The sequence below is a fragment of the Crinia signifera genome, chromosome 1 (genome assembly GCF_055691185.1).
Source record: "Crinia signifera chromosome 1, ASM5569118v1, whole genome shotgun sequence".
Taxonomy (NCBI): domain Eukaryota; kingdom Metazoa; phylum Chordata; class Amphibia; order Anura; family Myobatrachidae; genus Crinia; species Crinia signifera.
Window position 1 is genome coordinate 336866389 of NC_139217.1, and position 288358 is coordinate 337154746.

General features: G+C 43.6%; 2 protein-coding genes across 6 annotated transcripts; one reads left to right on the forward strand and one right to left on the reverse strand.

Moving 5' to 3' along the window:
- Nucleotides 1-29026: 29026 nt before the first annotated feature.
- On the forward strand, nt 29027-167307 carry MED13L (mediator complex subunit 13L). Of its 2 annotated transcripts, none has more exons than XM_083145597.1 (31): nt 29027-29845; nt 64297-64534; nt 108496-108580; nt 110545-110628; nt 112014-112159; nt 112378-112572; nt 115202-115390; nt 120254-120419; nt 120549-120647; nt 121949-122662; nt 125661-125883; nt 130249-130351; nt 130711-130820; nt 130970-131069; nt 132876-133096; nt 135290-135495; nt 135630-136570; nt 140523-140702; nt 141883-142106; nt 147082-147247; nt 148194-148527; nt 150912-151128; nt 152480-152668; nt 152983-153206; nt 154958-155100; nt 155182-155340; nt 158504-158674; nt 159771-159919; nt 162935-163096; nt 163341-163453; nt 164328-167307. In XM_083145597.1, the coding sequence occupies exons 1-31, from the start codon at nt 29774-29776 to the stop codon at nt 164458-164460; spliced, it is 6456 nt and encodes a 2151-aa protein (XP_083001723.1). In that variant the 5' UTR covers nt 29027-29773; the 3' UTR covers nt 164461-167307. The 2 variants fall into 2 exon arrangements, with proteins under 2 accessions (XP_083001723.1, XP_083001728.1); XM_083145602.1 differs by having other exon boundaries at nt 29028-29845; nt 135642-136570.
- LOC146029871 (actin, alpha cardiac muscle 1) lies at nt 73133-74266 on the reverse strand. 4 transcript variants are annotated; one of them, XM_083158381.1, is made up of 2 exons: nt 74135-74266; nt 73133-74011 (listed from the first exon to the last, which is right to left on the reverse strand). In XM_083158381.1, exons 1-2 carry the CDS (start codon nt 74264-74266, stop codon nt 73133-73135), a joined length of 1011 nt encoding a protein of 336 aa, XP_083014507.1. The 4 variants fall into 4 exon arrangements, with proteins under 4 accessions (XP_083014507.1, XP_083014506.1, XP_083014508.1 ...); XM_083158380.1 differs by having other exon boundaries at nt 73133-73899; nt 74011-74266; XM_083158382.1 differs by having other exon boundaries at nt 73133-73460; nt 73653-74266.
- Nucleotides 167308-288358: the final 121051 nt, after the last annotated feature.

Sequence of the window (288358 nt, forward strand, 5' to 3'; positions counted from 1 at the left end):
AATTAATACCCCTCTTACTGTACTGCGCAATATGTATTGGTAGTCCATGTGGATATCTACGCCTGGTGAGCTTTGTCCGTTGAGCTGACTAGCTATTATTTAGAGCAGTGTTTTTCAACCACTGTGCCGTGGCACACTAGTGTGCCTTGAGCTGTTCTCAAGTGTGCCCCCAGATCTAGAGATGCTCAAACCAGTTTACAGCCACCACCAGTTAAACTAGTCTCTTCTTTTCATGTGAAGGGCCAACGTATATTATTTTTGTTACCTGTAGGGACCAATGTGATAGTTTTTTTTATGAGGACCAATAGTTTTGTTTGTTTTTCCTGTGGGGGCCAATGTGTTTTGCCCTGTGGGGATCATAGTGTGCCTTGGGAATTTTTAAAACTTATTTAGTGTGCCACAAGGTAAAAAGATTGAAAATCACTGATTTAGAGCCTACAAAATTGGACATTGCTTACATTTTAACTGATATGTCATTATATTTGATACTGTGTTATTGATTGATATTTTATTTTGTGTAATAAATGGTTTAAATATAAGCTGATGTATATGTATTATTAAGCGCCACTTAATTGTGTATTTCTTTTAATTATATTTCCCATGACCGACAGTAATTCCCAACCTGATATCTTTATCACTGTTGATAACTCGACAATCAACCCTATCCTAGCCTAGGTGTCATCCTTGCCTTTGAACTGTCTTTTGTTCCTTATATTAAATATGTCTCAAAACCATGCCACATGCATTTAAAAATATACGACAATATCTTACACAAGACACTTCAAAAACTTTAATCCATGCTCTCATTATCTACCAAATTGATTATTGCAATTGTTTCCTTACTGTTCTTACCGCCTACAATCCACAATACAAGACTTTCATCTACTTTGAATGCAGCTGCAAGACTGATCTTCCTCGCTAAAAGATCATCGTTTGCTGATCTGCTCTATCAGTCCCTCCACTGGTTACTTGTATTCTACTGTATTAAATATAAAATACTTTTACTTACATACAAGGCTATTCCCCAAACTGCACCAACATACATCTTTTAATTCCCTCATAATATCTCCCAGCCTGACCTCTCTGCTCAACACAGGGCCCTTATTCTGGTTAACTCGCAAAGGCAAATTGCTTCTCAAATAGACAAAACCATGTGCACTGCAGGGGGGGCGGATGTAACATGCAGAGAGAGTTAGATTTGGGTGGGACATTTTGTTTCTGTACAGGGGAAATACTGGCTGATTTATTTTCACACTGCAATATAGATCTCACTTTGAAGTAAAACCCACCCAAATCTCACTCTTTTTGCACAAGTTACATCTGCCCCACCTACATTGCCCAGGGTTTTGTCCATTTGAGAAGGAATTTGCCTTTGCGAGTGAACCAGAATAAGGGCCAACATCTGTGTGCATGGCCCTTATTCAGATCTGATCGTAGTACAAATTTGGGTACTTGTTTCCTAGCACGGCGCCAGCGATAAAATACGCGTCCTCCGACCATTTCATACCCCCACTATTCACGTCAGCGAGGAGTTGATTTTATATAGTGTGGCGAGCGCAGCGAGCCATCGAGCCTGAAGCGTGACAAGCCCTGCGAGGGGACGCACATTACTTCACAGATATTACGCGTCCCCTCGCGGGGCTCGCCACGCTTTGGGCTCGGTGGCTCGCTGCGCTCGCCACACTAAATAGACTCAACTCCACGCCGACGTGGATAGTGGGGGTATGAAAAGGTCGGAGGATGCGTACCGTCGCCCCTCGCGGGCTCGCTGCGCTTGCCACTCTTCGAGTTGGCGTTCATTGTGAGGTGGCGTTAACAATGGGGGGGCATTTGTCATATAAAATACCCATAAGGGTGGGTATACAATGAAAAATTGGGTCCATTGGCCCATTTAACATTGTTCCCTATGTAAAATCGCGTCCATCGCATCGGTCGCATCACATGCCTTAACATAAGGCATGCGATGAACGCGATTTTTTCGATGTTGGGGAAAAGGCTAAAAATATCCCTAAAATCGCGTCGGTACCTTAAGTTAAGGTATGCGATCACCTACGACAGGCGCCGTGCTAGGAAACAAGTACCCAAATTTGTTCTCAAAATGGGTGAAATCATGTGCACTGCAGGTGGGGCAGATGTAACATGTATAGAGACAGTTGAATTTTTGTTATTTTGTTTATGTGCAGGGTAAATACTGGCTGCATTATTTTTACACTGCAATTTAGATTTAGGTTTCAACACACCCCACCCACATTTAACTCTCTCTAACATGTTACATCTGCCCCACCTGCAGTGCACATGGTTTTGCTCATTTGAGAACAAATTTGTACTGCAATCAGATCTGAATAAGGGCCAATATTAACAGCTTTCAATTAACTGATTCAAACTTGCAGGGGAAGAGAGGTGCCCCCTTTGGAGCAAGAGCCCAGTGGAAGATGACTCCATTGCCTTCCAGATTTATGCCTCTTCTCACATGGGCAATAAGACTCTCCTATAGTGTCCAAACCTTCAAGTGTCTCCTGACTCTTCAGGCAAGTTATCAAGTACTGGAACCACCCATACAACTTTTGTACAGTAAGCCTTTTCAAGATCTGAGTCCCAATAGCAAATGGGGGAGACACCAAATGACAACCTGCCCCCTGGGTGACAGAAAATCCTCATTTCCACCCTGGGTAATCAATCTCAACACGTGTGCAATGCAACTCAGATGAATGAAAAGTACAAAAAATAACTAAACTCTGCCAGCATCGGCATTGTGCCCACCTCTGCGTCAGGCCGGCAGAGGTGGCCTGTGTGTGTTTGTTATATGCCCACTTTAACTAGATAAAATATTAATACAAACAAATAAAAATACAGACTTATAGGGTGACATTCTATGGGATGAGATGTGTGTTTTTTGGCGAATATTAGTAAAAAAAATGGCGACATCGCATTTTTCCTTGAAATCGCATATTTAATAGGATGCGCTAAGGGACGGATATCGCATATTATGGGACCTCATGCGGACCGAAAGTGTGAGAAAAAATCGCATTTTTTATCGCATCCAGATGTTTTCGTACAGAAAAGTATACAAGTCGCTTATTTAATGGGATGCGTTTCCGCAAATCGCACGTTTAAGGTGTCTAATAATCGCACTTTTTTCAGACCAGATTCTGTTGGGCGATTTGGCCCAGAACTCACTTTGGTCAAGTGCACAAATGGTTAATTTCAACACAGGTGCACTCAATTTCACTCAGAAGCACCCCCTACATATACCCCAACATCATTAATGACACCTGTGAGGGTTTGAGACATGGAGATTTTGCAGAGTGGTTTGGAGTTGCTCATTTGTGATGTGGCCCATTTGGAGGAGCTGCGCAGGAGGGAGGAAGCTGCTCACCAGATCCAGGAAGCCCCCGGACTACTGCGTACCCCACGTATGTATCGTGCTCGGCTGTACCTGGACTCCCTCTCGGATCAACAGGTTGTGGGGATGTTTAGGCTAAACCGCAATAACCTGTTGGACTTATATGAGCAGGGGAGAGATGATTTGGACCCTTTCGGGGGAGGCAACTATGCAGTGTCTGGGCTGCAGAAATTAATGTGTACCCTCTACTATTTGGCCACAGGCTCCACTCAGTCTGTGACCTCATGGTCCTTGGAGGTATCACAGCCCACTTTCTCTAAGCATTTTACTCAAGTGTTACTTGCTTTAAAGAAGTTGTGGCGGACATACATCAGATTCCCACGTTCTGAGTTGGAGTGGCAGGACCACAAGGTGGCTTTCTATAGACTCTCAGCATTCCCTCACGTGCTGGGAGCTATAGACTGCACACACATTGGGATTAGGGCACCGCACGTGCAGGGATACGTCTATGTCAATCGGCGTGGGCGACACTCTTTGAACGTTCAGGTGGTATGTGATGCTCATCTCAAAATCCTAAGTGTTGTAGCAGGCTTCCCTGGGAACTGCCATGATGCCTATATTCTGAGGCACTCAGCCCTCTGCAACCGATTCAACCAACAACAAATGCCAGAGGGCTGGCTACTTGGTAAGTACATTTGGTACTCTTTACTTAGTAGGGCGCCCGTCGCGGTCATCGCGGGTACATTTATGTCTGGCCGCGACGCGACCGACGCGATGCCCGCGATTTCCCATTGAAACCCATGTTAAACATGGAAATCGTGTCGGTCGCGGCCGGCCATAAATGTACCCGCGATGCCCGCGACGCGATGCTCCCGATTTACCATAGGAATCAATGTTAAAAGGCGCGATGGACCCGATTTTACTGTTAAATGGCTCAATGGACCCGATTTGGCCATAGAAATCAATGTTAAATGGGCCACAGAGCCCATTAACCCTTAAATGTCCCCCCAAATTTTTAACGCCACCCCACGATCCACGCCAACCCGAAGCGTGGCGAGCGCAGCGAGCCCGCGAGGGGCGGCGGTACGCGTCCTCCGACCTTTTCATGCCCTACTATCCACTAGGGCGTGGAGTGAGAATATAATAGTGTGGCGAGCGTAGCGAGCCCCGCGAGGGGACGCGGATACCTTCACAGTTATACGCGTCCCCTCGCGGGCTTCACAGGTGTCCGTGGCAACGCCGACACCTGTGAAGCCCGCGAGGGGACGCGTCTACCTGTGAAGGTATCCGCGTCCCCTCGCCACGCTTCGGGCTCGGTGGCTCGCTGCGCTCGCCACACTATTCTGTTCTCACTCCACGCCCTAGTGGATAGTAGGGCATGAAAAGGTCGGAGGACGCGTACCGCCGCCCCTCGTGGGCTCGCTGCGCTCGCCACGCTTCGGGTTGGCGTGGATCGTGGGGTGGCGTTAAAAATTGGGGGGGACATTTAAGGGTTAATTGTGCCTATTTGGGCTCTGTGGCCCATTTAACATTGATTCCTATGGCCAAATCGGGTCCATTGAGGCATTTAACAGTAAAATCGCGGTCAATCAGCCTTTTTAACATTGTTCCCTATGGAAAAATCGCGGGCATCGCGGGCATCCCGATTTACCCGCGATGCCCGCGATGACCGCGATGACCGCGATTTTTACCCCCGACGCCCGCGATTTCAATCGCTGGCGCCCTTCTAGGTAAAGAGTACCGTACATTTTTACATATTACCCTCTCTGTCCTTATTTGTACCTGCTCAAATGTGTGTGTTTCCAGTTTCACAAGCATATTGCTCTTGTCCCAGTGTCTCCTGTTTGCACAATGCACATACCTTACCATATAAGGCAATAACTTCCTATCTGTGTTTTAGGTGACTCAGGATATGGGTGTGTTTCCTGGCTCATGACACCTTTGCGCTCCCCAGAGGGCCCTGCACAGCACCGGTATAATGAATCCCATATTGCAACCCGCAATGTGGTGGAGCGTACATTTGGCGTATTGAAAAGTAGATTCCGGTGTTTGGACCGGTCATCGGGTACGCCGGACAAGCGCAGCATTTTCCTCGTATGAGAATCTGACCTTTCGGCCACTTTTTGTGCGGCCAGCTTCTACCTCCTCCTCCTCCTCATTTTCGACTCCAGCCATGTACCCCTCCTCCTCCATGCCAGTGTCTTCCTCCTCCTCACCTCCATCTTCCTCCACCTCTGACATGTGGCCCTCCTGCAGCTGCTCTGGGGTACGGAATAGATCCTGGGTATAGGATGGGGATGCCAGCGGATCCTCCACCTCCTCCTGCTGGGGCTGGGCCGCCAGGGCCTGGTCTGGGGCTGGCCTTGCTGTGGCCATGCTGCCTGCCACACTGCTGCCACTCCCTGTAATGGAGGATGACCTCAGCAGTCCTCTGCTGCCTCTCCCACTTGGCTGGCTGCTGCCACTGCTCCCTCTGCCACTCCTCACTCTGAAACTCCTCACTCTGCCACCAACACCTCTTCCTCTGCTCACACTGCCACTGCTCCTCTCCATGCTCCTTACTTCCTATCAAAGAGTGAAATGGAGCCAGTGCCACTTTATATAGGGGTGTGATGCATAATGGAAGGGACAGAGGTGGGCCAATAGGTTAGGGGGTTCTTAGTCATGCAGTCTTGTAAATCGCACTCCGGTTGGTCCAAAACTCGAACATGACCGGCGGAAGAAATCGCACTTTTTTGTGTCATAAATTCGCACCACTTCGCCGCAATTCGCACTACATCGCACTTTTCAGCCTCCAAATTGCATCCCATTACATATGCGAATTATTACCAAAAAATGCGATTTCAAAAAGTGCGAAGAGCGGCGAGATAAAAAAATGTGCATTTATCTCATCCCATAGAATGTCACCCATAGGGTGAAATGTAATAGGATGAGAGATTCAGAAAGTGAGAGATTTGGTAAGAAATCGCCAGTTATTTTAAAGCAGCAATCATTTACACTTCAGAATCAAACTGGTTTTGCAGTGTAAATGATTGCCGCTTTAAAAAAACCTGGAGATTTCTTACCAAATCTCTCACTTTCTGATTCTCCCATCCTATTAAATATCCCCCTTAACCTCTATGGCAGGGGTGTCCAAACTTTTTGCGACGAGGGCCAGATTTGGTGAAGTGTAAATGTGTGGGGGCTGACCATTCAGCCTGACATTCTTTGAATCATTAATCACATCAGAATGGTCCCCCACTCTGCCCCCATTCACTCTATGTCCCCCAGCCTGCCCCTTCACTGTACTTACCCCAGCCTGCCCCATTCACTGTATGTCCCCCAGCCTGCCCCTCCTTCACTGTATGTCCCCCATTCACTGTATGTCCCCCACTCTTCACCCATTCACTCTGTCCCCCAGCCTGCCCCCCTTCTCTTAATGTCCATCAGTGCCTCCATTCATTGTATGTCCCCAAGCCTGATCCTTCTTCACTGTATGACTCCCATTCATTGTATGACCCCCATTCACTATGTACCCCACTCTGCCCCCATTCACTGTTTGTCCCCCAGCCTGCCCCTGCTCCCCCTTCTCTGAATGGCCATAACTGCCTCCATTCACTGTATGTCCCCCAGCCTGACCCTCCTTCACTGTATGTCCTCCACTCTGCCCCCTCCCTTCTCTGTATGTTTCCCAGCCCCTTGTGTGAGCCAGAGGAAAGAGAGGCAAAGCAGGAACTGCAAGGACAGTAGATGCTTGGGCTCCTGCTGCTGCCCTCCTCTGCTCTGCATGTTACGGTAGCAAGCTTCCCCCTTGCTGCCCCCCTCCCCAAAAACTGCTGTCACTGTGATTGTGGAGTAGGGTGATATACAAGTGCAGCAGTATATCACTTGTATATCACTTGTGCTGTGCTTCCCACATCTGATGCTCTGCCCGCTTCCAGCTGGAGGCTGCGGGCCACTTGAAATGACAGGACGGGCCGCAATTGGCCCCCGGGCCTGACTTTGGGCATGCCTGCTCTATGGGAACCCACGGAGTCAGGCATAAGTACTGATGTAATGAATGAGGTCAATGCTACCATTCAAACAAGAATTGAAGAATATGGTTTTTAGATCCAAAGTTGCTGCACATGGTGCATAGACTGAATCGCTCCAAAATAAATAAGACATGTAATTGCCAAGAATTAATGCAGACATAACAATGTCAGAATTAATAATTACCAAAAACAATATTCTCTCATCATATCCTGACAGTCTATTCAAGCAGTCCAAGAAATTATTCAGTGGAAGTAAAAATCCTAATATTTATTGAACTGAAACCCAGTATTTTTAGAATTCTGTAACATTGCACTTTATCTCACTAGATGCTGCTCTCCAGAATAAAAAAAGAAAAATATATATAACACAAGAGTTAATAATTATATAACAAAGCACTTATTATCATCAAATGATGGGTCTGATTAGACTCAGATGCAAGTAAAACATCAGTTACAACCCCGCTCCTGTTGCGTTATGTCTGATCATGCTTTCTACACACCTGGCCTGATTCAGAGATGTACTGTTAGCTAATACTGTCACAGCTGGGATTCCAGTCCTCGGGGATGTACAAAAATATGCTAATGCTGGAAATGGATTTAGACACCTACAGTACCATAGTCTAGCAAATCTCAGTATCTGCCTACAAACATGCTGTCAGGACTGGACTGGTTTGTGATCCCAGCAACAATGCTGGTAGGCCAGTGGGGGGTGCTGGGAAATGGAACTGGGGAGATTTAGGGGGTCATTATGATTAACTCGGTAAGCTGCAACGCTTACGGCTTAACGAGTCCCTGTGATGAGGCCCAACCGAATACCCGGTTCCCCCTCTTAACCATACGAGGTGATGTGTTAGGAAGACACATCCCCTGGCATGGGTTCGCAGCAGGAGAAATCATTCAATGGTCAGCGACCATCAAATGATTGTCCCTGCTTTCACAAATAGAAGCCAGCTGAGACTGACTTATATTTGCAGGCTGCCAGGGCAAAGATGGGGCGGGCGGCTAATGTCCTGTGACATCAGCCGCCTGCCCTCGGCATGGAGGGCATCGGCCCTCCCGCATACTCATGGGGACGCACAGTGTTTTTAATGGGCACTCCCATAAAATGCTGGACATTTCCATGGCCCAGCAACACCCCAACCATCAGGGAAGGGGCGGAATTTGCTTCACGAGTGTGAACCAGAATCATCCCCTCAATTAATTTATAATTAATGGAGTGGAGATGGGTAATGATAACTCAAGGTGCAGCTGTAGCAGAGAGTTGGCAGGAATACAGGACAGAGGTGCACATTCTAACTCGCCAGTGTTTTTCGCCGGGGAATCCCGCAATGGGAGTTGGATTTCCTGCATCTGACGAGCAAGATGTGGCCCTCTGCCTAGGTAAGGCTGCGTGGGTATCAGATGCTGCAAGACAGAGTAGCTGGAAGAACTTGAGTAGGAGTGGTTATCAATGTGGGAATCGATGTACTACTGGAGAGCGCAATTACTGGGCGAGTCAGAGGTCGGACTGGAAACTGATGGTAACTTGGATTCGGCCTGAGCAGATGGTAGTTTGGAGTCTGTCTGGGAACTGGGGGTAGCTTGGAATTGGCCTGGAAACTGGTGGTACAGTAGCTTGGAATCAGGGAACTGATGGAAGCTTGGGATCGGCCTGGGAACTGATGGTAGCTTGGGATCGGCCTGGAAACCTATATTAGTTTGGGATCGGCCTGGGAACTGATGTTAGCTGGATGCTGTGCAGAGAATTCCCGGGCTGAGTAAAGTAGACTTCTGGGGCACGGAATAGCAGAAGCCTCTGGCAGCAGATGGAGTAACCAGGGAAGCAGTGAGTATCAGATCACAGATATATGGAATCTGGAGACAAGCCCAGCGTGCATGCTAACCGATGATGGGGAAAATTGCTGGGCTGGATCAGTGAGACTATCACTACATAAGTATGTCATAATGTCAATGATTGTTATGCTTCTTGTATTTAGAGTGGGACTGAAAGGGTGCGGTCACTACAGGGAAATGATGGGTCACCAACATTCTGAGGTTTCCAATCCTATACGAATTACAGAAAATTGCAATATATACAATGCTGGTTGTTACATACTGCTTTATCTGTACTGAAGTCAACAGCATTTGTTCCGATGGGATGCGGTCGGCAGGTTGACACTACTGCTCAACAGGCCACAGGTCAACACATGAAAAAGGACGACATACCTTAGATGGACATGGTAGAAAAGTCAACATGTTAAAGATCGACATTGAGTTTTTCACTTTTTGATCTAAAATTTTTTTTTTCAAACTTTACAATCCAGGTGGACATAAAGTTAGATTATAATAGTGTGCCCGAAGCATGGCAAGCAATGCGATGGTACGCAGTACATTTATACAGTGTCCATACCTCCCAACTGTCCCGCTTATCGCGGGAACATCCCAGTATTTTGGGACATTCCCGCGTCCCTCCCGTGGCTGGCTGCAGGGGGGGGGGGCCAGTTGGGAGACCCCCCCCTGTAGTCCATGAATAGACTCTGTGCTCATGCGCACAACGTCTATTCTTTCAGGCAGAGGGGCTGGGGGCTGGCCAGCATCTTACAGAGCTGCTGGGCATGCCCCCATAGCGGCGAAAAATGGGGACGCCCCATTTTCGACAGGCCATGCCCCAGTCTCCTCCAATGTTGGCAGGTATGCAGTGTGTCGACATAGACACACAAACCATGAAAAACTTCTTGTTTTTTATGTAGATCTTTTCCGTGTTGAATTATTGCCTGTTTCAACCTTTTGACCATGTCGACCTGAGGATTGTGGACCTTTTTCATGTGTCAACCTATGGCCTGTTGACCAATGGTGGTTGACTTATTGACTGTCGACCTTATTAGTGCCGACCCTATGACCCATACCGGTTCTAGTGACAATTGTCTCTTTTAAAGTGCAGAGGCTTTTACAGAGCTAGCGCTAGCTGCTCAGCAAGGTCTGCAAAGGGGATTGATATGGATGACTGGAGGTCAGGCTATACTTACCCTCCCCGTGCTTTGCTCCCCCTAGCACTAACCCTCCATTCTAGCAGCCTAACCCTCCCCTCCCACAGCACCACTGTCAATATTTCCTCTGTGCACATCGTATGAACTTACGCCTTTAAGTCCCCCCATTAGTGCTAAACCTAGCGCCCCCCCCCCTTTCCCGTCCTCTAATTTGTACAGCATGCATTCGTTTGGCATTCCAACAGTCTGGATTACAGTGCCTTGGTTTCTTGGCTTTGGTATAGTGAACACATCCTGACTGCTGGGATGATCTGCTCAGGGAGGCGCCATGCTGGACAGTCGATCTCCCAGCTCTGTGTATTGTGCCTGCAGCTGTACCTGTTACACTGTACACACATTAGGTCGACCCATATTAGGTTAACATGCATTGGGTCAACCACTGAAGCTGATCTTCCTAGCATTTTTCATTTGCTGATCTTCTCTGTCAGTCCCTCCATTGGTTGTCCATATTGTACCGCATTCAATTTAAAATACTTGTACTCACATATACAGCTATTCTCCAAACGACACCAACATATACAGCTCTTCACAAGATCTACATTTCTCATCATTATTACTAGGTCTCACTGTCCAAGAAGACCATCAGCAGAATCACGACAGGGGCTGGGTAACACTTGTACTCTCCTCTACCCCCTTAGTGCCTAACTTTTCCATTTAAATGCCTAACCCTAACACCCCCCCCCCCCCACACAGCCTAACACTAATTAACACCCCCCCCCCCCCCCCAACCCTAACGTCCTCCTAGTGCAGGGGTGGGCAACTATTTTGGCTGGGGGGCCGCTTATCAAAACCAGAAATATTCGAGGGCCGCACACATAATCACAAAATGCTTTAAGATTTCTATCAAGAATATTTGTTATGAATGTTACAAGACATACAGAATATATATACACACACTTATACATTATAGATTTAACGTCGACCCGCTCATCGCATGCAGTACCTGTACTTTCATTAAAAAGAAACTTGTTGCCCAAGACCTCTGGAGTGATGCGGATCCTTCCCACAGTATCCACACACCACCGCGGACACCCGGGCAGTTACCCAGGAGAGTGAGTGCCGGTTCGTCCACCACGTTAATGTCCGTCTGTGCATGCTGCGCACAGCATTTCTGGGAGCGTGGGAGGGGACGCGGTGACGCGGCCGCGCCAACCAATGGCGGGGAGGCAGCTGCAGCGTCATCACGTCCCCTCCCACGCTCCCTGTAATGCTGTGCGCGGCATGCACAGACGGACATTAACGGCGGCGGCATTAAAAAAAAAGTAAACAGTATGATGTCAATGTCAAGCGGCTATGCAGCCGCTTGTCATACTAATATATGTCAGATCGGTGGGCCAGACCTAAGCTGCTCGCGGGCCGCATCCGGCCCGCGGGCCGCCTGTTGCCCAAAACTGTCCTAGTGCCTAAACCACCCTCTAGTTAGAATTGGAATTCCGACCCTGGCGTTGTGGCCACCAATGAAGATTTTGGCTCCAGGATTTCGACCATCAGAATATATTCAAAAATAAAAACAGACTTTATTAATAGAGAGATGGAAGTTGAAAATGATTTATTACACAGTAAAAATCACTTACTATACTTTTTTTCAGCATAAGACATGGCTAGGAATACGCCTTTTAAAGGGGGATCTATTCAAGATCTTGACAGATAGCATTAGGGTTAGAATACGGGAGGAATGTTTAGAATTAGACTGCAGGAACAGACGGTAGATTAGGCTGTGGGAGGGAACAGTTAGGATTACAATGCGGGAGGGTTGAATACTTGGTCAAATCCATCAGGACTTTCACTGCCAGGATTCTTCTGCCGGTATTGGGACCATTGTGATGTCACCGCTGGGATATTGTACCCAACCCCCTTTAATGTAATTATTTTCTAAACTAAATTATGATGTGTTAGACTTGGTGCGCCCACAATTCTTCATACAACAGGTAAAAGAAGATGGCCGGTCGCTGCGTGTGTAGTGTGATTGGCTGGGCAGCATTTCTAGATATGCACAGTGCACATTCTTCCTGCATGCACTGCAGATCTACATCATGTTCTCCCTAACTATACTCCTGCAGAAAATCTCAGCATGGTGCATTTGACTTTGCAACATGGCTGCGGCTCCCAATGCCCAGAATGAGCCCTGAATGTAGGAATCAATGCCCCTTCTGAGACAGCGCAAATGCGGAAATAAACAGAATTTTATTTCTGTCCGCTGAATAGGGGGCGGGCACTGATGTCATGTGATGATTATGTCAGCTGCCTGTGTTATCAGGGGAACACCCAGCATTTTAATGGAGATGCCCATAAAATACTGGGCGTTCCCCTGCCCGCCCCCCTCCACTACCCGTGTGAATGACTCGGCGACTGTGATAGTCACGGAAGACATTCGTACAGTGACCCTGCACATGTGCAAATAGGTGCATGTGAATATGCCGGGGACCAATCACTGATGACACAGGCCCACTATGCTAAGCAGAATTTGACAGTAGGAAAGAATCACTTGGCCCACCAAGTCTGCACCTTTTATGGTGCATTGTTCAGTTCTGATTTTAGGGTTGATGGATCAGCATTGAAGAAGTTGCCTATAGCAACCAATCAGATAAACACAAACAAGTACAAGTGTAGCTCACACATTACAAAACAGAGATTTTTTCCAATTTTTTTAAACATATCTATATTTCCAGTAACTATATGCAATACAAGTCATTCTAGTAATAAACTACTGAGTAAATGTTATACACTGTAATTGATTATCTGTCTGGCACTGTGTGCCTTATTTACATTTCTCTACAATTGATTGAGGTCTATTGTACTCATAGACAACTTGTAATTGTCACTGTTTCCACTTGACACAAATAATAAAACTGTCCTCTGTGCATCCTCCCAGTCATAGGTCAATAATATACAAAACGTAAATGAATTTGGAGTTTGTAACTGTTTAGCAGTCCACAAATAGATTGCATGTGACAGTATATGGCACATTAAATAGCCAATAATATTGTTTCTTAAGCCCCATACACACTAAATTATATTGGGAACAATACCGCTCAGAAAACGGATTCTGAGTAATATCGTTAACAGTATTGTCTAGTGCACTCAATATCGTTAAGTATGTGCGTTCCCGCCTGTCATTAACGATGATTAATGTCTTCTGAACATGCAGGTAAATTGGGCTATACAGCAAAATGATATGCTGTTCAGTGGGTCCCGGTGATGTCACTGAATGATATTGGCATCTGATATCATTCAGTGTGTACACACAATGGGCCTTATTCTAGTTCACTCTTTCTGACAAAATCCTTCTTAGATGGACAAAACCATGTGCACTGCAGGGGGGCAGATGTAAAATGTGCAGAGAGAATTAGATTTTGGTGAGTTATTTTGTTTCTGTGCAGGGTAAATACTGGCTGCATTATTTTTACACTGCAATATACAGTAGATCTCACTTTGAAGTAAAACCCCACCCAAATCTAATTCTCTCTGCACAAGTAACATCTGCCCCACCTGCATTGCACATGGTTTTGTCCATCTAAGAAGGATTTAGTCAGAAAGAGTGAACTAGAATAAGGCCCAATGTCGGGACCCGGAGTTTCGGCTGATATTATTAATTAAATCATCCGTGGCCCCCGTCGTTTAGTGTGTGTAGGACTTTAGTCCAGTGAGCCTTAAGGTTCTCCATTCACATCTATTCATTTTAAATGCACTTTGCGAGGATTAGTTAAGGGATTACTATCACAATAAGGGACCAGTTTACAGTTGAATATACACCCATTTATGGAAGTGCTATGAAAGCAAGCATGCACACGTAAGGGCGAAACACAGCTGTGCACACTTCAGTGGCATTTACATTCTTTACTCCCATGTAACTGGATTTACTCCTATACAAAACTAGACCCAATGTATGCGACTAAATCCGTCACATACCTGTTAGCAACCCAAATGGGCTGTTAGATTGGATTTGCCTGAGGATACTCCATTTTCCACTATTTGAGTACCCTATTCACTGTTCAGAAACTGTTAAACCCTCTATATCAGGGGTGTCAAACACAAGGCCCGTGGGCCAAATCCGGCCCACCAGACCTCTTCATGTGGCCCACGCAGCCGCCGCCAGCCTTCACCTTTTATTCTCTTCTTTTTTTTTTTTAAACAAGAAAGCCGCCTCTTCAGCGCATGCGCGGCAGCCTACAAGCCAGAGAACGTCTGCCCTCTAGCGCAGTGCCGCCGGTTGTCAACCCCTCCTCCGCTCCCACCTGCTATATAGGAGCCAGAGAGAGGAAAGAGCAGGTCCGTCGTGGTTAATGGTGCTGCTGCTGCTGTGCGCTCCAGGTCACTTACTGCTGAGTGTGCACTGCACAGTGACCAGGAGCACGCTGCCCCCCACTCCTGGATAGATAGTGCGAGGAGCGCTACTCACAGGAGGGAGGGGGAAATGCGCCTGTGTGAGAGCGCAGCTGTGTCCTTGGTGGTGGAGCAGCTCAGACTGGAGTGGACGCATCAGAGCGGGTAAGTGTCAAACTCTCTGCCTATGTGTGTGTGTGTGTGCACTGGCACATTGCAGCCCATCATTAATTGCTGTGTCCCATGATAATAAGCAGGACATATGCCCTAAGACTGAGTGCTGCCCCCCTGTGCAGGCAGCGTGTGCCCTAATGCACTGCAGTTCACAGCAATAGCAGGAGGGAAATGCTACTGCTGAGTTACAGTGGTATTATTTGGGACATACTTGTATGAAGGACACAATTATGATTATAAAGAGTGGACACATAGTCCTACAGATACAACCGGCCCTTTGAGGGTGACCAAACTGCTGATGCGGCCCCCGATGAATTTGAGTTTGACACCCCTGCTCTATATGGTAATTTTTATGTTACTAATGGAGTATTTAGAGACCAACTCTTGGAATGGCAGAAGGCTACCCCCTGGGTCAAATACATCTTTAATAACTACTATCCCCTTAGACTTCCAAGTTGAGTATGTGGCATTAAGCGTGCCCGGTACAAAATTGGGATTGCCCCAGAATGTAATGTGGCGTGTTACCCCATATCTTCGCCCCAATTTTGTGTTGATAGTTACCCAATGCTAAATATGTGTGGGTGAATAAAATATCTTGTGTAGCTTGGAGACCTAGGAGTGTGAAGCAACTCTGTGGTTGAAAAAGATGGGAATAATTCGGCCTCCAAAGCTCTATGGGTATAGTTTTCAGAGCCTTGCAACCAATCTAATATATAACGCATAAAAACTAATTGCTTGAAGGCGTCTAAATGTGGTATTTCCAATCCTCCCTCTGCCTTCCTAGAATATAATTTGAAGGTGGATATGCGAGGTTTTTTATCCTGCCAAAGGAACCTAAAAAATGCTGACGATCAGGGCCGGCGCCACCACTAGGCAAATCTAGGCATTTGCCTAGGGCGCTGGCCACTGGAGGGCGGCATTTTGCCCCCCGTGCCGCGGGGGTACCTGTCCTGCGGCGCTGTGTATTTAAAGCTGGCGGCGGAGGCAGCGAGGGGTCCCTGCAGTCAATAAATAACGAGCGCTATCTGCCGGGCTATGCGGAAGCGCTTCTGTTGTGAAAACACTGTCCGCACGCTGATTGGCTGAGATTCAGCCAATCAGCGTGCGCCGTGCGGCCAGTGTTTTCACAACAGAAGCGCTTCCGCATAGCCCGGCAGATAGCGCTCGTTGACGGCAGGGACCCCTCTCTGCCACAGACGCCAGCTTTAAATACACAGCGCCGCAGGACAGGTACCCCCCCCTCCTCCGGCACCGGGGCGCCCCCACCCCGACACGCCTGGGGCGCTCCGGTGCCTTGCACCGGCCCTGCTGACGATACATTTTTGGTGTCAGTTCTAGACAGTTTAATAGGGAGCATTTGGATGCAGTCTGATCATTTCGGGAACACTATAGATTGTAATACCGCCGCCCTCCCTAGCAGCGAAATGGGAAGAGATTTCCATTCTTCCAGCTGTCTTGTAACACTAATTATAATATGGTCAAAATTACATTTATATAGGTGGGCTAATTTGCTGGGGATATTAATCCCAAGAAATTTGATGGATTTGGCATTAATTTTAAAGTGTGAAAGGGAAGGGATCACTAGATTATGTGAGGCAGCCGGGGGTACTATAAGAGCCTCCAATTTGTTAAGGTTAACCACTATCAACGCCAACCCGAAGCGTGGCGAGCGCAGTGAACCCGCGAGGGGCGGCGGTACGCGTCCTCCGACCTTTTCATACCCCCACTATCCACGTCGGCGTGGAGTTGATTATATATAGTGTGGCAAGCGCAGTGAGCCACCGAGCCCGAAGCGTGGCGAGCGGACACGCATTACTTCGCGGGGCTCACTGCCTGCTGCCTCCACTGGACCCGCTGTTGCTCCTGCCCGGCGCTTCCTCCATGTTATGCACTGCTTCCCACTGCTGACTCCATGGAACCCTGGCCTTCACTGTACACTGCCTCCTTCTCTCTCTCTGCATTCCTCTCATCACTCTTCTACTCTCTTTATGTTGTCCTTCGCTTTCTCTCTCCGCTGTCCTTCTCTCTGCTCTAGTCTCTCTCTTTCTTTTTTTTGGAAGGGGGGGGGGGGGCACCAAATTACTGTCTTGCCCCAGGGGACGGAAATCCTAGTTTCGGCTCTGATTATATATTAAAATGTATACAGGGAGCGAACCAATCGACTAATTAAAAAAAATGACACTTCATGTTAAACAAACTATTCAGTGGCATATATATAATTTGTGTAATACTTGCCCTCCAGCAATACTTGAGTCCAGCAATGGCACGCCAATTTTACTTTGATTTATGCATGCACATTGGAGTCCAAGCGCTCAAAGAATCACCGGTAAAATTTTTACCACACCATTTTTTCAGAAGGTTGGCGCATGCACAGTAGGGTCTGAGCGCTCTAGTGTTCAGACCCTTCCAGGCAGAGAGGAGGGGGTCCAGCCGGAGGAGGCTTCACATGGGCCTTCTGCTCTGTTAAGACGCCCCCAAAACTAATGAAATACCTTACATGTGTCTTGTGAGCATTATATTGTAATTATCATATTTAATGAGTTATAATTAGACATGTATTATTTTTTGTCAATATTAGGAATAGCAATATAATAAATATAATTAATAGGCCTCATACATCTAATAGTTTGGGCAATGGTGTAATACTCTCAGTGCCGAGCTCAGGTAATCAGGGAAATCCCAATTCACATATTCCGACAAAAAAAAAAATGGTAGGGGGTATTAGATCAACCGCTCAGCATGTAGGGCCTGGATCAGTAATTTCCACTAATTACCCCTTTACTGCACAGATGGTGGGAGATGAGGTGGGAGAAGGGGGCATTGGGCTGAATGAAGGGGTCCTGATACATAACTTCCAGGGTGGTAGAGGATGTTTAATACACAGAGGAGGCGTGTATAGTGGAGTGGGCTTATTATTCATAATTTTCTGGTGGGAGGACAGCTTGCTTGACGGCAGATATCTCCAGTTCCCGGAACTAGATTTCTTACCTTTAATGGTATTGGGGACTAGGGGATCAGAGTTCAGGAGGCAGAGCAATCCGCCACTGAGTATATAAAACTACATACCAGGTGTGTGGAGCTGGAGCAGTAACCAGTTGTTGGAAGGCTGATATCCATGGTTTTGGGCACAGTAGAGACAAGCTACTAGTGTCCATCAAAGGGGGAGAGTCCCAGCTTTTGGAATATACCCTCAGAAAAACTCTAAGTCAGACAGAACCTGAAATATCTGACTGGGATAAGCAATTAACAGGCTTGGATGGGGAACACTGCTTTGAAGTCAGATATCTCCGGTTTCCCAGGGCCGATTTTTAAAATTATTGGAAAGAGAGGACCCTCAGCTTGGGGGGTTTCTGGGTACTCAGAAACCCCCCTGCGTGTGCCATTGTTCCCTAATGTACTGGAGAGGCTGTCAGGTCTAGCCTGGCCAATAAGACCAGAATGGATTATGGGAAATAATACAGTAGCTGGGGAGCTGAGGAAGCTATGCTATATAGATGTAGCTTATCTAGACTTTAGTAAGGCTTTTGACACTGTCCCACATTGCAGACTGTTAATCAAACTTGAAAGCTTGGTATTGGATTCTAATGTGGGGTACACACCAGGACTATATGGCCCAAAACAAGCCAATTTAGATACAATCTCGACCGATTGTATGTAAATCGTCTGTGTTTTGGGCCATTTCGCTGCCCTTTTGATGCGATCCTAAGCCGATGCCCCGCGGGTCGGTCGGTGTTTTCTGAGATCCTACCTGCTGCAGGTAGGATCTCTGAAACAACCATTGTAGTGGGTGGTGGTCGGGATCGGATCGTGATCACATTAGGGGCATATTCGCCGTGGGTCGGCATCGCCGTCAGCTCGTGAGCGGGTTATACGTTCTTGTGACGACCCGCTCACGAGCACCATCATCCTGGTGTGTACTGGGCATCAGATGGTTGAATGGATAAGATCTTGGTTGCAGGACAGAAAACAGAGAGTTGTAGTAAATGGAGTACAGTCCAAGAGGAGAAAGGTTACAAGTGGAGTACCCCAGGGATCTGTACTTGGACCAGTGCCAGTTGCGTAACTACAGAGGGTGCAGGGGATGCAGCTGCTATGGGGCCCGGGCCTTTGGGGGGCCCGAACACCCAGCAGGCTATCCCCCTTTTGATTTTTTCCCCATACAGTATACTGCTGCAGCGCGGGCAAAGGCTGCACCGCTGTCCAGCATCTCCCTGCACAGCAGAGAGCAGATCGGCGGCTGCCTGCGTGTCTTGCAGGAGACCGTGCCCACAGGGCTTCCAGGCACACATGAGATTGGCGGCTGGCCGGCCGCTTCCTCAGCTGCTTGCAGGAGGCTGGAGCACCTGCGTACAGCATATCTAGGACTCAGGTCGGAGATCGGCGGCACAGACACCCGGGCACAGGAGCCGCTTGCAGGAGCCGGTGCACAGTAGAGCGGCAGATGCCTGCGCATATTGTAAGAGACTCGGCACGGGGGAGAGCAGGAGCCGCCCCGGGCTAAGGATGCAGCCACTGCTGGAGCACTGCTGGTGCTACTGATTGGTGAGAATACCTGGCGCACACTTCAGGAGCTGCTTGCAGGAGCCCCTGCACACTGCACACAGGAGACATGGTACACCTCATCCCTCAATCCCTCTATCTCTCCCCCACTCTCTCTCCTTTTTCTCACCCACCCTGTCTCTTTCCTCTTTTTTGCTCTCTCCCTCATCCCCTTTTCTCTCCCCCTTTTTTCTCTCCTGCTCTCTCTCCTCTTTCCCCTGCCCTTCTTTTTCTTTCTCATTCCCTCTCCCCTCTCTCTTTGGGGGTTATTCTGGTTGGTGCGGCCAAACGTGCGTACGTTCCATATTAACGTACGCTCTCCGTACGCGGCCGTTGAGGTTAAGTCCACCCACAAATCAGCCGCATACGTACGGCCAGAAACAACGTCGAAGGGGAGTGGCGTACAATTGAGCGTACGCCAACGTACACGGACGGATCAGCCCTTAGACTCCGACAACTGGCGTACCACAGAGCGTACGCCACCGTTTACGGACGTCTCTCGTCCGTCTTCCCACCGACTTCTTGCGGCTATCTGAGCGTACGCCACCGTGCACGGACGGGTCTCTATTGTTTTCAATGGAAAACTCAGCGTATGTCACCGCTCATGAGAGTGAGCGTACGTCCGTGCACGCTGGCATACCCTTCACATATATGGACCTGCAAATCTTGCCTTTCAACTATAATGAAGACAATTAATTAATTATTCTAATTGTGTGCAAAATAGTGGGCATGGGCTTAAAACATTGCTGAAACATCCTTTGTAGGTGTTAGATGTGGTTAATGTTATTGTATCATAAATACGAAACCTATGTTTGTATTAGAGTGAACACGTTGACACATGTCGACTTGTGTAGATTGAGTGTGCTACTGTGTAAAGTCTATGAAAGCACGTAGTGAATGTGTATAACTGTTTACCAAATACCTACCTTAGCATATATAAGCAGGTCTTAAAAAGATTCTTACCTTAAATTAAACAAACCTTTAAATGTCGAGAAGTATAGAAAGATAAGCTTCCAATGTGTTTGAGTGCTGTGTGTGGCTTGCAGGTAGTGAAATAATGGTTTGGACTTAATAGACTGCAGCATTGCTTATTACATTCAGGTGTATGTGTTTGAGTAGTAATCAGCGTAAATTAGCAAACCCAGGCGTCCGCTGTCATGCGGTATCTGTAGGGGTGGTCTGAGGTGGCGGTTGGCGGCCGCCTGTTTTGTGTCCGAAATGAACGGTGCTTTAGCCGATCGAGCGGTAGTAGCACCGTTCATTTTTTGTGCACACCCCCGTGTACGCCCATGTTTACGCCCATTTTCCCTCATTATTTCGGCCGCTCCCCTCAACACGCCCCTATGCCGCCCCAATGTCCGTACTCTCGCGTACAGGTTTTTTCGCACGGAGAGACCCGTCCGTAAGCGTTGTGAAGTGTTCGTGCCTGCGCATTGGAGATGGTACGCATGCGCAGATCATTAAAAACCCCGGAACGTACGCGTACGGCCCAGCCGCACGAACCAGAATAAGGCCCTTTATATCTCTCTGTTCTAGTCTCTTTCTCCTCTCTCTCTTCCCACACTTCCCCTCACTCTTTCCTTCCGCTCAGTCACTCACTTAGACAGTCTCCCATTCTCTACTTGAAACCTTCTCTCTCACTCCGTCAGTCCCTAACACCATCTCTCACTCCATCTCTCCCTCTTTCTCTTAATGACACTCTCCATCACTCTGTCTTTCTCTTTTTCTTTTAGCATCTCTCACTCCCTGTCTCTCTCCATGACTCTCTCTCTTTATTGACAATGGTGGGGGGCCCTTACAAAAGTTTGCTATGGGGCCCACACAGTTCTAGTTACGCCACCGACCAGTGCTTTTTATTATCTTTATTGGTGATATTGCAAATGGAATTGAGGGTAAAATGTGCCACAAAGGAATGCAACAGGGTAGACACACCAGGAGGGGTAAAACAAATGATTGATGATCTAGGTACATTAGAGGAATGGTCAAGAGCATGGCAACTACAGTTTAATGCCAAAAAAATACAAAATCATGCACTTGGGTCTCAGAAATCTAAAGACTAAATATAGTATAAATGGCACTATAATGGAAACTACTGAGGAAGAGAGGGATCTAGGTGTCACTATTTCAGGGGAATTAAAGGCAGGTAGGCAATGTAATGCTGCTTTCACATTACTGAAAAGCAATGAAGAAGGCAAGTCAGATGCTTGGTTGCATAGGGAGAGGTATCAGCAGTAGGAAAGAAAGAAGTAATAATGCCATAATGTAATGCCATATAATGCCAATAATGCCTATAAATGTTCCTATTTTACATGTATGCATGTTTTATTTAGAAACATAGGGGGAAATTTACTAATATGCGTGTTCTATTTCACATGGGATGTTGCTATGGGCAACCAATGAGATACTATCTATTATATTTTAGAAGGTGTTAAATAAATAAGTAGATTCTGATTGGTTGCCCATAGCAACATCCCATGTGAAATAGAACTCCCATCTTAATAAATTATCCCCATAAAGTTTGATGGAAAATGAGAACCACTTGGCTCTAAAACCCATGTACACGCACACACTTACACACTAGGGTTCATTTGTGTTGGGAAATAATTAACATAACAGTATATTTATGTACCCAGAGGAAACCAACGCAAGCACGGACCCATTGGCAACGAGCAATAATAGTCCCCCTTGGCAATGAGCAATAATAGTCCCCCTTGGCAACGAGCAATAATATTCCCCTTTGGCAACGAGCAATAATATTCCCCCTTGGACCCTTGGCAACGAGCAATAATATTCCCCCTTGGCAATGAGCAAGATTAGTCCCCCTTGGCAACAAGCAATAATAGCCCCCCTTGGCAAAGAGCAATAATAGTCCCTCTTGGCAACAAGCAATAATATTCCCCCTTGGCAATGAGCAAGATTAGTCCCCCTTGGCAACGAGCTATTTCAGTCTCCCTTGGCAACGAGCTTGAAGTTCCTAAAAATGAGCATGTAGGTAATTAGCATTTCTGTGTCATATGGGCATTATGGTTTGTTATATAGTATGTAATGGGCATCATGCGTGGCCTTATGTGTAATTGGTATTACAGTATGTGGCTTTATGTGTAATGGGTATTACAATGTTCGCTAAAATGTACAATGGGCATTACGGTGTGTGGTATAATGTTAGGCCGCCCCCCCTTTTTGCAGCGCTAGAGCCCCGCCTACTACAAATGTGTGTGTGTGTGTGTGTGTGGGGGGGGGGGGACATGCCCTTGCTCCGGGTACAGTGGCACCTAGCTACACCACTGCACACAGGGGTTGCCCAAGTGATTAAAGGACATCATGCTACAGACACAATGGTTGTGGCCGGAGCTGCAGAACTTTCCAATGTTCCAACCCCCTGGCACGGGATGTGCAGAGTGAGTAATATCTTGTAACTGCTCTTTGGTTCCCCCTGCACGGCACTAACAGTTCTCAGCCGTATTATGCAATATCAACTTGTATGTGCAGTGAAAGTCTGTGACCTCCTATGTATTTATGCAGGTAATATATTACCAGTTGGCATTGTATGTAAGGGGCACTACTTTGTGATGTAAAGTGAATTAGGGACACTACGGGGGAAATTTACTAAGATGTGTATTCTACTTCACATGTGATGTTGCTATGGGCAACCAATCAGCATCTACTTCTTATTTGTTTAGCACCCTCTAGAAGATAGTAGACAGGATCTGATTGGTTGCACATAGCAACATCACATGTGAAGTAGAATACACATCTTTGTAAAGTTCCCCCTACATGTGGTGTAAAGTGAATGCTATTGTGCTACTTTGTGACCACACCCCTTTCTTGTGAGTCCATGCCCTTTTTGAACTGCCAGCCTTCGGTGCACAGTGGTAAAGCGTGCCTTACAGCGTAATGAGTTCCACCACCTCTCCAGGACCACTTTAAGCACTGTATCTATCTATCTATCTATCTATCTATCTATCTATCTATCTATCTATCTATCTATCTATCTATCTATCTATCTATCTATCTATCTATCTATCCCAATGGTCCAAATCCTGGTAGCAAGCAAGCCTGAAAATGACTACATGGTATCTAACTAGGTTGGCTGCTCAGGACCCCCCTGTCCTCTAAAAATGTGGGTGTAACTGTTGCTATTACTTAACAAATGCTTTTTCTGTATAATGGTTGGACGTGTATATATATATAATTAATTGATATCTGTTTTCAATCCCTTTTGAATTGTAATCTTTGGGACACATGATTATTGTAACATACAATATATCAAAATAAATACAATATATCAACCTAAAATATCAAATTCCAGAACCAGTCACAGACCCTTACATTCTGGTGGAATCGATGCAATAAAAAATACAGTATCTATCCTTATGTATCAATGCCTACTTCCCTATAGATTGTAAGCTTGCGAGCAGGGCCCTCCTACCTTTTGACTGTCTGTGAATACCCTGTTTGTTGTATCACTGTCTCCTTTGTAAAGCGCAACAGAATATGCTGCGCTATATAAGAAACTGTTTTTTTTTTTAAAGATAATATTTATTTGTTTTTGCAAAAAATGACATACATGACAATACATTAAAACATCAAGTGCGTCGGTTCCATTCAGTGTCTGGTATTCCCAGTTGATTCACAATTCAATATATTGTAGACACTTTACCCACTGCACCATGCATTCATTCCTTGTACATTGCATCTCATAGCAGTTGCCTACTATTTACCATCTTCTTTGAAACCCCCTCTGCACCATTGCGGCTCTTTTCCCTCCAGGTACCACCTCAGTTATTGTCTACTACTCGTCCTGCACATGACCGCCCCTTACTATCTATCCCCTCATGCTGTCTTAACGAAAACCTCCCCCTTTTTTTTTTTTTTTATTAAATATATTTGCTAACTTGTTTTGTGTCATATATGTGATTAAATACAATATGATCGTGAAAGGATTTCTTAGTTTGGTGCCTTGTGTTTTGCCCCCTTATTTTTTTTTTTTTTCAGTTTATATACATTTGGTGATTAAAAATTGTGAATCATGGGGCCAAATGTAATAGGGTGAGAGTTTCAGAAAGTGAGAGATTTTGGGAGAGTTTCCCCTTTTTTTTTAAAGCAGCAATCAGTTACACTGCAAAACCAGGTTGATTTTGCCATGTAATTGATTGCTGCTTTAAAAAACATGGGGAAACTCTCCCAAAATCTCTCACTTTCTGAAACTCTCACCCTATTACATTTGGCCATGGTGTTTTCGTTTTGCATTGTGCTGTCTCTGTAATTATGACACTTTTACATACAAGTTTTATTAATCAGCTATCTTGTATCCTGTCAGTGACTTTTATTTTAGAGGCAACTTTCTGTGCTTAATGCCCAATTAAAATATTTGTGAAGATCAGTGTTCACTAATGTCTCGATAATAAGGGGACGACAACCAGGGAATCCATATCTGTTTAAATTTATTTATATTATTTCGGCTAATGTGCAGGTGTTTTTCCTGTGATGCTGTGTAATTAACTAAGGCCACCCAGCTATTGAACTCCGGGGCCTTACTGGCCAGCCATTGTCTGGCCACCATTACTTTAGCTAGCGAGCACATGATTTTAATATACAATCTATTATACCATTCCCTTCCATTATATTCAAAATACAACCTTTAACTATAAAGGTGCGTACACACGGGTGCAATTATGTATGAAATCGCTGGCAAAATGGTCGCTCAGCGACCATATTGCCAGTGACTTCATGTGCAGCCGGCGATAGATGGCTGGGAGCGCGCTCCCGCGGCCAGCCCTTTATGGTCGCTGGTCGCAAGAGCATGCTCCTGCGACCAGCGGCTTCCCCCAGCGATCGCCGGGCAGGAGGTCAGCGCCGGAGAAATCAGCGCTGTTCTCCCATGCCCTGCGACGCTGCTCCCTCCCTCCTCCCGTCACCTGCTGCTGCGCTCCCCCTCCGCCCCGTAGCAGTGTCTCCTTTTCATCGCTGATGAAAAGGAGACACTAGCAATATGATTGCTGGGGATATATTGCTAGCAATATATCCCCAGCAATCATATAGACCCGTGTGTACACAGCATAAGGGTTTCTCTCAGGACCCCCGTGTCTACCATTGCCTCAATGACTTTTTGCCAAAAGGAATTAACCATTTGGCATTCCCATAGAAGATGGAGAAATGTCCCAGGATCTCTCCTGCATTTTGGGCATATTTCCGATGTACTGGCCTTAAATTTGACCATACGATCATATACGATCTATGGAAAATAAATAGTTGAATTTGTTGAGTGCGAATCCCATTTGTGGCCCTGGGAATGGATAACATTACTTCTCTCCACTCTTCCTCACTTATCTTGCCCACCTCCCTCTCCCACTTCCCTTTTAGCCCTTCCAACTTATCCTGATATTTCAACTGGCCCAGAAGTTTATATATTCTGGAAACTAGCTTACTTTTATCCCCTTTCTTTATTATTTTTTTTGATTGGGGACTCATCAAACACTGGGGGTGCATTGGGGAATTGCGCCACCAGGGCCTGTCTGATTTGCAGGTAGCAGTAAAAGTATATCCTCGGGATTGCAAACTCCTCCACTAATTGTTGGAAGGACTTTAACCCGTCTTTATCATATATTTGTTTCAAGGTCGTAACGGAGTGCGGCCCCCACGTTTTTTTAATTTGGAGCTCTGATAGCTCGTTAAATGTTATGGGGTCATCTATTGGATGTTCCGTATCGATGAACCTTAATTCCATACTTTTATGTGCTTCCTGCCAAACCTGAATCGCTTGCGTGACCAGGGGTGGGTCTATCGCCCGGGTATTGCCCTGTAGTATTCTACCCCAAGGACAACTTGCCGTGGTCCTGTATCTCACCAAGGCTCTGGCGAGGTCACTACCCCCATCTTCCACTATCCATGATCTTAGTTGAGCCAATTGCGTCGCAATATAGTAACCCCTAAGATCAGGCAGTCCTAACCCCCCTTCTCTCGCATCAAGTTGATATATTGTTAATATAAGAAACTGTTAATAAATAATAAATAAATAATACATATGTGATATTTCAATAAAAAATGTAAAATAAAATAAAAATATCCTGGTACCAAGACCATTCTATTGAGTATGTGTTGGGACCCCCTTCTCCACAACATATATATATATATAGACGTAGAATAGGAAGTCGAATATGCAATATCTTTAATACAGATACTTTTTGAACACAGACCTCGAGTGCCGCCTATTCTTTCCAGGTGATCCTGGTAATTCTATGTCTATATTCTACTAAGGAAGGCACCGTGGCAATTGACTGATCTCCTCCGTAAGTGCCGATCAATTTCTATGGATATGGATATATATATATATATATATATAAACTTGCTGCCAGTGACGTGCGGTGAGGTCAGTCACTGGTGAGGCTCTGACTTCATATGAGGAGACATTGTCTCAGTCTGAAGGAATAATGATGGATATAGATATATATATATATATATATATATGTATCTAGCGCTGTGTGGCGTATTGGGGTTATATGTATGAGGATACATTTCAAGTAATATATATATAAACATCAGGTCCGGCACTACAAATAACTTATATATGTGGGCCAATGCTGTCACAAAACTTGCAAACAGGGACCAGATGGTGCAGCACTCATAGCCCAAACAGTCACTCAACACAATGCCAGCAGGTTACAACATTTTAATTTAAAGATAAATTGGTAACCTGATGAGGCAAAATGGTTTGGCTCCTGTATACTCGTGTACAGCAGCTGAATTTGTGTTGAAGGGGGTGGTGCAGGCTAAATTTTAATGTTTTTTTTTTTTTTTAACTTAACACAAAAAAAAAAAAAACAAACAAACATGCTGCATATAAAAGGTTGATGAGACAGGGATCAGAGGTCAGGAGAAGGTCCCAATCTGTGATTTTATAATATACAATATTATACACACACATACACTTAAGGCCACATGGGTAGAGATGGAGATATGAAGAGAGAGAGGGGGGTGGGGAAACATGGGGGGGCGGGCACGGAGAGAGAGATGTGGTAGAGGTGGAGAGAGAGAAAGAGTGCTACTGAAATAGGAAAAACGTGGAGACAGTATACCATAGACAGCGGCTCTGCAGGGGCTCTTACATCATATAGCCCGAGAGTGGTGGTGGGGTAGTAGCCAGGAGGATAGATTATGAGGAGGGGGCGGATGCAGCATGGTGTGCGGAGAAGAGGAGCCCACTTGCCAGGCAGCAATTCAAGTTTCTCAGGAGGAGAGGAGCTGCGCGCTACACCTCCCCCTACAGTGAGTCAGCCCAGGCTCCCGGAGACTACAGCTGCCACAACATATTCAGCCTGATGGACTGACCAGCAGGAATGGATTTCAGGTATGGTGGCAGCTCCTGTGCTGCTGCTGCTACTGCTGCTGCCTCCTTAATGCACCTCTGCACAGGGGATGGTCCCGGACCATGAGCTCAGTCTGCCTCTGTCCCCTTGTGCTTTTCCCTGCTCCCGGCTGCTCAGTGCTTAATGAGCTGCCCGATCGCGGTAGCCACAAGTGCCCCAAACCTCCTCCAGCAGTCTAGCACAGCCTAGGGCCAGCTCTGCCGCCGCTGCCCGCTATTATCACTGCTGCGGATTTCTGACATAGCAGATGCCGCTACCACCTCCTTCGGTGCCCGACAATACAGGTCATACCTTCTGGGGAGGGGGTGTCTGGTCACTGGTGCCCCGGCTGGTCCCGCTGCTGCAGGCTCTAATCGCGGCAGATCGGGCTGGCTCTGAGAGCGGACACAGGCTGTCAGTGTATGACAGCCTGTATCTGCTGTCCTATCACATCTGCCTCAGTGACAGCCCTGTCACTGAGGCAGATGTGTTGGTGCCGCTTCCCCGTTGTTTTCTAATGGGCTTTCCAGCCACTTTTTGTGCAAGTCCTAAGCTCTGCACCCCGCAGCTGACAATTTTCAATTGTCAGCAGGAGGCACAGGTCCCGATGCCTCCCAGCCTCCCCACAGTGTCCCACCACATGAATTATTAAAAAAAAACAAATAAGATACTTATTGCACAGTATATGTGTTTAAAATATATTTGTATTTTTTTTTTAATCATTTATGACAGGTGAGGCACTGCCTCCCCTGACTGCACGTCCCTGCTTGCTGCCCAAGAAGTATATATATACATACATATATAAATATAAAATATGCCAAAACACTAATGTCATATTCCTCATTTGGAGTGCAGCCTTCAGGTCGGAGACCTTTTCCCCACTGTTTGCTTTTCAATAGAACATTTTCCCATCACACGCATTGTTGCATTCGCTGCCATTGTGCAGCACTGTACAAATACATGTGATACCAAATATGCACAGGAGCTGATTGAACAGTGGAGAGTATAGCAGGACATGATGGGTGTTACGGACGCGTTCAATAGTATCGCTTATCTCCTTACTCCCAATCGTAATTAAGCCATTAATATTATTAATGATTCTCCAACAATAGCCGCGCTGACAATAACATTATTCATAGCCCCGGACTGAGGATTCCCATGCACACAGCGCCCTCTGCCGGAGCCGCGGGGGACACACAGGCGCGAGACACCTTCAGAGCCCGGGCTCCCCCTCCCCAGCCCGTCACGTGAGCGCCGCCTGCCAATCGCCGTCCGTGTTGTCGCGGCCGGACGCCATTGCTGCTGTCAGAGAGGCGAAGCTCCGGTCAGTGTGTGCGGTGAGGGAGAGACGGGCGGCCGGAGAGTCCGGGAGCCGAGTGCTACAGCGAGTCCCCCGGGGACGCGGGCCGAGCACAGCTCCCAGCAAGCAAGGCCCGGATCCGGCGGCGCGGAGGGAGGACCCTGGCAGACTAGGCCCCCGAGGCCTCCCACTGTGACACTGGGCGGTCTCCCCCGAGCCCCGGCTGCTGTGTGTCTCCCGCCTGCGCTGACAGCGAGGAGCGCTCCCCCTGTGTGAGCGTCTGGAACGGCTGCGGCGCTGACGCCGCGCACGGAGTCAGTGGGCTGGGCCTGGGGTGAGGGCAGCACCGGGGCCCCTGGCTGCTCCGCGGAGCCCACTGTAGCCCCCCCCTGGCACCGTGCTGGCATTACATTCCCTGACAGGCAGGGGGAGGCCGCCTCCTCCTCCTCTTCCTTTCCTCTCCCCCGGCCCCAGCAGCCCCTCCCCCACACGGGTGACTCATTTCTCCGCGCCGGATTAACAGGACGGTCCCGGTTATCGGATCCGCTGTACCTCCGGCCCTGCCCAGGACATGGTCACATCTCTCCGGCACAGTGAGTGAGTGATTCGCAACTGCACGACGCATCGGCCTAGGCTGCCCCTTCCGCATCGGACACCGAGTTTCAGGTCTCAGACATGCCCAGCACTGGCAGCCAGGCACCCGGAGGATCATGACTGCTGCGACGAACTGGGCAGCCAACGGGGCGAGCCTGGAGGATTGTCACTCTAACCTCTTCTCCCTGGTAATGATACGTGTGTGTGCTGTCTATAGTGTGCTGTGCTTGGGTCTGAGATGTATAGCTATAATGTCTGTGCTGTACTACCCGTAACTTGTATGTGGGAGACTGCCTATAGTGTGTGTGATGGTGCCAGTGGGGGTAGCTGCCTATAGAGTGTGTGCCAGTGTGGGCACCTGCATGTAGAGGTGTGTGTGTAGGATGCCAGTCCGGGCACCTGCCTATAGAGGTGGCTGTGGGTGTAGGGTGCCTGTATGGGCACCTGTCTATAGAGGTATGTGTGTGTATATGTGTAGGGTGCCAGTCCAGGCACCTGCCTATAGAGGGGTGTGTGTTATGTATGAGGGATCTGTCATGTAACTTTGTCTCCATTCATATTTCCCAGTGTATGTGTCATGTTCTTGGGGACAGTCACTCTGCGCTTGGATACTGGTAATGATGCACACTGGGGACTGTCAACTAACGTCTCAGTAATGTATACTGTATGTCATGCAGCAGGTAGACTGCCCCTGTGCAGCAGAGTGCTATTTGGTAGTGTTAGGAGTCTCTGTGCTACTGCCTTCTCTTTGAAATTCCAATAGGAACTTGGGATGCTTAATTTTTTTATATTCTCCTATTTCCTTATGATTATTCAAATTATTTCCTTGACATATTTTTGACACACGTTGTTGCTGTAACACCTGGCACAGGCCACTTATAAACGACTTCCAATTGTGTGCAGTAGGTTGCACTGTCCTTATGCTTTCTATGTAGTTGCTTTGTTGTGGTTCTTTTGTTGATTTGTATGTCAGTTTTGCAGTTTCGCTTTATTCATGTATATGGCAGAGCATCTCTGTGCAAAGTATTTTCTTTGACAATGGCATCTGCACATTGTGCTCCTGGAGATCGCCATACCTGTCTTTTCTCCTTGGTAATATCCTCTATGTGTAATGTACCTGTGAAACTCATTTTAACCCTCTTACTGTTTGTTATGTCTTTGAGTATGTAGTTGGCAGTCACTCTTTCCTTTCTTAGCTAATGTCTGTTTCTGTATATTACCTAGAGGATTGTGCGCGACTATATCATAAAGATGGTGTAGGATACACTAGTATTAGATCTGTGTTGTCACAAGAATCCCCTTTGATGAATACCTGTGTTGACATCTCTTGATGCTGCATTCCTGAGCACACATGGCCAAGCAAGTGTTTTTTTGTGATTGTCCTTGTTCATGCTTTACAGGCTGTCACACTGTTTCACTGTTAAAATTATCAGTCTCCAACATCGTATCCCAGGGCTTTCTCACTTGTTCCCTTTTTTTTTTTTTTACTGTGTCATTGTGTGATTTGCTCACATTTTATTCATTTTGTTTCATTTTTGTGGTGCATTGTTCTACCTATAGTACTTTGCTTTAGCACTCATACCATCTGTTTTATTGGTCTTTTTGACCCTATTCAATGTAATGGTCTAAAGCTATTGACTAATGCTTGGCAGTGTTCTAGTTTTGGGATTACATTTACTTAAATTCTTTGGGGGAATTCAATTTAGAATAGTGACGTAACTGACTGCCAGAGCTATTCAATTAGCTGTGCTGTGAACTCGCAACTAGAGGATTTCTACTCACACCTATCTGTGTGCAGAAATCCAATCAAACTAGTATTGCAATTGCTTACCATGTTCGCTAGCAGCATCAGGCCCTGTACAAAAATGCCATTTAGCATGGCTAAACCCCTGGTAGTAGGTGCACTGAACACCATCTCCTAGTTCCGGATGCTCCTTCCTGGCGCTGTTCAACATCACATTCTATTGAATTCCCCCCTCTGTGTTTTTATCAATGAAAAAATAAATTCTTTAGGGCCTGATGTATCAAGCTTCAAAAAGTGATAAACAACCAGCCAATCAGCTCTTACTTGTAATTTTTCAAACCCAGCTTGTAACATGGCAGTTAGAAGCTGATTGGATGGCTGTTTATCACTCTCCATTTTATCACTTTTTGAAGCTTGATACATCTGGCCCTTGGTGAGCTCCAGTATTTTCCTAAACTTTATTAATAAATACAGGAAATTAGTATTGTGTTCCCGAGCAGGCCAAGAGGTAGGGAATATGTTGTGACAGTGCAGAATTTCTGGCGTTCCCCTCCCAATGATTAATCATTTACTTGGAGGAGTATAAATAGTGTAATTTGTCCAATGAAGCCATATCCGTTTTTAGATTAGAACTATGTCTTGATAGCATTGGGGCACAGTCATATTGGAATAGAAAAGCCCCCCCCCCCCCCCCCCCCCAAAAAAAAAATGTTGCCCCAAAGAAAATGTCTGAAGCATTATGATTGCCCTTCACTGGATTTAAGGGGCCTAGCTCAAACTCTGAGAAACAGCCCCATACTGTTATGCCTCCTCCACCAAACTATACAGTTTGCATAATGCACTCAGGCAGATAACATTCTCCTGGCATTCTTCAAACCCAGATTTTGCAGTTACCAAATCTGACAATCTATCTGTAGATGTATGGCCAGCTGTCTTGTCCAAATTGTCTGAGGGACAAGTTGGACCTGATTGACTTGAGATTTATCTTTTGTGCAGGAGGATCAATCTCTTGGTTAGGCCCAATGCGCACGGGAATGTGCATCGGGTCCTACAGCATCAGGCACATCAGGTTTTGTCAGATAAATTTACCCAATCCATCTGAATTGGGTAAAATCTGACAAAATCTAAGGGGGCCTTAAGACAGGTCTTTCTGATGTATGGCCACCTTTACTTTAATGCCCTGCCATTTTGGAACTCTTCAGCTTTGGCATAATGAGAGTTTGCGATTTTTACACACCATGCGCCTTAGTAGTAGTTGTCCCAGCTCTGTAATTTTACATAGTCTTCTGATTGGTGACTGAGTTGCTGCTGTTCCTAAACACTTCCACTTGCTAATAATATCTGATTGAAAAACCTGAATTCAATAATTAACAAAATAGTTTTAAAAGTTTGCCCAAATACTTTTGATAATATAGCATATCTAGTTGAAAAGGGGCCCCATATATTTTGTGGCAAGTACCTATCTTACCTCATCTAGCAGGGAATTCAATTTGATACCATAGGGGCGTTTCATACCCCTTTCACATCGCCGACACGTTTTAAAAACCGGTATTTTAAAACGGTAATTAAAACGGGTCAGAGCCTTAACATTGCCGCAGATTACCGTTTTAAATACCGGTTAAGTCTCATTCAACATAGCAGTCAAACCGTTTCAACCCGAACACGTTTCAAGCCAGAGTGTCAACATTGCCTGTCATTATAAAGGGGACAGCCTATCACTGCTCTGTAGCTTGTGTTGTTTGCCTGAAATACCGTTTCAGACACATTGTACACATTCACATTGCTCAAAAAACGGCAAGGAACCGTGTAGGACTCTGCATTTTACACGGTTCGAAATACCAGTTAACTTTAAACGGTAAATCGGCTCTGGTGCATTCACAGTGCAGGCTTAAACGTTTTAAAATGAAAAAAAAATCGGCAATTTACCGTTTTAAAAGTGCGATGTGAAAGGGGTATCAGTTATACCCCTTTCAGACATACTACCTGGGATTTTAAACCCGGAACAATTCCGGGTTTTTAAAAATCCCGGGTCCATTGCAGGTGCGCAGGACCCGGGATTTTAGTTGACTAAAATCCCAGGTAGAGCCATTGAGACATACGCTAGTCCCGGGATTATGCGCGTACACGTAAAAAATCCTGTGATCTTTGCGTATGTCTGAGTTTTCCCTGGCGACTGCTACTAGTGGATGCCTGATGGAGAAATTCAAATGTTGGTCCATTCACAACCTCCTGAGGTTGCAAACAATGTGCGAAAACTCTGTTGGAGGCACCTAACCAGGAGTTTATATGGGTTTATCAACTATACATTTACAATGAACGATTGAATTGCTCCTTCGAATGCCCATTTATTATTGCAGCTGTTAAAACAGTTGAATTCACACCCAATGCTTGCAAGTGCCTCTGAAACAATCAGGTGAAGGCAGGTCATGTTCTGTAAAGCTGGGTGCACACTATACGATTTGCGGCTATTAGCTCCGAAGGGTGTAAGGTGCTGTTTAAATGCTGGCAACGGCAATTGAATTAATCCGATCTCGCATCCTTCGATGGGCTGAATTTGCTTAAAATTTGCTCGCAACCCTAGGAGGTGCTGTAAAGTGCATCAGGTGATGTAATGATTCACACTCGCGAATCAACCGCACCTATTAGGATCGACCCCCAATATCTCTTGGAAGGGACAAAAGGAGCTATAGCGTTAAAAATTGTGCTTGATGTATATGGGGATTCATTTCTAGCTTTTCCTTTAAACAAATCTTCTTTGTTGCTGTGTTTAACTGATGCTGAAGAAGCATCAATTCAAGCTGTCTGTGTGACACTGCGTTGCAGTGCCTCCTGTCTGAGTTCTCAGCCTTTTCTGAGTCACCACAATCTTGGCTGTCTGTGTTAAGATTGTCTACGTATGTAAATACACAAGGTTGTCTACTTCTATGCAGCACCTTGTCTTCATTATAGATCTTTTTAGAGCTATTACAATCTTTTCATAGAAATGTGTTATTGTCTTATCGGTTTGGTTTTTGTTCATGCCAATTGTACGTTTCCATGCTGCATTACATCACAGATGTTCACATGCTGATGCCGACACACAACTTATGTGATGATACTGGAATCCGAACGAGCTGCCAAAATGTGTTGTACATTCTCTCCTGCCTTAGCAACTAGTGCTATGGGTAATTGCATGTCATTAATATTTAAACTCTTGTTCTTTTAACCCCTTTCTTGTTGCAAGAGAGTTTGTAATAGGAGGCTCCAGAACTCATTTTGTATATTTGCTTTAGGGTGGCATTTTTTAACATAATACTAAACTATCAATTTTACATTATTCAGAGCTTTACAAATCTGTAAAACCTTGAGCCACATTAGCTACATTTGTCTAGTGTTTTCCTTGGAAATTCTGTTGGACTTGTAAATGAATGGATTTATAACTCTTCATTTTTGATTTTAGTAGACTTCATCAGTGTGTATTCCTGTAGTTGCTTGCACTCATATGGATATGAACACTGTGCCTTCTCACAAGATACACTTGCAAACAGGCAAACCTTCACTTCTGGATATGCCATACTATGCACAAAACTGTAATCAAAGGAAAGTCAGCAGAATACAAATTGCCGATCCATAAAGCAGCTCAGGTTGCAGTAATGGCATTATCACTGTGTCTGCAATGGAGACCTATCCATCTGTCTATTCTATATATTTATCTATTTAAAATCATAAATATGGTTAATAATATAGCCTCCATATATTCTCCAGTGGCCGGTATGTACACAGAATTATTTTTTTCCAGGAATATTAATCGCTGCACCAGTGGGGTGAACAATATATTTTGTTAACATAGGCAAGCACACACACTAGGACCAACTAAGCCAGATGTCTATTAACTAATATGTTGAACTCTGGCAGGAAATCCATGCAAACATAAGGAGAACCTACAGACTCCACCCTGCTTGGAATTTAACTCCCTACCATCAGCACTGCAAAGCTGCAATACTAACCACCATGTCAACAAGCTTCTGATACAATATTTTTATTTGCTAATTCATTATTTCTATCTACACCAGTGATTTTCAACCACTGCACCGCCAGCCAGATAAATTACATATAATACTTTAATGTTTATATTTTAATCAGTGATGTTTAGAATTACTATTTTAACACGATTTGTCATGTTAATGCTTTAAATTTGTTGTTCTAAAAATCAATATATAAACTGTTTACACCATGCAGTTTTTTTTAGTTAAAATTTTCGTGTGCTAGCAACACATAATTTGTGTGATTTAAATCAACCAATTATGGGGTGCATGTGTTTGTTGCAATAACCAATCAGGAAGGCCTTGACCACCGTTACAAACCATTTTATCATTGTTTTAGTCAGCTATTTGTGTAGAGTGAAGAAGTGTTGAAAGTGTGAATAATGTCTAAAATGGCTCAGAATACCTCGAAATGTGTTGACTGGTTGCCTGGGAAGAGTGGCAACCCATAACGCTTCGTGAGTAATGCTATACATACGAAGAAATTGCGAAGATGTTGGGCGAAGAAGTTAGGTGTAAGGTAACTCTGCATAAGGGTTGCAAGCAGTGAATCGACTAAATCAACCTCAAGAACTGGGAAACGGCCCACGCTTAGAAAACAAGATGAGCACAGAAGGTCTGTAAAAGCCAACAAATCAACAACATAATGTAAAATGTGGTGTCCAAGTTTGTGACCGAACCATATACGAAAATAACTTTGTGACAATTGTTTGCAAGCTAGGACCCAGAGAAAGAAGCTTTATCTAAACCAGAAACGTATAGGTCGGGCTCTGGCACACAAGGAGTGGACAGAAGAAGACTGGTACAATATTATTTGGACTTACGGGACCAAAATCAGCATCTAAGGGAGTGATGGTATGAAATTTGTTTGGTGTCGGCCTGGGGAAGCTCTTTTGCCTGATAGCACCACAGCAGCTATTAAGCATCCAGTGATGGTGTGGGTCAGCATGACCAACCATGGTGTGGGACGTTTGGCTGTCGTTGATGGCAATATCAATGCCAGAAAGTTTTAAGAAGCTGTGCTGGAGGTGAAACTGTTGCGCATCATCGAGGAATTGTTCGCATGAGACCCATGGAAGTGTATCTTTCTGCAGAATGTAGCACCATGCCACACCGCCAAGAGTTCCATGAAGTGGTTAGGTGATCACACTAATCTTGCCTCAGGATTGTGACGTAAGAATAAATTCTGAAACTTTGATTTAGCTGCTGTGAGCAGCAGTACTTTCTTTTATTGCTACAAATCCTGTGAGTGCTGCTGACTCTCTATTGTTTGCTGTACCTATCACGCAGAGGACATCAGGGCTTATTTATCCTGCCCTGCTGCTCACTCACTCACTCACTCACTCACTCACTCACTCACTCGACATATACCCCCAAAAATCAAACCACTCTGGGGTTCTTCGTTTGACGTTTCACCCGGTATATTTAAAAAACAGCTGATTGGAGCTTCTGGGGCATTTTTATGTGCACTTTTACATGTCTAGGTACACCAATGGCTCAGGTATACTGCAAGCAACAGTTTTCACAAAAGTTGTACATGTCTTATGTGAAGGCACTTTTGAAAAGGTTTCATATTCAATACTTGGGAATAAAATAAAAGCGCAAACCTTTTCAAATATTTGTGGTCTCGTTAATCCGGAAATGTTTTCTTTATTGGTGGCCCTTTTGGGTAATGGTGGCCCTGTTTTGTGACCTCCCCCTTGGTAGCAAAGGTACATTTGGAGAAGGAAGGGCACAGAATTTAATGAAAAGAACCTCTGTCCAACTGTTAAGCCTGGGGGTGGATCAATCATGCTTTGGGGGTTGTATTGCAGCCAGTGGTTCAGGGAACATTTCATGAGTAGAAGGAAAAATGGATTCAATAAGATTCCAGTAAATTGTGGACGCTAACTTGATGCCATCTGTGAAAAAGCTGAAGTTAAAGAGAGGCTGGCTTCTACAAATGGATAATGATCCTAAACACACCTCAAAATCCACGGTGGATTACATAAAGAGGCGTAAACTGAAGATATTGCAGGGCATAATTGAAAATCTATGGATAGACCTTTTAAAAGAGCAGTGCGTCAGACAGCCTAGGAATCTCAAAGAACTGGAAGACTTTTGTAAGGAAGAATGGGCGAAGATACCTCAAACAAGAATTGAAAGCATCTTGGCTTGCTACAAAAAGCGTATACAAGCTGTGATACTTGCCAAAGGGGGCAGTACAAGGTATTAACTCTGCAGGGTGTCCAAACTTTTGCAAACGCCATTTTTGGTTTTCTGTTTTTTTTTAAAGTGGAAATAAAATCTAACTTTTTTTTGACCTGTTAGAAGAATGTCTAATCTGTAATTTGATGCCTTTTGGAGGTTTTTCCATCTTTCCTTGGCTTTTTTTTTTTACACATTAAAATAATTTTTTGCCTGGGGTGCCCAAACTTTCGATCCCCATTGTATATCACAAAATGGTTAGAGCAGATGTTTTACAATGGGTGAGAGGACTTGTGTGAGACTGGCCCAGCATTATTTACCTGATAGACACTATTTTATGCCTATGTATTTTGTCTAGCTTTGTGAGTGCATTCTACAAATAAATAATTTGTTGTTGTTTATGAAGTATTGCACCAATTGTGTTTTCCTTCTCCGGTCTCCAATACATCCTATTAAAATCCTGTGAGGGTGTCTCTGGAGACCTGTATAATTTCAGAAACACCATACCCCTTAAAGGGATGCTGAAGTTATTTGGAAAAGCCCAGCTGTTATTGCCTTGAGGATTTGTTTCATGCGATTTATATACCACACCATTGTGAGTGTATCTCATTGAATAAAATGATCCCTATTTTCTTCAAGACGTATTGCACCAATTGCTGTTTTTGTTTATATCTCCATAACTCCAATTGTGGGGTATTTGAAGATTGTCTTTTCAGATTTATGAAAGGTGTTTCCGTTATTGGGACTTACGAAGCGGCAGTTATCTGTACTTTCAAAGTTATGTATTATATTCCATCTTAAATGCAGGGTTTGTGTATGTGAAACTGGAGGTAGCGCTTAAGGGTATTTATTGATACTTTCTACACTATTATTTTACTATTGGTGACTGACAAAAACACTAATTTCAGTAAGACCTTAGCTGCACAATCTCTTTTTGCGCTATTATTCTAGAAATCATTTCTTTGTGAAATGCTACATATTTACCTGACATAATAAAATCGGGTACATGTGGACCTAGAAATGACAGAATATAAACTACAGTAAAGTGGAAGAACAAACAAAACATTTAAAAATGTAGAACCTTGAACTCCAGACAAAGCATGTCTCAGGAAAGTAATGGATATACAAATACACCAACTGCTTGGTCTTTTATTTTCGAGTGCCGCCGTTCCCCATCTCCTCTATACAAATACACAGGTATATTATATGCCAAATATAAGATTACCATATCCATACTATAAAAAATATTATACACTGGGATAAAACTGTAGCTACAACAGCTTATGAAACTTTTTTTTATACTGGAATAATGGTGATTTTTTTTTTTCCCTACCCTTTAGTTTTTAGAGTCTTTCTGTGCTCTCCGCTAATGGCACTAAATAATTTTGTTTTTCACCGTACCAACAATTATATTATATTAAAGAAATGCATAACATTTACAAAGTAAGAATTTAAATATTTTCTATCAATTTTATGTAGAGTAATTGTAGAAAAATCTGAACGGGAAAGGCAAAACTGTTACAGAAGCCACAGGGGACTGGTCGTATCACATGCTTCCTGAATCAGCAGCACTGGTGAACATGTGTACTACACTAAATCTCAGAGCCTGTGAGTGGCTTGTGGCATCTTTGTGGTGTCAGCATTAACTGCCTTTTAAAAAACATGGTCTAACCTAAAAACCAAAGCATGAGACCTGTCTTCATGAAAAATACAAACATATTAATTTTTTTTTTTTGTAAGAATCAGGAAAGTCTAAACAGCCATACCGGCTTTAATATAAAGAATACAACACTCCACTTACAGATTTTTTTTTTAACTTTAAAGACTGACTATTCACTTATGCAGTAAACTTTCTATCTATTTTATCTACCTATCAGACTGATACGACATACAATACACTGACAGAAAAAAAGCCTTAACCCAAGTTCTCTTTGAGAGGTGCGCAAACTTATCTTCTAAAAATGCCAGCATCTCTGAGAGATGCACAAATTATGAGTGCCAACAGCTCTGAGAGGTGTACAAAATATCAGCTTCACTCACATTTGTTATATAAATTCAAATAAAAATGTGTAGTAAAAAAAAAAAAATTACATTATAGTTTGCCAATTTTCATACCAATATTGACAAATTCACTTAGCACTCATGGGGTTAAAGAACTCCCATTATGAATAAGGTTCAAGAGCATTGGGCAAATGTAATAGCTTCTGAGTTTGCCCTAGGTGCAGGATGCTGTGCGAACTTGGATTTCTTTTTTTTGAAAGCGGCAATCATTGCAATCATTTACAAGTCTGTGTAACATTGCTTTAGAATTAGCGAAATAAATAACTATTTTCCCTCCCTCCTGACGCTATTCATAGCGTACTGAATTGAACCTACTCCTAAATACTTTAGTGCTGCACACACTGTGCTGCGTTGGGGTGTCAGTGACTTTTAGTAGACAAACTGCATTTAATAATAACAGTATATTCTAAATATATGGACATCAAATTGATGTTTGACAACTTAAAACTGCAGACTATGGCATGTATTCAATGCCGCAGCGAGCGGCCGGCGAGGGGGTTAAACAGCGAGGATTGCTGAAAACCCTCGCTGTTTAACCCCCGCGCCGGCCGCTCTCACTATTCAACGTTGTGGGGAAATCCTCGCCGTCACAGGACGGCGAGAATTCCCCAAAACAGCGAGACCCGCGGCTGCTGCAGAAAACTCGCAGTTTTTAGCCGCGGGTCTCGCTGCTTCTGGAGCCGCATCCGCCAATTCCACCTCGCTCAAAAAACGGAGCGAGGGGGAATTGGCGGATGCGGAGGCAGTGTTGAATACTGTCAGGGTGAGTGGTGACAGCGAGCAGGAAGCCCTGCTCGCTGTCACCACTCGCAAACAGCATTGAATACATACCATTGTCTAATGCCCCTTTCCCACTGCAGCTAAAAAACGGTAAATTGCAGATTTTCAGCGCAATTTACCGTTTTAAGGCTGCAGTGGGAAAGTGCCAGAGTTGAAATACTGTTTAAAGTTAAATGGTATTTCAACCCGTTTTTAAAGCAGAGTCCTACAAGTTAAAATAACGTTTAAGAGGCAGTGGGAATGCCTCTTAAACGTTATTTAGCCTCCAGGCAGTCCCAGTGCCTGATTAGAACTAGTAGTTCTCACTTTGTGCATGTGTAAGGAGTGCACGTGCATAATAATGAGGCACTCATTACACTGGGACTGCCTGTACCCCACATGGACCCTGCATGGACCCCTGCTGCCTCCCCACTGCCCTGGGGGGGGGGTTAGGCACTCTACATTTTACACGGTTCACTGCAATGGGAATGGTACTTAAATGGTATTTAAAACGGTAATCTGCTGCAGTGGGAATGCGAATACCGTTTTAAATACCATTTAAGATTACCAGTACTTTAAACTGGTCTGCAGTGGGAAAGCAGCATAATTTGGTATCTTGCTTTTTTTAAATAATGCAACAATAATTGCTCCTTCCCAGCAAAAAAAATAATAAAATAATCTGCTGCTTCTGTCCCCTAAATCCAGATTTATGGGCCTAATTCATACTGGATCGCAAAACACGTTTTTGTTAATAGAGAAAACCGTGTTGCATTGCAGGTGGGGGAATGTAACATTTGCAGTTAGACTTAAGGTGTGTGTTTTATTTATTTATATAGGGTTCATATATAGCACAGCTTATTCCATTGCACTTTACAATAGGAGTCAGTGATACAACCACCTGGGTATTTACAGATGGTCAAAGGTAGGAGGGCCCTGCGCCCAAGATTACAATCTTTAGGGAAATAGACATTTGTTCCACCAGAATACAAAGGTTCCTAGTGTGCTGTAAGATACAGTGACCCAGCAGTTTGGCCAGGAGGATGGAAAATGTGAAAGAGTGGATATGTGTGGACTGTACAGTAAGGATGTGATTAGATAGGAATGGTGTATATAGCTGTTAATTGGCTGGTTCTGAAATTTGATAAGCTTGCCTGAAGAGGTGAGTTTTCAGGGAATGCTTGTAGGTTTGGAGACTGGAGGAGAGTCTTATTGTGCATAGGAGAGCATTCCACAGAGTGGGTGCAGCCCGACAAAAGTCCTGCAAACGGGAATGTGAGCGAGTAATGAGTGTGGATGAGAGAAGTAGATCGGTACTTGTGTATTATCAGGGCGCCCTTTACATAGTGGTGTATTGAGAATACTAATACAGCACTATGGTGGCTACGTAAACTACGTAAGTGGCTCTGGAGCCGTAAAAATACACAATGCTTAATACAGGGCTTGCCAACTTTTTAAAAATCTAGCAGCCATTCTGAAAGTGTAGGAGCCAGGCAAACTAAGGGTGCCCATACACGGTGCGTTTTGATTTAGATCATTGCTGGGTGGGTGACATTACCATAGGCGGGGCCTGAGCCGGTGCTGGGAGATAAGATCATCTCCCAGCTCCGGCTTCTCCACTGCAGTGAATGAGTCGCGTTTACATTGCACTGCAATTCGGGTTGAACCCATGTTCAATTTGGAACACTTGCCAGGTTGAAAGACCGTTTACACTGCCTACAAACCTGGTTATTAGGGCTGGTGTAAATGTGGTAAGACAGTCATGGAAAGAGAAGTGGAGAGGGATAAAAGTATCGGCCAATCAGGGCCAGTGCAAGGGTTCTTTGCACCCTAGGCAAATCTTCTGCCTACTGCCCAACCCCCCACACCACTTTCCAACGGGGATGAGAGCAGGGTGTCAGGGATGAGAGCCGGGTATAGGAGTCTGGTGGACTTCAGGGGGCCAGCAGTTGCCGTGATGCTGTGAAGGGGCACCCAGAGGATGCAATGTGGCAGCTGTAAGGGGGCCAGTGGTAGAAAACCATATGGACCACAGAGTCCTGTAAATGCAGCAGGCTGGCCACTCCCCCTCCTCCAGCTGCACAATGCATTTCAATCCCCCCCCCTTATCACCTATGCACCCCCATCACTGCACACCCCTTCATCAGTGTGCAACCACGGATGACTGTAATAGCCCCATCACACAACCCCCTCCCTCACACCCCCATCAATACACAGTCACACTGCCCAGGACCTGTCAGCGAGGAGAGAGGCCAGACACTGCTGCTGCCCGTGCTGCCGCTATCAGGAGGCGGAGACGAGGAGTCAGGCAGCGATGCCGCTGATCAGGAGGGGGCGCAAGGAGTCCGGCATCGCTGCCGCTGATCAGGAGGGGGAGAGGGGGACGACGACAGACACTGCTACCTGTGCTGCCGCTACTCAGAAGGGGGATCAGACACTGCTCCTGCTATCAGGAGGGGTAGATGAGGAGTCATGCTGCACTGCTGCTGCTCAGGAGGGGGAGGGGACAGGTACTGCTGCCCGTGCTGCTGCTATCAGGAGGGGTGGACGAGGGGTCCGGCATTGCTGCCGCTGCTCAGGAGGGGGAGAGGGGGGGGGGGGCAGACACTGCTGTCCACGCTACCGCTATCAGGAGGGGTAGACGAGGAGTCAGGCAGCGCTGCCGTTGATCGGGAGGGGGCAGGCACTGCTGCCCGTGCTGCTATCAGGAGGGGGGAACGAAGAGTCCGGCAGCGCAGCAACTGCTCAGGAGGGGAAGGAGGTGCAGACACTGCTGCCCACGCTGCTGCTCAGGGGGGGGGGGGGGGGGGTTGCCAGGAGACAGAAACTGGTTGCCATGGCGACCTGCGCCCCGGTATTTGTAGAGCCCTGGCTTAATATCCCCACTATCCACGTCATACCCTCAGTATCCACGTGGAGTTGATTTTATAAATTGTGGTGAGCGCACGCGGATACGCGTCCCCTCGTGGGGCTCGCTGCGCTCGCCACTCTTTATAAAATCATCTCCATGATGACGTGGATAGTGGGGAGTAAAATGGCTAGTCTATACTTACCCTCCTCCGGCCCGGGCACCGCGTCGATTCGACGGTGACTCCCCGACAGTCGCATTCAGCCCCCCTGCTCCGGCACTCGCCACGGACGCTGTATGTAATTCAGCGTAGTGCCGCTGGGGGAGCAGGAAAACCATGTTAGTGTTCCTTCTAGGAACGAAATGACCGGGCACGCCGACGTCAGTACAGGGGGCGTGCCCGGGCACCCCGACGTCAGTACAGGGGGCGTGCCCGGGCCGCCGATGGCACTGCGGGCGGCGTGCCCGGGCCACCGCGACGCTGCGGGGGGCATGCCCGGGTTGCTGCGGGGGGCCTGCCCGGTCCACCACGGGGGGCGTGCCTGGGCCGCCGCGTCGCTGCGGGGGGCATGCCCGGGCCGCTGCGGGGGGCGTGTCCGGGCCGCCGCGTCGCTGCGGGAGGCGTGCCCGGGCCGCCGCATCGCTGAAGGGGGCTTGCCCGGCCATGACTACGTCACTGAGCTGCCAGGATGTAGCCATGGCCGGGCAAGCCCCCTTCAGCGATGCGACGGCCCGGGCACTCCAAAGGGACAGACTGCAGGCTGATTTAGCGGGGCGCTGCTAGAGGGGCAGGGCGCATTTTGCCCATTAAAAATCGGGCAGGACGCAGCGACCCGCTAAAACAGCCTAGCGGGAACACTACATGTGATGCGCGCCAGCGGCACTACGCTGAATTACGTACAGCGTCCGCTGCGAGTGCTGGAGCAGGGGGACTGTATGTGACTGCCCGGGAGTCACCGGGGATCGACACGGTGCCCTGGCCGGGGGAGGGTAAGTATAAACCACACCACCCTGCTGCCTCCTGTATTATTACAGCGCTGACAACGTAGCTTAGCTTACGTTAAAAACATAGAGTTGCCGGGCGCCCTGATAATACACAAGTACCCGTAGATCTTGTGAGGAGCAAAGAGGTCGGGTTGGATGATATTTTGAGATAAGAGATGTATGTTGGTGTAGTTTGATTTAAGGCTTCGTGTGTAAGTAAAATAATTTTGTATTGAATACGGTAGAATACAGGTAGCCAATGGAGTGACTGACAGAGTAGCTTTGAAGACGATGAGCGTCTGTCTAGGAAGATTATCCTCGCAGTGCATGATGGACTGTAGTGGTGAGAGTCTGTATTAGGGGAGGTCAATAAGGAGACTATTGCAATAATCAATGCATGAGATGATGAGAGTATGGATTAGAGTTTTTGCAGTGTATTGTGTTGGGTAAGGGCGAATTTTGAATGTTTTATCAGGTGCACGTGGCATGATTTCGAGGCAGACTGAATATGGGGAACAAAGGAAAGTTCAGAGTCATGAATGACACATAGGCAGCGAGCGTGAGTGGTGGGAGTGATTGTCAGTTACCAACCAGATATCACTATAGCTGTTGAGACTATACTATTTATTGGTGGAAATATAATTAATTCTGTTTTAGAGATATTCAGTTTGAGGTGGTGAGATGACATCCAAAATGAAACAGCAGAAAGGCATCCAGACCCACAGCCCAATACAGATGGGGACAGGTCCGGGGAGCATAGGTAGAGCTGAGTATCATCCGCATACAGATGATACTGAAATCCAAAAGAGAGTGTACACTGCACAATTGCCTTGCGATTTGATTGGAATCGAAACACGCTAAAAGCAAAACGCATTCGATTTTGACTATGTAATACAGATCTGTATTATATAGGGGTGGATTCAATGCTGGGGGCGAGTGGTGACAGAGAGAAGTGCGATTTGCTCACTCCATTACTATTCAACTGACCCCCGCCAGATACGCAGATTCCCCCTCACTCCAAAAACTGTATTTTGCTGCAGAAGCAGCGAGACGTGTGGCTAAATGCAGCAGGCTCCCTGCATTAGCCACGAGCCTCGCTGTTTGGGGGAATCCTCGTTGTCCTATGACACAGAGAGCGACTGGCACGGGGGTTAAACAGCGAGGATCGCTGGTTTTCTGCGATCCCCGCCGTTTAACCCCCTCACCGGCCTCTCGCACCTGCATTGAGTACTACCCATAGTTTGGCCTGCACAGTCTATGTTTCTGTTTGATCTCCACTAAATGGAATCGGCTGAAAACCTTTAGATTTTTTGATATAGTCAAAATCGTATAGAAAGTTAGAATCCCACTTTGCGTAAACTACATTAGATTTCGGTGAGGTGTGTTTAAAGTAAAATCTAAAATACAGGATTATTCCACATCAGATCACCCAATAATACTGTATCTCAGATTTTTCCAATTTTTATCTTTTAGTTAAGAGGAAGTCAAAACAACTATTTCTGCCAACTATCTTGACTGTCTGACAAATAGTTTATTAAATATTGTTTTTTTTTTTTTGTCTATAAAATTAACTAATTGCGGATTCTTTATCCAGTTTATTACACACAGGTGTTTAAAGAATCTTACGAAATTTGGACTCCGATGTGTATTCAATGCGGCCGGAGAGGGATTAAACGGAGGGGAGCTCCTACCCCCTCACCTGTTGCCCTATTCAACGTTCCGGGGGAATCCTCGCTGTGAGAGGTTGGCGAGGATTCCCCCAAACAGCGAGGCTCGTGGGTAATGTAGGGAGTCCACTGCATTTAGCCGCGAGTGTTGCTGTTTTAGCGGCCGCATACACCTTTTTCCCCCTCCCTCCAAAAACGGATTGAGGGGGAACAGCGTATGCAGGGGGTCAGTTGAATACTGACCCTGCGAGCTGTGATGGCGAGCAGGCAGCCCTGCTCGCTGTCACAGCTCGCCCCCAGCATTGACTACTGCCCTCTGTCTCACTTTAGGTCAAAAACTCACATTTTTCAAATAGAATAAAAAATGCAGGCTTATTTTAAATAGTGTGGCGAGCGCACCGATCCCAAAGCGTGGCGAGCGCAGCGAGCCCTGACAGCGTACACGGATTACTTTACATGTATTACTTTACTTTATTTTACATGTATTCCGCATCCCCTCGCGGGGCTCGCTGCGCTCGCCACGCTTCGTGCTCGTATTCCACGTCCCCTCGTGGGGATCGCTGCGCTCACCACGCTTCAGGCTCACTGCGCTCGCCACACTATCTAAAATCATCTTCACGCCGACGTGGATAGTGGGGGTATGTAAAGGTCGGAGGACGCGTACTGCTGCACCTCGCGGGCTTGCTGCGCTCACCACGCTTCAGTTTGGCGTTGACAATGGGGGTGCATTTAACATTGTAAGCACCCATCATGGTGCTTGTACAATTAAAAAAATCGCATACCATTAAATATTTAGAACTAAGGTCATACGCAATATTTTGTTAACTATGCAATATTTAATTTAAACAAATTAAACCAATAACAAATGTAGGTGAAAAAAAAAATTTAACTAAAGGAAGTTACGAAGAGCCAGATACGCCTCCGGCCTGTGGATATTTTAGGTCCCCCCTGTCCTGTGTATGGACACCCTGCTTTGGTAGAGTGAGTGGAACTTCGGACTATGGGCTGCTGGATTGTGAACTACTGTAGTGGTTGAGGTGCTTGGGGCATCCTGAAGAGCTGTTTGGGCCACTTATTCTTGCTCCAGTGCCACAATCGCAGCCATCTGCTGACTGATGGAGATGTAATTTCACGGATAACACCTGTGTCTGCTCTGAATGCTTCATTTTGTTGTCCACAAACATCGTACGTGTGTTGAGCCTTCGGAGCTAGTGGACTATTCTGTCCAGTTTCCGGCTTTACTGGTCCATGAAGCTCAGCTGGGTATCCCTAAAATTGTGCAGGGACCTGAATGTTGTGGCTGCTGTGTTGGAGTATTGGATTCTTCCCACTCTTCTGTCACATCATCCTCATTCGAGTCAAACATCACCAGGGGTACACATAGTGCTGCGACATCTCAAGCTGGTGGTGTGGGGAGTGTTGACAGGAATACTGCATGAGAAGGCCTTAAAAAATAAATACGTTGCTTTGAAATCTAAATTTGCAGTATACAATGAGAGCAATCATACACAGCTGCCATTTCCAGGAAGCGTGCTTTGGGTAGCCTCTGGTTGGAGGATATTAGTGTGTACTTTGCATATGCAGCATTGCACATTTGGCCGTTTGTAGTAGGTATATCTACTAGTTTTGCCACTGATGTGGGAGAACAAGGTGTTTTTGCATCCATTGATTGCACAGCATAACTGAGTTATAGTGTATATTGAACCCCAAAGGGGCCAGGTATACGGTCATTAGTTTGGCATGCATTAGGGTGACCATTGCTGAAGGTCGACATGGCTTAGGTCAACACATGAAATGGGTCGGCATGGCTAAGGCTGACAGGGTTGGAAGGTCGACACAAACATAAGGTCGACGATGCCATGGTCGAAACTATTTATTTTGGGGGGTAGGGCGACGTGTGCTGACAGGCGGTATTTCCTGATGCCCAATATAGCCTGACCAATTGTTTTAAAAAATAAAATAAAAATCATCTATTGTGTACCCAGCTTTGGTAGTTATGTTTCATTGTTTATATGTGTGACTCATGTTACAACGAATGAACAGAGGGGATGTAAATATTTATTTAAACGTGCTCTCCTAATTATTTTTACAGTATCATTGTTATACTATATTTTTAAAAGACCATAATGTTATGATTGACGCACACTTGTGATTTATTTTGTGTCCTATATTTCATGGATTGAACCTATTATTGTGTGTGGACTTCGACTTGTCAATGGCTACAGTTGTAACACTGGGACAAGTTCAAGATTAGTGTGGGGGTTTTCCATCCAAAGCAGGAACTTCTGAAACGTTTCTTTTCACACACCACAGGAGGCTATGAGAAGAAATGTCATCCCCGCTGCTACTGGATGTCTAAACAGCAACAATTAAATCAGGGCTTGACAATTTTATTTTATTTTTTAAATATAGGAGCCAGGATGAAAAAATTTAAAACGCAATCGCTATTACACGTCACACCCATTACATGTTATTTCACATGCCATAATGCCCATTACACATTATACCACATGCCATAATACCTATTACATATTATACCACACCCCGTAATGCCCAATACACATTCTAACAAACACCGGCATTCCCATTACACATTAAGCCACATTGTAATGCTCTTTACATATAATACCACACGCTGTAATGCTTAGTACATATTATGTCACATAAGTGCCGCTTACCTACATGCTCATTGCGAGGGATTAGCATGCTTAATGCCAGGGGTCAACATGCCCTTTGCCAGGGGTTGCATGCTGGAAGCCAGGATCGTCCAACTGCAAGAAGCGGTGGGGGCTCAGTGCACGGTGCCCCCGAGAGGGGAGGTGTGGCTGCAGTGCCTGGAGAAGACCCCTGTTTGAGAAGTAGCTAGCCGATGTCTCCCTCACCTCGCATAGCCAGAGAGTCAGGAGGAGGCGAGCATCGGCTCTGTGTGGAGTCAGGACTCGGTGCTCGGTGTCTGTCAGGAAGCTGGCGGCAGCCAGGGAAGGAAGGTCAGAGATCTCAGGCAGCAAACTGCTTGCAGTGATTGGCACTATTGGTTATTGGCTGCTGCAGGACCCGCTCTATCTAAAAAATGGGGTCTTCCTTACTGCCAGTGTTTTCCGATCGGGGAGGGGAATCACACTGCGGCAGGCCTGACAGGAGAGTGAGATGGGTGGTCAGGCTGCCGACGACCAGATTCTGCTTCCTCCCTCCCTGCAAAAAAATCTGGTTGCCAGGAAGCACAATGTGGTCGCCGTGGCACCTTGGCGCCTGGTATTTGTCAAGCCCTGAATTAAATTGCTACGTTTTGCGGCCACATGTTAAAACAATTGAATCGGTCCCAACTTCTTTCAGAGCAGTAGATTCTGTGGTACTTGTTTCCTAGCACGGCGCCCATCACATCGCATACCATAAGGCAAACGATGGTATGCAATGTTATGCGATGGCGGCCGATGTTATACAATTTTAAATTGTATACCATCGCATTGTATGCCATATACAATGGTATAGGATTTAAAATTGTATAAGCACCCTAATGGGTGCCCTATAAGATAAATAATTGTATAAGCACCATAATGGGTGCTTACAATGTTAAAAGCACCCCCATGCCACCCGTACTATGAACGCCAACCCGAATTGTGGCGAGCGCAGCGGTACGCGTCACTACCCCCACTATCCACATCGGCGTGGAGCTGATTTTATATAGTGTGGCGAGCCCCGTGAGGGGACGCGGAATAAATGTAAAGTAATACGCGTCCCCTCGCGGGGCTCGGTGGCTCACTGCGCTCGCCACACTATCTAAAATCAACTCCACGCCGACATGGATAGTGGGGGTATGAAAAGGTCGGAGGACGCATACCGCCACCCCTCGCGGGCTCGCTGCGCTCGCCACGCTTCGGGGTAGCGTGGGGGTGCATTTAACATTGTAAGCACCCATTAGGGTGCTTATACAATTTAAAATCGCATTGCATCGCCATATGCCCGCATGCGATGCGATACAATGCATACGATGCCATACGACTGAATATTGTGGGCGCCGTGCTAGAATTGTGTATAACAACAGTAATGAAATCTCCCTCATTATGTCTGGTCTAGTCAGTGAGACCCTGGCTAACTTGTTTCCTTTGTGACTGCCTGTACAATATGCTTAGTTATGCAAAGCTAAACTACAGAGTGTGACTCCGATAACAACTCATTGCTGTGGGTGAAAAGTTTATCTACAAAGCTAGTTTGGTTCCATTTCTGAACAGCTAAATTCACATTTTTGCTTTTCTCAATCTGGTGGACAGCTGTGTTTGAGTGTTGTTCCTTCTCCTTTTTTTTTTTCTTCCGTTCTTGATTTCTCACAGGCCAAACCTGTCACAAGCAAGCTTGCTGGTTTCAGGGCCAATGGCCAGATGGTCATTGTGATGAAGTGGTTTATATACTTTTCTGACACCCTATTTGTACCCCATCCCCAGAATTACACTGTTGTATTGATGATTAGTGAGTAATTGCACTACTGTGCTGTGGCTTTACTTTAGAGTAAGGTAGTACAAACAATTTTAGGGAATATTTTTTTATTTAGTGGTTTTTCAGTCCGTGTAAATTTGTATATGTACAAACCTATAAACTGATGTTCAAGGTGTAAAATGTTGTTTTACTGAAGAAGGAATATATGCTGGGAAAGAGGAGAGATTTGCTTAAAATTTACAAATATATCAGGAGCCAATATAACAAACTCTCAGACACCCTATTTACTTTGAGGTCAGAGACTAGGACATGTGGGCATGCGCTCAGGCTGGAGGAGACAAGATTTCGTACCCTCTGATGGAAAGGCTTTTTTAAAGTTATGGCCGTAAAAGTATGGAAGAAGAAGTAGCGTTGGCAGACACAATAAGCACAGTACATTTAAATTAAGGTTGGACAAGCATTTATTGGGCAAAAACATCCAGGGGTACAACCATTAAACATAATTTAACCCGAAGTGGAATCAAAGTAAAAAATTGAAACAGGGGTTGAACATCTAGACAACTCCCGCTCACGAGTCCTGTATAAGATGTTCTAATTCTGTGGACTGTGTGTCCTAGCAGCAGATGTGCTATGTCTTCTGTAGCACGTTGTTCATTTTAGTTTTACTCAAAAGGTGATCGGACTCGTGTATGATGATGCATGCGAGTGATGTGGAAGAATGCCAAAGTTTAGCAAAGCGTCAGAGATGCTTTTATACAAGTTATTTTGATCCCTTTATATAAGCCTTTGGTTTTATTAATCAGAGCTTTCTATATAATAACTAAACAGATATTCCAAAGAATTTTTACACTAATCTCTCATTCTATAATAAGCAGAGTCTGAACTTCACAGCAACCCTGAATTTGTCAACATTCCCAGCTTTAGATGAACGGATGGCATGAGTTGCATACTGTAGGGGGTGCACAATAGATGGTGCAATAGCATTAATTACAATTGAATAAATCCAATGTTCGCTAATATGTAAATGATTCAAGGTGGAATATGCTGCACTATATAAAAAACTGTAAATAAATAAAATAGTTTCAGGCTGGAAAAGGAAAAGCTCCAAAATCCTGCTTTGGTGCCTTCAATAAGAAACAGGCCTCCAAGGGTGAGGAGAAGTCCTCAGCATGACAGCCAGGAGACTCCCCGATCTGGCCTCCGAGTGGGGGGGTCGCCTCCTGCAGTACTGGGACACTTGGGCCTTATTAGGATCCTTGGGTCCTAGATGTGGTGTCTCACGGTTACAGAATAAACCTGAAGGGGGCTCCTCCAAAAAGGTTTTTGCCTACACCATTGCCCAGAGAGGCACGCCTCAGAACAGCCCTTTTGGGGGCGGCGCAGTCTCTTTGAGAAAAGGGCGTGGTGGTTCCGGTACCGCAAGAGGAAAGAAAGATGGGGTTCTATTCCATTCTCTTCTTAGTACCCAAGCCGGACAAGTCCTTCAGACCAATTCGGAATCTGAAGTCATTAAATCTCCACCTATGGGTGGATCATTTCAGAATGGAATCCTTGGGGTCTGTTCTGCTGAGCGTAGACAAAGGGAATTCTTGGCGTCTATGGATATTCAAGATGCATATTTACACGTGCCTATTTGCGCAGAGCATCAGTCTTTGCTGCCTTTTGCGATAGGGGACTTAAATGTCCAATTTCAGGCGCTATTTCCTCTGCACACCATTTGTATATCCTGAATTCCTGCTTTTATCTTTGGAGGTACATGCACCCACTCCAGGGTTTGAGGTAACGGTATCGAGCCACCGCTGTCAGCCAGCCAGACACCAGGCATTGCCACGTTGTGGGACAGGTTACTATACTATCACCCACAGTCGGCAATCCCTCCTCTGATCATTATCATCAACATCCAGCCTACAGTTATTGCTCCCAGTCCACATACCATCATAACACCCAGCCTACAGTTATTGCTCGCAGCGCCCCATCATCAGTTCACCCCACTATAAAACATTTTATCTTTAACACATCGATCCCATACCAACCCCAAAGCGCCAACACTCCACACTCCTATTGTTTCTGTGATTCAATTAGAAATGTAGCTGATGCCACGAGTAAACTCTGCTATGTGGTGTACATAAATTTACGATGAATCCCCAAAATGTCAGCCCTCTGTTAGTGGTAGGGGGTTTCAATCCTGGGTTCTCAAAAATATCCAAGATTATAAAACATTGTGGTTGGAGATGGAGGGCATTGTCGATGATACACACCACCTTCCTTCCAGGGCATTGCCTGGTCCTCTGAGGTTTTCCCAGCTGGAGTCTCATTTTCAGGAGCCCTGGTGCACTGCACCTGCTGCACCAATGGTAATTCCGCCTCTGGCTCCTACCCAATCAATGATATACTGCTCTGTATAGGGGCGAATATACGCGCTCTTTCCTGTACATGGAATACTATAGCAATATACACCTAACCCTGCATCTAGGCCATTTTTGTACTCCTTTCTAGAACTTTTAGGGCCTCCTTTTGTCCCCAGCAACAGCCCGAATTGTAACAGGGTGTTGGAAATATTCATCGCAGAGTATGGTCGATGTTAACCTGATTGAAACAACATAGAATTTGACTGCCTGCAGATAAGAACCACTTGGATTATCTTGTCTGACCATGTACATGCACAAACTTAAGCTGGGTACACACTGAACGGCCAATATATCACTGGTCCATCGATTAGTATGTACTAGCGAAATGTCTGAATGACAAGGTTCACAGAAATATCACATCATCGGTGTAGTACTTTTAACTCAATAAATTAATAGATATAATTTGTTTGAAATGTTGGAAAAAAAATGAAGTTGGTGTCTTTGAATTGATTTAATAGATATATACAAAGGCATCGCTAGGTTGGCCAGGCTGCAGTAAAATGAAGGGGTGTGGCTATTGGGGGGTGTGTGACTACATCCTTTGAAGGGAAAAAAATTATTTGTGGGGGTTGCAGGAGTGATCGCACACCCGAACAGGGAGAGAAAAGACAGGCTGCCACTGCAGCTGCCTCTCTCCCAAGATCAGCATACAGCTCTGAGCAGCTTGTGCTAGTCTGGGGAGAGCGACTGTACTGCAGCAGCAGCCTGTCCTCTCCCACTGCCTGGCTGTCTGCAACGATGGAGTGGGGAGCGGGACCTGGGCTTCTCCAACAGACACAGCTCAGGTAAAAATGACCCCCCTCTCTCGGCACCACTAGATATATACTCTTGGAACTATATATTAAAATGGTGCAGTGGATTAAATACATATATACACCTAGCCATAACTAAGTTGACGTTTCAGCCATTACGTCGGATTTTTCAAAACCACTTACAGACAGAAATCGTGAACACTCACCCCTATAAGTAAAGCAGAAACTGGCTTGTGCAGGTACAGTGGCCACTTCCGGACACCCGCTCCATGCATGCTTAGGTGATGTCATTATCGGGGAAACCATTGCCGTTGCAACGTATCAACTATAGAAACATGTGCATGTTTAAATAAAGGGTACTTGTGTATTTTGACGGCGCCCCCGATGTCCGTCGTACGATGAACGGATCGCATCGCATGCCATGTACCCGATGGCATGCGATGCGACGCGATTTTGACCCCCTATACGATCAAAAATCGTATAAGCACCCTAATGGGTGCTTACAATGTTAAATGCACCCCTACGCCACCGCCCCACTATAAACGTGAACCCGAAGCGTAGCGAGCCCGCGAGGGGCGGCGGTACGCGTCCTACGACCTTTTCATACCCCCACTAACAACGTCGGCGTGGAGTTGAGAATAGAATAGTGTGGCGAGCGCAGCGAGCCACCGAGCCCGAAGCGTGGCGAGCACAGCGAGGGGACGCGGATACCTTCACAGGTAAACTCGTCCCTTCGCGGGCTTCACAGGTATCCGCGTCCCCTCGCGGGGCTCGCTGCGCTCACCACGCTTCGGGCTCGGTGGCTCGCTGCGCTCGCCACACTATTCTATTCTCAACTCCACGCCGACGTGGATAGTGGGGGTATGAAAAGGTCATAGGACGCGTACCGCCGCCCCTCGCGGGCTCGCTGCGCTCGCCACGCTTCGGGTTCACGTTTATAGTGGGGGGGTGGCGTGGGGGTGCATTTAACATTGTAAGCACCCATTAGGGTGCTTAACATTGTATAAGCACCCATTAGGGTGCTTATACAATGTTTAATCGCATCGCATCGTATGGCATTGTATGCCATGTACAATGGCATACAATTTCTAAATTGTATGCCATCGTGCACTATCGTACGATATCGCGTCGCATCGCATACCATCGCATGCGTTATGGTATGCGATGCGATGGGCGCCGCCAAAATACACAAGTACCAAATAAAGTTGTACTGAACAAAGAAAAAAAGGGGATTCTTTTGTTATTAGTGTCAGGTGATACTGTTTAACAAAGCATAATAGTAATAACAATAACACAGTGCTACAAACAAGCTAGCGGGATTAATTACTTCAAAACATAGCGTGAAGAAATATAAAGGTGCAACAAATCTAAATGCTCATTTAAGGACACGATATATAATAAACACCTAAGAAACTTAATGGCATTGAAATGCAAAGCAATAACTCATATTGGAACTCTAGCAATCATAAAAGCACTAAAGATTTCTAATGAAGACGACAGGGATGTCTTCCTATGTACATATAAATCATGATACCATTGGAATATGGAGACTATCTAGCGAAAAACCAGGGGAGAACATACAAACTCATGGTGTTACCATTTTAATGAATAAAGAAAAAATCATACTTTGACGTGTTTATAAAATAACAATGGAATCCTAACTGTTCATTTAAACCCCTGGGGACCAAGGTGTCTAATTTAAAAATCCACCTGGCTTCTAACTAAAGCAATTTCTTTCCACGGTCACCACCCCTGGGGAGAGGGGGGCATGTTCAATAATCATGTATTTGACCGATGCTAATGAATGTCTAGCTTGGGCACAGTGGCGAGCCAGGGGTTGATCGCTTGTGCCATTGTTAATTGCTGCTCAGATTGCTGATCGGTGGTGCGTCATGCGCTCCTTGAACTGTCCTTCAGTCTTAAAGACGTAGACCAATGAGCAAGAACAAAAGATGGTATAGACCATGAATATGGATGTATACGTTAGATAGTGTTTGATGGGGAAGTCCAGAGTGAGTGCAGCAGCGTCCTGTCACCCTGGGACCGTTAAGGACACGGAACAGAGTGCCAGCATACAGATATATACACACATACAAATCATTTTTATTTTTTTTAATATACTGTGACTCTGTCGTTCAAATCAGATCAGTTCAAATGGTAATGCAGCTGAAGTGTAAGATTGAAGGGCCTAATGCACTGAAGCTGTAGAGATGAAAACACCGCCTGCACATGCACAGCGTGCCTTTTCTTAACCTCCTTTTACAAAGGGCGTGCAGTGAAGTGCAGAATCAAAACACCTCTCCAGGACTGTTGCGAAGCCATCACATCCTAGAGAGCATGTCTGATGTGTAATCTTATAAAAGTTCTCATAGCATTAATCAAGTTCCTGAGCCCTGAGTTTTGCACAGCATAAAAGGGTCAAATGAAGGCCTTTTTTTTTTCCTTTCCTACTTTTGTGTGTGTGTACACACGCACTTGTACCACACTAATATTTACAATACATGTTACACCTTTTTGTAGAGTAAAGGAAGAAAGAGTGAACCATCGATAACTAAGTATTTTCCTTTCAATTTAAAATGAATAAATGACAAGTTTATTTTGCAAAATGTGTCGTAAAACAATTTAGGATTGGTATTCTAAAATATACCAGTTATGTTTTATGTGAGTAGGATCTTTCCACTGCAGCTTTTAGCAGGCCAGTGATTCCCACTCCGTGTGCCAGGACACGCTGGTCTATAGAGCAATAGAATTCTGTGAAGCGTGTTGGAGCAGGCAGCACCTATGCTGCACATAGGGTGATTATGGTGGCTGCACCCTCAAGAGCCACACATTGGGTTGTCTTGAAGTACCGGGGTCTTTTAACTATTTCTCTTTAAACTCCTTTCCACTGCACTCATTGGTACAGAAAACACAATTTATTGTTGGAACCAAAACCAGAAGCACTAAATGCTCTCACTCCTTATGTTTGACAGAGGCTTTCTCCGCTATCTAATGGTAAGAGGTTGGACAGTCAAGTTTCAAGGGGTATAATGTATTATTGTTGTAGGTCTGTGAGTCCTGTGTGTTTATTACGTTACAATTAAAAGTTAAGTTCTAATGGAAAGATTATCTATCGATCTGTGAAATTCAGAGCCCCGATACAAAAACTTTCCAGGGCCCCTGTGGAGGAGGGTGTGGCCACATGTTGGGCATGTTAATACAAGAAGAACACACAGGAGCATGATATGCCTCCCAGCAGCTGGGACAGAAGTGTTGTTTCTGTATAGTCATTTTCATGTTCGGCACTCCTGGTTTAAATTTGGAAATAGATGCTAGGTGCCTTCCTCGGGGGTTATTTGTAGATTGTAGATATATGCGGCACTCACGGTCTTAGATGAATAAGGGATATTAAAGACTCCCAAAACAAATGTGATTCAACGTTTCGATTTATCGAATCGCCTTCAGGAATATTCCTGAAGATGATTAAATAAATTAAAATGTTGACTCACATCTGTTTTGGGAGTCTATAATATTTCTTAATCATCTAAGACTGTGAGTGCTGCCTATATTTAATACATATATAGATAGAGAGAGATATATATATATTACACACAGACACGTATGATAGCAGTCGGCACGTCTCCTGGTTTAAATATATCTATAATTCCATATATAGTGTTCCTTCTAGAAATTTTCGCAGGCAGGGTGCCGCTGCAAGGGGGGCGGACCGGGCCCGCCGACGTCACACTTGTGGCTGGTCCAGGGCCGCCGACGTCACAAAAGGGGTGTGCCTGGGCCGCGATGGCTTGAAAAAGGAGCGGGCGCGGCTGCCGCCGTCACTGAAGGGGGTGGGCCCAGCTCCGCCGAAGATGCCGGGGAAGTGCCGGGCATTGCCATCTAAGGCGGCGCTGGGCTTCCCTGTGCCGCAGTTAGGGCAGGCACCAGGCTGTATTAGCGGGGCACTGCTAGCGGGGCAGGGCGTATTTTGTCCTTTAAAAATCGGGCAGTTCGCAGCGCCCCACTAAAACAGCCTAGCGGGAACACTAATATATGCACTACCACAGTCCTAGACTAGCAGCTTACATTCAGATCCATTCCCAGCAAGAAGACCACGCTGGCCCCTGTCTCTGCTTCTTCCCTCTGATGCAGCTGCTTGTTGCCCCACACAAGTTGGAGCACCCAGACATTATCAGCCTTTCTGCTCCCTCCGTCTGTCCGTCCCTAGCCCGTACTGACTGCAGACAAAGAGGGGTATTCAATCTGGAGGTCATGGCTGTCGAGTCCTGTTCTCAGCCAGCTCGACCGAGAACATGCAGGCGGGATTCACTGTTCCCCCTGCAGCGGGACAAGAAGGGGGCGTGGTTGCGAGTTGCAGCCGGGAAGAGGCGAGCTGCTACCCCTCCTACATCTGGAGTGGAGTAATAATAAATAATAGTAATAATAAATCTTAAAGGATTCTGCTAGGGGCATCTTTGCACCTATTCTGCCTGATGTTAGAACTCTAGAAACAAGCAGATTGTAACCCTAGCTAGCACACTTCTGTTCAACTAGTGGGAGCTCTTTGGAGATTCCTTGAACCACTTATGTGACCTCAAGAATTGTACTTCTGTGTAAAAATTACATGTTCTGTTGAACATCTATCACCTGTGGTACCCCAAGCAAAACCTCTGAGGGGAACAGTATTTTAAACATCTTTTAAGACCACTGCAACTGTATCCTTCGACCAGCAGAATTGTACAACGTGCTTTTCTGTTCGATGGCTGTTCTGTATTGAGCCCAGTGTCGTCATGCTCAAACCCCATACCACCGACTTGGAGGTGTTGCAGCAGGTTGTCTTAAGTGCTAATAAAAGTAGGTGCTACCAGGTGCTGATCATATGAGCCTTGGGGTTGCAACAAGGTACTTGACTACTGTGCAGTCAGTAGCACAGAATCTGGTCACATCCCGCTAAATGCGTAATAGGCATTATAGTTATGTCACTGTACACTATATGATGTCACTAGGGATTTCCATGAAAAGTAGGCAGGATGCCGCAATCAGGACTGTCACCCTAGTAGAAAAAATTATTTATTATCAGTTAGCACACACATATTCCACAACGCTTTACAGATAACATTTGAGCTGTCAGATCAGTCCCTGCCCCCAGTGGAGCTTACACTCTATATTCCCTATCACATGTACATGCACACACACATATTCTAGGGTTAATTTGTTGGAAACCAATTAGCCTACCAGTATATTTTTGGATTGTAGGAGGAAACCACAGTACCCGGAGGAAAGCCACACAAGTGCGCAGAGAATATACAAACTCTACACAGTTAGGGCCATGGTGGAAATCAAACCCATGACCTCAGTGCTGTGAGGCAGTAATGATAACCGTTACACTGTATGGTCTATAGTTGGCTGTGTTATTAGTGATAATTATACAGGTTGAGTATCCCTTATCTTGAATGCTCGGGACCACAAGCATTTTGGATATGGTATTTTTTTTGCAGATTTTGGAATATTTTTTTTTCTTTCATACTTCCCTAGTCCCCCGGCATCCATGGCGGCCTTCGGCATCTTCTTCAGCGGCATCTTTGAGACCGGGGATGCCGCTGAAGAGGATTCTGATGGCTGCCGCGGACATCGGGGGATAAGTATGAAATAAAAAGAGGGGGGGGGGGGGGGGGGGATATAAATAAAAAAAAAAAATGAAATATTCTGAAAAAAACCTCCACGGTTTTCAGAATAATTAGTCTTTTGTAGTATACTGATAAAGGAGAATCAACCTGTACTGTGCTGAAAACATTAGACCTGTTGGAGACTCAGTTGCATGAAATCTGTGTTCGTTGTACAGGAGGTAAAATAAAAGTGAAAAATTTATCCCATTACCCTTAGCGGGATATGGTCATTAGGTCCACAGCAACTAGGTCGACATGGGTCTAGGTCGACACAAGCATTAGGTCGACAGACAAAAGGTTGACATGGGGTTTTTCACTGTCTTTTGTGCCAACATGTGCCGACAGGCGGTATTTCATGCCCTACCATCCACTAGGGCGTGGTGGGAGAATAAAAGTGTGCTGAGCGTAATGAGGCACCGTGTCCATGAGGCACCGTGTCCAAAGCATGGCGAGCGCAGCAAGCCATGCGAGGGGACGCAGTGCACTTTAACCTGTGTCCATGTCGACTGTGTCGACATTCGGGTAAAAACAGTGAAAAACACCATGTTACCTAATGCTTGCTTGTGTCGACCTAAAGCCACGTCGACCTTGACCCATGTCGACCTAATGGTGTTGACCCAATGCTTGTCAACCTACTTGTTGTAGACCAAATTATCCATACCTTTTTGCAGATATTAATGTTCTCATTAATATCAAATTCTAAATCTTTAGTTTTGCTTTATAAACCTAAAGACACAGTTTTTCCTTTCAGACTAATATGCCATAGAGTGTAGAACAGACGTTTCTTTAAAGAATAAAAAAGTTAGAGCCAAGCAATTTTTAGTAAATTTAAATTTTTTTTAATGAAAAGACTTGCAACATTCTCAGTTGTCAGGATTTGAAGTCTAGTACATTTTTCCAGACTGTACAAGCACTTTCCAACACATGAAGCCAACGGTGCCCAATGTTTGTACACAGAAAAACCATCCAACTGTGCTGTCTGTAGTGCACAGCAATTCTGCCCACATCTGGTGCCAGCATGGCTCTTCAGCAAACCTCATACTAGCAGAAGCCACTACCCTCCGACTGAGATGTTCAAGTAAAATATTCCCTCCCCTACTGTCTAGGGCAGCTGCACTTTGCTATAGCTGCCTACTAGCACATACAGCAGAGCCAGAGAGCCTTGTTTTGGCCAGTAATGACTGGTGCTGCTGACTTAACCTTATGACAGTTGAGCTTCTCCTGCTGTGCTCCTAGTACAGGCCTGAAGTTTAACCACATACCTGTGATGCCATCAGCTCCAGAAAACACTATTCTTGAATGTCTAGTTCACCTACGATGGCTAATGTATATATCCGTGTCAGCCTAAAAACCAGGTACACACTGGCCGATATACCATCAAGTCAGGCAGATTGGACTGGCATATTGCAGTAGCTTTTGACAAAGGTTGGTGGGATGTGCTGCACATCAAATCTAGCAACATTGCTAGTGACACCATGCATGTTAATGAAGGATGGGACAAGTGATGGTCCCGTTTTTCATTAACATCGCTCCAGTGTGTACCGAGGTTCCTATATGTCTGACGGACATATCGTCTGGGTACATGTAGTAGTACGTTTATTTATAAGGTGCCGCAAAGTGTCCGCAGCGCCGTACATAGCAAACAAAAAACAAATGACAAGGTAACGTATAGGGTGTGTTGAAAAATACAGTATAAATAGGGGTATAGCTGGTAGAAATAAAATCAGCATCAGTTCAGAAGTAGGTGTCAAAATTGTCGAGGAGACTGAAGATGAAGTAGAGGAAGGGAAGAACAGAACAGGAGGACAGGTGAGGTAAAGAGGTAGGGTGAGTACGTGAGGCGGGAAGACCCTACTCATAAGAGTTAACATACTAAAAATAGGTGTGTGGACGAACGAAAAACAACAGGATAAGTAGGAACGGAGGCAGGATAGGAGGATCAAAAGAGGTTAGGAGGAGGGATAGGCTAGTCGAAAAAAAGTGGGTTTTGAGGGAGCACTTGAAGGAGGTAAGGGAATCAGAAAGCCTGATGGGTGGCGGGAGGTTGTTCCAGTGCAGGGGGGCAGCGTGACAGAAGTCTTGGACACGGGAGTGGGAGGAGGTGATTAGGTGAGAGGTCAGTCGGCGGTCAGCGATGGAGCGAAGAGGACGGGAGGGAGTGTGGATAGAGATCAGTGAAGAGAGGTAAGGAGCGGTGGAGGAGCCTGATGGGTGGCGGGAGGTTGTTCCAGTGCAGGGGGGCAGCGCGAGAGAAGTCTTGGACACGGGAGTGGGAGGAGGTGATTAGGTGAGAGGTCAGTCGGCGGTCAGCGATGGAGCGAAGAGGACGGGAGGGAGTGTGGATAGAGATCAGTGAAGAGAGGTAAGGAGCGGTGGAGGAGGAGAGAGCCTTGTAGGTGGTAGTGAGGAGTTTAAAGAGAACTCGGAAAGTAATGGGGAGCCAGTGAAGAGATAGACAGAGGGGGGAGGCGGAGGTAGAGCGGTGGGAGAGGAAGATGAGCCTAGCAGCAGCGTTAACAATGGTTAGGAGAGGTGCGAGGCGGGTGAGCGGTAGCCCAGAGAGAAGGATGTTGCAGTAGTCAAGGCGGGAGATGACAAGAGAGTGAATGAGAATTTTGGTAGCGTCAGTGGAGAGGAATGGTCTGATGCGTGAGATGTTGCGTAGGTGAAAGCGGCAAGACTTTGAGAGAGCACGAATGTGGGGGGTGAAAGAGAAGGAGGAGTCAATGATGACACCAGTACAATACCGCTTCAGTGTCCACCCGGCTTAACTGCTACTTTCTTGCACCCTGTGGAGAGGAGAGTGAAATTAATTATATTGTTTGGTGTAAATTTTGGGCATTAAGACTCAAGAAAACTCAAAACATCATTAAGTAGTTGTCCAGCGATTGCGCCATTATTTTTATCATTTTCCACACATTGTTTGCGCTACATTTTTGTTATGTCTAGAAATAAAAATCTTTTATTTTTAAGTTTGGTATTTCTATTAATAGTCTAGTATAACATGCTATTGGTAATGCAGTGCACACTGCAGAATGAGTTGAAGCCCGAGCCTGGGAGACACAGACCCGATAATTGGGCCTGCGTTTGCCTGCTAAAAACATGAACCCTAGTGTGTTTTGGTGTGTTCAGGTGATAAGGGACATATAGATTCTAAGCTCCTCAGGGCAGAGATTGCTGTGAATGACTGAAATAATTCCTGTAAAGTACTGTGGACTATAAATAGCAGTTTATAATGTAATAGTTGGCATTAATGCAAGTGATTGCAGGGTTTCTTTTTAATGGCAGTGCCACCACTAGCATCCTTAGCAACGCAGTGACTCCTGCCCCCTACCAACAGACATGATCTTCTCTGGAGTGTGTTGGTAACGTTTTTACTTAAGTGTGCCAGATGATCCTTCGTGTGCGTGTGATGACTGATCTGGAGGAGTGCCAGGGTTTTGCATGTCATCAGAGATGACTGAATGTGTTCACTGCTTTCACATATGTTTTTGTATTACAGAATAAAAAAATATTAGCAAATTCTTTAAAACCGAAAGATACTGCACAATTCTGTCCATTCTTATATTGTAAAAGTAATGATTAGACTTTTTTTTTTTCTTTTGTTTTTAAAACTATTGTGGACAGAAATTGGATACAAAATGTAATAGAATACAAATTTCAGAACCAGATTGCAAGGTAGGTTCTGTATGGGAAACTTTGTTTACCATAAATCAGAGAAAGTGAACCGCTATTCCGGCCATAGCCTTTATGCTGGATAAACATTAGATGATGTGTCACCAGCACAACACTGTTACCAATAAGGATTGGGTCGGTTGTTGGTATTGGTCAGTGCATCCACATGGGTATGGGTCATTGGATCAACCACTGAATGTTGGCAGGCCTTAGGTAGACACCTGAAATAGGTCGACACAAGCATTAGGTTGACATTGAAAATTCAACATGAGTTTTTCATGGTTTTTAGTCCCGAATGTCGACATGGGCACTGTCTAAGGGTATTGCTTCCCCACTCTGCGCTCGGCACACCATTTTACTCTCCCACCACGCTGTAGTGGATGGTAGGGCATGAAATACCGCCTGTCAGCACATGTTGGCTAGAATAAAAAAACATGAAAAACTCATGTTGACCTAATGCTTGTGTTGACCTGTCGACCTTAGCCATCTCAACCTATTTCAGGTGTTGACCTTCAGTGGTCGACACAATGCATGTCGACCTAAATGACCGTATCCCATACACACTTGCCTCTGCTGGGTTTGATGACCCACAGTGGGATCCAGGAAGATATTGGGTTCTTAATTAGTCCTTAGTAAAAAGATTCTAATTTTATAGCCTGATTAATGACCATTGGTCATATCAACCTGTTGGTTTTTTTTTTTGTGGGGGGTTATGGGTGATGGGCAGAGGATGACAATGACTAAAAGCAACCGGTCTACTTAGATATCGCTCAAAGTGTAATGAAGGCAGGGATTCTCCTTGTATAAAAGCACAATGGTGATTTTTGCTTCAGGAATTATAGCAACCATATTAAAAAAAAAATCATCTCTATAAATCCAAAGGAATTATTGACATCGAGCCTAATTTAGAGTTGTATGCCATGCCATTTGTTTTGCACTCGAGCAATAATTGGTAGATTGTGGATGTGTAAGCTGTTGTTGCGTATCATTTGCTAACATATATAGTTTATATAGTTATATATCTATATCTTCAAGTTGTTTACTGCTGGGTACACACTTGAGTGACTGAGATTTGTTCCGACATCAGAACGAATCCCCGTCAGCAGGGATTGCCGCTACACATCGGCACAATATTAATGAAGGACGGAACAATTACTGTTCCGTCCTTCAGAAGCATGCTTTAGGTCGCTAGCGAGATTACTAGGTTTGATGTAGAGCACATCAAACCTCACGTTGTATGCGGTAGTGCGCATATAGCTGCTACACACAGCGATGTTTACGATATGTTATTATGAAACAGCATAAGGACCTGCCATTGCTCCATTGTGTACCTAGCTTAAGACATTTAAGATGTTAAAAATAGTAAAAATAATGTTCAAATGCAGGAAATACTGACTGTTCATCAACTTTTTGTAAGAGTACCTGACTCTTTTATTTATATGATATGGTCTTTTCCCCATAGGCTGAATTAACTGGCATCAAATGGCGTCGCTACAAGTTCCAGGGCCATGGCGACTGCAGCCCAATCATCTCTGCTCCAGCACAAGACGATCCCATTCTCCTCAGCTTCATCCGCTGTTTGCAAGCCAACCTGCTATGTGTGTGGAGACGAGAGGTCATGCCGGACTGCAAAGAGTTGTGGGTTTTCTGGTGGGGTGATGAACCAAATCTTGGTGACGTCATACACCATGAGCTGACCAGTGAGTGAATTTGTGTTGTGTTTCTTATTTATTTGTTATTGTGTCTTTGTGCTTTCTATATAACCGAGATCACCTATTTAGGTGTGATCAGCTTTCAGGAATAAACAATAAATTGAATAATCTAAATACATGTAAACACAGAAAGCACTAGATATTCTAAATGTATGTAGTAATGTGAAATAAATATCCAATGAAGGGTCACTACAATTTAAAGAGACCATTTTTTTGCCAATATTTCATGCTTCAGTCAATTCAAATTTCAGAAATGTAAAAAAAAATAAAAACCGCGCATGAGTGCCAACATTGCTGTGAGCGATCCTCAAAATATCCACTAAAAATGCCAGCATCGCTCACAGCGACTGTTCTTTTAGTATAAATAAATACAAATACAGCCAAGTCAATTAATTAAATATTGCACCCACAAAAAGAACAGTCGCTGTAAGCGGCGCTGGCATTTTTAACGGATATTTTGAGGATCTCTCACAGCAACTCAAAGGGATATTAAAAAGGTTTTCTTGGCAATTTTCACACTTATTTTGACAGATTCCCTTGGAACTCAAAGGTTTAATGAGACTTCAAAGATGTATAATCCAAAGATAATTGTATGGACCAAAGGGTACTGGTCTTTAGATTGTCAGTCGAATATATAAATACCTCAAAAGAATTGCATGAATAGACCAGTTAAAAACACCCAAATAATGTGGCACTCAAAAAAACATAAACACCAATTTGCATATAAACAGTTTATTTCACTAAATAAAAAAATAAAGAACACACAATCTCAACCTCACGGGGGTAATGATCAAAACAACATTACATATCTCATTACATTAATATATATATTAAATGAAAGCTCTATGTGCAAATATACTCGATATTTGGGTCTCACCACACATAAATGTCCTCATAGAGTAGAATGTTTTTGTAATGTAAGGTATATGAATCGCTGCTTAGGTGTTGTCTGAACTTGACATGCAAATAGCAGCTTTGAAAAAAATAAAAACGCTCAGTATTGCCTTAACAGTAGGTGATGCAGAAGGCAGAATAACTTGAGCGTGTGTATCTTCGTTAGGTTAAAGCGGATATCCCGGCTCCCAGACCACCTGTGACTGACACTCTAGTGAGCACACACACACAAAATCGAGTAGGCTTTAAGATCATATTTATAGGGTTAAGTGTAGCCTGCTTCTCCAGTGTAGAGATGCAGGTTACTCTCCATAACTGCTGCTGTTCTCCTTCCTGAGTTCCGCAACAGTCTATGCAGACATGAAACGCATCTGAGCCTGTTAGATAGCAAGATTAGCGAGTCTGAAGCTTCACGTTGTTGAGAGTAGCCTGGCTGCAAGAGCCGCGCGTGCTGTTATTGTCATCCCACGGACCCTCTATATTGGAGCTTAGAAGGGCAAACTTCATGCCCACAGGTTTACATTACATACAATTTGACTGCCACAAAGATCTGGGCACCGGCCACTGCCTTAACCCACAGTACACAAAGAGAGAAAATTAGCGCAACGACATCGGATAGGATAAGATAGTAAGAGTAACCAGCATTCCCATTATATTAGTTGACCTGGCAACACGTACCCCCATAGGTTTGATTATATATATTATTTTAAAGATTTCATATAGTTGACCGTTATCCTGCCCTATTTTTAACCATTGCACTTGCCACTTCATTGGGTATCTTTTTGCATTCCTACACACGTTTATAATCGCCAGCACTTTCTTTGTTTTAATCCCATTCCTGTAAACAAACTGTAAACAAACTGCTTCTAGAAAGTTTGCAAACTCCTTTTTTATTTTTTTATTTCTGCATTACTGTCAGTCTTTTTACTTATTTTATTCAGCGTTTGTATTGTACAGCATATGAAAAGCCCCCATACACACTAGGGGATTTTGCAAACAAGATCTCTCAGAAAGGGACTTCTGAGCGATATTGTTGATATATCATCAACTGTCAATATTTTTAACGATGCGCAGTCCCGTATGATGATTGAGGTCTTCCAAACATGCAGGTCAATTTGGCAATATAACCAAGCGACCGGCATGTTTAGCAGGTCCCGATGACATCACTAATTGATATCGGTGGCTCATATCGTTCAGTGTGTATGGACAATATCGTCTGACCGTGGCTGATATGGTTAACAATATTGGCTGAAGCCCTCATCAGCTAGTGTATATGGGGCTTTACACTTCTATATAGGGTTGCAGTTGAGTATTTCTTAATGTTGTTTATTGATGTTTTGTGTAGATAAAGGTCTTCTACATTTTTGTTATTTGGCATTGCAGCATTTGTCTTTTCTAGTGTTTATTGCTCTGTAATCACCCCAACACTGAAGTATGAAATGCCAGGAACATGATTTACTGTAATTGTGTGCCACATGGTACAAATTGACATTCAAAATCGAATCGGGATCGCATAGACATCGAATGGAGATCGAACAAGTTTTTAACCTTTCGATCTTGATTCAATGCCGATGTACGCTTCCGTTCAGCTGAAATTGAAAAACCAAATAGACAGTGCAGCAATGACTTTATAGTTCAGATCTGTACTATAATTGAATGAATGAGTTTTGGCTTGCTGTGCAATTCCATCCCGATCAAATAGAAAGGCTTACGCACCGTGTGTACACACCATTACTGTTTTCTTTGTTTGCGTTTTTTATTTGTGCATGGGTTTTATGCACTGCTTTTGATACTGACACTTCAAGATGAGTAGTGATCCGGCTAATGGTGTGTACACACGTTAGATGTGCCTTAAGATCCTATCCACGATCTGATCAGATTTGCATCCTATCTTGACTATATAGTGCAGATCTGCATCCGATGTTGATCCGATGCCGATCCGATGTTGACTATATCGTTAACATCGGAAAGGAAATCGGACCGTGTGTACACAGCATTACATTTTTGCTCACAGCCTCCAAAGCTGGCGAGAAATGTGTCCCGTTTGAGCACCCAAACAGCCCGATCGGAGCATCAATTAAATTAAATAGATAATCGCCCATTATTTTGGCCATCCAAAAAAAGATTGAATCTCCCCACCCGTGTAGATTACATGCTTGAAAATGGCCAGCCAAATCCTATTTGTAGGTCTGTTAGATAATGTCCTTATTTATTTATTTATTTATTTATTTAATTAATTATTTATTAACAGTTTCTTATATAGCGCACACATATTCCGCAGCGCTTTACAGAGAATATTTGAACAGTCACATCAGTCCCTGCCCCAGTGGAGCTTACAGTCTATATTCCCTACCACATGTACATGCACATACAGATATTCTAGGGTTAATATGTCGGGAGGCTGTGTCACATCCAATGCGATGTCTGATTATGCCCATATTGGTCGTTTAGTATAGTAACCCTCTCGCTTCTGTTGGAGCAATGGAGAACTTGTGATGCCGGTGGATGCGCTGTGCACATTGCATCTACTACTTACTGTAGAATTCAAATCTCCCCCAGTATTTCTGCTGGTACTAGGAGGGGAAGTATTTAATGATGTTGTACAGCAGGCATCGATGCAATCTGGTGGACCATTGTGAAATAAATAACACCTATCCTTGTGTATCAATGCCTCTTTCCCTATAGATCTTAAGCTTGTGAGCACGGCCTTCCTACTGTTTTGACTGTCTGTAACTACCCAGTTTGTTTTATCACAGTTTTAAATTGTATATAATTTTTTGGGAAGAGGAGGTAATAGGTTTAAATAGGCTTTAATTACACATTTTCATGAGGTGCGACAAAATTGTGCAGGGGAAATTAAACATCACATATGCAAGATGGAGTTACCACTTGGAACAGAGCTGTACACATTGTGCAGTATTCAATGCCGGTGCGAGCGGCCGGCGAGGAGGTTAAACTGCGAGGATCACAGAAAACCAGTGATCCTCGCAGTTTAACCCCCGCGCCGGCCGCTCGCACTATGCAACGTTCCGGGGGAATCCTCACAGTCACAGAACTGCGAGGATTCCCCTAAACTGCGAGAGCCGAGGCTAGTGCAGCAAACTCGCTGTAATTAGCCTCGGCTCTCGCAGCTTTTGGAGGCACATTCGCAAATTCCCCTTCGCTCAAAAAATGGAGCGAGGGGGAATTTGCGAATGAGGGGGGGTCAGTTGAATACTGACAGGGTGAGCGGTGACTGCGAGCAAAAAGTCCTGCTCGCAGTCACCAGTCACCGCTCGCCCACGGCATTGAATATATGCCACTGTATGCTTGCAAGCAGCGCACTCTTGCCTCTTTGACTGTCACTCAATGCCCAGTCTTGAGTTTAGTTGCTGTCTCCATAGATGTCTATGGGGAAGCATAGTGGCAAAAATGTAAAAGTACCATATGAGATTTCGATCATTTCTGTTTTCATCTTCGTAAAGTAGTAGGTACACAAAAAAACAAAAACTTTCTCCTGCTACAGAAATACATTTCTATATGAGGTATGTATGAAAGGCCTCATATTTATTCCAGCAGTTGTTATAGATTACATATCAATACTTCACTATCTCACTATATGGTTTTTAGTATATATGAATGTAGTGTTTGTTTATTTTTTTTTTTTTTGTCTTCAATGGCTGTGGGAGAACACGGATGTTAGATAGAAGTAGCAGCTCGCAGTAGTGCAGGCACATGTGCCACTTGCAGTGCTGTAGCCCATCATATATAATTGAGTAGTCGGCATTGTGCCATTCCAGCAATGTGAATAAGTTATGAGGCACCTGTTCTTAGTGTTGGTACTCGTGACATTACTACTTCCCTAGTCTACATTTAATAATACATAGTTTCCCTTTTTCCCCTCATAGTATTTATAAAATATTCAGATTTGTCGTGGATTCATTTGCAGGACAGTAGCGTATATTGTAGGATTCCTATTTTGTGACTGACATGCACATTTTTTGTACCTGATGTTTTCGTTGAAACATTGTGATATCTGTTAATTAAATGTCAATACTTTTTGGTTTACAACATTAGGCACTTACTTTTCCAGAAGGCATCAAATCTTGGTGTTTGTACCTCAAGCCAAAGACTAAAGCAGTGTACACTTTAGACAACGTTTTAAATAATTTCTACATATTAGACAACATATTAAATGATTTGGTTGTTTCAGACAGTCGAAATGTCATCATATAAATCGTCCAGTGGGTACATTGTAGCACGATGCCGATGCACGTTTCCCCTTCTTCTGATCTTTTAAACATGCAGGAAGATTTGTATTTAATGTTACGAACCCTATACTCCTGGATGTGGCCACTGACGATATATTTAGCAAGATTGCACAGTCTATATACACTATATCATTTATCCTGGAGTTCGAGGCAAATCATTGATGACATTGCATTCTTTGCGGATATCATCATATAACTTTGCAATAAATAAAAGAAAAAATTACTTTGTTTTTTATTATTATTTGTTATATATATTTTGATTTAAAAAAATCTATGTGTAATATGTTATATAGTACTATATTTTATAGTACTGTGCAAACCTTTTATCAGGTGTGGATATAATGCTGGAAAGTAAGAATGCTTTTAAAAATAGAAGTGTTGGTTTATTTTTTTATCAATTAAAAAACTGCAAAGTAAATAAGTAAAGATAAATCTAAATCAAATGAAAATTTGGTGTGACCACCTTTTGCCTTTAAAACAGAATTAAATTCTTCTAGGTACGTTTGCATAAAGTCAGTGATTTTGTAGGATAATAGTCAGGCCTATAAGAACACCTACAGTATCCTTGTTTATCATCAATGCCTATTTCCCTATAGATTGCAAGCTTGCGAGCAGGGCCCTCCTACCTTTTTAACTGTTTGTAAATACCCAGTTTGTTGTGTCACTGTCTCCAATTGTAAAGTGCAACGGAATATGCTGCACTATATAAGAAACACACACACACACACACACACACACACACACACACACACGTTTTCAGAGTAAGATCAGGCCACAGTATTAAGCCTTTCTTTTTTCCCCTCCTCAGAGATAGGAAGGTTTTATAGTAATATTACATCCCTAGCTGCAGTCACTCATTATCCCAAAGGTACAACTGAGAAGGTCAATAGTATGAATCACAGCTCAGCGTTCTGCACTTGGTGGTTCTGTGACAGAGCAGCAATTTAGAGGGCAAATACGTCTCTTTCTATGTGAAATAGGCAAAGAGCAGGATTTTCATTGGCATGTCACTGAAAGGTGTGCTTTAATGTTTTGGCTACACATGAATAATAATTTTAGAAAATAGAAACCAATATCTTTCCAGATCTCTTCAAATACATAATTTGTACCCCCTATCGCTGTGTTTTTAATATTTTGAATAAATTAGATGTTTGCTTTTTATATATTGGATATATTGATTTTATTGTTTTGTGTTTTTTTGAGGTCTGTTATGTGCTGAGTAATCATGTCGTTCAGCAAAAGTGCTGGGTCGCCCTATGTGTATGGGGCTTTACTGTCCTTTAGCCATATTGTTTAGCAACTACCTTGTTTGTTTTATTTGATGACACGTTGACAACGTTTGGAAGCGTTTCACCCATGCGGTGCTAAGGTCGAGGGAACCGATCCCTTCCAGTGTTGCCTGTTCATGTACAATATACGTGCTCATAGGTCGATCATGATGATCTTGGTCTCCTTTGGCAGCCTGCCTTATGCCTATTGATTTTGATATAAGTATTAGCAATCCGTATGCTGCATATATGGGGCCTTTTGCCTGGCATCTACATTTGTATGGCCAGCAATATAGAATTGTGAAAAGAGAACACCGTATTTTCCTCTGTTTGCAAATGCAGTTTTATCAGAAATAGATTCTTAGCACTGAGCTGTATTAGAACAAAAGATAACCATATAATGTTTGAGATTTACTGTGGTTTGCCAAGGAAAGGTCTTAAGACATGTCTGTAAATAATATAGATCATATAAGTGTGTGTGCGAGTGAGCAGGCAGCTGAGGAATCTGTAGCCAGTGATGTCTGTCACCCAGTGGAATAGTATGCTCAATTGACAAGCATGCAGGCATTTAAAGCAGCAGCTGTGACAGATTTGATGCGGCAGCAAGAAAAAAAAATCCCCACAAGGGGCTTATCCGATGGTTGTCATTTAGAGAAGTGTTAAAGCAAAGCAGCAAGACTCTTAATGACCTCCTTATCCACTTTCCAAACACGATCAGCCCTTCACTACGGAAAACCTCTTGAGGTACATACTTCATTAAAAAATGTAAGTCCATGTAGATAATGATTTAGCTGCCGGGGTGTTACCTCTAGTTGTGTTTTATGGGATACACTATAGTAGGTTGTGTGTTTTGTTTTGTGTTTATGATTCCATTAGGTCTGACTAACATAACCACCTATTCGGTGGCAAGCTATATTCTGTCAGTGACTAGTGCTAATGTGTCATGTCTGGAGATTAAGTATATGTATGTGTGGCATGTTTTGAAGGTACATATTTTAGGGATGTGATCACTAGGTCTACACAAGCATTAGGTCGACCTGGTCATTAAGTCGACACAAGCATTAGGTCGTCATATAAAAGGTCGACATGAATAAGGTCAAAATGAGTTTTTCATGTTTTTTTGTTGTTGTAAAAGCGTGTTTTTTTCATACTTTACTATCCAAGTGGACATAGCGTGAGAATATAATCATGTGCTGAGCTTGCCAGAAGCATGGTGAGCGAATAGTACACTTATACTGTGTCCATGTCGACTTAAGTAGACATGAAAACCACATGTCAACCTTTTCCATGTCAACATATTCTATGTTGACCTAATGCTTGTGTTGACCTAATGACTATGTCGACATAATGACTGTCGACCCTATGACCCACACCCCATGTTGTAAGTGTGTTTATATAGTTATGTATATGAGCGATATGTAGTACAGCTGGTAAGTGATATGGCTCTGATGATATATTAGCAGGCTAAATAATAATCTGGGCCTATTAAGGAGTGCACAATGTTGTGAGATTAGTTTATATACTGTATGGTTTCATAGGCATATTTTTTTCATGGACCATTGTGATTCATAAATACTGTATGTGTGTATACATGATCTGCAAGTTGAGCTTGCTTATTTGTTATAGTATATAACTCTTGATAAACAGTTTGCAACAAGAAAATAATTCACTAGCTTTTTCTATGCCACAATTCCAAGTATATAGCAGAAATAAATAAGTTATTTGGGCGTGCTTCTTGTGTAATATAGTAACTACTATATGGATGGAGCTTCTACTGTGATGGTTTATGGAGTGCAGCTAACCCACATGCAGAGGCCCTAACTACACCAAGTAACCGATCCGCTAAAACATTTTAGCTTTAAGAAAGAAATCAAAAATCAAATGTAGTTATATATACGTTTCTTTAATTTGGCACTATAGCAGCAGTTTAGCATTAAGTGAATTACATGATTATACAGGTTTTGGAATGAGTATTATTCCAAACAAGAAATTTATACATACTTAAATGGTCAATTAACAATTTATCACCCATATAAATGAATACATATACAATATTAGATTATCACTTTAGAGTATTACAAAATGCAGGTAGGTGAAATGCACCTTGCTTTTTATGTCTCTGTCCGTGTACAGTCCATAGGTTGCAAGTTCTGTGGGTTTATATTTCTATACATTTAGAAGCATTTGCGATGGACAATGGAGGGACCAGCCTCATCATACTCCTGCTTACTGATCCACATCTGCTGGAAGGTGGACAGTGAAGCTAGGATGGAGCCTCCTATCCAGACAGAGTATTTTCGTTCAGGTGGAGCAATTATTTTAATCTTCATTGTGCTGGGGGCTAGAGCAGTGATCTCTTTCTGCATACGGTCAGCGATACCTGGGTACATTGTGGTTCCACCTGAGAGAACGTTGTTGGCGTAGAGGTCTTTGCGGATGTCAATGTCGCACTTCATGATGCTGTTGTAGGTGGTCTCATGAATACCAGCAGACTCCATACCAATGAAGGAAGGTTGGAAAAGGGTCTCGGGACAACGGAAGCGTTCATTACCAATAGTAATGACTTGGCCATCTGGCAGCTCATAGCTTTTTTCCAGAGAAGAGGAGGATGCAGCAGTGGCCATCTCATTTTCAAAGTCCAGAGCAACGTAGCACAACTTCTCTTTAATGTCACGTACAATTTCTCTTTCAGCTGTAGTGACAAAGGAATAGCCACGCTCAGTAAGGATTTTCATAAGGTAATCGGTGAGGTCTCGGCCTGCCAGATCTAGACGCATGATAGCATGGGGCAAAGCATAACCTTCATAGATGGGAACATTGTGGGTGACACCATCTCCAGAGTCCAGCACAATACCAGTAGTACGACCAGAAGCATAGAGGGAGAGCACAGCCTGAATGGCAACGTACATGGCAGGAACATTGAAGGTCTCAAACATGATTTGTGTCATCTTTTCCCTGTTTGCTTTTGGATTTAATGGTGCCTCAGTAAGTAGAGTGGGGTGCTCTTCAGGGGCCACACGCAGCTCATTGTAGAAGGTATGATGCCAGATTTTCTCCATGTCATCCCAGTTAGTAATGATACCATGCTCAATGGGGTACTTCAGGGTGAGGATACCTCTCTTGCTCTGTGCTTCATCACCTACGTATGAGTCTTTCTGTCCCATGCCTACCATGACACCTTGGTGGCGTGGGCGGCCCACAATGGATGGGAATACAGCTCTGGGTGCATCATCTCCTGCAAATCCAGCTTTCACTAAGCCAGAGCCATTGTCACAGACCAAAGCAGTGGTCTCTTCGTCGTCACACATGATTGGATGGAGCAGGAACCTTGTCAACTGGAAAGGCAAATGCTATATGCAGCAGGTACGGTTCCAAACTGTGGGAGTTCAGCCTTTTTATATTCATTTCCAGCCCCTCTCTTTTTTTTCTGTTGTAGTTCTCTTCCCTAGTTTAGGAATGCTTTGGTGTCCCCCATCTGCCTTCCCATATTAGGCACTGTCATGAACAGCAGCCTTTCTACCCACCCTTAATTACTCTCCATGTGGGAGTGTCTTGACTCTGTGCCCTGTGTAACCATAAATGGGCCACACAATCTCACAGCCCTCAGAGCCTGGAAAGCTATGAGTGACAGTGACATATTCCTGGAAGACAGCTGAAGAGGGATAATCTATAGTGCTATCTAAAACAAATGAAGTGGCACTGTTCTGAAAATTAGCTTGTGCTCATTTTGCCCATTAATGGACAGGTTCTTTTTAATCTTTGAGATGTGTAAACAATTAATAAGTTTAAACGTATTCACAAAATTAGGCTTACACCACTCTATACTGCAAATCTGTTTTGCTATTGCTATAGAAGAAACCAGCCTTGCCTTAATTATTAGTATGTTTGAAGTATAATTGTCCTTTTTAGCTGCATGCAGTTGTTCAGTACAAACTATCCAAGCACAGGACATTTTCTAGGCTAGTTTTGCAGTGTGGAGCTGTCATAGTCCTGTTCTATCGGTAGATGTAAATTAGATGCGTTATCTTAAAAAAAAAATTGTTTTATTCTGTCTAGTTTCCAAATTGCCTGTTTCCTTTTCATCAGTTGTACCACTCCAGGGTCATAGTTGCGCAAATGTAATTATACTCACATTGTTTAATGAGGTTTGTTGTTTTTACAGAGCAATTTAATTAGCGCAGTTGGCTGCCAGTTACCTGCGCTTTGCTAGTTCTTCCAGCTCCTTGCTATCTCCAACATTACGTATTCTGGAGGTTATTCAGGTTCTGCACGAACGCCAAGTTCCCCTACACGTTTGTGAATGGATGTTTAGCATAAACATCCATTCACAGCTTACATGTGGGGAGGAAATTATTCAGCGGTCGCCGACCATCTAATGATTTCTAAGGTGCACGCAGATCTAAGACACTCCCTGGTGTCTTAGATCTGCTTGTTCCCTGTACGGGAAACGGGCAGGCAGCTGACATCAGCTGCCTGCCCCCAGCACCCACGTCATCGACAATCACCATGGGAACGACCAACGTTTTCATGGGCGCACCCATGAAACGCTGGGAGTTCCCATGGTCGCAGCCCATAACTGCCGCCCCGCACCCTTAGGTCTTAACAGTACGGTGAATAAGCAATTTGCCTTGCCTGCTCGCACCAAGTGGCTACACATGCGCATGCGCAGTCACTAAACATCGCTCCCCCGTGCAAAGGGACCTGAATAATATCCTCTGTCCTCGTACCCACAAAGTAAAGAAACATCTGCAATGTGTGGGTAATGCAGTAAGTTGTGGTGTATCCAACTGTTTTTCACCACTAATGTTACTGCCCTGTAAGGTTGTTACTCTATATAAGTAAGATACTTTACAGTGGCAGTATTTCACATATGTATTTGTGTTCCAGGTGGCTCACAGACCATATCTAGTTAGACCAGGCATGTCCAAACTATGGCCCTCCAGTTTGGACATGCCTGGTCTACAAGTCCCAGCAAGCCTTGCCACAGTTTTGCTATTAGGGAATGCTACAATTGACAAGGCATGATGGTACGTTTCATAACAGCTGGAGGGCCACAGTTTGGACATGCCTCAGTTAGACTGTCAATGGGTTGACAACTACGTTTGACAGTCAATAGGTCGACATAAGTTTTTTTTTTTTGGAGACGATTTCACGCTTTTACCATCCACATAGGATTGACGCCAAAAAGCATGAAAAAGTCATGTGTCAACCTCTGCCTTTGTTGACCTTTTGTGTTGGATTATTAACTGTCGGTTTTTGCTGTTTTTAGGTAAAATTTAGATTAATGCTCACAATTGAATACTAAATCTCATTAGCCGTGCTGCATGGCGATCCATAGGAGTGCACTATTAGGTAAACACATTAGACCATATGCACAAATTATCGTTCCAGTATGGTAAATCATTCCGATATCACTCTGTGTACACATTTAAGATTAGTAACATGAGAGAACAATAATTTGACTCGTTCTTAAATGTATTAGAAACAAAAAAGTGTTGGTACGCTAAACTCTCCTGTTTAGACATTGATGTAGAGCGCCCAAGTTTAGAGTACCAATGCTTTTTTGTTTCTGATTCATTCGAGTGGGATCTAGGGGTTGATCCCGGTGTACTCAGACAGGCGAACCCTTATGTTTTAGCATCAAGTTATTCTTCAAACCACATCTTTCGTTCCTAAATATGCCCCATAACTTCTGTTGTTGGAGTTTCTTAAATAAATGTGGGTGTTGCTATGTGACTAGTTTTATTTTTTCAATTAAAACCATGTAAGTCTGGATTTACATTAAAATGACATCCATAATACATCCAAATATCCATCAAACCCCTATTTTTACATCTGTCTGATTTTAAATGTCATTTAATGGTCCCCTAATACAGTCTAAAGGGCTGTTTCTCTTTACTAACTTCACATTTCATACTGATTCTGAACTGTTAAGACTGCTGCTGCACAGATGATTTTTTTTCTAGATTATAGTTCCTACTACATATTACTGAAAGTATTGATTGAATATTTTGTATTTTCTTGTTATGTAGTACTAACTTTTTCAGTTCAGCAGGTCATATTTTAGTAATGTATATGTTCCAAATTTTCTGGACATGCTGCGTATACAGATCTGGTTTGGTTAAATTATGATGCATTATAATTTTTTTCCCCTCGGGGAAACCTTTTACTGCACAGATGTGTTGATTCATGGAAAGTTTATGATGTTGTAGACTTACTCAGTGGGAAAAAAATGTAACAATACACTGTGGCCAATTGTGGATAGCCTAATTTATGTTTTTGACTACAGAAAGGTTTCATATTTTTGTGTTGGGTGTCTGTACAAATTTGCATCTGTCTGAGCGATCCAATTGTTGCACCTGGGGGCACATAAACAATTGAGTTCTGCCCTTAGAGTTTTTTTGTAGACATTTTACAGGCTGTTAACTTGCATCGGACAATTAATATTTGGCTCAGGTTTGATTCAGTGAGGGCTTTTTGTTTCTTGTCGTAGTCAGGATATTAAGTGATTACCCCATGTCTTCATATCAGGGAAGTGACAGAAATAGGTTGGAATTTGTGAGGAGTGGGCAGGCAGGCGACGAGGATCAAGCCAAAGAGAAATTCCTAAAAAGACAATGCATGGCTCTTGTGTTGTGCAGCTGTTCTGACGCCTGGCAGCGTACTCCCAGCCCCCAGTACTGTGACTCCCCTCATTCTGTATTTCATGCACATTTTGCTTATTTACCATATCAGCCTGGGGTTTTCTTTTCTTTCATTTTACGTCTCATTCTCACTCCTATTGTTATTGGTACCAGTTTTAGACGCTACTGTATTTTAAATTCTACCTTCGAATGTTGTTGCACTGTATGGGAGTGTCAGTGTAAGCTGAGTGAAGTACAGTAGGCCGAGTTTTACAAACCTTACTTAGGAATGAGAAGTGTTTTACAGCTTAGTTAAGAATACATATGCTGATGGGATATTATAAATACATTTTTCATTGCAAGACCATTTTTGCATTGTTTTATTATTTCCAAGTACGGACTAATCTGATATATGGAAGATTCGGGTGAACCGTATTTTAAAATGGAATGAAATTATCCGTAGAAAAGACTATACTTCCCTTTTCTATGCGTAACCATTACGTTAATATGCTTAACACCCACAGCTATATGAAAATGAATAGAGCCACCTTTATCTCTACAACATTACAGTAGAGCTTTACCTCACTTTGTGTTGTGCCTAGTTTGCTATTCAGTGCATAGTCACATGTGATTAATAACGGCAAGTGTTTGGGTATCCAATTAGCTGTGATAACCCTTTTTTTTTCTTCAGGTAAAAGCTGCCCGGCAGCAAGAAACCCGGCGATGTGTGTGCTTTACACACACCCTCACATGCTGCTGATAATATGTGTGCATTTCCACGCTCACCCCCTGCCTTCCTTGTCTATAGCAGACAGCTTGGCTCACAGGGTTTGCACATGCAGACCCAAAACATCGGGGAAGGGGCTGAATTCAAACCCAAATGAATGGGTCCCTTGGGTCATAACCGCTTGTTCATCCCTATTTAATTACCATTTTAACATTTTTCAAATATTGTTAATTAGCCAATGATAAAATGTCAGTTTTAGGGTGTAAAAAACACAATGATTGAATTGGGGGGACAGTATATGTTGTTTCTTTATGAGTGTTACAAGTGGTTTAAGTCATGCAGGTGGTTCCGGATGAGAAATAGTCTTTTTTCCAGTGTGTTAAAAAGAAATGCATTTATAAGTCCGAAAAATATTTTCGTTAAGCCATCTAATCTACTTCTATACAGTTATATTATGTTACAGTGCTAATTTCCCTACTTTCACATGCACTTTTCATTTAACACATCCCAGGTCACTAATTTTTCATTAGGATAGGTCGAAATACAGGAGTACTGAGTGATGGGTGCAAAAAGGTACGTATCGTTATTGCAGCTTATAGGATCCCCCCCCCCCCCTTTGTGTATATTGAGTTTATCTTTATATGTGTTCTAACTGTATTGCTTGATCTTACCCCATAAAACATAAGATATGTTTATCTGTTGTTTGATTTCCTTTGATTAAGCATATTTCTTTGCGACCTAATACTAGTTTAATTACAAAATATTGAAACTTATTTTCCGCACACAATATTTCTGTACATAATTTTTATTCTTCCATTTTTATATCCATTATTATTGCAATTGGAGTATCCTAGTATTCACCTGCCTGTACTTTACTCAATAGACTTGCAGTTATGCAGTTACTGTCCCGTCTATGCCAAATTTAGTAATAACATAGTGAGCTATTTTTGAGTAGCTATATCTGACTGCTAAATGAGCTTCAGATTACTTTGTCAGTCTTGAAGTACCCAGCACAATATCCATTTCTGTGCATGATACACATGTAGACCATAAGTGGCACATTGCAACATTGGTCTTGTTACATTCATCTAGTAAATGCAACCTCATGTGTAAATGCACTTTGCAGTATGTTTGTGTTGGTTTTTTGTTGATAATCCTTCTATACGATTGTGGTCAGTACCTATTCTCCGCTGGCACTACTATATGCTTGTTTTGCTGTAATGGATTATTTCCTACTTTATGTTTTTTTTTTTCACATTGCTAATTTCTTTATGAGATGGTAGTACTGTATATTGTTTTCATTTTGGACTGTTCGGTGGCGTTATTATTAACAATAATAATTATAATTATTTGTACACTCTTTGTAATTCGTTTTGTATATTGGTGAAGGTATTTATTTTAGATTAGTTGCCCATGTTCAGACATCTTGATAAAAGTCCATGCTAGGCCTGAAATCTCAAATATATACTGCAATATGGCATCTCCAGGATACATTGGCTGCTTTAAGGGTTGAGTTCAATAATAGATCCAGGTCATTATAATTTACAGATAATATTTGAACATTCACATCAGTCCCTGCCCCAGTGGAGCTTACACTCTATATTCTCTACCACATATACATGCACACACAGACATTCTAGGGTTAATTTGTTGGGAGCCAATTAACCTGCACTTTGTGTTGCCATACAGCACTGTCTTTGGGTCCCTAGCTACACAGTGCTGTGTGTTGCAATACAGTAACACAGTAGTCTGTTTATGTAATCTGCTTGTTTGCTAAATACTCCATTAAACAGATAATCTAATTCCACAGAGTTTTGGATGAATAGTCAGTAGACATGATTTTTCACATACCATCAACAGTATAGGTACCATTACTATGTACTAGACTAGTGGTTCCCATTTTTTTTTTTTTTTAACACCCTAGAGTATAAGAATTGTTTTTACGGCACACAGGCCAAAATCTGACATTATGATGAAATGCAGTGGGCTGTGCTGTGACACTAATGCTGCCCATACACTTGTGAGATATTGCACGTAAGCATTCGATTTCGACCACATCTGGCCGATAAATTGAATGATTGTATGGAGACGTTGGGCAGAGGGCGGCATTGTAGCTGTAGTGCTAGCGGGTGCCGGGGGGTCAGTCAGTGGTGGCGGTAGAAGTGTTTAAAACACTGAGCGTTATGGTATTAGGGTCTCGACGAGAGCAGGAACATCCTGACTCAAACCATTCCTCTTATGGGCTTTTTAAAAAATAAATCACCATGACAAAAGCTGTTTAGAACGCTGGAGGCACATACAGGACGTTTGTTTGCTAGTTTTTTGCTATATACCTGTTGAATAGTAACAATGGGCGGTAGTCAATTGTTTTTCACAAGCATTTTAGCTTGCTATCCCTGGGGGTGGTAAACCTGACCATAATGAGCATGTAAAAAAAAAAATAGAACAATTACTGTAAATATCCCCCTACATTCTCTCATCTCTTTAGATGGGAGATTGCGTGCGATATAACAATTGAATACCACCCAATGTGTTGTCTAATCTTGTGTGTTTTTAGTGGCTTATTTTGTAGAGGGCTTATTGGTAGACATGGCAACGCTATGCTGGTTATTGTGAAGCTCCTACATCACTGTGGGCCAGATTTTCTAAGCTTCAAAAGTGATAAAATAGAGAGTGATAAACAGCCAGCCAATCAGCTCCTGTCTGACATTTTTCAAACAGTCTGTGACATGGCAGGTGGGAGCTGATTGGCTGGCTGTTTATCACACTCCATTTTGTCACTTTTGAACCTTAGAGAATCTGGCCTTGTGTCTGATCCTGGGGTTGGACTGCCGTAGTCTTGTTTTCCTTTTTTTGTTTGTTTGGTCACAGCGAGTCAAAGATCTTCGTATGTTTTGTAAGGGTGGATGAAGAAGACGTATCTATGAGATTATGTCAGAGATGTGTGAGCGAATATTGTGTTAAACTTGGAAAAAGTAGAAATGTCACGGCAAGCAGATTGTGGAGAGACAATTGGCCATGCTAAAGTATTTCTTTTTTGACAGCATCATATTGTGCCCATTTAAAGAACAACAGAAGCTTGACTTTACATGCAGAAGGAATCACAGATTTTTTGGGACAAAGGCAAATTGGCATTTTTCCATACACTGGCATTACAGATCATAATGATGAATCCACGATTAGTCAGGAAATCTAGTATCCTCTCTACTTTTGAATAGTGTTTTTTGCATAATTCAACTATTCCTTACATCTGCTCTTCTGTGAGATTACTGGGTACCCACATGGCACACACTCAATGCACTTTCACTTCCTATGTCACAATATGCTGAACTCGTTGAAATGAGAGGCAAAAATAGAGGCGGAAAGTTAACATTCTGTCATTCTACATTCATAAGCGTTCCACCGTGCCCAAAGCGTGGTGAGCCCGCGAGGGTCCGTTTGGGTCCCTTCTTCCAATTTTGCTCCTCCTCTCTCCGCCCTCTCTCCCCCCTGTCATGTGACAAGGTCTCTTAGCCCACTTGAATTTAGACCTAACTCTAATTGTTTCTCCACCACATGCTTCTCGAAACATTTTTGAACATATGAATTCATCACATTTGAGTGTTGTGCACTTGTTGCCCTCTACCAGAGGCACTAACCAGTAATAACAGCTGTAGAGCTGGACTGGAGAATAACTTTTACACCAAAATCCTGGATTCGGCCCGGTATTTGGAACACTGTTTCCGATTCCCAGCACCATGGGAAAGACCAGTGGAGGAGCAACTGCAGACAAAATACATAGGGAGTGGGAATACTATATATTTTCTCTCTGTATAAATAATTGTGTGTGTATAAATTTGTGTGACTGTGTAGTTTGTAACTGTATGTGTAACTATGCATGTGGGGCTATTTGTATGCATTTCCCTGGCTGGAAGGATCTGCTCTATGGGAATTATCCGTGGCCTACTGTGTTACATGGAGAGGGAAGGTATGGAGAGAACACACTCTCCTCTTCTGCATAAATGGGCAGTCCAGCAGCAAGCGCTGTGCATGCCCCCACTGTGATGCAAAACTGGTGTGACACATAGCAATGCGCACGAGGAACCAATCTCTGCATTCCAAATGTTGTTTTTTAGGGCCCCCAGACCTCAGTTCCCCAGGCCTGCCAAAGCTTTAACCCAGCTCTGCCCATATCTCTGATCTTGTAAGTGACCTGCCGTGATTGTCTCTTCTGCTTATTTGCTATTCTATAAGTAAAAATGTAGACAAGCATGTTAAGTCAGAAAATGTGTTTGTGAACAAGGTTACGGAAGACCATCAATAGAAGTAGTGTGAGATGTTCTGTATAATGCAGTGAGGGGGGGAGATAGAGGCAAGGACAGAGAGATCAAAGGAATGAGAATAGGGAGGAGGAAGTGACAGAAATGCAGACATCCCAAGGGGGGAGGGGAGGGTACAACACAGTTATAAATGATATGCAGAGCTTGCTGAATTAAATCCAGACCAGTTCAAGAGAGGAGGCTGTGTGTGTGTGTGTGTGTGTAATCTATTCTACACATTCTATAGATGTAGCTGGTAATGCAGAATTTGTCATGCAAACAAGCATTACTGATAGTTTTGTAAATAAAGCTCTTCCGATAGCATGCATGCCCGCCTGCTATTTATTAGGCTATTCATGGGATACGGTCGCTAGATCGACACTATGAAGGTCAACATCCAGTAGGTAAACAGGACTTAGGTCGACATAGGTCATATGTCCCACAAGGTCGTCAAAAGCATTAGGTCAACAGCTAAAAGGTCGACATGAGTTTTTCATCCATATGGGATATTGGGGATTCATCTTAACGTATGGGAGAAGAGAGGTATCCACCGGGGACAGGCACATAGAAGCTCTTTCACTGGGTGTACTGGCTCCTCCCCTCTACTTCCTCCCACAAGACCAGTTTAAGAAAATGTGCCCTCAGGAATGGGTGCTTACTGTGAAGCTCCAGAGAGTTTTTCTTCAGTTTCATGTCTTTATTATTTTGGGTCTGCTGTTTGGGCTTAAACAGCATCCCTGCATTGTGTGAAACCAGGGGAAGGGTTCAATTGCCAACTTCTTTAGGTACCAAATTGACCCTGCTGCAGGACCACTGTCCTGGGAGGGTGTTTGCCACCGTGGTCGCTTAGATGTCAGCGTAGCTCACCCCCAGCATGCCGCGCACCCCTGGTTCAGCCCGAAGGCATCAGTGGTGAGTAGAACCCGGGGGTTCCCTCAGTGGGCACCCCGCTATGCGATGCGGCAAGATGGCAGCGGCGATCGCGGCGTCCCTGCACAGGGATCGCGCAGCCCTGCCACAGACTGAAATTAGGTGCTGCCACTGTACCCCAAATGCAGTTCACCGCATTAGGGCTATTTATGCCCATTTTCCAGTATAAATATATGTGTACCCCCCAGCGCTATGCAATGGACGGGGCTTCCTCAGAGCGGGACCTGACCTCTGAGGGCACCAAACTAACAGCTTCCTGCTTCTCCCTGAGCTCTGTAATCGCCATTATTCACCCCGTGGGACACTCCTCAGCGGTGGGGAAGGAGAGGGAGTTCTGCAGCAGTGACAGCACAGGTTTTGGGAGCTTTTAACCTTGTGAAGAGTTAATAACTGCAAGTATATATATTTATATATAATCCTCCGAGAGCTAGGTTGTTGGTGTACAGGTACCCCTCAGTGCCTCTGAGTCTTACCCACAGGCTTGTTAAGCTACCACACATAAGCAGTAAATCACATAGTGCATTACCTGTAACATAGTGTGATTATTGTACATTACAATCACTGTGAGTCCGTGGTTGTGTGTGTGTGTGTGTGTGTGTGTGTGGGGGGGGGTTGGGGTTCAGGTGTTTTTCTCCCATCATGGTGAGGAAAATAACCTGTATTTTATGCAGTGTGACGTTTTCACCTGCTTCTACTTCACAAGTGACTTGTGAAGCTTGTATTTCCCCAGTGCTAAGTAGTGTCTCATCCCAGCTTAGTGGGAATATGCATTCTGCCTCCCAAGAACCAGACTGGGCTAATTCTATAAAGAGCATGCTGCAGGATGTGTCCTCTCAGCTAGCTGCAATTACTGCAAAAGTCAGACAAGACCTTGGTACTTGTTTCCTAGCACGGCGCCCATCGCATACCGTACTTAGTGGTGTGCGATGCGATGCGATATTCCCGTTAAATTAACAGGAGTGCTTGTACAATGACATATTGCATAGCATTGCATGCAACCAAATGGCATGCGATGCGATTTTTAATTGTACATGCACCCCGATGGGTGCTTACAATGTTAAATGCACCCCTATTGTCAACGCCAACCCGAAGCATGGCGAGCGCAGCGGTACTCGTCCTCCGACCTTTTCATACACCCACTATCCACGTTGGCGTGGAGTTGATTTTCGATAGTGTGGCGAGCGGACGCGGAATACATATAAAGTAATCAGTGTCCCCTCGCGGGGCTCGCTATGCTCGCCACGCTTCGGGGATAATGAGGGTATGAAAAGGTCGGAGGATGCGTACCGCCGCCCCCTCACGGTCTCGCTGCGCTCGCCACACTTCGGGTTGGCGTGGATAGTGGGGGTGGCGTTGACAATGGGGGTGCATATAACATTGTAAGCACCCATCAGGGTGCTTGTACAATTAAACATTGCATCGCATGCCGCTATATTGCATGCGATGCGATGTGATTGTATACGATCCAAATCGGGTGCGCTGTGCTAGGAAACCAGTACCAGGACCTTTCTGTTCTGTCAGCCAGAGTGGATAATTTAACCCCACCCCGACGCACTCCCGTAAACGGGGCGCAGAGGCTATCCCTCCTGATACAGATGAGGAACCTGAAGTGGGGGAGGATTTAGATGAGCCCTTACAGGACTCACAGTCTGCACTTACAGGCACTGAACCACCCTATTGTTTTCCAGAACAGGCCGATTTGCAGGATGCGTTCAAGGAGGCTTGGAAGTCCCCAGAACACAAAGCGGTTTGGTCTGCATTCCCTTTCGAGCTGGCTGGCCGAGAGGTGTGGGAGGAGCCTCCTGTTGTGCACATGTCCTTATCACTTTTGTTCAAAAAGGTGGTACTACCGGTACCAGGGTCCTCGTCTCTGAGGGACAGCTCTAATAAAAAGGTAGAAGTTACCCTTAAGGCTGTTTATAGGATTTTAATACCTACCGGTAAATCCTTTTCTCGGAGTCCATATGGGATATTGGGCACCTGCCTCATGCGGGATCTTGCTGCCTTGATCCTGTTACTGTTATCTTGAATTACAGTTATACTGTTTCTTGATTCAGGTATATTGCCAATCTTGTACTTGGCCATTATTGTTTTATGGGTGTGCTGGTTGCATGTCACCACTTTCATACATTTTATAAGTTAACACATAGTTATATCCTTTTCTCATATACTTTCCATTCCTTCGGGCACAGTTTTCATATTAACTGGTCTTGTGGGAGGAAGTAGAAGGGAGGAGCCAGTGCACCCAGTGAAAGAGCTTCTATGTGCCTGTCTCCTGTAGATACCGCTCTTCTCCCATATGTTAAGATGAATCCCCAATATCCCATATGGACTTCGAGAAAAGGATTAACCGGTAGGTATTAAAATCCTACCCCCCCCCCCCAAAACAGGAGGTATTTCATACCCTACCATCCACTAGGGCGTGGAGGGAAAATACAGTGTGCCCGAAGCATGCAGACCGCAGCGCGCCATGTGAGGGGCCTCGGTACACTGATAGTACTCTGATATGGTGTCTATGTCCACTTACGTCAAAATTCGGGACAAAAAAAGGTACTTGTTTAGTTTCACGGCGGCCGATATATCGGATGCGGTATCAGCCGATATATCAGATTCTGTATCGGCCGATTTATCAGGCGATCCAATGCGATTTTTTACCAGTTCATAACCCCACTATCCACTACGCATGAAGTTGATTTTATATAGTGTCGCGAGCGCAGCGAGCCACCGAGCCCGAAGCGTAGCGAGCCCCGCAAGGGGACGCGGATTACTGCGCTCGCCACACTATATAAAATCAACTCCATGCGTAGTGGATAGTGGGGTTATGAAATGGTACACAATCGCATCGGATCGGCCGATTATATTGGGTGATATCGCATCCGATAAATCGGCCGCCATGAATCTAAACAAGTACCCCCAAAAATTTCAAAATCTCATGTCGGCCTTTTGACTGTTGACCTTCCCATTGTCGACCTAATGCTTGTCGACCTCCCGATCCTGTTGACCTAAGCCCCTTCGACCACAGTGCTGACCCTATGACCCATGCCCTTAATTCATGTAGCACAATCCTACAGTGCTTGCAAGAGGAGGGTGTAGAATAAAGGAAACCCTTACAGTCAGGTGACATGTACAGACTTACCACAGCAGGACTCTTATGTAGTTAAAATCATTTTTAGGGAACATCATTGGGGTAAAAGACACCAAAAAATGGAACCTTGTGCAGAGCTGGAAATCTGTCAAGTTTTGCATGTGCCAGGTTGCTAGAAGTATATGGAATTTGGTTATATAAGGAAATGTGCCCATAGTAGTAGCATGCTAAAGTTATTGTACATCCTTTTTATACACAATATACTTGTGCTTGAAGTGTTACAATAAATATGTTGCATTTACCAAGCAAAACAGTAGATTATTGACATTCTGATTTGTTCATTCAAAACTTTTTTTTTTTTTTTTTTTCTGAGAAACAATGCTTTATTTCTTAATGAGGTTCATTTACATATGGATGTAATCGTGTGCCTTTATGTAAGTAGTAACCTTCTCTTTCTCATAGTCTCTTGCTCGCGTGATCGATCTGTCAGAGTCTCGCAGAAGAAAAAATATTTTTTCTGACCACCATCAATACTTACAAAATAGATACACTGGTGAATTCCAGTGATACACTGTGGGGCAGTTGACCATATGCCTGCTGGAGAGTGTATATTGTGCATCTTTGCACTCCATGTGGAAAGTAGGGCAATGCAGAGTTATAGGCATTGCAAACATATGTATGACCCAGGTTGTAACACTGCTCTCACAGTGAATGTTGACTGATGGCATGGATTGCAAATGTGGACTATGGAAAATGTTGATATAGGAGATGCCTGATTCCAGGCGTAGCTTCCGCACCTAATAATGCTCGCTGATAATGTCTAGTATTATTATTCTTTTTTCTCCGACATCCAGCAGGGGGACACTGCAGTCATCTACCTTGTGGATAAAGATGTGGTCTGAAGGAGTCGGCACTTAAATAAATTTGAGTGTGGCAGGCTCCTCCGCCGTCTATCCCCACCCAGACTTCAGTCTTATAAAAAGTGCCCGGAGGAGTTGGATCCCTGGGCTCTGGTCTCCTTAGGGGACAGGATATTTTTCCTTAAACTTTTTATTTTTATAGTGTTTTTCTTTTGAGGACAGGCAGAAAGCTTCAGCAGCTGTCTGCCTGCTACGTGGGAACCCCTGGGGAGAGACGGTCTCCACAGGCTCCATCTTCACCCATGCTGCTGGCTCTCCTCAGATGGTGGCAGATCCTGGTGCACCAGGGTGCCTGCGCAGTCTAGTGCTTTCCCTAGCAGACAACAGCAGTACTGTGAGTCTTGGCTGGGAATATTAGTGTATTACTGTGGGTGTGAATTCGGGGTTTGTGGCTCCTCTACCCCTATTCTAGCTTAGGCCCTGGTCTGTTGTGTAATTACTTCCCTTTGTTTGTGCAAGCATGACTGGGAGAGGGGCTTCCTCTAAAGGGACACTAAAAGTGTTCACCTGTAGGAATTGTAAAAACAATTCACACAACACATTAAGGGTGTGAAACATGTTATAATGAGGAACACTCTCCTGTCCCTCCTTAACAGCCTCACCCTGGTGATTGTGTCATTTCTGTGCTCACTACCTTGGCTGCAGAGCTAGCAGCTTCCCAGGAAAGAGAGGGAAGCATTGCATGCTCCCAGTGATAAAATAGGCTCAACTGAGCCTCCATGGGCTAGATCACTCATGATATCTGTTGATTACCTGCCAAAGGTTCTCCCTGTGTCTGCTCAGGTTAACCCTTCCTCATCTGGTCAGGTTAAAAGGAAGGGTATAGCTTCTCTCATACAGTATGATGAAGCTGAGGAGGGAGTATTTGATGATGACGCCGAACCTCCTCAAGAACAATATTTGGAGAAGGAATCTCAGGGTATTGATGTTTTTATCAAAGAAGTCACACAAATCCTCGATGTGGAGAACCCGGAGCCCTCAGCTCCGGTTTCCATTTTTGTAAAACCCCTAGGGGCAACACATTGGAGTTGAGAGCGGTACGTTTAGCATTGGTGAAGGCATCGCTGCTTTTTCAAGGAAAAGCGATACAAATCCAATCCAACAAATTGGCAAGGGGGATCAAAGAGACTGGGAGCGATGAAAACGGTACATCCAAGCCTCCTATGGGCAGAGCGCCATGCCCTTAGTCTATCGGCGGTTTTCCTTCCAGGAGTGGGGAATTGGAAGGCGGACTATTTGAGCCGCCAGGATCTCCACCCAGGGGTGTAAGCTCTGAACCCGGAGGTTTTCCACCAACTGACTCTCAAGTAGGGTATGCCACAGATAGATCTCGTGGCGCCCTGACGGAACAACAAGCTTCCCCTCTATACGGCCCATTCCCAGGACCCAGCGGCAATGGTGGTAGACGCCTTTTTCTATTCCATGGTGGTACAAGCTACATAAATGGATAAGCAAAACAGAGTCTTACAGTTGAATACAATAGAGCAGTGGTTCCCAAACTGTGTGCCTTGGCACACTTGCAGTAGTGCGTTGGGTTGGTGCTGCAGGGCCAATTTCAATTATGATCAAATTAACAAAACACTGTTTGTAGCTTCCAGTCTTAAAATATCTGGACAAACAAAAGCAAATTGTGCCCCCCACCACATATTTAGCCCTAAGGGTGACATGTAATCACTATTTAATTTTATATATTTTTCTGATTTTTTAAAAGGAACCTTTTGGCCTAGGGGTGCCGTGAAATATATACTGATATTCTAGGGCACCGTGAATAATAACAGTTTGCCAAACACTGCAATAGAGGACCAGTACAGCATACATAAACTGCTTCATTTGCAGACAACATTGAAGCAAGTATCAGTGTGGCAGAACACAGCAGGATTTGGTGCCGGCAAACATGGTTAAAGTCAGAGAAGGAAAAGCTTGTGAGAGAAGAGGTAGCAAACAAAGCATAAACAGAGGGGGCAGGTGCACCGCACGTTGCACACAACTATGTAGATAGCAAAGATATGTACGCTTACCCTGTGTTCTTATTTCAGATGCAAACTGCACTAACTTTGCATCAGTTATGTTGTCTTTTATACCTTGGTGTGTTGGTAAAAAGAACTCCAAGGATATTAATTTCTAAGTTCCTCTGGAACGGATATATGACAGCACATGAGTTTAGTAACATCCCTTATTTTCACTTAAAACCCCATGAACATTTAGATGAGAATTAACCTAAAGCATTGGTAACCAAATTGTGTGCCAAGGCACCCTGGGGTGCCTTGGGATGTTTTCCAGGGTGCCTCGGGTTGGGGGTTCATGATCAAAACAAATTATTTATGCTCAAAGTGATATGCAAAACCAGTGCTGGTGGCTGCCAATCATAAAATGTATGGACAGTTAGAACCACAGCTGTGTTCCCCACCACATAACTGAACCTGAGGGTGACAGTTAAGCACAATTTATTTCATTTTTTTAAATTTATCCATAAAAAAACTTTTTGACTAGGGGTACCTTGAACAAATGCTGATATTCTATTGTGCCCTGGTCAAGAAAGTTTTTGGGAACCACTGGTCTAATGGACTTTGCTACTTTTTAATTAATTTTCTACACTCCCACCACTCCCTCTTTCTACTGCCCTATTCTTTCTTTCTCTCACACTTTCTCCTCTTCGCTCTATCCCTTTCTGAACACTATCTTGTTTCCTCCTACCCGATCTATCTTCTCCACATATGTGTTTATCTCTCTCTCTCTCACACTCTCTCTCTCTCTCTCTCTCTCTCTCTCTCTCTCTCACTTCGTGGACTTATGTCACTCATCCCTCCATTATTTTGGTCTGTGAGCCCCCCTCTCCCTTGACAACTCCCACCTCTCCCTCTTTGACGTTCAAAATAAATAAACTAGTAAGAACACAGGTTGGTTAGTCTGTAACTCTGTCTAAACATAGAGATTGCTAAGGTTACAAAATATATTTAAATGATTCCCACATGCAGAGAAGTGTTGCCTCCCCCCCCCCCCCATAGTAACTTAAGGCACAGGTTATGTTGGTAATTGTTCTGTTCTTTGGCATTGCAGCTGATGGGTAGGAGTCACCCCCAAATATGTTACTACTTATGCTGCTACTCAAGACTTGCTCATTGTTTCCGTAATTGTTGATGTCAAAATATATACAGACTATAAAAATGTAATAATGCAGGACATAAATATCTGCTACATGTGGTAGATATCTATCTATTTGCAAGACTAGCCCTAAGCTGGCTATACTGCTGTTATATTGGAGTGTGATCAGTCACGGAAGCACTTGCATTTACTGCATCCCCCTGTCAGAAAACTATTGTCATAGTTGCCACTACTATTTTCAATAAGCACATAAATCTGTTGTAGATATCCTCATTAAAAGCACATATAACTATTCTGATATACATATCAGATTCTGTTTTATTGTACCAATAAACTAAAACCAGATATTGTTAAAAGTAAAAGCCAAACAAAAGTTGTCACTAACTAGAATTGGGAAGCGGTCATCTATTAGAATGAACTTAGGTCTACAGTCATTAGGTCGACCCCACTAGGTCGACTGGCAGGAAGGTCGACCTGATTTAAGGTCGACATGGTCCAAGGTCGACATGACTTAAGGTCGAATTTGCATAAAGGTCGACATGAGGAAGGTCGACTGGTCATAAGGTCGACATGGGTTTTTCACTGTTTTTTGAGCCGACATGTGCCGACAGGCGGTATTTCATGCCCTACCATCCACTAGGGCGTGGTGGGAGAATAAAATAGTGTGCCGAGCGCAGCGAGGCACCGTGCCCGAAGCATTGCGAGCGAAGCGAGCGATGCGAGGGCCCGATTCTCATTGCCAACTGTGTCCTTGTCGACTGTGTCGACATTCGGATAAAAAAACAGTGAAAAACCCATGTCGACCTTATGACCAGTCGACCTTCCTCATGTCGACCTTTATGCAAATTCGACCTTAAGTCATGTCGACCTTGGACCATGTCGACCTTAAGTCAGGTCGACCTTCCTGCCAGTCGACCTAGTGGGGTCGACCTAATGACTGTAGACCTAAGTTCATTCTGACAGATGTACCGATTCCCTAGAATTGTATCTGTTGAGCCACTCACAGTGGAAAGTGTGAGGAGTCAGGGACATTGATCCACACACAACTGGTTAAGGCTGAGGCGTTGTGTTCTTTCAGTTTACTGGAAGGCCCTTCCCCCATAAATGTACCTAACATGTTTCTCTATTACCCCTTTGACATCGCAAACCTGGATCCAGGTCCAATCCGGCCTGGTGCATTCAGAGTAAGGCTGGGTCACCCATTATACAGAGGTTATTTATGCCTTGTGAAAGGTAATGTATTGTCAGACTGCTTCCTTAAAAGCAGGTGATGCTGGTCCTTATAAAACTACATTATACCCTGAAGATAAATTATCTGTAGCAACAGCTGCTGCTATTAAATTTACATATTTTAAATAGATTTGTGAGTAAATTATTTTAACTCCCCTAAAAACTAGAAATTAATCTGATCTTAACAATATTCAGAAATATGAATGAGCGAAGATTTACAGTACATTGTACTCTACAAGCTAGCTTATAAAAGTAATCTGCCGGGTTACAGTACATAATGTAATAAAAAGCCATGAAAAACTAATCAGAGGACCTACTGAGTATCCAATGAAAACCTCCTTTTGAGGGCAGCACGGATGGTGTAATGGTCAACATTACTGCCACACTGCTACGAGGTCATAAGTTAGAGTCCCACAATCCCAAGTCCCTATTGACCCTTTATAGGTGAATGACCCCATTTTCTTGGAGGGGGATAGCCCAGGGGTCTATTTGGAACCATGCTGACTTGTTGATATCGCAGCCCTCATTACCTTTCGCAAGCTGTGGCTTCCTGATATCACAGCTCCCCATTACCCTTGGCAAGCTGTGGCTTCCTGATATCACAGCTCCCCATTACCCTTGGCAAGCTGTGGCTTACTTGGCTAGCTGTTTGCAAGGAACATCACAATGTTGCATCCGAGCTTGCCAGGTTGCTTTGATGTGTGGGTGTGTGTATGGGTTGGGATCATTTGGTCTACAGCATGATGGTCGACAGTCATTAGTTCGACACCATTAGGTCAACGTGGGTGTAGGTTGACATGGGTGTAGGTTGACATGGGAAAAGGTTGACATGGTTCTAGCTTGAAAGGTCATTAGTTCGACAGGTCATTACGACAGTGAAAATGTCGAAATTTTTGATCTGAATGTCAACACAGTCAACATGGACACAGTTTAAAGAGCACTCGCTGCGCTCGCAATGCGTTGGGCACACTATTTTATTCTCCCACCACGCCCTAGTGGATGATAGGGCATGAAATACCGCCTGTCAGCACGTCGGCTTAAAAAAACTGTGAAAAACCCTAGGTTGACCTTTTGACTGTCGAACTAATGACCTGTCGACCTAGAACCATGTCAACCTTTCCATATGTCGACCTTTTCCCATGTCGACCTAATAGTGTCAACCTAATGACTGTCGACCATCATGCTGTAGACCAAATGACCGCATATATATGTGTGTGTGTGTGTGTGTGTGTGTGTGTGTGTGTATATGTACAGTCGGGCAAAAAAGTATTTAGTCAGCCACCAATTGTGCAAGTTCTCCCACTTAAAAAGATGAGAGGCCTGTAATTTTCATCATAGGTATACCTCAACTATGAGAGACAAAATGAGGAAAAAAAATCCAGAAAATGACATTGTCTGATTTTTAAAGAATTTATTTGCAAATTATGGTGGAAAATAAGTATTTGGTCAATAACAAAAGTTCATCTCAGTACTTTGTTATATACCCTTTGTTGGCAATGACAGAGGTCAAACGTTTTCTGTAAGTCTTCACAAGGTTTTCACAAACTGTTGCTGGTATTTTGGCCCATTCCTCCATGCAGATCTCCTCTAGAGCAGTGATGTTTTGGGGCTGTCGCTGGGCAACACGGACTTTCAACTCCCTCCAAAGATTTTCTATGGGGTTGAGATCTGGAGACTGGCTCGGCCACTCCAGGACCTTGAAATGCTTCTTACGAAGCCACTCCTTTGTTACCCGGCCAGTGTGTTTGGGATCGTTGTCATGCTGAAAGACCCAGCCACGTTTCATCTTCAATGCCCTTGCTGATGGAAGGAGGTTTTCACTCAAAATCTGACGATACATGGCCCCATTCATTCTTTCCTTTACACGGAGCAGTCGTCCTGTTCCCTTTGCAGAAAAACAGCCCCAAAGCATGATGTTTCCACCCCCATGCTTTACAGTAGGTATGGTGTTCTTTGGATGCAACTCAGCATTCTTTCTCCTCCAAACACGACGAGTAGAGTTGTTACCAAAAAGTTCTATTTTGGTTTCATCTGACCATATGACATTCTCCCAATCCTCTTCTGGATCATCCAAATGCTCTCTAGCAAACTTCAGACGGGCCTGCACATGTACTGCCTTTAGCAGGGGGACACGTCTGGCACTGCAGGATTTGAGTCCCTGGCGGCGTAGTGTGTTACTGATGGTAGCCTTTGTTACTTTGGTCCCAGCTCTCAGCAGGTCATTCACTAGGTCCCCCCGTGTGGTTCTGGGATTTTTGATCACCGTTCTTGTGATCATTTTGACCCCACGGGGTGAGATCTTGCGGGGAGCCCCAGATCGAGGGAGACTATCAGTGGTCTTGTATGCCTTCCATTTCCTAATAATTGCTCCCACAGTTGATTTCTTCACACCAAGCTGCTTACCTATTGCAGATTCAGTCTTCCCAGCCTGGTGCAGGTCTACAATTTTGTTTCTGGTGTCCTTTGACAGCTCTTTGCTCTTGGCCATAGTGGAGTTTGGAGTGTGACTGTTTGAAGTGTTGGACAGGTGTCTTTTATATAGATAAAGAGTTCAAACAGGTGTCATTAATACAGGTAACGAGTGGAGGACAGAGGAGCCTCTTACAGAAGAAGTTACAGGTCTGTGAGAGCAAGAAATCTTGCTTGTTTGTTTTTGACCAAATACTTATTTTCCACCATAATTTGCAAATAAATTCTTTAAAAATCAGACAATGTCATTTTCTGGATTTTTTTTCCTCATTTTGTCTCTCATAGTTGAGGTATACCTATGATGAAAATTACAGGCCTCTCTCATCTTTTTAAGTGGGAGAACTTGCACAATTGGTGGCTGACTAAATACTTTTTTGCCCGACTGTATGTATGTGTGTGTGTGTGTGTGTGTATGTGTGTGTGTGTGTGTGTATATGTATATATATATATATATATATATATATATATATATATATTTATTATTTATTTATTAGCAGTTTCTTATATAGCGCACACAGATTCCGCAGCGCTTTACAGAGAATATTTGACCATTCACATCAGTCCCTGCCCCAGTGGAGCTTACAATCTATATTCCCTACCACATGTACACGCACACACAGACATTCTAACGTTAACTTAGCTACAGAGTTTCTGGCTTTGTTCTTTTCTAAAGTCCCGAGTGACTGTTCCCCTCACCTCTTTTTGCTGTTTCATAGAATCACTGTTTTGTGGTGTTGCAACTTTGGGTGTATTCCTGTAAGCCTCCTCCAGCTGAATATGGTATGATGGCCTGACAGTCGGGATTCCGGTGTTCAGCATGCCAACATCGGAATCCGGACTGTCTGTACTCCGGCAGGGGGCTCGCCGTGCTGCGGGGCCCATCATGATAGAGAATAGTTCCTGTCAGTCGGGATCCCGACTGTCCGGCGTTTGAACAGTCGGGATTCTGTTGTCGATATACTGCCTGTTGGAATCCGAACTGTCAGGCCACCATCCGGCACCCCTCCAGCTTCAGTACCGGACACCGAAATATTTTCGCATTCCTCTTTGTATATTTGTGGAGACCCTTGAGCTTGGATGTTGTGTAAATCTTTCTGAAGGTTATCAATTTGTTAAATATAGGCATACCCTGGGTAATAATTTATTTTTGTATTAAAGTGATTTAAATGTGCCTTTTGCTGATGCTTTGGAATGTAAGATATCTGGCAGATTACATAATGGTTTCCTTCAAAATATGTTTACATTATACATTTACCCTCCCTCTGAAGAGCCTGAAGCGGAGAAACACTAAGTAGAATTATGCCTCATAGTAGACGTTTTCATGAGATTGTGACTGTTTGGGCTCATGCCGAACATACTGTAATACTCATAGCTGCAGCCACTCGCCTAGATCTTGGTAATCTAATATATAAGAATCCTCTTCTTTGAATATGTTTCCGAAATACTTGTTTGTAAATTGTTGTTCGGAATCATGCAAGTGTTATTCAAGTGTGATTGTCTCATCTATGCCATTGGGGACCACAATAACTATTCAAAACAATAGTGATAGAAAATGGAATTTGCTATCTTGCAGATTGTTAATGGATCCCTACAAAGTGGCATTCTTCATCATTTTATAATGAAACTTTCTTTTCTCCTTTGCTCATCTAGAATTGAATATTGGTCAAAGTTGGTGTATTAATAGCCTCACTGTAAGTACTTTATCTCATTATTGCTTTAGTTTTTGTGGTAGATTCAACTAGCTTCAGGTTAGGTGCTGTCTGTTCCTGAGACTATAGTGGTCTGTGCTATTTATTTACTGATCCAGTATCATATTGAGTCATCAGTTAAACCCTTATTTCTGCTCCCTCCTCAACGAATGAGCAGTGAAAAGATGTTGTCCCAGGGCTGCTGGCTGGATCACATCACATTCTTTGGCTCTTTTCAAAAAGTGGCAAAATCGAATGTGTTTGAAATCTGATCCGTTGCGTGGTCCCGTGCGCATCGGGCTGGAGATCAGTTCTGCTGCATCAAGGATAAACCGCAGGCGTCAGGTGCTCATCATGGCCTTTTTTTCTTTATAGCACCTGTGTTATATTGCATGTGATTTGCTAGCACCCTGAAGTCCACAGATAAATAGCACATCAACACCAAATTGCATGGAAGGACTCCTGGGGAGCTGCTGGGGCAGTCCAAGGGAAATCGGATGCGATTTGAGCTTCAGCAAGTCGCAGTAGTGTATGGGTTTGTTTAGATGAGGTGCCTGTGCTGAACATTTCTACTTTTGTTTTATCTTTGAATACTGTGGTTGCCTCTTGGGGTGGCATCTCAGGCTCATTGAATTGTGTATTTTTTTTACCCATTATTTCTGTAAACATTGAAGGCAGTTGTTCTCCTCTTCCAGATTGTTTGCATCTTTCTGAAATAAATGAATTGTTACTTATGTACTCAATATTTGTGTTTTATATGTAAATTTAGAAAAAAGTTGTTTGCCCCTACAGAATACATTGCGTTGATCACTGGTAATGCAAATGGTGCGATTTGCTCTATCATTGACTATATAGTCAAAATCGCATACACATACTGCAAATCGCACCTTGCTTTGTAGCACCTGATCCCAATTTGATCCAGATGAGCGGCATTGGAATCGAATGTAGAAATATAGCAGCACAGTACTATATCGGAACGAAAAATGTACAATGTGAAAACTACATTTGACATCTGCTGTTATCCACGTATTCCAGTTCAAAATTGACCAGTTTGGTTTTGTGGCTTTATATACAGATCTCTCAATAGTTCCCTCTGCTGGTGATTTCCAGTGAGCAATGTATTTATTTATTGAATTTGATAGTAACTGTTGAGAATTACTGAGATGTAGGTTTTAGGTGATCCTACCATTACATTGGTGATGGGCAGATGCAGCTATCCATACTTGTGCCCGGGGCAGGCTGTATTTTTCCAGTTGATAAACTAATAAAAAAAAAACATTTTAATACTTGACATACTTTAATGCACATAAATTCTTACAGTAAACCAATCTGTCTGCCCTAAACACCCATGAATCGGAAGGAGTGCTGGAAATGCAGTGACAATGATAATGGTTGTGAAATAATGTTTACATGTATATTATTGTTATTACAGACCCTCCAACATATCCATTCAGTGCAACACATAGCTTCCCGTTTAAGTCTGTTGCATTTTTCCATCCAGATAAAATTTGAATTTGATTTAAATAGCACAGTTATAGAAATATATATAGAATAATGTAGAATGTCTAATTATTTTAGTGTAGAATTCTTTTTAGAGGTTTGTCACAGTGCTTCACCAATTTCATATTCATGTTCGGTTCCGGTAGGGTGATATTGCTGTCAGGTCAAATATTTAGGGGGTTATTCTGGTTCACTCCTTCTGGCAAATTCCTTCTTAGATGGACAAAACCATGTGCACTGCAGGGGGGCAGATGTAACATGGGCAGAGAGAGTTCGATTTGGGTGAGTTATATTGTTTCTGTGCAGGGAAAATACTGACTGCTTTACTTGTACTGCAATATAGATCCCACTTTGAAGTAAAACCCCACCCAAATCTAACTCTCTCTTCACAAGTAACATCTACCCCACCTGCAGTGCACATGGTTTTGTCCATTTAAGAAGGAATTTGCCAGAAGGAGTGAACCAGAATAACCTCCTTAGTTACCAACTTTGCTGTCTTGTTTGCATGTATCTAATTGCTTCACGTAATCAGATGAGAAAATATTAGTATCACATAATAATTTTATCAAATAGGTGACTTGCTAATGAAAACATGTCTGCTCCTGATGGATTTTCTAAATGCATATGCTGTAATTTCTTTGAGGATGGATTTAAGAGCCACCTATTTAGTCAGTGGATAGGACACTCACAGTTTGGATAACAGAGCTTGAAATGAGGATCCCTTGTACCTACATTCTGCTCACACTTAACACGTATGGCAGACAATGGACTCACAAATAAAACCTTGTGAAAATAACAGACCTGCAGCCTGACTTATATGTATGCGATTGATTCACTCAGTTGTACAGTGTTACAGAATGTGGCACATGCTGATTAAATAACCACTAAGCAGCTACTCACTTACATATTTACCTTCATACTTTAAAACCAGTATTGTAACATTTGGCATTTAGTTCAATCAGCCACATTCTCTCTCCATGCAGGGCTGCAAAAAATGTGTTGAATTGAATGATTTCTGAATTGGTTGTTGTAGTGTGATTCCTCTGTGTTTGACAAACAAAGGAATAACCAGGCTATTTTTGTATTCTCCTCATATTCTTCCTTTTCCATGTGTTTTTTTTTTTTTTTTACTCTTTCGTCTCCTAATTCTTGCGATCAGTCTTTTTTTTTTCTTTCCCTCTCCTTTCTGCCTTTCTCTCACCCTGTCCTTCCCTCCCCCTTGCATCTGTGAGTGATGATGCCAGGCACCGATCCAAGTCTCCCATTAGCAGCTCCCTGCTCTGTTGTGGATGTAACATGTGCTGCAGCAGTTTCTCACCAATTGGTTGGAGAGACACACATAAAGCACAGCAGTGCTGAGGAATGGAGCGCTGCCACCCAATTTAACTGCTTCATTGCCATCCCCAGCAGAGTTTTGTGTCTATATTTAAGCTAGACATACTTCAATTTTGTAAATACTTATTTGTGTTATAAACCTTGTTGCATAATTCAGTATATGCATACCACAGTAAATATATTTTCGACAATGAACCACACCGATTTTTTCTTTTAACCCATACCGAGTATGCTACAAAATACTGATCTCTTTAATAGGGATACGGTCATTAGGTCTACAGCAACTAGGTTGACACCGCTAGGTCGACAGGCAACAAGGTTGACATGGGTCAATGTCGACATGGGCCTAGGTCGACAGGTTATTAGGTCGACACAAGCATTAGGTCGACATGGTCAAGGTCGACCGTCAAAGGGTTGACATGGGGTTTTTCTCTGTTTTCTGAGCCGACATGTGCCGCCAGGCGGTATTTCATTCCCTATCATCCACTAGTGACTAGGGTGTGGTGGGAGAATAAAATAGTGTGCCCGAAGCATGGCGAGAGATGCGAGGGGATGCCGTGCACTTCAAACTGTGTCCATGTCGACTGAGTAGAAATTCGGGTAAAAAAAAACAGTGAAAATCCCTGTGTCGACCTAGACCCATGTCGACCTAGTTGTTGTAGACCAAAACGATCTACACCCCTTTAATATACTCTGGAGTAGACTATCGTTCAGAAACTTAGGTAAACCATGTATGCTTCATTTGTTTGTTCATTTGAAAATGTTCTTAAATATTTTTTTTGAAATAAGAATAATAATGGAGTATATTTATATAACCAATGTTTTATATATTTTTATTTTATTTTATTAGACATGCTCACCTTAAACTGAAACTGACACACAGGAAAGATTGGGTGTCACTCATTTGAAAAAAAAAAACAGGTTCTATGGGGCGGATGTATTAAGCATTAACAAGAGATAAATGCAAGGGTGATAAGGAGAGATAAACATCCAGCCAATCAGCTCCTTACTGACTTTTTCAAACACCGCCTGTAACATGGCAGTTAGCAGGTGATTGGCTGGACGTTTATCTCTCGTTATAACCCTTGCATTTATCTCTTGTTAAGGCTTAATATATCTGCCCCAGTGTCTCTTATTTCTAAATCTCTGGTTGCTGTGGGTAATGCCACATTTTATCCTCTGAACAAGCTGTCATAATTGCCTCTGATAATGCTTCTTTTTAGGATGCACGTGTTTTAAGATGGAGCATGTGACAAGTCATTGTGACCATACATGAGGAATCTTAAAGCTGCAATATCACCTAATAAAGAGGTGCAGTTCAACTTCTTCCATCCTTCACACGGGATACGGTCATTAGGTCTACAGCAACTAGGTGGACAAGTATTGTGTTAACACCAATAGTTCGACAGGGAACAAGGTCGACATGGGTCTAGGTCAACAGGTCATTAGGTCGACCCAAGCATTAGCTTGACATGGGCATGGTCGACAGTCAAAAGGTTGACATGGGGTTTTTCACTGTTTTTTGTGCTGACACGCGGTATTTCATGCCCTACCATCCACTAGGGCATGGTGGGAGAATAAAATAGTGTATTGAGCGAAGCGGTGCACTTCAAACTGTGTCCATGTTGACAGTGTTGACATTTGAATAAAAAAACAGTGGAAAACCCCATGTCGACCCTTTGACTGTCAACTTGCTTGTGTCGACCTTGACCCATGTTGACCTAGTTGGGTCTACCCACTGCTTGTTGACCTATTTGTTGTAGACCAAACGATCCATACCCCTTCACACACACCAGCCCGGGTGCTGACCTATAAGACCTTTTAGCTAGGGTTTCTCTTTCAGCCCTACTGGAAAAGCTGAAATCAAAACAGTTGGATTACAAAATGAAATTGTTCTATATAACAAAGCTGACAGAGCTCAGAGTAAAATAGGCACGAGTAGCTACCCTTGGGGCTCTAGCTAAGGATGGAATTACTTTTTTTTTTTATCATTCACATTTCTCCTATATTTATGTGAAGGAGCCTGCCTGTATAGACGTTGCTTTTTCTCATAGGTATGACCATGATGTGCTTGTGTCTTTTCCATTACTTCTGGATTGAAAACGTAATCATTCTCTCCTACTTTTTTTGTGTACTTTTAACCTGAAGGCTACCATAGGTGCCATACCTTTTATATCCAGGCCAGAAATAGTACTATGTAGGAAGGAATATATTGGAAATGACGTGCCAAAGAGTTACGTGAATGTGTACAAAGCTGTTCAGTATTTTCTAGCTCTTATACCATAAATCAATGATCTGCCTAATCTCTTGGGGAGACCGTTAAGGCTCATACACACTAGACATTTTTGCCCAGTGTGTATGCCGAGCAATCATGTTAAAATCACTGGCTGGAAAATTACATGGCCCATCGAATTTTTTTTTTTTTTTACGGAACCACTTTCCATTGTAGGAAACTGCAAAGTGGTTTACTCAGCTGGTAAAACAACCGATGGTCGCCGATGAAACACAGCGGTACCCTTGTGGCTCCATATAAATAAACGATAATAATAATAATTGCCCATCGCCCGGCCATACACACATGAAGATTTTGAGCTCAAAGTAGCTCAAAACGGGAAAACTGAGCTACTTTGAGTTCAAAATCACCTGGTGTGTATGGGCCTTTAGCCACATTACCATTCAAATGTATGGCTGACCTCCAACTTCAAGGAACCTTTTTCTATCATTTCAATATTTTATCTCTTTTCTAGCATATAGAAAGTAACTAGCTCAAATCTTATTTTGACAGTGTCTTTTAAAGGCGATGATCTTTTACTACATTCCAACTAGATGCTTTGTTAAATACAAACAAAACCTTGTACTTTGGCTGATTTTAAACAGCAATTGAGATGTGTATGGAGTTTCCTGCAGCATTATGCACTAGGTCTAAAGCAGGGGTCTTCAACCCATGGCCCGCGGAGCTGATCTCAGTGGCCCCCTGCCCGCCATGCACAGGATTTTTATTTTTAAGTAAAAGAAAATGCTGCCGAGGGAGGCAGTGTAATGGAGTCCCCTTGGGTGCCGCCTACCCGATTTCCATTGGCTGCAGGCAGGGCAGAGGAGTGGATCCAGCGCGGCTGAGGGAGGAGGAGGCACGTCTGGTCATGAGCTGGGGAGTTGGGACCCGGTGAAGCTGCGGGAGGAGGAGACGCAGCTGGTGGGAGCAGGGGACCCGGCACTGGAACTGCAGGAGGAGGAGGCACAGCTGGCGGAGGGGACCCGGCGAAACTGCAGGAGGAGGTATGGATGGTGGAAGCAGGTGACCCGTCAAAGCTGCAGGATGAGGAGGCCGGGAGCAGGGGACCTGGCAAAGCTGCAGGCATTACTGGGGGCATTGTGTGTGGGGCATTACTGGGGGCATTGTGTGTGAGGGGCACTGCTGGGGCATTGTGTGTGAGGGGCAATGCTGGGGCATTGTGTGAGGGGCACTGCTGGGGCATTGTATGTGAGGGGCACTGCTGGGGTATTGTGTGAGGGGCACTGCTGGGGCATTGTATGTGAGGGGCACTGCTGGGGCATTGTGTGTGAGGGGCACTGCTGGGGCATTGTGTGTGAGGGGCACTGCTGGGGCATTGTGTGTGAGGGGCACTGCTGGGGCATTGTGTGTGAGGGGCACTGCTGGGGCATTGTGTGTGAGGGGCACTGCTGGGGCATTGTGTGTGAGGGGCACTGCTGGGGCATTGTGTGTGAGGGGCACTGCTGGGGCATTGTGTGTGAGGGGCACTGCTGGGGCATTAGGTGAGGGGCACTGCTGGGGCATCATATGTATAAGCAGGAGTACTGCTGGCATTATGGTCTGTGGCATAATGGGCATCAGTGTGGGGCATAATGTGCAATGGGCATAATTTTGTGTGGATTAATGTGTAATGGGCATCACGGTGCGGCATAATGTGTAATGGGCATTATGGTGTATGACATAATGTACAACAGGTATTACGGTGTGTGGCATAATGTCTAATGGACACTATGGTGTGATGCACAATGTGTAATGGGCATTACGGATAAACAGTGTAGCAGTGTATATTGATTTAAGTAGCCTATTATTGTTTGGGTTTGATCTGTGAGGCATACTATTTCACTGTGTGCGCCTTCATGTTTATATGTCATTGTGCAGCCTTCAGTGAACTTAAGCGTGTGAGGACAACGACCATTCCTGCGGTAACCAATGTCTGGTCATGCAGGTTGCAAAAGAGGTGTCAGGTAATTGTTTTCCTGCTAGTTCACACTCGTTATAATTAGACCACGCCCCTTATAATTAGGTCACACCCGTTTTTGGGAGCGCGCCTACGGCGCGTGCAATTTATTCAATATCAAATTATATATGGGGGGGGGCACATATTTTACTGTTTGCACTGGAACCCAAATTGGCTGCTGATAACTATTAGGGTGTGTGTGTGTGTGTGGGGTTATGTGCGGAGTATGGGCGGCTGTGCCAACTATCTATGAAGGACTGTGCTGACGTTATAGGGGAGCTGTGATTCTATGGGGCTGTCCGAAATTCCGTAGGCGATTTTAGTGGCCCTCGGGCTTCACTGGATTTTTTTAGGTGGCCCACGCTGTCTTAAAGGTTGAAGACCCCTGGTCTAAAGAGTATTAGAACTCCAAATTTACTGTTCTTAACATTAACACTGCATGCAGTGTTGAAATTGATGTGGAGCTGCCACTTGTTTTAAAATTTGTACGTGTACTATGGTATCAGACCAGGCTCCTGTACAGAAATGCACTGTTTAAATACATTTTAAGACCATCATACAATTCAAAGTTTTTTTATTTTTCCAACCCATTTGTGCTTCATGTAATTGTACAGTTTACAATTGCTATAGGAGAGTTCACAATTTTGACATTTCCTTTTATTTTTATTTTAATACACGTTTTATGCTTGAGGATCCAAACAAATAGTTTTACAAAGCACTATTTATGTATACATATTTTATATCTGAATATAGCTTCAAGAATATTAAGGTAAACGTCAAGAAATCAGATGGTGTTGAACCTTGTTTTGCAGTGTTTATAAAATCAAGTTGTGCACATATCCTGATTAAACAATTAAAGGAAACTGAGAAATATAAAAGGAGACTGAAAGAAAGGGTAAGGTCTACTTGCAAAGGATCATGAGGTATCAGTCTAACCCAGTGGTTCCCCAAATTTTTGAATTGTTTTCAAGGCACCCCTAGGCTAAACGTTTCTTATTCTCAAAAATAAATAAATAAATATTATTATATGGCATACATAGGTTTAATTATATTGTGAGGGGAAATATTTATTTCGGTACTTATGTAGTACCTGGGCGCCCACTAAGCAATTTGCTTAGTGGGCTATTCTCCGTAAGAAGATTGCATTGCATCGCATGTCATTGTACCTTATGTAAAATCGCATGCGGAGTTGATTTTAGATAGCGTGGCGAGCCACCAAGCCCGAAGCATAGCGAGCCCCGCGAGGGGATGTGGAAAACAGGTATAGTAATTTGCGTGCGCTCGCCACGCTTCGGGCTCGCTGCACTCACCACACTATATAAAATCAACTCCACGCCAACGTGGATAGTGTGGGTATGAAAAGGTCTTAAATATAAAAAGAATCTTAAAAACATTAAGAACAATAATGATAAGAAGAATAAATACAATATTATAAAATAATAATGATTAAGATAATTAGTAGTCATTACATATGTGGTTGTCTGAAAGAAATAAGTCATCTTATGAAATGTATAACCCCTCTAAACTGCATCAGTTATTATCAAGTTGAATGATAGGTTTCCCATTCTATCTTTAATAAACTTAGGGATACATGTTTGAAAGGTCTTGGCCCCTCTGTGGTTATGGACTTGTCACCTGAGGAATTCTAGTACAGCTAGGTGATGGGGAGGACACTTAGGGATCCGTTTAGTAACAAGGCTTGCTTTGGTGGAGTGCTAAAATTACTTAGCACTCCTGTGAGGTCCACTGAAGCCCCCTCCTCAATGATCTCTTCCTCTCTGTTGCTGCCAATGGGGTGCTGTGATGCCCATGTGCTTTTCACTTTCACCTGACTTTACTTTAGAAAGCATGGAAACCTGCTGCTTGATCCCCCAGTGGTAAACAAACCTACTGAATGGACATAACTCATTTTTAGTGGTTTGGTTTTATTAAATGTGCCCTTAAAGTGCAAATCTTATCTTTACTTTAATTTACATACTCAGGGGCAAACTGATCTGAAATGGGAGTGGTATGTTGACCTGACAGTCGGTATGCTGACATCGGAATACCAACCGCTGGTACTTAGACGGGGTGAGCACAAAGAAGCCCCTTGCAGGCTCTCCACGCTGTGGGCTCATTGGCTAGCTGCGTTTTCCACAGGTTCTATTCTCTCTCTATGGAGGTTGTGGACCCCCATGAGGGAGAATAGCCCGTCAGTCATGATTCTGACTGTTGGGCATTAAAACTGTTGGAATTCCGTCTGTCGGCCTGTTATCCAGCACCCATCGGAAAGTTGTGTCCCGGGTTTCAAACCATATTTCCCTTTTTTGGCCATTTTGCATATATTTTGTGTGTGTGTGAGAGGAAGATTGAGCAAACTAATGCTATTTTGAAGATATTTTCTTCTAAAATAAAGCATTTTATTTTATACTGCTTCACTTGTAAACAGTGTTTTTTCTGTTGTGTGTGTGTATGTGTGTGTATATATATATATATATATAAATACACACACACACACATATATATACAGCCCGTAGTCTGTAATTATAGCCTATTTCTATCCTTATGTAAAACATTATTGTGATTATGTTTAGTAGACCTAGTCTGTCGCAAAACTGATGTTTGGCTTCTTATCTTTGTTGGACCTTGTTTCTGTTACTTGTAAATGCAGTTGTTTTTATTTCTATTTCTTGTATTTTGTTCTCTGATTAACCTGCAGCTTTACCAAATCCAGTGCTCAGAGACCCCAAACAGTGCAAGTTTTACAGATCTCCCCAATATCACAAGTGAAATAATTAGCACCGCAGGTGCTTCTTTTAAAATGGGCCAGCCAGCAATGAATACACCTTTTGTGTAAAAGAAGAAATCCAGAAACATGCGCTGTTAGAGCTCCCTGAAGACTGACGTTGGGAAAGTGAATTAAAGTTCAGCGCATTTGACACCTAAGGCTGTGAATGGGTAGAAACTATTATGAAAGTATTCCTAATTGGCCTGAGATAGAATTTTACTACAAGTATTAAAGGGCCGATAAAGCCAGTACTTTTTCTGTATAAATCATTGAGATAAATACATGTTCCATTACAGCTTTGTTTAAAATTAAGGCAACATCTACCAACTCCACTGTAGAGAGCTGAAGCTCCTCCTAAGGGGGAGATTCAATCGCCGTCGAGCATCTCCCGTGGGGGAGATGCTCAACGGGCCCTATTCAATGCTGTCTTCCCCGACAGCATTGAACAGGGTTTCCTGTCAGAACGAGCCCGACATCTCTAGCTGTCGGGCTCGTTCTGCCGAGAACAGCCGGGAAGTGACGAGCTGCCGGCTGCAGCTCATCACTTCCCGGCCGCAACTCGCGGCCACGCCCCCTTCTCGCCGCTCGGCGGCCGGGACATTGAATCCCGACTGCCGAGCTCCAGGCGAGCTCACCGAGAACGGGACAGGGGCACGGCTGTCGCGCTAGCTCGACAGCCGTGCCCCTGACATTGAATACCCCCCTAAATGTTTAGGCTAGTTTAACACTATTCAGTACTGGTAAGCTTATTTTGGCACCTTTTTTATATACTAATATTTATTTTGTAATGTGTCAATAAAGTACAGAAAGGGGCATATTCAATCATCCATGGAGTTTGCCATGTGGCTAATTAGCACGCAGCGTGAGAATAGGCTATTCAGTTATATTTCCTTTTCCCTGCACCGAAAATCAGTGGTTAATGTTCAGAAACTCACTGATTCTGTGTAAACTGCAGAATCAGTGGGTTTTTTCGGTACTCTTTACCTAGAACGGCGCCCGCGATTGAAATCGCGGGCGTCGGGGGTAAAAATCGCGGTCATCGCGGGTAAATCAGGATGGCCGCGATGCCCGCGATCACCGCGATTTTCCCATAGGGAACAATGTTAAAACGGCAGATTGACCGCGATTTTACTGTAAAATGCCTCAATGGACCCGATTTGGGGCCAAATAGGCCAAATTAACCCTTAAATGTCCCCCCAAATGTTTAACGCCACCCCACGATCCACGCCAACCCGAAGCGTGGCGAGCGCAGCGAGCCCGCGAGGGGCGGCGGTACGCGTCCTCCGACCTTTTCATGCCCTACTATCCACTAGGGCGTGGTGTGAGAATATAATAGTGTGGCGAGCGCAGCGAGCCACCGAGCCCGAAGCGTGGCGAGCGGACGCGGATACCTTCACAGGTAGACGCGTCCCCTCGCGGGCTTCACAGGTGTCCACCTCGCCACGGACACCTGTGAAGCCCGCGAGGGGACGCGCATAACTGTGAAGGTATCCGCGTCCCCTCGCGGGGCTCGCTGCGCTCGCCACGCTTCGGGCTCGGTGGCTCGCTGCGCTCGCCACACTATTATATTCTCACACCACGCCCTAGTGGATAGTAGGGCATGAAAAGGTCGGAGGACGCGTACCGCCGCCCCTCGCGGGCTCGCTGCGCTCGCCACGCTTCGGGTTGGCGTGGATCGTGGGGTGGCGTTAAAAATTGGGGGGGACATTTAAGGGTTAATGGGCTCTGTGGCCCATTTAACATTGATTCCTATGGCAAAATCGGGTGGATTGAGCCATTTAACAGTAAAATCAGGTCCATCGCGCCTTTTAACATTGATTCCTATGGGAAATCGGGAGCATCGCATCGCGGGTACATTTATGGCCGGCCGCGACGCGACCGACACGATTTCAAAGTTTACCATTGGTTTCAATGGGAAATCGCGGGCATCGCGTCGGTCGCGTCGCGGCCATACATAAATGTACCCGCGATGCCCGCGACGGGCGCCGTTCTAGGTAAAGAGTACCGTTTTTTCCTACATGTTAACCCCTGATAGTGCCTCAGGGCTTAACACATGATTAATCCAAACTAATTGAATATGCCCAAAACTATACATTTCCTGGAAATAAGCCCAGAAATTGCAGGAATAAGTAGTACTGATGCACATTGTTGGAAAAGGCGAAAAACTTTTTTGCATTGAGAGGGGAAGGGGCCACAGTTAATTTGTAAGCCAATTCATAAAAGGAGGTGGTTCCAAGTACATTTAAAGAGAATTTGCGAACATAACTCTCCACTGAAACTGGATAAATTCATGGGATACAGCCAAGGATACTGAAAGAGCTCAAAGGGGTGCTGGTAACACCATTAGCTATATTATTCAACCAGTGAATAGCTACAGGAGTGATTCCAGAGGAGTGGAAAATAGTGCAAGTGGTCCCACTGCACAAAAGTGGAAGCAAAGAATAGTCATGCCACTACCTATCGGTGAGCTATTACATCAGTAGTAAGGAAATTTACAGGATCCCAAACAGCATGGATTTACTGGATAGATATTAAGCCTAAAAAAAATCTATAAATGTTCATGTTTGGTGTGTACTTTCAATATGTACTACTTTGTACAACTCTAAACGTAAATATTCTGTCTTCTATTTTCAGTGCAGGAAGAGGGGCTGTGGGAAAATGGCCTATCATACGAGTGTCGAACACTACTCTTCAAGGCCATTCACAACCTTCTGGAAAGGTAAGGGTTTGCTTATGTTGGGTTTCATATGCTTACACAGGAGGAGATAAAGAAGTGCATGTTGGCAAATTATGAAATAAAGTGGTAGAAAGCCTCCTAGTTTTGTACTGTTTTTTTTTCCTTTTCATGTTTATGTTTATTTTGATATTGCAGGAATACAGATTATGAAATGTGATACATATATTGTAGCACATTTGCTTACAAATTGCCCTTGCAATCACTTCATAGCACTGATATTATTGTCACAGTAATGTATATTGAGGGCTCATTCATACTGGAGATTTTATTTATGTTGTGGAAGTGCATATTATGCATATTATGCATATTATGCACACAAAAAAGCCATACTATAATGTGGATTTAAATTAAAATAGTGTAATAATTGTTCTGAAGAATTGATCTGTACTGTCAGTTCTCATGTTTTGCCTGCTTATAGCTTAAGCTTCTATTCACACTCCACTCATACACATGGGGCAACTTCAGGTCTGTGCTGAAGTAGTTTAGCACAGATCGGTGCACATCACTGACACACCTGCTATGCACTAGTGATCTGTGCTGCAAACAAAATCTAGTTCAGGGCTGGGCAATTGCGGCCCTCCAGATGTTGAGGAACTACACATCCCAGGATGCTTTGCATTATTTTTGCTATGTGGCCATGCTGAAACTGATGCAAGGCATGTTGGGATGTGTAGTTCCTCAACATCTGGAGGGCCGCAATTGCCCAGCCCTGATCTAGTTAGATCGCCAGTGTTCTCAGCAGAGAACACTGGCGATCTAACTAGATTTTGACTGCATGCAGTCAAGATCTAGTCAGGAGATGGTGACGTCGGTCGGGGGCATACAGATGGAGTGATCTTTACCTAATTTCGAAGTATTCCGACTACTGCTCAGGTTGGTAAATGCAGTGGAATAGCAGATGATGGTGCTCATTTCCCAGCCTCACTAACATGCAATAGTGGGTACTCTTTACCTAGAACGGCGCCCACGATGTCCATCGCGGTCATCGGGGGTAAAAAATCGCGGGCATCGCATGCACTAAAAAAACGGGTGCGACGCGATGCCCGCGATTTTCCCATAGGGATCAATGTTAAAAGTGTGATTGGACGCGATTTTAGTGTTAAATGCCTCAATGCCCGCGATTTTTCCATAGGAAACAATGTTAAATGGGCCACAGAGCCCTAATAGTCCCCCTGAAGTCTTAAATGGCCCCCACAATTTTTAACGCCACCCCACGATCAACGTGAACCCGAAGCGTGGCGAGCGGCGGCGGTACGCGTCCTCCGACCTTTTCATACCCCCACTATCCACGTCGGCGTGGAGTTGAGAATAGAATAGTGTGGCGAGGGGACGCGGATACCTGTGAAGCCCGCGAAGGGACGCGTTTACCTGTGAAGGTATCAGTGTCCCCTCGCGGGGCTCGCTGCGCTCGCCACGCTTCGGGCTCGGTGGCTCGCTGCGCTCGCCACACTATTCTATTCTCAACTCCACGCCGACGTGGATAGTGGGGGTATGAAAAGGTCGGAGGACGCGTACCGCCGCCGCTCGCCACGCTTCGGGTTGACGTTGATCGTGGAGTGGCGTTAACAATTGTGGGGGCCATTTCTGACTTTAGGGTGACTATTTGGGCTCTGTGGCCCATTTAACATTGTTTCCTATGGAAAAATCGCGGCCATTGAGCCATTGAACACTAAAATCGCGTCCAATCACACTTTTAACATTGATCCCTATGGGAAATCGCGGCCATCGCGGGCATCGCACCCGTTTTTTAGTGCATGCGATGGTCGCGATGGGCGCCGTTCTAGGTAAAGAGTACCCAATAGTGTTCAGTGAGTGTGCATAGTACACTGCTTCAGTGTAACTTTTAAGACGATAGACATTTGACTGTTCATTTTTGACACTACCATACAGTTGACTGAGGTAATATCTGCATGTCTTCTCTGCTGTAAACACAATTTCCATTGTAGGTGTTTGCTGGATAAAAGTTTTGTTCGAATTGGAAAATGGTTTGTGAAGCCCTGTGAAAGGGAGGAAAAATCATTGTCAAAAAGGTAACATGTCTTTAGATTGCACTTCTCCTGCCTGTGTAGTGAATTGCTTTGTAGTCTTGTCTGTGACTATTTGCATGGCAAAAAATATATATTTTTGCTGCTGTAACTGTAATTTCAATGGTGTGTTAGGATATAAAATGTGATGGCCTACAAAGGGCAGTGTTTGATCTTTTATATATTAAAGAAAATGTAAGTCATTTGAGACAAAGTTAAATGATAAGGTACTTGCTGTGAATGTATAATGTTTAGCGCTGCTCGTAAATGATGCTTGGTTTTGGCATATGTATTGCGAGAAGTGTGAAATGCTGTGTGTAGCTTCATTCTTTAGTGCAAAGCTCCCCCCCCCTCTGTCTGTCATGTGATAAGTCTAGAAATAGGAATATGTTCTCATTTTGTCTGCTACTTTCCCCGTGTCTGTGCGCATGTCTATGTTTTCTTCCTCCGTGTTGTAATTATGCACAGGCTGACATGGAGACATTAGCTGTTGCTATGGCAACATGGTTTAAGTCGACAAGTTCCTGGCATGATGTCATTAGGACAGATTCCCCCCTCCCATCTATCTCCCTGCATGCAGAGAGTGACTCTGATTATTCCAGCCAATCTAACCCCCAGCTACAGTATGTCTTCTCACATGCCCTTGTTGGAATAGCAACATCTCCCTGGGGCTGCATAAAGTATGGCTAAGGACTTACAGAGATGAGCCCAATTTTCTTGTTAAGGTAGTTGAGGCTGTACATTTCTAGATTTTCTTACATTTTTAAAATTTTGTATTTTTGAGTAAAGTCTCTTGTTAAATAAAGCAGGGGTCACTCATAGATGTTCTCTTATTTCAAACAAAGACATACAGTACAAATGTATTAATTTGGGTTAACAAACAACTTTTCTCAATCAATGTTAGTACACAGATGGTGTAATGGTTAGCATTACTGCCTTACAGCACTGAGGTCATGTGTTTGATTCCCACCATGGCCCTCACTGTGCAGAGTTTGTATATTCTCCCCGTGCTTTCGTGGGTTTCCTGTGGGTACTCCTGTTTCCTCCCACATTCCAAAAATATACTGGTAGGTTAATTAGCTCCCAACAAAATTAACCCTTGAATTAATGTGTGCCCTGTGAAATATGTGACCCCCCCCCGGGATATCTGGATTAGGGATGCTCAACCTATATATCTGATTTAAATGCAATGTCTGTAAATATCCATTATTTTCAGATGCATGGAGAGGAATGTACAAGTATTTCCCTTACATTTCACTTTCTTCCACTTCTGTTTCATCCTGTTCAGATGATTGTTCTGGGGAAACTTGCAGCATAAACATTAGAGGACAGAGTAGGAAGTTTAAGGTGCTAAGCCATAATGACCGTTTATCTTGTTTTATTGTCCACAGCGAAAACCTTTCCTGTTCCTTTACCTTTTTCCTCCATGGGGAAAGCAGTGTTTGCACAAGTGTGGAGATTGCTCAGCATCAGCCAGTGTATCTTATTAACCAGCAACATCTTCACCTGGCTCAGACCTCCCACACACCATGCCAAGGTAAGCACCACATGTACTGTACATGGTGATTGGGGTCAGGAGATGATTGAAAGCACAAATATATTCATGGTGTAATGTACAAAAGAAACACACATAATAAATATTTATGACACATTCGTGCTTTGGGCTTATTATTTAACATTTAGTTGTGAATGTGTGTGTAAATAAAGAATGCAAACTTGTCATTGTCCCTAAATACCCTGCTTTCTGTTCTCCAGTTATTCTGAGCCCATATGGGTTAAGTGGCACACTTACTGGCCATGCCTACAAAACCTCTGACCCCACCACTCGTAAGTTACTAGAAGAATGGCGTCCCTTCTACCCAACAGTGCTGTCTGCAAAGAAGGAAGCACGAGCAGATCAGGAAACTCTTTACGATGATGACTTTCCTGCAGCAGTGGAAGTAATCGTTGGTAAGGAGCTTTGGCAAGGAGCTTTGGCTTAGCCCAGAGGTTCAGATTCCAGATAAAAGTGTGAAGAAAAATACTAACTTCCTGATCACTGTCTGATGGCATATTTACAGAGTTCTTATAGGCTGTTGACCTGCACCTAGCGCACCAGTACCAGTAAAAATATGTCAAATGCATTAGAGGTCACTAATCTGCTTGATGCACTAAAGTGCCTGGAATTCAGGAATGGAACAAGTAGTGTTCCAAAAACCACTCCAGCATTCTACTACAGTCAGTAAAGACTAATGACTGTGATTATACTAGAAGCATGGTTTTAGTGTCAGAAAAGTGTACATGCATTAAAATGTGACTTTTGCGAATAGATTGTTGTAGTTAGGGATTTTACGATGTCCAAAGAAGGGTCAGAAACCAGCCAAATATGTTTTAATTCTGGCCTAGAAATGAAGTTGGTTAATTAAACTAATAGGTGTTCCTTTTCTAGGATCCTCCACCCTCACCTTACAGCAGCTGCTTTAATCGGGTATGGGCCATAGGGTCAACAGCACTAGAAACACAGAATTTTACGGCAGATATAGAACCACTTGGCCCATCTAGTCTGCCCCTTTTTTAAACATGTTACCTCAAACTATATTTGATCCTTATTTTTTTGTAAGGATATCAATATGCCTATCCCAAGCATGTTTAGAGGCAAATGTACTACTGTATTTGCCTCTACCACCTCTGATGGGAGGCTATTCCGCTTATCTATAAATCTTTCTTCCTCAAATTTCCCCTGAATCTTCCTCCCTCTAGTTTCAGTGCATGTCCTTGTGTTCTGCTGCTCCTCTTCCTGTGAAGAATGTCTCCCACCTGTACCTTGTTAAAGCCCTTAATTATATTTGAAAGTTTCTATAATGTCCCCCCTTTCCCTTCTCTGCTCCAAAGTATACATATTAAGATCTTTTAGTCTTTCCTGGTACGTTTTGTGATGTAGGCCATGCACCATTTTAGTTGCTCTTCTTTGTACAGTCTCTAATGTATTTATATCCTTCTGGAGATATGGCCTCCAGAACTGAACACAATACTCTAGGTGAGGTCGTACCAATGACCTATACAGTGGCATTATTACTTCTTCCTTTCTGCTGCTGATACCTCTCCCTATGCAACCAAGCATCAGACTTGCCTTCTTCATTGCTTTGTTACATTACCTACCTGCCTTTACGTCCCCTGAAATAGTGACACCTAGATCCCTCTCTTCCTCAGTAGTTTCCATTATATTGCCATTTATACTATATTTAGTCTTTGGATTTTTGAGACCCAAGTGCATGATTTTCCATTTTTTGGCATTAAACTGTAGTTGCCATGCTCTTGACCATTCTTCTAATCTACCTAGATCATCAATCATTTGTTTTACCCCTCCAGGTGTGTCTACCCTGTTGCATACCTTTGTGTCATCTGCAAAAAGGCACATTTTACCCTCAATTCCATTTGCAATATCATCAATAAAGATATTAAAAAGCACCGGTCCAAGTACAGATCTCTGGGGTACTCCACTTGTAACCTTTCCCTCCTTTGACTGTACTCCGTTTACTACAACTCTCTGTTTTCTGTCCTGCAACCACGCTCTTATCCATTCAACTATCTTAAAATCCAATCCCAAGCTTTCAAGTTTATTTAACAGTCTGCGATGTGGGACAGTGTCAAAAGCTTTACTAAAGTCTAGATAAGCTACATCTACAGCCCCACCTTGATCTATTACTTTAGTCACCCAGTCAAAAAAGTCAATAAGGTTTGTTTGACATGATCTTCCCCCAGTAAACCCACACTAAGGTTGACATGTATTGGGCCGACCATTGAAGGTCGACATAAGGCAAGGTCGACACATGGGCTTAGGTTAACAAAAGCAATTAGGTCGACATGGGCTAGGTTGACAGTCAAAAGGTTGACATGGGGTTTTCTTTACCCAAATGTTGACAGTCAACATGGATACTGTATCTGTGATCTGTGTCCTCTTGCATGGCTCACTGCGCTCGCGATGCTTCAGGCACGGTGCCTTGCTAGGCTCTGCACTCTATTTTATTCTCCCACCAAGTCCTAGTGGATGGCAAGGCATGTAATACCGCCTGTCAGCTAAAAAAAAAAAGGCGAAAACCCCTATGTCGACCTATTGACATGTCGACTTAAAGCCAGTGTCGATCTTCCCATGTGTCAACGTTGCCTCATGTCAACCTTCAGTGGTCGACCCAATGCATGTAGTCCTTCGTGCTGTCGACCTAACAACCGTATACCCTTTAATCTCTGAAGCTCTTTAGGGCTAAAGGTATAAGCCCTTCATATTGTTTGCAGGGAGAAGTGTAAAGTGATGAAGGCAAACCATTGCCAAATGCCTACCAGCCTGTCTCTGCTAGTAATGGTTACCATTGTGATCCAATGTTATAAGGGCATTTTAGTTCTCCAGAGCCTCAAAGGTCTCAGAAAATAGCGCTGTACTACTGAGTATTTATCAGACAATCTGTTTCCATCCTGGAAGGTATTTGGGATAGGGTGCTTTATATAGCCACAGTGGGCTAATGCACAAGTTACCACACAACAATTGCCTCGGGAGGTACTTGTTTCACACTGACCATCTTTTCTCTTTTTTTTCCCTCATAAGGTGGTGTTCGAATGGTGTACCCCTCCGCTTTTGTTCTCATAGCTCATAGCGACCTGCCTGTTCCACCCAGCACTGCCAACACTGGACAGAGTGGCACAAGCGCACAGCAGAACACATCTATTACTAAAGACCCCAGCCCATGTAGGATGCCGCTGACACCACCCACTTCACCAGATCAGGCTGCTCCTGGTAACTTTATAGATTGCAATGATCTTTCTACACAACTGACTGTTCCTACATAGGAAAGTGCTGCAAAACAGCATGTGGGGTAGTTCTTCATGTTTGGCAATGCACTGTTCCTGTGGAACTACACATGCCAGCATGCCCTGCCTCTGTTATATAAAATTAACATTTTAATTTTTTGTCCTCACCATAGATAGAGGTCTAAATTTATTAACAATTTTTTTCCTTCCCTCAAACAAAAATCCTTTTTGGGGACACTGTATTGATAATACAGATTAAAACATTGCTTTTAATAATAATAATAATAATAATAATAATAATAATAATAATAATAATAAAAAGGTTTGTTATTTACGGTAAGTTCAACATTTTTCTTGAACAGATTACATACTGTTGGAATGGTCATAATGCTTAGAGTGACCAAATTGACAATTAGTATTGTCAACAGGGTGCATTCGGGTATGTCTATCCCTTAAGCCTAGCCCGAATATTAATAATTTGACAGAATCAATTTTTGATATGACTACATGGTATCAATATTTATGCTAACATTATTTCCATGTTGGCGCCATTACTAACATATCGACCATGTGACTACATACCAAAAAATCACGAACACTGGATCATACATGTATATATTATGCTGTACTTTATGGTTGTTGTAAGCAGGGCTGTGGAGTCGGTAGATAAATGGTCCGACCCCGACTCCGACTCCTCATACGGCTGACACCGACTCCGACTCCTCTGTATTAATATGCAAATGTATTTGATACATTCCTTGAAGGAAAGAAAGGCAACATACATATTTTTACTACAGAAACTAGAGGCTGGGAAGCCAACAGTCTACTGTATTGAACAGTTTAAGCAAAGGACAAACACAATGTTTGTCCGCTGGTTTGCTTGCTCGCCACCGATTAATTCACGGACACAAGGAACGATTTCTTTACCGAATCGTTACTGGCGACGAAAAATGGTGCCTGTACATCAATAAGAACCAGTGTAAGGAATGGCTTAGCCAAGGTAAACAAACGACCCCGCGCATAAAACAAGATCTTCATCCGCGTAAAAAGATGTTGTGCGTATGGTGGGAGAGCTTGGTTGAATGAATTTTTCGAGGTATTGAAAACCTTATTGAACGTTTGAAATAAGTTGTAAACTACAAGGGAGAATACATATATAAGTATTGGTGCTCCGAATTGTGCGTTGCGTCCCATATAGTGAAGCACATGAAAAGCATGCTTTTTCATGGTCACTTAACGTGTTTGTTTTGCGGTTACGTGAGGCACTGCATGCATTGGTCTTTATTCTTACAGTAGAGAAGTCATTAATTATAATTTTCGGAGTTGGAGTCGGTGCATTGTTTGCCTGGTTGTAAGTCTTTCTGGAGTAGTATTATTAGAAATCACGTTTAAATCTGTTTTTATCTATAAAGAGTGCCCCCAAAAGGAGTTTTTCCTCCGGGAATTCCACCCTCCCCACCTTCTAATTGAGTACTACAGTATGTTATCAAACTACTAGGGTACACCACCAAAACAATTTTTTATCTATTTTAAGTCTATATGCTTTGTTAACATTGTTGGTCTCAATATTTGTTAAATACTGTATGTGTGTGGTAGAATCTCTTCTGGTATATTCTACAGAAAAAGTCAATAAGTGATCAGGAGCAGTCATTAAAAGGGCAGGTGGCCCAGATGAAATGTTTTCAATGACCATGTACAGTATATCAGTGGATTTTATATGCTAATGAATCAGAACAAACCATGGCGGTTGCAGGTTAGGACCTGCAACAGCAACAAGATTCATTCACCAACTGTGTTGTACCAACTGTTCAGCCAAGAAGTAATCACACTTGGTAATTCTCAGTGCAAAGTGACTTTTCTTACACTCGCCACTACTTCAGCATCTCCTCTTCAGAAGGAGCTTTGCACCTGAATATTTTAAGACTGCAGTTTGGGCTTTATTTAGAGATGTACGCTAATGCAGTTTCCCTTGCAAATTTGTACTTGGCGGATTTGCTAAAATATGTGTTAATCATGCCCCTCACCACACCAATAGAGCAGTGGTTCCCAAACTGTGTGCCGTGGCACACAGAAGTGCCTCGGAACACTTGCAGTAGTGCGTTGGGTTGGTGCTGCAGGACCAATTTCAATTATGATAAAATTAACAAAACACTGTTTGTAGCTTCCAGTCTTAAAATATCTGGACAAACAAAAGCAAATTGTGCCCCCACCACATATTTAGCCCTAAGGGTGACATGTAAACACTATTTAATTTTATATATTTTTCAGATTTTTTTTTTTTTACCACATCATGGCCCTTATTCAGATTGAAGCGGTACGGCCCGCATGCGGCCGTACCGCCGATGTTTTCTCTCTGCACATGCGCAGAGGTCACTCTGCGCATGTGCAGGGGAAATCTCCGTTTAAAAAAATTAGACGCCGCAAAGGGGGCGTATAGGGGCGTGAGGGGCTTCAGTCCCTCATTTCCCTATGTATACGCCCCGCGTTTCATGGGCGTTCCCATGCAAACGCGGGGCGTACGCATGGTAATGAGGGCATGACGCCACTCATGGGGGCGGAAAGCTGACGTCGGCGGATGTCAGCTTTCAGCCCCCATACAAGCTACCACACGGACGATTGTCCGTGTGGTCTCAGCTTGCGGGAGCTGCCGCGGCGTGCGGCCCTGCCTTCGATGGTCGTCGACCATCGAATGCAGGGGGCAGCTCCCACCATGGTGGAGGCGTACGCCTCCACCATTTTCGTGCGGATCGCCAGCCGTCCGTGTACGGACGGCCGTGGCGATCCGTAGCGTGGGCGGGGATTCGTCTGGTGCGGTCGGAGCCGCATATGCGGCTCGACCGCACCAACCAGAATAAGGGCCCATGAATGGATAATATTCTTCAGGACAAAACCAGTTTCCATGTTTTAGTAATGGGCCCTTTAATTCTAAGTATACTCAATTGAAGGTAATGCTGCAGCAGATACTGATTTGAGTCTGTAGTGCGGTGTGATAAATATATAGTTTTATTATATTGTGCACAAAATCTTAAGGTGGTAGTGGGGGTTCTGCCATTTGGGACACTTTGTGGAGTATGATGACCCATATTCTATGTCACATGCAGGTATAAAAAGGAAAAATTATTTAGCCATTCATTTCTTGTTACTATTTTTTTTCTATTTTAGAATAGTAGAATAAATGTTGGTTTGGCAGTCTGCGCTCTCAAAATGCAGCCCAGAATCCACACAGGGGTACCAATCTCTAATTCTCAAACGCTCAACACATAGTGGGATCCCACCGGTGCTGTTTGAAATGGACAGTTTTCACTGTCAGGTGTTGTCTATGAACCACTCTTATGGGACCACATTGACCTATAAATGAGTTCTAATAATGCCACCATTATTCCTAGCAACATTTCTGCACTGTATCTTATGTTGCTTTGACTCATCTAGGTTTTTAACAGTGCCCACATTGCAGTAATTTAAAATAAAGGTCATTCATATTTGGATTTTTAAAGGAGGATTGTGTGGCAGTGATTACTTTTGTGGTGATGACAAGTTCCATTAAAGCTGGGTACACATTAAACAACTTTGCAAACAATGCATTGTCAGCGATTTCCCTTCAACTCCTGGACAAATGATATAGTGCATACACACTGATTCCAGGTTTTTGATCCCGGGTTTTTGCCGGTGCACAGATCATCTCAGCTCACAGATCCCCCTTTACACTGCACCTTGGACCCGAGAAATTCCTGGGTCTGACCCATTCACACTGGTTCCTGGCTCAGCCCTGCCAACAAGTGTGAGGAATCGAAGAGCAGATTTTATTGGCTGTTGAAAGAGCAGCTTTGATTGTCAATATAGGCATCACCATTCTTCCTTCGCTTGAGATCATGCACCTTGGAGTACTTCTTATGAAGTGCTTTAAGTTTGTTCACAACCTGTTGCTGGGTTTTATGGATGCCACGGGCAGACAGTATATTTGATATATTGTAGTAAACTGTTGAATCCTTGGCAGTGCCAGTCACTTGCTTCTTTATTTCCTCCTCCCCTCTCACAGCTAGCAGCTCTAGCACCTCCTCCCTCCAGTGCACCATGTCTCAACTGCTCTCTGCAGCATTAAATAGACTTTACATGTCACCTGATCTCATTCCCCAATCAGCTTGTTTTTTTCACTTCCTGTGTGAAAAACCCGGGTTGTGCCTGTTCACACTGGTGGACACCTTTGTAATTCCCAGGAATAACCCTGCAAAAAACCAGTGTGCAATTAATGGGGCATTACACCTGGGAATTTCACTCTCACCCTCAGTGTGAATGGGTGTGAGTGAAATTCCCGGGTGTCACACGACATGGGAAATTACCGACTGCCCTGACAAAAACCTGTTTTTTTTTTTGTTTTTTTTTGCAGCAGTGAGAACGGGTGAGTAGGAGTGATTTTACTAATGATATTGTCAGTGGCCACATCCAGGAGTATAGTTGTTGTTGACGATATCCTCAGATTATCAATATCCCAGGGCATAGCTGATGACCAGCTGGAACGTGCATCATTATCAAAATATTGCCTACACACTAGACAATATACACAGAAATGTCATTGCAATGTCGTTATTATGCATATTGCTAAACAAAAAAGTCTAATGCACCATTAGATTCCATATATTTTACAGTTGTTTAGGATTTTGTCTGATCTTTGGAACTTTCAAGAGGGCATAAGAGTTTAACCTTAATATCTACTGCATAAATAACTTCCATTTACAAAAATGTTAGAACTAAATGATTTTCTCAAGTTATTTAGCTCCCTCTGCTGACCGTTTTCAAGAAGTTCAGATGTTTAGGTTATGTGGTAAAGAGTGTTTTTTTGTTTCCCTTCCAGGTGATATTAGATCTATGTCAGCAAATGGCAACAGCCAGACGGTAGGGGACAGTGTCGGCCATTCCAGGCACAGTCCAAAGCGCGGAGGTACTACTTATTTGAAATTGCGAAGTCAAATGGCGCAAAGGTCTTGGAGAGAGTGTATCTTAAGCAGAAGCCAATCAAAGTAAGCCTGTTTCAGTAATGAAAAACAAAGTTGGTCAATTACAGACTTTTTAAGATAGATGCATGGAAATCAAAGATCATATTGCAGTTCTTTAGATTGTTTAACCATTTTTCATTTTATCATATACAGGTTAGCTGCCTCTAACCAGCAAGAAGAGGAAACGCCAGTGACCAGAACGCCTTGGGACTTTGTGGTTCCCTCCCAGAGAGTCAGCTGTTCGTGCTCCAGGTGAAAACCCTCGATCTTTAGGCTCACAGTATTTACTGAACCTTATACACTATGTGGAGGTTATAGGTGTCTTGGTTAATTACAGACTTTATAAGGTAGATGCATGAAAATCAAAGAACATATTGCAGTCCTTTTTTTTGTGTGTGTTTTTTTCCCAAGTAAGGTGGTACTGGGAAAAGTTGTGAAACGGGAACTTTGAAAGAGGAATGGAAGGCAAATCCTAACACATAAAAACTGGTGGTTGTTAAAAAGAAACTAGCTCCCAGATGTGATGGTATTTAGGAAGCAGCACTTTGATACAAATGGGAGAACGGAGGGAGTTTTCTGTTACTGTCTGTAAGTAATTATGGGTAGGTTTCAGAGCTAGGGTATGCAAGCAGTAGGTATTTGCTAAAGAAGCACCAAAGTAATATTCCCAACCTGTTACATCTGTAGGGCACGCCCAATATAATATGTGCTGACCATGCTGCAGTTTTCCAACATTGATTGGAAGTGACCATGTACTTTTGTGCAATTTTAGGACTTCTGAATTCCATCAGGTCTCCTTTTTTTAATGTGTGATCATGCCTCATTGTCTAAAACAACCCCCGGTCTTCCTCCTCTCTTCTATGTTTTCATAAAGAGCAATTTTATCAGAGTATCTCAGTGTAGTAGCTGCCCCCAATTTAGTGATAATGGTATAGATGGGTACAATATGATGCCAGGGAGAAATGGCAGTTTGCTGAATTCCAAAGTATTGTCTCTGATGCATTATATACTGAACCACTTTTCGTGTGACAGTTTGTGCACAATGCATTGATGCACATCCCAACATTTATATTTAATGTTGCAGAATGAATGTTACCGTTATTGTTTGGGGTTTAGAATTTGAAATTGCATTTTGATACTAGGAGCTTGTTGTTTTGCTTGGTAATAATACTAGTTTAGACTAACCAAGCTGAATAGAACACAGAGTATTTGTTGTATAGATGACCCAAAACGTTAATTAAAGTGTATTATAAAAGTTATAGTAAGTACAGCTATCATTCCAACAATAAGAAAAGTGTAATGCGCATAAATCTATATTAAGCTGAAAGCTGCATTTAACCATAAATTGAACAGATTTTGATTAATAGTCTTTAATAAGACAAGTGAATAAAATAAAAATGGTAAGTTAATTACCCACATTTACATGATCAGCCTCATTTCACATGTCACCGTGTACATGACAAGATATAAACCTTAATGATTACTAAGGAACTATTTCTCAGATATGTTTGTGGCTTTTGTTTATTCTCTATCTTGCTCCTTTTCTTCCGTAGACACAAATTGTCCAAGCAGCGTGGTACACAGAGTGCAACTCGCCCTCCCTTGGTTTCCCAGGTATGCGCGGGAGGAAACACTTCTTCCAGCAACTGTTCCCTTCCACCTTCTGCATCTTCCAAGCACAAACTTAATGATCGCCAAGAGAAGGCAGAAAAGTTGCAAAAAAAGGCCACTACACTATTCCACCTCCGCCCTTCACCCACCCAAAGTGAGCAGTGCTTGACGCAGGAAAACACCACGCAGCAACGCCAAGGAACCGAGCCTGCTACAGGACCAACAGCAAACAGGCAATTCTCAAGCATACCACCTACAGGGGAACTAGATCAACTTTTACCACTACCTACTGCAGACTCCCCACATTCACCTTCTTCTCCTATGCCTCCTACGCTTAGTCCACAGCCACCACAACAAGAAGTTGAAATTCCTGATCAAGAGGTGGCTGTCTCAAGTCTTTATCCTAATGGATTAGAAATGCAACCACTTGATGACAGGACGATAATGGTGGCCAGCCTTGGCTTACCTATGATGACGGAATTGAGTGAAACGAGTTTATACTGTGCTGGGCTTCCCCAGAGCTGTCAAACAGGGGACAGCTGGCATGGATATAGGCTCCCAGCTGGATGTGACCAAGACTTTTGTCCACCAGAAATTCAGAAAGAGTGGTATGAGACCAATCAAGATGTGGGATCTGAGAGCACTGCTCTTAAAAGGTAAGGTTTGATGTTTTCTTGAACAAGCATAGAACCACACATTTTCATGCTGAAATGAATTGCAGGCTAGGGGGGATTAAAAACTGAAGGGAGGACAAGCTGTAAGAGCTAGGACACTCAAAGAAAGTGGTACATCTTGCCCCTTAGTGCTCTAAAGGTATTGCTGCTGATGTAGATACAACTATGTTGCCTCCAAAGTTCAGGGTATGAACACAGCCTTACCACCTAGAGCGGGGGTAGCCAACTCCAGTGCTACCATCAGTTCACATTTTCCAGCTCACCTCGCAGGTACACAGGTGCACTCATTACTGACTGACACATTTTAAAAGATCCGCAGGTGGAGCTAATTACGTCACCTGTGATTCTGTGAGGAGACATGGAAAACGTTAACTGTAGGTGGCTCTTGAGGACTGGAGTTGGCTACCCCTGACCTAGAGCAAGGGTTCTAAAACTCGGTCCCCAGGTCACCACACAGGTCATGTTTTCCAGGTCACCTGGCAGTAGCAGTGTGTATCTCCAACTGTTACATTTTAAAAATGTACATCTGACTGGAAAACCTGAACTCTGTGGGGTCTTGCGAACCTGTGACCTATGCTATGACCCTCTCAGTATATAAATGAAACTATATGGAATATATTAGATTTCTCACCTCTCACATGGATACTACCGTATCCATGAATGTGGACAGAAGTCCCATGTTAATCAACTCTATTGTATTTAGTAGTTATATGCAAATATTGGAAAGTCATGCTATTGAGGTTTGTAGTTATGAGTAGCAAGCATAAATATCATTCCGAAAGGTACAGTATTGACAGAAACCATCCCGCATATTGCATTGTAGCGGACTGTAAACCACACGGTAAAGCAGTGTCTGTTGCGTATTACCTTCTTCCCAGTACAGTTTTTTTTTAAAACTGTGCCAAACCGGAAATGAGCTGCCTGATGTAAATAACTGTGCCCCCTTTTATTAGTGACTACACAAGTGCTATTTCTATAAGCTACTACAAAACATGATTCTCTAGACATGTTATCCAGTACCCTGTGGTATTTAAACATTCACTAGCCATTAATTTAATTAACTATTTAAAATTATTTTGTATTAATAACTTAAAATCGAGGCCTTCTGTGAACCACAACTCCCAGGCCAGATGTAATGACTCCCGAGTTCTTTGCTGTGATCTAAATGTGTGATTCTCACTCTTTTATGCTCTTATACCAAAGGCACCTGACCAACAAAACAAAAGTCCATACATAATGTAATATAATCACTTTTTAATAATATGGCTTTTACAATCCTAGGTACAGGTTGAGTATCCCGTATCCAAAATGCTCGGGACCAGGAGAATTTTGGATAACGGATTATTCCGTATTTCGGAATATTTTAATATTTCAATTATGTATTTTAAAGTATCTTGCATGTATGCTGTATAAACACATAAAATACACACAAATATATTTTATTACCACATAAAATACACACAAATATATTTTATTTGTTCACAAAACAAGGTTTCAAAACATGAAACAAAGTTTGTGTAATATCTTAGATATTGAATTTGAAGGCCAAGCAATCATTTTCTTGCACATATATAGTGCCAGTTACATATCATGTCCTCAGTAGGGCTGTTACAGATGTCCCCAGTGAGTTATTAGCAAAAAAAATATTTTTTATTCACTTTCTGGAATGTATGGTTTTCATAATAATTCGGATAACGGATACTCGGATACGGGATACTCAACCTGTACTTGTGTACTTTCACGGCTCCCATCGCATGCCATCGCATGCCATATGTAGTGGCATGCGATGGGATGCGATTTTTGCAGTTTTTAAGCATTTTTTTTTTTTTAATCGCATGCGATCACATGTGATTTTTAACAGAAATGCATCCAAATGCATTGAAATTAGTATCAAACATGTTCAATGGCGGGACGCGTCCTACGACCTTTTCATACCCCCACTATCCACGTCAGCGTGGAGTTGAGAATAGAAAGTGTGGCGAGCGCAGCCAACTCTCAACTCCACGCCGACGTGGATAAGTGGGGGTATGAAAAGGTCGTAGGACGCGTACCGCCGCCCCTCGCGGGCTCGCCACGCTTCAGGTTCGCGTAGATAGTGGGGGTGGTACAGCCTCAAAAATGACATTTGGGGGCCATTGAACATGTTTGATACTAATTTCAATGCATTTGGATGCATTTCTGTTAAAAATCGCATGCTGTGATTGTACACAAGTACCCACTCCTAATCTTTCTATATGCACCAATTTGTACTGAATGTTCACTGCAGCTATTGGTATCCATTAAGTCTGCGGGGATACCTCATGGGGTGTATGTTCCCCGGTGGTAATGCATATGTTTGTTGTCATTTAATTTCCTTTTACTGTGCAATTTGTTTTGTTGTTATAGTGACTTCATCAGTGTTATGGCTGCACCAAAAACAGGTTTTGTCTTCAGAAACAACTAATAATATTTGATAAAAATGTATTACTCAAAAGTGAAGACTAAAAACTTGTTAATCTACTGCTATCTGTGTAATTAATTCTTGCATAGCTTTATAATGAGTTCAAATAACTGATTATATTTTTAATGTACAAATTTGTATTGATTAGAAAGAACACATTCCAAGTAAAACTGTGTCAGTTATATTATACTAATTAATGTCTGTTAAATCTAATCAATACAAAGTGTGTACAAATAGTATGGAGATAGTATGGAAGCTCCAAATTAACAACACTTGAATTCCTAAACCTCCAATGTTGGATTCTAAATTTTCAATATATTTGTCCTGTATATCTTACATATTTAAGTATAGTAAACATAACCTCTGTATTCATTATGTTTCACATTATAGGATTATTTAATGATTAAAAAGCCCTTTTGTTTTTATAAGAAAGTGCCTGGTCTGTGCCAGGCAGCTAAGCACATTTTGTAATGGTTGCAGCAGGTTGTGTACCTGTGGATAATCTTAATATGTGATATTTTTTGGTGTTTGCCCATTTAGGCTTCTATCTCAGCCCAATAAACGCTTTAAAATCTTGGATGAGAAGCGACCGGTTTTATCTGACTTAAAATATGTGGACCAGCTTCCCTTGCATCCATGTGAAGGTTATGGTGACTCCACAGATCCTTACACTTTTGAGGATGGTGATATCAAGTACAGTTTCACTACCACAAGCAAGAAATGTAAGATGGTAGCAGAACAGGAACTTTCTCTGAAACAAAAGGTATTTATCCCTTTTGCGGTTCGTATCGTGTGACTGCGATTGAATTTCTAAAATACATTGAAAAAAAAAGATGGTACTTCTGTAGTTTCACGGCGCCAGCATGGCGCCGCGCTACTTCCGGGTTCTACGCTCGCCACGAAATATGTCAAAAAAAAGTAACTTAACTCCATACCAACATGGATAGTTCATACCCCCACTATCCATGTTGGCATGGAGTTGATTTTAAATAGCGTGGGCGAGCGAAGCGAGCCCCGCAAGGGGACTCAGACGCACGGCGCCGTACTGGCGCCGTGAAACTACAGAAGTACCAAAAATATTTGATGCATTGTCTTTCAGTGGGCTTTAAAAAAATGATCAAATATGAACAAATCTATATCTACATCATCAATCTGAGAAACAATATGTATATGTTATGCTAGTTACTGCTTTTCAAACTTTATATATATATAAAAAAAAAAAAAAGCCAAGCTCAGTCTCAGCTCTCTGAGTCCTCCTATCCCACGGCAGCTCCCAGAAAGTGACAGGCACCCACTGCAGCCTTCTCTCTTCAACCATGGCCGCTCTGCACTCTCCTCTCCCAGAACGTGGCGACCGCTGCCTGCTGCCATACGTTATACGGCCGCCTGGTGACACCACGAAGATGGAAGATCTTCCGGTTTGCGTGGCTGCAGGAGAGCCACGCAATGGGACTCTGCCACAATGGCGGCCTCCTGGCGACACCAGAAAGACGGAAATGCTTCCCATTGCATAGCTCTCCTGCAGCCGCACAGTTCACTCTGGGACTGTCTCTGACACCGATCATTAACAGTTTGGCAAAACCGATAGTACATTAGGTGTTGGTTCTGCAGAACCGAAGCGAATCGGCTGAATACCACCACTTAATTACATCCCCATTTTACAGTCCAAACATATCCTCACTTATTTTCTCACTGTTAGTAGGCTGTATGATACAGTGCTTCAAGAAACTTTGCAATCTGGTGGAACAATATATAATAGGGAGCACCTATCCTTGTGTATCAATGCCTGTTTGTAAGCTTGCAAGCAGGGCCTTCCTGCCATTTTGTCTGTAACTACCCAGTTTGTTTTATCACGTTTCCAATTGTAAAGCACGGGATTTGCTACACTATATAAGAAACTGTTAATACATAATATATAGTACAACATTGGACACCAGGTACGCAAGCTTTTTTACCTAAACCTCACAACCAGTTGAATCCATCCCCTTAAACTCAAAATAATCAACAGTAGTATCTGAAGGTACTGAAAGTAATTGTTAACATGAGTTTCCCTATGGCATTCCAGGGAGAAATCTAGTGTTGTCCTGGGTATATCAAATAGGAGAGGAACCCCAGGCAGGGCCAAAGCTGCTGTACAGGGAGTGTGTAAATCTCCCAATAACATGTAGTAGGAAAAAAGGATTGGGTGTACAGCGCTAGGTTTATACTGAAAGAATATACACTACCACAAAAGATTTTTGTACATTTAATGATATAAATTACAATTTCATGAGAATTCTCATATTACAATAAAAGTAATGAAAGTTAAAAACAATTTTTGTGAACAAGAATATATTGATGTATGCTCCACATAAAATATTGCACCAGCAAATGATAGATACCAGTAATACTGGAAGTAATTGGGGGTCTCCTTGCTATTTATGCTGCATAGATTGTCCAATCCGGATAATTTCCCAGTAGGTCCAGGCAAATTCAGAGCCAGTTCATATGAGGCAGTCCTTTTGGTATAAAATACCTGGCATGATACTGCTTGTAGCTGCTGAACAATGGGGGAAGGGGGTACTGGATGTAAACAGATGACTGGTCCGGAATAAAGTGCAAATTTGAAGTGCAGTCTGATGTGCAAAGGAGCAAGTTGGGGTGTGGTGGAGATGGTGCTCAGCTTGAGCACCATCTCCACCGCACCCCAACTTGCTCCTTTGCACATCAGACTGCACTTCAAATTTGCACTTTATTCCGGACCAGTCATCTGTTTACATCCAGTACCCCCTTCCCCCATTGTTCAGCAGCTACAAGCAGTATCATGCCAGGTATTTTATACCAAAAGGACTGCCTCATATGAACTGGCTCTGAATTTGCCTGGACCTACTGGGAAATTATCCGGATTGGACAATCTATGCAGCATAAATAGCAAGGAGACCCCCAATTACTTCCAGTATTACTGGTATCTATCATTTGCTGGTGCAATATTTTATGTGGAGCATACATCAATATATTCTTGTTCACAAAAATTGTTTTTAACTTTCATTACTTTTATTGTAATATGAGAATTCTCATGAAATTGTAATTTATATCATTAAATGTACAAAAATCTTTTGTGGTAGTGTATATTCTTTCAGTATAAACCTAGCGCTGTACACCCAATCCTTTTGTCCTGGGTATATACATGCAGTATATTATCTGCTGTGGTACAGAAACCTCTTTTCTGGGGTTCTGAATCCCTTGTTAATGATCATGCATGCCACCCATAGTTTGATAAGCATTGGTGATTTTCATGACTCCCATGGTGTGTTCAAAAATCCTAGTTGATGAGAAACTTGATTTCAAGGTGTTTATTTATTAAAGGTCAATTTTTTTCTATTGATTTCGAACTTCGTTTCAGGGGCTGAAATCTATTGGTAAAAGTTGATAGAGTAGGCTAATTCTCTCAAACTTATACATTTGTATAATAGGTTTTCTATAAGCTAAAGATCAGTACTTAACCATAAATACAGATAAACCAGTTGGCAGCTTTGCATGTTTGAAATTGTAACCAAACTTAACATAAGGCTAATTAGAAACATACTAAAAAGCATCTCATATCCTGCTAAGAAGACCTATGCTCTAAATAAAAGACTTGTGTAAAATGAATACATACAAAAGGCTGGTGGTCAGGATGCCAGCTGTGATAACACAGGCACTGGCATCCTGATGCACTTGCATCCTAACCCTATCCACCCTGCAGCCTAACCTTCCGCTCTCCGCACCTTAATCCATAATCCTCCCACTAGTGCCTAAACCCCCCTCCCCCTTCCACGGCTGCAAGCTAACCCCACATACTTACTGATTGGGATGCCAGCTGTCTGTATTGAATGCCGGCATTCTGACCGCCTGGATGTCCTGCATCCCAATTAGAACACAACATAGCTTTAAAAAAAATAAATGGATGGATGGATGGACAAAGAAAAGTATATTGTACCCCAACTACCTCGGATAATGCTATAATGCTATCTGATGATCATTAAGACTGAAATGTATGCATGGGAAAGTGGCACACTTTTTTGTCATAGACAAATATCTGCCTAGGTAGAGCTGCCCTTATCTTATAGTGCTGTGTGAAGTTGAAATGCCTAGAAGCAATAGCTCAGCCATGTCTTGTCACATCTTCTATCCTTGGATACAGCACTATCAGGATCCATAATGCCTGTGGACCATCATAGCATCATTTGGGCCTTGTGAACTTCTCAGATTTAGTTTCCATAAATGAACAGCAACACACCAAGTAGCTAATCACGACGCACAATGCTAAACACTGGCTGTACTGGAATACATCTCAATGTCCTGGAGCCTTGAGCTGTTGAAATGTTTTCTCTAGGATGACAAATCATGCTTTTGCCATATGGTAGTCTGACAAACCAATCTGAGTTTATTTGATGCCAAGAGAACTCTGCCCAAATGCAAGCTGCCAATTGAACAGTTTGGAAGAGAGATTTAATGGTCTGAGGATGTTCTACATGATTTTGCTTCAGCACTTTAGTTCTAGTGAAAGGAAATCTTAAAGTTACTTAGAAACATAGAATGTGATGGCAGATAAGAACCACTTGGCTCATCTGGCATACCCTTGTAGATACACACTACCGTTCTTTTTGTTTGTTGGAGCCAGTTCCCCTTCTATGTCGCCTTCTGAGCCCTGATGTTTGATCAGGTATAGTGGAATACCGGTCACGGAGTACTAAGAAGACAGTGCAACAGTGCTGGATCTGTGCAGTCCGCTACTTATAAATAACCAAATTAGTCATTTACTTGTGCTGTAGTTATGAACACTATGCCACACATCAGACAACACAATTTAAGGGACAGATTATATTACATCCAAGCAGATATTGCACGATGCAGCATTTATGTTATCTTATTTCAGATAATCTCTACATTTTGCTCTCATTTTAAAGATGTTAGGTCTTAAAATGTTCTATTGCATCCTGTTACCTAAATTGTATTTGCTAATTTTTTTACGACACTATTGTACTGTAATGTGATTTTTCTTACCAGGAAATAACAGCATTCAAATAATCCGAGGCTACACTTGGTTAGGCAGCACTGCCCAATAATATCATGTAAATAGAGTGTGCTTTTTTTTATATCTTTAAAGGTTGATGAGGAATTTGACAAAGATGCATCACCGACAGAACACCCTGCATCAGTGCCTGATGGGAAAGACGCCATGTCCATCTTCAGTCCCACATCGAAGTCAGGTAGATGCCTAAAAACTTAGATTGTATGTGTTCATAGCTTGTGTGTTTCTGTACACAGTTTAAACTAGAATGAATTAATGAGGATCCATTTCTTGGAATAATATAGTAACGGAATAACATATGACATTGGAAGAATTTGATTAATTTTTCATGTCTGTAGATACTGGAAAATGCTGTTGATCTAAAACTTCATATTTATTGGTAACCAAAATAAATTAAAATAACAATGTTTAATATGCTTGCTATTGTTAGCATCCCGGTGTGAAGTACATTGGAAGTTTATTCATAGAAACGTGTATCGGGGAATTGCAATTCCAAAGAAATGGAATACGATAATGTTTTGCTTTATTAACTTACAGACCCACGACAGGAACGCATGGTGGCAGCTAGCCTCACACAGGTCACTGACCTGGCTCCCTCTCTTCATGATCTGGACAACATATTTGATAATTCTGAAGATGAGGATCTGGTGGGTTTTAAACTTTTGTCAAAAAAGAGTACAGTTAACAGGAATACTATGTTTAGAAGTCCCACAAACCTTACTGTTTAAACATTTGTATATTTTTGAGATTAGCCATATTGTAATGATGATGATTTTTATTTGATATTTTTTTTAAGGCTGGTTCACCAGGTACTCGAGCCATGAAGGTGTCCTTAGGAGGGCCAGAAGATCGTCACATGGGTAAAGATGGAAGGACGACTGTTCCATATCTACCAAGTGAGTGTTCTCTAACTTCACTTTATATATTTGTTTGTCACTTCATAAAAAGTTTTTACTTGAATAAATGTTATGGTCATTGTGGGGAGGTATTGACACCCACCACTACATGTTTGGAATTAAAACTTCATATTTTTGCCTTTGCAATCTAGCCAACGCCGAAGCTTGTGTATATCACGAGGTGATAAAAGCAGGCCTATTTATAATCTACACCATCATTCAGAGATTAACATACACATGGTCCCCAAGAATCACCCACCTTCGCATCTGTTTAAGTAAAACCTGAGGCTAAACTTTCTGTATGTAAAAGTATAGACATTTAAAACACTTCTAGGAAAAAGTCATCTAAAACTGCATATTTATGTCCATATATCACAAGACGCGGATGTGTGCCAGCAGATTATCTGTAGGATTTATAACACCATTTATATAGTGTGCTTTTGATGCACCGCACATTCCTTTTTTTCTCTCTGTGTATGGATGCCCAAGTGTCACATCTGCATACCGGTGTATGTGTACAAATATATCGCTTTTAACACTAAGTAACCCGTATTGCATATGCACGTTGTAACAGGAGTCTTGCTAGAGTGCGCTCTCCTACAAAAATTCCACCAGCGACCAACTCAGGCTTGTGCAAAAAAAAGAAATACCTTTTATTCAGGTGGCTCATATACAAAGATACACATAAACAAAGATTGCTGTCTTTCATATAAACAACCAGAGAGGGTAGGCCCTGCCTCACTGCCTGTCACTTAATAAGGAACCCTTCAGGTCCCGGCATCCTGACACTAGAGCCCCAGTCTTCTGGATCCCACTTTCCTTTGCAGACTTATCACCTGTGCACTAACTGCCATCAGGAGCCCTGACTAATGAGGAAGACTCTGCTTTAAACCCAGCAGCCAGGTGCTAGCTGATTGAAGCAGCTTCTTGGGCCAAGAAACCTATAAGACCTGGTCTGGGCCCAATGAATGGGAACCCGGTCCAACCACACTTCCCATCTACCCCTGGGACCCTGTGAGTAGCTTCCACCAGCCCGTCTATCAGTGGCACAAGCCACTATTGATTCCCTAGAGTTGTTTCCAGGTGGTAAAGGGTATAGAAATGTTTGCAGCCCGTCCCGGCACCTGTGTGCATCCACTGGCGGTATTCAAATATTTCTGCCGACGGGTGAGCAAACATCACTAACCCTGGGGGTGGCGAGCTAAAAGTCGTGAAGAGTCACCAGTTTGGGCATGCAAATGATGCTTTTAGTCCTCGCGCCCATTGGTTTGGATGGGTTTAGCTGTTTTGTGCACCTATGCCTGACCAGAATGGGCGCAATAAGAGTCATAAAAATCTTTATTTGAATAACGTTCCACGGTCTCCCGTAATTTTATGCGGGAGATCGCGTGTGCTATGGCATTTTAATTTGGCCCCATGAGTTTTAAGGGATACAGCTAAAGCTAAGCAATAATTTAGTAGTTCAGTTTATTAATCCCTCCTTCAAATTAAATTTAAATAATATATATTCTTAAAATAAAGAATTACTTTCTAAGGCCGAGTTTAATTCCCCATGGTTAATTACTGCATGTTAATTGGTCTCCCATGCTATTCAATTATAGTGCGCTACTGTACATCCCACAGTCAGCCTGCAGGCTGCAGTTAATGTGTGTTTCCTTTTAAACCAGAGGGGGTTGATCGCGGGTGCCGTGAATCTGTTAACCCATAGATACGGGAACTTGTCCTGGATTCTATGGTTTAACACATTTTTAAATATTTTGCTTTATTTTCAGAAATTGATCATAATCTTTTCTACATCTCCTGTAGCAACAGCTGACCTGCAGAGGATGTTTCCCACACCACCTTCGCTGGAGCAACATCCTGCCTTTTCTCCTATCATGATGTACAAGGATAGTGTAGGCTCAGATACTGTAACTGCTCTTGGCATGATGGAGAGTCCAATGGTTAATTTGACCTCCATGCAACATGTAGAGTTTAAGATGGAAGTTGAAGAAGGCATGTGCAGTCCCAAGCCTGAGGAAATCAAGGTATGCATCTGTTGCAGGTTTGTGGCATTGCAATTATGTATTGTTCAAAGTGCATGTTTTATCCAAAGGGAAGTCTCGTAAGTCTTTAGAGTTTAAAAGAATGCATTACACACTAATTCCCAGCCTGTCAAAATTATGCAACAACATAAGAGTAATGTCAATACTGGGGGGCTGTGCACACCTGAACAGAACAACATAATTGCTACTTTAGACGCCATCTATTGACCATTGGCGCACAACCCCTTACAGAGGTGAGGAACAGCATTCGCATTGCATTATATAGGATAATGCATACACCAGAAATACGTAAACTGTATATTCAAGTATCTTTCCCATGTCTCCCATCTTTCCTGGTCATTGGAAGTGGTGACATTTTTGAAGAAGAATCAATATATACAATGTAATATGTAGTAATAAATAATACATACTGATAAAAAAAGAAACCAATTTATAGTTGTTCTGTCAGCTGCACGCTCTACAGGTATCGGATATTGTATATATATTGTATTGTATGTTGTTTTTTATATATATATATATATATATATATATATATATATATATACATATACGTGTGTATGTGTATATATATATATATATATATATATATATACACACACACACACACACACATATATACATATACATATATACACACACACATATACATATATATACACACACACACATATACACATATATACACACACACATATACATATACACTATGTGGAAGAAAGTCATTGGACACCCTGAAATAATGGAATCCTCCTGACAAAGTGAATATGGACTCTTCCTACATGTATAAATATGGAAGCAAGCGTCGTAGCAGTTCATTTGCTGATAAAATGACGGACAGAAAACGCACTCGGTTATCATGGTCGAGCTGCGGCTCACAAGCCTCTGATCCCAAAAATCAATACACGACAGATACTTTGTTGGTGTAAGGAGTGGAAAAACTGGACGGAGGAGCAATGGAAACAAGTCCTATGGAGCGATGAATCATGCTTCACAATGTTTTGATCAGATGGGAGAGTGTGGGTATGGCGATTGCCTGGAGAACGCCTGTTACCCGAATGTGTAGTGCCAACAGTAAAATTTGGATGTGAAGGCATCATGTTCTAGGGTTGTTTCTGCTGGCATGGTGTGGACCTACTCGTACAGGTGCATGGGAACATGACATCGGCGACCTACAAAGATATTCTGGATAACTCCATGTTACCTACGTTGTGGTGTTTCTATGGGAACGACGATTGTGTGTTCCAGGACGACAATGCGACGTGTCATGTTTCGAGGGCTACAATGGAGTGATATGACAAATCGCATCACCCGACTAGCGTGGCCTGTTCAAAGCCCTGATTTGAACCCCATAGAACATTTGTGAGGCGAAATTGAGCGCAGGTTATGTATATAGATAGATAGATAAATGTACAGCAACATATCTTTGTCCCCTGGTGTGGGCTCGATTGTTTGATTGAAAATCCGTCTGAGTGCCGCTGTACATTTATCTGCATACCTCCCTTCTCAGACTTTGAAGGCACCACAGTCAACTGATACAGCAGCTGCTGCGAGTGCCGGACCTTGCTCTCATTATATATATATATATATATATATATATATATATATATATTTCTGAGAAAGTGAAAAAAAAACATAACAAATAACTGTTACAAACATACTCAGGGGGATATTAAACATTTCTCCTTATTTTCGCTTTCACTATTCAATCCCGCCCATTTTCATGAGGAAATTGGGTGGGATTTGCATTTGCAAATGCGGGTCTTTGAAAAGTCAAATCTGCATTAGTTGAAACAGCCATTATGTTTTTTTAATTAGTGGCTGTTTCTGTGAAAATAGACATGGATTCGAAGATCCATGTCTTCTCTGTTTTTCTAAATAACATTGAATAGATGGTATGCGAATACCATCTATTCTTTGCGGGAACTGACACTTTTTCAAAGTTTTACCATGGAATCGGAACATTGAATAACCCCATAACTATAAATATGTATCAAGTTTGCCGTGTATTAAGTAAGTTTATAATTACAGGAACCTCTAAAAAATATTCCCGTTAAATAACATTGCCTAGTGCTAACTTGACCTGTTCTGGACAAATGTACTTAAAGTGTTTGTTTTTATGATACAAACATTTCGGAGATTTACAAAACTTCTTTTTTGCTTGTTTTTTTTTTGCAGGATTTTTCCTATGTGTATAAAGTCCCTTCCTACCAACCCTTTCTGGGTACCTCCATGTTTGCACCACTTAAGTCTTTGCCCAGCCAGTGCCTGCTATCCTTAAAAATACCAGACGCCTGCATATATCGTCCCTCCTGGGCTGCTCCCCCAAAGATACAGCACCTTCCTTTGCCACCTGCTGCTTCTTTTAACAGAGATGGCTACTTGTAAGTATATTAGATGCAAGAGTTTTCATAATGCTTCCAATTGCTTATGTTTTACCTTTTAGTACTGTATTTGTTGAGATCATGTCCTTTTTTTCCTTCTGAGTTTCCCCCAGTTGTCATTCTAATGTTTCCAGTCCTCTTTTTAGGAATGTGCCAAGTGAGGGGAGTTTGACAGACCAAGATTACCTGCAGCTAAACACTCCACAGACCAACACACCACTTGCCCCATGCAGTACGGCCCCAGCCAGCAATGGTGGAACTGGTGGAGTCTTGCCTTCCCCAGCTACTCCCCGATTTTCTGTTCCTACTCCCCGCACACCAAGAACTCCTAGAACTCCAAAGGGTGCTGGAGGAGCCAGTGGCCAAGGCTCAGTGAAGTACGACAGCACAGACTTATGTTCGCCAGCTTCTACACCATCCACAACAAGGCCTTTGAGTTCTGTTGAACCAGCCAGCACTCACCCAGCTCCTGAGGCCCACAGCTTATATGTTACCCTACTTCTGTCTGACTCTGTTCTCAACATCTTCAAGGACAGGAACTTTGATAGTTGTTGCATATGTGCCTGTAATCTGAACATCAAGGGATCTGATGTTGGAATCTATATCCCAGACTCCTCTAATGAAGACCAGTACCGCTGCACATGTGGCTTCAGTGCCATTGTCAACCGCCGACTTGGTTACCACTCTGGCCTCTTTATAGAGGATGAGATGGATATCTTTGGCAGATCTTCTTATATTGGTCAGGCAGTTGAAAGAAGATTAAACATGAGAGAGGCAGCATGTAGGAGCCAAGAACCCCCTCCACCAGGTCTATTGTTGCTTCTTCAGAGTCAATGCACTAGACCTTTCACAACTGTTGGAGGAACCTGGGACTTATCAAGTAACAAGGGAGAGAACCATCTTGAAGCATCAAACTTCAGCTATGACAAAGTGAAAGTAGAGAGTTCAGATGCTTGGCCTGAATGCTTGAATGCACTGGAACAGGGAAGGCAATATGTGGACAATCCGACAGGGGGACGAGTTGATGAAAGTTTGGTCAGAAGTGCTACCTTCCACCTTTGGCCACACAGCAATGGTATGAATTTAATTGGTTAACTAGATCTCTTAATTAGCTCTAAACACTTGTTTCTTAAGATGGCCATAAACCTAAAGATTTGTTGTCCAATATGGCTAGTTTGAACAAAAATCTGTTAACTTATTAGAGCAAATGACAGTTGACCATTTTCTTTCAAATGTTGGAAAACTGTTATTAAGGTATTGGTTATTGGTTATTAAGGTATTACCAGATTTTTGTTCCAACAGATTTGAATGTTTAGCTGTATGTCCAGCTTTAGACACTACAATGTTTGTTAGACTACATGATGTGTACATGCAGGCTTGAGTTTGCAGTTAATGATCTAAATTCTATTTCGCGGTGCACATTTTTATGGTGAAGATTGTTAGTGAACTAGGAGATGTCTCAATCACGTAAATGATGTCATATCGGAATCCCATCGTGTTTTTGATGATAGTCACACATTGTGCTTACATATAAACGCTATTATGACCAGAAAAGTTGAGATTTCTTAATATGATGTAGGTGGCAGGAGGGTGGAGGATTTCATGGTTTGAATCATGTTTAAGTAACAAAGGGAAAAAGCTATTCCTGGCCAAACCATTGCAGTTTACAAATGCAAATACTTTAGTGCTAATTTGGTCCAGACCCCTAGCAGGAAAATGGTTTAAGATAAATTTGAGCAGAAGCACTCATATGAGGGTGGTTTAGGACACATGGAGAAACCTGGATGTGAAGTGAGTCATGTTAAATATTGAAGTCCACTCCAAAACTGCCTTTGTGTTTTTTTTATTTTTTAGTTATATGTACTCTTCTATATGTTCTCTGTATGTATTGCTGTGTAATGATTTACTTGATATAAGGGTAAATGCAAGAAGCCGGAGGTGTGGTAGTTTCTCAGAGGAAGGCTGTATTTTGAAAGCGGCAGTCATTTAAAAGACAAAGGCAAACTGGTATCAGCTATAAAAATATGGCAATTCTTGGACAAACTCCTATACCTGTGGCTGCTCGCACTGTATCCATGACTGTAACGCCCCCAAACCCCCCCAGCTCCACACCGCCATGAGCACTGCCTCCCACTCTCCTGCCCACTATGCCACCCTTGTTGCTAATGCCTTGATTGGCGATCGCTGTTACTCTCTACAGTTCACCTTTCAACTCTGCCACATCAATCTCCGCAATCAGCCTTTGGTCCCCTTGTTCATGCTTTCTACATATGCACGTTTAGCCGACTGGCTGTCATTACACTTGTATGCTTAGTTCTGACAGCTTTGTGTGGAGGTTTTACTGAGGACATTGGGCCTCGTTTGCAATCGAATTACCTCAGCCATCTTTCAGCTGGGACCAGAAGTCTTGCAGTAATTCACAACTGCAGTAATTCCAGAGAATTTTATCAACAAGAGTTTATTAGGATATTGCTAGGCACCGTAACGCAGCGAATACAAACCAGATGGATGCAATGTTTAACCTTTGTACATACTGTCTCTGAACTGGTAATTGACAACAAATGTCAGTTTATTTAAGTGACAGTGACAAAGATCTCAGCAACTGTGTATCAATTTATGTATTTGCTTATAGCAGTTGTAATTTGTAAGCAAAATGTATCTATTTATTGCCTTCATCAAAGTTTAAATAATTCAGCTCATTTGAAACACATGCAGTAAATAGACAGTCCAGTATTGTTCCCTAGGCAACTGAAACATGTCAATAACCTAAATAAAAACAAACTTATTGAAAAATGATATATATATATATATATATATATATATGTATGTGTATGTGTATATATATATATATATATATATATATATATATATATATATATATATATATATAGGTACGTGCATAGACCGCATAGACCTCTATGCGGCTCCATTTCTAAACTGAGATGCGCATGCAGGGCAGCCGCCCTGCGTTCCAACTATGCGGGTCAACAGACGCGACTTCCGGGACCGAACTTCCGGTGACGCCGGAAGCAGCGCTGTCAGAGCGTGGATGCGGTTTCCACGCTCTGATCAATTAGATGGCAGGGGGGATAAATAGCCGGGCCCGGGCAGTGCTATTTAGCAGCAGCTCCAGGCACCATGGGTGTTTTCTTACCCTGAACTCCGTTGACAGCCAGTCTCTTTCACTGTAAAGTAAGACTCCTTTTTTCCATATGTTTCCATTTGAATTTTTTGTTAATTAGTGCTGTTCTCTATTTGTTCCATTGTTTATTGAAATGCTTTATTATAAATGTTATAGGCTCCTTGAGAAAGGTCCGTCTAATCAGGACCGAAACGTCGGGGCACATTATGAAAAACTATGACTATATTGGATAGTTGAAATAAAAACTGCACTACCTTTGGATTTTATTTGACTTTTGGACTTTGATTATTATTAGGCGAGTGCCTGACATTCCACACCTCAGCAGGTGTGGATACACCCCAGACTATATATATATATATATATATATATATATATATATATATATATATATATGCCACCTGTGTGTCCTGATTGAATAAATTAAGACAAAATAATATTCCCTTATTTATAGAGGGTGTCGGACAGTCTTTAAGTAAACGAGTAGTGGTAAAATACTCAGAAAGATATGTAAATGGTAAATAAAGTAACGGAGACTAATTGTTTATAGTATAATAGCAATCTGGAAATATAATGGTTAAAAAAAATATATTAGGTGTTAAATAGTATGAAAAAAAGGGGGTTATTTATTTATACAAAATAAGAAATATAAAATAATTTCTTAAAATACAAAAAACTTTTTACATAAAATGTGAGAAAAAAGATTTTGACAATAAAAACAATTTGGACAGTATAAGATGCAAAATATAGTATAAAATAGTATTAAAGTGCTTATCTTAGAAATATGGTTGGAGGCTAGGATCACCCTCTAGGTGATCCTAGCCTCCAACCATATCTCTGAGAACACACAGTTCTATATTATTATTTTTTTGCGTGCATGAAGTTTGTTGGTTTATTGAGATAAGTGGTTTAATACATCACCATCACAGCATACAGTAAGTCGACGTTTCGGACTTGACACAGTCCTTTATCAAGACAGGCATCAATGCGACACAACAGCTCAGCAACAGTGCAGGAGGCACTGTATATATACAAGGTTTGCAGGAATGGTGCGCTGACACCTGCTTAATTAGTAAACACTGAAGCTATTAAGAAGTACACAGTTCTTTATATGAAATCACTTGTTCCCAAACTGTGGAACTGCAGCACCCTTCTTCTGTCTCTGTCCCCAAGAGACAACGCCGAAGCAATCTACAAACAAAGAACAAGAAGGGGCGCCCAATAGCTTAGTATTATCAAAACATATAAAAGTTTTTAATGAATAAAAGTGACAACCGGTTAATGTACTTATTGGGCGCCCTTTCTTGTTCTTTGTTTGTATGTGTGTGTGTATATATATATATATATATATATATATATATATATATATATATATATATATATATATATATATATATATATATATATATATATGACATAAAAACCCTGAAAATCACTACACATTTAGTTCACTGAAATTCACAAACACTCACTTTCCCATTATTTTAAAAGTTACAAATATCAACACTTTGGCACCATTTAAGGACCTCCAGTACTTTGCTTATGGCCCCTTTTAGTCTTCTGCACTGCACTGTGATCTTTTTTCCCACGTAACATAGATTGCACACTACGGCTGTGACTCGCTGTTTGTAATTGAGAGCCTGTTTGATGAACATATCCTAAAAGTGCATGCTAATGTAACATGAGCCTTCACAATACGAAACTAGCAGCTAATTTAATATGGCCCCATGGGTGACAAAATGGACTTGCTGGAGGCTAAAAGCTTTACAGTTGAATGTGTTCTTCCTCTCATTAAATTTTTTTTTCTTGGCTCAATTTTAGAAGCAAGCCATGATAGTCACTCTTGGTTCTCTTATTGTTTGCTGTCTTTTTGTACCTTTCTCCTCAGTGCTCGATGTGAGCATGCTCCCCTCCCAAGATGTGGTGCGCATGTTGCTCTCCCTTCAGCCATTCCTGCAGGATGCCATCCAAAAGAAAAGGACGGGCCGAACCTGGGAAAACATCCAACATGTGCAGGGTCCCCTCACATGGCAGCAGTTTCACAAAATGGCAGGCCGTGGATCCTATGGTACTCATATAGCACAATTAATAGCAAATAAATTGATATTGACTTACTGTATGCCTATTAATTTGGTCTGAAACATACTTTATATAGCAAGAATTTAATCTGTTAGAAGAAGCATTGCTGCTTCCAATGACTTTTAAAAACACATGCATGTTTTTAATTTGCTTGCACAATGCACTGAATACATAAACATAACACATGGATAATGCTGATGTGTCTAGCCCAGCCAATATAACCATGTTTCATACACGTGATCAGAGGAATTTAGGCCAGGGCTGTTCAGGTTGTTTTTCAGGGCTAATGGGGTTGCCATCAGTGAGACAATTACCCCCAGTCAATTACCATGGGAAATTGGATACCTCCTTCAGAATTTCTGAAACTGTATTGAAAGTCTCTAAGGTAATGGGTGAATATGGAGACTGATATGGGGGCAGATTCCATTTCCTGTGTTTAATTTTTTTTTTAAACACTGGTACAAAGTTTGTACCACAGCCTTTGGGTGTTGGTATTCAATTGGCTTATTCTCTATTGAAATTTATTCTCTATAGAAATCACTGCCACTAATTTTCTTTCAAATACTTGAATAGCACCTGGAATTAATTTCTCACTTGAGGTGAGGAATTCAATTAGTCTCTGTAACTTACATCAGCCTAATTGGACCACTTGTATGTACAGCAAATGGTTAAATCCATAGACTTTATCCCAGATTCTATGGGTTAATGCATGGAGCTGTAATTGAATAGCACCAGACATTATAGCCCAAGGCTACCACCTTTTTTACCCATGCTAAATTATTATTGCTAATTTAATTCCCCCTAAATGCAAGTAACATAAATTTCACACTGAACTGCTTTACAGATATAGTCAACGTAGTTACATCATAGTTTTGCCAACATAAGTCTTAAACTTTTGAAATGGGTGACTAGCATGATCTTATTGAGAGGCAATATTCTTTCTGGGAACTAGTATAGAATTAACAATAGACTTTATAAATAGGAGTGCCTCCATTTCAAGTCTGTTTATTCTTTGTGTATTGTTGTTGAATAAGTAGGTACAAATTGTAGGCTATTGAATTAGAAGTTGCACCATTTCCCAGTACAAACATATTACTCTGCTAAATATTAGTATATACAGAAATGTTTCCATTTGTGCTTGAGAACTTACTGTCTTACTCTACATTTAGGATCTGAAGAATCTCCAGAACCTCTGCCTATACCCAACCTCTTGGTGGGATATGATAAGGACTTCCTTACCATAGCCCCCTTTTCTCTTCCTTTCTGGGAGCGTCTGCTTCTAGAGCCTTATGGTGGACAACGGGATGTGGGATATTTGGTTTTGTGTCCAGAAAATCTAGCACTGCTAGATGGAGCAAAAGCTTTCTTTAGTGATCTGAGTGCAGTATATGAGGTAAGCATTGTTTGCTTTATTACATTTTCTACAATAATTACATGTATTTCTTATTTACTTACTACAGTTCACTCCGGGGAATCACCAATAGTCCAATCAGTGGTACTCAGATCTGAGTCGCCTCTAGACCACAAGGAACATAGCTGCATACAGGGCATTTACGCAAGTGCCTGATGGACGCTTTCCTATGGCTCTGCCTTCACCACCTTAGCTGGTTACTATCATTAGGTTTCCCACCAAGGGTGTCATTGAGGCAGTGACGGGCTGCTGTTAGTAAGGTGTGGTGTAGTGGGCTGCTGTCAGTAAGATGTGATGTGATGTGGCAGACTGCAGTCAGTGTGGTGTGGCAGGCTGCTGTTACTGATGGCAGCACACCACACCTTACTAACAGCAGCCCAATACACCACACCTCACTGAGGTGTAGTTTATTGGGTTGTTGTCAGTGAAGCGTGGTGTGGCAGGCTGCTGTCAGTGAGGCATGGTGTGGCAGACTGCTGTCGGTGAGGCGTGGTATGGCAGGCTGCTGTCGGTGAGGCGTGGTGTGGCAGGCTGCTGTCGGTGAGGCGTGGTATAGCAGGCTGCTGTCGGTGAGGTGTGGTGTGGCAGGCTGCTGTCAGTGAGGCGTGGTGTGGCAGGCTGCTATCAGTGAGACATGGTGTGGCAGGCTGCTATCAGTGAGACATGGTGTGGCAGGCTGCTGTCAGTGAGGTGTGGTGTGGCAGGCTGCGGTCAGTGAGGCGTGGTGTGGCAGGCTGCTGTCACAGTGAGTGATGCTGTTCACAGATGAAAGATGTTCCAAGTGTGTAGTCAATGAAAAATGTGCAAGGTCATGTGATCAATATTTTCTCTGTTATATGTTAACTTTCTTCTACTAACTAAATTAAATTGATTTGGAAGTAAAAATAAATACATTTTAAAAATAATGCATTACAATTGCTATTCATTGCTAGTACTTGGGATTTGTATTCCTCTAAATACATTTTGTTACATAAAGCATAAAACCAAATTTGCACCTTAAACTGCATAGACTTAGAACTGCTAGAATAGAGGTTAGCTTTATTGCATATCATTTGGATATCTTTTGTTAGGTTCCTGACAAAGTCATGATCTCTGTGACCTTTATTCTCCCCATTTTTGCATGGGTTTCCACTGTGTGGAAAGTGGTAGACTGCTTGGCTTCTGTCCCTTACGGGTGGGAACGCTCCCGAGCTGCACTAAGGACACCTCTGCCAAAAGCCGCATCAGCGGTGGCAATAGTGTTGAAACTATAGAATTTGGTAAATGTGTGCGAAGAAGACCGTACAGCTGCCCTGCTAATGTTCTCCGCCACGATGCCCCCTCAGACCTTGTGGAATGTGCCCGCACCGAGTGAGGGACCGGTCTTCCTGCCAACAGGTATGCCTGTCTTATAGTGGATCTAAGCCAGTGCGCCAAGGTACACTTTGAAGCTGGCCAACCTAATTTCCTGATATCAAAGAGGACAAATAAGGATTCAGATTTCCTAATGGACTCTGTTCTGGAAACGAACAGTCGCAAGGCCCTGACAACATCCAATGTTTCATCCTTTTCCTCAAAAGAAGGGCTCGAAGGTGTGTACAGTGGGGCCACAATTTCCTGGTTGATGTGGAACCTGGAAACAACCTTTGGGAGATAGTTGAGTCTAGTCCTCAAAACTGCTCTGTCCTCATGAAAGATTAACAATGGTGATTTGCACAAGAGAGCGCTCAGATCCCAGACTCTATGCGCTGAAGCAATCGCTAGCAAAAACAGAGTTTTGAGTGTAAGCCAAGAGAGTGCTACAGACTCTAAAGGTTCAAATTGTGACCTAGTCAATACTTGAAGCACCAAAGAAAGATCAAATGGGTTTGCCGGTGGGCGTATAGAAGGTTGAAGATGAAGAACCCCTTGTAGAAAGGTGTGAATTGTAGAAAATGTAGCTATCTTTTGCTGAAAGAGAACTGATAGCGCAGATACCTGAACCTTCAGAGAAGAATGGCTAAGGCCCAGGTCTAGTCCGGACTGTAAAAAGGCCAAAACCCTGGACAGTCTGTATATTCTGGGGTGAAACCTTTTAGGTACACACCTAAGGAAATACTTTTGCCAAATCCTATGGTAAACCCGTGCCGAGGATGGCTTTCGAGCTGCTAGCATAGTTTCTATGACTGAGGCCTCGAAACCCCTTTTCCTTAAGACCGAGCGCTCAATAGCCACCCCGTCAAAGCAAGCCTGCTGAGATCGGGATGGCGGCAGGGTCCTTGAGATAGCAGGTCTGGGTGAAGGGGAAGAGGGAACGGAGGGGCCCGGGACAACTGTAGAAGGTCTGGGTACCAAGACTGTCTTGGCCACTCCGGAGCCATCAGGATCATGGTTACTCTCTCTTTCTTGAGACGTCACAGAAGTCGAGATATGAGAGGTATTGGTGGAAAGGCAAAGACTTTCTGGAAGGCCCAAGGAGCCGATAGGGCGTCCACCAGACAAGGCTGTGGATCTCTTGTTCTGGACCCGTACCGAGGCAACTTGTTGTTGTGTCTGGAGGCCATCAAGTCTACCTGCGGACAACCCCATTTCTTTGTCAGGAGGTTGAAAACTTCTTGGTGAAGGGACCATTCGCCTTACTGAATTGTTTGGCAACTTAGGTAGTCCGCCTCCCAGTTCACTGCTGACAATGTTAGGAGATATTTTTCCGCCCATAGGAGGATTTGGGTTACTTCTTTCATGGCTGCTCTGCTGCGTGTTCCGCCCTGGTGGTTGACATATTCTACTGCAGTTGCATTGTCTGATTGAATTTGAATGGCCTTGCTGTGAAGAAGCATCCCTGAGTGGCGAAAGGTCTGAAGGATGGCCCTGAGTTCCAGGACGTTTATTGGCAGTTTTGTCTCTGGGTACGGCCAAACTCCTTGGAACAAGTGATCTTCCACCACCCCAACCCTGTAGACTTGCATCTGTTGTGACTACCACATAATCGTGGCTTGCAAAGGACCGTCCTTTGCTCAGGTTGTCCGTCTGTAACCACAACTGAAGAGACAATCAGACTTCCTTTGAGAGAACTAGGAACTGAGTTCTGAGATGGAGGTGAGAGCGATTCCAACGTCCGAGCAGGGCTAGCTGGAGGGGCCGAGAGTGGAATTGGCCGAATTCCAGCATTGGGAAGGTTGAGACTAGTTTCCCTAGAATCTTCATGCAGAGGTGGATGGACACTCTGCGTTGGGCCAGAAAGGATCGGAATTTTGTCTATCTCCAGAATATTGTTCTGCGGGAGATAAACCATCTGCGTCCTTGTGTCTATCAGGGCTTCCAGATGTACCATGGAGGTTGATGGAATTAGACTGGAATTTCTCCAATTGATGACCCATCCGTGTGATTGAAGTAGATTCAAAGTCATCTGTAGGTAGTAGTAGTAGTACGTTTATTTATAAGGCGCACAAAGTATCCGCAGCGCCGCACATAGCAAACAAAAAAACATATTACAAGGTAACGTACAGGGTGTGTTGATAAAATACAGCATAAATAGGGGTATAGCTGGTAGAACTAAAATCAGCATCAGTTCTGAAGTAGGCGTCGAAATTGTCGAGGAGACTGAAGATGAAGTAGAGGAAGGGAAGAACAGGACAGGAGCACAGGTGAGGTAAAGAGGTAGGGTGAGTACGTGAGGAAGGAGGGCCCTACTCATAGGAGTTAACATACTAAAAGGAGGTGGGTGGACGAACGAATTACAATAGGATAAGTAGTAACGGATGGGAACGGAGGCAGGATAGGAGGATCAAAAGAGGTTAGGAGGAGGGATAGGCTAGTCGAGAAAAGTGGGTTTTGAGGGAGCGCTTGAAGGAGGTAAGGCAATCAGAAAGCCTGATGGGTGGCGGGAGGTTGTTCCAGTGCAGGGGGGCAGCGCGAGAGAAGTCTTGGACACGGGAGTGGGAGGAGGTGATTAGGTGAGAGGTCAGTCGGCGGTCAGCGGCGGAGTGAAGAGGACGGGAGGGAGTGTGGATAGAGATCAGTGAAGAGAGCTAAGGAGCGGTGGAGGAGGAGAGAGCCTTTTAGGTGGTGGTGAGGAGTTTAAAGAGAACTCGGAAAGGAATGGGGAGCCAGTGAAGAGATAGGCGGAGGTAGAGCGGCGGGAGAGGAAGATGAGCCTAGCAGCAGCGTTGAGAATGGATTGGAGAGGTGCGAGGCGGGTGAGAGGTAGCCCAGAGAGAAGGATGTTCCAGTAGGTATCATGCCCCAGATAGACCAAATAGCCTTGCGCTGAAACCACAAGGTTCTGTGTTATGGATCCAGAAATGGCGATACAGGGATGTTCCTAGTCTTTGGCTCCTCGGCCCTTTGATGTGGTCTACATCTTTCCCCCGGTAGCCTTGCTACCACGTTTCCTGCGCCGCCTCAAGTAGGAATCAGTGAGGCCAATTCTCATAGTGCCCAATTGGCAGCGTCGTGCCTGGTTCAATGACCTTCTGAACCTCGCGATAGCCCCACCGTGGCCTCTCCCGAAGCATCCGGATCTTCTGTCGCCATGGAGTATTCAATTTATCCTTTCTTTCTCTCTGCCCTGTGTATTTAATTGTGGATCTTTTTGCCCATTTTTAAGTACTTTAACTCAGGCGAAAAATCCTACAATTTTGCCTAAAACATGAGGATCACCAAGTAATTTGCTGATTCACGTGTTTTAAGACCGTGACAAATGTATAGCATTGCCGAAAAATTGTCACTTTTAACTAGATAGGTTGAATTGAAATTAACATAATAACTTCAAAATGAACATAAAAAGGTCAAAGTGCACGTTACATTTGACCCACTTGCAGTGCAAAGTTCAGAATGAAAAAATATATACTTTTCGATGAAGTCTGAATTAGGCTTATTATCTGTAAAGTACTGCAAATGTTTGTGCCATATATATAATATCATAAATTTACTTTTTGTTACTGTAATTTTTTGTAACTAAGTGTTGCAAAAGCTCACGTTCCATATTTTTTTACCACAGATGTCCCGACTTGGCCAGCACAGGCCGATTTGTAAAGTGCTCTGTGATGGGATAATGAAGGTTGGCTGCTTGGCAACTGAAATATCAACCGAGGAGATGCCCAGTGAGGACATTGACAACCATGCTCGGCTTCGGATGTATGCTCAAACCTGTCGGCAACATTTAGGTGAGTTGTCTGTTGCAAAGTATTTTCTAACAGTGAGGCCTCACATAGTAAGTGCAAAATCTAGGGGGTCATATGAGCTTCCATGCAGATTTTAAATGCACAGACTAGACTATCTTTTACAAGAAATGCACAATAACATATTGTAACAACATTAGCGTTTATACGCATTATATTATTAATGATGCATGCTTCTGTGGGTCGTTAGCGATGTCATTGATCACCTGTACATGCAGGATAGCTGAGGATATCGCTAGCGAGAACCTTGCTGCATTCCCCCACCAATGCTTGTCATGCCTAGTATCAGCACGTGTGTATGCACTTGCTGATGCTGGCTACCCCGCCGAGCCCAGTTGCTCCCAATATCGTGCCTGGGTACACATCGTCTAATGCAGGGGTGGCCAAACCGGTCCTCGAGATCTACCAACGGTCCACGTTTTCCAGGTTACCTAGCTGGTGCACAGCTGTAGTCATTACGAACTGTCACATTTTAAAACATGCTGCATTCATTCCTACTATAGATCCACAGGTTGCCTGGAAAACATGCACCGTTGGTAGATCTTGAGGACAGGTTTGGCCACCCCTGGTCTAATGGGTCCGGTATGATATACCGGCGGTCGGAATCCCGACCGCCACAATGCCGAACAGGGGGGTAGATGGATTGCGCCCACGCCTCGCAGCGGGAACGGTGCCTCGCTGCGCTCGGCACACTATTTTATTCTGTCGTGGACACCTATAGAGGGACAAAGTGCCGGCATTACGGCGGTCGTAATTCTGGCGTTGGTATTTTGACCGCCGGCATATTGACCGCATCACCGTCTAATATCTAACCAGCATTTTATCTTGGCTCTTTTTTTTTCTTCTGAAGTTTTTTTAGGGGTTTTTTGTTTTTCTGTCTTGAGCAAATTGAGGCGACTATAATTGCAATATTTTAATGTTTTTCCTGTAGCTCCTTATCTGTCCTCACTACAGCTGGACAGCAGCCTGTTGTTACCTCCTAAAAGCCAATCCAGCAGTGTGCAAAGCACACAAAGTTCTTCTACACCTACTTGTCCATCCAACCTTCCTTTCAACTCCACTCCCAACGGCACTAGCACAGCACCTCTTGCACCACAGTCATCTGCGTCCTCTACAGTCACCCCTGGGAATAATTCTGCTCCTGTCGGATTCAGCACTTGTCCAACACAGAATTCATCCACTCCTGGTGAACGTTCATCAGTAAGCCAACCTGCAGTGGAGGTGGAGACAAGCCAGCCATCCACACAAGTTGAAACTCCGGAAAAGTAAGTACTACAATTTTAAACTACCTTTTAGACGCAAGCTTTATTTGGCTTCAGTGCTATTTCAATGGCTTAACAAGGGGGCTCACATAATTTTTTTTGTCCTGTTAAAACACCAGCATGTAAGCATTACATTATTCTGTCTTGTCCACACCTTTTTGTTTTTCACGCAGATTTTGTTTAATTGACTTCTTATAATGGGGCACTACATTTTGGCAGTGTTGGCAGAACGCATTGTTCTAACCATTAATATAAAAATGATGAACCCCCTGGATTGATCCTAAACACTATACCAGAAGTGGCACAATATGCCAGCTCAGTGTGCTCGCCCGCACATTGGGCATAATTCAGATCTGATCGTAGTTTAAATTTGTTCTCCAAAATGGGCAAAACCATGTGCACTGCAGGTGGGGCAAATGTCATATGTTCAGAGAGAGTTAAGGGGTGTACACACAGTGTAATTCCTTTTCTATTCTATCCCGATTCGATCAGGATGAAATCGCACGGCGTGTGTACACATTACATTTAGACTGTATAGTACAGATCTGTACTATTCAGTGTTGCCTGCACAGTCTATTTTCTATTCGATTTCAATGCCGCTGGGCCACAACTTGGGATCAAATCGAATGCGCTCGATTTCTGTTGGATTTCCATTCGATTTGACTTGTATAATCAAAGTCAAATGGAAAAATAGATGGTACATGTGTAAGCGTGCGTCTGAGTCCCCTTGCGGGGCTTGCTTTGCTCGCCCACGCTGCGGGCTTGGTGGCTCGCTACGCTCGCCACGCTAACATGGATAACATGCCAACATGGATAGTGGAGGTATGAACTATCCATGTTGGCATGAAGTTAAGTTACTTTTTTTAACATAGTTTGTGGCGACCGTAGAACCCGGGAGTAGCACGGCGCCATGAAACTACACAAGTAAATAGATCAAATCTAACCGTGTGTACACCCTATTAGATTTGGTTGGGGTGTGTTGAAACAAGTCTAAATTGCAGCGTAAATATAAAGTAGTCAGTATTTACCCTGCCCAGAAACAAACTAACTCACCCATATCTAACTCTGTCTGCACATATTTCATTTGCCCTACCTGCAGTGCCCATAGTTTTGCCCATTTGAGAGATTTTTTTTTACCTGCGATCAGGTCTGAATTAGGCCCAATATACCAGCTCAGTAAACCTTCTCGAGCATTCCACTGACCAGTGCAGAAATAATGGAGGGCATCATGAGTCCAAGAGGTCTCCTGGACATTTCGGGAACTAGGGGTTAGGAATAATCCTAGTCATTGTATTTTGTAAAAATGTAGCACACCAGACGTGCAAGGATTTGTGTTAATAGGGACATTTTGTGATGTACAGCTTTATGGATTAACTTGAAGTAGTGGCCTCAATGTTGAAATTGGTTGTGTATTATTAGATAAACAGTGCCTCTATATCAGGGATGGGGAACCTTTGGCCCTCCAGATGTGGTTAAACGACACATCCCAGAATGCCCTGCAACAGTTTTACTATGACCAAATACCAAAACTGGGCATGCTGGGATGTGAAGTTTAACAACAGCAGGAGGACCGAAGGTTCACAATTCCTGGTCTAGATAGACAGCCATTAGGAATACAAATGACAAGGTCAACATGCTTTCTATGATTGTTTTTACTTCACTGTAGTAGTTTAGGCGTTATACTAATTGGGGGTCCAAGTTGACATAGACACGAAAAAAATGTGAAATACTCATGTATACCTTTTCTCAAAATCACTGTCCGTGTCGACATTGTTCAAATGTCTTAATTACTGATTTTGTTCTCATACTGTCCCTTAGCCTTTTGGTTTTGTCGATATTATGACAATGCCTACATCTTCCATGTCATATTTCTCTCCATGTGCACATTTTGCAGGCGTTAATATCAGTATCAAACTCCTGCTGTGGATTTGTTGTGTCAACATGCTGAGGCTGACATTATTTGGTACTTGTGTAGTTTCACGGCGCCAGCATGCTACTTCCGGGTGTACGCTCGCCACGAAATATGTCCAAAAAAGTAACTTAACTCCATGCCAACATGGATAGTTCATACCTCCACTATCCATGTTTGCATGGAGTTGATTTTAAATAGCGTGGCAAGCGTAGCGAGCCACCGAGCCCGCAGCGTGGGCGCCGTGAAACTACACAAGTACCCATTATTTATTTTTTAAATTGAGGAATGTGAAAGGATAAAGAACAGGAACAATTTCTGTTGAATTGTATACATAAAACGTAATGTTACTTTCATATTGAGAGTAGGTGTTGTATCGATTCTCACATAGAGGTGTGATTAGTATCTTTGTTAGAACATATTTGTATTTTAGATTAACAATGCAGCACTTTTTGTTTTGTGAATTCTGCATTTGCAGTACAACAGAAAGAGAGAAGATTGGCATCCCAACTGCAGCAGAGCCAGCCGGAGGCCTCCCTTTTTCTCCCACTGTTGTAATCTACATGGTGGATCCTTTTACTTATACAGATGAGGAGTCTCACACAGGGAATTTCTGGCTTCTTGGTCTAATTCGGTGTTTTACAGACATACTGGAGATTCTACCAGAACAACTTCGAGCTGCCTGCATCCTGCAGGTACATGTTTTGTCTTTACAAGATTCTTATAGTATTGATACTCTTTTAGTTCTGTAAAGGATCATAGAGGTGACTCCAAACATATAAGTTCCACCAACAACTTGTTTACACACTTAGTGGCGTGTTTTAGGGTGTATTTTTTTTTATTATTGAATAAGCTCATTGTTGGAATACTCACTGTGGTCTTTTTCCCACACCTTCATTATATTTTATTGCTTTGACACCTTCACCTTGGCAGATACAGCCTTTAAAAGTAGGATGCTCAGTGCAGCTCAGAAGCTTTCCTGTCTATAAAGGGAAAGCTTTGGGATGTCCCAGTGTCCACCATAGGCTGAATGAAAAAATAGGATTTTTGTCTTACATGTAAAATCCTTTTTTAATGAAGATATCACGCTCCTACCTACAGACCACTGTTCTGTGTGTGAGTTGTTTCTCCTCTGCTCTTCCTGTTTCTTGGGCTTTTCAGTCAAACTGGTCCACAGCGAGCAAGCAGGGCATAGGAGCCTCTGCTACACTCTTCAGAAGTTTAATCAGAATCAACTTTATTGGCCATGTGTGCTTAGCACACTAGGATTTTTTTGTGGATTTACAGTGCAGCATCAAGCAGGATGAGGGGGAGGGGGGGAGGCATTACATACATTACATCAGTGATTTTCAACCTTTTTACCTTGCGGCACACTAAATAAGATTTTCAAAATGCCAAGGCACACCATGAGATCTCCACAGGGCAAAACACATTAGACCCCACAAGAAAAAAACCCAAACATATTGATCCTCATATAAAAAAACCACTGGTCCCCACAGCTAACAAAAATAAAATACATTGACCCTTTTCATGAAAAGAAGAGACCAGTAAATAACAGCTGAACTGGTGGTGGCTGTAAACTGGTTTGGGCATCTCTAGATCTGGGGGCACACTTGAAAACAGCTCAAGGCACACTAGTGTGCCACGGCACAGTGGTTGAAAAACACTGCATTACATTGAGACATTACATGCGGGGACAACATGCCCACCGAGCAGCACAGCGCCTAGGCAGCCATCAGCGGCGCCACTGGTCACTGCAGCAGCCAGGTAGGTAACGATATAAGCAGGGACAGTACAGTTATCACACAGGGAACACATACTCATTGGTTCTTGAGTCTCCAATGCTCACCAAACCCCCACAGTTGCCGTGTCCACCACATCTTCAAAAAATAATTTACAGGTTGTTTTTTATCTACAGTAGTTTCTATACCAGGCGAATAGCATCTTTACATGCTAGATTACAAATATTACCGTGTCTCCTATCCCCCCCCTGACCTATTTGTCTTTGATTTTAGTTGTATAATCTTTGGTATTATCACTTTTCAGGTGGTCCCATGCCGGTATCTACTACAGACGGTGAATGATGAAACAATCTCCTATATACAGCACTTAAAATCTCTGGCTTTTTCTGTATACTGCCAGTGCCAACGGCCAGTAGCCTCACAAATACCTATTAAGCCACTCACTGGCTTTGGCCCAGCCGCTGCTCTTAATGCTATACTGAGGAACTCAGAAGTAAGTTGGAAATAAACGGTAAAATGCCCTGTTCATATTTTATAAAAAGGCATAAATAGTCATATAACATATTACTTTAATTAAATATTGTAGCTCTTTTATTTAAGTAGGTAAATGTAAGAATGACCATAGACCTTCATATGTAGAGCAGTAGAAGCTTGTGTGCCGGACCACTGGAAATAGAGTCGCTTGTTTGCAAAGTAGTTTTCAGTGAGAAAATCAATATTAACATGGTGTTAGCAAACTTATCCTATGCTCAAATATATAGCGATAATAAATCAATGAGTTTTGTTCTCTCCCTCTTATGTTTACAGCATCCAGTTCGTGGGCATCTATACTCCCCACCTTTTCTGCTAGCCCCCACTAAAGACAAGCAGCCAGAGCATGGAGAAACTTTTAGTGAGGCTGGACAGAAATACAATGTGCTGTTTGTGGGCTATTGCCTGTCTCATGACCAACGCTGGTTACTGGCTTGCTGCACTGACTTACAGGGAGAGCTACTGGAGACCTGTGTAGTAAATATCCATGTGCCTAACAGGTGAGAGAAATGCTCTGGTGGTCATTTATTTGTTAACATTTACATATATAGCGCCTGTGTTGTACAATAGGGGAAAAAAACATAAATGTTGGCTACTGAACAGACAGAGGTAAGAGGGCCTTGCTTGCAAGCTTCCAATCATGCTGCATATTTGGGTACCTTTTTATGCATGAATTAAGCTTGAGCTTTATGTATGTACATATGGATTAGGCCGGGGGTGGCCAAACCTTTCCTTGAGAGCTACTAATAGTTCACATTTTCCAGATCACTTCGCTGGTGCACAGGTGCAGTCATTATCCACTTTCACATTTTCAAACATGTGCCGCATTCATTTGTAACCTGACACATTCTACAGATACTGTATACAGGTGACATGGAAAACATGAACTATTGGTAGATCTCTACGGGTTTGGCCACCCCTGGACTAGGGTAAAGTTTTGGGTTAGGTCTGTGTAAAATTAGCAATAGACGTTAGTGTAAACATTCTTTTAAAACATGGCAGCTTTTTTCCTGCATTATGGTATAATTATGTGCATTTAGAGATTCCCACCTTTGGCCATCTTTTTCTTATGGACCCTACACACGGGGTGACATTCAGGCATTTTTTTGAGCGATTTTACTAAATCACTCAGAAAATGGCTATAGACCACACAGCAATTTAAATGCGCGGCCCCACCGGTCTGAATCCAGCAGTGATTAATAACCTGCCAGCAGGTTATTAATCAGTTGGGACCTGACACCTCGCTCAGCACACAGTGCACTGCAGCGCTGTGTGCTGAGAGACCAAGCATTCTGAGCGTAGTAGCTTTGCTCAGAACGCTTGTCGGCCCGTGTGTAGGGCCCTTTAGATTAATGGTATTTTTAATTCATCCAGCAGGGGACACTGGAATTATCCTTTTATAGAGTAGGGATGTACAGTAACTCAGAGCTGGCACTTGACATTTTTCAGTAGTGCGTCATCTCCTCCCCCTCTATACCCCCTTCTAAAGCTAGTCTTATTTTAGTGCCCTCGGGAGCTGGTCAGACTTTTGGCTTTTCCTGCAAGGGAAGTTTTTTGTAATGTAGATAAGGATCTTCTAGCAGCAAAAGCAGGACAGGCAGCTGCTGCACTACCTGTCCGCACTGGGGGAGCTGCCAAGGGCACCCCTCCGCCACTGCGTGAGGGGTCTCCGTTAAGGAGACCTCTGTCTCTGTGGTGTCCGGACGCCGTTGCATGCGGCGCAGACCCCCAGCCTTGATCACACCGGCCAGCATGCAGCCTGGCGCTCGGTTATTTAAAAGGTGGTCACTAGGGATAGCCCACCAGCGGCAGAGACACGTCTGTTTAAAAATGTGCTATTCTAGTGGGCGGAGCTATCCTTGTACAGCCTTCCCTAGGCTTCCGATGGTACTGATGTTTCCCAAGTACCGATGGCCATTTTAGCTTACATGCTGCGATCCTGTAAGTACATAGATGCTGCTGATCATTTATACCGCACGGTAGCTACTTAAGCTGCATCATGGTTGTGAGTTACAGTGATGTATAGCTTGTTAAGCGAGTATTTGCACATTTACCTGATTACTGTGCCTGTGGTTTTAGTATTGTTTAGATGCTCATAGGGCTTGGTGTGGTGTTGATGAGACTATAGACATAAGTCAGTACTGGCTGTTTTGAACTCTCCAGACATCTTGTCTCTTTCCTATGGTAGGAAATGCTGTGTAACACATGTCCTGTAATTGGTTTAGTACAATTGTTACCTGTAATCCCTCAGGTTTCGAAGAAGCAAAGTCTCAGCACGAAAAATTGGATTGCAGAAATTGTGGGAGTGGTGTGTAGGCATAATGCAGATGACATCATTGCCTTGGAGAGTAGTGATTGGGCGCCTAGGGAGACTGGGTCATGGGGAATTGAAAGGTATGTATATAAGGAAAATGTGTTTTTGTAGTATGGAACACTGTACTGCTTATTGTAACAATTTTGGGGGATTTGTTTCAGATTGGAGTATTTTACTAGGAGAGTGCTCCCTACAGAACATAAGCCGTCAGCTGAAAGAAGCATGCAAAATGTGTGGCATCTCCGCTTCTGACTCACCATCTATTCTTAGTGCCTGTCTTGTAGCCATGGAACCACAGGGATCCTTTAATGTGATGCCAGGTGAGTGTGCCTAATGGTGATCTACTTTAGTTTACACTTGAAGTTTGCAAGCAGTATCTGTCCATATTCTGTTCTTCTAGTAGATTACTTGCACTGTAAAGGGAATGTAACAAAATGACATGCACAAAATGACCTCAGGTGGCAGGGGCATGGCATGGCCTTGCAGCACAGACCTGTTTCCGTAATTTTGGGTGCATTCCCAAAGTACCCTGAGCAGCTGGGCAACCCAAGCTCACCTACCTGCATCTATTCAGGAATGCTTGGCCGAGCAGCAGGTGAACTAAGGATCTCCCAACTTCCACCCCACTTGTGGGACACTGCAGGACAGTGTCTGAATAGTGGGGCTGTTCTGCTGAAATTGGGATATTTTGGAGTTATAAGTTTGTCACTAAAAGAGCGAAAACTAAACTCCCATCCCATCTACAGCAGCTCACCAGTCTTTTTTTATTGCTGTGGAGTGAAGGCACATTTTTTTTCACTAGCATTTAGTTAGGTTTTATTTCTATTTCTTGTTTTTTAAATCAGATTTTAGTGCCTCTGTCCCTGTTCACAGGAGACTCACTGCCACTGCCCAAGCCAGGGCGACAGGGGCGGTCACCCCGGGGCCTTCACACATCAGGGGCCCCCACACTCCAGTCTGCGGTGGGTGGCAGGCAGCGGGGTCTGGGCAGCGTGTCCCTGGGGTCCGGGCAGGGGGTCCCTGCAGCGGCTGGACAGTCAGTTCCCATCCACCGCAGGGACCCTGCCACTGCCCACCCGCCGCAGGGACCCCCTGCCCACCCTGCACTGCCCCTGTCGCACCGTGGTGGTTCCACTGCTGCCACGTATCTGTGGTTATATAAAAGCAGTTGGCCGGAGCTCGTCTATTTCCGCCCTCAACTAGCGGCCACGCACCTTTCTCGCCGCTCGGCGGCCGGGACATTGAATCCCGACCGCCGAGCTCAAGTTGAGCAAAGCGAGAACGGGACAGGGACACGGCTGTGGAGCTTGCTCCACAGCCGTGCCCCTGACATTGAATACCCCCCTAAAATGGCATCGGTGTCTCCTGGCTTGTGTGGTTTCTATGGTAGGGCTCTGTCTGGGTCACTTCTGGGGGCGCACCTTGCTGACACTCACTACAAGATGATTCGGAACGGATACGGAGGCCCCGCCCAGGAGCGGGATATGTCCCTCTACCAGTGTCACTGTCAGCGCTTAGGATGGTGAGAGAGGTCGCTGCAATTATACGACCCTACGTCACCGGGCACAATACAGAGCGGCGCATTATACGTGTACTACAGGGTTTATACAATATGTGTGTCAGCCTACAGCATTTGCGGGAGTATGTGTTGCATGTGCGGCATCCCATGTGTTGCCCCTCCTTCTGCTTGCTCTTTAAACTACATGTATCCAGCATATGTGCAGCCGGGGGGTGGGGGGGCGGGGAGGTTAGAGGAGGGGGCCTCCACATTTTTTGTTGTACAGGGCCCCCACAGACCTTAATCTGACCCTGGCCCAAGCACACTTCTGCAGATGCTACCCCCCCTCAGACAGGGTTGTTATCAGAAACTGGGGGCCAGGACTGACAAAATAGACAGGACCCCCTTTACAGAACACCTGGATTGCCTGGTGTGACCTGTGTCTGCAGCACTGGTTGCATAAACTGCAGTCCTGTCGTGAAAAGACCAAGACTGGAGACTTTAACTCATGGAATGGCCACCACAGTATTCGATTTGCATTTTAGAAAGAGTACGAGACCTTAACCTGCATAACTTTCACACAAAAATTAGGAAAATGTGGGTGTTCTTAAACTTTTGACCTAAAGTGTACATCTGCACAATTACCGTAAATACTCGAGTATAAGCCGAGTTTTTCAGCCCTTTTTATTTGCTAAAAACCCCCACCCCGCTACAGAAACATGGCCGCCGGCCTCCTGCATTGAGGACATGTATGGTGCAGGAGGCCTGGCCATTACAGAACAGAGCACGGCATCGGCGCCGCAAAAGGAAGTCAGCGGCTGCAGCCGCGCACCCCCCTCCCCACGTGGAGCCTGTCAGCGGCACCCTCTACCTCCCTCTTGAGCACTGCGAGCAGGGCAGCGGTGGACACACCAGGAGTACAGCGGCGGCTGTGCACCCTCCTCCCCCGCCTCTCTGTGGAGCCAGACGGCGCAGCAGCTGCAACCCCCCCAGTACAGGGGATGGAGGTCAGTCTATGACCTCCCCCATTACCCCTCACTTTAAGTGAGGCTAAAAGGCTTGTGGCCTTTTACACCAGTGTCCCTACTGGCATTAATGCCAGGTGATTGCTGTCATGTAATGTGGGTTTGGAGCCAGTGCTTGGAGATGGAATTATCTCTCAGTGCTGGCTATTTCATTGGTGAGAATGGGCCCCGGGTTGCTGTGACCTGAGTCACCCATTTACACTGCACCGTGAGCTGGATTGAACAATGCCTGTGGTGTCCCATGCAGGGGGAGAAACCTGTGGTGTCCCATGCAGGGGGAGAAACCTGTGGTGTCCCATGCAGGGGGAGAAACCTGTGGTGTCCCATGCAGGGGGAGAAACCTGTGGTGTCCCATGCAGGGGGAGAAACCTGTGGTGTCCCATGCAGGGGGAGAAGCCTGAGGTGTCCTGTTATTATGTAGAGGGAGCAGCCTGTGGTGTCCTGTTATTATGTAGGGGAAGCAGCCTGTGGTGTCCTTGTATTATGTAGGGGGAGCAGCCTGTGGTGTCCTTGTATTATGTAGGGGGAGCAGCCTGTGGTGTCCTTGTATTATGTAGGGGGAGCAGCCTGGGGTGTCCTTGTATTATTATACAGGGGACTTAACCAGTAGCTGCTGCATTTCCCACCCTCAGCTTATACTCAGGTCACTAAGTTTTCCCAGTTTTTTAAGGTAAAATTAGGTGCCTCGGCTTATATTCGGATAGACTTATACTCGGGTATATACGGTACATTGGATATAACCAAACTAGTGTTCAAGTGTTTTGTTGTGTAACTGTTTGATAATACTGTAATACTGGTTTTATTTCAAAATGATATGTAGCTAAAAACCATCAAAAGTAATTATTGTACTGTAGTTAGGCTCCCAACCTTAACCTGTATTTATATTCTGCCTATGTTGCCTACAGTATATGTTGTCTTCTACATGTTTGTAATGTCAAATCTCACGGTCTTCTGCTGCAGATGCTGTTACAATGGGATCTGTGTTTGGTCGCAGCACAGCTTTGAACCTTCAAACCTCTCAGCTCAGCACACCGCAAGATGCCTCTTGCACCCACATCTTGGTATTTCCTACTTCAGCCACCGTCCAGGTCGCTACTGCTCATTATCCCATGGAGGATGGATTCAACAATGGTGAGTTCTAATAATAATAATAATAAAAAAGTGTAGCTCCATTACAAAAATAAATAGCATATTTGTAAAAATATAGAATGTTTACGTAATAGAAAACAAAATGCTGGAGTTCATTGGGTTGTTTTCAAGACTGTGTGCAATACAGATGAAGAACATACATTTTGTAAATAGTGAAATATTACAGTATTACATGCAAATATTGCAGTATTTTCTCTTGCAACAAGTGACAGGAGCATTAGGAATTATAATTCACCATCATCACTATAATTCCTTTTATTCAGTTTTGGTGAACTGTAAAAAAAAATGCAGGAGAATCCCCAATCCAGATCCAGCAGATTTCCAGTTCCAGTACTAATGGCGCAGAAGCTATTTTAATTGCTCCAATGGCTTTTTGGTCACTGGCAACATTTAAACAAAAAGTCTGACCTGCATTCCCCCCTTCTAGCAGCAGTTTTGTGTAAAGGGCCATACTCATGATCAATTTTGAAAGAAGCCTTCACCGGTCAGTGAGGTCTGTGCAGGCTTTTGTGTGTTAAGAAAGGGTAGCACATCTTCTTTTGTGTTTTATTTTTTTCTAATTGTTTTGTCTTTTACTCTTATTTTGTTCTTTTTTTACATTTCTTTTCTTTTCTTATTTTTCTTATTTTTCTTATCTCTCCCTTTCCTCTTTATTTCCCCGTTTTTCTCTTGCTCTTTGTTTTTTCTCTTACTTTTTCCCTTTTTTTCTTTTGAAGCCTGCACTGATCTAACTGATCTTCTATCTACTGCTAAATATGCTACTGTTGAAGCAAACTCTCTTAAATAAGTTATTTTTTCCCCGTTTTTTTTATATATAGTTTTGTGCAAGTTTACGGCTCGTTCTCTTTTACATTGGGCGAGTTGTATATTTCACATTGGCAACATCTGTATAGTGTGTTTTTGCCAGGGAGAGATGGTTTGATGCAAATCTCATGCAAGTTTGCATGTTCTCAAGATACTATTACATACAGCAACAGCAATGTCACACATTTTGAGAACTCTACTGCATTTCCACTAGTATGTTCAGAACAAAGAGTAAATTATTTTGACTTGGTATTGCTTTTTTTCTTTTAATTAGATGATATGTTTGATTTGCCATTTCCGGATATGCCTGATATGGATCATGATATAGGAATATTAATTCAAGGGAACTTGCACTCGCCACCAAATTCCTCTCCAGGATCTCCAACAGGCATTGGAGGGGGGTCTCACTTCCAGCATAGTCGGGTGAGTTGTTGAATCCACCAATCTGCCCTCATACTTTCGGGGAATCTTATTCTAAATAACATAGTTTTTATTACTTTAATTTGTGCTGTTATTTGTCTAATTAGACCAAGCCAATAGAAATCTACTTACACTTCACAGTATGGGTGATCTGGAATAGTGTGAGGGTGCTACTGCCATTGTGACAGTTGATTTACTAATAACTCGTATTTGTCATATATATACTGATCCACTGGCAAATGCATTGTGACTTTATTGCTTAATTGTCCTTCTCATTCGTCTATCGCCAGTTTATATTATGCATTGCTGTACTGACAAAATGTCCGATCCTGCCCCTGTGGCATTTACATTTTGCCACGTACACACAATCTATGGGACTCTTATGTCAAAAGCTAATTAACCTACCAGTATATTTCCCCTTAAAACTGAATTATATGAGCACAACTAAGTAGTTTTGTTCTTACGTTCTTACCTCAGGGCAATGAGCAATTAACTGTGTGCTATGGTTTTAGCTGATCTATTTAGTTACATTTAGGTAGGTAATTGAAGTGTAGTATGTAATGTTCTGAATGACTGTTTCATGTGTAAGCTGTTATATTTATGGTGACACAGAAAATGTATAGGACAAAGTACTTTTTGTTCAAAAGACATATGAGCATTCTAGTGGCGTAGCCAGAACTCTGAGTCCCATAGCAACATTTTGAAGGGTTATGGTATATTAGATCTACAATGTCCAGGTCTACAGTCATATAGTCAGCTACTAATGGTTGACAGTTAAAAAGTCGACAGGGTCCAAAGGACGACATGGAAAAGGTTGACATTAGCTCTTCATGGTTTTTTTTGGTGTCTATGTCGACATAGGTCGAAGTGGACACGGTCTAAGTGTACCGCATGGCTCGCCATGCTTAGGACTCTATGCCGCGATTCACTCATCACACTATTATATTCTCCCTCCGTGCCGTAGTGGATGGTAGTGTATAAAAAACCACCCGTCCGCACAAAATGCATGTTGACCTGTGGACCGTTGGACCCTGTGGACCTTTGGACTGTCTACCAATAGTGGTGAACCGTATGACAATCGGCCTAGAGTCAATCAATCATGAGTCCGGATACCATATTGAAGGAACCCCTGTTTCAATACTTCTAGAGAGATGACTCTCTGCAGCAGTATAGCAGGGCTGCCAGTATACATTATGCAACATGATACCCCCAATTCACATTATGACACACAATGTCGCACTTCATATTGTTCCACATTTCATACAATGGGCCAGATGCACTAAGCTTTAAAAATGATAAAATGGAGAGTGATAAACAACCAATCATCTCCAGCCTGACATTTTTCAAACACAGCCTGTAACATGGCAGGTAGGAGCTGATTGGCTGGCTGTTTATCACTCTTCATGATATCACTTTTTGAAGCTTCGTGCATCTGGCCCTATGTAACACAACGGTGCCCTCCAGTTCATGAGCATGTCAAGATGTGTAACCAGATATATGGAAAGCAAAATGTTGTGTTGCCACCCAATGGTAAGACATGCATATAACACATATAACTTTGAAAGGTAAGGTGGCCCCTCTCTCCGCTCTGCTCTACATAGTAGCTGTGCTCCCTGCACCTAAGGTAGCTACACCCTTGGAGCATGCAGAGCAGACCATTTTACACTATTGTAATTGATAACTTTTGAAGTACACATATTAGTTTTACTCTAGGTATGTAAGTATACATTTCCCTTAAACACTTCCACTTTCGCATATTACCTCTCTTTGTTTTACTATCTGAGTCTATTACGTTGAGCAAAGTGTTAGCACTAGCTGTCAGTTTTCCTGGACTTTTCAACTTTGTTTCTTTATCATTTTTTTTAAATTACTTTGGATAAATACATATTCTAGATAAAATCCAGTAAAGTAATAAAAAAAAGCCATGCAAAGTCTGGTACACAAAACCACCCTAATAATTTTATTTAACATGTAACAGTATCTAGAATGTGCAAGCAGCACCCAATATATCTTTCCAAAATGTAACAGTAATGCCCTACGTGTATTGTGTCTGCAGTTCCAAGCACAAACTCTGTTTGGCTGAGAGTTGTCATTACAAAGCACCAAATGGCCATGGGACAGATTTCTCGTCTGAAGCCATTCCAGCTACTAGTGCAGGACTCCATTTGAATTTCTTCTATTTGTTTTTAATATCCATTTTTTTTACATCGCCACCCTATTTCTACCTTCTTTCTTTTCCCTAATCACACAGATTATTTCCTTAAGGTCCTGTAGGTCTGGCAAGTTGGTACATACATTCTGTGTTGGGCAACTTGACAAATACGGACTGCAGATTCCTTTTTGCAACAAAATTTTTCTCCTTTCCAGGTCTTAATTATACCCCGTTCTCACTGCAAGGCAAATTCCCGGGTCTAGCACGTCGACCCAGTAATTTGCCTTTTAACACAGGCTTTTTTGCAGTGTGAACAGGTCAACCTGTGTCTGCATACCTGGATCTCATACACTGGTAAAACCCTTCTTTTTACCAGTTTTTTAGATCCGGGTATGCAGACAGGGGTTGACCCATTAACAGTGCAAAAAAAACCTGTGTTAAAAGGCAAATTACCGGGTAGAACTTCTTCACCCGGGAATTTGCCTAGCAGTGAGAACCGGGTCCGTCACCGCAGCTCCCGGCATTTAAATGCCGGGTAAAAGCCGTGTTGTTCACACTCGCAGTGTGAGCACGGCATTAGTGAAGGAAGACTGCGTGGCATCTAGTTGCTATCAACCTTATTTCTTGAAGCAGAGACTATATTTCCAACTTAGCTGCACACATAGGGAGACCAGTTAGGCAAGGTTTGACTATCAAAAGATGGTTGCCTTCATGCATGGTCATACTTGTCATCCTTTTGCAAGATTTCCCAGTTTGTACGCCTACAATCCCCTACGGGTTTTAATTTAGTCTTTGATGATTACAGGAACCAAGAGCAAATTTACAGAATGTGTTATGCTCACTTCAAGTGCAATATTCCTTTTTAGAGTCAAGGGGAAAGGCTCCTCTCCCGAGAAGCACCAGAAGAACTAAAGCAGCAGCCCTTGGCCCTGGGTTACTATGTCTCCACAGCCAAAGCCGAAAACCTGCCTGAGTGGTTCTGGTCATCATGCCCACAGGCTCAAAACCAGTGCCCGCTATTTCTAAAGGTAAAAGCATTGTATTTGTGTTGAATCCTACCCCCTTATCTTGCGGGGGGAGCCTATGGACATGGAGCCATGTTTTTTTCCCCCAATTTAAATATGTTTTAAAATCTATTTTTTTAAATATATTACATGTTTATTAAACGTTAATTTCTGACCGGATTTGCCAGGTAAAAATAAAATTCAGTTAAGTGGTAAATCTGTGATATAAACTTGTTATTTGCTAATAACATATGTACTGACTTTACAGGCTTCTCTGCATCATCACATATCTGTATCTCAGAATGATGACCTCATTCCTGCGCGCACCTCACAGCGTGTGCCTCATCCATTGGATTCCAAAACCACATCCGATGTTTTAAGGTAAAGCCCCGTTTTTATGCCAGTTAACTGATACAGCATGAGATTGAAGTGCAAATAATCCAACTCGTCTTGTCACTTGGAAGTCAGTTGGCCCTCTGACGAAGTCAATGTGACTAACTGCATTGGGACGTGGCCTGGTGTGAAAGCAAGTGGATGGTAACGATGGAGCAAGTGTCCAGTCCATTTCATTAGTGATGTGCACTTCAATCCTATGCTGTATGATCCTGCGGTTATCTAAAGGTGCCCACACACTAGAACAATTTTTTTGCCGATTTCCGATAAATCGGCTGATATATCGACCGATGTTTACCGAAAACCGTCCGATATTGGTCAGATGCACGCTCCTGCGGATCTTTTGCTAAATCTTCTGATCTTACATGCTGCATGAAAGATCAGAAGATTTAACCATAGGAACGCACATGGGATCTTAAGATAAATCTTTAGTAAAGATGTGCGCTTGCCTGAAATCTTTTGTCCAGGATGGACAAAAGATTTCAAGGCTCATTTGTGTGCACATCTTAAGATCAGAGATCTTTCTAGTGCGTGGGCACCATTAAACAGCTTATCGTGGTACTGTACGTGTTTTTAAGCTTGTGCCTAATGTGTGTCTGAATAAAAAATCTTCTTGAAACTGTTTCATGTATTATAGAGCGCACCTCTCAGTTCAATTTTAGAATATATATATATTGTATGCCTTTTGTGAGGTTTCATCCCACTACAGTTTAAACATTTCTCGCTGCTTCCCTGTAAAATGTGGGGTTATTTGCTTCAGTCTTGCAAAATGAACACAGATACATATTTGTACATATAAATACATTGTAGTATGTTTGCCACCTGCAGGTTTATTAATGATGTGTATATTGTGCTTCTCTAGGTTTGTGCTTGAGCAGTACAATGCTCTCTCATGGTTGACCTGTAACCCGGCTACTCAGGACCGAACATCATGCCTACCTGTTCACTTCACGGTGCTCACACAGATGTACAACACGGTCATGGGCATTCTCTGAATATTTTCATCCGCCTTGATTAAAGGAGATCTGAAAATCTCTGGCCGACATTTACAAAGCCCTATGATCACCATATGAGAGCTGTGGTAGCGACAGTACTGTACAATTCGGATTCCGCAGAGTAAATGCACTTCACCTGGAACACTTGCATCTGTGCATCACACAATATACACTAAATATAGCATTGTCCACAGAGTTCTTCTGACAGTAGCACTTGCTTCAATCTACATGAGCAAGACGAGCAGTGTTGGTGACTGTAGAACGCATAAGGAGTTTCAGCTTTGATTTGATGTTGCTAGAACAGGGGCTAGGCAATCCATTAGTATGTCACAGCACTCTGCAACGTAGGTAAGAAACCACAGAGAGAGATGTATTGAATTATAGGCAAATAAACAGGACACGGACCTATACAGTCAGCATACTCAAGATGCACTGAAGATGCATAGCGCCTTGTTTAACCTATACATTTATTGTATCTGCTTCTCAATGCAAACCAAATCAGCCCACTAACCCTGCATACTTGGCATCCACTCTTCCAGGCAGACACAAACAGTGTTAGGGGTTAATCCTTTTACCCCGAACGGTGCAGATGATTCGCGAGTTGCGAATCATCACAAAACTGGGCGCACTTTACTGCAGGCTGAATTCGCTGAAAAGTGCTTGCACCTTCACAGGGCTGAGAGCAATTTTCAGCAAATTCAGCCCTACGAAGGGTGCGAGTTAGGCTTAATTCCGGTGACATTTTATGCGTTAAAATGGCACCAGAGAAGCAACTCGCACCCTTTGGGGTTAATAGGACCGACCCCATAGAGTCATTACAAACATAAGAGATTCCACTTCAGTATGATCTGCTACATTTTTAAAATGTCATTCCATTATAGTATGACATAAGAAAAGTCCTTTTTTGTGCCAAACGTTACAGTATTCTTTCTATCATTCATTATATTCTTCTTCTATTTGTTCGGTAACCAAGGCTAAAGACACAGGCAGTTTTGTGATCATTGATCAGAGAGCATGGCAGAGGCTTGCTTTTAACATGATGAGATAATGACATTGCTGTGATCATCCATGTCAGTCAGACGGTATAATGCATTGAAAGCTACCTATATTGAAACGATGTGTTACTGTTCCTCGGTTTGCTTCGTTCATGTTTGCGCTGGCCTCAGTGACAAATCATAGTCAGTTTGAGGCCTTTTGGCAGTCTATTTCTACCAACAATGTTCCTGTATTACATTGCCCTAAAGGATAGTTATGGGTGATACTTGAAGGGGAGTCATTAAAATTGAACTGCAACCAAAACATTATTATGTACTAATGTTAGTACATTTTTATCTAAAAAGTGGCATCCACTATGGACTGTGTGAAAGTTTTGTATAGACATATGTAGATGATTGACTTTTAGGACTTGCGTGTGTATTATGTGTGAACTATACAATATTATGTGTTATTTCCGGTAATCAATCATCTCTGATAGAAAATCATGTTCTGCTTCTGCCAGATATATAGTTTGTGTGTGCGTGTGTGCGTGTGTGTGTGTGTGTGTGTGTATATATATATATATATATATATATATATATATATATATATATATATATATATATATATATATATATATATATACATATACATATATACTATACGTACACACACATACACAAACACTCAAACCAGCAGTAGATATGATAAACATTCGGTTCCTCTCTTCAGTTTTAACTATAATATTGATCTTCTCTCTGATTGGTTCTCAGTGAGTAGACCTTAAGACCCATCTCATTTACAATGGTATAAGAATTCAACCAAGAAGCATCAATTTCAGAATTTTGAATGTACATATATGCCTGGAAGGAGGGTGCTAAGTTTTTTGCCAAAACTATAGTCCCAGCTGATGAAAAAAAAGTGGTATCCTAACAGAACTGGAAGCGATGTCCGCTAATTGCAGTGTCATAGTAAACAAAGAAGCAGATGCAATAAATGTAATCTGGTGGTTTCAGCATACCCACAATTCTTTCTTCATATTACTAAGCTCACTGGCAATCCAATACAAAGCATGACACGTACAGGCAGCTCTTTTCCCCAAATCCTTATATCCTGTATAGATATTTATGTATGTCTGTTTTTATTTCATTGTCATTTACTATTTAAATATATGAATGAGGAGGTATTAACTGGGCAGATTTGGCAAGATGCAATGGCTATTTAATTTAAACTATGACCCGAGACAAACTTAGGACATTCACATGCACAACAACAGCAGACATCCATACTACTTTTCCATAGAAATGTTGTTCGACATTTCAGAAGAAAATCACATTTATTTAACATTTTCACCAGATATGGGAGGAATAAAAATTCTGATCTGTGACTAAAGGATAATGTATTTGTATATAGAAATATATATCAGTCTTTTAAAAAAAAGAAAAAGAAAAAAAATTGTAAAAGTTGTACATTTCGCAATGAACCTAATTTTTTTAAAGCATTTACTGGCTGTGTTTTTCCATTTTATATATAAAATATATAAATATATAAATATATACACACATTTACAAATATCTATAAATAGCCGTAAAAAAAAAACAAAAAAAAAACTGAAGATGGGAAATTAATCCCCAACAGAAATACGTAAAAGGAGAAAACTTTTTTGGAATTCCAAAAGAAATTTTAATCCCGCCTCTGGTACCTCACACAGAAAAAAAAAGAAGACTTTGATAATAAAAAGAAAAAAAAGAAAAAGATAAAGTTAAAAGATTCTTCAATATAAATGTGCTTCATATATACCTTGTGAACAAAAGGTCTATACTTTTACACACTTTTTTTAGATGAATAAATTATTGATTTATTGATACCAGACCTAAGACTTTTGTTTTTGTTTGATCAAGCTGCTTATTTGAGAAATCAATGGTGTTTTCTGAGATTTATGTACATAGTTTCTAATATCTGAATGGAATCAGGAAGGATATTTTGCGGCTGGGCAATGTGCATGTAAGTATAATAGGCTGACCTTGGTGCACTACAACAGGTTTACCAAACATAACAGTTTAAATGCAAATAAAATATGATCTTTTGTTAGTGTTATGTACACAGAATAAGAAGGATGTGTATCAACATTGACAAAAGTTTGACATGCACTAGGTCGACAGTGACAAAGTGTCAACTCAAAGTTTAGTGCATGGCTCACTTGCTTCGGGACAGATTTCCAATCAGAGTCTACACGGATGGTAATGTTAAAAAAAAATCACAAAAAACTCCAGCCTAAATGTTGCTTGTGTTGACCATTGCCATGTTGACCATTTGCTTGTTTTCTTGTCTTACCCTTTGTTAATGTCGAGCTAGTGCATTTTGACCTTTTGATGTGTACATAATCTAGATTTTTTTCTATGAGCAATTTTACTGAGTGTCAGGAAAAATGCAGACGTGTCTAAGCATTTTTAGGGAATGTGTGTGATGTCAGCTCTGGCCTGATGTTTCTATCACATTGGCCGAGTAGGTCCTGGGTTACTGCACTCACGGGAAAAATCATTAGATGGTGAGTGAGTGAATGGATTTGCAACTAATCTCCTATCTGTGCAATTTTCACAAACCTTTCAAAGCCTTGCGGGCCATCTGCTATCTGGTCGCAGGGCTCTGCAAATTAGCAGAGAAGTGATCAGGTTTGAACCCCCCAAGTGTAAAATATTTATTTCCTTAGACAAGCTTTAAAATTGAGGAATATTCTTGATTTTTTAAGCTGGGTACACATTATGCCATATTTCTTAATGATATGCGCAATAATTAGTGGACCATATCTTACATCTTGTCTAGTGCCTCGATGGCTAACCTTGACACTCCAGCTGTTGTTGAACTACACATCCCAGCATGCTCTGCTTAAGTTTTGCTATATGGCCATGCTAAATCTGATGCAGAGCATGCTGGGATGTGTAGTTCAACAACAGCTGGAGTATCAAGGTTACCCACAGTATTGATAATGATAAGCTCTCCCGTGGTCAAACCTCAAACCCCCACCTTGTCTAAATATGCAGTCCAGTCAAATTTTGTCTATGACTACGTGCATATAGTTCAGTGTGTACACAGTGTGACGGATAACAATAGTTTCAATGTGTATGCACCATATTTTTAAATCTAAAGCTTCGGGTGGTTCGGTTGGTTCAAATGGTTAATAAAGCTTTGGGTGGTTCAAATGGTTAATGAAAATGTTGATTTAGCATATCACCTACTGGGCCTGATTCAGCTTCAGTGTAATTTTGCTAATTTTCGCATAATGACAACTGCCGGCAGTAGCCTGCGGGGAGCTGCCTTGCATGCTGGGTCCCTCCCTGCAATGAAACCACAAGATTTGGGGGTCGCAACGCACACATTACTGATCAGGTAAGATGCAGGGCCACCATCTTTTGATTCACAGTGGTTCTGAAGATGTCAAACAGTGGCTGATCCCCCCCCCCCTCCCACTCTCCCTGCGTACATTCCGCCGGCCCTTATACTGTGGCCACAGTTTATTTGCTTATTGGTTTAATTATATGGAAGGAAAGTAAATGTGATTGTACTTGAGCTATACCAACTGTGTCTCTAGACTTTTAGTAGGTCTATAAGTTAGCTCATTTGTGCACTTTATTGCTTATTATGTAGTAAAAAACACTAAGGAAAAACTCTGCGTGCAGGTAAGATTAGTAACATAGTAATTAAGGTTGAGAAAAGACGTTAGTCCTTCGAGTTCAACCTATTTAACTTGTAACTACTGACTTGAGTAAGTCATGTCTATAGGATTCCCCTAGTGACCAAAAATGTATCCAGTTTTAATTTAAATTCATTAACAGTAGTTGCTGTAACCACCCCCACCGGCAATGAATTCCAGAATTGTACTGCTCTAATGGTGAAGAATCCTCCTCTTAATTCAGTACAGAATTTATTTTCATTGAACCTCAGTACATGCCCGCGTGTCCTAAGTATAGACCTGTTAGTGAACAAATCATCTCCCTGTTCCATATGATTCCCAATTCTGTATTTGGACATGCTAATTATATCCTCTCTCAACCTCCGTTTTTCCAATGAAATCATGTTCGGCCTGGTTAGCCTATTTTTGTAGTCTTGTGATTCAAGACCTTTTAATAGCTTAGTTGCCCTTCTCTGTATCTGTTCCAATTAATTTATTTCCTTTTTAAGGTGCGGTGCCCAGAACTGAACACATATTCCAACTGTGGTCTCATCAATGCCTTGTAAAGAGGTACAATCACATTGGCATCCCTTGAATCCATTTTCCTTTTAGTGCATACCAGTGTCCTGTTTGCTTTTTCTGCTGCACTTGAGCAGTGTGCACTATTACCCACTTTTTCATCTTTTCCACAGCAGAACTCCCTATAATAACTAAAGTTTGCCTAATCTAACTCTCTGCACATGTTACATCTGCCCCACCTGCAGTGCACATGGTTTTGCCCATTTTCCAAACAAACTTGTACTGCGATCAGATCTGAATAAAGGCCAATCAATTACATTTATCAAAGTTAAACCTCATTTTCCACCTTTCCAGTTTAATTAAGTCACTTTGTAGTTTATCTACATCCTCTCCTGAGTTAATTTCCTTACTCAATTTCGTGTCGTCCGCAAATATTGCAATCTTACTCACTATGCCACTACCTATATCATTAATGAATATATTAAGCAAGGTGGGTCCCAATATTGAACCTTGTGGGACTCCACTTTGGACCTTACCCCAGCTGGAATGTATGCCATTTACCACCACTCTCTGTCCCCAATTGTGCAACCAGTTTTGAATTAAATGACAAATTTTATCTCCTAGCCCTAAGTTACCTAGTTTTATTATTAAACCTTTTATGATGCACTGTGTCAAAAGCTTTAGCGAAATCAAGAAGTATTACATCAAAAGATTTCCCTAAGTACACCCCCTAATGACTTCCTCATAGAAACTAATTAAATTAGCCTAACCTGATCTCTTTTTGACAAACCCATGCTGAGCCTTACTTATCACCTTCTCCTGTTCTAAGAAAATTTGGATATCATCTCTTATTATTCCTCCTAATATTTCCCCCACAATGGATGTAAGGCTGACCAGTCTACAATTTTCAGGTTAGTTTTTCTACTTTTATTTCATATTGGTACTACGTTAGCTATGCGCCAGTTCCTTGGTACCGTTCCCAAGGTTGATTGATTAATCGAATATCAGATATAAGATTGTAGGCTATGAAATAAAGTAAACTATCCATTCACAGCTCAGATAAAGTATTGCTCCCTTTATTAGTTCGTGTTTATGATTTTAGCCACTGCAAGTTTGACCACCCTATAATTTCCATAGTTGTGGTCAAGTAAGTAAGAGTATTTTTCTACAAATGAAGTATTATTAAGTGAACTGAAAACTAATAATGGACCATATTGCCAGCGATAAGTGTACCGTGTGTACACAGCTTTAGAATGTACCAGAAGACAAGACGATTTTTTTCTAAACAGAAATAATATATAATGCACCACAAATCCTACATCCTTTCATGCCATGCCCACCCTACCTGTGCACCAGTGCAGTTTCCCAAGTGCCTGCAGGCCTGTTTAGTCTGCTACATTACTGGTGCAGGCTCTACTCTTCTACTCTCTGTAGTAGGATACGGTATTCGGACTCATGATAGATGGACTCTAGGTTGACAGTCATAAGGTCAACAAATATTAGTCGACAGTGAAAAGGTCGACAGGGTCCAAAGGTCGACATGCATTTTTTAACAAACATTTGAGCCTACGCGCCGACAGGCATTATTTTATCAACTACAGTGTGGAGGGGAGAATATAATAGTGTGCCGAGCGCAGCGTGTCACCAAGCCCAAAGTGTAGCGAGCCATGCGTGGGGATGTGGTACACAATAGTGTTTGTGTCGACATAGTCACCAAAAAACATCAAAAACTTATCAGCTAGGAATGTCATCAGGAATGTCGACCATTTGACCATGACGGCTTTTTGGCTGTCGCCCTTTTCACGGTCGACCTTTGGACCCCATCAACCTTTTCACTGTCGACCTTTGGACCCTGTTGACCACTAGAGGTCGATCATATGACTGTAGACTTAGACATTGTAGATGTAATGTACCATAACCCTAGGGTACACATGCAGTAGTGCCCTTTTACAATGGAGTTCAGTAATATTGGATGGGATTCTTTTGTTCTAAGGGCCTGATTCAGACCTGCTCGCTAGGTTGAGTATATTCATTGCCTAGCGAGCAGGTAAATGCTGCCCGCCAAGCGCACGCACCCCGCTGACCGAATCCCTGCGACATGAGGCGATCAAGTTATTTACTCACCATCTAACGATTTTTGCTGTGTTCAGAGATAAAAGTAAGCCCGGAATTACTTTTAAGCTGCCCGGTCTTCTGCAAATTCAGGGAGGGCGCTGGCATCATGTGACATCATCTGCCTGCCCCAAGCAGGCAGGGGCATGCTTTCTGCCTTCGCTGGGGTCTACCCAGCATTTCTATGGGTGTACCCACCGTTTTTGTGTGCACGCCCATGAAACAATGGGCAGACCCCAGCGACCGCCCCCTGCCTATTAATCATTTGCAAGCACCCCAATGAGTGAAAAACTTTCCAAAGGCATTCACTCTGGGGGTTTGTGCATAAGCGACTATGTTTACTCAATTTACAATTTGAGCGGTTTTCAGCTTGAAAGCCGCCCAGTGTGTATGGGGCAGCGGTGATGTGCGCAGCAGATGAACTAGGCAGTGGATGGCTTTCCATGCCAAAATCGCTCAGTGTTTATGGACCTTTAGGTCTGCTACAAAAAATGAAAAGTCACGAGGAGATGTACCAAGAAGTGGATGTAGAGACGGGATCAGATGCATTTGTGGCATTATTAGTGCTATAAAGAGAGGGAAGAAGGCCCAGCTGATGGTAGTTTATTACACCTTTTCCACTTACCTAAAAACCCTGGTTATTGCCAGGTCAACCCAAAAAATCACTCAGTGGAAATGGCTACAATAAAAAAATCCTGGGTCTAATTAGCTGTAAATTTTTTTTTCTCCAGGTAACCAGCAGTGTTTTTAGTGGGTAAAACCCAGGAATTGAGCTGTGGAAACAGCTTTTACCCAGGATTTTGAACACTGGTAAATCCAAAAGCTGCTGATTGGGCCTTCCAAGGTGCTGCTGTTGTAAGCAACCAGAGACCTTGAGGAGAGGCATTAACGCTAGGGAAGGCTGAGTACACATACCCCTTTAAAGAGGGCCTGCACAGCAGGATGCAGAGAGAGAGGGCCTGCCTGCAAGGAGTGCATTTGCACAGCAGGATGCAGAGAGAGAGGGCCTGTCTGCAAGGAGTGCATTTGTACAGCAGGATGCAGAGAGAGAGGGCCTGCCTGCAAGGAGTGCATTTGTACAGCAGGATGCAGAGAGAGAGGGCCTGCCTGCAAGGAGTGCATTTGTACAGCAGGATGCAGAGAGAGAGGGCCTGCCTGCAAGGAGTGCATTTGTACAGCAGGATGCAGAGAGAGAGAGGGCCTGCCTGCAAGGAGTGCATTTGCACAGCAGGATGCAGAGAGAGAGAGAGGGCCTGCCTGCAAGGAGTGCATTTGCACAGCAAGATGCAGAGAGAGAGGGCCTGCCTGCAAGGAGTGCATTTGTACAGCAGGATGCAGAGAGAGAGAGGGCCTGTCTGCAAGGAGTGCATTTGTACAGCAGGATGCAGAGAGAGAGGGCCTGCCTGCAAGGAGTGCATTTGTACAGCAGGATGCAGAGAGAGAGGGCCTGTCTGCAAGGAGTGCATTTGTACAGCAGGATGCAGAGAGAGAGGGCCTGCCTGCAAGGAGTGCATTTGTACAGCAGGATGCAGAGAGAGAGGGCCTGCCTGCAAGGAGTGCATTTGTACAGCAGGATGCAGAGAGAGAGGGCCTGCCTGCAAGGAGTGCATTTGCACAGCAGGATGCAGAGAGAGAGAGGGCCTGCCTGCAAGGAGTGCATTTGCACAGCAAGATGCAGAGAGAGAGGGCCTGCCTGCAAGGAGTGCATTTGTACAGCAGGATGCAGAGAGAGAGAGGGCCTGTCTGCAAGGAGTGCATTTGCACAGCAGGATGCAGAGAGAGAGAGAGAGGGCCTGCCTGCAAGGAGTGCATTTGCACAGCAGGATGCAGAGAGAGAGGGCCTGCCTGCAAGGAGTGCATTTGTACAGCAGGATGCAGAGAGAGAGGGCCTGCCTGCAAGGAGTGCATTTGCACAGCAGGATGCAGAGAGAGAGGGCCTGCCTGCAAGGAATACATTAATTTGCACAGCAGGATGCAGAGAGAGAGAGAGTGTGTGTGCCTACAAGGAGTGCAGTTGCACAGCGGGGTGCAGAGGAAGGCAGAAGGAGAGCAAACCAAAAGTCGGCAGATAAGGACTTCTGAGAGCTCATAAACTTCAGGGGTGAGGAGGAGATCACGCAGAAAACGACGGGCACAGTGAGGGATGCCACTGTATCACAACGTAACAAAAATACTTGCAAGTCGGGGGATAAAAATGTCCCAGCAACAAGTTGTGAACAGATTAAAATCTATGTGTAATACCCCTTCACACCAGCCTAAATTCCCGGGTTGCTCTCACGACCAGCCCGGAATACAGGCTGGTGTGAAATGTAGTTACGCACCTTTTCGGTCCTGGATGTGAACCTGCTGCTCCTGTGCCGATGCCTGTTGCTGGGAACACGAAGCTGCCGGGTGCCCGCACTATCCCCCCCCCCCCCCCCCCACACACACACACACACACACCAGAAAATGCAGGGACTAGGCTGGTGTGAAAGGGGCCAACCCGGGAATGTCCCTGCATGATCCGGGGACTGTATTCCCGGGTAATACCCTGCATTTTCTGGTGTGAAAGGGGTATAAGATGTTTATCAAACTCCATGACCATAACTGCAACAAAAGCAGTGCCAAAAGAATGGAATTGAAGTATTATGAGGCATGGTCTAACATCTTTGGCAACTCTGCTATCACCAATCTTATAGGCCTGTCATCATCGTAAAAGAATGGAGGGGAATGCAGTCAGGCAAGTCAGCAACACATGACCAGCAGTGTCGCTTGCCCCGAATCACCGTTGCTTCTGTCCGATGATACCAAACTCATCTGTGGAGATGCTAAGCACAGTCAATGTGGAGGATTCTGCCACAGACACCCCCCCCCCCTCCCATCGTGAATGCCCTGCCATGGTCTTCAAACATTGCAGCCAACCAAGAACCATTGCATAAAAATCGTAAGTTTACACATTAACATTTTAAAACCAATTTTATTACATTAAAGAAAGTAATCTATAATCATTTCAAACTATATACAAAAAACGGTACTTATGTATTATCTGGGCTCCCATGTTAAATGCACCCCATTTTTTCATACCCCTACTATCCAACTACGCATGGAGTTGATTTTATATAGTGTGGCGAGCCACCGTGCCCGAAGCATGGCGAGTGGACGCGGTCTCATAAGAAAAACGGAGCCCAGATATTACATAAGTACAAAAAAAAAAACCTAAAAATTTGTAAAATGCTGATAACAGAAACATATAAAACATATGACCATATACAGTATGCACCTGTGGTAAAAGCAAACGGTCCAAATAGCAACAACCAAACACTAAAAATCCTTGCGCAAGAGGTTTTCCAAAGTCCACAACCCCCTTCTATGTTTACATATGCAGGTTGTAATGTTTTTTTCTTCCTTTCTGTTTACACCCCTTGCAGTGTTCACCGTACCTAAGCGAGAGATAAAAATGTATAATTCCACAGCACAGGGAAAGCAGAAGGAGGGTATTGGCGATATGTGTATTGTGAGGGTAGTTTGAGTTGGGATACGATCACTAGGTCGACATGCGACATGGGTTAGGTCGACAGGGTCATTAGGTCAACACAAGCATTTAGTTGACATGGGAAAGGTCATTTTTGAGCCGACATGTGCCGACAGGCGGTATTTCATGCCCTACCATCAACTAGGGCATAGTGTGAGAATAAAATAGTATGGCGAGCGCAGCAGTGCTACGTTTCAGTGTCAATGTCTACTGTGTCAACATTCTGAAAAAAAGGTGAAAAACCCCATGTTGACCTTTTGACTGTTGACCTTCCCCATGTTGACCTAATGCTTGTGTCTACCTAATGACCATGTTGACTTAACCCATGTCGACCTTCAGTCATGTTGACCTAGTTGCTGTCTATCCAATTATCCATACCCTTTGAGTTGTGAGATGGAAGTTGAGAGTGCACAGACCAAGGTATTGGTGAGATGTTGGCAGTAGCCATGGATAGAAATATGGATATATATATATATATATATATATATATATATATATATATATATATATATATATATATTTAAAGCAGTGTATCATGATTATCAAATGCCTAGTATCCTAAAGCTATCTGCTGAGATCTATGGGCCTATTTATCAATACATATGGTATTTGTTTGATATCCCCATAAAACACCCATTTTTGTGGCGTGAATCATAATGTAATCTATTATGTAGAATACTCCAGATGTACAAGAATTATAAATTAAGGTTTATACAATGTACAAAGCATGATAAAAGAATACAGAAAAAAGAGAACCACTGATTTAGCACTATAGGACACTCCAATGGTGGCTCCATGTCTCTGTTTGTAATCATTGCCAAAAATGGAGAGAATTCCAAATTCCATATTCTCCCATTTATGACCCATATTTACAAAGCCACAGGTTGTAAAACCCTAATGTTTCTGATAGTGTTTTGTGCATGAAGTTTCAAAGGGCAATAATTTTACTAGCCATGTTTAGCTGGTAAAATCATTATGCCTGATATGTAAAAGGGCAAACGCAATCAAAAGCATCGGGTTTTACAGCCCAATGTTTCTTAAATAAACCCCTAAATGTGTTTCATATTTTACATCCATAAAACATGCAACCAAATAAAATTCTTGATCTGACATGAAATAAAATTTGCCACTTTGTCAACTTAATAAATATTGCCTGCTAATAAGAGTATAGTAAAAACAAAATGTGTGGTCATGAATGTACAAAATATCCAAGACCTTTTGAGGAGGTAAACTTAATAATATTAGAAATCCATCTATATTTTAATATATTGAGCGAGATATCGCACAATAAAAATGTAAAACCCTTTTCTTTACTGTGTGTATATCATATTAATGACTTACCAGCAGAGGGCACTGTTATACCACCACATTTTATTTGAAGTCTCAATGTTCAGACCTATCATGAGAAAAAGCTGGAAAAAAAAATGTAAATGGAATATCGTTTATAGCTAAATGTACATTTTATTCCAAAATTCAGTATGGAGTTGCTGCAATACTAATCTTTACAATATGGCTGCAGGTATTCAGCCATTAGGGCACTTAATAAGGCCAGGCGCTGATGTTATGTCCCATACACACTAAGTGATATTTTAAATGACAGTTCCGCAGAAATCATTGACGATATCGTTCGCAAAGGATATTGTATAGTGTGTATGGGGCTTTATATACTAATATCTGGCTAATTGTTCCATTTAATTATTACCAGTTATATAGCACACACATATTCTGCAACACTTTTTAGAGAATATATGGCCATTCACAACAGTCCCTGACCCAGTGGAGATTACAATCTATATTCCCTACCACATTTACATGCACATACATTTACAATTAGAGATGTGCGGCGGCCACTTTTTCGGGTTTTGGTTTTGGATCTGGATCTCCCTTCGTGTTTTGGATCTGGATTGGTTTTGGCAAAACCACCCTTGCGGGTTTTGGTTTTGGATCTGGATTTTTTTGGAAAAATGCTAAAAATTGCTAAAATAATAGTTTTCGGGCCTGTTTTTGACCCTAAAGTGTTATTAAGCTCAATAACATTAGTTTCCACTCATTTCTAGACAATTTTGATCACTTCACAGCTCACAAAATCGTTTTCATATACTGTAGTAGGGCCATAAGGTTATCCCGAGGTAGCTGGATGACTAAGCTAGGCGACAGCAGTGGGCATCACATACATGTGGACCTTACACTTCCAACCTGGCACATGTTGGAAGCAGAGCAGCACTACAGGGGCAGACAGGGTGGCAGTTTAATAACCCCCCCCCCCCCCCTTGTAGCTGCGCTCCTCTTTTAGAACCTCCACACCATAAGCAAGAGAAGAGAACATTTGATTAGTTTAATATCTAACAAGACCCCTATCTGGCGTGAGGTCACGTGGTTTGTGAAGTTACCTCGTTATCAAACTTGATCAGACAGGCTAGGCGTGCGTTCCATTTCCTCCCTCACCACGTCACCACATTACATGTGTTCCTCCCGAAGCCACGCACTTGGTCTAGTACGCTGACCATCAGCAGCTGTTGGGACTACTTCTTCCCAAACATTTATCAATCCATCCATACTATCCCAAAAGGAGGATAAATACTCTGGATGTCACTGATGACATCTATTCTTCCCCAATAGAGAAGGACCGATCTTCGTTCAAAGCTATACTAGTAGCTCCGCTCCTCTGGTAGAAGATCCAATCAAGTACCAAAACCCCTGTTTGGCTTGATTGAGCACTCTTCCTCATGTTCAGCCAAGGAGCAGTGGGCGTTTCGTGCAGCACTTATTTAGTCTGCAAGGTAGTATCTGATTATATCAGTTTAATATCTAACAAGACCCCTACCTGGCGTGAGGTCACGTGGTTTCTGAACGCTGGGAGCATTACCCAGTGTACTACTCAGCAGCACTAAAGCCCCTGTGTGTGAGCACTGCAGCACTGAGTTAGTTAATTCACAAAAAAAACACAGGGTTCAGGGCTAAATAAAATAAATCACAACACAGGGCTTAGGGCTAAATAAATCACAACAGGGCACGGGCCACAGGACAGCCCCTGGACAGTGGACACTGCAGCCCCTGCGTGTGAGCACTGCAGTACGACACAGGATATATGTCGTCACACTGGACACAGGATATATGTCGTCACACTGGACACAGGATATGTCGTCAGTCGTCACACAGGACAGGACACAGGATATATGTCGTGAGTGACTTGTGACACTGGACAATGGATAAGATATAGGCCGTCACACTGGACACAGCCCCTTGTATTAATGCTGCCCCTGTACACAGTGTACTACTCAGCAGCACTGCAGCCCCTGTGTGTGAGCACTGCAGCACTGAGTTAGTTAAATCACAAAAAAAACACAGGGTTCAGGGCTAAATAAAATAAATCACAACACAGGGCTTAGGGCTAAATAAATCACATCAGGGCACGGGCCACAGGACAGCCCCTGGACAGTGGACACTGCAGCCCCTGCGTGTGAGCACTGCAGCACCTAGTTAGTTAAATCACACTACAGGGCTCAGGCCACAAGTCTACAACACAGGGCAGTGAGGGCAGGTCACGGAGCACATGGCACGGAGCACAGCACAGGGCAGTGAGGGCAGGTCACGGAGCACAGCACAGCACGGAGCACATGGCACGGAGCACAGCACAGGGCAGTGAGGGCACAGGTCAGGTCACGGAGCACATGGCACAGAGCACAGCACGGAGCACACGGAGCTTCCCAACCACCCTCTTCCCTCTCCAAGATTGGAGTGTAGATGGCGGGCGCGCGTGCGTCTTTTATAAGATCCCGCTCCCGCGAGAATCCGACAGCGCGATGATGACGTTCGGCCTCGTTATTGGTCCGGAATTCAGGCGGGAACACCCGAGCCGGCTCGGATCTGGCCCGGATCCCCGATATTCGGATCTGACGGATCTCGGGGATCCGGACCCGCTCATCTCTATTTACAATAGGGTTCATTTTGTTGGAAACCAATTAACCTACCAGTGGTCCTGGAGAGGTGGTGGAGCTCATTTCCCCTACCAGACACCCCTCCTCCATTAGGCGAGGCCTGACCAGTACCAGGGTTTTTGGGAACCCCTGCAATCTATAACTCCCATACTTTATAATGTGACAGTGGTCTCACAAGGAAGGGGCATGTTCACACATTAGTACCCCTAATTTAAACACACAGTAGCAAAATCATATACAAATTACACCGCATGTAGTGCCCCTTATTCACTTTATTACACCAGTGGTGCCCTTTAACATATCACAAATGCCCCTTTCAGACTGCACTTATTACCCGGTATTTTGCATTTTTTTTACTGTTTCAAAACGGTAATATGTGCGGTCTGAAAGGTCCAGAGTGAATTTACAGTTTTAAAAAACGGTATTTCGAAACGCTAAAAAAGCATGGTCCTACCCGTTTCAGACATGATTTTTTTGCAGTGTGAACGGGTCTGAAACTGTATTTAGGACCCAGGCAGCAGTGAGCACTGAGGTCCCGCTCTGTGCATATCTAATGAGCGGGACCCAGCGCAGTGAATATTTAATGAGCGGATTCCTGCCCCCTGCATATGGAATGAGCGGGACCTGCTCCGTGCAGTGAATATTTAATGAGCAGGTCCCCGCCCCCTGCATATGGAATGAGCGGGACCCGTTGGCTATGAAAGCCCATTGAAGTTCCCATTGAAGTTTTCTTGAGCTGACATTGCTTTCAGATGCAGTTTTGAACTCAGTATTGGTTGTGTGGCACTGGTGGCAGATGGTTTTACGTGTTAAACACTCTCAAGCTCATCCATGTGACCCATTCTACTGCTAACATCTCACTATTGGCCAGATGTACTAAGCTTCAAAAAGTGATAGAGTGGAGAGTAACAAACTATCAGACAGCCAGCTCCTGTCATTACCAACCTGTAACATGGCAGTTAGGAGCTGATTAGCTGGTTGTTTATCACTTTGTGAAGCTTAGTACCTCTGCCCCTCTATATGTAGATTGTACGGCAGTGTGCTGCTCTTCTGTGGTTAAAATGGCCACTCACACATCTATGGTGTCCACGTATATATTTGTACATGCAGCAATACATAGAAAATAATGCAATATTTAAAAGCAATAAGAGGCATATTTATCAAAATATTTTTGCGGGAAACGTGACAAAAATGAAGTATCTCCAAAACATACAGTAAGATGAAACCACAAAACCGCAGCAAATTTTGCAAAGCAGTCTCCTATGGGGCTAAACTGTCAAATGTACCAGATGCAACCTATGTGCTTGGTTATGCAACATTTTTGGGGAGAGGAATGAGATGAGTGGTGTACGTCAGACAGGGGCAGATCCAAGAGAAAATGATAGGGGGGGGGGGGGGGTTTGCAACATGATGGGAGAGGGTTTGGGAGGGGAGGGGGGTTTTAGTGGTGCCAGTGTACATGCTAAGAGAGCGGTGAGAGAGAGGAGAGCAGAGAGAGGGCAGAAAATAGGCCCTGGCGTTTAAAGTACACAGGCCCACCTTGGCGACCAAAGTGAAGGATGTTGTTGTGCGTGCGTCGAAGGCGCGCTCTGGAAAAGGGGGGGTGGCCTTGAGTGTAGTGTACCACACCATATACAACTTCTACACATTATGCAACACAATTCTAGACCCCATTATTCTTGCCCCGTACACATGATGCCAAATGGATTGAGCCAAAATTCACATAATGTCACACGGATTGAGCCAAAATTCACATAATGCCACATGGATTGTGCCAAAATTCACATAATGCCGCACGGATTGAGACAAAATTCATATAATGCCACATGGATTGAGTCAAAATGTACATAATGCCACACAGATTGAGCCAAAATTAACATAATGCTACACGGTTTGAGCTAAAACTCACAATATGCTTCACAAACAGGGACATTGTGCGCCAAAGGCGTGCATTAAAAATTGACACCATAATGCCCATTACATGTTAAGCCACTAACCATAATGTTCATTACGTATTATGCCAAACACCATAATGCCTATTAAAAAGTATGCTACATAAGTGCTGCTTTCCTACATGCTCATTACCAAGGGTTCTATGCTCATTGCCAGGGGTTCCATGCTCATTGCCATGTGGGATTACATGCTCGCGGTAACTGGGGGACAGCTGCCGCCAGGCAGAAGTGGCAGCCATTGACAGCCAGGCAGAGAGCATGGGGCTGCCCGGCTGTATTCAGAGCACTGCAGGTGCCGGCTATTTGAAATACTGTAATACCCCTTTCACACCCCTTTCTGTGTTATACTGTGCAGGGAGGTCTCAAGTCAGCTTGGGTCCCCCTCCCGGCCCCCCGGAAAGAGGGGTAACCCTCCAGAAAATCCGTCCGTCTCCTGCCCTGCACCCCCCCCCCCTCCGGGATCCGGGTCAAATGATGCCGATCCCTCTGGCCATGCCCCAAACATGTAGCCACTCATGAGACTCCCACCCCACCCCTTTTCACTCCCGGCGGCTACCGCCCTCCCTGAGCTTACTGCCCTCTCCCAGAAAGGGCAGCCAGAAAGTAGGTAAGTGTGAGTCAGATATCTCAGGGTGATATACAGGAAGGGCATGTTGAGACAGCTACTGCGGAGAGCTATACAGGGGAAAATGGAGACGGCAATGAGAACCTAGGAAGGAGGTAATAAGATTTTGCTACATTTTTTTTTTTTTTTTTGCCACATCCGTTTAGCTGTGCGCTGGTAGAAAAATCCACTTGATTGCATTTTATAACTTTGAAACCCAGTGAAATACTGCAGCTAATGTGATGAGGTTTCAGGTCCAAATTTAGACCGGATCGCTGGGCACATTTTGTTAGTAATCAAAACCATGCTGCACTGCAGGTGGGGCAGATGGAACATGTGCAGAGAGAGTTTGCTTTTTCTTATTTCTCTAAATATAGTCAAATACTATACAAAAGCTTTCTCCATATTTTTCTTTCCATGTATTTTAATAAAAATATTGGCTACTTATCGCATGCAATATAGTGGCATACAATTCATGCGATGCGATTTTTCATAGTAAAGACCAGATTTTTAATTGTATAGTCACCCATGGGTGATTTCATACCCCCACTATCCAACTACGCATGGAGTTGATTGTATATAGTGTGGCGAGCGCAGTGAGCCACCGTGCCCGAAGCGTGGCGAGCGCATGCAGAATACATGTAAAGTAATCCGCATCCGCTCGCCACACTATATAAAATCAACTCCATGCATAGTTGGATAGTGGGGGTATGAAATCACCCATGGGTGACTATACAATTAAAAATCGGATCTTTACAATGAAAAATCGCATCGCATCGCATTCCTTAAGTAGTGGCATGCAATGAAAAAATTGGGCGTCCAGATAATACATAAGTACCAAATATTGCTATCGGTGTATAGCTGGGTACACACTATCAGATCTGCATGAAAGATATGTACATTAACGATATCATTAACAATATCATTGTGCATATCGTTCAGTGTGTACCCACTATATTGTTACACAATTCGCGCTCTCGTCGATCATGAATAATAAGCCTTAACATGCAATCCAATCTGATGACATCATCAGTGACTGGATGTTCAGCAGGGGTGACAGCACTGAACGATATTGTTAATGATATTGTTCAGTGCCATTACCCCCTCCGATCATGCAGTCATCAGATTGGACTGATCATCATCAGATATAGTTAACCATATCGTACAGTGTGTATGGACCTTTAGAATGGTGTTATCAACACTTTGAGATAATTACTTTCACTGGACATTGTGGAAGCATTGCTTCAAATATTTGGGCAGAAGTAGCAATTGTAATGAGAAATGTAATAGTGCAAACACTAAAAAAAGCTTCTGACTGCCTTTCAATGGTAGCACTGCTTACACTTTACGATAATGTGGAACATTAAGGGGGGTTTATAAAAGCATGGAGAAAGATAAAGCACTAACTAAATGTTCCTGATACCACTTTCACACATGCAGCTAAATCCTGGGATTTTCTGTATGTGTGAATGCAATTTGATCTATGCCAGGGTTGGGTTTGAAATTGCCAGCCTTCAGAAACAGCAAATGGCCAGCTTGCATATCTGAAAGGGGTACAACTGACATTTTTCATACACAGCCTGTAAAATGAGAGTAAAGGTGCCCATACATGGTGAGTTTGCTCCCTGCAATGCAATGCACACCCCCCGAGGGCATCCTATCGCACAGTACAAATAGTATGTGCTGCATATACTTTTTGTACTGCCTTCGGATCGCATTGCATCGCATGGAAAACGCATGCGATGCGATAAAGCCCATAACGCATGTGATTATCACAGCGTGTATGGACACCTTAACAATCTGATTGGTTAGTGATGTATCTCTCTCCATTCTTTGATAAATAACCCAAAAAGCCATGTATCTAAATGCACTCATATCTAAATATATCAGCTTTATTCATCCAGAAAAATGTGTTTCAGTCTATTCTTTTTATTTAGAGTAATCTATAGAAAAATCCTACAGGAAACAAACCACAGACACACTGCAATACTTAAGTGGTTAAGGTTTAGACGTGAGCAGGTGCCCTTTTACACCACCCAAATCTCCCCACACGCCTCCCATCTACAAAGTGTTCACCCTCTGTGTAATGAAATGTGTTATTGGCTGATGCTTGAGGCTACTTAAAAGGGCTGGGAGTAGGGGAACGTGTTTGGAAAAGTTGTTAGCAATGAAACGGGTCATTAACCCACTTGCCTTGTTAACAAGAGCACTGACTGCTTATTGCCCTAGTTTGTAATCGTCCTGAAATTACTTTCATGTAAACAAGTGTGCGCCTTCGCCCCTGAGGCGCAGGGGTGCTAATATAAGTGGCAGAGGGCACCATTAACTCTTAGTGCCAATGTCACTAACTTTGTAATAAAGGTAACTTCATACTTTTGACACGTTAAATGTATATTAAAATGCCTTTCAGCACACTAGTCTTATTTTCATTCTGTTTTGTAATTAAACACCCTTCAAGTTAATAAGAGCTGTTACCATTTACATACTAGCCCTATCCAGTCTGCGGTATGTTCTACCTGCTGCGCAGCATCTCACCAATCTTCCCAATTACCTTGATTAACCCAACTTCTGCCGGTACTTGTGGAGTATTACGGCTCCCACGATGGCCATCGCACAGGAAAAAAATCGCATTGCATGCGATTTGATCGCATCGCATGCGATTGCATGCGATCGCATGCGTTTTTTTAACAGAAAAGCATCCAAATGCATTGAAATTAGTATCAAACATGTTCAATGGCCCCCAAATGTCATTTTTGAGGCTGTACCACCCCCACTATCAACCCAAACCCGAAGCGTGGCGAGCCCAGCTAGCCCGCGAGGGGCGGCGGTACGCGTCCTATGACCTTTTCATACCCCCACTATCCACGTCGGCGTGGAGTTGAGAATAGAAAGTGTGGCGAGCGCAGCGAGGGGACACGGATACCTTCACAGGTATCCGCGTCCCCTCGCGGGCTTCACAGGTGTCCGCGTCCCCTTGCGGGGCTCGCTGCGCTCGCCACACTTCGGGCTCGGTGGCTCGCTGCGCTCGCCACACTTTCTATTCTCAACTCCACGCCGACGTGGATAGTGGGGGTATGAAAAGGTCGTAAGACGTGTACCGCCGCCGCTCGCCACGCTTCGGGTTTGCGTTGATAGTGGGGGTGGTACAGCCTCAAAAATGACATTTGAGGGCCATTGAACATGTTTGATACTAATTTCAATGCATTTGGATGCTTTTCTGTTAAAAAAACGCATGCGATCAAATCGCATGCGATGAGATCGCATGCGATTTTGTAAAAAAAATGGTTAAAAACGGCAAAAATCGTATCCAATCGCATGCCACTATATATGGCATGCGATGGCATGCTATGGGAGCCGTGATAATCCACAAGTACCCTTCTGCCTTACAAGTTTATACAGCAGACATAAACCTTGATCTAGAACAGTGGTAGCCATCTTCGGTCCTCGAGAGCTACCAAAAGTTCACATTTTCCAGACAACCTAACTGCTGCAAAGGTGCACTCATTACTAGCTGAAACATTTTCAAAGATCCACAGGTGGAGCTAATTACTTCACTTGTGATTCTGTGAGGAGATCTGGAAAACATTAACTGTTGGTAACTCTCGAGGACTGGAGTTGGGTACCCCAGATCTAGAAGTTCCCATGTGAGCCTATTGGAAAATATTGTGAAAGCAGAATATGTGCAGAGTATGGCGCTTATTTATCAATCTTATCGGCCACATAAGTCAAGAGGAAGCAGGTGTGGCATGATTTATGCATCCCTGTAATTTACCAAGAGCTTGAATGTAGGTGATAGCAAAGATGTCTCCTGTTTCCAGCTAAATAATGTAGGATACCGCAATCACCAATATATTCACAATTTGGATGTAGAGTTTGTGCCCTCTAACTAATGCAATCTTCAGAAGATGTTAGCTGCTTTTTACCTTTGGGGGCATTATCTTTGGACAGGGACCTCCTGATAATACCAGGCAGCCATAACACTGTGATACCAATAAAATGTAACATGAGATATGTACAGTGGTGCATTTCCCATTAAGGGGTGGCACAGCATGCTCATTTGCATGAGAGCCCTGTTAGGCTGATTGTAAAATGAGGTCAGGTGATTATTTATTGTTAGCTAGCAAATAATCTATAATCTTATAAATTAGCACTGAAAGGCAGAAGCACATCCTGCCCTCACTAAGAAATGCTGGCTAGCAGGAGGCATCTAAAATCTTTTTAAACACTTTTTTTTTTACATATACTTTGATACTGATAATTGCAAGATAAAATCTTGCTAAGAAGATCGCTAACATAATTTTAATACTAAATTAAAGCTGCTTTTTTGATTAAAGTACTGGGCAGTGTTCTGTATAATATATGCAGATATTGAATTGTTGTTTGGCTGAGAGAGCCCAGTAAGATTATCGGCCAGTGTCACGCTGGCCACCCCACTGACGAAGTTGATGACAAAACGCGTAGTGGCGACTGATGTGTATGCCAAGCAGCCGGTAATCTCTACTGTGAGACAGGGAACATCAAGCCCCTCTGTGTTGGAAGGTGCCGGCGGTCAGAAGACCACCAGCTAACGGTCTCAAGTTGCAGCTTTGCCAGTGGGAATTGCTTTTATACCATGTTCCCTGAAAACTCACCTCTTCAGGCAAGCCTATCATATTTAGGTACCGCCCACATTACTCTCACAGGGACTTATGTATTATATAGCTTTCCTTCTGGACCTGCAACTTGGTGGGACTGCTATGCTATTACTGGTGCCTGTCCTTGTGTTTCCCTCCTATTTCATATAGACTGTAGGCTTGTCTGTCAGTTTTTACCCAGTTTGTTCTATCGCTTTCTACAATTTTAAAGCACAACCAAATTTTCTGCGCTATATAAGAAACTTTAAATATATAGAATAAATAAATTAATTGCAATCCACAGACCAATTTGCCTCAATACATTTTCTTGTGAATGGGCCTAGCATGTTCTTTTTCATAAAGTGCCAGAACTTTCCATTACGCAGTATAAATATGCTACCTATAGCGCATGTCCTGACAGCTCACCACAGCGCGCCTAGTTGCACGGTAGTGTAATAAGTCTCACAGCATGGCGTTACCGGATGAGTGCAATACCAGCGATCATCCATCAGATGTCGCTTTTTAAAATCACCACTGCATTTGTCAAATGCAGTGCTATAGCTAAGACTCTATTGAAATGCATTATAGCACAAGAACTACTATACTGTACAATAATGTACTGTACAGTATGTTAAATATAAATTTTTATCAGAAAATATTGCGTAGACGTCCATCCTATTAAGCTATTTATAATGGGATAAGTGAGCGAGTATACAGTACTGTACATACTGTAGTCCAGACTCGTGTTAACAAAATGTCTACTGTGGAGCTATCAATGGATTAGGTTACACTTGTATAAGGGCATTGCTGTACGTGGGTGCTGGACGGGATCCCGACTGTTAAAACACAGACGGGTTCCCGACGGCCACCGGCTATTCTCCCTCATGGGGGTCCACGACCCCCATAGAGGGAGAATAGAATAGGTGGCGAGCGTAGCGAGCCACCGTGCCTGCAGCGAGCCTGCAAGGGGCTTTGTTGTGCTCGCCATGCTGTCTGAGTCCGCCAGTTGGGATCCCACCATCGGGCTACTGACTGTCGGGATCCCGACTGTCGGAACCCTATACCACACCCCTCTACGTTTGTCTCATTACACTACACTAGTTAAATACAGAATTACAATACATTATGAATGACATACAGTGTGAGCAGGCCAGACTTGAGCACCGGGCTACCGGGTTTCAGAAAGAGTTTCATGGGCTTCAGTTTATTTATTTATTTACTTAGTTATTAACAGTTTCTTATATAGCGCACACATATTTCACAGCGCTTTACAGTTTCCATGTAATGTCCGAAGACCAGACTTGGGCTCTTAGCGAGAAAAAAAACAAAAAACCTAGCAATATCACAAACTTTTACTGCTATATGGAATTCATGAATTCTTAGACTCGGTGGGGTAAATTTCCTAAAGCTTGTAAAAATTAAAACTGGTGATGTTGCCCATAGCAATCAATCAACCAATCAACCAACCACATTATGCCTATAATTTACATTTTTTTCTTTGAAACTAATGAGGAGGGGCAATGCTCAATAAATAGTGGTAGTGGAGGAGGGTGGGTTGCGTTGCTTTGGTAATTGGGAAGCCGTTAAATGAGGAGGGCAGTGACGTATAGGGGGCGATTGCTAATATTGTGCCTACGAGTGTCTTGACCCTGGTTATGTAGGCTGTAAAATGGTAGCCTTGCATTTCTATAATGAAGCTTATATGTCCATATAGAAAAAGGCTAGAAGCATGGTACAAGTGAGTGAATGAATGGGGTACACTATATTCAATGAGTGTCGAAACTGCCGTCTTGCCGAAAAGATGGCAGTTCTTTACATGAATAGATCGGAAGGAGTTCCGATCTATTCAATGCTATCTGTTTTTTTCTTTTGGCAGGTTGAAATGTTTTGAACTGCCGAAAAGCAGGTGGATTGACAGTAAAGCCGCTGATCCACCTGCTTTTGACGGAAACACAGCCAAAACCGAAAGGTTTTGGCTGTGTTTCAGTCAATCTCAATGTTTCAGTCAATCTCAATCCAACATAAAAAGATGCCGGTTTGAGGCAGGGAGGACGGCACAGGGTGAGCAGCAGCAGCTTACACGGCGACGTACTCCTGTCCACCGCCACCCGCACCCACCTTCAGCCACCCACACCCTCACGTACCCACCCGCCAACTCCTGTACCCACCGCCGACTCCCGTACCCATCGCCCCAGGCAGGGTGAGAGCAGCTTAGCTGGCCCCATCCTGGCTCCTGCTGCCTCCCACCACCGTGCTCACCTGGTCCCTGAGACACCTGGGTGAGCATCAATCTGACGTCGGATTTGGCTGCTGCATTAAATAATGGGCTAGGTCGACAGTCGACATGGGGGTTTTCACAGTTTTTTTACCCGAATGTTGACATAGTCGTCATGGACACAGTTTGAAGTGCACCGCACCCCCTGGCTTCGCGCGCTATGCTTCGGGCTCCGCACACTATTTTATTCTCCCACCATTCCCTAGTCGATGGTAGGGCATGAAATACCGCCTGTCGGCACGTGTCGGCTCAAAAACAGTGAAAAACCCCATGTCGACCTTTTGACTGTAGACCTAGCCCATGTCGACCTAATGTTTGTGTCAACCTATGTCGACCTGGACCCATGTCGACATTGACCCATGTCGACCTTAACCCATGTCGACCTTGCTGCATGTTGACCTAGTGGTGTCGACCCAATGCTTGTCAACCTAGTTGTTGTAGACCCAATGACCGTATCCCCAATTGAATATATACCTATGAGTCTAAAAATTCCCATTAATGGTAAATAGATAGATCTCTCTCATATGTGCAGACAAAAATGAGGATCACTTCATGGCACTGGAGGCTTGTTTTTTTTATCAAATGAGACCAGTATTTAACATAATTGCTCTAAAGTGTCTGTTTCCCTCTTAACTGTTCCAAGAGATTTTTCAACATTGTTTTATGGCAAGTGATATACAGTACTATGTCAAGGTCGACAGAGTGCATAGACATTTTGAGCACATGGATTTGCAGGGAAGCGTTATACAGGTATAATGCATGCATCTATTTGCCACTGGCTTTTATGCTGCTTCATGTGGATTCATAATGTTGTGTCCTTGTAACTGAGCTAAGTGTGCTGAGAGTAGTAGGTGTGCAGCTCGGCCTCCAGCATTTAGGAAGCAAAGCCTGATACGACTCAGGTGGCTAAATGCGCAAAACTCCTTAATTGAAGCCTATAAAGATGCAAATTACCCTGTTCAAAAATTAATATTTTGTACTAATGACATTTCAGTTCCTGATGATAAAATGAATGCAATACATAATCACAGTTTAGATAAAGTAATACTGTAAGTACTGTAATATTGTAAAATTGACAGAAACCCTTTTATTTGGGTTGTGACAAAAAACGCAATAGTGTATGGGGGCCTTAAGTTTGGTGGTGGAATTATCTGCTAGGGGGCGCCAACAAAAATCTTGCCTAGGGCATCAAATTGGATAAGGCCGGCTCTGTATGTATGTATGTATGTATGTATGTATGTATGTATGTATGTATGTATGTATGTATGTATATATTCTTCTTTCTTTCTATGTATGTATATATATATATATATATATATATATATATATGTGTGTATAAAAGAAAGTGATACCCAGCGGAAATGTCCTTAACCCCTTCCTGACAGAGCCAGTTTTTGCGTTCCTGACAGAGCCCTTTTTTTCAAATCTGACATGTCTCACTTAAGTGGGGATAACTTTTTTTTGCTTTTACTTATCCCAGTGATTTTGAGATTGTTTTTTCGTGACACATTGTACTTCAAGTTAGTGGTAAATTTGGGTCGATGCAGTCTGTGTTTTTTTGTGAAAAATACCAAAATGTCGTAAAAAAATGGAAAATTTAGCAATTTGCAAAATGTTAAATTTTTGCTTGTGAGACAAATAATCATACCACTCAAAATAGTTAATAACTAACAAAGACCATATGTCTACTTTATGTTGACATCATTATTTCAACTTCCTTTTAATTTTTTGGGACACTAGGAGGCTTACAATATGAATAGCAAATTCTCAAATTTTCAAGAAAATTTCAAACACTGATTTTTTTAGGGACCAGTTCAGTTCTGATGTGACTTTGAGGGACTTGTATGTGAGACACCCCCATAAATGATGCCATTTCAAAAACTGCACCCCTCACAGTATTCAAAACAGCATTTTGGAAGTTTGTTAACCCTTTAGGTGTTTCACAGGAATTAAAACAAAGTGTAGGTGAAATTTCAAAATTTCTTTTTTTTTGCAGATTTGCAATTTGAATACATTTTTCTAAGGAACACAGTACATTTTACTAGAGAAATGTGACTGAAAATTGATTCCCCCAATTCTTTTGTTTTCATAAATATCCTATATGTGGCCCTAGTGTGCACGGTGACCAAACCACAGGCTTCATAATAGAAGGAGCACCTACTTGATTTTGGAGCCTCCTTTTTATGAGATTATTTTTTAGGCACCATGTAGGTTTCTAGGCACCATAAGATGCTAAAAGTTAGGAACCCCCCCACAAGTGACCCCATTTTGCAAACTACACCCCTCAGGGAATTCATCTAGGGGTATAGTGTACATTTCAAACCCCCAGGGGTTTCACCAATTGTGGTACAACTGGGCAGTGAAAATGAAAAATTATTTTTTTTACACAAAAATGCAGTTCTGGCTCCAAATTTGTCATTTTCAGAAGGTATGAAGGAGACAAAGCACCCCAAAATCTGTGCCCCAATTTCTCCCGAGTACGGCAATGCCTCACATGTGACCAAAAAATACCATTTGGGTGCATGGCAGGACTCAGAAGGGAAGGAGTGATTTTTGGATTTTGCAGCTCAGATTCTGGTGGAATTTTGGTGGGTGCTATGTCGCATTAGCAAGACCCCCAAAGCACCAATACAGTGGAACCCCCCCACAAGTGACCCCATTTTGCAAACTACACCCCTCAGGGAATTCATCTAGGGGTATAGTGTACATTTCAAACCCCCAGGGGTTTCACCAATTTTGATACAAGTGGGCAGTGAAAATGAAAAATTACATTTTTTTACACAAAAATGCAGTTCTGGCTCCAAATTTGTCATTTTCAGAAGGTATGAAGGAGACAAAGCACCCCAAAATCTGTGCCCCAATTTCTCCCGAGTACGGCAATGCCTCACATGTGACCAAAAAATACCAGTTGGGTGCATGGCAGGACTCAGAAGGGAAGGAGTGATTTTTGGATTTTGCAGCACAGATTCTGGTGGAATGAATGGTGGGTGCTATGTTGCACCAATACAGTGGAACCCCCCCACAAGTCACCCCATTTTGCAAAGTACACCCCTCAGGGAATTCATCTAGGGGTATAGTGTACATTTCAAACCCCCAGGGGTTTCACCAATTTTGATACAAGTGGGCAGTGAAAAATTACATTTTTTTACACAAAAATGCAGTTCTGGCTCAAAATTTTTCATTTTCAGAAGGTATGAAGGAGAAAAAGCACCCCAAAATCTGTGCCCCAATTTCTCCCGAGTACGGCAATGCCTCACATGTGACCAAAAAATACCAGTTGGGTGCATGGCAGGACTCAGAACGGAAGGAGTGATTTTTGGATTTTGCGGCTCAGATTCTGGTGGAATGAATGGTGGGTACTATGTTGCACCAATACAGTGGAACCCCCCCACAAGTCACCCCATTTTGCAAAGTACACCCCTCAGGGAATTCATCTAGGGGTATAGTGTACATTTCAAACCCCCAGGGGTTTCACCAATTTTGATACAAGTGGGCAGTGAAAATGAAAAATTACATTTTTTTACACAAAAATGCAGTTCTGGCTCAAAATTTTTCATTTTCAGAAGGTATGAAGGAGAAAAAGCACCCCAAAATATGTGCCCCAATTTCTCCCGAGTACGGCAATGCCTCACATGTGACCAAAAAATACCAGTTGGGTGCATGGCAGGACTCAGAACGGAAGTAGTGATTTTTGGATTTTGCGGCTCAGATTCTGGTGGAATTTTGGTGGGTGCTATGTCGCATTAGCAAGACCCCCCAAGCACCAATACAGTGGAACCCCCCCACAAGTGACCCCATTTTGCAAACTACACCCCTCAGGGAATTCATCTAGGGGTATAGTGTACATTTCAAACCCCCAGGGGTTTCACCAATTTTGATACAAGTGGGCAGTGAAAATGAAAAATTACATTTTTTACACAAAAATGCAGTTCTGGCTCAAAATTTTTCATTTTCAGAAGGAATGAAGGAGACAAAGCACCCCAAAATCTGTGCCCCAATTTCTCCCGAGTACGGCAATGCCTCACATGTGACCAAAAAATACCAGTTGGGTGCATGGCAGGACTCAGAAGGGAAGGAGTGATTTTTGGATTTTGCAGCTCAGATTCTGGTGGAATTTTGGTGGGTGCTATGTCGCATTAGCAAGACCCCCCAAGCACCAATACAGTGGAACCCCCCCACAAGTGACCCCATTTTGCAAACTACACCCCTCAGGGAATTCATCTAGGGGTATAGTGTACATTTCAAACCCCCAGGGGTTTCACCAATTTTGATACAAGTGGGCAGTGAAAATGAAAAATTACATTTTTTACACAAAAATGCAGTTCTGGCTCAAATTCATTTTCAGAAGGAATGAAGGAGACAAAGCACCCCAAAATCTGTGCCCCAATTTCTCCCGAGTACGGCAATGCCTCACATGTGACCAAAAAATACCAGTTGGGTGCATGGCAGGACTCAGAAGGGAAGGAGTGATTTTTGGATTTTGCAGCTCAGATTCTGGTGGAATTTTGGTGGGTGCTATGTCGCATTAGCAAGACCCCCAAAGCACCAATACAGTGGAACCCCCCCACAAGTGACCCCATTTTGCAAACTACACCCCTCAGGGAATTCATCTAGGGGTATAGTGTACATTTCAAACCCCCAGGGGTTTCACCAATTTTGATACAAGTGGGCAGTGAAAATGAAAAATTACATTTTTTACACAAAAATGCAGTTCTGGCTCAAAATTTTTCATTTTCAGAAGGAATGAAGGAGACAAAGCACCCCAAAATCTGTGCCCCAATTTCTCCCGAGTACGGCAATGCCTCACATGTGACCAAAAAATACCAGTTGGGTGCATGGCAGGACTCAGAAGGGAAGGAGTGATTTTTGGATTTTGCAGCTCAGATTCTGGTGGAATTTTGGTGGGTGCTATGTCGCATTAGCAAGACCCCCAAAGCACCAATACAGTGGAACCCCCCCACAAGTGACCCCATTTTGCAAACTACACCCCTCAGGGAATTCATCTAGGGGTATAGTGTACATTTCAAACCCCCAGGGGTTTCACCAATTTTGATACAAGTGGGCAGTGAAAATGAAAAATTACATTTTTTTACACAAAAATGCAGTTCTGGCTCAAAATTTTTCATTTTCAGAAGGTATGAAGGAGAAAAAGCACCCCAAAATATGTGCCCCAATTTCTCCCGAGTACGGCAATGCCTCATGTGTGACCAAAAAGTTGCAGGACTCAGAAGGGAAGGAGTGATATTTGGTTTTTGCAGCACAAATTCTGGTGGAATGATGGTGGGTGCTATGTCGCATTAGCAAGACCCCCAAAGCACCAATACAGTGGAACCCCCCCACAAGTGACCCCATTTTGCAAACTACACCCCTCAGGGAATTCATCTAGGGGTATAGTGTACATTTCAAACCCCCAGGGGTTTCACCAATTTTGATACAAGTGGGCAGTGAAAATGAAAAATTACATTTTTTTACACAAAAATGCAGTTCTGGCTCAAAATTTTTCATTTTCAGAAGGTATGAAGGAGAAAAAGCACTCCAAAATATGTGCCCCAATTTCTCCCGAGTACGGCAATGCCTCATGTGTGACCAAAAAGTTGCAGGACTCAGAAGGGAAGGAGTGATATTTGGATTTTGCAGCACAAATTCTGGTGGAATGATGGTGGGTGCTATGTCGCATTAGCAAGACCCCCAAAGCACCAATACAGTGGAACCCCCCCACAAGTGACCCCATTTTGCAAACTACACCCCTCAGGGAATTCATCTAGGGGTATAGTGTACATTTCAAACCCCCAGGGGTTTCACCAATTTTGATACAAGTGGGCAGTGAAAATGAAAAATTACATTTTTTTACACAAAAATGCAGTTCTGGCTCAAAATTTTTCATTTTCAGAAGGTATGAAGGAGAAAAAGCACCCCAAAATCTGTGCCCCAATTTCTCCCGAGTACGGCAATGCCTCACATGTGACCAAAAAATACCAGTTGGGTGCATGGCAGGACTCAGAAGGGAAGGAGTGATTTTTGGATTTTGCGGCTCAGATTATGGTGGAATGAATGGTGGGTGGTATGTGGCATTAGCAAGACCCCCGAAGCACGGTGAAATTATGAACCTAATAATCCATAGATGTGTGGTATAAAACACTCCTTTATACATAGGCCGGGTTTGTCGGGGCAAGTGTCACACTGGAAAATAGTTTGCTTTCTTATTCCCTTTTTATAGCAAACTTTGCACCTTTTTTGTGTCCTGCCCTTTTTTCCAGTGGAGGGGATTTCATCAGGAAAATGCTGCCCTGGTACAATACGGGGGCCAGTACTAGAAGTACTGGGGCCCTCTGCCTGCTGGTTCCCAAATATTAGGCCCTTTATGACTTCCTCTTGAAAGTGCATAAATGTCCCCCTCTGGCCGGTAGAACGGAATAGCACGTAAGCGTTATACAGTGCCATCTGGATGATATACACGGCCAGCTTCTTGTACCAGATTTTTGTTTTCCGCAGGGCACTGTACGGCTTCAGTACCTGATCTGAAAGATCCACTCCGCCCATGTACCTATTGTAATCCAGGATACAATTAGGTTTTGAGGTGTGGGTACTGGTACCTCGTACAGGGACGGAGGTGGTACTGTCTCCGTGAATTGTTGTCAGTATAAGGACATCCCTCTTGTCTTTATATTTGACCAACAACATATTTTCGGTGCATATTCCCCTGCTTTCACCCCTTCTCATTACTTGGGCAATGTGCGTTTTTGGGAGGCCTCTTTGGTTCTTGCGCACAGTACCGCAAGCTGCTGTACCTCTTGAACCAAGGGCCTTAAACAGGGGGATGCTGGTGTAAAAGTTATCCACATAGAGGTGATAACCTTTATCCAGGAAGGGGTGCACTAAATCCCAGACAATTTTTCCACTAACACCTACGAGGGAGGGGGGGCATTCTGGCGGTTCAATTCTTGAATCCTTCCCTTCATATACCCTAAACCTGTGAGTGTACCCTGAGGTGCTTTCACACAGCTTATACATTTTTATGCCATACCTTGCCCTCTTACTGGGAAGGTACTGGCGGAATTTAACCCTTCCTTTAAAATGTATAAGGGACTCGTCTATGCAAATGAATTTATCTGGGATGTACATGTCTTCAAATTTGGCACTGAAATGATCAATGACCGGCCTGACTTTGAATAGCCGGTCAAAGGTGGGATCATCTCTGGGTGGGCACTGTGCATTATCGTTGTAATGCAAAAATTTAAGGATCGTCTCAAATCGAGCCCGGGGCATGGCCATACGGTAAAATGGGGTGCTGTACAGAACATCTGTACTCCAATATTGCCTAATTTCTGGCTTTTTTACTATGCCCATATGAAACACCAGACCCCAAAACGTCATCATCTCTACTGCATCTACAGGGGTCCACCTAGCAAATGATGACGTGGGGTTTTGAGCAATAAACTGCTGGGCATATAAATTAGTTTGGTCCACCATTAAATTTATAAAATCATCAGAGAAAAATAATTTGAAAAAGTCAATTTCTCTGAGACCTGTGGAATCAAATTGGATTCCTGGCATGGCCAAAAACTCAGGAACCTGGGGCTCAAAATTGTCTGGTGGTGAGGTCCATACGAGATCAATTATTGGGGGGGGGGTCTCAGCTGCTCTACGGGGACGTCTTTGAGGGGGTCCCTCATCACCAGAGGAGGAAGAGGAGCTTAAGGCGAATCCTTCAAATTCCCCGCTTGCATCACTGGCTGTGTCAGAGTCAGAAGCAAGCATGGCATATGCCTCCTCCACTGAATACATTCTTCTGGATGACTGGGATGACATTTGGGATGACATTTGGGATGACATTTGGGATGCCATTTTTATTTTTGTGTTACTGGTAGTGAAATGTTTCAACACGTGTATAGTGTAGGGGGGGGTACAAACTTTATTTCAACCTGGGGGGAATGTAGTGTGTAATGTGTATGTAGTGCAGAAAAAAAAAATACTTTATACCAAAAAAAAAAAATTGAAGGGGTTAAAAAAAATTAAAATTGAAGGGGTTAAAAAAAAAAATTGAAGGGGTTAAAAAAAAAAAAAGGTCCTGCGCCAAAAATTGAGCACAGATGTTGGTCAGTAACGTCTGTCACTGAACAGCGCTCAAAGGCAACAGGAATTTGATCAAAAAAAAAAAAAATAGATCAACCCTGTGCCGAAAAAGCTGATCAGTGATGTACGTCACTGATCAGCGCACAGTGGCCACAGGACACCCACAAAATCACAGTGTGTGTAAAAAAAAAATTAAAAAAAGACCACACAGCACCCACAAAAAAAAAAAAAGGTGATCAGTGATGCGACACTGATTACCAGTGAGGGGCAGCAGGTGCACAACCTTTGGTGCAACTGGCAGCAACTGACAGGTATATATAAAAAAAAAAACCTCTGCGCCCCCAAAAAGTTGCTGATCACCTCAGATATGGTGATCAGCACAAAAGGCGGGGGTAGCAGACACAAAATATACACTCTCTATCACTCTCTGTCACTATCTCTCTCTATCTCTCACTATCTATCACTATCTATCACTATCTATCACACTGCAGCAGCAGCACTGACAGTTATATGTATAAAAAAAACCTGCACCCCCAAAAAGGGGGGGTAGCAGACACAAAATATACACTCTCTATCACTCTCTGTCACTATCTCTCTCTATCTCTCACTATCTATCACTATCTATCACTATGACACTGCAGCAGCAGCACTGACAGTTATATATATAAAAAAAAAACCTGCACCCCCAAAAAGGGGGGGTAGCAGACACAAATCTCTCTATCTCTCACTATCTATCACTATCTCTCACTATCTATCACTATCTATCACTATGACACTGCAGCAGCAGCAGCGACAGTTATTTATATATAAAAAACCCCTGCACCCCCAAAAAGGGGGGGTAGCAGACACAAAATATAGCTCTCTCTGTCACTATCTCTCTATCTCTCTCTATCTCTCTCTCTCTATCTCTCTATCTCTCTATCACACTGCAGCAGCAGCAGGAAGTCTCAGGAAGTCAGATCCAGGAAGCGTCCAGCACGCTACAAGCAGTGATCAAGTGATCAGGTAAGGTATTTGCAAGGATCAGGTAAGTATTAGCAAGGATCAGGTCAGTATCACGGCAGATAGGCACGGTGACCGCTCTGCACGCTACTCCAGACCGGAATGGCGTCTGCAGCGCAGTCACCGTTAGTTTAAATGTCGCGCCTTGGCTGTGATTGGTCCGTGGGTCCCACGGACCAATCACAGCCTTGGGGGCAGGTGGGGTGAGGGTGGGGTGAGGTGTCATCGTCACCGATGACCCCCTCATGCCCCTGACGCCCGGCGGTGATTGACACCTGTGTTACCGAGCGTCTGATTCGCTGGTAACACAGGAAAACGCTGTAATTGGCTGTTCACACTGAACAGCCAATCACAGCGATCGCCGACGGGGGGGCGACATCGCAGCCCCCCCTGGGCATGCAGGGACATGTCTGCTGTCAGGGACAGCAGACATCGTCCCTCTGTCACTGCGTCTCGAGACGCAGTGACAGTTTAAAGTCATGACGTACATTTATGCCATGTGTCGGGAAGTACATCCCGGCCATGACGTAAATGTACGTCAAATGTCGGGAAGAGGTTAATAATGATATGATGACATAACGTGTTGGACATGGCAATCTCTGTCCGATGTAGTGACATCCCTCTGCTGGTCCCGTTGACTGTTCAGCGTCTCCTGGCGAAGTGGCTGCCAGTGTAACAGACCCTGATTCCTGACCGCAGTTATTGGAGCGGTGTCTGGATTTCATCTACCAAGCTTGAGTACCGCTGATTAATGGCTTGGCAAGATGTTAATTTTTCACCCTGATGTATGTTATTTCAAGTAAATTGTTATACTTTTATATGCTCACTGGTGCGCTTCTCATTTCTCTTTTGCATATACAGATGGGGCAGGCCTCTTCTTTGCTGGCGGATCGCCAGAACGTCACCGCTGGCGAGCCACCAGCAGCCTGGCTCACCATCTGACTGAGACGCGCGTGCGTCTCACGCGCGTCTCAATCTCCGTCGGCAGGGGTGACGGGAACCCTGTCCGTCTCCGCTTCAGGGAGACGGACAGGGTTAGGGGGGATGCGGGCAGGTGGCTGGGGCCCCGGGTCACCGCCGACAAGCCGGCGGTGACCCGGGGGAAGCGCTGGAAGCGCCATCGGAAGGGGACACGCGCGCCTCTCGTGCGCGCGCGTCCCCTTCTCGCTATAGAGATGGTGCTGGCGGGGATGGCGGCTGGCATCGCCATCGCCATCCCCTGCAAAGATGGGACCTGCCCCATCTGTGTGTGTGTGTGTGTGTGTGTATATATATATATATATATATATATATATATATATATATATATATATATATATATATGTGTGTGTACATACAAGCAGTACCAAATATATTCTCAATGAAGAGAAAAGGCACAATAGTCACCAAAGTCCCAAAATGAGGACTGCAGCTCCCTTTCAGTGAGGTGGCATCCAGGGTCAGGATGATAGCAATCTAGGAAAAACAGAAGAGAAAGGCGCACTCCATGGTGCAGATAAAACAAGATTTATTGTAGAAAACACACTGAATCTCCAGACAATATAAAATTGCTTGTACCAAGTGCTAGTGCACTGTGGGCTGGTTACCACAAGGAGAAATGTAAATACCCGGGGCAAACAGCTGCACGGTGAACACCAAGGACGCTGGGTTGCGCCGAAGGTAGAATGGAAGCCGGAGCCAGGGATGTCAGCGTACGGAGAAGCCGGGACCAGGAGAGAAGCGGGTATCACAAGCCACGCCCTAACGCGTTTCGTCAGAGACTTCGTCAGAGGGCGTCTCAACCAATCAGATTCTATTCTATTATCTTCTAGAAGGTGCTAAATAAATAAGTAAAATCTGATGGGCAGCATCCGTCGTCATTAGAACTCCCATCTTAGTAAATCTACCCCTCACTGTTCAAAAACTATAGTGCTCTCAAAGGCAAATAACATTACAAGACCGGCATTGCTGCACCATTGAGATAGTGTGCCAGTAGTGCCCAGGGCTACCACCCAAAATAAACATATTAAGTTTGCACTAGAAAGTGGTGACATCACAGAAAATGCTGCCTCGCTGTGTATGTAATTTTATAGGCTGATTTGCTAAGTTTACCTAGCATTCTCTTCTGTATGTAGGTGTCAGAAGTAATACAGAACTAGAGAAACAATGTCCATACACAGCTGTTCAATTATTTGTCAATTTCCCGATGCATTAATCCCGCAGGTAGTGCACGCTAACGCATAGTTTCCTGGTAAAGTGATACAATCTATGGGGTTCCCTGCACGATAAGTCCCACAGAGTGCAGTTTAAAGTGTATTGATTTTCTTGCAACTCCTGAGGCTGAGGTGAAATGTTGCATTAAGGGCCCGATTCATACCCGATCACATGTCTGTGAATTTGCAGCATAGGCGATTATCGAACCGCTGTGCACACTAGGGCCCTTATTCAGATCTGATCGCAATACAAATTTGTTTGGAAAGTGGGCAAAACCATGTGCACTGCAGGTGGGGCAAATGTAACATGTGCAGAGAGAGTTAGATTTGTGTGAGTTATTTTGTTTCTGTGCAGGGTATATACTACCTGCATTATTTTTACACTGCAATTTAGATTTCAGTTTCAACACACCCAGCCAAAATTTAACTCTCTCGCTGCACATGTTACATCTGCCCCACCATCAGTGCACATGGTTTTTCCCATTTTCCAAACAAATTTGTACTTTGATCAGAACTGAATAAGGGCCCTATCTGTGGATTTACACCCTGCAAGAGTTTGGGGGCGGTAATGTGCATTATCAGGGAGTGTCCCCTGGCATTGGGAGGAAGGGCCCCTGACGTCATCAGTGGCCTCCTACTCCCCATGGCATATGCAGCGCTGATTATGTCTTGTCTTACTCAGCGCTGCATCCAGAGGAGAAAACCATTTGAGGGTCAGTTATTTTGGATGGTTTTCCCCTCATGTGCATGGATGCGATCACATTCACAGCCATGCCTATGGGTGGGGGGAGTTCGGTTGGCATTTACCTGATCACTGGGATCCAAAAACCTGTGGCCCAGCGATCAGGTCTGAATTGGGCCCTAACTGTGCAATCTGGGGTGAAATACATGGGAACGCGGTGCTAGTTGGATAGGTCCAGGAAAACCCTGCGGCTAATTAAATCTGCTCCTAGTTTTCCACACATTATCATTGACACTATTGTGTGCAAATACTGTACATTAGTTGATATGCTTGGATGTATTTACCCAACAGACTAGATGGGCCAAATGGTTCTTATCTGCTGCCACATTCTATTGCTAGAGATTATTTAAAAAACTTAGTAGAGGACTTCCAGCTTCCGGGTACATGAGAAAGGCAGCCTGACACCTCTGCTCCGGTCCGGACCCGCATACCCGCACAGTGAGGCTCCCCTAGCACATTCCACCATCACCAAACACCGCCCCATACCTTCAGGGACTAGATGGATACGTTCCTCTCCACTGGAACAGAAGCCGCTGCCTGCACGGAATGAGAAGCGCTGGGCGGAATCCAATATGGCGCCTGATGATGACAAGGCTCCCCTCTCTCCTGCAAGAAGTCCGCAGCAGCGCAGGAAGACTCAGACCTGCCACAGGTATGCCGGGACCCTAACACACCAGCCACATATAGGGATATAGTGGATGCTATAAAGTCCACTATGGCACCCCTTCTGTCCCAGGCAGTGTTAGCGATTTCCCAGGAATTACAGCAGCTCACCACCAGGGTGCCAGACTCTAAAAATGGAATAGGAGCATTAAATCATATGCATTTGGTGCAAAAAGATGTCATCAGACTCCAGAAAGATAACTACCAGTTATGGAACAGACTGGACGACATGGGAAATAGATCAATATGGAATAATATAAGGGTAGTCAGACTTCCAGAATCAGTTAAAGGTCCTGCTTTAAGTGACTTTGTATCAGTTACCCTTCCAAACCTGCTGGCTATAGCCGATGAATGCAAGACCATGGTAGTGGAAAGGGTCCACCGTGTAGGTTCCCTACCTAAACATAATGACCCAAGACCCCGGGTAGTCCTGTTCCATTGCCTCAATTACCTGCATAAAGTAGCTATAAGGAGGGCTTCATGTAAGAATCAAGACCTCGCCTGGGAAGGCAGGAAAATCAACATCTTTCAGGATTTCTCGGTGGAGCTTTCCAAACAGCACAAATCCTTTTCCCCTATCTGTACCCAGTTGGTCGCAGAAAAACAGAAATTTGCCCTTCTTTACCCAGCCCGTCTCTGAATTTTCACAGACGCCACACATTATGATTTCACTCATCCTGATGATGACAGAGGTTATCTTCGTGAGAAAAATGCTTCGTCCTCAGCAGACATTACTGCCCCCCCCCCCCCCCCAATTGAAGATCAAGGCTATGCTGCTGTTGACACTTCAAGTTTGGGCCGTCTACCTTCTTACTTACGAGATCTTCTACAGTCTAATTTCTACAGTCCTGTATGGTTGTTCTAGTTACCCCTTGGAACTAGAGCATTCTCCTAGAAGTGACAATGTTTTACTACTTCACTCCATGTTATATAAAAGCTACTCTACAACATAGTTTGAATCCCACAGCTCTTAAGATTCAGCCTGATATCCACCAGACAGAGAGGACTTATATCACCCAGTACTATTGCATTATCTTCGCCCAACTCCCCTCCCCTACTACCCCACCCTAATCAATTCTCCCCTCCCCCCCCCATTATCCTTCTCCATCCCCTTCCAAATCTTGGTGATCCCATAACAAATCAGCATTGAATAGGGTACTGGTCCCCACCCCTTTTCCTCTTTCTCCGTGTTGGTATTAACACATGGAACCGTATTTTCAGGTTCATTATTATTGTAAGATTTTACTGTTTACTTTCGCGGAAAGTCAATTTATTTAGAATTATAATAGGTGCATTGATCGCACAATCTTTGAATGTAGTATATTTGTTTCCCCTGTCTTGTGTCTGTTTGTCTCCCCCCTTCCTATTTCTCTCCCTATGTTTCCACCCTAATAGGTCAAGAAAACTGGTTACCACACATCTCAACGTCACATTGAACAGCAATTGCCTACCATCAGACACCCATGACTGACATTAAAATTGGATCCTTTAATGTGGGAGGTTTCCAATATATATTGTTATACTTGCAAAAACAGTCATTAGACATAGCTTGCCTTCAGGAAACACATTTATTACCCCTGAAGTCTTAAAGATACAAATGATGAGATGGAGACTCCTTGCACCGGCACCTTATAACAGTAAATCGAGAGGTATAGTAATTCTAGTAGCTAAATCTCTCCCTATAGAATTCCCTATAGAGTTACATCGGTGGTGGCTGACCCTGAGGGTAGATACTTAATAGCCTTGGTTCAATTAGCTAATAAACCACATGTCATATGTTCCATATACGTCCCTAGCGTCCACTCTAAAGTTTTTTCTTAAATATTATAAAACTTCTTACCCCATATACGGACACTCCTATGATTCTCTGCGGAGACTTTTACCATCCCATCCCATCCTAGATAGATCATCTACTACTAGCAGAAATAGAAGTACTCCAGGAATCAACATTCCTTTTCTACTGAAGAGTTTAAAATTAACTGATGTTTGGAGGGCGCTTTATTACACCCAACGCGAATATACGTGCCTCTCGGCCACACACCACACATTCTCTCGCATAGATTTCATTTGTGTTTCTTCTAATATTTTTCCCAGATTAAAGATGCCACGATACACCCCATACTCTTATCAGACCATGCCCTCATACAAATTTCCTATCAGACCTCTAAAGAAATCTCACAATACAAGTCTTGGAGATTCCCAGCCCACCATACCACGTCCAAACCCTTTTAGTCATACTTAACTAAGACCTGGGGTGACTGGATGACAGCTAAGGCGGTGCTGAGGCTGAGAGGGTCGATATTGTCCTATGAAAGCATATGCTATATTTATACAATCACCTATCCCAGCCAATAAATCTAATTACTTACAGGCCAAATCCCTTCTAGATGACAAATTACAGGCTATGACAGACAAATTGCAATTTATCTTCAATTACAGATATCACAGGTTCAGCAACAAAACAGGCAAGTTACTTATAAATATTTTGAATTCCACTCGCCCCCCCCCCATGATGGTAAATTATCTAGTCTCCCCAGATGGTACACTTACGGCTTCCGATGCCAAGATTACACAGGTTATGTCAAATTTTTACAAAAATATATATTCTACCCCACAGACTCCCCCTACCAGTACCAACTCTAGTTCAGAAGAGTCTACTTCCACGTTGACTCCTGAGATGTGGGATACTCTACCTTTTTCACAACTCGCCAATGAATTTGCCTTCCCTCTCACAACACCCATCTCACCTACAGAAATGCTTAGAGCGATACAGTCACTAAAACCAACCAAAGCTCTGGTCCCGATGGATCCTCAGGTGATTTCTACAAAATGTTCCCAGACAGAATCATACCTATATTAACAACTTTCTACAATGCTATTCTTAGTAATAACACTCTCCCACCGCATTTTAACTCCACAATTATAAAAGTTTTACCCAAGCCGGGAAGGGGGTCTAACCTTGCCAATTTCTTACTTCCCGATATCGTTACTAAACTGTGATTATAAATTGCTGACGAAAATACTAGCCGGGAGACTAAACCCAGTCCTCCCTCATATGAAGCCTGTCTGGTCCCGATGGATTATAACAGGAAGACACTCAGTACAGAATGTTAGGAAGGTCTTGGCAGTAACTCAGGCCTCAACCACTCCAATGAGTCCAGACAGCCCGAATTTAATCATGGCAGTAGATGCACAGAAAGCATTCGACTTGGTGCTTTGGCCGCATCTATTCCATACTATGGGGTAGATGTTCTAACATCCGCATCCCAGCTCCGCCCCCTATCACCGCCCATCGCATTCATAATTATCGCATATGCACTTATGCACTAACATATGCGATAATTATGGCAAAGGACAGCTCTTGCGTTAAGAGCTGTCCTTTGCGGTGAGTCAGCGGGTCCCATCGGGACCCGGCGGCTCCCCCCTCCCTCCCTTACCTGGCTGCTGGCTGCTGCTGCGGGGGGGGGGGGCTGGCTTTCCTCCTCCCTGCACCGGGAAGAGGATCAGTACAGGGAGGAGGAGGTCACAGGTCCGGGCAGCACAGCTCTGTGCTGCCCGAACACAGGTAAGGGGGGGGGGGAGATGCGGGGCGGCGGGCGGCCGTGTGGGGCAGCGGTGGGTCGGTGCGGGGCAGCAGGGGGTCACATTAGAAGTCCATAGGCTTCTATGCTGCATCGCCAGATTTTTCTGGTGATGCCCCCCGGCAGGGGATGCTTAGTGCATCCCAAAATGCAGTAAAAACCCAGATGACTGGGTTTTTACCGCATTTTTAGCTTAGAGAATCTCCCCCTATGTCTAAATTTGGTATACCCCAGCAGTTTATTTCCTTTATTCAAACAATTAATTCATCGCCCACCTCACAAATCGCATGTAATGACTTCCTATCCCCCCCCCATTTGACATACAATGAGGGACCAGACAGGGATGTCCTTTCTCTCCCCTATTATTCGCCATAACCATAGAGTCCCTGACGATTGCGCTGAGAAACTCTGTAGAATACACCGGAATCAGCATAAGAAACACAGAGCTAAAGCTAGCCCTATTCGCGGATGATTCGTATCTAATCCCCTGACATCTCTCCCTGCAATCATGAATATAATCCACTCCTTTGGCCCTATCTCCGGATATAAGATAAATGTTAGTAAAACAGAGATTATGCCACTTTCCCCACTCTCCAATGATTTCTCATCTCACCCCACTATTACCCAATTCAATATACAAAAAGACTGTATCAAATACCTAGGAATTAGCATTAATAAGACCCCTTAAAATATGTATAAGGCTAACTTCAACCCAATGATGTCTAAAATCAAATCTCAGCTAGAAAGCTGGACTAAATTTCCAATATCGCTATTAGGACATGCCTCAGTTTTAAAAAGTATTATCTTCCCAAAACTTTTTTACAGACTGCAAATGATACCTTGTATCATACCCCCCTCACATAATCAGCTCCTGAATAGCCTAATGTCCAAATTATTATGGATGAGGAAAAAACCCTGGATGTCGATTTCTAAATTAATGCATCCTAAGGGACAAGGGGGACTCAAAATTCCTAATTTTAAATACTATAATTGGGCCATACATTTTCACTATATATCTGACTGGCTATATGCTAAATCTACATACACTGATCTAAACCTAGATGAAAACATTTTTTACCCTTACTCCCCAAGCGCTCTTTTACACTCCCCCACTGTCACTTATATCCCAGGAAATTATCAACCATATCCTCTTTAAAAGTAAAAATGGTTACATGGTTACAAATAAATAAGAACTTGCATAGAAATCTCAACCTCTCACCTTTTCTTCTCATTTGGGGGAACCCTAACTTCCCACCATCATTACTGAACAAGAACTGTACAGAGTGCGTAAAGGATTGGATTTGGCGTCTAAGTTATTTGATCCAGGCGGCACTCTCTTCTCCTTTACGACTCTTCAGACACAATGCGCCATTCCTAGAACACAATTTTCATGCATCTCCAAACTAGACACTACGTATTCCCTCTCATTACAGACATTATTTCTCCCTCTCAACCAGACCCACTCGCCTTAGTCTTCATGACTTTATATCATCACAAATATAAAACAAGTTACCTGTATGACATGTTGCTTATTATTGCGCCTGTGGCTCCTCTTTCCTCCCTAAGTCAATCATGGCCCAAAGACGTCCCTGATGTAACCTCACCACAGATTTTGCTCTCAATCTATACTAAGACCCTCAAAATCTTACAATCTTCATACTTACAGGAGGTTCATTTTAAAACCATCCATCGCCTATACATAGCCCCAGCCCAAAGTAAATACATGTCCCCTGAGGCTACAGGATATTGCAGCAAATGTACAATGATTAATGCTAAATTTTTCCACTGTTTTTGGGCATGTTCCAAAATTAGAAGGTTCTAGCGCAAGGTTCTCCATTTCATCAAGAAACTCCTCTCACTACAGTTACATCCAGACCCATTGGCATGCCTTTGTATCAACTTTAAAAACTGCACTAAAGTATTTCCCCCCATGGTACCAGTCATATCCCAACCATTACTAAAGTCCATGTTTTACAGGAACTCCGTTATCCGGCTGTTCTCATTAGTGGTAATCGCCGCGTCTCCTAGCTTCTGGTATTTCCGGAAGCGGAAGTTCCGTATGCATTCCAGCTGACGGACTTCCGGTTACATTCTGCCATGTTAGTTTGCGTTCCACTTCGTTCTTAGTCCAGAAATAATGAAGATGTTTTTTTCATTCATATTTCAAAGTGGGCGGATAAGTTTACTTTATTCATCCCAAGTCCCGTTTTAAGGTGCATTTTAGAAAAAAATTGTATAACAGGCATTAGAATATATACAAAATATAAAAATACAATAAAATATATCACAGGCATTAAATTATGTAGCAACATAATAAAATCACATAAACCACTTGAGCTCGAAATCTTAGTAGCTTAGCTATGTTACAAATTTACCACAGGTTTATGTGCTAGAAGGCATAATTGCCTACTCCCTTAAAATATATGTTGATGCTCCCAGCCACCCGGAACAGAAGGCAAATTCCCCCTCCATTTCCCCCCTCATTTGTTTACTTGCAGACCACCCTAAATTCAGCAGATAGCGGCCGGAATAAAAGCCAGTCATCTAATTATTTATATTTCGTGCACCCATTCAATGTATGGCCATGGCATTTACATGCGGCCTCATACTCCAGCATTTTCCCTAGTTCTGTGTGAATAGATGTGATTTAGTCCAGCTCGCATGTGTGTGTGTGTTATCAGTACATTTGTGGGCTGGGAAGACATAAGGGTGGCAGTATGAGGCTGCTGCTTGGGATGGCAGCACAGCAACACCATGCCCTCCTACCATGAGACCACACCCCTTTTTGGGGATCCCACATGGGGAAGGGGTCACCAGCCAAAATCTTGTTTAGGACACCAATGTAGCTAGGGCTGGCTCTGTGTGCTGCGCTAGGTAGGTTGGCTCCTGCCAGTGACAAGAAAGAGTGGTGTACCTGTACAGAGAGCGCAAAATGTATGTAGATTAGGCAAGCTCTTTTGGCCAAAGACATTTTCAGGTGAATTGGCAGCCAGGATCCGGGGAGCTCATCCTTTCTTACCTGCCAAAAGTCGTTAAAACATACCATTGACTTTCATAATAAATCACCTACATGTGACGACTTTCAGCTGAAAGTTGAGGGAATGTTGCCACAATTTCTTGCTAATTTAAGCTCAATAACATGTATATATGTATATTTAGTTTTCTACATTTTTTTTATTGCATTGTTTCTATAGTTTACCAGTATATACTCGAATACCGTCTCCATCTGTCTTATGTCTAGTAATGGCTATCAATAGAATGTATATTATTTCCTTTAAATGCCGAATTACTATTTGGCCATGCTGAAACTGATGCAGGGCATGCTGGGATGTGTAGTTCAACAACAGTTTGAGTGTCAAGGTTAGCCATCACTGATCTATGTAGACCAGCATAATAAATGTGGGTATGGGTCATAAGGTCGACCAAATGAAGGTCGACATACAATGGGTTGACCACTGAAGGTCAACAGGCCTTAGCCTGACACAGACAAAATATCAACATGCTTAAGTTCGACATAATCAAAAGGTCGACACATGTATTATGTCGACAGCCAAAAGGTTGACATGGGGTTTTCACGATTTTTGTCCTGAATGTCGACATAGTTCACATGGACACTGTCAGGGGAGCCGAGAGAGGGGGGGAGCAGGTACTAATTACCCGGGCCCAGGCTTGCTGAAGGGGCCCCGCAGGGGCCCTGGTTCGACCCCTCCCTTCCCCCTCCGACCCTCCCGGGTATCACCAGTAGCACACACTTCTACAGCATGTGCTGTTCTGACAGCAGGCTCAGCATGAGTGTCTCACTGACAGCGTGAGAGGTCATGCTGAGCCTGCTGTCAGCACAGCACATGCTGTAGGTGTGTGCTGCGTCTGAGATTACAGTTTTTAGAGTTTTCTTTTACCCACCTCTAAACATTTAGGGGGTGTGGCCTAAGTGTGGGAGGTGCCCACACCACACACACTTAGGCCACACCCCCAAAATTTTACCGGGGCCCGGCATTCCTCCCGGCTGCCCTGGACACTGTATTAGTGCAGGGCTTCCCCTTGAAAGGCTCGCTGCATTCGCCATGCTTCGGGCACGATGTCTCGCTATGCTCTGTAAATTATTCTATGCTCCCTCCATGCCGTAGTGAAATACCACCTGTCGGCACATGTCAGCTAAAAAAATATGTGAAAACACGTGTCGACCTTTTGACTGTCGACCTTCCTAATGCCGACCTAATGCATGTGTCAACCTTGCTCATGTCGGCCTTGTCTGTGTCGACCTAAGGTCTGTTGACCCAATGTATGTCGACCTTAATTGTGTCAACCTAATGACCGTGTCCCAGCTACTAATCCTTGAATCCTGCATGTCTTACTGCTATAATCCAACAGTATTCATAAACTGCAAATGTACATTTATTGTCTGTAAAATAGAATGCCTGTATGTTATTAATTGTATCATTTTATGAGCATTTTTCATGCATAGATTTGATTTTATTGTAGAAAATAATTGTATGATACTGAGTACGGGGGAGCAGGTATAAAGCTGGAAAAGAAATGAAATACTATAGACAAAGAGTAGAGCTCCCAGCATATGAGCAATGTCAGCGGACACTGCAATAGAGAAAGGCATAACACATAGAGTAAGAATACTTCCGGATAGGGGAACTCAGGTAGAGCTCTAATTTTAGATGAAACACTGGGGATTCCCAGCACATAAAACAAGCTGAATGTCATCCCAAACGCAAACAGCCAGAAGCGCAAGAACGCGCCTTCTGTCACAGGAAAACGCCCACTCCTATCACATTCTTCTCTGAAACTCCTCAGGCATGAATTGACATGCCCCCTTATCCCACTTCACTGTACTTTCATGGGAAATGTAGCTTAACCCATTCATTGTTATATAAAGACAAATCCGTGAACATAATGATACTACTGTACAACATGTACTAATGAGGACAAATCAATGGTTATGTGAAAATAACGTCCTTTTAATGCAGGTAGAAAAGAAAAAAGAATAACAAATACCAGTACAAAACATCACATGATTCTAATGGTGCATCCGACTTTGGGTTCTGGATAGGTGTCAACAGGATGTGGCTATGCCCCATCCTGGTGCACATTACTATAGCGAGCACCACTGTGAAACTGGAGAGTGGAATAAACTGTTTTCCGAGTTTTGCCGCTATCCCTATATGTATAAAACTCTAGAAGGGAACATTATTCTGAGCTTGTCCCCAATAAACAAAGCCATATACAGATACTCAAGGGCTTCTTTACGCAGAAACTCCCAGAGAGGAATCGGAAATATCCTTCTCTGTGCCGTGTGATTTGTAGGCCGGTGCAGTGCATGGGCATTAGGACTAGGGAAGGAACCAGGAAGTCTTCACAGTACAATGGACAGCTTGTACTGAATCCCAGCTCTTATCAGAGGTGGGATTCAGCCGGTTCTCACCGGTTCTGCAGAACCGATACCTAATATACGATCGGTTATGCAGACCGTTTGCTAAGGAGCACCGCAGACGCTCACAAGGTCCTGTAAGGAGCTGTGACAGCCGGGCAGAGAGCTCCCCAGCTGCCCAGCTGTATACACAAAGCAGGTCCACCACTGTATGTGGCTATTTTGAATGCTACTGCTGGACCGCGAGCCAATAAGATCTCGCGGTCCAGCAGCCAATAACGAGCGGCAGTGGTGGCTCCATATTGGCTGCCGGGCCGCAAGCTCCTACTGGCTCGCGGTCTAGAGGGAGAATTTAGAATAGCCATGGACCTGCTTTCAGTATACAGCCGGGCAGCACGCAACTCTCTTCCCGGCTGTCACAGCTGCTTACAGTACCTTATGGTCGTCCGTGGCAGTAAGATGCGGCAGCATTTCACTCCCTGTTGGCAATGAGCAATTTATTCCCCCTTGGCAACCAGCATGTATTCCCCCTTGACAACGAGCATGAAGCCCCCTTGGATTCCAGCATGAAGCCCCTGGAATCGCGCATGAAGTCCCTGGCATCGAGCAAAACCCCCCTAGCAATGAGCATGTAGGTAAGTGGCACTTATGTTTCAAATATGTAATGGGCATCATGGTGTACGGCATAATGTGTAACTGGCATCACGGTGTGTAGCACAATGTGTAATGGGCATTACGGTGTGTGGCCTTATGTGTAATTGGCATTATGGCATGCGGCTTTATGTGCAATGGGCATTAGGACATAGAACCTGTTGTTAATTTATTTGAATCCCACCACTGGCTCTTATGTCCCGATCTTAACTATTCATATTTATTCAAGCATATAATATCAATAAATGTGAAATGAAAAATCCAATTCAACTTAAAGAACTTATCTCAGGGTTGCATTACTCCTAGGCAATTACTTCCTTTTTTATGATTTGCTGTCAGGTGACTCCTGCTCTGACATCACTGTCATGTTACCTCTGCTCAGGTAAGCTCTGACATCACTGTGTGGAATTTTTTTATCTACGTTAATATTTAAACTCTATTCTGTGCAGTTCACACTGCCAGAGTACAGGTCTCCTAACTCCAGTCTTAAATCTCTGTGTTCTGTATGTGAATTGCTTGGTGACTATTTTGACTGGTTCATCTTTGCCTCCTGATGTGGGTGCCTCTTGCTCTTCATTACTCAACAATTTCTGGGCCTACTCTAGTTTTGATTTATTTAGTTTTCAGCTTCCAGTAAGTTTCATGTGGTTCTTTGAGACCCAATGCAGAAGTCAAAAGTTGGATGGTTGAAACCATACAATTTTACTGTATTCAAATGTGGATCACTGGGCTAACATCGTATGTACAGTATGAAGCAATGTATTTTAGGGGCCTGAGCTGCACGTGTGATATAAACTCAAGCTTGAAATGCAGAACCTATTAAGCTGTGCACACACCGTCTAATATATCGGCAGTTCATTTGAACATCTGATATATTGCAAGCCTGTCAGGAGATCTCTTTGTACAGCAATACACATTGGTAAAGCTGGGTACACACTCGGTTGTGCGATATCCCAGGGTTGCCGACTTTCAACAAATCCTCTCCGGGAGAAGCCCGGAGAGGAATCTTGCATTACGAGTTTTGGGGGGCGGGGCTTAACTGTGACGTCATTAAGCCCCGCCCCATTACAGCAAATAGCCGAAATAAGTGATATCCATGGAGGGGGCGGGGCTAAAATGACACGATTGTGCCGTTTTAGCTCCGCCCCCTCCCCTGAGACCCGCGGATTGCGGCATATAAATGCCGCGATCGGGGGGCTCAGTGGGGGTCCCCCTGATTCCCGGAGGGTTGCCCACCCTTCCGGGGGGCGGGAGGAAGGACCCGATTTTCGGGAGACTCCCGCAAATTCCGGGAGGGTCGGCAACCCTGCGATATCCTGTCCGGGTACATGGATCGGATTGGCATATTGCCCATATTGCTTAGTGTGTATGCAATAAATGCGCTACAGTGGTTACTTGCGAAGGCACCAGGTTTGATGTGCTGCACATCAAATCTAGCGACATCGCTAGTGACACCATGCATGTTAATGAAGGACAGAACAGTGATTGTTCCATCCTATAGAAGTCTGCACAGATCCTATTGACATGTACAGGCCTTTAAATAACATCAGGTTCACATTGCTCTTTCCTGAAATTCTATAGTGATAATATTAGCAGATATTTATTATATTACATAAAAAAACTGTATCAGTTCCAAATAGGAGCATATAGAATATACACAGATTACCTATAAAATATGGTCAATTTAATAATAATAATAATAATAATAAAAAACATTGGTGTAAAATAGTGTACACCTGGAATATATATGAACTCCACAGCGGACTCCAATCTGCCCCTAACTGTTATTTTTCAAGACCGTCCTTTGACAGGATCTGATTGGCTGGTGTGTTATCTCCTTCCCCTTTATCACTTCACCAGGCTTAATAAATCTGTCCCTGAGTCTCTCCAAATACTTTTTATTATGAAGTGTGATATAAATAAAGGTCTATCTTCAATTGTATGTGATAGCAGTGTGGAAATAACCAGATTAGTAGTGGCCTCATCATTGCAGCCTGTGTAGACCCGTCTGGGAATAGGCGTCATGTAATTTGCTGGAGTGTTGCAGATGCTGGAAGTCAAACAATGGAGGATGATTCCATACCACATGCACAGGCATTAGGAGATGCAAGTGTGGATCCAAAGCATTTGCCATATTCTTTGGGCAGTATTCAATGTGGATATTCATGGCGTGCAGCGTATTCTGTTTAGGATTCGCTGCACAGTCGCGTGTTCTGGAGCCTCGCTGTCCCCCCTATTCAACGTCGCAGGGGCTCGCTGCCCCTGACGGCGAGTGTGAACCCCTGCGGCGTCTAAGGACGGTGGCAGGCAGGGAGATGGAAGTCTCCCTGCCTGCCCCAGAACGTATGTGTGTGTGGGGGGGGGGAGCCAGGCAGCACAAGCTGCCCCCCGGGAGAGCCAGCAGGGGACCAGGTATTCACTGCAACCGATCGTGCATATGTAATGATCGGGTGCAGTGAATAAATTAATATGTAATGAGCGGCTCTCTGCTCCCGGCCCCCTGCTGGCTGCTTTGTGTAATTTAAAAAAAAAAATGAAATATATATTCATGTGCTTTAAGCACATGAATAAAAATAGCATGACCCTTCACAGAATAAAATTCCTGATTTTTTTTTATTGTAAAACAACAACAACTTTATTTTAAAAGTTCATTTTCCACTTCACCATGAAAAGATGGCGATTTGCTACACGGCGACACACAGCGAAAATCACTTAGAAAGACGGTGAGAAGTGCACGTTGAATAGGGTGATTCACTTTCTGACCCAAAAAATAACCTCCTAAGCGAAAATAGCACAAATTCACCGTGAAACAGGGCGAATTATCCTCATTGAATACTGCCCTTTGTAGTAAATTAGAATTCATTAAAGGAAAATTTCACAGGTTTTTCAAAGTGTATCCAAAGCCTCTGAAGAAGCTGATTTTATCATGGAAACATACTTACATCTTCTCCTTTTAACCTACAATGCATCTAGTATTGAATTGTCCTCCATTGGGTTGGTACCCAGCATCTGTAATTACTTGAGGCAACTCCCGAAAGTATTCCATCTTGCTCCATAATTCTTGGTCTTGTCACCCTGTCACGAGTAGTGTGTGTGCAAACGGCAAACCTTTTACAGCAAAGGTTTGTGCAAACAACCAATGCATGGATTGGAGAGAAGGATTAAGATGGTGTCAGACACAGATGAATAATTAAGTATTTTAGATAGTTTCCAAGAAATACTGAGTGAAAGAGTTGCATCAGACTCTGACTCTGTAATACTGACACAGAACTGGTAACAAATCCAGACATTTTTGCATGAAGAAACACTGAAGCAGATAATTGCAATTTGGTTGTGGGAGTTCTAAAGTAACCTATACAGATCGACAATGTAGCACCGATCTGAACCCATTTGCGCCAGGCTGATTTAATTTTACGAAGGGTGCGAGCTCAGGTACTGTATCCAGCATTAAAATGCAGCAGCAATAGCACTTCATAATCTTCACGCACAATAGGATTGACCTCAAAGTATTAAAGGGACATTGGGCCTTTCTCAGACCTGATCGCTGATCTGTAATGTGGCAGATGACTGGATTAGAGAGCCACCACCCATTTTCCCAGTGCAAATCTGCAAATGAATTACGAAAATAATGCAGATCACTATCCACCCGCAAATCCATAAGCAGTTCCTACACCATCAAATGATTTTTCCAGTCAATGCAAATGTAAGTTTTAGCCTTCCTGTCATCTGCGGCAAGAAAAGGCTGATCGAGGCCGGCGCTGACCGCACAGACAGGCCCTAAAAATACCTCGGCACACTTGTGTTTTTTTTTCCGGACACTACCTGAAAATGACAGCCCCCCCCCCCAAATATTTGCTTCTTGTCAATCAACCTCGGCAACATTGCGTTTATGATCCATACTCAATTTTTTTCACTATTAATCATGACCCATGTATGCTATGGTCGCTACGCATGCCTAGTCATTCAATAATTAGGCCCTTTGTCCATTTATCAGCTTTTTTAGGCCATTCAAATTAATAAGTTTATGATGTATGGTCAGGGTTGCCTACCCTCCCGGAATGGCCGGGAGTCTCCCAAAAACCCTCACTGAGCCCCCCAATCGCGGACATCTTCCCCCGACCTCGGCATCTAAATGCCACAATCCACGGGTCTCAGAGGAGGGGGCGGAGCTAAAATGTCACAATCGTGTCAATGATGCCGTGCTTAAGCCCCGCCCCCCACCTGCTGCTGTCTCCTCTCCGGGAGAAGCCTGTGCATGGTTGGTTATTATGAGCTGCAGAAAAATGCAGGAAAGGGTGGATAAGAGAACATGATCTAAGGGTATTTAACTACTGAAAAAGGATATCTAATAGATATAAGAGGAACTTCGAAGAAGAAGTGGTGTTACTATTCAAACAGTAGTGTTTAATTAATGGTGGCTATAAAGCACAAGTGGCATAGCAACAACCCCCACAGAGCAAGTGGTGGCTAAGGGGTGCCAGCACCTGTGTTATGCAGATTTCATGCAGTCTGGCCATCCACATGGAAATCTGCTGTAAATGTCACTTCAAAAATGGCTGCTGCTTAGGAGGATACAGATGTTAGGTGTCCTACTGGAATTCTAGCGTGTGATAGGGAAACACAATTCATATATCATTACCTGTTCCAGGAACGCTGGCACCGCCGGTGAGCATGAAATGCCCTGGCAATGAGCATGACACCCCTAGGAACCAGCATATAGGTAAAAATTCAGTTATTAAACTTTTTTTTGCCAGAGAAGATTAATACAGTAGATACACCACTGAGCAAACAAATCTCCCTTAGGCCTTTATACTGATAGAGTCGGATGGCTCCGAATGCGGACGGACGGTCGATGGTTGGTGTTTGCGCATGTGTAGAGGCGTATCTGCGCATGTGCGAATGCCGCGCACATCCGAATATGGTGTGAATTCTGTACAAAAAAAAATTGATTGGAACAATCCGAACAGGGGGTGGAGAGGGGCGTGAAGGGCTGTTTGGGCTCATTACCATATGCGTATGCCCCGTGTTTCATGTTCCCATGAAAACGCTGGGCGGACGTATGGTAATCCGGCCGTGACGCACGTGTGGGGGGCGGACAGCCGACATAGCCGGATGTCAGCTGCCCGCCCATATCCCTGCTATTGCACGGAGAAATGCCCGAGTGGTTTGGAGCACTCAGTGCTGCCTGACCACTCGGTCCAGCATTCGATGGTCGGTGACTATCGAATGATGGGGGAGATTCCCACAGATGGAGGAGGTGTTCACATGAAAAATCCACTCGCGGTCGGTTCGGTTGGCGTCTTAACGCATTCGGACGGTGTGAGCGATCCGTACGAAAGGCGGGGCTAAGAACACTCTGTTCCTGTCCGAAAATACGCATCCGATTCAACTAAAATAAGGGCCTATGAGACATTAGGTATGTACAAAAATACTATTTAATATACTAAAATTACACATATTTTGGGAAATTTACTAAGATGGTAGTTCTATTTCAGATGGGATGTTGCTAGATGCTAGATGTCTCTAGTATCAATCAGATACTATCTATCATCTTCTAGAAGGAGCTAAATAAATAAAAAGTAGGTTCTGATTGGTTGTCCATAGCAACATACCATGTGAACTAGAACTCCCATCTCAGTAAATTTCCCCCATTGCCTAGTACAGGAGATAGGGTGTTTTTAAAGACAAACAATAGAAAGAATATTGCCCAAAATATTATGCTGCATCTGCATTCAATATGAGGTAGAGGTAAATAACTATGGGCCTTATTTTGGTTCATTCTTTCTGACAAAATCCTTCTTAGATGGGCAAAACCATGTGCACTGCAGGTGGGGCAGATGTAACATGTGCAGAGAGAATTAGATTTGGGTGGGGTTTTACTTCAAAGTGAGATCTATATTGCAGTGTAAAAATAAAGCAGTCAGTATTTTCCCTGCACAGAAACAAAATGACTCACCCAAATCTAATTCTCTCTGCACATGTTACATCTGCCCCCCCTGCAGTGCACATGGTTTTGTCCATCTAAGAAGGATTTTGTCAGAAAGAATGAACCAAAATAAGGCCCTATATTTGCCATCCCTTTTTTATTTTCTTTGTAAGAGGCCATTGACTATGACTATGTCAGAGAAGGTCCAGAGAAGGTCCATAGGTGAGAAAGTTTTCACTCTTTTATCTCCGGGGAAGAAATTGTTATCGACATGGTGCTTGGTGGACAGAACATATACTATTGGGTCTTGGAGGCAGAAGGTCGCCCACAGCTTGAAACATCTTCAATCTTAAACCCAGTTTGATATAAGGTCCAATGTCCAATCCATCTGAGATCCAGTACATAGCCATTCTTTACACACTGTGTTGGTATGTGCTGACATTATGAATAGATTTAGCACAATTGAGCTATATGTTTTTGTTTTGCATCTGGAGATGCTAATCTGCTAGGATTGTTGTGTCAATCCACCATTCATTCTTCACAGCTGATTGTGTAAGAGCAATACCTTAAGGGGACATTTGCCAATTTTCTGAATATTCTATTCGTGTGGATTTTACAACTAGTAGAATGTGTGACACTTTGATAACTCTAAGGAAACCCTCCCTGAGGGCACTTGTTACAGGGTGAAAGGTTGTTAAGATAATATACCATTATATCCCTTTTTATTTTTATATTCATAACAACGACATTGAAGACAAAACAGTGTGTCCTATGGACATATTCAGCTATATGTGTGAATAAACTGCATAATGGTCTATTACTGGGGTGTGGTATGGCAGCCTGACAGTCAAGATTCCAACGGTCAGTATACCGACATCGGAATGCAACTGCTGGTACTCTAACATGGGGCGAATGCAAAGAAGCCCCCTGCAGGCTCGTCATGGTTCCAGATATGATGTGTTGTGAAATGTCTTGAAACTTTATGATTCACCAATTTGTTCTTAACATTACAAATGTGCTTCTGGATCCTTAACTTTAGATGTCTCTTTGTCTTTCCTACATACTTCAGCTGTTGCCAGTGTTAATTTTTATTTTTAAGCTCGAAAGTACACTAGGTGCTGGCACCATATTTCCTGTGCTTTCTTTTCTGTGTCTGTACCACACTCTCTGAAATTCCATTTTGTGCACCAGCTTCTTGGGGCCAGATGCACTAAGTATCAAGAGTGATAAACAACCAACCAATCAGCTCCTCCCTGTCAAACAAAGTCTATGACATGGCAGGTAGGAGCTGATTGGCTGGCTGTTTATCACTCTCCATTTTATCACTTTTGAAGTTTACTGCATCTGGCCCTTGGTCTCTATTCTGTCTGTGCCATCCTCTCTGCCATTCCCCAGTTTGTGCCAGCCTATCTGTCTTTCCTCTGTTTGAACTAGCTTCTCAGCCTTTCTTCTGTCTGAGGCTCTCTACTTTTCACCTGCCTGCACCAGACACTTTGTTTACCATTTAACATGGGAACTTCACTTCCCTGTTTTAATGGTAACCAGACCCAGGATACCATTACACTATAACAGGCACACCTGCAAACTTTGATCCTCTTGTCATAACTGCATCCAGTCCAAGCCCATTTGTCTGGAATCACTTGGGGAAGACAGAAATAATGATCAACTGGTTCCATGATTAATGGAGCTGGGTATCCTACTGGTATCCTACTCAGCGGTGTAGCTAGGTGTATGGTGCCCGGAGCAAGGGCATATTTTGCGCCCCCCCCCCCCCCGGTAATGAATTGGGGGCGTGGCTAACATGTGTTGGCATTTTACATTTGAAAAGAAAAAAACTTAAAAACCACTGTAACGGAATCTGCTGCGCTATTTAATACACTGTAACGGAATCTGCTTCCCTATATAAGACACTGTAACGGAATCTGCTGCGCTATATAAGGCGCTGTAACAGAATCTGCTGCACTATATAAGGCGCTGTAACGGAATCTGCTTCCCTATATAAGACACTGTAACGGAATCTGCTGCGCTATATAAGACACTGTAACGGAATCTGCTGCGCTATATAAGACACTGTAACGGAATCTGCTGTGCTATATAACACACTGTAACGGAATCTGCTGCGCTATATAAGGCGCTGTAACGGAATCTGCTGCGCTATATAAGACACTGTAACGGAATCTGCTGCGCTATATAAGACACTGTAACGGAAACTGCCGCGCTATATAAGACGCTGTAACGGAAACTGCTGCGCTATATAAGACGCTGTAACGGAATCTGCTGCGCTATATAAGACACTAACGGAATCTGCTGCGCTATATAAGACACTGTAAAGGAAACTGCAGCACTATATTAGACACTGTAACGGAATCTGCTGCGCTATATAAGACACTGTAACGGAATCTGCTGCGCTATATTAGACACTGTAACGGAATCTGCTGCGCTATATAAGACACTGTAACGGAATCTGCTGCGCTATATAAGACACTGTAACTGAATCTGCTCCGCTATATAAGACTCTGTAACGGAATCTGCTGCGCTATATAAGACACTGTAACGGTATCTGCCACGCTATATAAGACACTGTAACGGAAACTGCTGCGCTATATAAGACGCTGTAACGGAATCTGCTGCGCTATATTAGACAGTGTAATGGAATCTGCTGCGCTATATAAGATGCTGTAAATAAATAAATATATATACACATAAAGATATATACAGCACAGCAGGGTGGCAGCAGAAGCCAGAGAGATTCACTCTCCCGACCCTACCACCCCCCACCCCTCCCCTTAACCCCAAGTTTATAACATCATCAATTAGCTGTATTAAAAAAAAATTCACCTTCACCTTAAGGATAAATGATCCTGCAGGTCCAGGGCGGCACGGGCGGCAGCAGAATACTTTCTCCTCCTCCAGGCTACAGCCAGCGCTTGGGATGGCTGATGACGCTGCTGTAGCCAGGGAGGAGGGTAGCATGGGCAGGTGACCCTGGAGTTCTGCCGGAATGTGCTGCGCTGCGCTGCCCGGAAGCCGTCACGAGCAGCAGCTTAGATTAGGGAGTTAGACGCCCGGCCTCACCGTCCGTGATGTTTGGACCGGGTGAGCAGGGCAGGAGGCAGGCCCGAGGCGCCGGGCAGGGCAGCCGGCAGCGCACGCTGCCCGCTAGTACTATTATGTCTATGATGTCTAGTCTAGTGCACAGATCGATTGCGGAGGGGGGGGGGGGCGGGCCAGCGGCGCCATTCTGCCAATCGCCGCCCGGAGCATGAGCTCCAGTGGCTCCGCTCTCCCTACGCCTCTGATCCTACTGGTTATTCATGCTAGTGAAATTGGAACTATAAGTACCTGAATCAGCATAATCGCTGAAAAAGTATATTTTTAATCTAAAGACAGACCAAGGGTAGAAATGTACTGTAATATCCAGAAACTTGAAGGCATTAGTGAGGTTCCTGTGATTTAGGGCCTTATTTTGGTTCATTCTTTCTGACAAAATCCTTCTTAGATGGACAAAACCATGGGCCTTATTCTATTTCACTCTTTCTGACAAAATCCTTCTTAGATGGACAAAACCATGTGCACTGCAGGTGGGGCAGATGTAAAATGTGCAGAGAGAATTAGATTTGGGTGAGTTATTTTGTTTCTGTGCAGGGTAAATACTGGCTGCTTTATTTTTACACTGCAATATAGATCTTACTTTGAAGTAAAACCCCACCCAAATCTAATTCTCTATGCACAAGTTACATCTACCCCACCTGCAGTGCACATGGTTTTGTCCATCTAAGAAGGATTTTGTGAGAAAGAGTGAACTAGAATAACCCCCCATGTGCACTGCAGGGGGGCAGATGTAACGTGCAGATAGAATTATATTTGGGTGAGTAATTTTGTTTCTGTGCAGGGAAAATACTGACTGCTTTATTTTTACACTGCAATATAGATCTCACTTTGAAGTAAAACCTCACCCAAATCTAATTCTCTCTGCATAAGTAACACCTGCCCCACCTGCAGTGCACATGGATTTGCCCATCTAAGAAGGATTTTGTCAGAAAGAATGAACCAAAATAAGGCCCTTAGAGACATGGGTGCCCAGGATTGCATTGCAATATGCGACCATATCTTTCGCACATGAATCCATGTGATGTGCTCAATGAGCTGCCTTGGGAGTGGCGTATGCACAGTCAGCAATGACCACACTGCACAGCAGCAACCTTCAGAGAGGGTTCTGGGGGAACCCTCTGCCTGGCCAGCTATGCGATATGTGGCCCCTAGACTACAATGGGCTAATCTTTATCCATAATGTAATCCAAATGGAAATAATAAAATACAATAAACTTACTTGACTCCGCCAATCATGAGGACATTTTTAGATGGCACAAATGGGTGATTTTTAACTCTAAATCGGGTTACGAAATGATCATGTAAGGTATTGAAAGGAAATTCTTATTGCAACCTTAAAAGTGTCCTTTGATGTATTTGCATATATTGGTAATAGATGTGAACCGTTGTGTTAGACTAGACTGAAAGATGACTAAAAGAAGAGATTCCACTAAGGTTGAGGAATTGCAAATCAGCCGAAATCCTGTTGTAACTGTGTCTATTATTAAATGTGGGAGGGTAAAAGATGCATGTACATTTACAGAAAGCTGTCATAGTTGATGATTCACAGATCTCACTGTTGCCTCAAATGCAGGCTTTCCCCCTAGGGTAGCCTGGGAGCAGACACATTTCACCTAGTAGTAGACTTGCTTGTTTTATCTAAAAGAACCTGTGCTAAGTATCTCAATAGCAGCATATTGAACATGTTCCTGCTACTTAAACAAATGTAAGTGATATTCCTCAGTAAGGCTGGGTGCACACTATGCCGATAGTACTGCCAACATAGTGGCCTACTTGGTAAGCATACACACTTACCAAGCAGCTGGTTATTGTGTCCTTCTGGACATCACAACTGGGCGGATATTTAAATTTGGTTGCATATCTAAGATTTCAGTCCCGTACACACAGACAGATATCAGCTGTGCTGCAGGGCTGGTCTGATATGCCTGTGATTGACAAGCAGGTGTACATAATCATCGATTTATCACCTGTTCAATGGAATGGGCGATATATCTATGGTTCCGATCAAAATTATTTTTTCACAATCTTTTTCTTTAAATAAGTTTTAATTTCTTTTATGATCTACGTGGACTACAAATAAGTGGACTGGGATATATATACTGGCAGATGCTTAATTAGTTTAGTAATATCACTCAGGTGCTCGCAATGGAGGGGGGAAATCTGAGTAAGAAAAATATATAAATCCTACGGTATATGGTAACAGAATTCAGAAATCTTGGTTTCATATATTTGCGCAAATGTATGAATCATCCCCAAATCCGTCATCAAGGCTTTTCTATGTATTGTGGGTCCCTAGTGCTATATCTAGGTGCAGAGTGCAGCACCCCAAAAAAATCAGCATAAGCTGATGGCACACCATGGCCCTGTGTCTTATATACTAGTTATTAGGACATTCCCTGAACGAGTTGATCATTGATATGCTCTCTGTATAGTACAGTGGTCAATAAACTTCTCTCTGTTTCATAATGTATTAGTCACTAGATAGCTCACTGTATTATATAATGCAGTGGTTCCAAAACTATTTTAAGTCATGGTGCCTCAAAGTATCGGAATTCTTTTTTAGGCCAAAAGTTTATTTTAGAGAAATGTATTTAATTAACTTGTGCTTACTGTCAGGGCCGTCTTTTCGTATGGGCTTAATGGCCACATGCCCAGGGGCCCTAGGTGTATAAGGGCCCCCTACTGATAGCTGAGGGTCCCCTTTTTCCAGGGATACCAGAATTTTGAAAATCGGCCCTGGGGAACTGGAGATATCCAACTTCAAAGCAGCAGTCCACATCCGACCTGTTAATTGCAATTCCGAGTCATATTTCTCAGGTTTTCTCTGACTTAGAGTTTTTCTGTATATTCCAAAATCTGGGACTCTCCCCTTTCTGTTGACACTAGCGGCTTGTCTCTATCATGCCCAGAACTAGAGATATCAGCCTTCCAGCAGCCGGTCCCTGCTCCAGCTCCAAACGTCTGGTGTACAGTTTTATATTTTTGTCAATGGATTGCTCTGGCTCCTGATCTCTGATCCCCAAGTCCCCAGCACCTCCTTAAAGTTGGGACTCTGGGTTTTTATACTATTGAAGGCTAATAAATCTGATTCCAGATAATGGCGATATCTGCAGTCAAACAAGCTGCCCTTCCACCGGAAAATTACAAATATTAAGCCCACTCCATTATCCAACCCTCCCCTGCGTATAAAACACCCCCTACCTCCCTGGAAGTCATTTACAAGGGACCCTTCATTCAGCTCAGTAGCCCCTTTCACACGTTAGTGTTCACCCTCCCACCACCTGTGCAGTAAAGGAGTAATTAGCAGAAGTTACTGCTCCAGGTCCTACATGTTGAATGGAAGATAGAGCACCCCCTGCCACCCGTGGGACATCAAAGCTGCTACTGATAGCACCCCTCACCCCTAGGAGGGTAGAATGGGTAAGGGCCCCAGTGCATTGCTTTGCCCAGGGGCCCACACTGCTTTTAAGACGGCCCTGCTTACTGTACCTGTCCCCCTTCAGTTATGTGATGGGGGAGTCTGGTAAAGGGTAGCACCTCTTTGTCAACATACAGCATTTTATAATTGGCAGCCACTTTCACTGGTATTGACCTTCATTTGTTTAGGTCCTGCTATAGGAACCATGGAAGCCCTGCAAGATCCCTGCAGCACCCTAAGATGCCACGTCACCCAGTTTGGGAATCCCTGGTACAATGTGTGGGGTACAATGTGTGTTTATCACCAGAATACTGCATAAGTCACTGGAAAGCTCCCTGTATTATAGATCAGTATACGACTCTCTGCTTTGCATATGTGTTGTTTAAAATCTTTGTATTGTGTATTGGTCACTATAATCTGTAGTGTATATTTGTTCTAGAAATGTTGTCTGTATTGTAAAATTCTGAGTGGAATAGGTTGTGCAATACAGTTTGCTTAGATGAGGCTGTGCTGTATTATTATGGTATAGCCAATGGTGGCTCCTACCTATGCGTAGGATGGGGTCTGCCGCTGGCCATGCTGCTTGGTCTCCGCTACCTTTGTCCCTGCTGCCGGACAGGTTTCAGCACTTGTACAATCTAACTGACAGGTGCTGGGGCCAGCGCATGTTCAGTAGCGGCAATGGCACTCCTCATGCGTAAAAGCCTGGCTTCTATGTTCTGCATTGGCTACTCTCTGCTTATTGCAGCCAGTACTCGCTGTCTCAGAGGGAGGAAACACCTCCCAGTGGTACTGCATGTCATGCTGGTGATTGGCAGGTAGAACTTCCAATAAGAAGTCGCTGACAGTCACAGCGAAGCTAGTGCAGTCTCACAGACTGCATCTGGTTTCACTAAAGCTGGGTGGGGTGGTGGTTTTAACCTGGTGGGCCACAGTCCTGCAGCCCATAGGTAAAATCTGCCACAGGTTATAGCGCTTTGAAATAACCAATTTCATATATTTAATTGGCTGTATAAAACTATTGCAACAGATTTTTTTTTTTGGGCAAAATCCATAATTTCACACCCTGGGCTTTGTGCTGCTCAAAAACCTTCCTGATCTTCATCATAAAAGGTTCACATCTGAAAAAGCTGGTAAAACAAGCACCATATTGGAAGAAATCTGTAATGCTTTAAATTAATGAGAAGAGTCTCAAATGTGCAAGAAAGTAAGTGCGCTGACATAGCAAAGATTGAAACAACACATCATCATGCACAATGGTCCCGCTACCCAATCAGAATACATGGTACTAAACATGCTAATCCATGTGGGCTTGTGCTAGATAGGAAGCAGTTGCTATGCTATGTTTTTTGCATTACATATTTTCCCATGCTGTCTCACCTTCCACTCTGGTTATTTGGTCATAGGAAGGGTTAATAAACTGGCAGATCCGATGTAAAGCACTTGTAAAATATGTCTAAATCATAAAATATAAATATATAAGGCCCTCTAGCTTTATTTCCATATGGGTCCAGTTAGGGGTAATATTAAAAACTATCAGAGTCTATTATGTACAGGCTTATTAGGGAACATTGGGCTGATTTATAAAGTGTAGGTACTTCATCGACTAAAATAACAAGGAGTGAATGGCGACATTAGAAAGAAAGAAAAGGAGAGAGGGGAAAAACTGAGAAGGTAACCATAGACGTGGCATTTTCTTGGGGGTAGTGTCAGCCCCGGCTGACATAATGTATACATGTGTGCATTATACTGTATAGCTTATTGCCGACTGCAGTACAGTAGTGGCAGCAAGTCTGCATGTACAGTATTATTTCACTAGCTAGATTCAGGCAAGGATAGAAAGGGGTTTACGGAAGTAAGAGGGAAATTTGGGATTAAAGGGGAAATTAAGGTCATTCAGGTTGGCTCGCAAAGCAGCAGTATTTTGCTGCTCTGCAAGCCTTGTAATGCCTCCAGCCGGGTGTGTGAATGCCCGACCCCCCCCCCCCCTTCCTTCTGCTGCGTGGCAAATGTCCCCGCTGCTCTGAGAATGGATTTTTGCAGAAACATCCCTTGCATTAAAACCGACATTTCAGGGTAACAACACACCGTTTTCAAAGTGCAGAATGGTGACAAAAATGGGTGCCGGACGTCTCTTCAACAGTCGGGATTCCGACAGTCATTTCTCCGACGTCGGAATCCCGACTGCTCCCTCGTGGGGGTCCACGACCCCAATAGAGGGAGAATAAAATAGGTGGCAAGCGCAGCGAGCCCGCAAGGGTCTTCATTGCACTCCCCCCGCTGTGCAGTCGGGATTCCGATGTTGGGCTAATGACTGTCGGAATCCCGCCTGTCGGTGTATTATACCACACCCGAGAAAAATAACATCAGAAGGAAGTGAGCAACCCATCACCAGGGATCTGGTGATGGGTTTTTCACTTCCTTCTCATAGCAATATAAGGTAGGAGTTATTTTTGTCACCATTCTTCACCTTGAAAATGGGGTGTTGTTACCCTGACATGTCTGTCTTTGATGCACTTTTTTATTTATAACTAATTGTTGATTTTCTACAAAAGTCTCTGAATGCCGCCATCTCTATCCATATATCTTTGCTTATTGGAAGGCACCTGAGCAGCTGCCCCGGCATCAGGACGAGTGCCAGTCCTCCCCACATATATATTTGGATTTGGATTTGAAGTTACAGCATTTCAAAAAAGTACTTTCTGGCTGACCCAACGGCCGTTTCAACTGGAGCCCTGTCCAGTTTTCATATATATACTGTATATGGCATCTAACAGGCCCTACACACATAGCAATGTGTGTACGGCTTCCTAGCTATGCTAGGTCAGCTCTGCTGCAGCGCTGTTGCTCAGCACACAGCGCTGACAGCCATCACAGAGCGAAAGCTGTCAGCGATGTGTGCTGAGCGAGATGACAGCGCCAGTGATAACACCGCCGACCAGGTAGATTGATGTTCAATGACCACAAATCTCGTCCTGCGACAGTTATGCGCAGGAATGCGCATTGCTATCACTATAGCCCCTACACACACACCTATGTTGGGGCATTTTCTAAGCAACTTTGCAAAACGAAGCAAACTCGCGTAGAAAATGCCTTAATATCGGCATTTGTGTAGTCCCCATAACACCTATTGTCTCTTTTAACATGGTGCTGCAGCAGGCATTAGCCATGTGGGGGGAGCTGATCCAAGACTGGGAGCTGGCCACACTGACGCTGGACCAAACTTCCTCATCCTCTAGTAGGGCTCTCTGCTTTAAGATTTTTACTGCCACTTTTCCCTCCACCAAGCATATGTTGCCAGCTTCACTTTGCCAAAATCTCCCTCTCCAAGTATTGAGAAAATTTGTCCTCTGTTAAGGGGAAAGTGTCTGTGCTCTGGTGGCAGGTGGACATAGTTATATTCTCCTGGTGGGATGCCTGGTTGAACATGTTAATTGCTGTTGTCAATTGTTTTTTTTTTTATAGAAATGATGCATATATGTGCCCCCTTGTCATCTGTATATGCAGCTCAATCTGAAAATAGCATCAGCAACTGCATGTATGAAGTGGGGGGTGGGTGACATCATTGAACGATATTGAATGGTATCGGTCAGTATGTATGCACTATATTATTCTACCACAGTACTGCCGATATAGTTAACTATATTGATGGCCCGCGGGAATTGCAACAGTAGAAAAATAAACACAATAGAAATATCACAAGAAGTTACTGCAGTTTGGAATTTACTGTATGAAAACAGAATCTCAGGAGCTTTAGCAAATGTATAGGTAGCTGAGTGATGTCAGTAGTCAGAGCCGGCCCTAGCCTAACTGATGCCCTAGGCAAGATTTTGGCTGGTGCCCCCTAGCACCGCCACTAGTTCCACCTCTGACCCTGCTCCCCTTTCCCAGCACCATCAACCCTCATCATAGCAGTCATCATTTTGGTGCTCCTACCCACAATATTTTAAATAGAAACAGTGCACACATTCGGTGCGCAGCCCAAACAGGGGTGTGTTCTTGCTGGGAAGGGGCATGGCCACACAATAGTACCCCCAATTAAAATTATGCCACACAGTAGTGCAACTTTATTCACATTATATCATGCGATGGTGTCCCTTATTCACGTTACATCACACAGTAGTACCACTTTACCTTATACACATTACTCGTCACATTATTCACATTATACCCTTAGGGGAGGAGGCCCGAGGCCCCCACTGGGCCCTTCCATCAGACTTTGGCCTGGGTAATTTGTACCCCCTACCCCTTTCTCTCGGCACCCCTGATAATACCACACAGTAATGCCCCTTACACATGACACACATTATTAATGTCCATATAAAAATAATGCCCTTACACATTATGCCAAACTTTATTAATGCCCTTCATACACATAATGACACACATAATGCCCCTTACACATATGCTGCACATTATTAATGCCCTTATACACATGACACACATAATGCCTGTTACAAATGTCGCACATTATTAACGCATTTATACATGACACACATAATGCCCCTTACACATATGCCGAACACTATTGCACAACCAACCCACCCGCAGACAGCACTCGCACAGCCGCTAACACTGTGACCTCTGCTTGGATACAGATGTTTCCTCATACATCTTGCCTCAATAGGCCATGCAGCTCCTGGCCAGTTCTGCTAACGTTGGGTGCCTTTTTTGCTGAAAATTTGTCTTATTTGCATTATTATGACCAGCACACACAAGGAGCTTCCAATGATTAAAATAATATGTGGCATGCCTATATTCTGTGAGCGACTGTGGCTGTACCTGCATACAGAATGCTATGTTACAGTGATTTCCATGAATACACTATTTCATATGCAGATACAGCCTCACTCACACACAGAATATAGGCATGCTGCATATCATTTTAATCAGCAGAAGCTGCTGCTGCCCCCAGGCATTCCAAATGCCCTAGGCAATTGCCTAGTTGGCCTATGCCTAAGGCCGGCTCTGTCAGTAGTAGGTGTAGTTGTTAGGCGCCTGGCAGCCGCTGCCGACCAAAGGCTGCAGGGAGAGTCTGCAGCAGGGCCATCGCTAGGAGACGGTCCCCGGGCAGGAGGTGCCAGGCCTGTTACCCGGCAATGAAGTCCGGAGACTGGGGATGTTGAGACGCTCTGAGCGTCGAGGCGCTTCCTGATTGGTTGTCCCGACTTTAAACTTTCCCGCCGCCTCCTGCAAGGTGATGGTGATTTTCTGCACAGTCCTTGCCTGTCTGCTTTCCTGTCATCTGCCGTTTGGTCTATTTCAAGAGTCCTGCCTGGGTTCGGTGTCACTGGGGTTCACTACCAGTCCCTCTGACCTTGCCTGGACAGAGATAAGTGCTTTCACTTTATATCGGCTGTTCATTATTCAGGATATATCTGAGTTGAGTTATATTGTCTCTCTTTTGTATGTACTTATCATCCTACACCGCATGGATAGTTTTTTCATATTATAAATATCTTTTTGCATTGTGGCATTCATGAGTCTTGTCTGGATGTATTATTCATATGTTTAACACATTCATGCATTGTTGCATTTATGGTAGTTCGGTGAGAAACGGTTTCTCTATTTCTTACCTAACTACCCTTTGTATGGACCTGCTTAGGGGTCACCCATTGGTAATTGTGTACGTAGGACTGCTGGAGGATCCCTTCCTGTGGAGGACAGCTGCGCCAGATTTTGTTTTGTTTCCCATTTTTTTTACAGGTTTTTAATTAGTCTAATTTAATTAGAGGTCCACTCTGGAGATGTTGGGCACCTTGTTTCCCCATTAGTCTAGTTTATGAATAGTGTGTCCTGTGTTGGGGTGGGGGGGGGGGGGGGGCAGTTGTGAGTCCCCAATAGCAGCGGGGAATAGACGCTGTACTCATACAAACAATGTCTATTCACTGGAGAGTGGGGATGGGGACATGGCCAGCAGCTCTCACAGTGCGGTCATGCCCCCCAACAGTGGTGAAAATGAGGGGGCAGCCTCGCGGGAGCGCTGTGAGCATAGGCCATGCCCCCTGACTGGAGGCCAGGACCCTGAATTTCGGACACGCTCTCGTCCCTCCTCCTCTGCCACCAATGTTGGGAGGTATGCTTTTCTGTCCTTCATCTTAAAGCACCGTACACACTAGACTAGTGGTTCCAAATCTGTGTGACATGACACCCTGGGCTACAGGAGACACTTTCAGGGGTGCCCTGGATTGGTGGTCCAGTACCAATTCTAATTATTTATGCTCAATGTAATAGGCAAAACCAGTTCTTGTGGCTTCTAATCATAATATACTAGTCTTAAGGCCCGTTCGACGGACGGGCGAAAGTTTATGCCTATGCAATTCTTTTTCACGATTATAGCATTGCTCATGCTGTGCCAAAAACAAAAACATGAAATCAGGCGAGACGTTGACAACGCAAAAATTACTGTTGGATTAGCTGCTGCAGCAGCAAGAGCTGGTTTCCAGCTATCCACCTACCGTACCCAACCACAGCAGAGCAGAAGCTGCTGCAGCAGGCAAAGCAAGTCTCCAACTATCCACCCACCCTACCCAACCACAGCAGGGCTGGAGCTGCAGCAGACAGAGCTGGTCTCTATCCTCCTACCCTTCCTAACCACAGCAGGGCAGGAGCTGCTGCAGCAGGTACATTTCACATATCCGTGAGATATAGTCAGTCATTGTGAGTTGTGCCGATATTATCGCAGTGCATCCGCATCTGAGGATGTGGAAAGTGACAAATCGGCTTCTTAGTCAAAATAAGGAACAGACAGTAAGGATTGTATGGAGCATACCCAATAATATGTTGAATGGAATAAAATTGATGTTGTATAGCAGCATATATCTAATAATGAAAAGGAAAAACTGGAGAAATACACTTGTAACATAAGTCTGTACAGTAAGGGCTGACTGTACCACTCAGCCTTAAGCAGCCCATACACGCTGCTATGAGGGCGTGCTTTCCGTGCTGCACTAGCACGGATCACATTGCATTGCATTGCGTGTGCATGCGTTGTGCATGCAATGCGATGCAATGTGATGAAACCTAAGTACAAAAAGTATGTGCAAGCACATACTTTTTGTACTGTGCGATGAGGTGCCGCGGGAGCGCGCACCTCAAAGCACACATCGGGACAGCCCGCATAGCAGCGTGTATGGGCAGCTTTAAGCTTGCCAGTTGTTTCAATATACAGTATGATTACAGTATAGTTCCCCAGGTAATATAGTAGTTACTACTGCTGCGCCTAACAGTAAAGGACAATGAGTAAATAACTCCTGCCTGATTCTGAGTCAAATGCAGTGCATGTGTGCAGTAAAGAACATATGCATATGTGTATATCCAGGTGCACAGATTATGGCAATATCTCTCCATGGCCAGGATGTATCAACACTTACCGCTGCGCTGACATTCTGTTTTCGAGGCTTATGTCCTTCTTCCTGATGTATCAATAATGTTTCACGTTTTTCATTTCCGTATTTTTAAAGTCTCGCAGTGGTCCCGCAGCGAAGAATACTTACATTGGTCTGAATGTAAGCTGACGCCCTGTGGAATGTATTTAAAGTTTGTGATGTCCTTTGTTGTTTCGCCAAGTTTGACTGGCGGTGTAAAGCCCCTTGGTCTGGAGACCTGGGTGTAAGTTGGGTGTGTGTGGGGGGAAACACATCCCCCGGGTGCCTGAGCCAAGGGACAGCTACTTGGACCATGCTGTGGGTGTCTGACCAGGGGCAGGAGGTCAGGATACAAGACCTCTGCTGCCGGGAGCCTGAGCAGGTAGTGAGGCAGGCAGTGTGGGACCGCTGCTGCATGCTGCGAGAGGTAGGGGGTGTGGGACCGGCGCCGGGTGTCAGACAGGGGTCGGAACACAAATGTCCTGCCGGCTGGAGGGGGGGAGGAGTGCAGGACTACTGCAGGACTACGAAAAAAAAAAAAATATCGGAGGAGGGCACAGTATACACAGCCCAGAAAAAAAATACATAACGCGGAAAGTCCCGCAAAACGGATGCGATACAGGCACGAAAAAAATAAAGATAACACCCATGAATATTGATACATCCCAGCCCATATGTGTAAATGGGATATTAGAGTGGCAACCGGTATTTGTTATGCTATATAGAAAAATGTTAATAAATAAATAAATGAACACTCTAGCAGCAAAATATTCTCATTCCGAGTGGGGCCACGTGTGGACTGACATGTGACAGTATTCCCGCTGTTTATAGGTTATATTAAAATTGAACGGATTTTTCTTTTAAAGTTTTTCACTTTGGCACTGTACTGCCTTCAGTCTGCTAGTCCTTAACTGCCAATAGTCCTCACACATTCATTACATCAGACAGATCGCACTGTAAAGGCCGCCATCCACTAGTGCGATATGGGCACTTTTTATGCGATTCCATTCGCTTTCTCAAACACCTGGAATGCCTGGTGAGATTTGTGTTTGCTGCACTGGCCTCACTACTCCACCTCTACATTGCTTTAAGGGAAACTCCATTTATGACAATTTATACTCTATAAACTCCAGTCCTGGGCCCTCTTTCTGTCTGGGCCCAGGACTGGAGTTCCGGCAGTCCCCCCTTGATGGCTGCAATCAGACACGATCATTACAAAACAGAACACACATTTAAGACATATACCCCACAGTACTGCTGCAACCAACTGTAATACTGCAATAGTCCACTAGATGGAGATAACATATCGTGGTTAAGGAGCTGTATGCTGCATGTTTCATTTAGGCTTTTTCTAACGAATTCCATTGTCAAAACACATACAGTATACACACTTTATAAAAGCTTCATGAAGTTCTCTTTTGTATTTGTTATAGCAAGGACAGAACACTTAATGCAAATAAGATGCTTTTATAAACATGTTGCTATTGAGAAATAAATGATGGCACTTGTCGTTTAAATGTAGATAGAAGTCTGGTACATTTCATCTCTATTCACCTCATATTAATGGCTCTTTTGTATTGTTTTACTTTGAGGATTTTACAGAACTTTCTTTTGAATGGAGGATAAAAGATCTTTCTGTCAGAAAGAAATAAAATGTTCATTTTGTATCAAATTATTGTGCTAAAAAGCACCAGTTAATTGGGGTAGAAAATTTGTTGATGTAATCGGGTCACAATTCACAGATAATAGACAAATAAAATAATTGTTAGTGACAGAAGTTTCTTACTGTCAGGTGTAACATTTTTCAATATCATCATATACAATGTCATAACCACAATCAGTTTCAAAATCAGTATTACCTTTGGTGAATAAAATTTAGATTATAATAATATTAATATATTTTAAATGGGCTCTCCAGACCCACTTCATTAAATCTAGCCATTTCTCATTCTAACCTTCTGTTTATACTCACTTCCATCCCCACTGTCTGTCTACCCTTCCCTTTAGAATGTAAGCTCTCCCAAGCAGGGCCCTCTCTCCTCCTTTGCTTTTCTTAGAATACATCTCTGCCACCATAATAATTACTTCAGTGTCCTGTCCCCTGTTGCAACTATCTTTAGTAAATATTAGAGATGTGCAGACTCGGATTCCAGAGATCCAAACCCCCACGAACGCCATCATTTCGAGCCTGGTTCCGAGCAGCGCTCAGAGATTCCCGCCTGACACGGGTCCGTCCGCGTGGTCAGAACGTCATCTCCCGGCGCCAGATTTCGCGAGGCTTTAAAAGCAGCTGCTGCGCCCGCCATCTTCACTCCAGTCTAGTAGTGGGTTGGGAGAGGGTGTGTTGGTGCTGCTGCTGGGGCTTAAACTTGAGCTTGACCTTGAACGCAATATTTTTTATTCGCAGGGGCTGTCTCTCAGTGCTGCTGTGTAGTCTAACTGTGTACTTGTAGTACTACTGTCTCCTCTGTGCGGTCTACCTCTGGTGTGCTGTGCTGTAATTATTATATTAGCTGGGGCTGTCTCCCTCAGTGCTGCTGTGTACTCTGTTCTCCTCTCTGCTTAGGGTGGGCTCTCCCTAGCAAGGAGGACAGTCTAACTGTGTACCTGTAGTACTAATGTCTCCTCTGTGCTGGGGCCTACCTCTGGTGCTGTGCTGTTATATATATTATATTAATAATTAATTATATATAGTCCACTGGTGCTGCCTGCACTGAATCTGCCAGTATTATTTAGTTACTCAGTCCACTGTTGCCACTGACAGTGCTACTGCCTACCTAGTGTACCTACCTAGTACATACTAGGCTGCTATATCTAATTTAATAAAAAAAATGATACTTGTGCTGTGTGGGACTGTAAAAAATAATTCCATGCTACTGGTGCACTGACATGTGCCACTGAGTGCCACTGCCAAGCAGTAACTAATTATTATATATTCTGCTGGTGCACTGCATAAAGCTACTGGTGGTGTGTAATATAACTACCTTTTGTGGTAACCACTGGCAGTGCTACTGCCTGCCTGCCTACCTACCTAGTAATTTATTTTCTCTACCTACTAGGCTGCTTTATTGTTAATACTTAATTAATTGAATTATATATAGGCCACTGGTGCTGCCTGCACTGAATACTGTGAATAGAGGTTCCAGTATTATTTACTCAGTCCACTGTTGCCACTGGCAGTGTTACTGCCTAAGTGTACCTACCTAGTACAACTACATACTAGGCTGCTATATATAATTTAATAAAAAAATAATACTTGTGCTGCGTGGGACTGTAAAAAATAATTCCATGCTGCTGGTGCACTGACGTGTGCCACTGCCAAGCAGTACCTAATAATAAAATTAATTATTATAAATTCTGCTGGTGCACAATACTAGTATTGCGTATCTACCTGTCTTGTGCCTAGTACTGTCTTATTTACCTGTCTGGTGCCTAGTACTGCCTTATCTACCTGTCTGGTGCCTAGTACTGCCGTATCTACCGCTGCAGTGCCACTCTTACATGAGCCATGTGTTTGTGCCACACTCTTGTGTGGCTTAGCATAGTTATCCAGCTACCTCGGTGCAACCTTTTGCCCTAAAAACAATATTGTGAGGTGTGAGGTGTTCAGAATAGACTGGAAATGAGTGGAAATGAATGTTATTGAGGTTAATAAAGCGTAGGAGCAAATGCTTTTTTAACAAAAAAAAAATCAAAACCCAAAACCCAAAACCCAAAAAATCCAAACACAAAACACTTAGGAGATGTTTTGCCAAAACCCATTAGAACCCAAAACCTCAAGGTAATCAGAACCCAAAACCCGAAAAGTGGCCGGTGCACATCCCTAGTAAATATGTACTTGTCCTGAATTGCATTGTACTGTAATTTGTTATTTTCTTGGTTTTCACTCATCTATATATTGTCAGGCGCTACAGAACTCTTGTACTGCCATATAAATAAATAAATAAATAAATAAATAAATAAATGAATTATTATTATTATTATTAATACTACTGCTACTACTACTACTACTACTACTACTACTACTACTACTACTACTACTACTACTACTACTAATAATAATAATAATAATAATAATAATAATAGTGGAGCAGGGTGTTTTTTATTATATAGCCCTGAAAACTAAACATTAGGATGTTTGTTCATTTCCATTTCAGTTGATAACTAATTCTACAAACAGAAGGCTACTCACCTCAGGGAACAGACGAGGAGGCAAACGGCGAGTGGCGAGGCTTCGAAGAATACCCTGACGGCAAGCTATTGGCACTTCTATGTGCCGATAGCTCGCCGTCAGGCCATTGAATACGGCTCAAAGTGGTTGGAACTGTAAAGCGCTCATAAATGTAATTTTCCTTTTGAACATGCCAGGTGCACACATACTTACAAAAAAGTTTAAGTAACAAATAATAAATGGGCCTGAATTACTTTCTGTTACTTTCTCAACTCCCTGAATTGTTCCCATTTTCAATTTTCATAAAATAGAAAAGCCTTTTCCCTCCCAATTATTCTGATTTTTGCGGGACAATACTTTTTTTTTGTGATTCTCCCCCTCCCCCCATATGCAACAGTGTCCTTATTATGTTGCATATTATTTATTATTTATTTATTAACGGTTACTTATATAGCGCACACATATTCCACAGCGCTTTACAGAGAATAGTTGAACATTCACCTCAGTTACTGCCCCAGTGGAGCTTACAATCTATATTCCCTACCACATGTACACGCACACACAGACACAGACATTCTAGGGTTAATTTTGTTGGGAGCCAATGAGATTGTACACCCTGCATCCATTTCTTCAAAACTTAACCCTTTGGAGTCCTGCATGAGCACAGAAGTGCTGCAAAAATTATTGTGAAAACTACACGATGGCCATTTTCATTAAATTTTGCACATGCCCAGTAGTTAAATCATGGCGAAAAGTGGTCAACGAGACATGTTCCCGGAGATCAATGCATGAACATTACCCTTTGGCGCACATCACTAGGGTCCATTTGTGACCCTATTTGTGTCTCCTGCCCTGCTGGCTACAGAGGACGAGGCCTGGATGGAGACTTAACACAGTCCCAGGTATTTAGAACACCACAAAGGCAGCCGTTGCCACATTTTTGATGCGTGCCAAAGCTGCTTGTCTCTGAGCACCTTGAGAAGCTACCTTTTTGGATTGGGAGTAATCACTGTGTATAAGAAATGGTCATAAATCTAATGATTGCAGGTGATTATGAAACCTATTGCACTAATGATATAATTATCTGCAAATATTGAGTGTTTTGGGAGGCTCTGTTGAGGACAGGGATGAGGCAGATACACGATGTTCAGGTGCAATAAGCTAATTACAAGTCCCAGTTTGTTACTGTACACAGGGCAGTTAGTGTGTTCAAATATGTGTATCATATAAAGGGTTTGTCACCATGGTATCAGGCTGAACTTCTAACCTTCGCGATGGGAACAATCCAAGTATTTCTTTGCCCACAAATTCTCTTGCCACGTAAGCTACTATTCATCTACAGTAAGTAACAGTAAGCTGTAATACTGGTTGTGAAAATAGACGAGAGAGAGAGAGAGAGAGAGAGAGAGAGATGCACTCGGCACTCCTGATGTATAGTTGTAGATATCTTTTGCAGGGTGCCTTTCAAATGGCAAACGTACAGGTTAGAAGAAGAAAGGCGGCACTCTCTGGCTTCTCAATGTATCAATGTTTTGGTTTATTTAAAACCTTCATCAGGATTTATAAGGTAAGGATAGACTTATCCTGACAAAGCTTTTAAATAAACCGAAACGTTGATACATCAAGTTAGGCATCTATAAGGGGCACAGGGTGAGTGGTGCACACCATCCCCTGGGTTCAGAGAGATGCACACTGTACACCCAGCAACAATGTATATTCAGGGTACATAGTATTTACCTTGTGTCTGCATCACCAAGTGTATCGTCATTCATAGGTGTATCCTGCATCAGTTCCACATTGGGGAAATTTCCTAAGATGGTAGTTCTATTTCACATGGGATGTTGCTATGCTACAATTGTAAAACGCAACGGAATTTGCTGCACTATATAAGAAACTGTTAATAAATAAATAAATAAAATGGGCAGCCAATCAGATACTATCTATAATTTTCTAGAAGGTACTAAATAAATAAGAAGTAGATTCTGATTGGTTGCCCAACAACCCATGTGAAATAGACCCATCTTAGTATATTTTGTCCATTACGCACGTGCATATTCATCATGTGAGATTAGCCGCTCTGAGGCGCATATAGTAGCACTTCTGAATCAGCCACTAGACTGTAAGTGTATGGGTCGCAGGTGCATGCATATGCACACTCCTGTTTACAGGCATTCTTGCCGGGATAACCTTACTGCAATGCGCATGCTTTACAGGTAATCATTAATATTACTACTTCGGTACTACAGATGTCTTCTCTGTGATCCCATCCATTGATAGGACCATAGGAGTTGATTGCACCAGGCCCATTCTCATAGAGACTACACCTATTATCATGTTAACTGTTAACCCCTTCCCGACATTTGACGTACATTTACGTCATGGTCGGGAAGCACTTCCCGACACATGGCGTAAATGTACGTCATGGATTTAAACTGTCACCGCGTCTATAGACGCGGTGACAGTTTCAACATGTCTGCTGTCCCTGACAGCAGACATGTCCGTGCATGCCCAGGGGGGGCTGCGATGCCGCCCCCCCGTCGGCGATCGCTGTGATTGGCTGTTCAGTGTGAACAGCCATTCACAGCGTTTTCCTGTGTCACCGGCGAATAACGTTCGCCGGTGACACGGGATCAGAGGTGATTGGTGCTGTAAAGTACAGCACCAATCACCGCGGGGTGTAAGGGTGACACTGGTGTCACCCCACCTCACCCCGCCCGCCCCCAAAGGCCGTGATTGGTTCGTCGGACCGACGGACCAATCACAGCCAAGGAGGGGGATTTAAACTAACGGTGACTGCACTGCAGACGCCATTCCGGTCTGGAATAGCGTGCAGTGCGGTCACCGTACCCCCCTGCCGCCATACTGACCAGAACCTTGCTCCATACTTGCTCCATACTTACATGATCGCTGCTTCATCACTGCTTCCTGGATCCTGTTGCTACTTGTGCCTTCCTGTGAAATTGTGCTGCTGCAGTGTACTAGCTAGATAGAGAGATAGAGATAGAGAGAGATAGAGAGAGATAGAGAGAGATAGAGAGAGATAGAGAGAGATAGAGAGAGATAGAGAGAGAGATAGTGTCAGAGAGTACTATATTTTGTGCTGCTGCAGTGTGATATAGTTATAGATAGAGAGAGAGATAGAGAGAGAGAGATAGATAGAGAGGCCTAGTGACAGAGTGCTATATTTTGTGCTGCTGCAGTGTGATAGTTATAGAGAGATAGAGAGAGATAGAGAGAGAGAGATAGAGAGAGATAGTGACAGATTGTGCTATATATTTTTTATATAACTGACTGCTGCCCCCTCCTTTTGTGCTGATCAGTATAAATTAACTGATCAGCAACTTTTTGGGGGCGCAGGTTTTTTTTTATATATAGATATACCTGTCAGTGCTGCTGCTGCAGTGTCATAGAGTGATAGATAGTGAGAGATAGAGAGATAGAGAGAGATAGTGACAGAGAGTGATAGAGAGTGCTAAATTTTGTGTCTGCTGCCCCCGCCTTTTGTGCTGATCACTATATCTGAGGTGATCAGCAACTTTTTTGGGGGTACAGAGGTTTTTTTTTTTTTATATATACCTGTCAGTTGCACCAAAGGTTGTGCACCTGCTGCACCTCACTGGTAATCAGTGTCGCATCACTGATCACCTTTTTTTTTTGTGTGTGTGCTGTGGGGTCTTTTTTTAATTTTTTTTTTACACACACTGTGATTTTGTGGGTGTCCTGTGGCCGCTGTGCGCTGATCAGTGACGTACATCACTGATCATCTTTTTCGGCACAGGGTTGATCTATTTTTTTTTTTTTTTGATCAAATTCCTGTTGCCTTTGAGCGCTGTTCAGTGACAGACGTTACTGACCAACATCTGTGCTCAATTTTTGGCGCAGGACCTTTTTTTTTTTTTTTAACCCCTTAAATTTTTTATTTTTAACCCCTTCATTTTTTTATTTTTTATTGGTATAAAGTATTTTTTTTTTTCTGCACCACATACACACTACACACTACATACCCCCCGGATTGAAATAAAGTTTGTACCCCCCCCTACACTATACACGTGTTGAAACATTTCACTACCAGTAACACAAAAATAAAAATGGCATCCCAAATGTCCTCCCAAATGTCCTCCCAAATGTCCTCCCAAATGTCCTCCCAGTCATCCAGGAGAATGTATTCAGTGGAGGAGGCATATGCCATGCTTGCTTCTGACTCTGACACAGCCAGTGATGCAAGCGGGGAATTTGAAGGATTCGCCTTAAGCTCCTCTTCCTCCTCTGGTGATGAGGGACCCCCTCAAAGACGCCCCCGTAGAGCAGCTGAGACCCCCCCCCCAATAATTGATCTCGTATGGACCCCACCACCAGACAATTTTGAGCCCCAGGTTCCTGAGTTTTTGGCCATGCCAGGAATCCAATTTGATTCCACAGGTCTCAGAGAAATTGACTTTTTCAAATTATTTTTCTCTGATGATTTTATAAATTTAATGGTGGACCAAACTAATTTATATGCCCAGCAGTTTATTGCTCAAAACCCCACGTCATCATTTGCTAGGTGGACCCCTGTAGATGCAGTAGAGATGATGACGTTTTGGGGTCTGGTGTTTCATATGGGCATAGTAAAAAAGCCAGAAATTAGGCAATATTGGAGTACAGATGTTCTGTACAGTACTCCATTTTACCGTATGGCCATGACCCGGACTCGATTTGAGACAATTCTTAAATTTATACATTACACCGATAATGCACAGTGCCCACCCAGAGATGATCCCACCTTTGACCGGCTATTCAAAGTCAGGCCGGTCATTGATCATTTCAGTGCCAAATTTGAAGAGGTGTACATCCCTGAAAAATTTATTTGTATCGACGAGTCCCTTATACATTTTAAAGGAAGGGTTAAATTCCGCCAGTACCTTCCCAGTAAGAGGGCAAGGTATGGCATAAAAATGTATAAACTGTGTGAAAGCACCTCAGGGTACACCCACAGGTTTAGGGTTTATGAAGGGAAGGATTCAAGAATTGAACCGCCAGAATGCCCCCCCTCCCTCGTAGGTGTTAGTGGGAAAATTGTCTGGGATTTAGTGCACCCCTTCCTGGATAAAGGTTATCACCTCTATGTGGATAACTTTTACACCAGCATCCCCCTGTTTAAGGCCCTTGGTTCAAGAGGTACAGCAGCTTGCGGTACTGTGCGCAAGAACCAAAGAGGCCTCCCAAAAACGCACATTGCCCAAGTAATGAGAAGGGGTGAAAGCAGGGGAATATGCAACGAAAATATGTTGTTGGTCAAATATAAGGACAAGAGGGATGTCCTTATACTGACAACAATTCACGGAGACAGTACCACCTCCATCCCTGTACGAGGTACCAGTACCCACACCTCCAAACCTAATTGTATCCTGGATTACAATAGGTACATGGGCGGAGTTGATCTTTCAGATCAGGTACTGAAGCCGTACAGTGCCCTGCGGAAAACAAAAATCTGGTACAAGAAGGTGGCCGTGTATATCATCCAGATGGCACTGTATAACGCTTACGTGCTATTCCGTTCTACCGGCCAGAGGGGGACATTTATGCACTTTCAAGAGGAAGTCATAAAGGGCCTAATATTTGGGAACCAGCAGGCAGAGGGCCCCAGTACTTCTAGTACTGGCCCCCGTATTGTACCAGGGCAGCATTTTCCTGATGAAATCCCCTCCACTGGAAAAAAGGGCAGGACACAAAAAAGGTGCAAAGTTTGCTATAAAAAGGGAATAAGAAAGCAAACTATTTTCCAGTGTGACACTTGCCCCGACAAACCCGGCCTATGTATAAAGGAGTGTTTTAAAATATACCACACATCTATGGAATATTAGGTTCATAATTTCACCGTGCTTCGGGGGTCTTGCTAATGCCACATAGCACCCACCATTCATTCCACCAGAATCTGAGCCGCAAAATCCAAAAATCACTCCTTCCCTTCTGAGTCCTGCCATGCACCCAACTGGTATTTTTTGGTCACATGTGAGGCATTGCCGTACTTGGGAGATATTGGGGCACAGATTTTGGGGTGCTTTTTCTCCTTCATTCCTTGTGAAAATGAAAAATTTTGAGCCAGAACTGCATTTTTGTGTAAAAAAATGTAATTTTTCATGTTCACTGCCCAGTTTTATCAAAATTGGTGAAACCCCTGGGGGTTTGAAATGTACACTATACCCCTAGATGAATTCCCTGAGGGGTGTAGTTTGCAAAATGGGGTCACTTGTGGGGGGGTTCCACTGTATTGGTGCTTTGGGGGTCTTGCTAATGCGACATAGCACCCACCATCATTCCACCAGAATTTGTGCTGCAAAATCCAAATATCACTCCTTCCCTTCTGAGTCCTGCCACTTTTTGGTCACACATGAGGCATTGCCGTACTCGGGAGAAATTGGGGCACAGATTTTGGGGTGCTTTGTCTCCTTCATTCCTTCTGAAAATGAAAAATTTTGAGCCAGAACTGCATTTTTGTGTAAAAAAATGTAATTTTTCATTTTCACTGCCCACTTGTATCAAAATTGGTGAAACCCCTGGGGGTTTGAAATGTACACTATACCCCTAGATGAATTCCCTGAGGGGTGTAGTTTGCAAAATGGGGTGACTTGTGGGGGGGTTCCACTGTATTGGTGCAACATAGCACCCACCATTCATTCCACCAGAATCTGTGCTGCAAAATCCAAAAATCACTCCTTCCCTTCTGAGTCCTGCCATGCACCCAACTGGTATTTTTTGGTCACATGTGAGGCATTGCCGTACTCGGGAGAAATTGGGGCACAGATTTTGGGGTGCTTTTTCTCCTTCATACCTTCTGAAAATGAAAAATTTTGAGCCAGAACTGCATTTTTGTGTAAAAAATGTAATTTTTCATGTTCACTGCCCACTTGTATCAAAATTGGTGAAACCCCTGGGGGTTTGAAATGTACACTATACCCCTAGATGAATTCCCTGAGGGGTGTAGTTTGCAAAATGGGGTCACTTGTGGGGGGGTTCCACTGTATTGGTGCTTGGGGGGTCTTGCTAATGCGACATAGCACCCACCAAAATTCCACCAGAATCTGAGCTGCAAAATCCAAAAATCACTCCTTCCCTTTTGAGTCCTGCCATGCACCCAACTGGTATTTTTTGGTCACATGTGAGGCATTGCCGTACTCGGGAGAAATTGGGGCACAGATTTTGGGGTGCTTTTTCTCCTTCATACCTTCTGAAAATGAAAAATTTTGAGCCAGAACTGCATTTTTGTGTAAAAAATGTAATTTTTCATGTTCACTGCCCACTTGTATCAAAATTGGTGAAACCCCTGGGGGTTTGAAATGTACACTATACCCCTAGATGAATTCCCTGAGGGGTGTAGTTTGCAAAATGGGGTCACTTGTGGGGGGGTTCCACTGTATTGGTGCTTGGGGGGTCTTGCTAATGCGACATAGCACCCACCAAAATTCCACCAGAATCTGAGCTGCAAAATCCAAAAATCACTCCTTCCCTTCTGAGTCCTGCCATGCACCCAAATGGTATTTTTTGGTCACATGTGAGGCATTGCCGTACTCGGGAGAAATTGGGGCACAGATTTTGGGGTGCTTTGTCTCCTTCATACCTTCTGAAAATGAAAAATTTTGAGCCAGAACTGCATTTTTGTGTAAAAAAATGTAATTTTTCATTTTCACTGCCCACTTGTATCAAAATTGGTGAAACCCCTGGGGGTTTGAAATGTACACTATACCCCTAGATGAATTCCCTGAGGGGTGTACTTTGCAAAATGGGGTGACTTGTGGGGGGGTTCCACTGTATTGGTGCAACATAGCACCCACCATTCATTCCACCAAAATCTGTGCTGCAAAATCCAAAAATCACTCCTTCCGTTCTGAGTCCTGCCATGCACCCAACTGGTATTTTTTGGTCACATGTGAGGCATTGCCGTACTCGGGAGAAATTGGGGCACAGATTTTGGGGTGCTTTTTCTCCTTCATACCTTCTGAAAATGAAAAATTTTGAGCCAGAACTGCATTTTTGTGTAAAAAAATGTAATTTTTCATTTTCACTGCCCACTTGTATCAAAATTGGTGAAACCCCTGGGGGTTTGAAATGTACACTATACCCCTAGATGAATTCCCTGAGGGGTGTAGTTTTCAAAATGGGGTGACTTGTGGGGGGGTTCCACTGTATTGGTGCTTGGGGGGTCTTGCTAATGCGACATAGCACCCACCAAAATTCCACCAGAATCTGAGCTGCAAAATCCAAAAATCACTCCTTCCGTTCTGAGTCCTGCCATGCACCCAACTGGTATTTTTTGGTCACATGTGAGGCATTGCCGTACTCGGGAGAAATTGGGGCACAGATTTTGGGGTGCTTTTTCTCCTTCATACCTTCTGAAAATGAAAAATTTCGAGCCAGAACTGCATTTTTGTGTAAAAAATGTAATTTTTCATTTTCACTGCCCACTTGTATCAAAATTGGTGAAACCCCTGGGGGTTTGAAATGTACACTATACCCCTAGATGAATTCCCTGAGGGGTGTAGTTTTCAAAATGGGGTGACTTGTGGGGGGGTTCCACTGTATTGGTGCTTGGGGGGTCTTGCTAATGCGACATAGCACCCACCAAAATTCCACCAGAATCTGAGCCGCAAAATCCAAAAATCACTCCTTCCGTTCTGAGTCCTGCCATGCACCCAACTGGTATTTTTTGGTCACATGTGAGGCATTGCCGTACTCGGGAGAAATTGGGGCACAGATTTTGGGGTGCTTTTTCTCCTTCATACCTTCTGAAAATGAAAAATTTTGAGCCAGAACTGCATTTTTGTGTAAAAAAATGTAATTTTTCATTTTCACTGCCCACTTGTATCAAAATTGGTGAAACCCCTGGGGGTTTGAAATGTACACTATACCCCTAGATGAATTCCCTGAGGGGTGTACTTTGCAAAATGGGGTGACTTGTGGGGGGGTTCCACTGTATTGGTGCAACATAGCACCCACCATTCATTCCACCAGAATCTGTGCTGCAAAATCCAAAAATCACTCCTTCCCTTCTGAGTCCTGCCATGCACCCAACTGGTATTTTTTGGTCACATGTGAGGCATTGCCGTACTCGGGAGAAATTGGGGCACAGATTTTGGGGTGCTTTTTCTCCTTCATACCTTCTGAAAATGAAAAATTTTGAGCCAGAACTGCATTTTTGTGTAAAAAAATGTAATTTTTCATTTTCACTGCCCACTTGTATCAAAATTGGTGAAACCCCTGGGGGTTTGAAATGTACACTATACCCCTAGATGAATTCCCTGAGGGGTGTAGTTTGCAAAATGGGGTCACTTGTGGGGGGGTTCCTAACTTTTAGCATCTTATGGTGCCTAGAAACCTACATGGTGCCTAAAAAATAATCTCATAAAAAGGAGGCTCCAAAATCAAGTAGGTGCTCCTTCTATTATGAAGCCTGTGGTTTGGTCACCGTGCACACTAGGGCCACATATAGGATATTTATGAAAACAAAAGAATTGGGGGAATCAATTTTTAGTCACATTTCTCTAGTAAAATGTACTGTGTTCCTTAGAAAAATGTATTAAAATTGCAAATCTGCAAAAAAAAAGAAATTTTGAAATTTCACCTACACTTTGTTTTAATTCCTGTGAAACACCTAAAGGGTTAACAAACTTCCAAAATGCTGTTTTGAATACTGTGAGGGGTGCAGTTTTTGAAATGGCATCATTTATGGGGGTGTCTCACATACAAGTCCCTCAAAGTCACATCAGAACTGAACTGGTCCCTAAAAAAATCAGTGTTTGAAATTTTCTTGAAAATTTGAGAATTTGCTATTCATATTGTAAGCCTCCTAGTGTCCCAAAAAATTAAAAGGAAGTTGAAATAATGATGTCAACATAAAGTAGACATATGGTCTATGTTAGTTATTCACTATTTTGAGTGGTAAGATTATTTGTCTCACAAGCAGAAAATTTAACATTTTGCAAATCGCTAAATTTTCCATTTTTTCACGATATTTTGGTATTTTTCACAAAAAAACACAGACTGTATCGACCCAAATTTACCACTAATTTGAAGTACAATGTGTCACGAAAAAACAATCTCAAAATCACTGGGATAAGTAAAAGCAAAAAAAAGTTATCCCCACTTAAGTGAGACATGTCAGATTTGAAAAAAAGGGCTCTGTCAGGAACGCAAAAACTGGCTCTGTCAGGAAGGGGTTAAGTTGGCTCATCCTATTCCAGTTCCCCAACTCGCCTCCTTTATTCTTATCTTCCTCTGTCTGCATTCATTCATATCTCTGCTGCTCCTGCTATACTTCCACAGTAAGAGGCACAAGTTATCCATGCTTGCATCTGCCCTATTCCTTTACCCACATCGCTACCCATGTGTGCCTCTTACTTCCCCTATATCCCCATTTGTGCCTCTGACCCCCACCACATATATGTATCTAAATTCTCTTCCACAGCCAGATGCACTAAGCTTCAAAAGAGATAAAATGGAGAGTGGTAAACAGCCAGCCAATCAGCTCCTTACTTCCATGTCACAGACTGTTTGAAAAATGTCAGGCAAGAGCCGATTGGTTGGTTGTTTATTACTCTCCATTTTATCACTTTTTAAAGCTTAGTGTATCTGGCCCCCAATGAGTTCCTGTGACCATCCCTCCCCATGATGTTCCCTAACCCCTCCCGCTTCCCTGTCTCTGAACCACCATTACCATATTGACATATTTAGAACTTTTCCCTCTTCCTATGGCTGGAGGCTTCTAGTCAGGATTTGGGCTTCTTTACATATTGTCCATTTCCCATGTTGCCATACACCATATACCTCTCCTGAGCAAAATGGCACCTGAAATAACAGGTTTGATAAAGTACCCCTATAAATCGGCTTCCTATTTATATAACCTCTACTGTATAAGTAATATTCGGAGTTCCCTGTACTGGAAAAATCAGATCCTAATTAAACCTGGTTGAACTGACCTCTCGCGGAGAGCTGCTTGAAAAAAGAGCCCAATATTCTGCAAACACACTTGAACCCTGGCATTTTTATCAATCTAAATAAATATTCCGCTCTACCCACATTACAGTGGTGTAGCTACTGTATGCTGTGGCAGCCACTGTGGTGGCTTGGGGCAGCCGGTGCCGCTGTGCTTTCAGCTAACATGGGACCCATAGATGAATTTATACCCCACTGGAACCATTATCATCCCTTCATTATATGTATTCCTAAATAATCGCAGATTATGTTATTATTATTGTTCTTTTCCTGATGGCTAAAGTGGAGGTTCTTATCTGTGCTCCTCTGCTCCATGTTTCCTGATTCGTATCACATATCTGATATTTTTGTTTCTTCAATGTTAATAATAGCAATACATTTTTTTTTTTTTTTTATCATTTTCTTACATAGCTAGACACATTCAGCCTGATATTGTGACACTCAAATCTGTGTTGACATGCTGGTTGGAAATCACTGTTAAGATAAAAATCTGTTATTAATGAAAAGTGAAGTGATGGCCTCATTAAGAACCAGCTGCAAATTGATATCATTAGTGTTACCACCAGCAATCACCATTCTAAGAACTTCATTTATAATAAGTTAACACATGTATTACTGTCACTTATATGGAAGAAGTATAAATAAATGACTGCAAAGGGATTCGGTATGAAATCCCGACGGTCAAAATCCCGACAGGGTCAAAATCTCGAACGGGTCAAAATACCGACATGGACAAAATACCGACATTTAAAATCCCGACAGGGTCAAATTGCCGACATTTAAAATCCTGACAGGGTCAAAATCCTGACATATAGAATGTACAGGTGAAACAGTCTACATGCCTTTTGGTCGACAGGTGCGAGGTCGACATGGGTTTTTTCACAGTTTTTTTACCCAAATGTCGACACAGTCAACATGGACACAGTTGCAAGTGAACCGCAGCCCCTCGCAACGCTCGCTTCGCTCGCAATGCTTCGGGCGCGGTGCCTCGCTGCGCTTGGCACACTATTTTGTTCTCCCACCACGCCGTAGTGGATGGTAGGGCATGAAATACCGCTTGTCAGCACATGTCGGTTCAAAAAACAATGAAAAAACCCATGTCGACCTTGCACCTGTCGACCTGTCGGGATTTTGACCCTGTCGGGATTTTAAATGTCGTAATTTTGTCCTTGTCTGTATTTTGACCCATTCAGGATTTTGACCCAGTCGGGATTTTGACCGTCGGGATTTTGACTGCATCCCCTGCAAAGTAATATTCACATAAAAGAGGCCAATGTAACATCACATGAACAGGTTCTATCAGCTCAAACAGATTTGTTTTCTGATGATTTTATGACCTTGGGCCTAATTCATGTTTGTATACAATGCAACTGAGTGATTATCAGCAGACTGCCGCAATCATACTGCGCACACGCCAAGGTGCACTTGCGTATAGGCTGTGAATGTGTACGCAGTTGCAAATAAGTATGTGATGGTTCTAATTGTTATCACTTCCGGGCAGCAGTTTTACTTGCTAACATAAGCAATTCCATAGCCTACACAAATGGCTGCTGTGTAATGAAGTGCATACAAACATGAATGTCTGTATTAAGGTGTAAGTGTTGTGGAAAAAAGTGGGCACTCATTCTGAAATCTCAAGTGTGAAATTCTTTCACCGCATATTGGAATTTATGTTAATGATTTCAGCAGATGTTGATCAAAACTTGAAGAGAGATAAGGGACCTTATTCTAGTTCTTAGAGGCAAATTCCTTCTTACCTGGACAAAACCATGTGCACTGCAGGGGAACAGATGTAACATGTGCAGAGAGATTTCGATTTGGGTGGGGTTTTTCTTCAAAGTGAGATCTATATTGCAGTGTAAAAATAAGAGTGGACTAGAATAAGGCCCAAAGTACCAACCAATTGGTTTGTATCATGTTACAACAAGCTGTATTTGAAAAATGTAAGTTAGGAGCGGATTGGTTTATCTCTCTCCAAGCTTTGATAAATATCAATGCTTGAACTCTTGTTTTACACTTACAATCACAAATATATTTTTCTATGATCTGAGCACACAAAAAATAGGGACACTTGCATTGCAGTGCAAGCTGGGTACACTCTTACAGATTTATCTGTCCAGTCTATCTTGTAATGTGGTAATCTGGTAATGTGTGGAAGAAAATGACAGTCAACCATTTGCTGCCAAATATTGGAAAATAATTAGTATGAATGACTATTGTCTGCTTTTCAGCATTTGAGAGCAAATTTTCACTTCATATGCTCCCATACATTACCAGATTTTTGTTCGCACTAGATATATATTGGATAGATAAATCTGTAGGTGTGTACCCAGCTTTAGGCATTAATTGCCGAGTGGATCATACCCAATTGGTGAGTATTAATTGAAAATAGAGCACTGAGGCAGCATCTTGCAGGTTGGGGCATTATTAAACCTTTGCTATGTATTCCAGTCATTTATTGTTTATTCCCCTCAGATATTTAGAATCTTATTTGTTGCTATTGTTACTATTTTAGTCAATTTACCCCCTACCCTCCAGAGCCCCTCTTTGGCAGCAGCAGGGCTGCAGAAAACACCAGGAAAATAGCACAGCGGCCCAGGTAGAAAATTACTGGGAAAATAGCTGAAGCACCATATTTCCATAGCCTTGCAATGTTAGGGTCCCTTAGTGATTCTAGTGCCCAGAGTCCACAGTACTGCCTGCTAGATAGAATCTACACAGAGGACTCCTCCTCTCTCGAAGCGCCCCTGCTTCTTAAGTACCACGGGTGCAAAAAATATGCCTATTCTGTAATTCTCTGGTGAGAGTTTATTGGAGATTTGAGGCATTCAGAGCAGTATAAGTTTTAAAGTAACTGACATTATTTTCATAGTTTTGTAGTCTAAAAGAATATTCATCGTATAATGGCCCTTATTCTGATTGACGCGGACTTTACCGCATACTTTCGGATCGCGTCTTTTCGCCGTCTGCGCATGCGTGGAGAACGCAACGCGCATGTGCCACGCCTTGACTCCGTACCAGTTCGGCCAAATCCCGTCCAAAACTGTTGCCCGCAATCAGTCGGGAAATATGGGCGTATTATGGGCGTCATGCGGAATGACACATGGGCGTAGTTTCAAAGTGGGCAAAACGGGGCGGAAACATGGGCGGACACGGGGGAGTACACTTATGTTGGGGGGCGTACATTCGGATACCACTCCGAATGCACGCGATCAAAAAGGGAAGAAATGTGCGGTGTCCACAAGTGTACTATTGCTTTGCGGACACCACTCGTTCATGCGGTAGGCGAACGTACGCCTAATGACTACAAGCATTAACACCTGAACCCAATAGAATCGACTCCTTTACTCATTACTCACTAATAGGACGCTTGTCAGTGCTTTAATTGAAACCATTGCTGCTTCAATTGCTGTAAGGGTTAATGTGTGCAATGCATGTGTTAGGCATGCTTGTAAGGATATATTGGCATCTAATTGATTCCAATTCCAAATAAGAAGTTTTTTATGAGGATAGGTAATTGAATAAGTGGGTCATGTGATGTATTGCAGAAGATACTTAATAGTGGGTTGTTTGGCGTAAATACTCCGCTTACGGGCGGTAGCACCGCTTGGCTCCCGTTCGGATGCGGTATTTCCGAGCAGAATCGGAGTGTTTCTCCCGCACACGCATGGTTTGTATGTCGTCCGTAAACACGCCCTGTTCTTAAAGAGTGAGTCCGTCCGAATGCGGAGGACACGTGGGCGTTTCTACGGACGATGGCCGCATGCGGCAAAACACTGTGGCGTGCGGACCGCTCCGTAAGAATGCGGGAATATCCGCACCGATCAGAATAAGGGCCAATGTTATTATACTGTAGTATGGTGTCTTGACTGTAATAAGACATTTCATACAATGCTGAACATACTTATGCAAAGAAAGTGCGTGTATCAAGAGGCCCATCCCATGCACTCTCTAATAGGCAAACCAGTGTGCTGGCCACAACCTCTCTGGAGACTGGCCACACCTCTAAACATGGACACCTACCTCTGCATTGCCCCGTCATTTGGCTCTTCATGCCCCAGCCTGACATTGGCCACGGCCTACCGGTTTTGTGGTGTATTTACAAGTAAATGGTGGGCTAGAGGTGCACTTTAATTTGGAATGTAGAGAGGAATGAGGTGCAATCAGCATAAACCTATATACATACAGAATGATATACATTTCCCTCTTCTAACTACAGCCAAGCTACAATATGCACACTTTTTAGGTACATATGCCTCTAATCAAGACTAGGGAATATAATGTCATATCAATTACTTAGTAGCAGAAGAGGTGTTAGGAGCATTTGTAACTGATTGCAGTTATGTATGACTACTCACATTCTCAAGGCAAACGCTAAACGTATTATCTACATCTCTACATTTTTATGTAGACTACTCATGTTTCCAATCCATAGAGTTTTTAATTTTCTTTCCTGATGCACATGGTCACACTATCATTTAAAGTCACTGGCAACCAGTGGCTGATTTTACCAATGGATTGTATGACTACAGAACCTTCCCCTCCGAATAAACTCTGTCCGTGACTGGCCTGGCTTCACCGTGAATGCAGGCCTCTCATCTGTTCATGAAAAGATAAATATGTTAGCTTTGTACAACAGTTCTAATGACAATAACTTTTCCCTCAAGCAAATTTTATATTGTCTTTTCAGGAACTAGAAGGCTTTTTTATGGTAGCTTATTGGAATACATTTATTTTATGGTCTTTATGTAGAGAAAAGCTGGCATAAATAGAAACACTGCATTTTTCTATGAGTCTTTACTACATTTATTTATTAACACTTTACAGAGAATATTTGGCCATTCGCATCCGTCCCTGCCCCAGAGGAGCTTACAGTTTGTATTCCTTACCACATCTATACTTACATTGACACAAGGGTTTATATTATTGGAGGCCAAATAACCTTCCAAGTATAAAGATATAGGATGGGACCACTTTTTGGCGCACTGCTGCCTTTAGTCTGTACTATCCCACAGTTATCACCCAATAGCCATTTACAATACCAAACAATACAAAGATGGGAATTCTAGACTTCTAAGGCACAAAAACCAGGATGGTATCTAGAACGTCAAAGCACGGAAAGATCCATTGAAGCATTGACGTTCTAGATACCATCCTGGTTTTTGCGCCTTAGAAGTCTGGAATTTCCATCTTTGTATTGTCAAATAACCTACCAGTATATTTTTGATTGTGGTAGGAAACCGGAGTACCCAGAGGAAACCCACGCAAGTATGGGGAGAATATACAAACTCCACACAATTAGTACTATAGCCTTTACATTAAGAAATGTATACCAAACTTGTATACATGTGTTCTTTTTCCAAGGTCTGCTCAGGAATGCCAATAGGGGGCAGCACACCAAGATCATATGGCGGTGTGCCACAGTCCTGTCAGAGGCATACCATCACAGGCATCTACTGATCAGTCCCGAAATTCACAATGTGTTATTTTTCATAGCAGCTCTGGGTTTGATCAGTTCAAGAGATGAGAAATAAATATATAGCTTACAGTATGTATATTGTCTGCTCATGGATGCAGAATACCTGCGTGCACAAATCCCTAGGAGGAGAAAAGTGCGGATGATGCCAGTTACATTGGATTGAAGAAAATCGGGATGATGTATGTTTATAAATTATGTACTTTGCCCAAAAGCAGGGCTGGTGCAGGCTTCTTGGCACCCTAGGCAAAGCTTCCTTCTACTGCTAAACCCTAACTCCGCCCCCCTCCACAGATCCTGTTGCCTTATGCCTAATTGTGGAGCCGGTCCTTCACAAATGTGCTGAGCTGATGGGGAAATGGATCTTCCAGCAGAGAAAAATCGGCGCAGAAGTGAAGTGACTCATAAATAAATATAATTATTACATTGTGGCTGATCAGCATAAAGGAATTTTATATACATTATATAACAAGAATAAACATGAATTACAATAACCACACACACACACATACATACTGTATGTATATAGGCATTCCGTGGTCAGGCACTCAGCAGACTTGTTGAAAGGAGATTACCTCACTCAACGAGATTTCAACATTTCGGGTTTAATTAATAGTGACCCGTCATCAGGTCTGTATAGTCCTCCACTATCACTTCAATATCCGCACTAATTAATTATGTCTGGTTTATAGCAAACATGGAAAGAATCACTTATTATCTACATGACTGCCCCCACATATTATAGATGGTACTATACACCTGAAAAGCTATCCAAATTATTTCCCTCAGCTACCCCAGTGTGCTGGAGAGGTTGTGGCCATAGAGGCACTCTCCTCCACATTTGGTGGACCTGCCCGCATAGAGTTCCATTATGGGTACAAGATGTCTTAAAATCTTTATCTGGCCTTTTTGGACCCATGGGTGTTCCTGTTGGCTCGACCTCTACCTGATTTTGATCCGCCCCTAATAAACTATTCTCACATATTCTAGTAGCAGCTAAATCCCTAATAGCTAGGAACTGGAAGTCCTCCACTATCCCTTCAATCTCCACACTAATTAATTATGTCTGATTTATTGCAAACATGGAGAGAATCACTTATTATCTACATGACTTAAATGATAGGAAAATACAAAGAAAATATTCTAAATAATTTATGTGTAATATTGTAATAATTTTTATAGCTCACACTCTGGAGTAAAAAGTGTATGGGCTATTTCACGCGCTCCAGCTCCTGCCGGGCAGGGAAACCCTGCATGGCCAAATGCTGTGCCGCACACAGTAGTTATTAAGGGACACAATCAGGGCCGGTGCTAGGGTGTTCGGCGCCCTCCTGCAAACTATAAATTTGCGCCCTTCTATACTTTACATAGGGACAGCGCACACTGAAAGAAAGATGTGTGGTCTCACAAGGAAGGAGCATGGCCACACAGTAGTACTCCCATTCCAAATTACACCACACAGTAGCACAATCTTATTCATATTATACCGCACCAGTGCCATATCTGGCCATTTTGGTGCCCTGTGCCAGAAAGGGAATTGTTGACTGGCCCACCACAGTCAATACAGCGAGAGTGTAGCTTCATGGGGAAGGGGTGTGGCCACATAAAAGTACCAATAACATCATACTGCTCATAGCACATTATACCACACACAGTAATGCCCATTATACATTATGTGAGACATCTTGACGCCCCTAACACAATATGCAGCACGCTGTAATGCCCATTACACATTATGCAACACACTAATGCCCATAACACATTATACCACACACAGTAATGACCATTATACCATACATCATGATGCCCCTTGACACACATTATGCTAAATGTAATGCCCTGAGTACTCCTTCATATGCCCACAGTAGTAGCGCAGCTTATACATATTGCCCACAGTTACCGACAGTAGTAGTAGTGCTTGCTGCTTATACATAATAAGTAACTGACAGTAGTATCTGTTTATACGCAATGCCCACACCAGTTGCCGACAGAAGTAGCGCTGCTCATAAGTAATGCCCACACCAGTAGCTGACAGCAGCACTGCTTATATACGTAATGCCAACAGTATATTACACAGAATGAGCCAAAATTCACATTTTGCTTCACCAAATTATGCAAAGTTCGTTTATACAGTGGGATGAGGGTCTCTTCACAAGTGTAATGTTGTCTCAGTTACTGCATGTGATGGAGTTTTGTGCCCCATTAAAAATGTATATGTACTTTTAAGGGAGGCACAAAGCTTAAATCACAGTCAGCAACTGGGACGCCATTACACTTGTGAATATGCCCACTTCCCCCTCCCACCGTGTAAAAGCATAGCAGAAAACGCTGTGGACTGGAGAAACCCCCAACCCCCACCCACCCCACATATAGTGCATGTCCCAACAATTTTACTGTACTTGTCAGGAATCAGGATCCACGCTGCCTGCTGAGCCTCATTGCTGATGCCGAGAGTCCGCATTAACACTGAGGGCTCCCAGCTCCCACCACTGCTTTGATCTCCGCGTCGCTGCCGCCGAGAGTCCACGCTGACACTGAGGGCTCCCGGCTCCTAAGTGCCGCCGCTGCTATGATCACCCTGTCGCTGCTTTTCTTCCGGTGTCTGCTCCTCACTTGCGGTGCGCGGGCGACGTCATGACGCCACCCACACACTGCATCACTGGGCTGAAGCCTCTGAGAACCTCTCAGGCTTCAGCTTACATGGGACACAGTAATTGATCGCGATCTGGGGGAAACAGGCGCCGCTTTTTTTTTTTTGCAGCACGGACCAGCTCTTTTTCAGCACGGCGCCTCCCTGCTTTGCAGGACCCGCTGAGTGGGTAGCGCTGGCCCTGGACACAATTGTGTCCATTCACACGGGACGGCCACGGCCTGGCCACCCGGTTGCAGCCGGATCCCACCACTGGAAGGGGCTGCTGGGCTGTGGCCATCCCTACCATTGTAAACTGCTGTGTGTGGCACGGCTTCCTGGCCGTGCGGAGTTTCGCCGCCCAGCCGGAGCTGGAGCGTGTGACATAGCCCTATGACAGATGAGGCTCTGTGTCCCCTGCTGACCTTTTCTGTACATCTTTGACTCAAACTCACCAAATTTCCAGCAGTATACAGTATACTGCTGTACCTGTGTATAATGCCCACATAAACCCCTGGGCTCAAACTGTATATTGGCCCTTATGCTAATCTGTTCGGAATGGTGCAAATTCGGGCCCGTTCCAAAGTTTAGGGCTCTGCACATGGTATATTATGCACATGTGCAGGTCCCTTTTGCGAATGGCTTTGGCGACCTGCATAGTCACAAGGATCAGGGTGGCCCGGGGGCGGATGGTGGCAGGGACTGGGGGTCAGCCATGGGAGCGCCCATCGTTTTATGGGCATCCCCATGAAAATGCTGGGCATTCCCGTGGGTACATGGGCGGGCCAATGCCTGCCAGGACGGGCGTCTTTGTCCTGGCGGCCGCAAATAAAAGTCAGTTTCCACTAACTTTTATTTGTGAAGGCAGGAGAAATCATTTGAGCCTGCAGATGTATCAATAAACCATCAAATAACTATGTCTACATAAGAATGCCCTGTTACAGCCCAGTTATGCCTCGTGATGAAGTCATACTTGCCTACTCTCCCGGAACATCCGAGAAAGTCCTGAAAATCAGGTGGTGCTCCCAGTCCCGCGGAGAGGTGGGCAAGTCTATGCACTACCATCCAGCCACTCACATCCACTACCTGCAGCTCACTCTCCCCCGCGGCTACCGACTAGATGGTACAAGTAGATGGTCTGAGCAGGACCAATGATGCAGATAATGTTGAAGATACCCCTGTTTTCTGAAACATAGCCAACTTCTGCTCACACCCTGTGGCTTAGTGGGTGCAATCTGTCAATCAGGCTCAAGAGGTACCATGCAGGATTTGTTCTGCACTTGCGCAGAACAGGTTCTGAACATCCGCGTCCCCATCGTCAGAGATGTAAAGATTGTAAGATTCCTACTCATGACAAATTGCTGCCCAGTAGCAGCGCAGAGGCGAAGAGCAGACAGCCGACAGCATGATTGCCCACATGTAGTAGTGTGTCTGGGACCCTGCAGTATAGAGGCCATTGTGATTATTATCCTTTATTTATATGGCACCACAAGGGGAGGTACTGCCTCATCTGTCGTAGACTTTTTACTTCAGAGATTTGACTATAAAATCATTAGACTAATACAAAGAAGATTATGAAGAATTGTGGGCGCTTGGCTTGTGTGTTCAGTGATGTTGGTTTCGCTCCAAATGGAAGATGGTTGAAAAACAAAAACAAACCAAATATGTGTGTCAGTGACACAAAATCAATATAACAGAAAATTTCAGGGATAAGGTGGGTCCCAGAAAAAATGGCGTACCAAAACTCACAATGTGATGAAGTGATGGAAGTGTATAAAGGTATCTTTACAGGATAACCACAAGTGCATATGTAAGGGTGTATACCGATTTCAAGTGACCAAGTGCTCCAAGGTGCGTACCGTACTCACTAGGAACTAGGAGTTTCATAAGCATATAAAGGTATCTTTAAAGCTGTGAATTCCCAGCCAAACACAATGACAATGTTCTTGGTGGCCCCTAAATGCTTCGTACCATACTCACTGCTGTTGCAGGTGTAATACACTCTTAAAGGTATCTTTCCGTGGAGCCAATTCCCTCCCACTCCACTCTCAGTAAATGGAAGTGTGTAGTTCGCCAGAAACACAAATGGAGGATCGGTCTCAGTAAAAAAGTTTAATAGAACAGCTTGTTCTATGTTCTATTAAACTTTTTTACTGAGACCGATCCTCCTTACACCTTGTGCAGACGGAGGTAATCAGCGGCAGGCTCCTTGCACATCTGCTTTCCCCTCACACCCTTGCACACCTCCAGCCAGAAACCTGCTGCCTACGTCTGAATGAGACCATGCTATTTCACTTGTGGGCTCATACAATACGTTTTATTATAATTATTATTCTTTCCATTTCATTACACGCAGGATTCTCCTCAGACAGGGACTTGCAGAACCTTTTAAATGCACCAACTTTGTAAATTGTTTAACTAGGGGAACATGTTTTATATTGCATCATGAACAGTGTAATAAGCTACAAAAATTAGCTAATATATACACTAAAGTGACTGCAGACTTTTGCTATAGTTGCTTTCTATTTAATGCAAGCCAACTCCATTGTTTATTTTATTACAGCAGCTAAATCAATCTTTACCCATCTTTTGCAGACCTTGGAAGTGTTCTAGTCTCGCCAAGACCCATGCATTGCTTTGCTTGGGGAAAAGACAAGCAGATCATCTCTTCATCCGTTTGCTGCTGGAGACATAAGTACTGTCTCTGACCGATGTGACTCTCTCCCCCTATCCTTATCTATTTGCCTGGGAATGCTGTGTGTGAATATTTCATGCCTGTGACTGACAGATCTGTATGACCAGTCTATGGGATGGCGCCCAGGAAGAGAAAAACATGCTTCCCAGGTCCCCAAGAGGCGGTGACTCATCTTCCAGCTTTACATCTGAAATGTAAAGGTATAAGCTAACGTTATTAACCCTTCATTTATTAAGATATGCAAGGTCTTCGTCTGTCAGCAACAGAACTTTAGTTTAATTATTCAATTTTTTAAAGTATAATTTTATTTAGATTATTCAGATATAATTGGAGAACAATTACAATCAAACCTGTTCACTCTGGAAATGATTGTTAACTTTAGCTTGATAGAAAATGGCTGCAATGAACAACACATTGTACATGTAGGTGGAGTACTCAGTAAACTGTGCTCCAGAAGAAGCTCAAGTTACAAAACATCAGCTTCTTTCGTAAAAAAAAAATTGCAACATGTACGACATAATCAAGCAATCAAATACTCCTTTTCTACTGACCTGGAAGTCCTGGGTTATTGCACAAGAATGCGTGGCAACCCAGGATTTAGCTCAATGAAACCTCTTCCAGATACCCAGCTACCTAGCAGGATTTAACCTGGGAAGGTCCAGACTTGGATTCAGTGTAAATGTGTAAGCCAGGTTGTCTAATGGAGAAGGAGTACAGGATGGGAAGAGCTCTCTCCTGGAACAAGGAGATGGCATCATCCTCAAGAGTTGGCACTGCATGAGTGTGCAGTATGAATGGTGCTAAACTCGGGAGTATCCTAGACAGGCACCGTGGTTGAAACGGGGCTGTTCCGGGCAGTGGCGTAACTAGCTTTTGGGCGCCCCCCGCCGTTAAAGGGAGGGCGCCCACCCACGCACCCCGCCGCACCAACCCACCCCGCCCCGCTGCACCAACCCTCGCCCGCCGCACCAACCCTCGCCCGCCCCGCCGCACCAACCCCCGCCTCGCCGCCCATGCAATCCCCCCATCCCCCGCAGTCTTACCTACGCTCAGTATGCGCTGGTCCCGGCTCCCTTCTTCTGCTATGAGGACCACCACAAAATGTCTGCCCCCATGCAGCAGACAGTTTCAGAGAACTTTCTGCTATATGGGGGCGGACATTTTGTTGTGGTCCTCATAGCAGAAGAAGGGAGCCGGGACCAGCGCGTACTGAAGACTGACAGGTAAAGACTGTGGGGGATGGCGGCGGGGTGTAACTATAGCACTGTAGCCCCCGGCGCCCGCACATGCACAGCGCCCCCCCCGCGGTCGCGGGGGCTGCGGTGCTATAGTTACGCCCATGGTTCCGGGTCTAACCTGGCATAGACTGTGTTCCAAAGCTTGGGTCGGACCCAGGATTCAGTGAAAAAGAGGTATAAATCATAATGAACCAAGCACTGGATTCAGCTTGGATCGCATATGATAAGCTGCTTTCAGACAAATATATTTATATATATATATATATATATATATATATATTTGTAAAAAACATAGGCACCAGGTTTTTTCCATAAGAAAGCATGTCAACGTTTCGGGGGCGGGACCTCCGTCGTCAGGACATATAGGTAGGTACATGGACCCCCTCCTGGCGGTGGGAAAAGGGAGCATCTCTCTGAATAAGCCGCTGACAGCGTAAAGCAGGCGAGGAAATGCGTAAGAGACCCAATTACCTTTCAGTTCTGCACGGAAAAGACCATCACTCAGGATAAAGTTGTTTTCCAGGTTAATAAGCACCAGCAACTGGGAGACTTTAGATTCACCGGACCATGTTAACCTGTAAGGTATCTGTTTATTTACTGTCTGGCCAGACACACTAACTGGACGTATATAAGCTACCAGCTTGATTATACATCTCACTATCAGGAATAATAGCTATACTAACACTGCTTCTATACGGTGTAAAAAGTGGTCACAAATTACCAACATATAACCGTTTAATGCATGAGGACATAGGACTTTATTTGGTACTTGTGTAGTTTCATGGTGCCAGCTTACGCTACGCACGGCGCCAGCTTACACTACATTTGAAGCAACTCTAATAGCGTAGCCTAAAGGCTGCCAGCGGCAGGCTAAGCTACGTTATCAGCATAGCCTAATGGCTGCCTTACTTGTGTCGTTTCACGGCGGCATCTATGATATGGCAGGTGTGAATGTGTTCCTAAAACACCCCCACTATCCACGGCAGCCCGATGCATGGCAAGGGGATGCGTTGCGCGTCCTCCCGACCTTTTCATACCTCCACTATCCATATCGGCGTGGAGTTGATTTTATATAGTGTGGCAAGCGCAGCCATGCTTCGGCCACGGTGGCTCGCTGCGCTCGCGCTCGGATAGTGGGGGTAAGAAAAGGTCGGGAGGATGCGTATCGCGTCCCCTCGCGGGGCGCGCTGCGCTCGCCACGCTTCAGGCTGTCGTGGATAGTGGGGTTGTTTCAGGAACACGTTCACACCTGCCATATCATACATCTCAACAATAGATGGGATAATGGAGCGTCTGAGAAGTTCCTGCGTGTCAAACAGGTGGAGCGCCTCTCCGCCGGCGCCAGCATGATCCCCTCTCCGACAAAGAGAGGGGATCATGCTGGTGCTGCCAGTGTGAGAGAGTCCTGCCGACCTTTTTATACCCCCACTATCCACGTTGGCGTGGAGTTTATTTTTTATAGTGTGGCAGGTTCACGGTGCCAGCCTACGCTGATAGTGCAGCTTATGCTGCCGCCATGAAACTACACAAGTAAGGCAGCCACAAGTAAGGCAGCCAGGGACACAACGCTACTTCTGAATGACTACGCTAACTACGCTGGGCGCGAGAACACTACGCTGATTCTGATGGGTACGCTACACTGACGGCGTAAGCTGGCGCCGTGAAACTACACAAGTACCCATTATTTTAACTTACTAATATGGACCTGTTATATTAAACTAATGCTTGCCCCTGCTGTTACTAACAACTACTATCATCGTAATTGTTGTGTAAAACGTTACCAAGAACCATTTGGTTTTATTATTATTGTCTATGACTTTATTTATGTTTAGTTTACTGGTATACCACACAGCTGTCCAATAAGGCCATCTTTGACAGTGTGATTGTGTACTTATTTACTAATGTTTTTTTTATTTTCTGAGTATTAAATGTTTTATTGATTAATTAACTTTATTTGGATAGACTGTGCAATGTCAATAATTCAGTATTAAAAATAGTTTCTAAAAATAAATACTTTTTAAACTTTACACTATCAGGGTAACTTTGTTACGGAACACCCAGATTACTTGTCATGCGACTGTAAAGCCTTACAGCAGCACACATTGTGGCTGAAATACACTTAATATAAGAATATGGGCACACACAATAAAGACTTGTAAATGCAAAATGCATTCAATAATGCCATAAATTACATTAACTTTAAACGTGTAATGGAAGCCAAACAAATAATCACTATAAGTGTAATCAGTCCTGTAAAGATACCTAATTCTAGCAGGTGTCCTTGAAAAGAATAGGTTAATCTGTTAATCTTCACTGGCCAGCTCTTTTTTTTTGGCGCACATATAAAAAAAAGTGGATAAAGGAGGTGATTGGCTTTTAAGATGCTCACTATGTACTGAGAGTTTCTGTTACAATCGGGTAACTCACTGACTTATTGGCTGCATCACCTAAGCACATAAGGGTTTATCCCAACAAACTGTGGAGCCTTGACAAAGATAGGAGTACCTATCGAAACGCGTCGGTGGAGAGGGGTGCCAACCATTGTGGACTGTGATTTCTGTTTGGGCGGTGAAGTTCCTGCGCATGTGGCCTCTGCACGCTTCCAGGTACCGCCTAATGTTTCCAACTTCCAGTCACCACTGTTTTATGCACCTTGAATAAAAGTTTGAAAGTAAGAGAGATTCTCTCTTTATTTTTTCTGAAAAACACATGCCTGAGTTTATGCCCATGGAGTGAAAGACATGGTCCATGGAGGCTGAGTTTATGACTCAAAAGATACCATTATAGGAGTCATTCAAGTGCATGTTATGTGAGTACGGAACGTCCTTCTAATACCATCTGTGGAGGGAACTGTCACTAACATCACAAAGTGACCCGGATAAAAGATACCTTTATGCACAGGTTCTCGCTCTTCTTTATGTGAGTGAGGGTACGCATTTTCTGGGCCCATTATATAACCCCTCTGAGTATGATCTGAAGCGTAGACGTACTAGACATTGCATTGTTCTTTTTCTCTTCCACATATATGGTTGATTGCGAGAGCTAAAGAGGAAATTTTGGTATAAGAACAACTGCCATCGCCGCATGCCTGATTTCTTGTGAAGATTGTCATTGAAAAAGGACTGTGTGGTGGTCCTAATTTGAAGGTGTTGGGTAGCGCCTTGGGCCTTTTTGCTTTCTCTTTTGTTTGAAGCTATGGAACTGTGGTTATACCCCAGAGTGCATCAACTCCATAGCTCCAAACTGTCCCGATTACAGCAGGATAGTCCGCTATCTGCAGGCTGTCATGCTGTCCCTCCCGTGGGTGGCAGTGTCCTGCCTGTGCATGGAATCTCTTAAGTGCAGGGAGGAGGGAGGGAGGGCAGCAACGGAGCTAAGGGTTGCCCAGTCGCTAAGGGAGCATTGGGCACCCTAGAAAATTATAAAAAATGGGGGTTTTGGTGCTAGGCCACGCCCCCTTTGCCCAAGGCCATGCCCACCCGCTCCTCAGCTCTACTCCCTTTGTGGCCTTGGTGTGCCTTTAGTGTGGCAGGTCCCAATGTGGGAGGTATGCAGTTCTAATGAAAGCAGTCTTTATGTACTATTGCAGTACAGATGGTGTAATGGTTAGCATTACTGCCTCACAGCACTGAGGTCATGGGTTCGATTCCCACCATGGCCCTAGCTGTGCGGAGTTTGAATATTCTCCCCATACTTGCGTGGGTTTCCTCCGGGTACTCCAGTTTCCTCCCACACTCCAAAAATATACTGGTAGGTGATTTTTATTGCATGCGATGCGATTTTTTTAGTTCATTTATTCACTGCTTTCATGTCCCCAGGCCATCGCATCGCATGCAATGTGATTTTTTATTTATTTATTCACTTCACTTATGTCTCCAGGGCCATCTCATCGCATGGCATCGCACCTCCCGCAAAATCGCGATTTTTTTTTTGATCACATGCGATTTTCTGGGGTGCTATGCCATGACATGAGGTATACAATAATATGATTGTATGTCGCAAAAATAGGTTTAACGCACCCCCCCCACCCCGAAGCGTGGTGAGTGGCGGCGGAACGCGTCCTCAGATTTTTTCATTACCCCACTATTCACGTCGGCGTTGAGTTGATTTTATATAGTGTGGCAAGTAAAGCGAGCCACCGATCACGATGCGTGGTGAGCAGACGCGGAATACATGTAAAGTAATACGCGTCCGCTGGCCATGCTTCGGGCTCGGGCTCGCCACACTATACAGAGTCAACTCCACGTCGACGTGGATAGTGGGGTAATGAAAACCACGCTTTGGGGTGGCGTGGATAGTGCGATGTGATTTCCCTACGGTGCCGTACGTAGAAAAAGTGGGCGCCATGCTAGGAAACTAGTACCAAATGGAGAGTGATAAACAGCTAACCAATCAGCTCTACCTGCTATGTCACAGACTGTGTTTGAAAAATGTCAAGCAGGAGCTTAGTGCATCTGGCTCAATGCCATTAAGTTGCTATATAATGTATATATGCAGGGCCGGCGCTACCCACTCAGCAGCTCCTGCAAAGCAGGGAGGCGCCATGCTGAAAAGGCGCTGTCTCCCTCCCTGCTCTGCTAAAGCTGCCTCAGCCCTCACTGTCACTGCCTCCTGCATGCCGCCCGCAGCGCCTGTCTGACAGCGGGCGGCAGTATGGAGAAGCTGAGCAGCTCCCTGCACCGCACACACACTGTCCACCTCCTGCGACCTGCCCCCTCTTCCTCATGGACACTTGCGCTGAGGCATGTAGCACTGTCTGTAAATGCCTGGATGTCATGTCTAGATCCGCCCCCTACCCATTGCTCCCTGCACCTGTCAGCTGTCAATCAAATGGCAGCAGCGCTGCCTCCCCTTCCTTCCCTCTTCTTAGTGTGCTGTGCCGCTGCCAGTCCTCAACACTCTGCCCCCTCTATCTCCTCCCCTCTTCTTCCATCTCCTCCTTCTCTAGCCCTCCTTTCCCCCTCAGTCACGAGTGCTGCACATACTTTTTGTACTGCTTTTGGATCGCATCGCACACACATTGCATGCATGCCGTGCGATGCGATCTAGCCCATAACGTATGCGATTCTCGCAGCGTGTATGGGCACCTTTAAGGCCTGCAACATTTTGCGGATACAGCACTGAGATGGTGTATGCATACATGTACATGCACCGGAGATCCTCCATATGATCGCATGTTGCATACACTCCCACAATTGGGCTGCAGCTTGTTGCAATGGCAATTTGAAAGGGCGCAAAATGTATGGTTTGCAGGAGGGCGCCGGACACCCTAGCACCGGCCCTGTATTTATGGTGGGTCATGTTGTTTTTGGTTTAAAAATGCTTAACACTCAGAGCTGTGTGTAAAGTTGCACTATGCATCCCAAGTTAGTGGGGAGTCATGTGCCTTTTTATACACAGCTCTACTTACAACACAAGATTCGTACTGTAACTGTGTGATGGTTGGGCATTCTCTTGTTGAATTGCACAACACAGGGCAAGAGCACAGGTTCAAGAACTCACTGATGATGGTTACTAGTAGCAAACCATTTACATACAGTGTACTGGCATCTGTATTTAACGTATGACTGAATAATATGTATCTATTATACAGTAGGATAATAAATATTTCAGAAGGAGAAGCAGACATTGTCTGGGGGGGGGGGGGGGGGCGGGGGGGGGGGGGCGGTATTTTTTAGGAAAGCAGTGCTTAAAATTACTTTGCATCTTAAATGAGTAATGCATAGTTAAGGCTCACATAGGCCATATCAGGTGGCAAATATTACAGACAGTTTAGCACGTTACAAGAACACAAGTGTACCAACATACTGGACCTGGGTCGAAGGGTCCTTCTTCCTTCTCCCCTACACCTACCCTAGCTGCAGTGGGAGCTGTTATGGACATGGGTCAGACCTTGTAGAATTATAATCTAGATACTTATTAATAATAAAATACTAAAGCACGAACCAAATTGTCTATTTGTACCACATCTGCCTATTATGCATTTCTTCATCTGTCTAAACCACAATATTTCTTCCCTCTCTGCAGTATGAAAGGTAGTGTTATGGTGCAAGGTTTCACACTCTAAATGTACAAAATTACTACCACACAATAGAATTGGGTTATAAAAAGCACTTTGGGATATATGAAAGCAGGCAGGCGGCTAAGTAAGCTTAAACTTCTATTAACCATCTCTACACAACAAAAATCTCTTAAAAGAAAAAGGATATTTAGTGGCATCTGAGTTCCTTCAAACTTTGGGGACAGAGTCAGGAAAGGAATAGTTGAACTGTTAGCGGGAGTGTCTAGGGACCAACCCCCACCATCTCTTTCATTCTGTGGTAATAAGATACAGTAGCCAAGCAGTCTGTAGTAGCACTAGCTAAATTGATTTCTTTGTGGGAGGGGGATGTGTTTTAAATGTGGTTAAGATGATGTTGCTGTTTTCTCGCCTTGTCTGTCTAAGCTAATAAGAGAGAGGTGGAAATTGTTGAACTGAGGGTGACTCACACCCAATTGCTCTATTAATGATTCATGAGGGGAAAATGGTCCAAAAGTTTAAACTGTAAGCAGTGTCTGATTGGGATACATGCCGCCCATGAGGTTTTGTTTTTTTAAATAAATGTTAACCATAGTACCTCCAGGACCTAATACGTCCCATAAATCATCTAATACATAATGGGCCTAATTCAACATCAGTGGGCCTGCAGTGAGTTTACTGCGGGAAATGATGGTGAAGCACTGCACATGGTTATCGGCGAATATAAGCATGTGCAGGGTTGCTGTGTGAACGCCACGCAGAGGGGGGGGGGGGGGGGGGGGGGCAGGGGTAGGACAGGGGGCTTGCACATGGGGATGCCTAGCTTTTCTCAGAAAAATGCTGGGCGACCCCATGCAAATTAAGGCGGGTCGAAGCCTACATGGGGCGGGCGGCTGACGTCAAATGACGCCGGCGACCAACAAATTATTTTTCTCCAGTATGTTCAATGTGTCAGAATACACCTCCATTTGCATACTTCTGAGGGGATTCGTGGGGCAGTGAGGGGCAGGAATATGTTCGCCCAGTGGGTGGGGGGCATCAAGCCGCTCGCTAAGCAGCGAATGACATTAGGCCGACTTGTCCTTAGGACAAGTCAGACCCAATTCTCCTGTGAGCCACCCACCAGCTCCCCAGGAGGCTCACATACAATTTGTCACTTGATAAGCAAAATTTTACATGTGATAAATCGCTTGCAATTTACCACATGTAACGGGGAGCTGCAGGGGGCAGGCGGTGAGGGGCAGGGGGGCACCGGTGATCCTCATCAGGGGGAGCAGTGGGGCGGGCGGCAGGTCCCTGAGCACTTAGCTGGCCGGGCTGGGGCGCAGGGAGCCGTGCAAGAAGCCACTGCCGTCATTGGGAGCAGGGGGGGGTGGCAGAGCAGAGTACCAGAGAGCCGGGCAGGAGAAGACGCTGCCGGGCAGCGGCGGGACTCGGGAGCAGAACATTAAAAAAAAAAGCCCATACAAGCGCATAGGAAGCCATTGATTGGCTGAGACCTCTCTCAGCCAATTAGAGATTGGCTGAGAGGTCTCAGCCAATCAATGGCTTCCTATGCGTTTGTATGGGCTTTTTTTTTTTAAGTGTTCTGCTCCCGCCACTCGCGCTGCCGCTGCACTGCAGCGTCTTCTCCTGCCCGGCTCCCTGGTACTCTGCGTCGCCCCCCTGCTCCCGCTGACGACAGCTTCTTCCTCCTCTGCCCAGCTCCCTGCGCCGCCCCCCTGATCCCTCCGCCTGGCTCTGGTAAGTCCCCCCGCCAGCTGCAGTCCCCGCACGGCTCCGGTCAGCACATAAGATTTAGAAAATCTTATGTGCAACCTGTCCGACCTCCCGACTCCAATCCGATGCGCACGGGGCCGCGCATCGGGTCGGAGGGGATGTCTCCACATGCGATTTGGGCCGATTTTATGGCACGATTCATCCGAATCGGGCAAAATCGTGCCCAAATCGCATAGTGTATGGGGGCCTTTAGATTTGGGTAGGGTGTATTTAAACTGATATCTATAGTGCAGTGTAAAAATATATCAACCAGTATTAACCCTGCACAGAAAAATCTAACTCTCTCTGCACAAGTTACATAAGCACCACCTGTGATCAGGTCTGAATTAGGCTATTACAGTATATGCAGTATTGACTGTACACATATTGGTCCCAGCTGTGCCCATATAGTGTAATACTTGGAATATAGGGGCAGATGTATTAAGCCTTAACAAGAGATAAATAAAAGGGTGATAAGGAGAGATAAATGTCCAGCCAATCACCTGCTAACTGCCATGTTACAGGCTGTGTTTGAAAAAAGTCAGTAAGGAACTGATTGGCTGGACGTTTATCTCTCTTTATCACCCTTGCATTTATCTCTTGTTAAGGCTTAATACATCTGCCCAATAGTACCTAGAATACAGTTTATACATATTATTATTAGCGACCTGCCCTGGTTTTGGACCGGAGCAATTTAGAATTTTTCAGATGTGTTGAAGCAACAACAGACTTTCACGAGCAATGGTCTGTGAACTCGGTTGTGACTGCATTGGACTGGTGGTGATTGCTGAGGTCTCAGAGGTAAGCTGTAATAGATAACCATGCAAAGAGTGATAGGACTGGACTGGATTAGACAGGACTGGACTGAATTAGACAGGACTGGACTGGATTAGACAGGACTGGACTGGATTAGACAGGACTGGACTGGATAAATTCCAGGTTGACTGCAAAAGAGTTGGCCGTGAATATTGCTGATTGATAGAAATACTTGAGCACAGACCAGCTAACATAAATGTTGGACGAACTCCTGGACAGAGAGGCGGAAACTAACTGCCCAGCAGTTTTCACCACAGATTCCCGCAAGGAGGTTTTGCCCTCTGCCAGGAGTACCCACTTATAGATTGGAAGGTGGCAGATGAGATTATTGAACTGTAGTCCCTGGAACAGATGAATAACAGATCCAGGAATCAAAGCAGTTCACAGTACAGGATCTAGGGATGTCGGAATAATACTGGAGGCAAAATCCTGTGTTGCCGGTAAGTGTTAGGTTCCTGGGACCTCTCCTGCCACCCTACCTCCGTTGTTTCTGAATACCTTTGGTGGACGCGTGCTAGTACTAGGCTTCGCCAATAATAGCCGCGTTCGAAGGAGCCCGTTAGTCAGGCTCCAACCCCGATGCCACCTGGTCTTGAGAGGGGACAACGCGACCACCAAAGTTAGGAGAGAACAAGGGGATGAAGCTAACTACCCCTAAGGCAGTGGTCCCCAGGAACCCGGGATGATGAAGCAATCCGGGGAAAATGGCTGGATACCTAGGGGTATCTTTCACATAACCAAGTAAAGACACAAATAGCATAAATACCTAGGTAACGTAATACTGCGACACCGTCGCGCAACGTAAATGAACCTAGTCCCACAAAAACCTATGAGACCAAAATGTAACTAAAGAGAGTTGTGACCCCACAACTAATCGTACATAAACAACCAATAAGGAGGAATAAGGCCCACCTCCTACCAGGGCACAGAACATAGAAATAATGCTACTCGGCGGTAGCCCAGGATAACTCACGGCACCCAACAGGGGTGGAAGAGATGTGGGTGTCCGGACCGCGTGGGTACAGCCGATCGTACACCAGGGATGGCTGCCTGTAACAGAGACAGCTGACCCGCAAGTAACAGGAATCTATCACCGGCGTCTGAGAGCATTCTCAGACCGCTGATAAAGGGAGCGGGACCAATGAAAGAGAGGCACCTGAACCGAGCCTCTAACAAGGTGATAGGTGCGCGAAGAAAAGGGCGCCAAGCAACCGGCGTCCTGACTACCAGGAAACAGTCAGGACTAGGTTTGAATCGCCCGGCGTCTGCCGTTACCTGGCAACGCGCCGGGACCTCTGTCAGTACCGCCGGAAGCAGCGCGCCGGGCTGGTTGCCTAGCAACCCCCGACGCCCGGCGTCCGGAAGCTGCGGAGGAAGTCTCTGCCGCGCGGCTGTTCCCCTGACGCGTCCTATGACTCCAGTATGTAGCGGAGGTCTGTGGCGTCCGTGTGACCACCACAGTACTGCCAGTGGGTGCGTCCACGGCACCCCGGGTCCTGACAGTACCCCCCCCCTCGACCAGGGGTCTTAGTACCCCTAAATCCGGGCTTATGAGGAAATTGTTGAAAAAACAATTTTTTTAGCCTAGGGGCATGTAAATCCTCGTCAGTGACCCAAGACCTATCCTCTGGACCAAAGCCTTTCCAGTGAACCAAGAATTGGAGTTGCCCGCGGGACACCTTGGAATCCAAAACCTTCTCCACCCGGAACTCCTGTTGTCCCTCAATAATGACTGGAGAAGACCCTTGGCTGATTTTGCGGGGAAACTTTTTGGACGTGACAAAAGGTTTCAAGAGAGAACAGTGAAACGTATTATTGATCTTCAATGACCGTGGCAACAACAGACGAAAGGCAACCGGATTGATTTTCTTTAAAATCCTAAAGGGTCCTATAAACCTGGGCCCTAGTTTGGCCGACGGCTGTTTCAATTTGATATTGCGTGTTGACAACCAGACTTTATCCCCGACCTTAAAGGGGCAATGTCGTCTATTGAGATCTACTCTCCTTTTCTCTTTGAGCAAGGTTTTCTCCAGGACCATGCGGACATCTCGCCAGACCTTTTTGAGATGCGTGGCCGTAGAAAAAGAAGAAAAAGAAGAATTGGGATCCAAGGCATTCGACCTGGGATGACAGCCCAAGACCGCGAAAAAAGGAGAGACTTTAGATGCAGAGTGACAGGCGTTGTTGTAGGCAAACTCTGCTAGCGGAAGGTGTTCCACCCAATTGTCTTGCAGTTTAGAGGCATAGCAACGCAAATATTGCTTGAGGGATTGGTTGAGTCTTTCCATCTGCCCATTGGACTGGGGGTGATAGCCTGACGTGAGACTGAGATTAATACCCATGGCCTTACAGAACAACCGCCAAAATTTAGCAACAAATTGTGGCCCACGGTCAGAAACCACATCCGTGGGAAGACCGTGCAACCTGAAGACATGCCGGATAAACAAACTGACTAATTCTTGGGCAGACGGTAACTTGCGGAGTGCCACAAAATGTGCCATCTTACTGAAGCGGTCCATAACCACCCATACTACCTGATAGCCTGCAGACGAAGGTAACTCAACCAGGAAATCCATAGAAACATGGGACCATGGCCTCCAGGGAGTCCCCAACGGTAGTAATTTGCCTAATGGCAAAGACCTGGGCACCTTATGCTGGGCACACACCGGACATGACAAAACAAAGTCTTTAACATCTTTCAACATCTGCGGCCACCACACCGAGCGAGAAAGAAGTTTGTGTGTTTTCCAAATCCCGGGGTGTCCCGCCAGTTTACTATTATGAAATTCCAGAAGAATACTTTTTCTTAGAGAAGAAGGCACAAAAAGACGACCGACCGGAACTCCTTCCGGGGCTTGTCCTGAACCTGTGTTAACTGGGTCTGCCAGTCCTGCAGAACGCCCGCATGAATGCATCTGGCAGGAATGATAGAGACTACTGGGGCCCGAGTCTCCTGTGAGGCCATGAAAGATCGGGACAGGGCATCGGCTTTGACATTTTTGGCGCCTGGCCTGTATGTGATAAGAAAGTTAAAGCGGGCAAAAAACAACGCCCATCGGGCTTGCCGGGAATTCAACCGTTTCGCAGACTCGATGTACTGAAGATTTTTGTGATCAGTAAGGATGGAGATCATATGCTTAGCTCCCTCGAGCCAATGTCTCCATTCTTCTAACGCACATTTTACTGCCAGTAATTCTCGGTTACCGATGTCATAATTAGCCTCCGCCTGTGAGAACTTTCTAGACATAAAAGCACATGGGTGTATGTCTCCTGAGTCAGGATCCTGCTGAGACAAGACGGCCCCAACTCCCACCTCTGAGGCATCCACCTCCACCAAAAAAGGCAACTCAGGATTAGGGTGACGCAACACCGGGGCAGCCACGAAAGCCTGCTTAAGAAGGAGAAAAGACTGTTCCGCCTGAGGAGACCATTCTGCAGGATTGGCTCCTTTTTTGATGAGTGCCACAATAGGCGCCACCACTTCAGCAAATGCGTGTATAAACCGCCGATAATAGTTAGCGAATCCTAGGAACCTCTGCACCGCTTTGAGGTTGCTAGGTCGCTCCCACTCTAAAATGGCTTTGAGTTTTTTGGGTTCCATGGAGAACCCCTGGGGTGAAATAATGTAACCCAAGAATGCAATCTCAGAAACATGGAACTCACATTTCTCCAATTTGGCATACAATTTATTCTCCCGCAATTTCTGCAAGACTTGACGCACATGAGCGTAGTGTTGGGTGACTGAAGACGAAAAGATTAATATATCGTCAAGATATACGACCACGAATTTCCCTAAAAAGTCTCTGAGTACGTCATTGATAAAGTCCTGGAAGACCGCTGGAGCATTGGATAATCCAAAGGGCATTACTAAATACTCGTAATGACTGGAAAGTGTGCTAAAAGCAGTCTTCCATTCATCCCCGGACTTTATACGAATAAGATTATACGCCCCCCTGAGGTCAATCTTGGAGAAGATGGTAGCTCTTCTGAGCTGATCAAAAAGTACTGAAATGAGTGGGAGGGGGTATGTATTCCTGACTGAGATTTTATTTAATGCCCTGTAATCAATGCATGGCCTCAAAGACCCATCCTTTTTCCCGACAAAGAAAAAGCCTGCACTCAGAGGGGACCTAGATGGACGTATAAACCCTTTGGAAAGACTTTCAGACACATACTCTTCCATGGCTTTAGTCTCCGGAGCACTAAGGGCATATAACCTAGCTTTAGGCCATGGGGAACCAGGAATTAATTTAATGGTGCAATCATAGGGTCGATGCGGGGGAAGAATATCCGCTTTTCCCTTGGAAAACACATCCTCAAAATCCCTATATACCTCAGGAAGGTCTTTACAAAGTACGGTGGCGACCCGCAATGGTTGTGATAAGCACCGAGAAAAACAATCAAAGCCCCAACTAACAATCTCCCCCTTTTGCCAGTCAATTACCGGATTATGCCTGACCAGCCACGGATGGCCAAGCACAAGGGGAACCGATGGACAATGTGTGAGGAAAAAAACTATTTGTTCGTGGTGTAACGCTCCAACTGTTACCTGCATAGATGGTGTACAACTCACTATCTGACCATTGGGCAGCGAGTTACCATCTAACCCACGAATGGAGATGGCCCTGTCCATCTTGACTTGAGGGATACCTAGAGTCTTGGCCAAAGAAATATCCAGAAAATTTCCTGCGGCTCCGCTGTCAATAAACGCCCTTAATGAGTCAGCAGAGTCTCCCCAGGAAATCTTCACTGGTACTAAGCATGCATTTTGCGAGGAGACAAATTGAAGACCTGAGCGAACCTCCTCACCATCCGCTAGGTCCGGGAGTTTCCCTGACGCTGAGGACAATTCTGGACAAAGTGCCCCCTTTTGTTACACAGAAAACAAACACCAAAGTCTCTTCGGCGAACCCCTCCTCCCGCTGGGAGCCGAGCCAGGCCTACCTCCATGGGCTCTTCTGACTCTTCAGCCGAAGAATAGACGACAGGGTGAGGGATTGCCGCAGAAACCCTTTCTGCTTTGCGTTCCCTAAAGCGTCTATCAATTTTTATAACCAACTCCATAAGTTTATCCAAGGTGGGGGGAACAGGATATTGTAATAGACTATCTTTGATGGATTCTGATAGCCCTAACCTAAATTGACTCCTTAACGCGGGGTCATTCCACCCGCAGTCGTTGGCCCATCTGCGAAACTCTGTGCAATAGGCCTCCGCGGGATTTCTACCCTGTTTAAGGGCTCGGAGATGGCTTTCCGCGGAAGCTTCCCTGTCAGGGTCATCGTATAATAGTCCCAAAGCTTTAAAGAGGTTATCCACTGAGGACAGTGCCTCATCCCCAACTTTAAGCCCAAATGCCCATGTTTGGGGGTCGCCCTGAAGTAATGAAATGATGATCCCCACCTGTTGGGCCTGAGTACCTGCAGACCTGGGTTTTAAGCGGAAGTACAATTTGCAGGACTCTCTAAAATTAAAAAATTCTCTACGGTCCCCAGAAAACCTATTGGGAAGGTTGAGTTTGGGCTCAGGGGGTGTGCTACGAGCATCACGCGAAATACCTTCCTGGACTGATACCCGGAGAGTAAGGTCTTGCATCATCTGAGTTAAACCCTGAACCTGCTCAGGGTTCATGTTGGAAGTTGTTAAAGATTTGTCTCCAACTTTAATTTGGCCGGTGATACTGTTAGGTTCCTGGGACCTCTCCTGCCACCCTACCTCCGTTGTTTCTGAATACCTTTGGTGGACGCGTGCTAGTACTAGGCTTCGCCAATAATAGCCGCGTTCGAAGGAGCCCGTTAGTCAGGCTCCAACCCCGATGCCACCTGGTCTTGAGAGGGGACAACGCGACCACCAAAGTTAGGAGAGAACAAGGGGATGAAGCTAACTACCCCTAAGGCAGTGGTCCCCAGGAACCCGGGATGATGAAGCAATCCGGGGAAAATGGCTGGATACCTAGGGGTATCTTTCACATAACCAAGTAAAGACACAAATAGCATAAATACCTAGGTAACGTAATACTGCGACACTGTCGCGCAACGTAAATGAACCTAGTCCCACAAAAACCTATGAGACCAAAATGTAACTAAAGAGAGTTGTGACCCCACAACTAATCGTACATAAACAACCAATAAGGAGGAACAAGGCCCACCTCCTACCAGGGCACAGAACATAGAAATAATGCTACTCGGCGGTAGCCCAGGATAACTCACGGCACCCAACAGGGGTGGAAGAGATGTGGGTGTCCGGACCGCGTGGGTACAGCCGATCGTACACCAGGGATGGCTGCCTGTAACAGAGACAGCTGACCCGCAAGTAACAGGAATTTATCACCGGCGTCTGAGAGCATTCTCAGACCGCTGATAAAGGGAGCGGGACCAATGAAAGAGAGGCACCTGAACCGAGCCTCTAACAAGGTGTTAGGTGCGCGAAGAAAAGGGCGCCAAGCAACCGGCGTCCTGACTACCAGGAAACAGTCAGGACTAGGTTTGAATCGCCCGGCGTCTGCCATTACCTGGCAACGCGCCGGGACCTCTGTCAGTACCGCCGGAAGCAGCGCGCCGGGCTGGTTGCCTAGCAACCCCCGACACCCGGCATCCGGAAGCTGCGGAGGAAGTCTCTGCCGCGCGGCTGTTCCCCTGACGCGTCCTATGACTCCAGTATGTAGCGGAGGTCTGGGGCGTCCGTGTGACCACCACAGTACTGCCAGTGGGTGCTGTTAAAACTGAAATAACGCATCAATAATTATATACTTTTGTTATACTCTGTTTTCTCAAATATTGTTATTATTGCTGCAGATGACTTTAGCTTGTTGCACAATGTACTATTCATTGCGTATGAGGCCTTTCCTTTGCGCTAAACAGTTATTATATGTTAGAAGCAGCAGCCATTTTGTTAGGCATGACTTGCATATCTCGTTACAAGATGGCGTGTGGAGTTAGAATACTGCTGAAATAAGTAATTTCTTATGAGATATTGTTTTGGATTTCTGGGTTTAAGAATGCCTTATTGATGTAACAGAGAACAAGGACAGACACCTAGACTCCACAAACTGAATAATATGGGAACAAGGCCACACATGCGTAGACCCACAAGGCCACTGAAGTTGGGTGTTGGGTTAATTATGACATCATGATTGAAAGCAGAGCTTGCCAATAAGACTCAATGCTTATGAGTAATTAATTAATTAATGTGATAAAGGTTTAAATATCAGAGTGATAGAGGGAGGAGGAAGGCAGTTGAGAAAGAACAAGGAAGCACAGGGGGCTGGAGGTAACTATGAAGGAGGTTTAATCATGGCTGATCACTGTCCTTGAAAGGTGTCCATTTTGATTTGATTTAGAATTACTGTTTAAGTATTAGCTAATCAATTTTATGTTTCTTGTGTTAGTCTGCATCTGCAAATACCTGTAATGAAGCTATTCTTTAAGTAAAGCATTGTCATACCTTTTATAACAAGGTTGTGTGGGTGTGCAATCATTTCAGAGTTGCCGTTATATTTAAAGGTAATAAAGTAAATAAATTTGATTTGGGTTATTTATCATATCTAATCTTATCAGATAAATATCTGGTTTATCAGTTGGAGGCCCCAGCGAGATTCAATGATGGTTGGTGTCCATATTTTATCAGTTATTGAGAAGATCAAAGTTTGAAAAAAAATTAGCTATTGGGAAAAAAAAAAAAAAAATGTGTAGAATTTTTTTAAAGTCGGTGCATTTGTGTACCCTAATCTTCTCAAACATCTGTTAAGGTATGGTAATCCACAATTACTTGAAGCAAATTCGCTCTTTAATTATAAAACAAATAGATCGTAATTTAAGGCATGGAAAGACAATGCTGCATTTTGCAGACTGTCAGCTTGCTAAACCCCCCCGCATCGCCCATTTCTTCTCTGTGTCAGAGAATAGATAAGGAGAGCAGCGAGAAACTTGGCAAGAAGTTGTAAACAACCTTGCTTGTTTCTTTAGTTTATTTGCAAAGCATGCAGACTATAGCAAGCATATTGATATAAAGGTTATGCTGGCAATAAATTTTCTACTTTAAAAAAAAAAAAAAAATATTCTTTAAATGACAGTATTTTTTTGTTTGTTTTTATTTTTTGACCGCGGTTGGATTGTTTGGTGTATATTGTCTGCTGAGGATATTGCTGAAGTAACTAATCTGTAGCGATTGTTTTGATAATTAGAGTTTCTTTGTTTGTCCAATCTATAAATTTTAAAGAAGTTGTATATATTTGTTGTAGGTTTTCCCGTGCTTATAATTTGGTGATTAGAGATAGGAGATTGTGTATTTACATTTCTTCCTGGTTGTCTGGCCAGCAACATGTGGAAGAAATGGAATGCATGATTTATCCATAATCTGTATTGTTTGGAAACCCCCGGATTGTCTACTGTATGGTTTATATAAGAAAATGTTAATAAATAATTAAGTATACGTTGCATTGTTAGAGCTAGCAAGCAGTCGGATTACAATAACAGTTTGAGCTAATTTCTTTATATCCATAGACAGAGGTCCGTTAAAATACAGAGTTTAAAGGAGTAGAGACGCTAATATTGTAAGCCAAGTAACAGTTCATTTTTACCACCAGAATAAATAAAGTTAATTGGAATATTGTTTATAACAAAGAAAGTAAGATCGAGTTTATCTCATTGTAAAGTTTTTTTGGTCTCCTGTCTTGCGGAGATGAAGTCCGTAATGTAGGACTGATGTTTTTCTGCTATGGGTTTTTGATTTAATTTTTTTGGTTTATTAAACAAAGCAGCTGTGAGTTTGAAACTCTAAAGTGATGGATTCAGTTGATGTAATGCGAGATAAGGAGTTGTCCATGTTAGGTGAAGAAACAGGAAATGATCATGTGAATTCAATGTTTTTTTCATTTAATGAGCAATACATTTTGGATAAGAAGAGTGGTATATATATATCGATGAGATATAAGTCCAATATAACATCTATTCTTAAAGGTTCATATTGATATATTAGACCGTGTTTTCTGTTGGCAATTTCTATTGCCTATTTGCTTAATCTGGATACATATATTGAATCAGATATACCTTGAGTAATGCGCAGATAAATCCTGGGTTTATTTTTATTCTTATGAATGGAAGGTAATCAGTGATAACTGACTCAAGGCTGTGGGGTTTTCTTTAAGCCAATTTTTGTTTTGTTTTTGATTTGTGTTAATTTAATTTTGTTTGTTTTGAAAGGGGGAGGGTACTAAATTGATAGAGTATCTTAAGGGGTTAATACTGTGGCCACAGTTAGCTAGATAACCAAGGGAGATAGTGATCTAAGCGTGTAATGATCGCTTAGACAATGTGCAGATATGGTAACAAAGAATGACATATTGCATATAATTTTTTTCTGATTTGATGAGTTGATTTTTTTCCTGTGAACAGTGCTGACCGGTAGCGAGATTCACAGGGGGTATCTGCCACCTACGTACAAGGTAGAATATATGGGGAAACATAACAAGAGAAGAAAGGGTGGGGGTGGGACACGTGACTACTGATAACAGAGGACAGTAGATGAAACACCATACTGATAACAGAGATGGACAGTAGGTGGCCCACTATACTGGTAACAGAGGACAGTATGTGGAAGGCGTAGGTGTGATAACAGTGACAGACACATAACGCAAGGTTAGGTTTTTGGGGGACATTTTTCATTTATTTTATTTACATTTTTGTCTTTGAAAGAGGTAACACCTTTTTAAGCATTTGTATGGGATCACAGAAAGTTCTGAGTATGTGACTAGTGTGAGCAAGTGAGAAGGAATAGAAAATACTATGCTGGACATAGTTAGTTGGAATTGGCGATGATGATGCACCTGTGAGGTAATGATTATTTGATGAGAGTGAACGCGCAATGGTCTGGTGACAGGTGGTGAAAGCTTCAAGAATTGAGATAGTATATCCCACTAACCCACATATGTTTGGAAAGATTGTACTGTTTCACTGAGGGGTTAATTCTGTTCAGTGAGAAGTGAGGAGAGGTGATATGTCTTTTAGAGCCTTAGGGAGAAAAAGAAAAAAAATGGGGAAAAAAAAGAATCATTTTGAAATTTTTGTTTATTTTTTGAAAAAACAGAAGGGAAGAAGTTTTTTTCCAGTGATGAGGTGAGAGTAACATCAGAAATAACTCTGTAGGAGATTAAAGGCAGGAAATGGTTAATGAGATTGATAAGAGAGTAAAGTTTTATTCCTAAATGATGTGAAATATCCAAGGAGTGTTACAGAACTGTTTTCCATAACAAGGACATGAAAGATTTTAGAATTGAAGATATTGTTTACCCTTTTGAAAAAGCACAATGAATAGATTAAAGTTATTGCAATGTTTGAATGGGACAGTGATCAGCCATACCCAAGGATGACCTCCAGCCCCCTCCCCATTGCTTCCCTCAAGTGATAATGTTGTTTTGTCAACATCTGTTTAAAAACTGCCATTTTTTTTTTCCAAATGACAAATGCTAATATGATGTCTGAGCTTAATAATGCTATTGCTTTTGCTTGTTTTATTTAAATTAAATCCCAGCCAATAGAGGTGTGACCATTCCAGAGAAAAGATTAATTTACAAATTGATGCATTTCATTTTGCACAGAAAAAGCAAGTGTTTAAAAAAAATAATAATATTATTATTATTATTATTATTATTATTATTATTACTGAGCCACTAGAAATTATTTAGAAAAAATATTGAGTCTGCAGGTACCTCTGCAGAATCCTTATCAAAGCCCTTATTGAAAAATACAGATTTTATAGTGATTATTATAAGATGCATATTGAGTTGCATTTTTATGCTTACTGATTTATCTGATTGCATGTTGCCACTTTACTAGATCCATTGGTCATGCATATGAGCCCACAAATAAGGAATGGAGGTCACAATTAGGTGCAGCACTACTGGGTTCTGCTACTAGTAAATCGCATTTGCTGCACAACTAATCATGATATTCTCTCAAATATTTGTAATGATTTAATGATTGTTTTTTCTCAGAGTGGTTTGGAAGAAATTGTGTATTATTAACAGGAATTCATGAGAGACTGCTGTCAGAAGGCACTAACCGATATGAGGACCCTCACGGGGTTAGAGGATTTTGATGAGTTTTTCATTACTAATTATGTCACAAGTTTCTAAACATCTATGGACCACACGAAATAGTTTTTTTCAAATTTTACAACAACGCATACTATTTAATACCCATAGTATTTGCAACACTCTGTTATTGTAGGTTATCTACCCAATGTGATTATTCTTATTATTTTTTTAGTGTAAATCAATTCACTTTAAAGTTATGGAAGTAATACAGTCATCTAATCATTGATTTATGATCTGCATAGTTCTTACAATCATATAGCAAATAGTCAGGACTTACTACATTTATTTACAGCACAGTCCAATATACGTGGACTTAATTAAGCCAAAGTTTTATGGACAGTCCCACTATGTCCCACAATGAGTTGCATGATTCCTACCACATTGCTGATTCAATATGCTTATGATCTAATGATGTGTTTAAATTCTTTACAGGATTCTCTTACTGACACCTTTTCTATTACTACTACTGAATCTAACTGACACAGAGCTGGCAAAGTACAATATACTGACATCATTGCTTCATTTGAGGCTCTGAGACACGCACTGACAGAAGCCACAGCACTGGATATATCAGATTTATCATATGTCTTTACTGTAATGAACAACAAGCAGCGGCCTTGGGAGTTTGAACACATATACATGGGGGTTCACATAGACCCATCAGGTACTACAGTTGCACATTTGACCGAGTGGCATCTGCTTTACCAACATGTTTAAGGACTGTGGCGACTGCTGCAGCCTTTGTATAGAAATTACAGAACACCGCACACTATGTGTCTCTAATGCTACATCTTTTCTACTGAACTCTTCACGGACAAGACACATTTCCAGTGCATGGTTCTCTCGTTGGGAACTTTTGCTCCCAGCGCCACATGACCTGACCATTGTCAGGTGTGGTACGCTAAATCCTGCTACTCTGCTACCTGGTGGGACCCGGGAGTCCCAGAGGATGGATGAGAGGCAGGATTTAGAACATGATTGTGAGGAATATTTAAAGCAAAATTTCTCCAATTAGACCTGATATCTCTGACACGCCACTACCATCTACAAAGATTGTAGTTGTCACCAACAAGGAGACTCAGGATGGCCATATACGGGATATGCGGTAGTATTGGATTTAGAGATCCTCATTTTCCATCGTGAATTTGCTATGATATAATACGCTAATATCACAGCAAGTAAAGGAGCTCATTGAGGCTGTGCAACTCCCTGCAAAGGCAGTAGTTGTTAAGTGTCAAGCTCACATGTTATAAAGTGATCTTGTTGCACTTGGTAACAAAAATAAGATGGCCACTGTTGTGAATCACACCACTATACAATTTAATGTTTTTACAATTGACCAGCAGAATCTCATAAAACATCAAGAGTTGTGTATTTAAAAGGAATGTGCCAATGGATGATGAATGGATACAGTCAAAAGGCTAATGGCCTATGTAAAGATGGTGGGGGCAGACCAGTAGCTCCCCAAACCCCTCCTCCTGGCATATGCTGAAGCTGCCCATGGGATGACCCATGTAAGGAGAGAGAGGGCATGTATGTTGATTTCATCTTATGCAGAGGCCCCAACGCATCTGCAGAAGAATGAACTCAGGAAAATTATTCCTATAGAACCATCAAACATTTCTCCTACCACTGGTCCATTCCTAAGGTTAAAAATATTTTTTTGGGAATTTACATGCATTTAAAATTATCATTATATTTAAATGGTATCTGATATGTTATCTTGATTAAGGAACATTCCAGCTGTCCCATGTACAGCATCCTTTACAGCAAAGAAATGTTTTGAGAAATTTGTGTTCAGATATGTTATCCCATAAGGTATATGGTATTAAAAAAAAATCATAGAGGTACATATTTGACAGGAAAGGTATTCTAAGGAATAAGTCAATATATGGGTATTGAAGGTTGGTTGCACTCACCATTCACTAAAAGGTTTTAGTCAAAATTGAACATGTTAACAAATGCATATTGAGAACACATAATTTAGGGTGGGTGTAGAAATTACCATGAGTTGACTTGAAGTTTTGTCTTCGGTTTTGTATGACATTCACACTACTCCTCAGCAGCCACTGAACCTGTCCCCTTATAAGATCATTATTTTAATTTATATATACATTTTTTATTTTTTGGTAGACCAGCAAACCCTACTCAACATCCAGCAGCAGACTTGTCACTCTAATTCTCACATCATCTAAATACTTTACCAGAAAAGCAAACAAGCTTATGAAGGGATGTTGTTATAAGGTCCAGCCTGGAGACTATGCAATGGTGAGAAAATTCTTACAATTAAAAATCTCATAGATCAAAGGCAAGACCCGTCCCTGTGAAACAAACCGATTGAATTAATGCGTCTCACTGCAAGAAGGTTTCCGACCTGGTGGTGATATCAGTTGAAAGAAATAAACTGATGCAGATAAATATTGTGACTTTGATTTAATAAACTTATTTGATGATGGGCCTGTCCAGGGCCCGCACACAGACCAAGACAAGATCCACGGAATCGGGGGGCATCCTTAGTGGTGTCCCTGCGGGTTGTGGGCAAGAAGAGGTCCACGGAATCGGGGGATACCCTTAGTGGTGTCCCTGCGGGTTGTGGACAAGGTGTAAAACAATGATCCCCATGAGTGACCAAGTTTCCCATACACTCGCTAACTGAAGAAGTCATTTTTGTTTTTTTAAGTTTTCATATTTTTATAGTGAATGAGGGTTACCAGGGATTGGTTGCTGGCAAGGACAGTGTGTATAGTTATCAAAGAGGTATTACTAGAGTCATGATGGTGTATTCTACTTCTGCTTTTAATTTTAATCCCACAAGTATAGTAATAATCATAACAGACACACATATACATTATACTACTGATGCTCCCAGGTTTCGGTATGCATCAGAGGATGGTAATAAAATACTGATAGCCAATATGTTAAACTAATTAGAAGGTTTAAAATAAATATATGAGTAATAACATAAAAGTAACTGAGAACGCCCACACCAGAACGATTGATAGAATACATCTAGTAAGGTATCAGTAAAGAAGAGGCATTCTAAATAAGGATGGTAACAATGATGCAAACATAATATCTATATGCAAACTGACATTTCTTCTTTAAGACGCTCATCATGAGCTGATAAAAAGAACAATAAGGTAAACTGATTGTTGGTTATATTGTCATCTACGGTATCACTCCGGTAATGTTGGGTTAATGGCTATTTATATTTGCAGTCAAATCAAACAACACTTAATTTTCTATGTAGGATTTACACAAGTGAATCTTATAAGGTTACTGACTCTCCCTAAGTTTAAAATTGGTAAAGAGTGTAATAACAGGAGATATTTTGGAGTACAACAAAACATGTAGTTATCATGTGACAGAGTTGGGTGAGCTAGTGGAAAATCTAGATAAAAAAGGGTACTCATTGAATTGTTTCTTATGATGTTTTCTCAAACATACCGTCTCATAAGCCATGGACATTACCACAAGGATTATATTATATTTACACACTTAAGGTTTCTAAATGGTTACAAACAAGATCTATTGTAATAAAATTTTACTTTTACTAATTAATACAGTGGTGATTCAACATGAAGATTTGAAAGTAACACATGGTATATTAAAGAAACACACTTATTTACATTATCCCAAGTTTATAAAATTGTATTTGAATTTGTGAATATAATTAAAATATGGTACAAGCATCACAAATACTAAACTGATGGTGACGTTAAAAGGAAAGTTGAATGAAATTGTTTGGGTTAAAAATTAGTTTATTGAACAGGTGTGAGTGATGTGATTCCCTACAGTTGGTTTATTTGGTTGAACCCCAATAACTGGTTCGCATAAGTCAATGTTATATATGCTTTAAGAAGTTTGATGTTTTTGCCAAGATAATATTATTGATTTTTCTGTATACTAGTGAAATGCTTCAAGAAGGTTTTCCGATGTATTAAGAGAGAAACAAATGATGCGTTTTGCAAGAGATATGAACTTTCTTTGGAGAAGTTCAGAGGATGGACTGTTAAAACTGAAATAACGCATCAATAATTATATACTTTTGTTATACTCTGTTTTCTCAAATATTGTTATTATTGCTGCAGATGACTTTAGCTTGTTGCACAATGTACTATTCATTGCGTATGAGGCCTTCCCTTTGCGCTAAACAGTTATTATATGTTAGAAGCAGCAGCCATTTTGTTAGGCATGACTTGCATATCTCGTTACAAGATGGCGTGTGGAGTTAGAATACTGCTGAAATAAGTAATTTCTTATGAGATATTGTTTTGGATTTCTGGGTTTAAGAATGCCTTATTGATGTAACAGAGAACAAGGACAGACACCTAGACTCCACAAACTGAATAATATGGGAACAAGGCCACACATGCGTAGACCCACAAGGCCACTGAAGTTGGGTGTTGGGTTAATTATGACATCATGATTGAAAGCAGAGCTTGCCAATAAGACTCAATGCTTATGAGTAATTAATTAATTAATGTGATAAAGGTTTAAATATCAGAGTGATAGAGGGAGGAGGAAGGCAGTTGAGAAAGAACAAGGAAGCACAGGGGGCTGGAGGTAACTATGAAGGAGGTTTAATCATGGCTGATCACTGTCCTTGAAAGGTGTCCATTTTGATTTGATTTAGAATTACTGTTTAAGTATTAGCTAATCAATTTTATGTTTCTTGTGTTAGTCTGCATCTGCAAATACCTGTAATGAAGCTATTCTTTAAGTAAAGCATTGTCATACCTTTTATAACAAGGTTGTGTGGGTGTGCAATCATTTCAGAGTTGCCGTTATATTTAAAGGTAATAAAGTAAATAAATTTGATTTGGGTTATTTATCATATCTAATCTTATCAGATAAATATCTGGTTTATCAGTGCGTCCACGGCACCCCGGGTCCTGACAGAAAGGTCTAAGAATCCTTGATGCCGAAAAAGTCTCAGAAACCAGGGATGCTGGAAAGGTATCAGAATCTGGGGATGCTGGATAGGTCTCCGAATACGGGGATGCTGGAATTCCGGGGATACCGGAAAGTCTCTGGAGCACTCAGTCTGGGGATATCAGACTAATCCAGGAATCAGATGATATTGGAAATAACTTTATAAACTTAGGATAGCCGACTTGGCAAGGACTGGATACAGGGACACTAAAAATAACCGATAACTTAGGATAGCCGACTTGGCAAATTAAGGAAGAAAGTTGCAGTAGATACAGTATGCTGGATGGTGAGTGGTATCTGGATTGGGGATAATGCCAAATAGGTATTGTAGTGGGATAGCGGATGGGTCCAGATGCAGCCCCTCCCAGGTAAAATCCACCACTGTGCTCTGACAAGTGAAGCCAGATGTGTCTGTGAGACCACTGGCTTCACTGTGACTAGCAGTGACTTTCTATTGGAAGTCTGACCTGTCAGTCACCAAAGGCAGTCCCATTGGATTGGCGACGGCAGTGGAGGGGACCAGCAGCACGGGAGGGGGGGGGGCTTCATGGCCAGCGGCAAGTCCCCTCCGACATGGAAGTAGGAGCCGCCTCTGTCCGGATGGTAGATACACTGGTTAGCCTCTGGAATCCAGATGGCGGAGAACTCATGGGTTAATGGGTGGAATCTGGATGACAGAGAACTTGCTAGTTAGCAGCTGTAATCCAGATGATGGACAACTAGCTAGTTAGTGGCTGATATCCAGATGACAGAAAACACGCTGGTAGCGACTGGGATCCGGAGGATGGATACATGGTGGATAGTGGCTGAATCTGTATGACGGATACATGCTGTTTAGTGCTGGATTCCCAGATGGTACTGGATAGCTGAACAGTGGCTGCATCTGAATATCCGGGCAGCGACTGGGACAGGGTAGGGCTGGATGATGGGCAGTGGCTGCATCAGGATAGTGCCGGATAGCCAGGCAATGGCACTGACTGGAAAGCCGCAGGATGCATGAATGTCCTGTAGAGCCAACAGGAGCCATGATCAGGAACCGAGAAGCGACTGGAACAGATATCAGGAAATGATGAGAACACAGGTCAGATCTGCAACGAGAAACAGGGTCTAGTCAGCAATTATCGTTCGGTGACGTTGTTCAAGGCAACTTCCAGTTCCTTGAGCAGGATATTTAACTCCCTTACCTTGCACGGATTAGATGGCAGGTCAGATGACAACTGTTATCCCAGGACTGTATTGAGGAACTACAATGAGTGTTTAAACAGAGAAAACTGAACTACAGCTAGAAGGCAACTAAGGTGTTACAGCTGGTCCGAGCACTTTGCTGGAGTCTTGCCGGTGCCTAATCAGGGCAGAGTTGAGCAAAGTGTCACCATGATTGACAGCAGAGGTGCAGGCTGAACTGATCCAAACTGTGAATGCAGACAGAGCAACGAATAACCAGACACAGAGAAAGCAATGCATTTGGGGCCCCTCCACACCCATTCATGGGAAAAATGTAAGCAAAATATATCATATCACACCCCAACTGTGGTAAAATGTCATCTCTCCACTTGCTTCCATACATGAATGGCTGTCAGCACTCTGATTGGTGGATAGCTCCAGCTATCCTCCAAACAGAATGTTTGGCTTCAGTTGGAAGGCAGGTAAAGATTGCTGCAGCCATCCACCAATCCGCATGCTGAAAGCCATTCGCTGTCTGGCTGCAGGTTGGAAAGCAGGAATAGAATGCTGCCTGATCACTCTGTTTGTGTGCGATTCACAATCAGGGTGTTCTCTACTGCCTCCCAAGAAGCTTAGGAGGCAGATGCCCACCACCCAATCTGCCCCAGCTCGAAGTACCCTAGAATTAGAGGGCCATTGAGCACATATATTAATATGGCCCTGCAGGCGCATTTACATTACAGTATAATCTCAAAACCAAAATTTATAGAAAAAAATGAACCTTCTAAGTTAATGTTACTTTGAGGAAATGTGAACGAGTAAAAAGGAAACACTGAAATTATGTACAGAAATATAAACAGGGCTTACATAAATTTTTCTGGAGAAACCAGATAATACGTATCAAGCAGACACCTACTGGAGATGTTATTTTCTACTATGTAGAGATACTGGACAGTTGCAGATTCACATTAACACCTCTGGTGCCCAAAACACACTGACTGTAAGGCTCATCTACAGTGGGTGATGTTACTATGAGCTGGAAAGGTCTATACTATATCACCAATTAGCGGCATCTAGGTGGTGCTGCTCAGAGGTAATTTCATTGGCTCTAGGGCACCAGCCCACCAGCACAACAAGATATATGCAGTGGTGCATTCAGGGGGCATCAAGGAAGGTGCCCCACTGTCATTTAGCTGATGTTTTTAACATTACACAATTACAATAAAAGACAACCTACCTTCATACCCCCTCTCGTGGGAGCTGTATACCGCCAGTAGTCGGGACCTAAATTTTACATATTGCAGGATTTGGGACCCACATACCATCTCTTGTGGGAGTAAGGACTTGCATAACACCTCCCACAGGGAACCAGCAGCCGCATACCACCTGAAGCCGGAGGTCTCCTGCAGCAAAGGAGACTATGCGGATGTCTAACTCACACACACCAGGAGCTGCTACACGACTTGAGACATTGGGCTCACCCTTAACAACACCTACCCCCCCCTCTCTCTCTCTCTCCCCCTCACTGTCCCTTCTCACTCCTCTCTTTCTCCCCTCTCTCTCTCTCACACACTCCCCCTTCTCTTACTCTTCTCACTCAGAGTCCTTCTCTTCTCTCCTCTCACTCAGAGTCCTTTCTCACACCCCTCTTCTTTCTCTCCCCCCTCTCACTAACTGTGCCCTCTCTCTCACACACTTCCCCTTCTCTCTTTCCCCCCTTTTTGTCACTTAATGTTCCCTGTCTCTCCCCCCTCTCTCGCACTCACCCTTCTTTCGATTCTCCCTTTTTCCCCTCTCACACTCCCCCTTCTCTCCCTCTCACTCTTTGTCCCCCCTCACCCCTCTCTCATCCTCTCCTTTTTCTCTCTCCCCCTCTCTGTCACTCACTATCCCCTCTCTCTTCTCATCTCACTCTCACTCACTGTCTCCTCTCTTCTACCTCTCTCAGGGGGAGATTCTCTAAACTAAAAATGCGGTAAAAACCCAGATATTGGGTTTTTACCACATTTTGGGATGCTCTAAACATCCCCCACTAGGGAGAAGCTGGTGATGCCCAATAGAAGTCTATGTGCTTCTACCATAGACTGACCCACCGCCACCCCGCACCAACCCCCTACCCCTCCCCCATACCTGTGACCTCCTCCTCCCTGCACTGTGACCCTCTTCCGGGTGCAGGGAGAAGGAGAGCCCGGCACAGCAGCAGCACAGACAGTGCAGTCAGTGTAAACTGTAAGCCGGCCGGGTAAGGGAGAGCGGGGGGAGCCGCCAGGACCCGCTGGGACCCGCTGACTCTCACCGCAAAGGACAGCTCTTAATGCAAGAGCTGTCCTTTGCCATAATTATCGCATATGTTAGAGCATATGCGATAATTATGTAGGCGAAGGTGGCCGGAGCTGGGCAACGGATGTTAGAGCATTCCGCCCTCAAACACTTAATCAGACTTATAACAGGAGGTACATACATAAAATGCACATAGGCCCTTATTCAGATCTGATTGCAGTACAAATTTGTTCTCAAAATGGGCAAAACCATGTGTACTGCAGGTGGGGCAGATGTAACATATATAGAGAGAGAGTTAAATTTGGGTGGAGTGTGTTGAAAATGAAATCTGAATTGCAGTGTAAAAATAATGCAGTCAGTATTTACCTTGCACAGAAAGAAAATAACTCACACAAATCTCTCTCTATATATGTATGTATATATATATATGCCTTACCTGCAGTGCACATGGTTTTGCCCATTTTGAGAACAAATTTGTACTGCGATCAGATCTGAATAAGGACCATAATCACATATGCACACACGTATGCAAATGCTTGTCAAGATTTGTTCAACTAAGTATCGGGCCCACTTTCTCCAGCCCAAAAACTATGAAAAATATATGTTTTAAATAGCTTCTAATTATGATTATAGAAAGAGGAGCCCTCAAGATAGATGAGCCGTTGCTCCTTCCACCATGTTGTCGTCTTAATGCAAATGTTGTTAGTAATTCCCAGCCTACTCAGATGCTTGCTAGCAGTGGCGCAATTCCATCATAGCACATACTATGGGATCAATTTACTAAAGCTTCTAAAAGTGAAAAGTTGGAATGTTGCCCATAGCAACCAGTTTTCAGTTATCATTTCTCTATTGCAGTGGTTCTCAAAATCGGTCCTCAGGACCCGACACAGTTCACGTTTTTCAGGTCACCCGACGCTCATTACTGACTGACATATTTTAAAATATCTGCAGGTGGAGCTAATTATTTCACTTGATTCTGTGAGGAAACCTGGAAAACATGCACTGTGCGGGTTCCTGAGGACCGAGTATGAGAACCTGTGCTCTGTTGCATCCTAGAAAATAATAGACAGACTCTGATAAGTTGCTATGGGCAACATCCCCACATCCCCATAAGCTTTAGTTATTTACACATAAGACGCAGCATCGGTTGCAACATACTGTACCATATGGCAGGTGCAATTTCACTGTCATATCGCATCATGCCGGCATCTTTCTAGCCATCCCCTGTTAGCTACAGGGAGAGCAGACTGACAATCTCTCTGCATGCAATTTAGATCTGTATCACATTGGAATAATAAAACTAGGGCATATCTCGCACACAGGCCCAGCTCTGCTGTCAGGAGGATGCATCCCTGATAAAGACTCATACTGAAATTACAGTATATGCATTGGCGTATTTACTGTGAAGGTGCCATGCTGTTGGTGGACATCATAATGCCATTCCTAAGTCAATACTTACTTTTCAGCTGGCTGCTGCAGTCCTGATTCGGGGTGGGCGCTGGCATCTTGTGACGTCATCTGCCCACCCCATGCAAGCATCGACATGCCTGCCTTCCCAGGGGAACATCCAGCGTATTTATGGGGACTCTGCTACCCCCAGCTGCCCTCCCCTGGGATACTCTCCGAAGGCATTTGCACAGGAGTTTTTGGCATGTGTAGAACCCCCACCATCGCAAACGGGGCTGAATTCGGACCTGTAAGAAAGGATCTGCATTGCCCCTTTATCTCTTCACTTTTTTCTGATCCATCATCTAAAGGTTGCTCTGAGTAATTATTTTCTATTGGTGATATTGTGGCATCTACACAGTGGCGTAAGTTCATCCCAGTTGCCCGGAGGTAAGATAAGTACTGGTGCCCACCCCAAATAGCTCAATCAGTAAGGTGTCTGTCTCCAGTAGGGTCATGGGATCTAACACAGGGTGTAACACTTGCAAAAATGATGTTAGAAGGGGGGGTCAGCCACATTAGTAATATCAACTGCTTTCATTTGACTGATTCAAACTTGCAGGGGAGGAGAGGTGCCCCCTTGGGAGCAGAAGCCTGGCGGCAGATGACTCCATTGTCTCCCAGAGTTCTGCCTCTGCATCTACATAAAGAGGCACAAAAGTGCGTTGAGTCCTATTGGAGAAAGAACACTATATACATTAAATTATTACTTTATTTAAATACTATAAAGTCCCACTGGTCCAGAGCCTATTCTGTATGCGATATATAATATCATGCACATTTCAGCACCCTCTATGTAATATATGTCTTGATTTACTATAGAGTTTGATTAACAAAAAGTGTAACTTTTGCATACAGGTGTCTGGTCAATTAAAGCTGCCCATACATCTACAGATTTATTGTCAGATCTGGCTGGTTGGAACAATAACCTGGTAATGG

Excerpts from the sequence above, each read along its gene's own strand:
- MED13L (XM_083145597.1), top strand. The coding sequence starts at position 29,774 with ATGACTGCTGCGACGAACTGGGCAGCCAACGGGGCGAGCCTGGAGGAT. Across the intron at positions 140,703-141,882 it reads GGCAGGCCGTGGATCCTATG|GATCTGAAGAATCTCCAGAA; the intron begins GTACTCATATAG and ends CTCTACATTTAG. Across the intron at positions 155,341-158,503 it reads ATCCTTTAATGTGATGCCAG|ATGCTGTTACAATGGGATCT; the intron begins GTGAGTGTGCCT and ends CTTCTGCTGCAG.
- LOC146029871 (XM_083158379.1), bottom strand. The coding sequence starts at position 74,266 with ATGTGTGACGACGAAGAGACCACTGCTTTGGTCTGTGACAATGGCTCT.